Here is a 285,000-nt window from a genome sequence, read left to right as displayed (position 1 = left end):
ATTCACTACCATAACAGTTCCAATAATATTCTGATCCATCCGCGTACGTCGTCAACATTGTAAAATATAAGTCATACATTGGTCATACGCCAAAAGAAATTACAAAAAGTACTTCTAAGAATTCTTACATTACTAGAGCACCCTAATCTCACAAGCATAAACATATCTTTAGATACATAAAATTTCGAAACACTTTGATTCGGATTTCGATTCTGCGCCTACATAAACAGAAATCGCGACGTCAGCACACAGAAATAGAGAATGTAATGTACACCAGGGGTGACTATGGTAACACCCCCCCCCCCTTAAGACATGAGGTGATCCTTGATTGACTCGTGTTGAAGAGGTAAGTCGGGACAGAGTGTCCGCCAGACTATTATTCACTCCTTTTACATGTCGGATGATTAGGTCATAGTCCTGTAACATCAATCACCATTGAATCAATCGTTGATTATCATTCTTCATCTTATGCAAAAATACCAGGGGTTATGGTCAGTAAACACAGAAACAGGATATCTGCCCCCTCTTAGATATATGTCAAAATGACTCAGACTAAGGATCAAGGCTAAAGTCTCCTTCTCGACTGTACTGTGGTTTCTCTGGTAAGGGAGGAATTTCTTTGAAAAATAGCATATCGGATGGTCGATATCCTCTTTCTCCTGAACTAAAATACCCCCTACTCCAACATTGCTTGCATCAACATACAATTTGAGTGGTCTCTCAAAATCAGGAGTGACAAGTATAGGGTCACTCATTAACATCCTCTTAATAGTCACAAAAGCTTCCTCACAATGTGTATTCCACACAAACTTAGTACCCTTTGACAACAGCCTAGTCAATGGTAAAGCTACTGTGGAAAAATTCCTACAGAACCTTCTGTAGTACCCACTCATTCCTAAAAATCGTAGTAATTCTCTACGGTTCTTAGGTGCAGGACAATCGTTGATACTCTTCACCTTGGCATCAACAGGTTGCACTTTACCTTGGCCTACCACATACCCTAAGTACTCAACCTTTGCCTTTGCAAAATCACTTTTGGCCAAATTGACAGTTAAGTTGGCATCATTCAGTCTCTGGAAGACATTTAAAATTTGCTCCACATGATCTTCCCAAGTCTCAGAATATACGACTATATCGTCGATATAGACTGCGCACCCATTCACTCCCGCCAATACCTTGTTAATCAATCTTTGAAATGTACCCCCACTATTCTTCATTCCAAACGGCATCACCCGGTATTGGTGTAAGCCATCCATTGTCACAAAGGTGGAGATTTCTCTGGCTCTCTCTGTCAAACCTATCTGCCAGTACCCTTTCAACATATTGAACTTACTGACAAAGTTCACCTTTCCCACACAGTCAATACAGTCATCCAACCTCGGTATTGGGTAAGAATCGCTCTTAGTCACTTGGTTCACTTTTCGGTAGTCAGTGCAAAACCTGAACGAATCACCCCCTGCCTTCTGCAATAACACACACGGGGAACTCCACGCACTGTTACTTTCCTCAATCAAACTGTTTTCCAACATGTACTGGACTTCCTTTTTCATTATTTCTCTCCTGTGGATTCACTCGGTATGGATGTTGCTTTATTGGCCTGTCATCGCCTACGTCGACATCATGTTCCACCATGGTACATCTTCTTGGAGTGTTCGAAAATAAGGGTCTACACTTATGTATCTCATGGATGATATCCCTCCTTTCACTGCTTAGATGACTCGGCTTAGCCTCTAGGTTTTCTAACACCGTCGAGTTTTCCAAGTTCTTCTCACATCTGCTGAATTTCCCCCCCTCTCCATCGTCTATTTCTTGTTCTGCACTTACTATGCCGCAACTCAACTCATTCATCTCCTCAGACGTTTCCGTCTTCTCCACTTCCCTACCATGATAGGGTTTGATCATGTTTATGTGGCACAACTGGTTTCTCTTCTGCCTGCCAGGAGTGTTGACCACATAATTTAGATCTCCAACTTTCCTTTCAATTGTCCATGGGCCACAATATCTCGCCTTCAAGGGATCTCCTTGGATAGGTAATAACACCAAAACTCTGTCACCTGGTTTAAATTCTCTCGCCCTCGCCTTCTTGTCATACCACTTCTTCATCTCCTGCTGTGCATTCTTCAAGTTCTCTGCAACAAGCTCCCTCGCCTTCATCAATCTACTCTTGAATTCCGATACATATGTTAACAGATGTGGGTCATCACTCTTGCCAAGCCACTTCTCTTTCATCATGCTCAAAGGACCTCTCACATCATGGCCGTACACTAGATCGAATGGACTAAATCCAGTCGATTCTTGTACTGCATCTCTGATCGCAAATAAAGCTAGTGGAACTCCTTCATCCCAATCTATACCAAGATCCTCACAGTATATTCTCAGAATGTTCTTAAGAGTTTGGTGGAATCTCTCCAAACTACCTTGTGATTGTGGATGGTATGCACTTGCTAACTTCTGTTCAATGCGCAAGCCCTTCAATATCTTCCTGAACATGCCGGATGTAAAGTTACTTCCTCTGTCAGACTGTATCACTTCTGGAAGTCCTACCCAAGAGAAATATTTCACCAACTCTCTCACTATACTCTTGGCATGAATACTCCTTAGTGGAATAGCTTCTGGGAATCTTGTGGCTACGCACATTATTGTCAGTACTGTAAATAGGAATTTCCTAGTTCTCGGTAAAGGTCCAACACAATCTATTATGATTTTGCTGAATGGTTTGCAAAATGCTGGTATGGGCTACAATGGTGCTCGGGGGATTACTTGATTTGGTTTACCCACTCTCTGAAATATGTCGCAAGTTTTACAAAAGTCCTTAATCTCTCTTCAAATTTGGCCAATAAAAATGCGTCAACAGTTTCCCTGCTGTTTTCCTCACTCCTAAATGTCCTGCCAAACTAGACTCATGAGACAAGGCTATCAGTGTATGCCTATACTTTTTTGGCGCAACTATTTCCTTTTCAACTCCCAATGCTCTGTTGCGGGTACACTCGCAGGTCTCCACTTCCTCATCAATACATTGTCATGAAGATAGAACCCAATAGAACTATCATCAGACACGCCATTTCTATTTGCTTCTCCAAAGCATTCCCTCAAAGTAGGATCATTGCGCAGGGCATCAATAAGTTCCTTCCTGCCAACATTGAAATCAGGGGATATCTCTAATGTCATCTCTACACTTTCATCTTTCACAGGCTTATGTTCCTTTCCCTCATCAAATATATCACCTAAACCCATATCTTCATCATTAGTTTCCTTATTCCTTGTCATGGCTCTGGTCACTACACAAGCTGGGTAAATTCTTTGAATGCTTCCATTATCCACTCTCCACATCGCTCTCCTTACTTGCATTTACTTGACCTCTGCTCAGAGACTTCCTCCCTGCGACTGGAGTTTCATTGCCATTTCCATAGTCACTTCGGACCTCCTTCCGAATTCCAATATCCAAGACATCTCCTTCACTTTGTATGTCTATACTCCCATCCTTCATATTCTCGAGGGGTTTAGCAATCATTCTTGGCTCTGGGACCACTTTATCTCCGGCTAAATCATGGCCTAACAGCATCTCCACGCCATTTATAGGGAGAACTTCACTAGCTCCTACTCTCACTTTGCCATTAACATATCCAGTATCTATCTCTACATAATGCAATGGGACATTTATTCCTGCACCTAAACCTCTCACTCTAGCCTCCTTACCAGTATATGAACTTTCGGTCCACTCCAGTGTCTCTCTGAGGACTAGGCTTTGGTTTGCTCCAGTATCCCTTAGGATTTTTATTTGCTTCTTCGATCCTCCAGGTAATGATATTGTCCCCTTCGTTATGAATGGTTGGAAACTACCAACACTCATCTCCTTCCTCTTAGGCTCCACACCTAAGCTCACCTGTGGTTCCTCCCATGCCACAGTCACCCCCCCGAGGCCCAGTACTTTGATGTAGTGGGGGGGGTTCCGTGTAGCAAGGACGGGCTGAGCTGTGCCAGCCAGGTGCAACCATACTGGAGAGGTCAGCCCTAAGCTACCAGACGAAAACTGAGCCAAAAGTTTTTTTTGTGGTAGTGAATAGATAGGGGGTCCCTCACCCTTTTCCTTTGTGAATTCCCCTATCCCTACCCTTCATATTTGCTACCCTACTCTCCTTTTTCACCATCTTTCTCTAATACTTGTTAAGGAAGGTTCTGGTATCTTGGTGCCTCCCAAGCTACATGTCTGAACCCAGTCAAGTGGGGATGTATACCGCGAGGTCACTACTCCCTGTGAGGGCCGAAAGCCCACCGACTGGGGAATGCATGTTTGCGAGGTAGGTACTAGGCTGCCGACTTCCTTTCTCCCTATCCAGTTCACATGCAGAGTGACTACGCCGGACCCATCCTAAATGGGACAAAACAAAAGAGGACAAAACCCGGGTTGACAAAGTCTCTAACTCACCTCCGAGGCCCTGCATGTGTAAATAGTCGTTTCTGGAACTTCCCGACTCTGCAGAGACTTTTCTTTTATTGCTTGAGGCATCAAGCAACTGCAGTATCTTCTATGCATTGATCTTTCTTTCCTAATATATGGTGTGGCCTCATAAATATACACGATGATGGCGGCTGTTCAAACTGTACATTCTAAACCTCCACCACTACCTGATCCTCCTCCTAAACCCCCCGATCCCTCTCCTAATATTGCCAATCCTAATGTTGACGCTATTAACTCAGCAAAAGTAAAACCCCCAGTTGATGACTCCGGCTTGAAAAAGGACATTGGTAAAAATACTAAGACTTCATTGACAGATAATTCTGTTGTCCAGAAACTTACAATTAGAATGGATTCTGAAGTGATGAAAACATCTTTAGATACTCAGAAACCAATAAATAGCTCAAATACTGCCCCTAATAGTCATAGAATCTTACATCTAAAATATGTCTCTTGATAAGAGTTATACAGACTTATATGAAAAGTTCCGTAAATTTGGACAAATTAAAGAGATCAGAGTTAAACTAACTGACAACTTTAAAGCTTGGCTAGTCTGGATCTCATTTCTTTCTAATCAGGATGCAGCTGCTGCCTGCTTGGATTATAATAATTGCAATGAAAATGAATCTTCGGCCCAACTTGTTGCTAGAGTGCCACCTAAGCTGGATATCTTTTATCCAGAAAACCCGGTAGAGGAAAGGAAGGAAAGTGTGCAGAGGCCTCCCAATCCAGCTAAGTGGCTTATTATCACTCTTGCAAAGGAACGTGCTAACTTGTTAGAGTTCAGAAGATTCTTGAAGAATCACCTTGGCTGTGGTAATTTGACTAACTTGCAGGTATCACGATTTGGAAGAAATCCACAAAAGTGGATAGTGAAAAAGATCTCGGCGTAATTATCAGTAACGACCTCAAATCATCCAAGCAATGTATTTCAGCCTCTGAGAAAGCAAATAAGATTCTGGGACTGATTGCGCGATCTTTTGATTTCAAAAGTCCATCACTCATTAACAAGCTATATAAATCGTTAATTCGTCCACATTTGGAATATGCTGTTTCCGTATGGTCACCGAATCTCATTAAAGACATTGACAGACTGGAAAAAGTACAACGGCGAGCCACAAAACTGATTCCAAATATCAAAAATAAATCATACGAAAATCGACTAAAGCACATGAATCTGTTTTCCCTAAAAAAGCGTAGACTCAGAGGTGACTTGATACAGGTCTTTAAGATTTTAAAGGGAATTGACATCAAAAGTGACAAAATTTTCACATTGAATGAGAATCAGACAAGAAACAATGGTCTCAAACTGTCCGGAAATAGATTCAATTTGGAAGTAGGTAGAAACAACTTTACCAACCGTGTAGTTAATGAATGGAATAAACTTCCTGCACAGGTAGTACAATGTAGTTCAGTTCAAAGCTTTAAGAATCATTTAGATAAATACCTAAGTAAGATGCTGTAATGATTATGATTTATCTTATATTATTTGTTTTTGTTTTATCATTTGTCTGTCTGATTTTAATTTATTATTAGTTATATGTTAATTTATTATTTACTATCTACCTGTTTGTTTATCATTTTAACTATACCTATGCATTTATTTATGTATTTTATTTATTTACATTATTATAGTTTTTATTATTTTATTACTAATATTATTATTATTATTATTATTATTATTTTTTTTTTTATGGCATCCGACCTAGATATGGATCAAAAGGTCTCCCGTCGGCATGCTCCGCCTTTGTAATCCTTTGTAAAATCTTATGAACAAGCTGCCATGGTGCTTAACTTGAAACAGAAATCGGACATTAAGGAAGGTCCTTAGGTGAGCTTCCTTTAGTTATGCCAAAGGGGTAATTTTTAATAGAGATCTGTATGACTTTGAGGAAGAAGTAATTTTAGAAATGTGCCCAACTAATGTTTGGAAGGTTGCTAAAACCCCTCGTTCTTCTATGATTATCCTAAGTTTTTGTGGTGAAGATCTACCTCATTATGTAGAGATAGAAAAAGAGATTGTTTATGTGAAGCAGTTTAAGCCCCATCCCCTTCAGTGCTGTAACTGCTATGGTGTTGGCCATCCTTCCCGCAGATGTGCAAGGGACAAACTATGTTTGATATGTGCTCAGCCTGAACATGGGGATTGTTCCCGCCCAACAGTTTGTATAAATTGTAAAGAAGAGCATGAAGCCAGAGATAAGAACTGCGTAATTTATAAGAAGGAACAGGAAATACTACTAAAAGCTCATGCAGAACATATAAGTGTAGGACATGCTAAAAGACTATTAAGTAATTCCAAAAGATACAGTGATGTTGTTAAAACAAATAGTAAAGTGGATCAGCCAACTGTAGAACCCAATAGAAATAAAAATGCCAATATGAATTCATCTGTTAACACTGAACCCAAACCTCAGTGTAAAATTGTTACTATGAAATCTAACCGTCTTTCTTCTTCTCAACTAGGAATTTCTAATACTTCTCAACCCTCCTCTGCGGAGGTTTCATCACCCCTTGTTGAAGGGGTGTCCTCTGCCCCATCTGGAGGGGCACCTAAGGTTTCTATTGTAGAACCTCACAGGCTTCTTCTAATGAAGCCTTCTCTCAGGCAATCTCTCTTCCAGACCTGGGGGACTCCCCAGTAGAGGGATTGCTGACTAGTGTGCCTCACTTGGTAGAGGTGCACAGAAGCAATGAGGATCAAAGAAATGCTGAACCCAAGCCTCAGCGTGAAAGAGTCACTACTAGACCAAATCGTTCTTCTCCACAAGTTGGAAATTGTAGTACCCGTCAACCCTCCTCTGCAGAGGTTCTCTCATCCCCAGTTGAGGGAATGTCTCCTGCCCCATCTAGAGGGGCACCTAAAGTTCCCATTGCTGAAACCCCACAGGGTTCCTCTAATAAAGCCTCCTCTCAATCAGTCAACCTTCCAAACTTGGGGGGCTCCCCAATAAAGGGATCACGGACTGATGTGCCTGACTCAGTTGAGGCGCACAGAATCAAAGCTATGGAGTCTGAAGCTGTGCGCAGTAAAAGACTCCACAGTCCACCCTCATCTCCATCTTCTTCCCCAAATCGTGATAAGCAATCTAAGAAAGGAACTAATAACCCGGACTCTACATCATCGGTTGGACCATTGTCAGAGAGGAGGATGCCACCCGCGAAAGCAAAGAAATTAGAAAAGAACCCATCTTGTAGACCCTCTCTCTCCCAGACTTCTCTTACCAGACCAGTAGACCCAAAAAAGAAAAAGAAAACAGTATAATGTCCATAATTCAATGGAATATTCAAGGTTTTAATTCTCATCGAGAGCAGGTTCTGATTCTCTTTAAAGAACATGATGTGTCTGTTTTTTGTCTCCAAGAAACTATGCTTGGTGATTTATCCCCTAATGTTGGACTTAATTATAAATTTTACAGATCTATGATTGGGGGCCGTGCCTATGGAGGTACTGGTATCATTGTTAACAAATCTGTAAACCACAGAAGTGTCCACCTACATTCGGTGTTGCAGGCTTGTGCAGTACAAATCTTTACCATTAAATGGATCACTTTATGTTCTTTGTATTTGGAACCTGAACTGGAAGATCGACTCCTAGACATATATAACCACTCCCGTCAGTTTGAGTTAAATGACCTACAATCTTTGGTCAACCAGCTCCCTGACCCTTTTATTTTAATGGGTGACTTTAACGCCAAGCATCCTCTATGGGGTGAATCAAGGTGTGACCCCTGGGGCAATATAATTGAAGAATTTATTAATAATAACGATGTCATTTTGATGAATGACTGTTCCAAAACTAGGTTTGATGTCTTTCACAACTCAAGTTCTGCTATAGACCTAACTATTTGTTCATCATCCTTAAGATTAGACTACTGTTGGTCAATAGATGAAGATCTAAGATTGAAAGTGAAAGAAGTTGATGAGGAGATATGGGAGAATTTACGCCTTAATGTTTCGACTCGCAGGGTCTTGATCACAAAGCTAACAACTCAAACGTAACAGGATGTTTTATACACGGACGGGTCATCTTGATGACCCGTCCGTGTATAAAACATCCTGTTACGTTTGAGTTGTTAGCTTTGCGATCAAGACCCTGCGGGTCGAAACGTTAAGGCGTAAATTCTCCCATATCTCCTCATCAACTTCTTTCACTTTCAATCTTATTTGTCATAATATAGTCAAGATGAAGATCTACATGGTAGCGACCACTGGCCTATCCATATCAAATATTTAAAGAACACTCCCTCCTCTTGCTTACCTAAATGGAAGACAGGAGAGGCTAATTGGGAATTATTTAGGAGATCCACAGAGATTAATCATAAGACTAGTGATTTTTGTAGTAACTCTGATGCATATGATTATCTGGTAGACATCATACTTTCTGGTGCTTTCTCTTCCATTCCTAGGACAGCTGGTAAACCTCAATGCCCAGTAGTCCCCTGGTGGAACGATGAATGTGCTTTAAGCAGTAAGATTACAAGAACTTGCTATAAGAGATATCCTTGTTTAGTCAATAAGATAACGTACAGAAGAGCTCGAGCAAAGCAGAAGAAAATCTTCAAGAAAGCAAGGAGGGAATCCTTCATTAAATATATTAGCGAATTGAATTATGACTCTTCCCCTACCTTAGTATGGAATAGGATTAAAAAATTACAAGGAAAGTTTACTCCATCTCCTTTACCCATTCTGAAGATAAATGACTCCTTTATATCAGATACAAGAGAAGTAGCAGAGGTTTTTGGAAGACATTATGCTGATATTTCAAGCCCACTACATTATTCAGATGATTTCAGAAGAATTAGAGCCAAGACCACGATTATTCCTCCTACCAATACGAACTCAGAGGCATATAATCTTCTTTTCACCTTGGATGAAATGGATCATGCTTTATCTTTATCCTCCCCAACCTCTCCTGGAGAGGATGACATTCTTTATTCCATGGTTAGTCACTTATCCATATCGTCGAAGAAATTCCTTTTTAATGTGACCCCCTGGGGCTAGGGGGTGTAGTATAGAATATAGCCCCTGCCACGTTGGCTGCGTGTCATAAGAGGCGACTAATGCCGATCCCCGGGCGGGGCTCTTGTTTCCCCGCACAGGCGCTTCCTCATAAACTTCCTTTTCCACTCCTCTCTTCTCTCCCGCTTGCTGTCCCTCCCTCCGACCTAATTTTCAGCCACCCCTCTCAGTAGAGGCTTCGCAGACATTCACCACATCAACCCCTCATATATAATCACTATAAAGAAAGCCCTGTGGCGATGGCTAGTGACGATGGGGGCAGGAGGAGGTGATATCTGGGAGCCTCTTGTCACGAACTACATATAGGCGATGTGGGCAAGAAAAGTCGCTCGTGTGTTGGGATTGAGGCAACAACACAGTTCGGTAGCTACTCACATGACTGAGCAGCCCTATTCAGGATCCACTCTGCTCACCCCACATGGGGAGGGAGCTAGAAAAGGTGCCCTAAAAATAGCTTGCCTCGTTTCTACCTGACTGGGGAACCGCCCCCAGTAAGGTCACCCTCACTGCGGTCAAGACAAACCCACAAATAATAATGACCCTGGCTTGAACTCGGAACCGGACCAACTCCCTGCAACCCCAGCTTTTTCTGATAACGACTCCAGCTCACCTAAGGACCATTCTTCTGAACACACTCAACAGAAATCACCGGGACACCAGGGTGATAAAATTACTGGTGGTAATCCAAAGAGCAGAGTACTTTTCTGCTCAAATATTGACTTGACTCTTGATTATGAAGAGGTTTATCTCATAAGCAAGAATTATGGAAGAGTGGAACGAATCAGACTGAAACTTTCAAATGATGGTAGTTCATATGACTGCTACATAGTATTTAATGAAAATGAATCTACACTTGAAGCATTGAATGGATTAAATAACCACCGTGTGAATGATTCCATGATCAAAGCTCGTCTATTTAATATAGACAACTTGAAAAATGAGAAATATGACTTTATTCCAAAAGAAGAAGAAACAGTTCAAAGCATGCCCCCTAGAAAGTCTCCTGCCATACTCTGGTATGTTGCAACATACAAAGAGGACAGGGAGAACTTCTTGAGAGCCTTGGAATGTATTGAAAATAAAATAGGTACTGTCCGTTATGAAAACCTAAAGAAATATGGCAAGAGTATCCTTATAAAAGCAGGTAATGATACCCAAGCCAAGCTTCTATCAAACTTCAGACCCACCAATCATGGCAACATAAAGCAAATAACACCCCATAAGAGCTTCAATATCTGCAAGGGCATTATTTTCTCTGAAGACCTATATGATTTCTCCGAAGAAGAAATTTTGAAAATGTGCCCTGAGAATGTACATGAAATAAAAAAACTAAGAGGAAATAATAACTCCATCCTCTTATCCTTCTCTACCACAGTCCTCCCTGATGTAATAGTCATCAAACACTCGAGATTCAGAGTCAAGAAATATAAGCAACGCCCAACTCAATGTTACAACTGCTTAGAATATGGTCATATCATCTCAAAATGTAACAATAACAAAAAATGTGACATGTTCTGAAGAGCATAGAGAAGACAGTACCTGTACAAACGTTCCATACTGCCTCCATTGCTCTGGTAATCACTCCCCTAGATCTAAGGAATGCTCACGTTTTAAATTTGAACAAGACATCCTCGAAATAGCCAATTCTGAACATGTCAGTATTGGCAATGCAAAGCAGAAACTAATGGGAGCCAATAGAAACCCTAACTCAACCTATGCTGACATAGTAAAGAAAATGAAAATAAAATTAGATAATAACTTGTCAAATCATAACACTGTCGCACACAAGGATGATTTAACTGGAATTCCCAAAACCCAGACTCCAATACCTAACACCAGTACTACAGCAAACCCTATTAATAGTGTGGATCACAATAATATTTTGCCTGATCCTAATAACCATTCAAAAATTAAAAAGGCTAGCTCAAAAAACAACCCCCGAACCACCAGCAACCCATCTGCTAAGCAAAAAACTCAGAATATACCACATAATAGTAGATCAGTTGATGAAAAAGAAAAGGATCTGAAACTAGAAACAAAATCTAAAATAATAACAATAAAAAATAAACTGACAGGGCTGAAGACTGATGGATTCCTAGAACCACCTGTCAAAAAGAGAGCAAAAAACAAAGAGAACACAACAAACCCTGATTGTGATACCTCCAATACATTTGACTCACTCATGGAAACAGATAATACTACACCTGAAGATACTACTTCCATACCGCTTCCCCAAACTACTGGCAAGATGGAAAATGCGGAAAATGTCTCTCCAGACTGCAAAGGGAAGTCCACCAACTCCCGTGCATCCCCGAAAAATCTTCTTGAGAACCTTCCCCTATCAAGTACTCATGAAAGGCTGAAAGAATCTCAACCTTCCAAGATGAAACAACTACAGAAAAACTTCAACCCCCAACAAACTACTCCCTCTAAGGGAAGTATGTCTGTCGGAGGGAAAAAATAACCTATTCCAAATTCAAAGATATCCTACAGTGGAACTGCAAAAGAATAAGAGCCAGATCTGAACAGCTAAAGATCATACTACATGATTTTAATCCAGGAATAATTTGTTTACAGGAGACAAAGATAGGCAATAACCTGTATAATCCTGGATTAAACTACTCTATATACCATTCGCCGCCTCCTACAGGAGATATTGCCCATGGTGGAGCAGCAATAATAATTCATAAATCAAGCTGTGGCTGTTGAAACTATACTAGATAAAAAGATTACTATATGCTCTCTTTATCTTCCACCTAAATGTGGCTTCACAGAACATGACATACAAGACTTAACTAACCAGCTCCCAAGCCCATTTTTATTGCTTGGTGACTTCAACTCTCATAATCCTCTCTGGGGAGGTAGCATACTAAATGCTGAGGGGAAATTAATTGAGAAGTTTATTGACAATAATCCTATCACCTTGTATAATGATGGATCTATGACTTACCATAACACTCACAATAATACAACCAGTGCCATTGATCTAAGTATATGTTCATCCTCCATCCATCTTGATTTTATATGGTCTGTCAATGAGTATCTTAATGGAAGTGACCACTTCCCCATCCATCTTAAGTATGTCAAAGATACCCCAACAGAATGTCCCCCTAAATGGAAAGTTCAGGAAGCAGACTGGAATATATATAAAAATAATATAATTTTAGATCAAGATTTTGAAACTTTTGACAATCATATAGAAGCATATAAATTTCTTACTGAAGCAATCTTAAAAAGTGCTGAGATTGCTATTCCAAAAACTAAAGGGAAACCCAGTAGACCTACAGTTCCATGGTGGAACAAAACCTGTGGAGTACTGAGAAAGATAACCCGAAAATGTTATCGACAATTCAAAAATAGCGGTTCAACACAGAGCAAGATTATATATAAACGTGCTCTTGCTAAGCAGCGCAAACACTTCAAGAAATCAAAGTGAGAATCATGGCTTCAGTACATAAATGGAATTAACTCTAAAACCCCTTTGAGCGTAGTGTGGAGAAAAGTGCGAAAGCTTAGTAGCAAGTTCGTTCCCTCACCTCTACCTAAGCTTAAAATAAATAACACACTCATTACAGATCCATATGACGTTGCAGAAAATTTAGGTGAATATCACTCGCCTGAATCTCAGAAAATTCAAAATGCTCAGATTTCTCTGGATCTCAACTCAAATAGCAGAGAAATCTATAACGTAAAATTCTCCCTACAAGAATTTAAAGAAGCTCTTTCCTGCACAAAAACTACAACCCCTGGTGAAGACACAATATTATACGAAATGATCAAGAATCTCCCAGAAGATGCTAAGACCTTTCTTTTAAAAATCATCAACAGAACCTGGGAGACAGGTATATTACCTAAAAGCTGGAAAACTGCCATTATAATACCTGTCAAAAAGCCCAATAAGAATCCTTTTGATCCATCAAGCTACAGGCCCATAGCCTTAACCAGTTGTGTCTGTAAGTTAATGGAAAAGATGATAAATACCAGACTTGTTTGGTACTTAGAATCTGAAAACAAACTTTCACCCTACCAGTTTGGTTTCCGTAAGAACAGATCCACGCTGGACCCACTGCTGAGACTATCCAACCAAATCCAACAAGGATTCTCAAAACAGTGTCAAATGATAGGTGTTTTCTTTGATCTCGAGAAAGCCTATGACACAACTTGGAGATTTGGAATTATCCAACAACTAAATAAAATAGGCATCCGAGGTAATATGCTGAGATTCATTAACTCATTTTTATCTGATAGATTACACAGGGGAACACTTTTTCAGTAACTTTGAGTTGCATTGGATATTTTAACGGATTTTGAAAGAGTTTTAGGCGCTGATTTCAAATCTGAAATTAGTTTTTCTCTACAAGCTCTAGTTTGTATGCAATTTGAGGTTAATGAAATTGTACATATGTGAACTTGCGTAAACCATGTATAAGCATTTTAACGTCCATATATATAGATAGCTTCTAATATTTTGATCATTCTTCTTTTGTTTCAGTTCAAACATGGCTTCCAGAATGAGACATCATTGCAGAAACAAGCCTGATGCCTTCTGCTACATATGTGGATGCTACACACTCAATCGTCAGAGACGTAACATATCCTCATTCGTCAAGCGTGCCTACAAGGCATATTTTGAAGTTCATCTTGGTGATCAAGACAAGCAATGGGCTCCTCATGTTGTGTGCCACAATTGTGAGGAAATGCTTCGAGACTGGACCAAAGGAAAACGCAAAGGTCTGCCTTTTGGAGTTCCAATGATTTGGCGCGAACCCACCAACCATGTAACTGACTGTTATTTCTGCATGGTAAACACAACGGGTGTTGGGAAGAAAAACCGACATAAGATTACGTATCCGAACATTCCCTCAGCTATTCGGCCTGTTCCGCACTCTGAAGAAGTACCTGTTCCAGTTTTCAAAGGCTTGCCTTCATTGGACGATAAAGACATTGGACATGATACAAGCCAGCAAGACAGTTGTGACAGTGAATTGTCAGAAAAGTGTTCACAATCGGAGGACTGTTCTTCAGACACTGAACCTTTCCCCGTCCCTAAGCCTCTTCCCCAGGCTGAACTGAATGATTTAGTGCGGGATTTAGGTCTTTCAAAGAAAGCAGCAGAGCTTTTGGCATCAAGATTACAAGGCAGAAATCTTGTTGATCACTCTGTTAAAGTATCATATTTCAGAAAGCGTGACCAGCTTTTTGTGACCTTCTTTTCAAAAGACAGACAGTTTGTTTACTGCCATGACATCCCAGGGCTTCTCAAAGAACTGGGTGTACCTTACTATAGTCCTGCTGAATGGAGACTCTTTTTAGACCGTTCAAAACGCAGTCTAAAGTGTGTTCTTTTACATAATGGCAATGTTTATGGAGCAGTACCTGTCGGTCACTCAGTGCATTTGCGGGAAGACTATGATGATATGAGAATGGTCATGGACTTATTAAAGTATCATGAGCACAATTGGATAATTTGTGTAGACTTAAAGATGGTCAACTTTCTTCTTGGACAACAGAAAGGTTTCACCAAGTTTCCATGTTTCCTCTGTATGTGGGACAGCCGAGCACGAGACAGACATTGGGTCCAGAAGGACTGGCCTATTCGTGACACCCTTGAAGCAGGCATGCCAAATATCATACAAGACCCAATTGTAAACAGAGATAAGATCATCTTTCCTCCTCTTCACATCAAATTAGGTTTGATGAAACAATTTGTCAAGGCACTGGAAACTGAAGGTGAATGTTTCCAACACATCATCACAGCTTTACCAGGGTTATCATTTGAGAAGATCAAAGCAGGCGTGTTTGATGGCCCACAGATTCGAACCCTAATTCGTGATGATCAGTTTGTTGCTAAGATGACCGCTTTAGAAAGGGCAGCATGGTTATCCTTTGTGGCAGTCGTTCAGAACTTCCTTGGAAACAATAAGGCGGAGAACTACAGTGAACTTGTGAACAGAATGCTCCTCGCTTTTCGTGATCTCGGGTGCAACATGAGCATCAAGCTTCATTTTTTGAACAGCCACCTTGATCAGTTCCCTGACAACCTGGGGGCTGTGAGTGACGAACAAGGAGAACGATTCCACCAAGACCTAAAGATCATGGAAGAACGCTACCAAGGGCGCTGGGACAAAAGTATGATGGCTGACTACTGCTGGAGCATTAAACGAAATTGCCCAGATGAAATGTACAAACGCAAAAGTTACAAACGCAAATTCCTGCCTGAAAAAAATACACAAAGAAATTGATAAGCTTCCATCAGCTGTGGTGATGTTCTGAAGGATGCTAATCTAACTTTGGGATAGATGTTCTGTTAATGTTCTGTTTCTTTTGCCTTAATAAATGTACAGAAATGGCTTTCATACTGTTTTAAGATTCAAGTGAACAAAAGAATTGTGGCTGATATTGCAATTTCCTATAATAACAAAAATTTAAAAGAATAAATAAAAATGTCAAATTGCATAAAATCTGTAGCTTGCAGACAAAACCCGACTTCAGATTTGAAATCAGCACACTCAAGTTGACTATAGAAAAGTCTTTTTTTAAATGCAACAAAATGAGTGTTCCCCAGTGTTATCAAAGGATAGAGTTGGCAATAGTCTCTCGAAACCATTTATTCAGAAGGAGGGTGTCCCCCAAGGAAGTGTCTTGAGTGTCACTTGTTTTGCTGTGGCAATAAATAATATCTTAGAAGAAATTGCACCACCTGTAAAGAGCTCCCTTTTTGTAGATGACTTGGCAATTTATTGTACAAGCTATGATGCTATTTCAGCCTGCAAGCATTTACAAAATTCAATTAATGCTGTTAGTAGATGAGCTGACTCATGGGGCTTTAAATTCTCAACCATGAGAACCACCGCTGTATGTTTTACTTGCCGTAGACGAAGAGAAGTAATTCCAATCTTAAATCTAAATGGAACCATTTTACCATATGAAGAAGAGGTAAAATTTCTTGGCATGATTTTTGACTCAAAATTGACTTGGACCAGCCATATTGATACCCTGAAGACAAAAGCCAGGAAATCATTGAACATCCTGAAAGTTATATCTAGCTTTAGTTGGGGAGCAGATAAAAGGTCACTGCTAATGTTATACAATACTCTTTGCCGATCCAAAATTGATTATGGTTGTCAAATTTATTCCTCCACTTGCAAAACTAGACTGAAGGAACTTGACACAGTTCATAATATGGGCCTTAGAATATGCTCAGGGGCATTTAGAACATCACCAGTAGAAAGCATTTATGTAGATTCTGGTGAACTGCCACTTGACCTTCATAGAGAGGAACTAGGACTAAGACTTTTATTTAAGATCAAGACAGACTGTAAAAACCCTGCCTTTGATATTATCAAAAATGTAAATGGTGATGATTTTAAAGGTTCTAGATCTTCAAAACCCCTTCAAGTCAGAATGAATGAACAAGTAGAAGATACATCTATCAAGACCCAGAACGTTTTTCAAGTGGGCCATCCACATATTCCCCCTTGGATTACCCCTGAAATATCAAAATACTCTATAGAGATAACCAAAAGGAACACTCCCATTGAGCAGGTGAAGACTATATTTTTAGAACATGATAAAATACATGAAGAACACATGAAGATTTATACTGATGGATCCAAATCGAATAATGGAGTTGGATATGCTGTCATCCATGATGACACATCATATTTATCTAAACTTCCTGATTCAGCCTCCATATTTACTGCAGAAATAACAGCAATTAATCGTGCTTTAAAAGTAATACATGAAACCAAAGGAGATGCATTTGTAATTTATTGAGTCAAAGAGTCATATTTCCTGCCGACACAGAGATTCATTTCTGCTGGGTTCCATCACACGTGGGAATCCACGGTAATGAACTAGCTGACAAGAAAGCAAAGGAAGCTGCACAATGTAACAACATGCCAAATACCAAGATACCACATTCTGACATGAAAAGAATAATAAAATCCCATATTTTAAACTAATGGCAAGAGCAATGGTCTTCCCCAGTTTTAGCTAATAATAAGAAGTATGAAAATATTAGAAATTCCATAAATCCATGGGTCTCTGATTTTAACTTGAACCGCAAAAAGCAGGTTATTTTAACCAGATTAAGGATTGGACACACCCGCCTAACCCATAAATTCATCCTGGATAGCGGCGGTGCACCTGAGTGTGCTCACTGTGGCACTTTGATGTCAGTTGAGCACATTCTGGTACACTGCCCAAAGTTTTTAAATATAAAGACGAAGTACAATCTTCACTCAAAATCTCTCAAAGATATTTTGGGTGAAGAAGCTGATATTGATAAACTGTTTGGATTTTTAAAAGAAACAAATCTTTTCAACGGAAGTTAGATCTCCATAAAAACAATTTCATTTACTTCTACTTTTTATCTATTTATTTTTTTAACCAAATTTAATGATTTTATATTTTATCAAATTTTAACCTCCCCCCCGAGGCCCAGTACTTTGATGTAGTGGGGGCGGCTTCCGTGTAGTAAGGACAGGCTGAGCTGTGCCAGCCAGGTGCAACCATACTGGAGAGGTCAGCCCCGAGCTACCAGACGAAAACTGAGCCAAAAGTCTTTTTGTTGACGACCCTAGCTTGGCATTGATTATGGACTGGAATACTCGCAGGATTTGTTGCCCTCATCCTATGACAGTTGTTTTAGGATGAGGCTTTTGGGGTAGTGAATAGATAGGGGGTCCCTCACCATTTTCCTTTGTGAATTCCCCTATCCCTATCCTTCATATTTGCTACCCTACTCTCCTTTTCACCATCTTTCTCTAATACTTGTTAAGGAAGGTTCTGGTATCTTGGTGCCTTCCAAGCTACATGTCTGAACCCAGTCAAGTGGGGATGTATACCGCGAGGTCACTACTCCCTGCGAGGGCCAAAAGCCCACTGACTGGGGAATGCATGTTTGTGAAGTAGGTACTAGGCTGCAGACTTCCTTTCTCCCTACCCAGTACACATGCAGAGTGACTATGCCGGACCCATCCTAAATGGGACAAAACAAAAGAGGACAAACCCCGGGGTGCAGTAAAAGACTCCACAGTCCACCCTCATCTCCAACTTCTTCCTCATATCGTGATATGCAATCTAAGAAAGGAACTAATAATTCAGACTATGCATCAACATCTGTTGGACCATTGTCAGAGAGGAGGATGCCATCCGCGAAAGCAAAGAAATTAGAAAAGAATCTATCTTGTAAACCTTCTCTCTCCCAACCTTCTCTTCCCAGACTAGGAGACCCAAAAAAGAAAAAGAAAACTGTATAATGTCTATAATCTAATGGAATATTCAAGGTTTTAATTCTCATTGAGAGCAGGTTCGGATTCTCTTTAAAGAACATGATGTGTCTGCTATTTGTCTCCAAGAGACTATGCTTGGTGATTTATCCCCTAATGTTGGACTTAATTATAAATTTTACAGATCTCCTTCTATGATTGGGGGTCGTTCTCATGGAGGTACTGGTATCATTGTAAACAAGTCTGTAAATCACAGAAGTGTCCACCTACATTCAGTGTTGCAGGCTTGTGCAATACAAATTTTTACCACTAAATGGATCACTTTGTTCTTCGTATTTGGAACCTGAACTGGAAAATAGACTTCTAGACAGTTTGAGTTAAATGACCTACAATCTTTGGTTGACCAGCTTCCTCAGCCTTTTATTTTAATGGGTGACTTTAATGCCAAACATCTTCTTTGAGGTGAATGAAGGTGTGACCCCTAGGTCAATATAATTGAAGAATTTATTGATAATAACAATGTCATTTTGATGAATGACTGCTCCAAAACTAGGTTTGATGTCTTTCATAACTCAAGTTCTGCTATAGATGTCATTATTTGTTCATCATCCTTAAGATTAGACTACAATTGGGTCAATAGATGAAGATCTACATGGCAGTGACCACTGGCCTATCCATATAAAGTATTTAAAGAACATTCCCTCCTCTTGCTTACCTAAATGGAAGACAGGAGAGGCTAATTGGGAATTATTTAGGAGATCCACAGAGATTGATTATAAGACTAGTGATTTTCTAGTAACTCCGATGCATATGATTATCTGGTAGGCATCATACTTTCTGGTACTTTTTCAACCATTCCTAGGACAGCTGGTAAACCTCAACGCCCAGTAGTCTTCTGGTGGAATGATGAATGTGCTTTAAGCAGAAAGATTACAAGAACTTGCTATAAGAGGTATTTGAGATATCCTTGTTTAGGCAATAGGATAATGTACAGAAGAGCTCAAGCAAAGTAGAAGAAAATTTTTAAGAAAGAAAGGAGGGAATCCTTCAATAAATTTATAAGAGAGTTTAAATATTACTCTCCCCCTAACGTTGTATGGAATAGGATTTGAAAATTACAGGGAAAGTTTACTCCATCTCCTTTACCCATTCTGAAGATAAATGACTCTTTTATATCAAATACAAGAGAAGTAGCAGAAGCTTTTGGAAGACACTATGCTGATATTTCAAGTGCACTTCACTATTCACATGACTTCAGAAGAATTAGAGACAAGACTATGCTTAATCCTCCTACCAAAACGAACTCGGAGGCATATAATCTTCTTTTCACCATGGATGAAATGGATCATGCTGTATCTTTATCCTCCCCAACCTCTCCTGGAGAGGATGACATTCTTTATTCCATGATTGCTCATTTATCCATATCCTCAAAGAAATTCCTTTTAAATGTACTGAACAAATTTTGGTGTTCTTGGTCTAATCCCAAATCTTGGAAAACTTCAATTATCATAGCAATTTTAAAGGCAGGAAAAGACTCCAATCTCCGACAAAGTCAGACCTATTGCTCTCACTTGCTGCATTTGTAAGATTTATGGAAGAATGGTTAATATGCATTTAGTTTGGTTTTTAGAATCTAAAAATCTCCTATCTAACTGACAGTTTGGATTTAGACAAAAATAAGTGCACTCTGGATCACTTACGTTTTATCACTCGTGAGACTCAATGCCTTTGCAATACAGAATCCGAGCATTGCTGTGCTTTTTTACCTAAAAAAATGCCTACGATACTACCTGGTAGGGAGGCATTCTGAAGCAACTTGCAGAGTTGTGTATCGGGGGTAATATATTCAATTGTTTAAAGGATTTCCTGTCTGACCGTTATCTAAAAGTCAGAGTGGGCTCTTCTTTCTCTTCTGCATAACTTCAAGAGGAAGGGATTCCCCAAGGAAGTGTTCCAAGTCCTACACTCTTCAGCATAGCCATTAATAGTTTGTTAGAACAAGCTCCTACTGGAATTCATGGATTGGCTTATGCTGACGACTTTGCTAATGTGTGCAGCACATGAACAACATTAGAAACAAGCCAAAGATTCAAGAGATTATTAACTTGGCAACAGCATGGGCTAATTGAAGGGGCTTCAGATTCTCTGCTGAAAAAATAAAAGCCATTAAGTTCTCTACCTGTCTAGGGTATTGGCTGCATGTCATTGTGGCAAAGTAGCATGCAGTTGATACTTTAGGGTCTATATGGGGCACCCCTATGGACCAGAGCCACACATCATTTTGTCTGTGATAGAGGAAAACTCTGTACATAGAGAAATGACGACACTTTTATACTACGACTGTCCCTCCGTTATGCTGTCCCCCAATCTCTTGTTACTGGCCTGTACCATCTCTGAATATTCATTTCCTTTTTTCACCAACCTCCTGTGGTGGGGGCAAAAGAATACTGCCACCAAGTATTTCCACTTGGATTGTAAAAGGCAACAAAAAAGGGACAGGGGATGGGATTAGGAGTCCTACCTGTAGCCCCAAAAGGGGACATTCCTAAAAAGAAAGTAAAGGCATAAGAGGGTCTGGGAGCTTTCCAACCAGTACCCTAAGGTTTGGGTCTTTTAATGTGCATAGATGTGGTACAGATGAGAGTATAAAGGAAGAGATAGGCAGTATGTTTGTGAGATGAAAGATGGATATACTGGCTTTGAGTGAAACTAAAATGAAAGGAAAGGGCAACTGTGAGTTTGGGAGTGTAGCTGGGAGGTACTCAGGAGTGAAGAGGGGACAAGGGAGAGAAGGGGTGGCTATACTAGTAAGTGAAGAGATAAATAAGTGGGTAGTGGAATGGAAGGAGATGTCATCAAGGTTGATGTGGATGAAGGTGAACCTGGGAAAGGAGATGTGGGTTTTTGTAAGTGCGTATGGGCCTGGTAGTGAGAAGAACGTAGAGGAAAGGGAGGCTTTTTGGGTAGATATAAATAAGTGCATAGAAGGATTAGGGAGAAATGTCAATGTAGTTGTATTGGGAGATCTAAAGGCTAGGGTAGGAAATGAACCAATTGACGGAGTGATTGGGAAATATGGAGTTTGAGGTAAAAATCGTAGTGGAGAATTGATGGTGGAGATGTGTCTTGAAAGAGAGTTGATGATAGCAAATACAGTGTTTAAGAAGAAAGTCGAGCATAAGTACACATGGGAGAGGGTGGTGGGTGGAAGGGTGGCAGATAGAGCATTAATGGACTATATAGTGGTGACCAGGAGTATGGTAGGAAGAGTTAAGGATGTACATGTTCTAAGGGGAGAGAGTGGGGGGAATATCAGATCATTTCCTGGTGGAAGGTAAATTGAGCGTGGAGAATAGGTGGAGAAAGAGGAAAAGGGCAGAAGGTAGGGAGGTACTTAGAGTGAACTGCTTAAATGAGGAAAAAAAGGAGAATGAGTATAAGAAGAAATTGAGAGAGGAGTGGGAGAGAGTAAAGGATAGAGCAGAACTAGGAGTGGAGGAGGAATGGGGATGGTTCAAGGAGGGAGTCATAAGGTGTGCAAAGATGGTGTGTGGAACAAGGAGGGTGGGAGGAAATAGAAGGAAGGGCAGTGAGTGGTGGGATGAGGAAGCAAAGAAGGGTGTAGAAGAGAAGAAGCAGGGATTTATAGATTGGCTGCAAATTAGGATGAGGGAATTGTATGAGAGGTACAAAGTAAAGAGAAAGGAAATTAAGCATAAGATAAAGGAAGCAAAGAGGAGAGCAGATGTGAAATGGGGAAAGAGTATGACAAATTTTTGAAAGTAATAAAAAGATGTTTTGGAAGGAAGTTAAAAGAGGAAGAGTAGGTGAATCAAGTAGAGAAGAAAAGGTAAAAGGTGCAGATGGAGAGATGAGAATGGAAGAGAAGGCAGTGAGAGGAAGGTGGGCAGAGTATTTTAGGGAGTTGCTAAATGTGAAGGAGGATAGGGAGGGGAAGGTAGTTGCAGTGGGAAGCGCTAAGAAAATGAGTGATGAGTGAGGAAAATGGAGGAGAAATAGGGAAGGATGAAGTGAAAGCAGCTGTTCAGATGATGAGAGCAGGTAAGGCACCTGGTTGGATGGATGCTATGCAGAATGTCTGAAGAAAGGAGGTACAGTTATGGTGGATTGGCTGGTGAGGTTATTTGATGTTTGTTTAAGTGAGGGGAGAGTGCCAGAGGACTGGAGGAATGCCTGTATAGTTCTGCTTTACAAAGGAAAGGGGAACAAGTGTGAGTGTAGTAGTAACAGAGGGATCAGCTTGTTGAGTGTAGTTAGGAAGGCTTATGGGAGGGTCTTGACTGAGAGGATTAGGAGAGGAACAGAGGGAGTAATAGGTGAGGAACAGTGTGGTTTTAGGACAGGTAGGGGATATGTAGATCAGATTTTTGTGGTAAGACAGATATGTGAGAAAGCTATAGGAAAAGGTAATGATGTTTTTTGGCCCTTTATGGATCTGAAAAAGGCTTACGATAGGGTAGACAGGAAGGCACTGTGGGAGGTACTGCAGATATATGGGATAGGAGGAAAGCTGTTAAGAGCAGTCGAGAGTTTTTATGAGAGGAGTAGAGCTTGCGTTAGGATTAGACATGGAAAGAGTGAATGGTTTTAGGTAAAGGTGGGACTTCGTCAGGGATGTGTTATGTCGCCCTGGCTGTTCAATCTTTACATGGATGGGATGGTGCAAGAGGTGAATATAAGGGTAGTGGGTCAGGGGTTGGAGATGATTAAAGAAAATGGAGAAAAGTGGGAGGTGAGCCAGCTGTTGTTTGCTTATGACACTGCGCTTGTAGCAGATTCAGAGGAGGGATTGAGGAAGTTAGTGATAGAGTTTGAGAAGGTGTGTGAAAGAAGGAAGCTGAAGATAAATGTAGGCAAAAGTAAGGTGATGAGATGTACAAGGGGAGAGAGTGAAATTAGGCTGGAAATGAGCATTAAGGGTGGGAAACTGGAGGTAGCGGATAGTTTCAGATACTTGGGTGCAAATGTGGCAGGAAAGGGAGGAGTGGGGGTGGAGGTAGAATGTAGATTGAGAGAAGCAAGTAAATGCCTTGGTGGATTAGAAAGTGTAATGAGAAATAGACATCTGGGAATGGATGCGAAGAGGAGGTTATATGGAGGAGCGATTGTGCCAACAACAATGTACGGGGCAGAAACATGGAGCATGAGAGAGGAAGAGAGGAGTTTGAATGTGTTTTAGATGAAATGTCTGAAGTATGATACGGGTTACTAGGCTAGATAGATTGAGAAATGAGGAGGTGAGGAGGAGAACGGGTAGAAAGGCAGCTGGGAGATAGGGTTGATGAAAGAGTATTAGGACGTTTTGGACACATGGAAAGAATGAGTGAAGAAAGATTAGTAAAAGAAGTGTGGAAGACGGAGGTGGAAGGAGTGAATATTAGGGGGCGTACTAGGATGAGATGGATGGATGGGGTGAAAGGGGCTTTACAAAAGAGAGGAATGTCTGTAGAGGAAGTACGGGAGAGGACAGAAAATAGGGGTGAATGGAGAGGGGTTGTGTATAGATGATGCTGTGATGCATGAGGGGGAGTGGGTGGGGGATGGGAGGTGAGGAAATATGTACGAGAAAAAATTTGACGCAACTGAAGGGATGTCTCCCCGTCTTCTCCTTTTCTACATGAGGGGACGGAGGGGGGTGGGGCGTCTCCAAATTTATGAAGCGGCCTTCCTATGGATGTGCTGTGTCTTGCGACATTGCTTCTGACCCAGGGCAGTGGACAGGATGCAGGGATGACTCGTCATCCAGGAGGTGGCAAGATAGGAGGGAGGGAGGAGGGTGGAGGGGAGTGGAATATATGGGTAATGAAATGGGTGGGAGTGATTTCTGTGCCTTTTTCTTTTTGGCTACCCCCCGTGTTAGGGGGAAAAAGCCTTTGGTATATGTATGATGTAAGTTCTCTAGACTAAGACGCAAGGAAGAAATACCAACATTATTCTTAGAGGGTGTCATATTACCATATGAAGATCAAGCAAAATACTTGGGTCTGTTTTTGGACAAAAGGTTGACATTCACTTACCACATAAATGAGGTTATATGCAATGTTAAACAGCGACTTAATATACTAAAGGTAGTGTCTCACTTCAACTGGGGAGCAGATCATATAACTCGAAGGCTTTACCAAACATTGTGCCTTAGCAAAATGGATTATGGATGCCAAATTTATGGATCGGCATGTAAAACTTTATTAAAGAAGCTTGATATAGTCCACAGTATGGCTTTGCGGATTTGTTTGGGAGCTTATAGGACATCTCCAGTGGATAGCTTGTATGTGGACACAGGAACCCCTGTATATTTGCAGGGAGGAATTAAGCCTTAGATATATATCTCGTATCTTAACATCAAAAGAAAATCCAAACTTCAAATATGTAAAGCAGCCGGTAGACAGAGCTCCAAGAAAAGGTACTCTGCCAAAACCTCTAGAAGTGAGATGTGAAGTTGGGGCAAAGGAGGTAGGACTTGTTCCTGTTACAATTGCGGAGATCACACCTCCTAAATTCTCTCCTTGGAACCAATGTCCCACTGTAATTTGTCCTAATAAAACAAGAAAAATAGAACTGCTGTAGAGCTAAGAAGTGAATTTTTAGAACACTTATCAGTACATGCTGATTCAGTGTTTATTTATACAGATGGATCAAAATCTCAAGATGGTGTTGGTTGTGCTGTTGTATCTGACAGCACATTTTTAAAGAGGAAGTTGCCTTATTTTAGCTCTATTTTTACTGCTGAACTGCTGGCAGTCAACAATGCTCTGGAATTTTAATTCTATTCCATTTAATAAAACCGTTGTTATTTTTATAGACTCTATGAGCATTCTATCCTCTCTAAGTAAGTTATTGCCTCTTCACTATTTAGTCCAAGAAATACAGGACTGGTTGATACTTAATAACAACCGGAAGAAAATAAAAGTAAACATTTGCTGGGTGCCGTCCCATGTGGGGTATCACTGGAAATGAACAGGCCAATGTTGCAGCCAAAGCCGCTACTAGGCTCAGCCATATAACAGACACAAAAATCCCAGATACAGACTTCAAACAAGTAATTCATAGTTATACAATGGAGAAGTGGGAAGAACAATGGACAAGGCTGGATGGTAGTTTCATGTTAAAAGAGATTCACCCCTTGGTGAGCCCTTGGAAGTCTCATTCTTTGGACAGAAGATCAAGTATTGTTTTAACAAGATTAAGAATTGGCTATTCCTATATTATCCACAAATTTTTTATGGCAAGTGGCGCAGAAAGGCTGGCCCCCCAATGCCGGACTTGCCAAATTGTTCTTACAATTAAACACATTTTAATTCAGTGTCCTGCATACTCTAATAAGCACAGGGCAAACTTTTTAACAAATTTATCTCTTAAAGAAGTTTTAGGGGAGGAGGCCCACGTGAAGAATGTTTTAAAGTTTTTAAAAGACATCAATTTATTTTATGAAATTTAAAATTGTGTATATGATTGCTTGTGAGTGTATCTTGTTTTGATGTGTTTTTGTGAGTGGTTATTGTTTTTACTGTTTTACTTAAAAATTTATATATGATAGATATGTGCTGAATGGCCTACCAACTCTGACGCTTGGCCCTCAAGGCAAAAATTCCATAAATCAATCAATGAAACCAAGGTGTTGGTTGTGCTGTTGTGTCTGATAGCATGGTTTTAAAGAGGAAGTTGCTTAATTTTAGCTCTGTTTTTACTGCAGAACTGCTGGCAGTCAGCAATGCCCTGAAATTCGTTTGTAATTCCATTTCATGTAATATAAGCTTTGTTATTTATAAAGACTCTATGAGCATTCTGTGCTCTTTAAATAAATTATTGTCTCTTCACTATTTAGTTCAAGAAATACAGGACTGGTTGATTCTTATTAACAGCTGGAAGAAAATAAAAGTACCGGTACATTCCTACAATACCCATAAATTTTTGATGGCATGTGGAGTAGAAAGGCTGGCCCCCCAATGCCCCACTTGCCAAGTTGTTCTTAAAATTAAACACATTTTAATTCAGTGCCCTGCATACTCTAATAAGCACAGAGCAAACTTGGAGAAGTTTTAGGTGAGGGTGCTCATATGGGGAATGTTATAAAGTTTTTAAAAGACATCAATTTGTTTTATGAAATTTAAAATTGTATGTATGATTGCTTGTCTGTGTATCTTGTTTTGATGTGTTTTTGTGAGTGCTCATTGCTTTTACTGTTTTATTTTATTTATTTATTTATTTGTATATTATATGCGCTGAATGGCCTACTGGCTCTGGCACTTGGCCTTCAAGCCAAAAATTTCATAAATCAATCTTAAATCAATCTAAAAAAGAAGGCATAATGATGGTGGACTGGCTGATGAGGTTATTTAATGTTTGTTTAAGAAAGGATAGAGTGCTGGAGGACAGGAGGAGTCCCTGTATAGTTTTGCTTTACAAGGGAAAAGGGGACAAGTGCGAGTGTAGTAGTTTCAGAGGGATCAGTTTAAATGTAGTTGGGAAGGCTTAAGGGAGGATCTTAACTGAAAGGATTAGGAGATGAACAGAGGGAGTAATTGGTGAGGAATAGTGTGGGTTTAGGATAGGTAGGAGTTGTGTGGATCAGATTTTTGTATTTACCTAGTATATGTGGTAAGAGAGATATGTGAGAAAGCTTTAGGAAAAGGCAAAGATTTTTTTGGGCAGTTATGGATTTGGGAAAGGCCTATGACAGGGTAGACAGGAAGGCACTGTGGGAGGTATTGCAGATATATGGGATAGGAGGAAAGCTTTTAAGAGCAGTCAAGAGTTTTTATGAGAGTAGTAGAGCTTGTGTACGAATTAGAAATGGAGAGAGTGGGGTTTGAGGTAAAGGTGGGACTTCACCAGGGATGTGTTATGTTGCCTTGAATGTTCAATTTATACATGGATGGGGTGGTGTGAGAGGTAAATGCAAGGGTAATGGGTAGGGAATTGGAGATGGTTAAAGAAAATTGAGAAAAGTGGGAGATAAGCCAGTTGTTTGCTGACAACATTGTACTTGTAGTAGGATCAGAGTAGGGATTAAGGAAGTTAGTGACAGAGTTTGGGAAGGTGTGCAAAAGCAGGAAGTTGAAGATAAATGTGGGCAAAAGTAAGGTGATGAGATGTACAAGGGGAGAAAGTGGCAGCAGACTGGAAGTGAGTATTAAGGGAGAGAAACTGGAGGAAGTGGATAGTTTTAGATACTTGGGTGTGAATGTGGCATTAAAGGGAGGAGTTGAGGTGGAGGTAGAATGTAGATTGAGAGAAGCAAGTAAATGCCTTGGTGGATTAAAAAATGTAATGAGAAATAGACATTTGGGAATGGGTGGTAAGAGATGTATTTACCTATTTGTAATATACGGGAGGGGAGCTATGCTCGTGGTGACCCGTCTTTGTATCCCTCTGCATCAAGTTTTATCTTAAAATCTTGTATAGTGTTTGCACATACTGTTTTGTTGTCTAATTTGTTCCATGTATTAATTGCTCTGTGTGGGAAACAGTTCCTTTTCAAGTTTTTTCTATAATTATCTTTTTTCAGTTTTTTTCCATGTCCTCTCGTTTTACCATTGTCCCACACTAACAGGTCATTCCTGTCTAAAACTTCCATTCCTTTCATTATTCTGTAGATAGTCAGCAAATTTCCGCTTTCTCTTTGTTTCAGAGTTGGTAGGTTCAGTTTGGATAGTCTTTGCTCATATGTTAGTTCGGAGAGAGTCGGTGCTACTTTGGTTGTCGCTCTTTGTAATCTTTCTAGTTTCTTAATATTCTTTTTGGTACTGGGTGTCCAAAGTGATGCTGTGTAGTCAAGTTTTGGTCTTATTAGTGTAGTTAGTATTTTCTTTATCATTTCTTCATCCATATAAGTAAATGCCACTTTGATTGACCTCAATAAATTGTAGGTTTCTCCGAATATTTTATTTATATGCTTATCAGGTTTCATGTCCTTTCCAATCGTCGCTCCAAGATCTTTTTCAGAGTTTGCTTTTTTTATTTTTTTCTTCTCCAATTCTGTAATCTTTTGATATTCTGTTTTTACTCTTTCCAAATTCCATTACACTGCATTTCTTTATATTGAATTTCACTTCCTAGTTTTGAGTCCAATCCCATATCGTGTCCAGATCTTGTTGCAATGAGTTGCAGTCCTCTTCCATTTTTACCTTCTTAAGTAATTTTGCATCTGCAAAAAAATTCATATAGCACTCCACGCCTTCATTCATGTCATTAATGTATACGGCGAACATGATCGGGGCCAGTACCAATCCTTGCGGGAGTGATTGTGCTGACAGCACTGTATTGTCGTAATTAAATTATCCAAACTGGGAACGTTAGAGAACTTACCTGTTTGAGTTCTCTAACTAATCATCGGAAATGAATACAATTCTTGAGGCTTCGATGGCAGTAGAAATCCTTAGCCGAGGTTTTATTGTCCTTCTGGTGACAGGGTTAAAGCTTGTCTCTGGTACCAGGGTTGAAGCTAGTCTAGCGTTCAGGGACTAAAACATAGTCTCGTTCGGCTGGAATTCTAACGAGCCTTCAAAACGGCTTCGAAGCCACGGGACAACTGATACTTCAAGTAAGTTCTCAAGTTCCCGATTTGTTAATCAAATCACAACATAGGCTTAAATAAATAATAAAGAGGGAGGGGAGTTTAATAATATATTAATTAGAATTACGATGTGGTACGAAGTTACAGGAAAGATTCCCGATTCGAAAATTAAACAAGCTTTCGGGAAATTGCCGTAGCTCAAGGTAAACAATGCCATTCCCGTAACAACAATTACCACAGCATGGGGCTGAAACATGGAACATAAGAGAGGAGGAGTTTGAATGTGTTTGAGATGAGGTGCCTGTGAAGTATGATAGGGGTTACTAGGCTGGATAGAGTGAGAAACGTGGAGGTGAGGAGGTGAACGGGGTGGAAAGGAAGTTGGAAGATAGGGTTGATGAAAGAGTATTGGGATGGTTTGGACAAATGGAAAGAATGAGTGAAGAAAGATTAGTAAATGAGGTAGGAGTGAACATGAGGGGACAACCATGGACAAGATGGATGGACAGGGTAAAAGGGGCATTGGGAAAGAGGGGAATGTTGGTTGAGGAAGGACAGGAGAAGACAGAATATAGCGGTGAATGGAGAACAATTGTGTATGGATGATGCTGTGATGCATGAAATGGAGAGGGTGGGGGATGGGGTTGAAAAATAAATTGATGCAGCCTGAAGGGATTTCTCTCTGTCTTCTCTGTTTCTGCATGAGGGGACGGAGAGGGGGTGTTGCTGATTTAATGAAGTGGCCTTGCTGTGGATGTGCTGTGTCTTGTGACACTCTGACCCAGGGCAGTGGACAAGATGCAGGGATGACATGTCATCCAGGAGGAGCCAAGATAAGAGGGAGGAAGGGGGTGGATGGAAGTGGATTATGTGGGGATGGAATGGGTGGGAGTGGTTTTTATGCCTTTGTTTTTTGGCTACCTCCCTTGTAAAGGGGAAAAAGCCTTTGGTATATATATGTACATGTTCAAGAAAGAACTATCCCTCTGGAGCCTGCCTCTTGTTCTCTAATTATCATGACTTGTGAATGGGGAAATTCCTGTGAACTGCAATCCACTTTGCCTGAGCCACCTTTATGAATCCAATTTATTTTTAATTTTTATGAATTCTCAATATGACTTTGTACTTTTCCTTTCAGGAAAGACTCTGTGGTGACTGATGGTATCACATATGACTTGGTTATGGAGGCCCATCAGATCAGTCAGGGAGAGAAACCATGCCCAGAATTGCTAGGAGGTACACCAAAAACTAAAACAGCAGAAGACATTCCACAAGCAGTCAAAAAGATTCTTGAAAGTGCATGTGTCTTTAAGTAAACAAAGAATACATTCCCAGCTATTCTGCAGATGTTTGCAAATCCTTTTATAATATAGTGTGGCTCAGTGCACACAATCTTGTTTTCAGATGAAGTAATGGATATAAGACTTGTAGGTGCTGTAAATCTTTATGGGGATGGAATGGGTGGGAGTGGTTTTTATGCCTTTGTTTTTTGGCTACCTCCCTTGTAAAGGGGAAAAAGCCTTTGGTATATATGTGTACATGTTCAAGAAAGAACTATCCCTCTGGAGCCTGCCTCTTGTTCTCTAATTATCATGACTTGTGAATGGGGAAATTCCTGTGACTAGACAAAATTTTGGATTTAACAAACAATAATTCAGAACCATTGGGAGTGGTTTGGTTTGCAATACTGAAACTGTTGTCACCTGAACTTATGTTGGAATTTCTAGTACTGTATTGAAGTATATGTATTTACCAGATTATGTTCGAGCCATTGTAGGCAAGAGTACCAAGATTGTTAATACTATAAGTTGTTCTCAAGTCTCAAGGCCTGGTTAAAGATAATGGGCAGAACTTAATTTATATCCCCTGTAATTATTGTACTATATAGCTACCATGTGTGCAAATTGTTCAGCCTATCATTTGTGTACACAATTTTCAACCCCTTGAGTACAGTGGAAGTTTCCTTCCACTAATATAGCTAGACAGGAGCCAGAAGAAACTAAAACTACCCATCATAAAGTTAATGGAGATTAGTTTTGGTGGACTGACTAGAAAATAATGAAGTTGCCAGATGTTTACCAGGAATAATATACAAAGTAATAAATACAAGAAAGTTGCTAATTTTGTGTATTCTTCTAGATTTAGCCAGAAATGAGTATTCTGGCAATAGTGGTTATATGTAAAGTGTTTCTCAGTCATCTAAGTTGTCAAGTGGTGGAGTGTAATCTTAAGGGATAGTTATAATAGCAGTTTGTGGACAAAATGTAGTACTTAACAACTAATAGAATTTTTACATGTCACAGAAGCTTCACCCCCCTTGCAACAAAAGATTCCATCCAATTAGTTGTTTGATTTTATATAGATATACATATAGAAAGGCCTTAGTCTCCTATGTTTGGGTGAATGACCAAAATAGAATGTACTTCTGTCCCAACTACATGGTAAAATATGAAAAGCATGGGAGGGTCCCTTAGTCCAGTTGTTTCACCCCATTTAATGGCCTTGTTTAAGATAGAAGAACACTGGTGGTAGAGATGTACACCTTACAAGGGTTGTTGGTTGTGTAAAAGTGCACACCCACTTAAACTACCCATTCAGCCAGCACCTTAGGGGTGAATACCACTGCACTACTGCGATTAAAAACAATGGTTCCGTATTCAGTTGAATATGAAGCTAGATTGGTTAATTTGTGTACTCTTATGGAACAGGTCACTGCCTTAGTCTGTACAACCTTGTCCAATTTGCTTGTCACCACACACATTCCCTTAATCAGTAACCTGACCATGAGCTCTTGTGACCTCGTTTACCCCATCCACCCACATCTCATGATTTGCTCTCATCACATCTTTGATTAATGAATCCATTGAGGATATCTGACCTTCATTCTCATAACTAAACCACCTCATGTTGGCCTGGCCTGATTTAAAACAATATACATTCCAAAGGGCCTTTTCCTCCCTATAAGGTGGTGGCATATTCAAAGCATACACCCACCCCACATTCATCCCACACATCTGAAAATATAATTCTGTAATTTCAGTGTTCATTATGACTGGTATATATTGTGGTAGTGGTCACAATCTTAACAATCGATCCATTGTCCCAGGTCTCTTGTAGAATACCTATAGCCTTTAGTAACCAGAATTGGGCACTGGATTGGCCCACAAGTTACTAAAAAGAAGAAAAATGTATTTTGTTGGGGGTAGGGTGAGAATTGGGCAATGTAGGGTGAGGTGTTGTCTTTTGTGTGGTGATTTATCTTGGGCAATTTGAATCTGACCAGGCCTGTTTTGTGTTGGCCCTGTTTCAGTGTTAGATAAACTGAATACAGACATGTCACTATTGTACTTGCTTGTCATGGGAAGGATTACTCAGATGGGCTCAAGTTCAGGGGAGTCTGGAATTCAGAGTTTGGTCTTGGAATGTTCGTTTTATGAATAGTTTTTGTATGGACATGTAAGTTATAAGTAGCAGGTCAGTGTAGATGTACAAGTATTGGTGGTATGTTGCTTTTGGATAGGCTTGTGTAATGTGGTGAGAAGGATGTGTGGATATGAGGGTTCTTGTGTAGAACTGTGCCAGTCACTTTCATGTACAGATCTATAGGAAAGGTTTTGGTTTGACTAATGTTTTATTAGGGTGATTTTAATTGATTTTGTATGTTTTGCATAATAATTTTTTTTCATGATTGATGGTAACCATGCTGTAGAAACAGTAAAGTGTGGGTCCTATGAATTGTTTATATATTGTGATTAGCAATTCATATGGCCAAAAACCTGTGCTTGCTACTGTTTTTACTATTTTACTAAACTTGTTTCTCCTGTCAGGTCTTTCATGTGTGGGCTGAAGAACATGTGCATATCATAAGGACAAGGATTTTAGGGTTTTTGTCTAGTAGTTGGCCATTGAATTTGACTGTTGCATTTCTTAGGTTTGTGGTTGTCTGAGGTGAGCAAAATCAAGGAGGGATTCTGAGAAGCTGTCTTTAATTTCTCGGCCACAGTTAGATTGTAGAAATATGTTTTTAATTTGTGGTTATACTAATCTATAATTGTTAGATCTGTATAGCTTAGATTATGCTCTGGATTTGGTATGGGGAGGTAGGTACATAAGTACTGGTTAAAGTATTGTTTTGTGGGAGACTCCATTGAACAATCTTTTGGCCTCCAATAAGTGGTTGTTCTGTGGTACTCTGTACAATGTCATTAAAGAAGTTTGTTGGCTATTTCTTGCTGTGTATGTCCTGTTTCTAGGTCCTGTTTCAATAGAATAAGCCAAAGGACTCTTTCAAAAGCTATGTCAAATCCTTCATCACTGTTTTATCAGGTGGCACTTTTTTGTAAGTAGTGTGCTGAAGTTCCTCTCTATGAATCTGTTGATTTAGGAAGTTGTTCTAAGGTCGGACTTTCCATCAGTTTGGATATGGTGGATATGAAAGAAACGGGTCTGTAGAAAAGATGCTGGATTTCCTTCTGGTATTTATGTGCTCCTCAGATCAGGGCTGTGGAGTCGAAACACAAAACCAACTCCTCTATTTTGGCACCACCGACTCCAACTCCTCTTCATGTAATTAACTGATTATGGCCTACATATTTTATAAAGCCTATGCAACAAACATACGCTCCAATCTTGAGTAGACTTATATCATTATAACTGGTTGATATCAAAGAATAAATATGTTATAGTGTGGCTTCCCTATGTTTAACCTCTTCATTAATACTTTATAAGTGAATTAGAGACAAAAAATTTGAAAGGATATTGAAGAAAATCCAGTAAAAAAAAAAAAGATTCTATAATGTAAGACATTTGGCATAATATATATCTTTGCAAATAAGTGATAAGTACATTTCAAAAACAAAAATACTGAACTTTATAACAAAGGTTGAAATATAACCTTTATAAAGGATATACAAACCTAACAATAAAAAAGAATATAATGGAAGATTTTTTTTACATAGTTTTGCAAATACAAAATAAAAATACTTTATAAAAGAAGTGTAGGCAAATTTCTTGAAAGCAAAGGGTAAATATTGAGAAAATAAACCTAATTCATACGAGTACGGTACAAGGTCGAGTGTTACAGCTGAACATGTATGATACTGAAAGGTATATGTATCATACATACTTTTGGGGTATCATTATCCTTCATATGTTTTCATACCTTTTGTCTTAATGTACTGAAATTACTGACACAAGTACCTCTTGGTTTAACTACATACTGGTACTGCTATGCGATTATTGCGATGGACATTACTCTGGTTCTGGAACTGACCTTATCGATACGAGTACAAAACAAGATGCAGCTGAACATGTTTGAAACGTGAACCTTTTTTTTTTCAACTTTAAATATCCTTATTTCAATAATTCATTGTTAAAAAGTATAGAGGGGAAAAAAGAAAGGGAAAAGAGAGAAGAGATAGTATTATTGTGTTAGTCTACAGTTGAAATCATAATTATCCTACTGTTTGGCAACACAGCAGTGGGAGAAATGGAAATGATGCATATGGAACTTTACAGGAATATTACAGCTCCCGTGACTGTGTGTCAAAAGATGGTGTAAAATTGAGGTGTTTAATTTATTTAAGTAATACTTTGGATGTTTATCGGTCTATGTATAAATTTGAAAGCCAGCATTGCACAAGGACGTTTTGGGGGTTTAGTGGAATGACCGCGAAAATAAGACGATGAGATATACTGTATTACATTTACAAAATTGTTTTTTTTTTATATAATCTACTTAAAAGGAGTGTGCACTGCATAACTCTACAGATTAAACGAAGGCCTTATAAAGTGTAAATTTAACTGGAGTCGGAGTTGATATATTTTTTCCAACTCCGACTCCGACTCCAGTGACACCATAATTGCTTCCGACTCCACGACTTCGACTCCGACTCCAACTCCACAGCCCTGCTTTAGATAATTGAAAATTTTGGGTGTGTTCAGAAGGGGTCAAAGAAATATTTAATTGTATTATATAGGAAAGAAATAATGCTAGTCTTTTACTCTCCATTTTACCATACCTAGCCATAAATTGAGGGCTTTTGTTGCTGTTGGACTTGGATGGTTTAGATGATACCTTATCTGAGCCTTCTACATGGCAATTTTTCTTTTTTCTTTTCTTTCTTCTAACTACCAAAAGGCTTCTTCTCATTGCAAGGGAAGTAGCCAGCAAAGGCATGTACCCACAACCCCACCCATTCCACACCCATCATACACCCATCCAGCATACATTTGTTTCCCTTCCATCTGAGCTCCTTGTGGATGAAAGGCCATACTTACCTCCTGTCCAATGCACAAGTTGGAACCAATACAGCAAGGCATGACAGATCAAGCCTTTGTATCTCGCAGTGCCTAGTTTGCTCTTAAATTCATGTATGGTTTTTGCACACACTATTGTTTTGTCCAGTTTGTTCCAAGTGTACACCACTCTGTGTAGAAAACTGTTCTTCAGATCTCTTCTATAACTATCTTTATTGAGTTTTCCCATGTCCTCTTGAGTTTCTCTTGTCCCAATATAACAAGTCCTCTCTATCGAGTATTTCTGTGCCCTTTATGATTCTATAGATGATCAGTAGGCCGCCTCTCTCGCTTCTTTGTTCCAAAGTCGGTAACTGCAATTTAGCCAGTCTGTCTTCATGTGACAAGTTTGAAAGTGCTGGAGCCATTTTTGTGGTTGCTCTCTGGATTCTTTCAATTTTTTTTATATTCTTTTTGGTACTGGGTGACCGTAATGTCACCACATATTCCAGTCTAGGCCTTATTAATGTGACTAATATTTTTTTAATAATTTCTTTGTCTAATCTACATTGATTGGATTCTTTCAATGTAGATTGAGAGAAGCGAGTAAATGTCTTGGTGAATTAAAAAGTGTAATGAGAAATAGACACATGGGAATGGATGCTAAGAGGAGGTTATATGAAGGAGTGATTGTGCCAACAGCACTGTACAGCAAAGAAAGATTAGTAAAAGAAGTGTGGAAGGCAGAGGTGGTAGGAGTGAATATGAGGGGGCATCCTAGGATGAGATGGATGGATGGGATAACAGGGGCATTACGAAAGAGAGGAATGTCTGTTGAGGAAGGATAGGAGAGGACAGAAGACAGGGGTGGAGAAAGGTTATGTATGAATGATGCCGTGATGCATGAGGGGGTGGGGGATGGGGGGTGAGGGAGTATGCATGAGAAATAAATTGATGCAGTCCAAAGGGATTTCTCCCCGTCTTCTCCCTTTCTGCATGAGGGGATGGAGAGGAGGGGGTTGCCGAATTAATGAAGTGGCCTTGCTGTGGATGTGCTGTGTCCTGCGACACTGCTTCTGACCCAGGGTAGTGGACAAGATGCAGGGATGACCCATCATCCAGGAGGTGCCAAGATGTGAGGGAGGGAAGAGGGTAAAGGGTAGTGGAGTATGTAGGGGATGGAATGGATGGGAGTGGTTTCTATGCCTTTTTCTTTTTAGCTACCTCCCGTGTAAGGGGGGAAAGGCCTTTGGTATATGTCTTTGTCCAAATAGGTAAATGCCACTTTTATTGATCTTAGTAAGTTATAGGGATTCTCTGATAATTTTGTTTATTTGTTAATCAGAGGACAAGTCATTTGAGATAATTACTCCCACATATTTTTCAGATCCCACTTTCTTTACCTTCTTAGTTCCAATTTTATATGGTCTTGATATTCTATTTTTATTTTTTCTGAGCTCCATTATGCTACACTTAATGTTGAAGTACACTTCTCATTTCTGACTCCATTTCCAAACCTTGTTCAGGTCTCTCTGTAATGATTTGGAATCTGTTTAGGTTTTTACTTTCCTCAACAATTTAGCATTGTCTGCAAAGAAGCTCATGTAACATTCCACATCATCATCCTTGTCATTCACATAAATAGTGAGCATTATTGGAGCCAATACAGATCCTTGCAGAATTCCACTAATCACCTCCTTCCAACCTTAATATTTTTCCCTGAGTACTGCTCTCATCTATCTACCATTCAGGAAGTCCTCCATCCAGTTTAGTAGGGTGCCTTGTATCCCTCCTATGTTTTTTTTTGTTTTTTGTATTTTACGGGAAGGGGAGCTATGTTCGTGGTGTCCCGTCTTCATATCTCATTTTATCTAAACTATTTTTAAATTCATGTGTTGTTTTTGCACACACTACTTTCTCATCTAACTTGTTCCAACTATCTATTACTCTGTGAGGAAAGCTGTTCTTTTTCAGATCTCTTCTATAGCTGTCTTTCTTGATTTTCTTCCGTGTCCTCTTGTATTTCTATCATCCCATTTTATTAGATCCTCTCTATCAATAATTTCTATGCCTTTCATGATTCTGTAAATAGCTATCAAATCTCCTCTCTTCTTTGCTCTAGTGTCTGTAGCTGAAGTTTTGCTAGTCTCTCTTCATATGATAGTTTTGAGAGTATTGGTGCCAATTTTGTAATTGATCTTTGTATTCTTTCAAGTTTTTTTTATACATTTTTTTGTACTTGGTGACCACATTGTTGCTGCATATTCCAATCTTGGTCTTATCAGAGTGATTAGTATTTTCTTCACCATTTCTTCATCCAGGTATGTAAATGCCACTTTGATTGTTCTTATTAAATTATAAGTTTCACCAAAAATCTTATTTATATGTTTCTCAGGTGACATATTATTCATAACAATGACTCCCAGGTCCTTCTCATTTTCAACTTTTTTTATTCTTTCTTCTCCCAATTTATATGATCCGATTATTCTGTTTTTGCTTTTTCCAAATTCCATTACACTACACTTTTTAGTATTGAACTCCATCTCCCACTTCCTACTCCATTCCCAGACTTTATTTAGATCACTCTGTAGTGATTCACAATCTTCTTCCGTGTTCACTTTTTTTAATAGTTTTGCATCATCTGCAAAGAAGCTCATATAACTTTCAATTTCTTCATCCATATCATTAATATATATAGCAAACATTATTGGGGCCAGAACTGTTCCTTGTGGAACACCATTTATTACTTCATCCCATTTTGAGTGTTTGTCTCATATCACTACTCTCATTTTTCTTTCTTGCAAAAAGTCTTCCATCCATTTAAGCAGTTTGCCCTGTATTCCTCCTTCGGTTTCTAATTTCTTAAGCAACTTCTTATGTGGTACTTTGTCAAAAGCTTTTTTTAGGTCTAGAAATGCACAATCAGCCCATCCATCTCTTTCTTGTATTATATCTATTAGCCTTGAATAGAAACATATTAAATTGGTGATGCATGATCGTCCTTGTCTGAATCCAAATTGCCTCGGATTTAGCTTATTGATTTTTTCTAAATATTTTACCCATCTACTTTTGACAATTCTTTCACAAATTTTTGCTATTGTACTTGTTAGAGAGACTGGTCTATAGTTGGTAGGGTCTTCTTTATTCCCCCTTTATATATAGGTACTATATTTGCTTTTTTCCAATCTTCTGGAACTTTTCCTTCTTTCAAGGAACTGTTTAGTATGCTATGTATTTTGTCTGCCAGATATTGTCGTCTTTGGCGTCGTCCTCTACATCAAGCGCTGGATCGTCGCTCCCAATGCCTCCGCCGCTCCGAGGAATGATCTGGACATGATGAAGGACCTTCTGGCCTTCAAGAACAAGACGCTTGTGGGTCCAGCCTCGGTGACGAACTTGTGGCCCTCGCTTTCATCGATCAAGAAGTCTCGGCGGACACCAAACGAGCCATGGTCCGTCGTCTTGAACATCAACCTGGTCCTCGTCAAGTCCGCCCTCAACTACCACCTGAGGCCTTCGACGGCGGTTTGGAGCAGTTCGTGACCCGAAGGACGCTACAGTTCTTCGACCGGCTCCAGATCGGGAAAGAATTCCTGACCGTCGACCCCATTGAATGGCCGAACTGTGAGGATTACAAAGCCGGATTGGAGGTCGTCGAGGAGGAGGCTGTGGTCAATGACTTTGCCGAGCGCGCAGTTGCGCTGGTCCAGTCATTCAACCAGAAGCTGAAAAAGAAGGAAGACGGACTCCAGGACCTGCTCCGAGTGGTTCAAGACCACCGGTTGAAATACCCGGACCCAAAGAAGAAGACTCTCTTGAAGGCGTAAATTAAGAGTGGCTGGGCGTGCGGTTATTATTGGCGTAGAGGTTTCGTTTTTTTTTTTCTGTTCCTTTATAATTCCAAATGAAACGATTTCAGAGGGTGAGAGAAAAAATTCAGAGACTGATTTTTCCGCCCTATACTTGAGACACACCCTATTATACAAATATATATATATACATACATTATATACATACATATATATACATACATAATTATATACATACATATATATATATATATATACATATATACATACATAATTATATACATACATATATACATATATATATATACACATATATATACATATACATATATCCATATACATACATATATACACATATACATAAATATACATATGTACACATATACATATATATATACATATATAAATATATAATATATATATATATACACATATACATATATATATACATATATATACATATACATATATATATATACATATATATATACACATATATACATATATATAGATATACATTATATATACATATATATATATACATTATATATATATATATGTATCAAGGACTACTATTACACGGGACGTGCGCACCCAGATCCCTGGGTCCGCTAACGGAGGCCATTGCTTTCTTTGTAACCTAACATTTTATATTGGACAAATATATCAAAACTAGAAACCTAACATTGTATATAGGACAAATATATCAACTATTGATTTATTCAATGCAGTAGAAGTTAATATAAACTTTTATAGTGAAATAATTAACTATTTTTAAGGCACTGTTATGCTTTGAAATGCCAGTTTTAGCCAGACTTAACAGGTATTATTGTCTTGTTCAGCATCCTCAGTTTCTCAAGATGGTTCAGAACCTGAGGCCAGGTTATATTCCTCCATCCAGAAAAGATATTGCTGATAAGTACTTGGATCTTGTGTATGAAAAGGAATATAAAAAGTGTGCAGATGACCTGAATAAAACTGTGTGTCTTTCAATTGATCGGTGGTCTAACATCCATAATGAGCCCATAATATGTGTCCCTCTAACAACATCCACTGGTCAGATTTATTTAGTTGACACAATAGACACATCAGAGAAACCTCACACGGCTGAATATCTGCTACAACTTGTACAAAATTTGATCAAGAAGGCTGAACAAGATTTTGGTTGTCACATTGGAAGTGTTGTGACAGGCAATTCAGCAAATGTCACCAAGATGAGAAAACTCTTGGAGGAATCAAGTGAACCTGAGCATATCATCCTCACATACGGCTTATACCATTCCTTGTATACTTGTGGCAAGTCTATATAACACTGCTTATATTGATATGCTAAAAATGTCCTTTAGCAATCAGATCGCATATCAGAAAGCAATCCCACATTATTTAAAATCTATATAAAAAAAAATATATTTAAATCAAATAAATCTGGTTTAAATAAGAAAAAAATCGATTTTATAAAAAAAAAAAAAAAAAATACCAACCCTGGTGTCCACTAGCCTCATACAATAATACCTGTTAAGTCCGGCTAAAATTGGCATTTCAAAGCATAACAGCGCCTTAAAAATAGTTTATTTCACTATAGAAGTTTATATTAAGGGTACCTCTGCCAGATCTAAACACATAACTAACCCAATCATCTACATTTTTACACGATGTCAAGGATACTTGGAGATCAGAATAGCCAAAACATTAAAGCGATCCATTAAATATTAATATTTTATCTATTTATCTAAATAGCAGTTACTCTTTAGATATGAATAACTAGTTCCCATGTTGCTTGATTTACAAAGCAAAGATATTATCTGAAAGCTATGTATATCTCCTACAAACTTCGTGTGAATAGAAAATATTGAAATTATATAAAAACAATAAATTAACCAAAATAAAAGCAGAACATTCATTTAAAAATTATTTATAAATTCATTATGAGATGAAATGTTTTTACCAAGTAAATAACTTCCTCATTTTATGAGAATCATTGTGCATTTAAATTTTTTAAGATAGAGCAAAAAGTATAGAAGTTATTAAAGTTTTTATGACAAAAACTAACATAAAAATGGGTTTTTAGATATCGCTTGAAAAGATTTGCTTACTGCTGCACAAAATACTGTAACAAACCTCCCCAGAAACTGGAGGTCGTCACTCGATTGAGAATCCGCAGGTTCGGGGCATCCTGACAGACGTGACGGCAATTTTTCGAGCTTCATCCGGCTGCCGTCACCTCCTCTCCTTATTGAGTTCCCAAGGCGACGAAAACGCCACATTTATATACATCTTCTATTCACACATACTCGCTACAAAAAGAATACTGGGCTGTAGGAGGCACCTCGGGTCGCTTGCCAACCCTCGAAAGGCTACTTGAAGCCTCGCTACAGCTTACAAACACGATATTAATACGAGCGGAAACCACGACGTCTTCTACTGTCAGCTGCTGCTGCTCGTCTGAATCTGAATCTGAATCTCTAGGAAAGACCACCTCGCTTGCGCGGGATCGGTTTTTGTGGGAGGGGAAGAATGTCTGTAAGAAAATGAAAAGATAGTAGCGTATAAAAGAGGGCTATTGCCACCGGGCGAATTGCGAGCAATTAGGGCTTTATTTATGGTCGTGGCTCGGGAGAAATGGACCGGGAGCTTGGAGGGCAGCGCTTGACGCCGGGGTTAGGATTAGGATCACCAACGAAAGTTTAGAAAATGGTAGGAGGCGTAGTAGTAGAGAAAGGTGGAAGAAACGGAAAAATCTTTAGTGGGAGGTAAACTGAAATGAGAAGATGTAGTAGAAGAGAAAGTTAGAAAGGAAGCGAATTTTAGTCGAAGAAAAAGTAAGTGTAGATGTTTGTGCGTGTGTTGTGGCATTGTTCGTGAGAGGTGTATGTGAGTATCTTACGGGAAGTGAGTTGAGTTCACTTCCCGCGTGATAAGCCACAGGTGGGGCGAGCGTTGCCTGTTTTTCCCCAGGTCGGGTTTGAAGTCCTGTAGAGTTGATCCAGTGGCGGTGCGAGGGGGGGCAGACGGGCGGTGTAAACCCGCCTGCCGACGTCAACGAAGAGATCGGTCCGTAACCAGACCGGCAGCGGCAAAGGAGATGTAACTCCTCGCCACCACCGCTGGCGAGCGCGTTCCTGATGAGCCACAGGTGGGGCGAGCGTTGCCTGTTTATCCCCAGGTTGGGTTTGGGTTCCAGAAGAGTTTATTCAGTGGCGATGCGAGGGAGGGGCAGACGGGCGGGTGTTGTATGGTCTCTTTCCTTCCAATCACAACTCTGAAAACAGAGAATTACGCGATTGGGAATTGTGTGTAAATGTCAGAAGTGTAAACTCGCTCACCAGCGTCAGCTAAGAGGCCAGCGTTAGGTTGCGGGCCGGTTGGACAGAGAGGTGTCCCAAGTCTCTCCGTCGACTAGCCTGCGATCAGATTGAGCGTTCTGAGTGAGACGGTTTGGGCCTCTGCTTTTGCCAGCGAGCAAGTGTGCGTGTGCCTCTTTTCTTCCAAGCACTACTCTGAAAACAGAGATTTACGTGACTTGGGAAATGTGTGTATTTGTCTTGGTGTAAACCCGCCTGCCGACGTCAACATAGAGGTCGGCCATGCCAGACCGGCCGGCGAAGATTCCTTGGAGTTTGTTGAGAGATCTGGTTTGAAGAGACGTCCGACCTCTACGAGCGCTGTGTTGATTCTCGTCTCCCCGTCAGGGCTGCCGTTTATCCGCACCTGGTTGTCCGTATGTTGTGATTGGTTGTCACTGCTCCCACAAGTCCCCGTCCTTGCTGGGTGTGGTGTGAGCGTGAGTGTGTATGGCGCGGATGGGGACGGACGGTTGGCACCCCCTCCCCCTCTTTCTGGGGGGGGGGGAGAGGGGGTCAAAGGGCACGAGCGCTGGTATCCCCACCGAATGTGGGGGGGGGGGCCTCACGTTGGCTTGGGTGGCACAGTGCCGAACAAGGACCGTGCGTGGGTGGTGGTGAATGCGAGTGTGAGTGGAGTGTACAGTACCCGGAAAGGGGGATATGATAAGCTAGCATTAATGGTTAGGAGGTAGGGAATTAGGCTAGAGAAGTGGAGAGTGTGCCGCAAAGGAATGTAAGGGCCCACCCAGGAGCGACCGAAACCGAAGAACCGACGTCATCGACGCACAAGTAAGTACTTTTGAATCACAAGCTATCTAAGCACTGCAAAAATGACTACGCCTGCAAGTGGAAACGGGCCGTCAATGTCCGCACCTGAGAGTGAAAAAGAACCGTTCAAGGTGAATAGTGTCACCTTAAGGCCGTTTGACGGGACAGATGTCTCCGTGTGGCTAACAAAGGCAGCCTTGGTCGCGCGGCTAACGGGAGTGAAGGATGTGGCGAGTTACATCGCGCTAAATTTAGAGGGCGCGGCTTTATCCGTCTACATGGAGATGGCAACCGAAGATCAAAAGGAAGTGGAAAAGGTGAAGGAGAGGTTACAGGAAGTTTTTGGCGAGAGTCCCTTTGAAGCGTACTGCAAACTACGGCGAATGCGGTGGACGGGAGAACAGGTTGACGTGTTCGCAAATGACATTAGGCAATTGGCAGGCCTGATTAATCTCGAAGGCAACTCCCTGGAAATGGTAGTGAGGATGGCTTTCGTGAATGGGTTTCCGGATTACATATCGACTGGGCTGCAGGCAATGGAAAATGCAGCAAAGGCAGACATGAGTGAACTTATAGCCCGCGCCAGGCTCCTGACTAAGGCTAAGGATGAAGGGCCGATGGTGGCTGTGGCCAACGAACAGACACAAAGGAGAGTGCCCTCGGCGGGAGAAGGCGCGCGGGCGAGGATAGTGGCCACGGACCGAGAAGGGAGAACGGGTGAGCTCGGGGGTGACTACAACAGATGGCGCGGGCTGTCGAGGGTCCGTTGTTACGAGTGTCGGAGACTGGGTCACCTGGCAAGGGACTGTAAGGAGGTAGACCTTATCTGTTACTCGTGCAATCAGCCAGGGCACATGGCCCAAAATTGCAGTCAGGGAAACGGGACATCGGCGGCCACTATGCGAGGGGCCGCCGGGGAAATGTAAGGACACCGTTCAGTCGTATGCCGATCGTGGATATTTGGGTGAGAGGGAGACGCGCGAGGGCGCTGATAGACTCTGGCTGTTCAACCACGATCGTGAGGACCGATATAGTTCAAGAGTTCAGACGGGGAGATGTGGCCCTGACGACAGTCGACGGGAGAGAGACGATATGCGATGGCGACCAGGAAATTGAAATGATAGTGGAGGGTATCCCGATACGACTAAGAGTGCTCGTCATTAGAACGATTCTGGAGGGAATTGACGTGGTGCTGGGAATGGACGGAATTACCCAGCTTGGAGAAGTCACGTTCATCGGTGGGCTCGTACGGATTGGAATGAGGCAGGACTCGGAAGAGAGGATGAAGAACCGACCGAGGCCGGGTGAGGACGTAGGAATGGCAATGGGAGCCGCGGAGGGCGGTGCTGGCCCGAAGCTCGACCCTGGGGAGAGGGCGGCGCCGTGCACGATTGAGGACGAGGACTTCCGGGCGGAATTTGACGGCCGGAAGTGGGAAGTAGAGTGGTATCCGAAGGAAAGCTCGCCCGTCTTGAAGAACAAAGTCGACTGCTACACACGGACCCTCAGAGAGGGGGTGAGGGAGGACTTTGACCTCAAAGTGGAGCGATGGATCGAGGAAGGAATCTTGAGTCCCTGGGAGGAACCGGTGGAGGGCGGAATCCTGCCCTTGATGGCAGTGGTGCAGCCAACCAAGAGAAAGGTACGACCGGTGCTGGACTTCCGAGAGCTGAACCAGTTCGTGAAGTGTCATACTGGCGACGATTTTGTAGATGTATGTAGTGAGACCCTACGCAGGTGGCGCCGAAGGAGGGGGGCGTCCGCCGTTGTAGACTTGCGGGCGGCTTACTTGCAAATTCACGTGACTAAGAAGCTATGGAAGTACCAGCTAGTAAAATACAAAGGGAGAATTTACTGCTTGACCAGACTAGGTTTTGGGCTCAGCTCGGCCCCGAGGATCATGACGAGAATCCTGAAGACTGTACTGGAGAAGACTGAAGCGATGAAGAAGGGCACTGACTCGTACCTAGACGACATACTGGTGGACGATAGCATAGTATCGACGTCGAACGTGGTGGAACATCTGGCTCGGTACGGATTGACAGCTAAGGAACCGGAGCCGTTGGAGGGAGGAGCGGTGTTGGGACTGCGACTGGAAAGGAACGCGGCAGGAACGCTGATGTTCAAGCGAGGGAACGAGATCCCAAAGGTGACGGACGAAATGTGTAAACGAGAACTTTTCTCCCTTTGCGGCAAATTAGTGGGCCACTACCCGATCGCCGGATGGCTTCGTACGGCATGTAGCTACATTAAGAGGAGGGCGGGATCGAAAGATTGGGGAGAGAAGGTTGATGAGGACACGCTAACCATGATACGCGACGTTGTCCAGAGGACGATGCACGATGATCCTGTGAGAGGACAGTGGAACGCGCCCCAGCAGAGCCATGGCGTAGTATGGTGCGACGCGAGTAGTATCGCAACCGGCGCCGTCTTGGAGATAGGGAACGTGATAGTCGAAGATGGAGCGTGGCAGCGGAAGAAGGACGACTACCACCATATTAACGTGTCAGAGTTGGACGCGGTCATAACACAACTTTGTAGTGGTTTACCACTAAAAGTATATTTTTCGGGGGATGAATCTGGACACTTGTGCTTATACATCGGGGGTAGCCATCATGTCCCGTGTTGGCTGCCCTTAAGGTCCGAAGTATCTGAAGATCATCAATGAAAGAAACTTTCATTGGCCAGTGTTTAACAGATTCCAAGAAGATTCCAAGAAGAAAAAAAAAAGAACACGGCAACTGCCGATAGACTAAGTAACTGCGCATGCGCATCGCGAGTCGTGGGCAGGGAAGGCCATGATACCTCATTAACCATAGCAAGCAAACTCAACAAGGCAGAAGGCCTGGGAGGAGGGGGGGTGAATATGTAAGTGTCCAGATTCATCCCCCGAAAAATATACTTTTAGTGGTAAACCACTACAAAGTTGTGTTTTCGGTGGAAAGAATCTGGACACTTGTGCTTGCATCTGAAGCGGCTGGCTGGGAGGAGCCTGAATGCTGTGGGGAGTAATGCCGATCCTGCCCCAGAAAAGTAACCTAGGAAGAGATGCATAAAAACGATATATAAAACATAAGTTTATTATGTTTAAATGATCGTGTAAAAAGGGGGTTATAGAACAAAGGCACTGGTAACCTTTCCCAAGAGGGAGAGAGGTTTCCGGTACGCTGTACCCACTTCCTATGGTATGCGAGCTAATTCCTGTCTCTTCACTTGCCCCCCCCCCTCCCTTTTAGGAGAGAGAGGTGGATTGCTGACCTAGACTCTGAGAGGTCGGAGGGGAGGTGCAGGCAGTCTGAGGGGGGTGAGGCGAGAGAGGCGCGTCTGGGAGTAGCCTGGTACCCATGGCTACGCAGGGAGACGGGCGTACCGTGTGTATCAGGTACCTGGTGCGGAACGAGGTAGTGGAAGCCCATCCACCCAGATTCTGTACCTTATCCACCGAATGGGTACGGAGGAACGCGAGCGAGGCTGCGAGACCCCTAATCGCGTGTGCTCTTGGTGCCTTACCCGGGTCTGCTAGGTTGATAACCTTGCAAAGCAGGGCGGCTATCGCTCTAGCCTTGAGTGGTTTGAGCGACGTGGAATTGTAGAAAAGGTGCCCCGGGCTAACCCGTGGTGTGTCACGTAGGTAGTCTCTGTAGGCTGCCACGGGGCACAGAGGGAGAGGTCTGCCACCCTCTAAGAGAGCGGGAATGGTGATGGGAGCGATTAGGCTCTCTGATGTCTCATTCTTAGCGAGGAAGGCCGGAGAGGGTGACAGTGTAAGAGAGGAACCGTCCTTAGCCAGTTGAGAGAACTGAGGGTGTCTGGTGAGTGATGCTAGCTGAGAGGACCTGAATCCTGTAGCTAGGGCGATGAGAAAGAGTGCTCTCATGAGGTAGCCCGCACTGTTCAATGGAACAAGACGGGTCTTTAAAAACTGTAGCACTTTGTGGAGCGACCATTTTGGGGTGACCCTACGAGAAGGTGGGCGCTTAGCTCTCAGACCCCTGAGGAGCAGTTTTAGTGCCCTGGTGTGCACCCTGATACCCAAGCTGAACTTGAGCGGGTCTGCAAGGGCCGAGTGGTGGGAAGCTACCGTGGAAGGCGCTCGGTTGGTGCTGTTGCCCAGCCAGGCGAGGAAAGCCAAGACGCCTGTGAAACCAGCTTCACTTTCTCCCTGGTGAGGAAAGACTGAAACCTCCGCCAGCATGACTCGTATTGAATGATGGAGGAGGGTCTGTGAGCGGCTATCATGGTGTCAACTACGCTAGGTGGAAAGAGCGAGGAGAGTCCGGCTTTGAGAAACACCAAGCGTGAAGATTTAAGGATTAGCGCAGCTGATCCGCTACGTGCTGCGCGAGGCACGTTGAGCCTAGTAGGAGCGGATTGGGGCACCAGTTGTGGAGAGTTACGTACCACGGCTGAGCCTTCCACAGTGGAGACACCAGCAGCATCTTGCCTCGGTAGCCCCTGAGCTTGCTGATGGTGTGTACCAGCATCTTCGTCGCCGGGGGAGGGAAGAGGTATATGTAGTCCCACCTGTTCCAGTCCACTGTCAGCGCGTCCGGGCCTCCTGCCTGGGTCCGTACCGCTAGTGACAGGAACTGTGGTAGTTGAGTGTTGGTGGGTGACGCGAAGTTGTCTAGGCACAGTCTGACTGCTTTGTCTGGTAGGCTGGGTTCGTCCTGAAGGAAACGGAGGACCACCCAAAGTTCCCTGGTATTTAAGTGTGCCTCTCTCAGTCCTGATGGCCAGGGGCCGCAACTCTGGTGGCCCCGATCGGACTGGTACCCCTAGCCCACGTGATGCGTCCGAGGTGATAGTGAGGGAGTAGAGGGGTGGTAGCCAGGGTACAGCGGAACGCCACGAGGCGTGGCTTAACCAGCCACGCAGTAGCGTGTGCAGGACGGGAGGGACAAGCTTCTGTTTGTCCCTGTGCGTGGTAGGTATGGCCGCGTTGACTTCCAGCGTGAGGCGGCGGTGCATGAGGCGACCCAGGGGGAACGTGGGAGCGGCGAAGTTGAGAATCCCGAGCAGCGTCTCCCACTGCCGTCTGGAGAGTGTGTGGGAGAAGGCGGCTCGGCGAAGGCTTTTGATAGTCTTCCTGATGTTGTTTTGCGACAAAGACAGCGTCGCTATAGTCGTATCCCCTTGGATACCGAGCCACTCCAGCTGTTGTGAGGTGTACTAAGGAGGACTTGGGCAGGTTTAAGAGGAAGCCCATCTCCCCTAATACTCTTATAGCTACCGATACGCTCGTTAGTGTCCTCTCTCGAGAGGGAGAGAATACTAGCCCGTCGTCTAGGTATACGAGGGTCGCCGCCCCTTGGTCCGCGAGGACCGAGGTGACGATCTTCGAGAGCTTTTTCTACCACACCCTTCTCCACCATGGGTCTGACGTGGTGGAAGACGTCTGCTGAGACCTCGGTATTTCGGGGCGTACGACGTAGAGGAGGCAGCTGTTCTCAGGGCCAGGTTAGGTCGTGTTTGATGGTGTGGGCTGCCCTCCCATGGGAGGGCCATGCGTGGTCCCATCCCCGTAGGCAGCCCCTCACTGCCTCACTTCTCCCTTGGTTCCGCCTTGGTGTGCTGGGCGGTCTGGGGAGCTGTGTCGGTGGAGCGCTTGATATTGGTGGAGGAGGGCTGCTTACGGTGCCGTCTCTGTTGGCCCGGCGCGCCCCCTTTACCATGTCTCGACTGGTTCGCTCCACGCTGTTTGCTGCGTTGCGGAAAGGAGCGAGTGCCGGGACGGTTGCCCTTGTGCCCCTGTTGGCTGCAAGTACTCGGTCCGTAGCTTCCCGGTCGAACAGGTCGAGCGAGAGTGGTTTGGCCCTGATGACACTGTTTAGCCGCCGCGGGTACCGACTTCACTGCGGAGCGGCGGGAGTCGGCCCTGGCCTCGGCGAAGGCACGGACTGCGTGGGGTAGGGCTGTCGCTACTAGCGACGCCGTCTGCTAGCCCACTTCACTCAGGAGGTTCAAGGTGTCCCTGAGTTGACCGTCGGAGGCGGTGTGCACTTTGCTAGCCAGGGAGCGTAGAGCTTGTGTCAGGGTGGAGGTCAGTGAAAACACCGAGAGAGTGTGGGCCAGTTCTGTCTTGGCCGATTTCTCCTTAGTGGCCAGTTTACTCTCTGGCTCACTGAGTCTGGACGGGAGCGAGAGAGCATCGGAGGTAGTTTGCATACCTCGCCAAAGTATCCTGGGTAGAGCAGGGTCTACACAAGATGGGCACAGATGGTAGTGCTGGATGTTTAGATGGAGCGGACTTAGTAGAGAGAGAGGCCGTCTTAACCAGTGCAGACGCGTCCATATTTCTCCCCTTTGCCTCAGCGGGGAAGAAGGACGAGACGGGCATGCGAAGCATCGGTATCTCATGCTCTCTATACACGGGTGACACGTCGGCGGGGAACAGTAGAGGATTCATGAGCATAGCTCTGACAGCATCAAAGCACGTCTTTTCAATAAACTTTGGTTGCTGTGGTGTCTGCTCCGCCTGTGGCCAGGGTTTCAGTTTGTAGGATATACGCTGGTCACCTTTGTCGTCCGTAGAGATACTGATGAGGACGTCAGTCCGAATCACAAAACCAGATGGAGAGGTAGGATCCGGGGCAAGCGCTATCAGCTTTCCTCCTTCGTGTTTCGTCGACCACGTAGACGGTAGAGGGACCCAGTTGTAAGGCACAAAGTTAGTTATAGGCTCATCTTCTTCCTCCCAGTCCGCGTCGTCATTCGAATGTGACAAGGCGAAGCTCGGTGAGGGAGGTGGAGAGGAGCGGGCCGGACCGGTAGCGAGGGCTTGTGCCGGTCCCGGGGCAGGCGGAGTAGTATGATACCACGGCTGAGAGGGTAGCGACTGGCGGATCAGGTTCAGTATCTCTTCCCTTAAGCCCGGCACCTCTGAGAGGAGAGAAAATTTAGGCCTCTTGGTGGCCCTAGGAGAGCGGGATCCGGAGAGTGACCACCTCCTGTGCCCTTTAGACCGTCTATGTCTATGGTGCCTGTCCACTCTCGATGAGGAGGGAGCAGACGAGGAGGAAGAAGGGGAGCGAGGTTTCCCGTTGCTCCTACTCTTATTCTTAGAACTGTGTTTCTTACGCGGCGAGGCCGGTGGGGGAAGAGACACTAGGAATGGGGAGAGCGACACTGAACTCGAGGAGAAACGGTCTCGGGTAGGCGAGGGAGTGCGCGCGTGAGGAGACGAGCGTGAACGAGGTGTGTCACAGTCCCGGGTAGGCGAGGGGGAGCGTCGCCCAGGCGAGGGGCGTAGCTCCTCATTTCACTGGTGTGGAGAGCGAGAGCGGCGGGTAGGCCGAGAGCTAGGACGGGAGTGGGAGTGAGGCCCGAGGTGGAGCTTCTCCTAGAAATGGAGCGGATACGAGAGCGTGACCGTCTCCTAGGGGTAGAGTGTTGCCTTGCTTGAGATGAGGCACGCTCAGGAGAGGCAGAGGTGCCTCCAGACACCGTACGGGCCCTGACGAGACCCAGCTCCAGGGCCAGGGCTTGAACAGCAACCTCTACCCGCGGGCTGCCCCGCTTTTGTGCTGCCTTCTTCAGGTGCTGCCACACCGCCCGTAGGGACACTAGAGGAGGCGGAGCCGGTCTAGTGTCTTTAGGGTAGAGCCTCAACTGTTGGACCCAACACTCACACTGGGGGCAGGCGGTTGGGTCGTAGCGGAAGTCTACGAAACAGGGCGAGTGCGTGGAGCAGGCGAGGTGGCCGTCTCTAGCCACCTTAGCGGTGCAGCCATCCTGAGAACAGATCAGGTCAGCACCTTCTGCCTGAAAAGATAAAATGCACGGAGTTAGAAGTAGTCCACCAATGAAGGAGTGACTAACAATTCTAAAACGTGACTCGAGAGGTACGGGTTGCCCAAAACTCCGTACATCGACAAAAAACACCCAGAGGGTGGTACCAACACCAGTATAGCTTAGTGGGCGACTGGTGTTGGTGAGAGCCGTGCCCCGGAACGGGGTAGTCACCCACGCTAGGAGGGTGGCGCGACCCGTCCCTCGCGGGACGGGATGCGACGGCAGTAGCCCGGCACGGGGGAGTGTGTGTGACGTGTCGGGCCAATGTTGTCCACCCTTGCCAAGAGGGGACAGCGGACAGGGTCCGCGTGGGTTCAGGGTGATGCTAAGATCACGAACCAAGTAGCGTAGCAAGAGCTACTATGGGGTGCGTGGAAGCACGCATCCACGAGTTCGGAGTACCCAGGGAACAACCGAACACGTACTCTCGAGAACGGGCGTAACTGGTTAGGAAACGTCGCGGTACCAACACCAGGAAAGCTCAGTAGGCGACTGGTGTTGGTGAGAGCCGTGCCCCGGAACGGGGTGCGTGGAAGCACGCATCCACGAGTTCGGAGTACCCAGGGAACAACCGAACACGTACTCTCGAGAACGGGCGTAACTGGCTAGGAAACGTCGCGGTACCAACACCAGGAAAGCTCAGTAGGCGACTGGTGTTGGTGAGAGCCGTGCCCCGGAACGGGGTGCGTGGAAGCACGCATCCACGAGTTCGGAGTACCCAGGGAACAACCGAACATGTACTCTCGAGACCAGGCGTAACTGGCTAGGAAACGTCGTGGTACCAACACCAGGATAGCTCAGTGGGCGACTGGTGTTGGTGAGAGCCGTGCCCCGGAACGGGGTAGTCACCCACGCTAGGAGGGTGGCGCGACCCGTCCCTCGCGGGACGGGATGCGACGGCAGTAGCCCGGCACGGGGGAGAGTGTGTGACGTGTCGGGCCAATGTTGTCCACCCTTGCCAAGAGGGGACAGCGGACGGGGTCCGCGTGGGTTCAGGGTGATGCTAAGATCACGAACCAAGTAGCGTAGCAAGAGCTACTATGGGGTGCGTGGAAGCACGCATCCACGAGTTCGGAGTACCCAGGGAACAACCGAACTCGTACTCTCGAGACCGGGCGTAACTGGCTAGGAAACGACGGTAAAAACGAGAGGAGTCTACTCTGAAACAAACGTCCAGAGGTCCCCCAAACCTCAAAGGAAAACGGAGTACCCAGGGAACAACCGATTCCGAGGAGGGGGGGGAGAGACTGCTAACCCTAGTGTGGTGAGCACACACCCTCATCACACCAAGGAGGTCCCACGCACGGGCCTCAGGACGGCATGGGACAACAAAAACCACCCATTGTTAGAAAATGTGGTACGTCGAGACGACGGAACGCAAAATCTAACAACAGGATCGATAAAAAGAAAACGGAGGTTAATCTAGCGAGAGGAAAAAGAACGTAGGGAGTACACAAGTGGAACAACCCCGGAAGTTCTAAGTCCCCGCGCACAAAAAACCACAGCCGCCACATTTCTCTAACTCACACGGGAAAGATAGAGAATGGAAACGGCCAAAAACTTTTTCGGAACTTACCATGAAGAGGAGTGGGGTCGGACGAGAAGGAAGAGTGCTGCCTTCTAGAGGAGATGTCGACGACACGGTCCGAAAAAGCTTAATGAGGTATCATGGCCTTCCCTGCCCACGACTCGCGATGCGCATGCGCAGTTACTTAGTCTATCGGCAGTTGCCGTGTTCTTTTTTTTTTCTTCTTGGAATCTTCTTGGAATCTGTTAAACACTGGCCAATGAAAGTTTCTTTCATTGATGATCTTCAGATACTTCGGACCTTAAGGGCAGCCAACACGGGACATGATGGCTACCCCCGATGTATAAGCACAAGTGTCCAGATTCTTTCCACCGAAAAAAAACAAATTTGGCGCTGAAATGGGGGCTGCGGGAGATCGAGATCAGGACGGACTCAGCCACGGTAGCGGGGTGGATGAACTCGGTGCTGACGGCTGAAAAGAGAGTACGCACGAAAGGAGCTGCAGAGATCCTGGTGAAGCGCCGCCTCGGGATCCTGAGAGAGTTAATCGACGAGTTCGGCATGAAGATAAGGGTGAGGAAGGTATCCTCGGAGGCGAACAAAGCGGACGCGCTTACCAGAGTAAAGAAGAGCTGGCTGAAAGCGAAGGAAGAACAGGAAGAGAAGCTCGAGATGTGCGCCGCTGGGTCCTTTCGTGCGAAAGAGTTGCACGAAACGCATCATCTAGGGGTCGATAGGTCATTGTTCCTGGCAAGGAAGGTTAACCCGAACATATCAAGGGAAGAGGTGCGGCATGCGGTGAGGGCGTGTGCCCGCTGTCAGTCCATAAACCCAGCCCCCAGACCGCATTCAGCGGGGGAGCTCTGCGTGGAAGAGAACTGGGGGCGGCTGGCAATTGACGTAACCCACTATCAAGGAACCAGATACTTATCGATGGTCGACTGCGGCCCAGGGCGGTTCGGCATTTGGCGAGAACTGAAGGCGGAGACTGGAGAAGAGATTGCGCGGGTGATGAACGAGGTATTTTTGGAGCGGGGCCTAGTGGATGAAGTCCTGATGGACAACGGCACGGCGTTTCGGTCGGAGGCACTGAAAGGTACATTGGACAAGTGGAACACAAGACGCTTCTTCCGGGCAGCGTACCGGCCGAGCGGAAACGGGATAGTAGAACGACACCATCGTACAATTAAGGCCATAGCTGAGAGGGCGCGAATACCGCCGACGGAGGCAGTTTTCTGGTATAATATCTCCCCCAGGTTAGGCCAAGACGACCGCTCGGTTCCGCAAAAGGCTGTGTTCAAATATGATTGGCGGCATCCGCTGCAGGAACCGAAACTGCCGGCCAACGCCGAAGAAGGCCCCGCCTCAGTGCAGGTGGGGGAGGAGGTATGGGTGAGACCAAGGGACAGGAAGTGCACGTCACAGTGGACGAGAGGGATAGTGACGGAGGTGAACTCCCGGAACAATGTTTCTGTTGAGGGAGTGCCGCGACATATCTTGGATATACGGCGGGTAGTGAGTGAAGGAGAAGATGAGGAGGAAGGCCACGGGGCGACAACAGAAGAGGATGGGGGTGTCTCGGAGACCCCAGCGCGAAAGACGCCGGCCAAGGTGGCTACAGGACTACGATGTAGAGGAAGGAGAAGACGAGGAGTAGGTTGATCTCTAGATCAAGGGGGGGGGGGTGTGGTGTGAGCGTGAGTGTGTATGGCACGGATGGGGACGGACGGTTGGCACCCCCTCCCCCTCTTTCTGGGGGGGGGGGAGAGGGGGTCAAAGGGCACGAGCGCTGGTATCCCCCTTCCCACCCGAATGGGGGGGGGGGTGGCCTCACGTTGGCTTGGGTGGCACAGTGCCGAACAAGGACCGTGCGTGGTTGGTGGTGAATGCGAGTGTGAGTGGAGTGTACAGTACCCGGAAAGGGGGATATGATAAGCTAGCATTAATGGTTAGGAGGTAAGGAATTAGGCTAGAGAAGTGGAGAGTGTGCCGCAAAGGAATGTAAGGGCCCACCCAGGAGCGACCGAAACCGAAGAACCGACGTCATCGACGCACAAGTAAGTACTTTTGAATCACACTGTGTAGCGTGCTTATATAGCACGCCTCGACCAATCACAGTCGCTGCTCGAGGTCACGTGACTCCAGGTGGCGTCCGCCCTTGGCGCCACGAGTACCACGATGTCGTCACATGATGCGATAGGGGCCGCGTTCGTAACAATACTATGCTTCCTACAGATAAAACCATTAAATAAAAGTTCTTCCTTAAGGCCTGTCTACACGAGCGGGCCTGATCGGCGGGTTTGCCCGTTAACGGGCAAATTCTCGCGGGCCTGCCCGTGAATGTTGTCCACACGACCGAAGTGATGAACAGCTGGGCCTGCCCGACGATGTTGCCAGTAGCGGGTGGAGTGCTGTACGAGAACCATGGTGCCTAGCATTGTCGGTGGCTCACTAGAGTTATCCTGGGCTGCCATCGTTAAATGTTCACTGTGCTACTATGCCGTGGAATGTGGGATGAAGGCCCGCTGTGGGTTCACGATATTATCTTGCGTCTGGCAGGGTAGAAACTCCAGCTACCGGGCACCAGCTCAGTGATTTCGCTCGGCGGCCTTTCGGGCAATTTGATCGTTTGCCCGTCAAATATGCCCGTTAACGGGCAAGCCCGCCGATCAGGCCCGCTCGTGTAGACAGGCCTTTAGAGTGTGTAGATTGAATACATATTTTTTGTAAATTGGACAGGAAATAAGAAAAATAGAGCAATTTTTCCACATGTAACTTTACTGAAAATTGGTAGATTTAGTACCGTATATACGATACTGCCAATAAACACACTAGCAAATATTTCAGTAATGATCAGATACTCACATGCACACTCCACAGTAATCTAGAATGCACCAGGAGAATATCCACTAGTACTTGCTCCACCTGACACTTGTTAAGGCACAACAATTTTTTCATCGTTTCATTCTCTATTTGTGAACACTTACGTACAGAAATGTTATCTTCTTCCAATTTGCCTTCCACTAATTGCTTATGTAGTGACACAGGGCTGAAAAATATTGGGAATGGGATGGCGTCCCATGACTCTCACTATCTTTTTTACCCTTTGTCACTTTGTGCGTAATATTTTCATCTTGGCAGACATCTGCTGGCTTCTGCGTTTCTTTGTCTCACTTATTCGTGGCATTCTGGATGATGTCATACCTTAAGTCGTGAAAAAATGTGGGTACACGCAATTACAATTTCACACCTTACCAGTACAATTTCAAACCAGAGGTGGAGGGGTGAGGGGAAGGGTTGCTGCCGGGAAACACACACAGCCCAACTGATCATACCGTATAACAAAAAAAATTCTAAAAACTCGCTACATGTCCAGGCTACCTCCTAGTGTCGTCAGCTAAAAATGCATAATTTCATGATTTTCCATGATCCAAGACAGGTATCTCTCCTTAACTTATACTGCATTGAATAAGTCAATAGCTGATATATTTGTCCTATATACAATGTTAGGTTTCTAGTTTTGATATATTTGTCCAATATAAAATGTTAGGTTACAAAGAAAGCAATGGCATCCACTAGTGGACCCAGGGATCTGGGTGCACACGTCCTGTGTAATAGTAGTCCTTGATATGTATACATATATATTTATATATATAAATATATATGTCATGGTAACTTACCAACTACGCTATCTTGATAGTAGAATTAGTAAGTTACTATGACACTTGTCATGTGGTTGCTGGATTCCAGTCCTTGGCAATACCACATTTCAATTTCTGCATGTGGCCTCCATTGGGTCTCCGGATGTTAATGGCTTAGAATTAAAGTGCACTGTGGCTGTTAAAATGTGTATATATATACAGACGCTCCTCTACTTACGTTCATTCGTTTTACGTTTTTTCGATTTTACGTTTGAACTGACTAAAAAAAAAAAAAAAAAAAAAAAAATTTAAAGAATTTGAGTGATTTTTTTTAGTTTAGCGCGCTCTCCGTAGTTCAAACAATACTTGAGCATGACGCTGCGTCCATTGTTTACATTGCACAAACGACAAACTGAACATGCCTTGCCTCCTCCTCCTCCACCATCTCAATTTATGTTCCTCGAATTTAATTTATTTGAAATTAATGTTATTATTTTACAATGTTATGTGTATAATTAATGATTTAGGGGTGTTTTATAAGATACGGTAATAGAATTTACGGATTATAGTACAGTAACAACTTACGTTCATTTTCAACTTAAGTTCGGCCGTTCGGAACGTAATTAAAACGTAAGTTGAGGAGCGCCTGTATATACATACATATATATATATATATATATATACATATATATATAAGTATATATACATATATGTATGTATATATGTATATATATACATATATGTATATACATATACCAAGGCTTTTTCCCCCTTACTAGGGAGGTAGCCAAAAAGGAAAAGGCATAAAATCATTCCCACCCATTCCATCCCTGAATACACTCCACACCCCCTCCACCCTCCCTCCCATCTTAGCACGTCCTAGATGACGGGTCATCCCTGCACCTTGTCCACTGCCCTGGGTCAGAAGCAGTGTCGTAAGACACAGCGCATCCACAGCAAGGCCGCTTCATCAAATCGGCGACCCCCCCCTCCGTCCCCCCATATAAAGGAGAAGACGGGGAGAAATCCCTTCGGGCTGCGTCAAAATTTTGCTCACACACACTACCTCACCCCCCATCCCCCCGTCCATTCCACCTCATGCATCACAACATCTTCCATACACAACCATTTTCCATTCACCTGTCTTCTGTCCTCTCCCGTCCTTCCTCAACAGACATTCCCCTCTTCCCGAAAGCCCCCTTCACCCCATCCATCCATCTCATCCTAGGACGTCCCCTCATGTTCACTCCCTCCACATCTGCCTTCCATACCTCCTTTACTAGTCTTTCTTCACTCATTCTTTCCATGTGTCCAAACCATCCTAATACTCTTTCATCAACCCTATCTCCCAACTCCCTTTCCACCCCTGTTCTCCTCCTCACCTCATTTCTCACTCTATCTAGCCTAGTAACCCCCATCATACTTCTCAGACACTTCATCTCAAACACATTCAAGCTCCTTCTCTCTTCCTCTCTTATGTTCCATGTTTCTGCTCCATACAGTGCTGTTGGCACAATCACTCCTTCATACAGTCTCCTCTTAGCATCCATTCCCAAATTTCTATTCCTCATTACACTTTTTAATCCACCAAGGCATTTACTCGCTGCTCTCAATCTACATTCTACCTCCACCTTTTCCTGCCACATTTGCACCCAAGTATCTAAAACTATCCACTTCCTTAAGATGGTCAACTTCCTTCTTGGCCAGCAGAAGGGATATACAAAGTTTCCATGGTATATCTGTATGTGGGATGGTCAAGGCTCTGACATACACTGGACCCAACAATATTTGCCAGTTTGGAAAACTTTGGAAGCAGGAATATCAAACATTGTTAATGAGCCAATTATAAGTTGAGAGAAGATTGTTTTTCCTCCGCTTCATCTCAAATTTTTGGTTGATGGAGGAGTATGTCAAGTTGTTGAGCAATGAAAATTATGGTTTTCAGTATATAGTATCAGTGTTTCCTACTTTGTCATACAAAAAATAAATAAAAGCAGGAGTATTTGATGGTCCCCAAATCTGAATACTTCTGAGGGATTCTAGGTTCATGAACACCATGAATGAAAAAGAAGGCAGCCTGGCTCTCACTTTCTGCAGTTGTTGGTAACTTCTCGGGAAACAAAAAGGCTCATAACTATGATGATCTGGTTACTAATATGCTTTTAGCATATCATAAGCTGGGATGCAACATGAGTGTGAAGCTGCATCTCCTAAATAGTCACCTCAACCAGTTCCCAGAGAATCTGGGAGCTGTGATGATGATGGGAGAGTGCTACCAAGGTCACTGGGATAAACACATGATGGCAAACTACTCCTGGACAATTAGAAGAGATCAGCCAGAGAAAACTTACAAGAGAAAGAATTACAAACATAAATTTTTGCCCAATTGAAACCAAGAAGAGGTCTTCCGGCTTGATGTATGGTCATTAATAAATTATCATCTTTGATTACAGTATTTGCAATCCTAATGTATAATTCAATTTTCTTCTCATATGCAATAAAACATTTGTGCAAAAAAGCCTGCTCTACTATAAGTCAAGAGGATGATTCAAAATTACTTCAGGGTGTAAAGACCTGAACTGAGTCATACACCTGTTTTGGTAGCTAGCGTGGTATGATGGTGTGCGGTCTCAAGTTGGATTTTCTCTTTTTTGGGTGATAGCTATCTCTGCTGCCATTAACACGGTGGTCAACCAATGGGAGTTGTTCCAACCCAACCAGGGAATTACTAAAGACAAGATTAATTATGGTTACCCGTGGTACTCCTGTTCTCCAGGATGGGAAAAAGAGAGGAAAAAAGAAAAAAAAAAAAAATGAAAGGGAAAAACAAATGAATGTATATATACATATATATATATATATACTGTATTTTTTTTACCAACCACAATTCACTTTAATTCTAAGCCATCAACATCAAGAGACTCAAGGAGGCCAACATGCAGAAACGGAAATTTAGTACAGCCAAGGACTTGAACCTGGGCTAGCACATGACAAGTGATAGTGACTTAACCGATTGAGCCATCAATTTCTGCATGTTGGCCTCCTCGAGTCTCTTGATGTTGATGGTTGATAAAAAATTTATATCTGTTCACTGGGACCCATTCAGTGTTGTACATATATATATATATATATATATATATATATATATATATATATATATATATATATATATATATATATATATATACATACATAGGCTACGTACATCACTGAGTAGCTACCACCACCCTTCCTGATACAATAGGCTTGGTAGACACTTATTTTTTTTTTTTTTTTTTAAATTCCTGATCCCCCTTCCCCACTTTCCATGGCTTTGGGACTTCGCTCATCAATTAATTTGTGGGGGGGGGGGGAAAGTTACTGTTCCTTACACTTTGGGTTATTCATTCATCACAAAGGCAGCAATCTTACATCTATATTTCTGTCGACCCAATATAACCAAACTTAGAACCTATTACAATAGATGAAACATTATATTGTTTTATCACTGGTGACCCAATATAACCAAACTTAGAACCTATTACAATAGATGAAACATAATTGTTTTATAACTGACAACCCAATATAATCAAACTCAGAACCTATTACAACGGATGAGACATTATATTGTTTTATCACTGATGACCCAATATAACCAACAACTCGATATATGCCCCTCTCACTCCCTTCTGCGTTCACGGTCCCTAGTCCTGAAAGTATGCTTGCTTACTTCCTTCATGTATGCCCAAAAAAGTATCCCCAAAATGAACTGATCCACTTTTATATTTTTATGAGGCGTTAATTAAACTTTGTGGGATACTACTACACCTAACCTTTGGCTGTTTCATTCACCTTTTGATAACCATACTGCTCGAACTGAGGGGACACGATGGGTCACAATCATTACAATATTTCGTTGGTATGGTCTATGACCTGGACATGTACAACAATATCTGTCAGTACACACCCTTTCAATCAAGTAATTCTACTCATTTCCCCTAAGGGTAAACTATTTATATTCTATGCACTCCCCCCCTATCATATATACCTATGGCATCTCACTAGTAGTGACACTTCCCCTTTCAACCATGTAAAATTGTAATATTTTATGAGCATTCACTCTCTATCACTTTATATAGCACCTGTAATGGGTATAGTTACTTGCTAGTAAGTCCTGAATATATATAAAAAATATTTCAATTTTATATTCAAGTATGCCCAGGACACTTTGTCAGTCGCCTGTAATGGGTACGACGGCTTGCTAACAAGTGACGCCTCAAGTTGCCAGCGGACATGCCAATGCCCTGCCCTTGTCTAAACGCTTTTGGACATCCAGCTCCAGTTCAATTGTGGGGAAATGAGACTCCTTATTATAGCCCATTAATGTGAGAGGGACCTTAAGAATTGTTCTCAAGAAGTCAACTGACCAAAATTCTGAACTACATTACGGGAATTTTTCTTATTTTGTCTACGATCTATCGTAAGGATTATAGCCACTATCCTAACGAGGTTGATGATGTCACTCCCTTGGCAGGATGAGTCATGGCACAAATCACCTTAGTCATGTATGCACAAAAAAAAAAAAAAAAAAAAAAAAAAAAAAAATAGAATCAAATAAAAATAATAATTAAAGTATCAAAAAATAGAATTTCTATCTTTACAAGGGCGTAATGATAGGCATGATAAAATGAATACTGTATTATCATATATTAGTTATTGATATTATGAGAAATCTGTAGCATTTAGGGTGAATCTGATTTTGGATTTGAATTCAGTATGCTTGAATTAAGTAAGAAAATGTACTTTTGTCAATTCACCATATACAGTAAAAGCTCTTTTATCCGTTATTCTCGTATCCGGCTCCTTCTTATAACCGGCATATTATTCACGAGGAAATAACAATTTTGTAAAAATGTAAAAATTCGAAAAAAAAAAAAAATTAATTCCCGCGCCACTCCCGCCAGAGGTAGCACGCATCTTTCCCGCCATCTCCCACAAATCCCGCTGCTCCGTCAGGCCCAGTGCCCACTGTAATAAGACGCCTGATGTTAAGCGTGCGACTGTCTATTAGCAACTCTCTCAACACACAAACACATACCGACAGAAAAGGAAGGCAGTGATGGCCGAGTTGAAGGATGTGCGTGGTAGTGCTAAGCTTAGCGTCATTGATGAAGCTCTTCAGGAGTGGATGGAGGTCGACAATGACGAAGCTATCACCCCCACACTAAGTGACGACGAAATCATTCAGGCAGTGATTGAGGAGAAGCATGGTAAGGAAACAGAGGCTGATAGTGAAGAGGAAGATGACCCAGAGCCAAGAGTAACGTGGAAGGATGCTGCTAAAGGATTGGCAACATTTATCAAGTTTGCGGAGCAGTGCACCTACATGGGGACTCATGACGTGATGTCTCTTCACTGTCTTCAAAATGATTTTTTAATGCAGAGAGACAAACATTCTAAACAAAGAGACATATGTGATTTCATGAAAATAAATAAAGATAAATAAATATGAATATACTGGTAAATAAATAAACAACAAAAGTGAAGCCATTGAATGAATTTTATTTAAGTACTCTATGAATAAAGGCAATAAATGTATTTTTTTAATATTCCTTCTCGTAACTGGGATTTCCCCTTTCCGGCACGTCTTTGGTCCCACTCGTGCCGGTTAAAAGAGCTTATACTGTACAGTGTTCCCCAGTGTTATCAGAGGTGGCTGGATGAATGCATTGCAAATATCTGTCCAGGATGTAACACTTCACCCCAAACTACTGAACACAATACGGAAGACTACATTTTACACAATTATGCATACCAGCAACACAACATACATTCTATAAGGGATTTATGGGAAAACCCTATTCCAGCCATGGTGTTCCTCAGGGAGATGGGACTGCTCAGCCAGACAACCTTGGGAACAGCATCATCTTCCTTTTACAGGAGGTACCTAAGTCAAAGGCATGCACCCACTCTTGTCCATTCCACTGTTTTGGAAATACACATCTTTTATTGAATCAGTTATCACCCTTTTATATTTTTGTAATTGTCTCCCATTCATCATCAGCACATACTTTTCCACTATGTTGTACATTTTCATGGTAATACTGTATTTCCTTTGGATGGACATCTCAATTCTGTAATTTCTAAGTCATTATTCTGGTTTGTCTTAGTAACCTTAGGTATTCTTAACAGCCATTTTGTAGTTGCTATGCTGAATTATCATTATCAGGTAATTTGCACAGGTGAGTGTTTTGGTGTTGGGAGATCACCTATGAAGAGGCTACTTCACCAAACCCAAACAAAAATCACCCCAATGGAGAGAACACTCCCAAAGTAAGCTAGAACTATATATACTTCCTTATGTTTAGGCCACCACCCTCCACTAAAACAATACAAAACACAGAATTGGCAACAAATACACTCACTATCCGAGTTACGACCTAGATCGGATCCGACCAACAGGTCGTAAGTCGAAATGGTCGTAAGTCGGACCGTATATATTCGAGGTGTATACTCAAGGACATATGATGCAGAGCGTAAATCCAGCTCAAATGTTTTGTTTGTGGCCTCATTGTAGAACATTCTCAGTGTATGCAAAATATCCAATACTCTTTGATGGTTATACTAAATAATAAATTAATAGGATAGGGTAAAGAAAGAAAATATATTACACAGGATTCTTATTAGAGACCGAAAATACAAATTAACACAAATATACATATTATAAAAAATAGAAAATATGCATGTAAAAAACAAAAAAATTAAAATCCACTTTTTGGTTGCATGTCATCTACACTTTCTTTGTGCATACGGTCGAGGGAAAGATCAGGCAGTAGGTCTGGCGAGGCACCATGGGGGATCCGTTGGTATCCGCTGGTCGAGGCATAATTAATAAAAAGAGGTTGAAGTAATAAAGGCTTAATAACATTTAAAATAATTCCCTCAAATGTACATGAAAACAAGTACAAGATTCGTTTCTATGCACTGGGCTCAATCGTCGCCTCCCATGCGAAAACGTTCGGTCTCTCTTCATAAGAAAAGAACGATAATCATAGCATAACATTATTTCATCAAATAAATATTTTATGCATGGAATAGTACAGTGAGATATATTGTCTTATTGAATATAAGATATTATACTTCAGAACTCCAGGAATATCATAGACTTGGGTTAAAGCTATTTGTATCCATGTTCGTACACTACAGCTTTCGACTTTCGACCAATAGAGAACTCGAACCAGAATGAAAAGTACGAATGCAGGACTACTGTAAACCGACTCTCTGTCTTGGCTTTCGGGGAAGCGTGTATCACCGATCTGGCAAAACTGCCCTTTCTGACCATTCCCACCTGCCCTGATTATCGGTGGGAACTGGGAATCGAAATACGGTATAATATCAATTCCAGTAAAATTATAGTATATGGTAGACATCAGATGGTAGACACACACTAAATTATGGTAGAAATACCATAATTATGGCAGACAGCGCAACCTTGGTGAGAAGCTGTGCTGTGCTGCCGTAACTGTCGTACGGGATGCTGGACGCCACGTGCAAATGTACAGTAAACCAGTAAACTCATAATATGTGCATGTAGGCATCTGCTGAATGTGGTCATAAGTACGGGTGGACGTAAATCGCACCGGTCGTAACTCGGATAGCGAGTGTACCAAATGACCTAGATGCAACCACCACACAAACACAAAACACTTCATACTATACTCTCTTTTTGTCATCCACTTCCAGACATCACAAAATTTCTTCAGTAAAAGAACTTGGGGCAACAGGCATCCATACCTACCAGATAGTTATATAACCAATTTTACCTTTCAAACTTTTTCATCTAGCCTCATTTCCATTAATATCTAAAAAAAAAATCCGGCTGAAGCCACGTACTGCTGCTTGAAATCTACTTTAAGGTTAATGAAACATCAAAAACTTTATTTTAGTATAAATAAAATCCAATATTTCACAATCCAATCCTGTCTGTATCCTCATGGTTTGTATATTTAACCCTCTTCAATAAGATTATATATCACAAACATTACCTAATATATAAATTCAATCATATGAAGATGGCAATTATGATTGTTGGACTAAACATGAGAGTAATCAGAGGTAATCTTGCATGTTACCTTGTTTAATACAGAAGGGCAAATGTGTGGATGAAGAAAAATCATGCGTGCACATTTATTTCAATAATGAATTTGTAAAAATACTTTCTAACAATTATCATGTTAAAGAATATGTATGAATGTAATGATTTCACCCATAACCTTTCATAAATCATGCTAATGAATTCTCATATATACAGTGATGAAAAAACACCCAAGTAAAATTTGAATACTCCCCCAACTTTCCCATTCTCAAGACTTTCCCCCTTCACTACAATGGCATATTTTATAGTTCTGAGAATTACCAAACATTTCTACTCAAGAAGAAAAAAAAAAGAAAAAGAAAAAGAAAAAAAAGAGAAAAAGAGAGATAGAGAGTAGAGATAGGAAATGGAGGAAGAGAAAGGGAGAGAGGTGATGGTATTTTGTTACTGCCTTCAGTGTGACTGAAGGATTTATTTTTCAATTTCTTGATGGCACTTAATATGTTCATTTTGTATTTCATGGCTCCTTACTCCTCTTTAAAGTTCCCAGACTTCAACCAAGCTTTCTAATATTCTCCAGAAGATAAAACTTATATAGGTATATATAGTAGACTACAGCATTGAATGGGGGTAAATTTGGAAGAACTAGTCATTTCTTAATTTTTAATAATTTTTATAAAAGTCAATGCACAGCCACTAAACCCATATGATACAATAATGTATTTCTCAGATCTTGTTCTGGTTAATGCCAAACAATTTCATTTAGCTGACAGGACTTCAAAGTGAAGGGATTAAGGCTATCTTGGTTAACACCTTGGCAACAAGGGCACACTTCTCCAATTTTGTTTTGGCTAATACCAGACAACTTAAGCTGAAGAGAGGACTTCACACTGGAGTTAATGCTTCACTTTTTACATATTCTTTATAGATACTGCTCTACCCAAGACATCAAAATTTTATTCAGTTGAGGGATGAATCCCAAATGGAAGAGAATTGTATGGTGTGTTACTGTCAATTCGTCAACATTTCTATCCTTGAGGACAATATCATGGTGATATTGAGGATTATATTGAGCCTATAGAGTCAGGTGGAAGGTCTGTGTATATATTAGTGTGGGATCTTTAAATAGCAGGAATGTTGGAGTGCTACTTCAGACATTCTGTCTTCCCATGATTGAGAGTATGGGAGGATGATGGCTTCTCTCCAGGCAATAGTGAAGATGACCTCTAACCATATCCAGTTGAATTGCTTCAGTATAACCACTACTGTGGATGGATGTAAGTGTAAGATGTAAGTGTCGTGTTGTATTAAAGTGTGTGTTGTTCCCTGGGACTAACTTTGCAATTCAACAAGAGCAAAATTCTGCTTCTATGAAGAGTCAATTATAATCTGAAGAAGATATGGGTGTAAAGATATGGGTGTAAAGTCAGGTGATCAGTGAAATTTGAGGGTAGTCTTCCATGCCAGGACATGTGTTTAACCCCTATAGCATCAGCGGCGTACACTGTATGGCGCAAATTTTAAAAATTCGCAAAAGATAGGCATTACATCAAGGGTCAAATCTGTGGTAATGACCAAGTAGCCCTATCCATTGGCTATAAAAAATAACCAATTTTTTTTATGTATTGACAAAACTGGCAACCCCAGTAGCAATTTTTCGGGGGGTAACTTGGGGTATAAAATCGGCCTTTAGGATATAATTTAGGTGACTCTGGTGTACGAAACGAAGTACGAGGAGGTGAAGTTGTACTTCAACAGTTAGGCAGGTGCTATTTAGTATGTATTCAGACATATAGAACTGGCAATTTTGCACTGCCAATTTTCGTAATAAATGCGTAATACAAAATGTGGCTGGGCAATAATGGTGTGATGGATGCTTACTAAAACATTTACCAAAACAATATGAAACACCACAATCAACTATCCTCCATGAAATTATATATAAAAGATAAAGATACCGAAAAATCAATTTACCACATAACAAAGTGATAAATATTTGTCAAAAAATCCACAAAAACTATAAATACATTTTCTGTAAGTATCAGACTATCATGCGTGACTGTACATTGATTTGAAACATTGATTTGATGCCACCCTTCACTCTGAAATTCTAATGAAGCTTCCCAGAAAAATACGACCTCGTTCAACCCATGTATTTACCTAGTTGTAATATACGGGAGGGGAGCTGTGCTCGTGGGGAACCCGTCTTTGTATCTCTCTGCATCAAGTTTTATCTTTAAATCTTGTATAGTGTTTGCACATACTGTTTTGTTGCCTAATTTGTTCCATGTATTAATCGCTCTGTGTGGGAAACTGTTCCTTTTCAAGTTTCTTCTATAACTATCTTTTTTCATTTTTTTTTTCCGTGTCCTCTCGTTTTACCATTGTCCCACACTAACAGGTCATTCCTGTCTAATACTTCCATTCCTTTCATTATTCTGTAGATTGTCAGCAAATCTCCTCTTTCTCTTCTTTGTTCCAGAGTTGGCAGGTTCAGTTTGGATAGTCTTTGCTCATATGTTAGTTCGGCGAGAGTTGGTGCTAGTTTGGTTGTCACTCTTTGTAATCTTTCTAGTTTCTTAATATTCTTTTTGGTACTGGGTGTCCAAAGTGATGCTGCGTACTCAAGTTTTGGTCTTATCAGTGTAGTTAGTATTTTTTTTTATCATTTCTTCATCCATATAAGTAAATGCCATTTTGATTGACCTCAATAAATTGTAGGTTTCTCCGAATATTTTATTTATATGCTTATCAGGTTTCATGTCCTTTCCAATCATCACTCCAAGATCTTTTTCAGAGTTTGCTTTTTTTATTTATTCTTCTCCAATTCTGTAATCTTTCCAAATTCCATTATACTGCATTTCTTTATATCAAATTTCACTTCCCACTTTTGAGTCCAATTCCATATCGTGTCCAGATCTTGTTGCAATGAGTTGCAGTCCTCTTCCGTTTTTACCTTAAGTAATTTTGCATCATCTGCAAAAAAATTCATATAGCACTCCACGCCTTCATTCATGTCATTAATGTATACGGCGAACATAATCGGGGCCAGTACCGATCCTTGCGGGACACCGCTTTTTACTTTTTCCCAGTTTGAGAATTTTTCTCTAATTACAACTCTCATTTTCCTCCCAATCAGGAAGTCTTTCATCCATTCCAATAATTTTCTTTTGATGCCACCCTTTGATTCTATCTTATTTATTAATTTCCTATGAGGTACCTTATCGAATGCCTTTTGCAGGTCCAGAAAAGCACAGTCCGCCCATCCATCTCTTTCTTGTATTATATCTACTAATCTTGAGTAAAAGCACATCAGATTTGTTGTACATGATCTCCCTTGTCTGAATCCAAATTGATTTGGGTTCAGTATAGATTTTTCTTCCAGGTATTTAACCCATCTGTTTTTGACAACTCTTTCACAAATTTTTGCTATTGCGCTTGTTAGTGAGACCGGTCTGTAGTTAGATGGATCTTCTTAACACCTCCCTTATAAATTGGTACAATGTTTGCCTTTTTCCAGTCCAATGGTACTTTTCCTTCTTTAAGTGAGGATTTAATTATATTACATATTTTGTCAGTTAATTCTTCCATACATTCCTTCAGTATCCAGTTTGCAATTCCATCTGGGCCTTGTGATTTTCTGACATCAAGGGTTTTAATTGGATCACTGATTTCTTTTTGTGTTATGTTTATTTCTTTCATTGCTGGGGATAATTCTCTCTCTCTATCTACACTGTTAGGCGAGTTTTCTATTGTGAATACAGGTAGTCGTCGACTTACGACCTATGCGACTTACGACTGATCGACTTTATGACCACGAGATGGTGCAATAATATCTAACATTTAATAGAGTAATAGAATTGCAATGTTATGCCTGGCAGTGCAGTACATTACTCCGCACGCTGCGAGACGCGAGTACGATAGTTTTCGCAGGCTGCCGGCAGCGTCAGCATCCCAGCCAGCTAAATATTCTTTCATTTTGTTTTGTTTGAAGTAAAATGTTTACTAATTTTGCATTGCATTTTGTATTTTTGTATGTTTTGCAATTAATAAAATGTAACAAACTTTTTATGCCTAGGCTAGTTTGTTGTCGATAACAATATGTTCGGTACAGTACTTAAACGAAAAGAATGTGTTTTGTTGAAATAAAAAAATCCTAATTTTGCCTTACATTTTGTATTTTTATGTTTTGCAATTAATAAAATGTAACAGTATTTTTTTATGCCTAGTCTGTTGTCGATGACAAAATGTTCGGCACAGCATTTTGTATTTTTATGTTTTGCGATTAATATAATGTAACAGTAAACTTTGTTTATGCCTAGTCTGTTGTCGATAACAACATTTTCGGTACAGTACGTAAACGAAAAGAATGTGTTTCAAAATATTTTTTTCCTAATTTTGCTTTACAATGATTCTAATGTAACCAACAAAAAAAGGATTTGTAGGTCAAAGATGACAGGACTTTATTCAGTATGCGTAGGCCTAGGCTACGTTTCCTAACGAAAACTATAAAAAGTTAATGAATATTAAACAACGTAGCTCAAAGATAATAAGATTTTATTCAGTATGCATACGTTTCCTAAAGAGTCTGATGGTAAAATAATACAAAGGTTAACAAATATTGTATTAAATATCATAGGTCAAAGATGATAGGATTTTATTCAATATGCTTAGGCCTAGGCTACGTTTCCCAAAGAAAATCAGATGAAATTATAAAAAGGTTAAAAATACTATACAACATAGTTCAAAGATGCTAAGATTATTTCAGTATGCTAAATATACAATATATATATATTATATAAAGGGTAATATATACTGTATATATATATATAGACTGACTTGCATCCATATCGACTTACGACCTGTCTGTCGGAACCGAATTCGGTCGTAAGTCGACGACTACCTGTACTGATCTAAAGTGGTTGTTCATAATTTCAGCCATTTCCAGTTCTTCTGTATATTCCTTTTTATCTTGGCGCAGTTTTTCTATTTCTTGTTTGTTTTTCAGTTTTCCATTTACATATTTGTAAAAAATAGTTTGGGTTCTTCCTTACATTTGTCTATTATCTTTTCTTCATAAATCCTCTTTACATCTTTGCGTATTTTTACATATTCGTTTCTTAGTTTGATGTACGTTTGCCATTTGCTTTGTTTTTTGTTTCTTTTCCACTTTTTCCAAGCTTTGTCTCTTTTTTCCTTAGCTTCACTACACCTTTTGTTGTACCAGCTCTTTATGTATGCCTTTTCCGTCTGGGGTATTGGCTGCTTGTTATTGTGGCAAAGTAGCATGCAGTCGATACTTTAGGGTCTATATGGGGCGCCCCTACGGACCAGAGCCACACATCATTTTGTCTGTGATAGAAGAAATTCTGTTCATAGAGAAATTATGACACTTTTATACTACGACTGTCCCTCCGTTATGCTGTCCCCCAACCCCTTGTTGCTGTCCTGTACCATTTCTCTGAGTATTCTCTTTCTGTGATGGGGGAATTCCCTGTGGTGGGGGAAAAGAATACTGCCACCAAGTTTCCCACTTGGATCGTAAGAGGCTAGAAGAAAGGGACGGGGAGAGGGACTAGGCATCCTTCTTCCTGTAGCCCCAAGGGGCAGATTCCTAAAAAAAAAAGGAAAGGCATAAGGGGTGCTGGAGGGCCTCGGGCCAGCACCCTAAGGTTTGGGTCTTTTAATGTGCGTGGATGTGGTACAGATGAGAGTAAAAGGGAAGAGATAGGTAGTATGTTTGTGAGAAGAAAGTTGGATGTGTTGGCTTTGAGTGAAACTAAGTTGAAAGGGAAGGGTGAGTGTAAGTTTGGGAGTGTAAGTGGGAGGTTATCAGGAGTGAAGAGAGGGCGAGGGAGGGAAGGGGTGGCTATTCTAGTAAGTGAGGAGATAGGTAAAGGGGTAGTGGAGTGGAAGGAGGTTTCCTCAAGGATAATGTGGATGAAGGTGAAACTGGGAAAGGAGATGTGGGTCTTTGTAAGTGCATATGGGCCGGGCAGTGAGAAGAGCATGGAAGAAAGGGAGGCCTTTTGGATAGATTTAAATGAGTGCATAGAGGGTTTAGGAAGAAATGTCAATGTAATAGTACTGGGAGACCTTAATGCTAGGGTGGGAAATGGTCCAATCGATGGAGTGGTTGGGAAGTGTGGAGTTCCAGGAAAGAATCGTAGTGGAGAGTTGATGGTGGAAATGTGTCTAGAAAGAGAGCTGATGATAGCAAATACAGTGTTTCGGAAGAAAGTCAAGCATAAATACATATGGGAGAGGGTGGTGGAGGGAAGGGTGGTAGATAGAGCGCTAATGGATTATGTAGTGGTAAATAGGATTATGATAGGAAGAGTTAAGGATGTACATGTGCTAAGGGGAGAGGGTGGGGGAATATCAGATCATTTTTTGGTGGAAGGTAAGCTGAGAGTGGAGGATAGATGGAGAAGGAGGAAAGGGACAAAAGGTAGGGAGGTTCTTAGAATGAACTCCTTGAATGAAAAGGAAAAGGAGAAGGAGTACGAAAAGAAGCTGAAGGAGGAGTGGGAGGGAGTAAAGGATAGAACAGAGATGGGTGTGGAGGAGGAATGGGGATGGTTCAAGGAGGGAGTCTTAAAGTGTGCAAGGATGGTGTGTGGAACAAGAAGGACAGGGGGAAATAGAAGAAAGGGTAGTGAATGGTGGGATGAGGAAACAAAGAAGGTTGTAGAAGAGAAGAAGCGAGCATTCACAGATTGGTTACACAAGAGGACAGGGGAGTCATATGAGACGTACAAAGAAAAGAAAAGAGAAGTAAAGCAAAAGGTAAAGGAGGCAAAGAGGAGAGCAGATGTGAAATGGGGTAGGAGTATGACAGAAAATTTTGAAAGTAATAAAAAGATGTTTTGGAAAGAAATTAAGAGAGGAAGAGGAGGCGAATCAAGTAGGGAAGAAAAGGTAAAAGGTACAGATGGAGAGATGATAATGGAAGAGATGGCAGTGAGGGGAAGATGGGCAGAATATTTTAGGGAGTTGCTGAATGTGAAGGAGGATAGGGAAGGAAAGATAGCTACAGTGGGAAATGCGAAGAAAATGAGTGATGAGTGAGGAGAATGGAGGAGAAATAAGGAAGGATGAGGTGAAGGCAGTTGTAAAGATGATGAAAGCAGGTAAGGCACCTGGTCTGGATGGATGTCATGCAGAATGTCTGAAAAAGAGAGGTTCAGTGATGGTGGACTGGTTGGTGAGGTTATTTAATGTTTGCTGGAGAGAGGGTAGAGTACCGGAGGACTGGAGTAGTGCCTGTATAGTTCCTCTTTACAAGGGAAAAGGGGACAAGTGTGAATGTAGTAATTTCAGAGGGATTAGCCTGTTGAGTGTAGTAGGGAAGGCTTATGGGAGGATCTTAATTGAGAGGATTAGGAGAGGAACAGGAGTAATTGGTGAGGAACAGTGTGGATTTAGGACGGGTAGAGGTTGTGTAGATCAGATCTTTGTGGTAAGACAGATATGTGAGAAAGCTATAGGAAAGGGGAAGGATGTTTTTTGGGCTTTTATGGATCTGGAAAAGGCTTATGATAGGGTAGACAGAAAGGCACTGTGGGAGGTTATGCAGATTTATGGGATAGGAGGAAAGCTTTTGGGAGCTGTCAAGAGTTTTTATGAGAGTAGTAGAGCATGTGTTAGGATTAGAAATGGAGAGAGTGAGTGGTTTGAAGTAAAGGTGGGACTTCGTCAAGGATGCGTTATGTCGCCCTGGCTGTTCAACTTATACATGGATGGGGTGGTGCGAGAGGTGAATGCTAGGGTAGTGAGTCAGGGATTGGAGATGGTTAAAGAAAATGGAGAAAAGTGGGAGGTGAGCCAGCTGTTGTTTGCGGACGACACTGCGCTTGTGGCAGGGTCAGAGGAGGGATTGAGGAAGCTGGTGGCAGAGTTTGGGAGAGTATGTGATAGAAGAAAGCTAAAGATAAATGTGGGTAAATGTAAGGTGATGAGATGTACAAGGGATGAAAGTGGCAGTAGACTGGAAGTGAACATTAAGGGAGAGCGACTGGAGGAAGTGGATAGTTTTAGATACTTGGGTGCAAGTGTAGCAGGAAAAGGTGGAGTGAAGGTGGAGGTAGAATGTAGATTGAGAGAAGCGAGTAAATGCCTTGGTGGTTTAAAGAGTGTAATGAGGAATAGACATTTGGGAATGGATGCGAAGAGGAGATTGTATGAAGGAGTGATTGTGCCAACAGCACTGTATGGGGCAGAAACGTGGAACACAAGAGAAGAAGAGAGAAGGAGTTTGAATGTGTTTGAGATGAGGTGTCTGAGAAGTATGGTGGGGGTTACTAGGCTGGATAGAGTGAGAAATGAGGAGGTGAGGAGGAGAACAGGGGTGAAAAAGGATTTGGGAGATAGGGTTGATGAAAGAGTATTAGGATGGTTTGGACACATGGAAAGGATGAGTGAAGAAAGACTAGTAAAAGAGGTATGGAAGGCAGATGTGGAGGGAGTGAACATGAGGGGACGTCCTAGGATGAGGTGGATGGATGGGGTGAAGGGGCTTTGGGGAAGAGGGGAATGTCTGTTGAGGAAGGAAGGGAGAGGACGGAAGACAGAGGTGAGTGGAGAATGGTTGTATATGGATGATGTTGTGATTGCATGAGGAGAAATGGGCGGGGGGGTGGGGGGTGGGGTAGTATGTGTGAGTAAATTTTGACGCAGCCCGAAGGGATTTCTCCCCGTCCTCGCCTTATATGCAAAGGGGGTCGGAGAGGGGGGGTCGCCGATTAAATGAAGCGGCCTTGCTGTGGATGTACTGTGTCTTGCGACACTGCTTCTCACCCAGGGCAGTGGGCAGGGTGCAGGAATGACCCGTCATCCAGGAGGTGCTCAGATGAGAGGAAGGGTGGGAGGGGTGTGGAGTGTATTTGGGGATGTAATGGGTGGGAGTGTTTTTGTGCCTTTCCCTTTTTGGCTACCTCCCTTGGGAGGGGAAAAAAAAAAGCCTTGGTATAGGTATGGATGTACATATTTGTTCACTCCTTCATTATAAATTTCTTTTAACATGTTCCATTTTTCTTCTATCCCTGTATCTTCGTTTTGGAATTTTTCCCAGTTTGCATTGTGAAAGAATGTTTTAAGTTTCTCAACGTTTGTTTTGTTATACATAGGTCTTCCTATTCTATGTTTATCATTTTTGCTTTGGTCCATTTATTCTTTCAATTCCATTTCTATTAGTACGTGGTCACTTTTTCCTATCCGAGCTTTATAATAAATTTTTAAAATAATCTCAGGTTCTGTCGTAAGTATTAAGTCCAATTTTGAGGGTTCTTCAATTCCTCTGTATCTAGTATTTTCTTTAATCCATTGGGTCATTGTGTATTCAATGGTCAAGGAGTACATTGCCCCAGTGTTTCTCTCCCCCCTTCACTGTCATTTCTTCCCAGCATATTTCTTTTGAATTAAAGTCACCCATAATTACTGTATTTCCTCCATCTTTCAGTGTTTCAATTAATTCATCTTTTGTATCTTCTAGTAACTCGGAATGATCTCTTTCTGTACAGGCTTGTGTTTTAGGAGGTACATATACCACTGCAAATTTTCTTTTCTTCATTTGTTTACCTTCGACTTGTACTATAATTGATTCTACATTGTTTTTTCCTTCAGTTATTTGAGGAGTGAAAGAAAGTCTACAGATGTTCTACCAAACTTTCGCATGCATATCTCAACAAAATCGACCCAGTTTCTCAACTTTTAGGCAAAGATGAATCAAAATGAGAAGATTTGTTGGTTTAAATAATTTTGAGTTAATTTAAGCAATAAATAAAAATAAATTTTGGCTCTGACGCTGTACGGGTTAAAGTCTGCATGATTAAAGGTCTATGATAATGTTTTGACCACTTGAGTGGTTGATGTCATTCCCTAGAATCTGGCTGAGCAGTCCTTTAAGATGTTGATAAAATAAGTGGGTTGTTGAGTTAGAGGACAGGGAGAGTACAGAAATTGTTTGTTAGCAATTTTTCAGATTCTTTTCCATACTTTGGAAATGGGGGATCTGAGAGATAATTAATGATTTGCCTAAAAGATTGATGTGATTGATGCACAACTTGGTGGCCATGACTTCTTGCTCTTTTATGAGGGAGTCCTCTACGGAAGGGATGTTATCTTTGCTCTACAAGTGTACATCTTATTTGTCACCTGGGAACTGAACATTGAGCTGAGAAAGAAAGGAGGGATACTGATGCTAGGTGATCTTCATGGTAGATTAGTGTTCAGAAGTTTTCTTCGGTTTTGATGTTAATTTGAAGGTTTTCAGTTTATGTGGGTGAGGGTGGGGCTGGAGAAGGACTTGTGACAGGTGTGATGACAAGTAGGAAGTCGTTGCTGTGGTGCAGATCTGAATGTAGATGTTCTAATGGTGTTGTTTTTGTGTAGTTATTATTCTTAATGCCTTATTTTGTGCTGTTTGTTGGATGTCTGTTTAACTTGTTTATTAGATACTGTGTTTTGTATGAATAATAAATTGTAGTTCTTATGTCATTTATATGGAGTAACAAGTGTTTCTGACTCCTCAATCCCCCTTACAAGGAAGAAGCTGCATTTCTTACACTTTTTCACACATGGAGAGCTGACAACCAGCAATTGTTCTCCTCCCCCAAAAACTTCCATCTGGTGATATAGAAATAGTCTCACACTGATCCAACACAGACCAGTCCAAACTTTTTCCCCAGGAGATCTGTTGGATGTTCTGAGGACCTATGCCAGCCACTGTGTCACTGCAGATTTTCCATTTAGTGAAATTTTAAGTAATAATTGAGTGATAGGCTGCTGAGTTGTAATGCTGACCAAATCTCAGTACTGGGCAACCATTGGGCCTGCACTGTTCCCATGTAGATTGTGACTAAAGGCTACCGGAAATAAAATACTGTTCCCAATATCTTATACCATTCCTGTGGGACTTTGGTTAGTAAAGAGAAAGAACAAAGTATTGTAGGGAGAAATGTTATACCAGTCAATGAATTTACTATCAAGCATTTGCTACCTCATATGTTGTACTGATTTCTCTGGTACGAGTTGTTGCCAAGAGGACATCACTGCAAGGTGTTGAAGGAGCTAAGCAGCCATCCTCTGAGGATGAGAACCTAACCAATCTTATGGAAAAACATCTTTGCTTCACTGAGACTTTAGCAGTGGCCTGAAAAGTGGCTAATGTAACACAAGTAAATGCAAGGTTATACACATAGGTAAAAATGACACTATGATTACAAGTTATTTGGAAATTCGTTAACAAACATGGATAGTGAAAAGGATCTTGGTGTAATTATCAGTAACGATCTCAAATCATCTAAGCAGTGTATTTCAGCCTCTGAGAAAGCAAATAAGATTCTAGGATGGATTGTGCAATCTTTTGACTTCAAAAGTCCATTTCTCATTAACAAGCCATATAAATTGTTAGTTCGTCCACGTTTGGAATATGCTGTTTCTGTATGGTCACTGAATCTCATTAAAGATATTGACAAATTGGAAAAAGTACAATGGTGAGTCACAAACCTGATTCCAAACATCAAAAATCATACAAAAATAGACTAAAACATATGAATCTTTTCCCTAAAAAAGCATAGACTCAGAGGTGACTTGATACAGGTTTAAGATTCTAAGGGGGATTGACATCAAAAGCGACAAAATTTTCACTGAATGAGATTCCAACAAGAAATAATGGTCTCAAAATGTCAGGAAATAGATTTAATTTGGAAGTGTGTAGAAACAACTTTGCCAACCATGTAGCTAATGAATGGAATAAACTTCCTGCAGAGGCAGTGCAATGTAGTTCAGTTTGAAGCGTTAAGATTTTAGATAAACACCTAGGCGAGATGCTGTAATGCCTGCCATTTATTTTATATTATTTGTTTGTTATTATTGGTCCGTTTGTTTTTCATTTGCTTGATTTTCATTATTATTTATCTGTGAATTTATTATTTACTATTTTCCTGTTTGTTTATTTAACTATACCTATACATTTATTCTATTATTATTTATGCTGGAATATCGCTGGCTTAGCGGGTTAGGGTATTGTTACTTGCGGCGATGGTGGTTCAAATCCTGCCACCGGTGAAGTTGAACCAAAGGCATGATCCATTAAATGCCATGCTACAAAGTCCTCTGCAAGGGGCACTGTCCTAGCCTTCCGATGCGAGGAGTTTGTGACATTAAACCATATCATCATTATTTATGCTATCATTTTTTTTTTTAATCATTATAATTCTTTTTGCATCCAACCTAGTTATGGACCAAGAGGTCTCCTGTCAGCATTCTCCTCCTTTGTAATTCAGTCTGTCCTCCATTTCAAACAATAGAATTTCTTTGCACAAGCCAGAGCCATACATACATATACCAAGGGCGTTTTCCCTCTTACACGGGAGTCAGAGTCAAAAGGCATTATTCCACTCCCATTCACCACCTCTCCCTCCCTCTCATCTTGGCTCCTGCCGACAGGTCATTCCTGCATCTTGCCCATTGCCCTGGGCCAGAGGCAATGCAGCAAGACACAGCACATCCATAGCAAGGCCACTTCATTTAAATGATTGATTTCCCTTCTCCATTTTCTCATACAGAAAAAGAGAAGGCAGAAAGAAATATTTTTGGGCTGCATCAAAGTATCACTCAAGAAATAAAAAAACAATGGAAAGTGGAACAAGAAAATAAAAAGTTAAGGAAATAGTACAACAGGTGGAAGAAAATGCCAAAGAAACAGTAATCAAAGTAATTAAGGAAAAAGAAAATTAGGTCATAAACACAGTGGATGAAAGTGCATTGTAGTTTATGGTATTAGAGAAAAACATAATGTACCTAAATATCAAAGAGAAAAAGATGAGAAAGAAATTGCTAAAGCAATTCTGAAGGAGATACAAGAAGAGGGACAGGATATGGACAAAGAAATTGAGGAAGTGCATAGAATAGGAAAATACTCCAAAGAAAAACAATATAGACCATTAAAAAATCAAACTAAGGTCTCAAATGATAGCAGAAATACTAAAACAAAGCTAACAAATAGTGAAAACTACAAAAATGTATGGATAAAAAAAAATGAGTGATGAAAAAGAGGGAAAAAAAAAAAAAAAAAAAAAAAATGATTAAAAGTGGGGGGAAAAAAAGAGACCGAAAAGAATGATTTTTTTTTTTTTTTAGAGTGCTGGACCTGAGGCTGAGAAAATGGTCTATAAAAAAAGGAAATGTAAAAGACAGAATACAAGAAAGGAAAACATTAAAAATAGCTTATACCAACACAGACAGCATGATTTCAGGACTGAACTAATTGGCATTAGAAAAACCAGACATAATGGGGATTGTGGAGATGAAATTAAAAAGTCCTCTATCACCAAATAAGATTCTAGGACTGACTGCATGATCTTTTGACTTCAAAAGTCCATCACTCATTGACAAGCCACATAAATTGTTAGTTTGTCCAAATTTGGAATATGCTGTTTCTGTATGGTCACTGAATCTCATTAAAGACATTGACAGATTGAAAAAAGTACAACGGTGAGCCACAAAACTGATTCCAAATATAAAAAATGAATCGTACAAAAATTGACTAAAACATATGAATCTGTTTTCCCTAAAAGGGCGTAGACTCGGAGGTGACTTGATAGAGATGTTTAAGATTCTAAAGTGACAAAATATTCACACTGAATGAGAATCAGACAAGAAACAATAGTCTCAAACTATCTGGAAATAGATTTAATTTGGAAGTGGGTAGAAATTTTGCCAACCATGTAGTTAATGAATGGAATAAGCTTCCTGAAGAGGCAATGCAATGTAGTTCAGTTCGAAGCTTTAAGAATCATTTAGATAAACACCGAAGCAAGATGCTGTAATGACTATAATTTATTTCATATAATTTGTTTTATCATTTGTCCATTTGTTTATTATCATTTGTTTGATTCTCATTTATTATTAGTAATATGTCAATTTATCATTTACTATTTACCTGTTTATTATTCAACTATACCTGTGCATTTGTATTTTATTTATTGTTTACATTACTTTAGTTTTTATTTATTAATTTGTTTATCATTGATTTTTTTTTGCATCTGACCTAGATATGGACCAAAAGGTCTCCTGTTGGCATGCTCCGCCTTTGTAATACTGTGGGACAAGGTCTATACAACCATTGGATGAAAAACAGAAAGGAGAAACAGGGTGGAGTCATGCTTTTGACTAAGGCTTAAATGTGACTAAGATGATAGAAGGAAAAAATAATGTGGAATTGAATATGATAAAAGTTGAAAACAGTGACATTTGAAGTGGAAAATTTGTAGCAATGTATATACCCCCTAAAACACAGTCTTGGACAGAGAGTGATCATTCCAAAATGTTGGAAGACACAAACAATGTACTAACTGATTTACTGAAAGGAGGAAATATACTTATGGGTGACTCTCACTCAAAAGAAATATGTTGGGAAGAAATGACAGTGAAAGGTGAAGACCTCTGGGGAAACATACTACAGGATATGACCATTGAATACACAATGACTCAATGGGTAAAGGAAAATACCAGATATAGAAACAATGAGGAACCATTGAGACTAGATTTAATACTTATGTCAGAGCCTGAAATTGTGGACAGAATAGAATACAAAACACCGATTGGGAAGAGTGACCACTCACTAATAGAGTTCAAACTAAAAGAACAATTTGATTTGAGAAGAAATTAGAAACATAGAAAAGGAAGACTAATGTACAACAAAATGGATTTTGAGAAACCCAGAAAATTCTTTCAAAATACAACTTGTAAAAACTTAAATAAACAAAGATGGAAGAGAAATGGAACATATTAAAGGAAATTTACAATGAGGGAATAAACAAATATGTATCAAAACAGAAGCAAGAAAGTACTGGTACAACAAAAATGTAGTGAGGCTAAAAATAGAAGCTTGGAAAAGAAAAGAGGAAATCAGAGACCACATAAAAAACCTTGATGGTGTTCGGCGAGCAGATCCAGGTCTGGTTCTGCTTTTACCACCTAAGCCAATCCATCTGGAGGCAGATCCAAAGCCTGGGTCTCAAGAACCTGTATGAAGGGAATGCTGAGTTTCGGCTCTTCTGCGGCCAGTTGGATGCCCTGGTGTTCCTATCCCCTGAGGAGGTCAAGGCAGGCATGGTTCATCTCCAGTCCACCATGCCCGACGAAGCTGAGGCCCTAGTCGAGTACTTCAACTCAACTTACGTCTCTGGGCTGCTCCGTCACCAGCGCCGAGTCACCACCACCCCTCAAGTCATTAAGCCTCTTCGACTTTGCCGCAGTCCACCAATATTCGCTCCTGACCAGTGGCACCAGCACCATGCCATGTTAGCTAACTAGCCATGCACCAACAACATCTGCAAGGGCTGGAACAATAAATTCTCCAGTCTAGTGGGCCACACCAATCCAACCATATGAGCTCATCAAGTGTCTCCAGGCAGAGGCAGCCACCTTAGATATGTGGAATCCGTCAACACAAGCGGTTGAAGCGGTGTTACATCGAGCTCCAGGTTCGCCTGTACAACTTGGTGACAGACTACAAGGAAGGCAGGAAAACTAACCCAGACCTACTGCGTGGCATCAGCCAAAACCTGCGAGGTGGTCAACCCAATGTCTAGGCCATTACCTGTGTATTATTGAAAAAATTGTTGTACATAATATCTAATGGTATTTTGATTCTTACTATTTTGAGTAATATATAATACCTGTGTATTATTTAATAAAGTGTTGTATGTAATATATTATGGTATTTTGACTCTTGCTATTTTGAGTAATATATAATACCTGTGTATTATCTAATAAAGTGTTGTACATAATATATTATGGTATCTTGATTCTTGCTAAATATCTCAACACTATTGTTTAAATAAAAAATTAAAAAAAAAAAAAAAAATTGGGGACGAGATGTCCTATTTTTTGGGGACCAGTTGTCCTAGGGGTGCAGATTTGGGGACCAGTTGACTGTTCACGTCCATACACAGCCATTCTCCATTCACCCCTATATTCTGCATTTTTCCTTCCTTCCTCAATAGACACCCCCCTCTTGCTCAATGCCCCTTTCACCCCATCCATCCATCTCATCCTTGGTCACCCTCTCATGTTCACTCCACCTACCTCTGCTTTCCACACTTTTTTTTTTTTTTTACCAATCTTTCTTCACTCACTTTCCATGTGTTCAATCCATCCCAATAAATTTTTTTATCAATCCTGTATCTCATCTCCTTCTCCACTCCTGTTCTCCTCCTCATTTCTCACCCTATCCAACCTTGTAACCTCTACCATACTTCTCAGACATTTCATCTCAAACACATTTAAACTTTCATGTTCCATATCTCTTAGAAACAGAACCAAACCTACAAAATATGCCAACTTGAAGTTCATCCATGAGGTTTATAATTTTTTTTTTATCATAGTTCTCCATCATACATAGTGTTGTTCCTGTCAACACTAAAGGAGCATACTTTTTACAATTTAACATTTTTCTGAATGCCAGCCAATTCTTTTCAGTTGAGGGGCAGTGTGCAAACAGAAATAAATAAACCTAATCCTAATTGCACGTATGCCATTAGGGTGGCTGAGTCAAAGTATACTATGATTCTTCTCAGAAGTAAAATACAGAAAGGGGGATACTCTCTTCTCAGTCCCACAAGTTGCCTTTTATGACACACAGGAATATAGTGCCAAAATTCTTATACCCCTGCTACAGGAGCATGAGAAAAGAAGTTGTCTCTTAGGAGTGGTGCAGGTAAAGTTTAAGAGCAATAGAAATGAGGGGTAGTGAATGGTAAAAACTGGCTTAGCATTCCTCTATCCCATGAGTAGATTTGTCTCTGAACATGGAAGAATGCAACACAGAGATGTCACAAGTCCTTAAACAGGGATTCCCAACCTGGGGTACGTGTACCTTTAGTGGTACATTTGCACTTTTCAGGGAGTGTATTAGGTTTGAGTGACTAACCACTTCAGTACAATACATGATGTAATCTGCATTCAGACATGGATGAAGGAGTAGTGTTGTATGAATTTTTTGGAGATGACGCAAAAATACTAAAGTAAGTAAGAATGGAGGAGGATTGCAACTCATTACAACAAGACTTGGACAAGATCTGGAAATGGACTCAAAAGTGGAAAGTGAAATTCAATATCAAGAAATGTAGTATAATGGAGTTTGGAAAAAGTAAAAACAGAATATTGAGAGATTATAAAATTGGTGAAGAAGAGGTAAAAAAAGTAATTCGGAAAAAGACCTTGGAGTGATGATCAGCAAAGACATGACACCGGACAAGCATATTAATAAAATAGTCGGAGAAACCTACAATTTACTGAGGTCAATAAAAGTGGCATTTGTCTATTTGGATGAGGAAATGATAATTAATTTTTTTCTAACTACACTAATAAGACCAAAACTCGAGTATGCAGCAGCACTATGGACACCCAGTACCAAAAAAAGTAAAAAAAAATTGGAAAGACTACAATGAGCAACAACAAAACTGGCACCAACTCTTTCCAAAATGACATATGAACAAAGATTATCCAAATTAGAATTACCAACTCTGGAACAAAGAAGGGAAAGAGGAGACCTACTATCTATAGAATTATGAAAGGAATGGAAATCTTAGATAAGAATGATTTATTGAAATGGGACAATGGAAAAACAAGAGGACAAGATAAGAAACTCAAAAAAGATAATTACAGAAGAGATCTGATAAAAATAGCTTCCCACACAGAGTGATAGATACTTGGAACAAATTAGACAAAGAAACAGTGTGTGCAAACACTATTCAAGATTTTAAGAAAAAACTTGATGCTGAAAGATACAAAGACGGGTCACCATGAGCATAGCTCCCTTCCCGTATAATACAACTAGGTAAATACAACTAGGTAAAAATATATATTTTATTTAATTTTCCTCATCTCATTAAGCAAACCATTTACTTATACCAAAAGTAGGGTGAATACCATTTGTCAGTAATGCCTAGTTTTGGTTACATTGTTTTAAATATTTTTCCATACTTTTTCTTGGTAATGATCATTACAGATAAATAATTAAGATATGTTTGTCATGGATCAAAATGTTCTATAAATCACCTGAGTTTAGTTTATGGATGTTATCACCATTAAGATTCTTATGGAGTCTACACAACAATTTCATAAAAGAATGATATCAAAATATAAATTTCATTGTTTCCCCCCCTTTAATTTTTTTGGGGTACACGGGGATATACAAAAATGCCCTAGGGGTACAATGGAACAAAAAGGTTGGGAACCTATGTCTTAAAGTATTGATAGCATATGAATCTGCTGCCAATGTCCCAAGAGAGACATGCCATGGATGTTATGTTCCTGTCAACACTAAAGAAGCATACTGAGTTAGTGGTTGGTTTTTAATGCCTCATGAATGCATGTGAGTCAATCCAATGCCCTGGTTCTCTCTCTTGGACTAATGGATCCCAGGAAATTGATCATAGCCATTGGTTCAACCCATAAATCACCCAGTGAAGAGATTTTGCGTTGCTGTCTGGAAAGACTGAGAGTAAAATATTTTAATAAAAAGTGCTTTGTGTTTTGTGTATAGTTGTTGCATCTGGGGCAATTGGTGTCTGTTGTCAGGCCAATTCTGTGTTGGTATTGTTTTAGTGTAGAGGGAAGCAGTTATTGGTTTTCATTTCTGTGAAAAAGGCTGAAGTTGATGGACATCAACCATAATTCCCAGTCCAAACACCAACTGCCATCCTTGAGGACCTCTGGGAAGCATGTTGATGTGCTTTGAAGATGGACAATAGAGAGGTTCTTCTTTCCTATATTCATTCTGTAGAACCTTGACATACAGGTGCACAAGAATAGCACCCAATCCCTTCTTTGATATGAACAAGTCTTCTTTACAGTTCACCACCTTCAGTAATCCTACAATATATCTACCTCACCACAATGGTACATTTTCATGATTTCATGAAGATAAATACCAGCTGATCAACATGAAATTAACTCATGACTGAAGGTCAGCTGATGAATTGAAACCCTTCTGGGGTCTACTTATCAATTAATTACTTGCTGTCTTGTGCTTCACTAAGTGGAAAACTCACAGCTCTACAGTGGCTGGTAACAGTCCTTAGGCCCTCATACATATTTCTCTGAGAAGAAACTTTGGAGTGTTATTTGGATTGTATTAGTAAAAATGCAAGAAATACAGTTGAAATTGATGGAGAGAGATCTTGGGCAAAGTCTAGAGACCATGTCAGTATTTCTTGATGGAGGTGAGGCGGTTGACAGGTTCTGAAAAGAGTGAAGTTTGCTCTCCATAGTGCAGGACCACGACACGCATGTGCCCATCACTAGTCTTGCGGTTTACTAACCTTAAGCTGAATAAAATCATATACAATTACCCCATCTGAGGTATTGGCTGCAAGTTATTGTGGGGTTCAAAGCTGCTAAGTAGCATGCAGCTGATACTTTAGGGTCTATTGGGTGCCCCTATGGACCAGAGCCACACATCAATTTGCCTGTGGCAGAGGAAATCTCTATTCATAGAGAAATGATGATACTTTATCATACTGTGACTGTCCCTCCATTATGCTGAATTGACTCTTTTGACTTCCTTGTTTCCAATTTTATATTGACCCGATATTCTATTTTTGCTTTTTCCAAATTCCATTATGCTACATTTCTTAATGTTAAAGTTCATTTCACATCTCTGACTCCATTCCCATATTTTGTCCAGGTCTTCTTGTAGTGATCTGCAATCTTCTTCTGTGCTTATCTTCAGTAATTTGGCATTGTCAGCGAAGAAGTTCATGTAACAATTCACTCCCTCATCCATATCATTTATATATATGGCAAACATTAAAGGAGCCAATAAGGAGCCTTGCGGGATGCCACTCTTCACATCTCCCAAGTTCGAATTTTTGTCTCTAAGTACCACTCTCATTTTTCTCCCACGTAAGAAATCCTTCATCCATTCCAGTAGCTTACCTTGTATTCCTCCTATTATTTCAATTTTTCTTATTAATTTTTTATGTGGTACTTTGTCAAATGCCTTCTGCAAGTCCAAGAAGGCGCAATCTGCCCAGCCATCTCTTTCTTGTATTATCTCAATTAATCTCGAGTAAAAGCATATTAAGTTTGTGGTACATGATCTTCCACTTCTAAAGCCAAATTGTTTAGGGTTTACTATTTTATTTTCTTCCAAGTGTTTGGTCCATTTGTTTCTGATAACTTTTTTGCATATATTTGCTACTGTGCTTGTAAGGGATACTGGTGTGAAGTTTGTAAGATCTTCTTTGTTTCCTCCTTTATATATTGGTACTATGTTTGCATCTTTCCAATCTTGTGGTAGCTTTCCTTCTTTGAGTGAGAAGTCTATTATCTTGTATAATTTGTCTGTCAGTTCGTCTATACACTCTTTCAGTATCCAGTTTGCAATTCCATCTGGTCCATGCGATTTCCTAACATCTAGGTTTTTTACTTAGTCTCTTATTTCTTTCTGTGTTACCTTTATTTCTTTCATTTTAGGGGGTCTTTCTTGTTGTCTATCTTCCCAAATTTGTGAGCTCTCAATTGTAAAAAAAGACCTGAAATGTCTGATCATAACTTCTGCCATTTCTGTGTCATCTATATATTCTTTATCTCCTTCATGCAGTTTTACAATTTTGTGTTTATTCTTTAATTTGTCATTTATATATCTGTAAAAGAGTTTAGGTTGATCCTTACATTTGTCTATAATATCTTTCATAATTTCTTTTTTCTTTCCTGCATATATTCACATTCATTCCTAAGTTTTATATATGTTTGCCATTTGGATGTTTCTTTTGTCTCTTATCCATCTTTTCAAGGCTTTGTCAGTTCTGTCTTTAGCTTCACAGCACCTTTAGTTGTACCAACACTTTATATAATTCCCTTTTTGCTTCTTCTTGGGTACATATTTATCAATTCCTTCCTTGTTTTTTTCTTTGAATATGTTCCATTTGTCTTCCATCTTTGTTTCCTCTTTGGATTATTTATCCCAGTTTGTGTTTTGGAAATTTTTTCTTAGTTTTACAAAATCCATTTTGTTGTACATTAATCTTCCTTCTCTATGTTTATCATTCCTTCCTACATTTTTTTTTTTTTTTTAATTCTAACTCTATTAGTATATGGTCACTCTTTCCAATTGGTGTTTTATACTCCATTTGTTCATGATATCTGGTTCAGAAGTTAATATTAAGTCTAGTTTCGATGGTTCCTCATTGTTTTTATATCTAGTATTTTCCTTAACCCATTGTGTTAAGATGTATGATGGTCATATTCAGTAGAATGTTCCTCTTAAGTTATTCTCCCCCTTTTACTATCATTTCTTCCCAGATTATATCCTTTGCATTAAAATCACCCATGATTACTATGTTACCACCCTCTTTCAGTAACTAATTTAGCACATTCATTGTGTCTTCCAGTCATTTAGAATGATCGCTATCAGACCAAGCCTGTGTTTTTGGTGGTACATACACTGCTACAAATTTTCTGCTTTTCATCTTTTTGTTTACAATATTAATCATAATTAATTCCACATTACCTTTGCTTTCATTAATCTTTGCCACATTTAAACCCTTTTTGGTCAATTTCATGACACCTCCTCCCTGGTTGTCTGTTCTATTTTTTGCCCAGTGGTTGTATAGACCTTGTCCCACTATACTTGTTGATAGAGGTCCTTTCAGTTTTGTCTCCACAATTTCCATAATGTCAGGTTTCTCTATTTCTAGATAGTTGTTTAGTTTATTAATTCCAGATATCATACCATCGATATTTGTGTATGCCACTTTTAGTTTCATATTTTCTTCTCTTTTTTGGTTTAAATTTCCATTTTTCTGATATACCATTTTTTTAGTCTAAGTCCAGTACTCTCCAAAAAAACTTGTTTTTTCCGTCTCTGTTCTTTTCTCATTTCTATCATTGGCTTCAATTCTGAGAGCCTTGTCTTTCTCTTTTTCCTCATCACTCATTTCCTTTTTTATCCATATATGTTTGAATTTCTCGCTGTTTGCCAAATTAACCGCTTTCGATAATACCTCCTTGGCTATAATTTGAGTTCTTGGTTTTATTTTCAGAGGTTTATGTTGTTTTTCTTTTGAATATTTGCCTATCCTGTGGATTTTGTTGATCTCTTTATAAAAAAAATTGCCCTTTGTCCTGTATTTCTATCAAAATTTCCTTAGCTATTTCCTTCTCCTCCTTTTCTCTCTGGTATTTATATATGAGGTGCTTGAGAACTATGATAGGGGTTACTAGGCTGGATAGAGAAACGATGAGGTGAGGAGAAAAATGAGGGTGGAAAGGGAGTTGGGAGATAGGGTTGGTGAAAGAGTATTGGGATGGTTTGAATGCAAGAGAAGAATGAGTGAAGAAGATTAGTAAAAGAGGTGTGGGAGGCAGACGTAGGAGTGAACATGTGGGGGTGACCAAGGATAAGATGGATGGATGGGGTAAAAGGGGCATTGGGAAAGGGTGAAATGTCTGTTGAGGAAGGACAGGGGGAAGACAGAAGATAGGGGTGAGTGGAGAATGGTTGTGTATGGATGATGCTGTAATAGATGAAAGGGAGTGGGTGGGGGATGGGGGGTGAGTATGTGTGAAAAATAAATTTATGCAGCCCAAAGAGATTTCTTCCAGTCTTCTCCATTTCTGCATGAGAGGATGAAAAAAAGTTTTTTTTTTTTTTTTTTTTGGTGATTTAATGGGGTGGCCTTGTTGTGGATGTGCTGTGTCTTGTGACACTGCTTCGGACCCAGAGCAGTGGGTGAGATGCAGGGATGACCAGACATCCAGGAACCAAGATAAGAGGGAGGGAAGGGGGTGGATGGGAGTGGAGTATGTGGGGATGGAATAGGTGGGAGTGGATTTTATGCCTTTGTTTTTTGGCTACCTCCCTTGTAAGGGGGAAAAAGCCTTTGGTATATCTGGAGCAATATATATATTGTATGCTACCAGGAAGGGAGAAGGCAGAAGATATGGGTGAATGGAGAATGGTTGTGTATAGATGATGCTGTGATGCATGGAAAGGAGTGGGTGTGGGATGGGGTGAGGGTTAGGGAGTGGTTATGTGTGAACTATATTCTGACACAGCCCGAAGGGATTTCTCCCAGTTGAAAACGTTTCTGCATAAGGGGGCAGAGAGGGTGGTTCGTTAATTAAAAAAAATGGCCTAGCTGTGAATGTTGTGCCTTGCTGCATTGCTTCTGACCCAGGGTAATGGGTGAGGTGCAGGGATGACCTGTCATCCAGGAGGAGCTGAGATAAGAAGGAGGGAGGGAGGAGTGGTGAATGGGAGTGGAGTGGGTGGGGATGAAATGGGTGGGAGTGGAATTATGCCTTTTGACTTTGGCTACCTCCCTTGTAAGGGGAAAAAGCCCTTGGTTGACAAAAGCTCAGTGTTCCAGTTTCTGTGTCCCCGAGGATGAGAGATGCACATATCATTTCTATAAATATATCACTGTCAGTAAAGAATACAAAGTTTGAATAAAGCTGCAAATACAAAAGTTCCAATCTATCATTTTATATACATTATGAGAAGACAATAAAAAAATCTGTACAAATGATCACTGGCACACCACACAAAACAATATAGTTTACAAATTAAGTTAAACTCCTTTGATGCATTGTTTTACCCACACTGGCCCAGATATGATCTTTATTCTAACCAATTTGTCTATGTTGTTATATCTAAATCACCAATCTTGTTGCATTAGCAAATTATTGGCAACAAAAATACAAATATAGTGGAACCTCAGAACTTTATTTGTTCTTGGAGGTCATTCATGTTCTAAAAATTTTGAGCTTTTCTTTATTTGAATTTCAATATCAATAGTAGAGCACTTGATTTTTTTTGTTTTTTTACACTTTATTTTGATGCGGCCCAAAGGGATTTCCCCATCTCTTTTTCTGTATGAGGGAACATAAAGGGGGGTTGCCTATTAAATGAGGTGCCCTTGCTGTGGATGTGCTGTGTCTTGCTGCATTGCTTCTAACCCAGGGCAGTGGGTGAGATGCAGGGATGACCTGTCATCCAGGAGCCAAGATAAGCAGGAAGAAGGGAGGGGTGGTGAATGGGAGTGGCATGGGTGGGAATGAAATGGGTGGGAGTAGAATCATGCTTTTTTTTTTTGCCACCTCCCTTTAAGGGGGAAAAAGCCCTTGGTATATGTATGGGTGTATATATGTATATTTAAGTTCTAAGAAAACTGTTAAATTCTTATAGGATACTATCATTTTTATTGAAGCATACACACAGAATACAATATCATATGATATGGCCATCTTTGTGTTTGAATTTGAAGAGGAGTTCAACTTCTGGGCCAAAATTGTCTTGAAATTCATTTGGATTCCAAGTTATTCAACCTCTGGGGCGTTCAGTTTCTGAGGTACCACTGTACATTACCTATCTCATTCTTTCTGTCTACATGTACACTTTATCCATCTATGATCATGATCAATACATGAATTTCACCTTAACTCCCTGACCAACTTTCAACAATTTATCATTACATTATACAATTGCTGTGTAAAGAGCTGTAAAAGTGCTTCAGTATCTTTGAATCAATATACATTTATGATCAGTTGCAGTAAAAAATTCTGACCAACATACGAGTATAACCTGGTTATTATACTTCACACAAATACCGTACATTCTCATGTCAAAGTCAAATCTTCAGATGCTATTTCCTAACATGAAATTAGAGGGTTTGCTTACATGAGTAGTTTTTGAAGGAATGAAAAATGAGGTGTGGTAATAAAAATTATTGCTTTGAGTTTCATCAACTGCATCAACTGGAAATTCAGCCCCACAGTAGCGAGTAGCTGTCTTTGGGCCCTTCCGTAGATCTCTCTGGGAAGAAATGTTGGGGTGTTGTTTGTGTTGTATCAGTGAGGTACTGTTTTCATATTGGCTCATAAATATAAAAGGTGGTAGAAATACAGTTAAAGTTGATAGACAGGGGTCTTGGGTCCAGTCCAGAGACTAAGCCTCTCCAAGGCCGTGCCTCCAGATGGAGTGAAGGTGGTGACAGGTTTTGAAACTAGGCAGCAAAAATTATTCTAACAGCTGTCTTACTGAACCACTATTGCAACTCCTCTTCATTGGTCCCAGTTGTGGTATCAATACATATATGAGCATTGTGAATGAATTGAATGAAATACATGTGAAGACTGGCAATCATGTCAATGTAGCTGATAATGTCAAAGTTATTATAACATCTTATTTACTGGAACTGCAACAATGGAATGGGTGGGAATGATTTTATGCCTTGTCCTTTTTGGCTACCTCCCTGGTAAGGGGGAAAAAGCCTTGGTATATGTATGTATGCAACAAATCTGAACAACATACTCTAGTGGAGTACTAGATTGTATATATGGTAAAGACGTCTTGAAAAATTAAGACTACTGCATGAGGTATAAAAAAAATATATATATATATATTAATAATAATAATAATATGTATATATATATATATATATATATATATATACAGTAGAAGCCCGATTTAACGACCTAATTCAGCCAAGGTCCAGTCCGCTAAAGTGAATTTTCCGCTAAATTGAAGGTCGTTTTCGACCCCCTATTTAGCGGAATTTTCCGATAGCTTGAGCTTATTTTTGCTAACTCTGGTTCGGTATTTGAATTCTCCCATCAACTTACTGTTTCATTATTTTGTTTTCCTATTATACTGTCCATTTCTACTTGAATATATTTTTGCTACAATTATACTTTCTACATTTACTGAATTAAATATTATTGTATATATACTATAGTACGTATATATATATTTATATACCTCCAAAATACTAAATTATAAATTTTTCCTTGACTCCACCACCACAATCTGGTAACATTGGACTCTGAGACACGCATGTGGCCAGTTGATGGAAAAATGCTCAACTTAGCTTACCGTTCCCGCTAAATTGAGCTATTTCTGTAGATGCGCGTCTGGCCAGCTAGCGGAAAATGGTCAACTTAGCAGACGATTTCCGCTAAGTTGAGCATTTTCGTTATTGCTATTTGCATTTCGCTAATTTGAGCTTTGGCTATATTGATACCAGTTAAATCGGGCTTCTACTGTATATATATATATATATATATATTTTGCCAAGTAGGGGGGGGGGTTGACTTTAACCTCTTCAGTACGGGCCAAAATCTCGCGGGCAGCGTTAGCTGCCAGACGTACGATGTGTCGTAATAATACTCGCATCATAAAATATAGTCACCGCTTATATCGATCGTTCTCTCTTTCACCCGTGAATTTTGATAACCATAGAAAATGTGATGACAGTTTAGAGAGTATGTCATTACACAGGGGCAACTATAATAAATATAATCAAGACGCCGATATGGCAGCCTCGCATATCCACTTGCTCCTAGTGCCGCCTACGTATGCGGCACCGTATGGAAGGGGTTAACATAAGATCAACATTCACCTTACCCAGATATTAACATATAACCTCTTTTCTGTGACTTGTGGGCTAAAACAATGGCTGTGGTCAGTTACAAAGATAACGTGAGTCTCCTGCAAGAGACCTGGAGCAGTAGTTTAACCAGTCAACTCTGTCAATCAACTGTTGCTTCAAGTTTCCCAAGTGTAAAATTTGCAGCCCCACAGAGGCTGGCGATGGTCCTCAGAACCTCCCTCAGATCTCTCTGTTAAGAAACTTTGGACTGCTATCTGTGTTGTATCAGTGTGGGACTGTTTCTATATCACCAGCTTAAAGTGGTAGGAAAAGGAGAGCAGTCACTGGTTGTTAGCTCTCCATGTGTGAAACTGTAATAAATACAACTGAAATTAATAGAGAGATCTTGACCCAAATCCAGAGACTGAGTGTCAGCCCCTCAGTGCTGCACCTCCTGATGAAGGTGAGGGGGTTGACGGGCTTTGAAAATGGAAAGCTTTGCAGGACCACCACATGTAGGTACCTATCATTGGTCCCAAATGATCAACTACACATAAGTATGTATGGTATACACAATGGACTGATCACTTGAGCACTGCCTGTAATGGCAATATTTTTATTATTATTGTAACATGCATGCATAACATACAAGTCCTGGCTCATCTCTTTCACTTAAGACTGAATTCAATAACCACAACTGCCTATATCACAATAACTCTTAAGATGTTTTTATACATTAAAATCAAAACTCAGTGTATATATACCAAATAATGGTTGATCATTAAGCTCCACAAAAATCTGAAGCCAATGAACAAACTTCCTTTGTTTCTGATATACTATTCAGATCATAAACATTTGTAACAAGATAGCAACAATCATTAATGCCCCAAACCCTGAACCCTGGGTGTCAACCATAGAGAAAAATTAAAATATCAGAGGTCTGGCCTGCCCTCACCCCCCTCAAAAGAGCAAGTTCATTCTCAGAATTGGTATATATTTCCTGTTGGTTTATACAGAGATCAACTCTCCCCAATCTCTTCTCTGAGTGACCTGTGGGCCAAACCAGTGGCCAAGGTCAGTTACTTGGGAACTGTGGGTCTCCTTCAAGACACCTAGGGCAACAAGATTGATAATCTATTAAAAAAATCACTCCAGGCTATAGACAAGATTTACTTACATGTTTTACTCATTCAACCTTTCACATCTATTCCATATTAAATAAAGAACTCTGGTTTCTAATATATTTTATGCTATGGTTGAGAACAGCATCTAACAGCACTCCAATAATCATTCCGACTCTGAGCTTATGTACACACTACAAAACGTACATTATCTAAGTTCCATTTACAAATCTGTACTAGTTCTGAATTTATCTAGTCACTCACAACTCTGCACTACTGTATTCAACACAGTTCTGGATTTGGCCAAACTCCTTAAAAGACACTCATTCACCTCTACAAACTCCTAAAACCCTATTACCCACAGCCTAGTATCCTCATAAGACACGATACTGATAAAAGTCCATGAGCATCCTGCAGAGGTTCCATCCACCAATGGTTGAGGCAAGGAAGAAGACGGCCAGCAGAGGAAGAGGGTAGAGGAATACTCTGGTCTTGTGCAAGATGGGCAGTGCTACAAACAAGAACAACAAAAATACATTTGGTAATTAAATATAAAGATTTATAGGTCAATGTAAGCAACACAAATATATGAATAATAAATAGTATATAATTAATAGTTTATAATAATTACACAAAGTTATAAATTGTGGTAGATAGGGCATTAATGGACTTCATAGTGGTAACCAGGAGAATAGTAGGAAGAGTTTTGGATGTATATGTTCTAAGGCAGTGGTTCCCAAACTTTTTTTGGCCGCAACCCAAATCCAGATCTGGTGAAGATGTGGCGACCCAAGCATCAAAAAGCAATTTCGAAAGTCCTCTTTTATTGAAAACACAAGTGTAGGGAAGCTTTTGACTGAAATTATTTTTTTTTCTAACAAGGTCTTGTGACCCATTCTCGAACACTTCGCGACCCATAGTTTGGGTATCGCTGTTCTAAGGGGAGTGGGGGAATATCAGATCATTTTTTTGGTGGAAGGTGAGTTGAGAATGGAGGATTGATGGAGAAAGAGGAAAAAGGTAGGGAGGTACTTAAACTAAACTGCTTAAATGAGAAAGAAAAGGAGGAGGAGTACAAGAAGCTGAGAGAGGAGTGGGAGGGAGTGAAGGATAGAGTAGAACTAGGAGTGGAGGAATGGGGATGGTTCAAGGAGGGAGTCACACGGTGTGCAAAGATAATGTGTGGAACAAGGATGGGAGGAAAGAGAAGGAAGGGTAGGGAATGGTGGGATGAGGAAGCAAAGAAGGTTGTAGAAAAGAAGAAGCAAGCATTCACAGACTGGTTACAAAATAGGACGAGAGAATCATATGAGAGATACAAAGCAAAGAAAATAGAAGTAAAGCATAAGATAAAGGAGGCAAAGAGGAGAGATGTGAAATGGTGCACGAGTATGACAAAAAATTTTGAAAGTAATAAAAAGATGTTTTGTAAGGAAATTAAGAGAGGAAAAGGAGGAATCAAGTTGAGAAGAAAAGGTTAAAGGTGCAGATGGAGAGATGATAATGGAAGGGACTGCAGTAAGAGGAAGATGGGCAGGGTATTTTATAGAGTTGCTAAATGTGAAGGAGGATAGGGAAGGGAAGGTAATTGCTGTGGGAAGCACCAAGAATCTGACTGATGAGTGAGGAAAATGGAGGAGAAATAAGGAAAACATAAGAACATAAGAAATAAAGGAGACTGCAAAAGACCATAAGGCCTACACTAGGCAGCTCCGTATCCATCACCACCTGTCATCCCCATCCATAAAGTTGTCTAATCGTTTTTTAAAACAACTGATAGTTTCAGCGCTTACTACATGGATACTAAGTTTATTCCATTCATCGACCACCCTATTAGTAAACCAATTCTTGCCTATTTCCTTCTTAAATCTAAATTTGTCCAGTTTATACCCATTACTGCGAGTCCTGCCCTGTTGTTTTATTATAATGACATTGCATCACCCTTGTTATAGCCTTTGATCCACTTGAACACTTCTATTAGATCACCCCGCACTCTGCGTCTTTCCAGAGAGTGTAAGTTTAGGTGCCTAAGCCTCTCTTCGTAAGGCAAATTTCCGAGTCCTTGTATCATTTTGGTCATTCTTCTCTGTACTGATTCTAGTGAATTTACCTCCATTCTGTACGACGGAGACCAAAACTGTACCGCATAGTCAAGGATGGGTCTATCGCTAGATAGAGTTTAATAATTACCTCTGCACTTCTATTCGTTACCGTCCTAGCAATGAAGCCTAATGCTCTGTTAGCTTTATTTCTGGCGCTAATACACGGCTTCCTGGTTTTAAGGTCCGGACTCACCAGAACTCCCAAGTCCCTCTCGCACTCAGATTTTTCTAAAAACGTGTTATCTAAGTTGTATCTATTTTCGGGGTTGTGTAGCCCTACGTTTAACACGCTACACTTAGAGATATTGAAGTTCATTTGCCATTTCACCGACCATGTTAACAGCTTATTAAGGTCATCCTGCAGAATCTGGGCGTCATCTCCTGACCTAATTAGGCGTCCTATTTTAGTGTCGTCCGCAAACTTACTAACATCACTATTTAACCCTTCGTCTAAGTCGTTTATATACATAATAAACAACAAGGGACCCAAAACCGAGCCCTGGGGGACCCCGCTAGTAACATTGCCCCAGGTGATGAGGTGAAGGCAGTTGTTAAGATGATGAGAGCAGGAAAGGCACCTGGGTTGGATGGGTGTCATGTGGAATGCCTAAAAAAGGGAACTACAGTGATGGTAGACTGGCTGATGAGGTTATTTAATGTTTGTTTAAAAGAGGGTAGAATGCTGGAGGACTGGATGAGTGCCTGTATAGGGGACAAGTGTGAGTGTAGTAGTTACAGAGGATCAGCTTGTTGAGTGTAGTTGGGAAGGCTTATGGGAGGGTTTTGATTGAGAGGATTAGGAGAGGAACAGAGGAAATAATTGGTGAGGAACAGTGTGGGTTTAGGAAAGTTAGGGGTTGCATGGATCAGATTTTTGTATTTACCTAGTTGTATTTTGCAGGAGGAGAGCTATGCTTGTAGTGACCTGCTATTGTATCTTTCTGCATCCAGTTTTTTCTTAAAGTCATGTATAGTTTTAGCACTCCCTGTTTCCTCTTTCAGTTTGTTCCAGATATCTATCACTCTGTGTGGAAAGCTATTCTTTTTCAGATCTCTTCTGAAACTTTCTTTAAGTTTCTTCTCGTGTCCTCATGTATTTCTTCTATCCCATTTTAGGTCATGCCTATCAAGAATTTCCATCCCTTTCATAATTCTGTAAATGGTTATCAAATCACCTCTTTCTCTTCTTGTTCTAGGGTTGGCAAATTTAGTTTGTCCAATCTTTGTTTTTATGTCAAATTGCAAAGTGTTGGTGCCATCTTTGTCATTCCTAGGTGTCCACAGAGATACTGCATATTCCAATTTTGGTCTTATCAGTGTAACTAGTATTATCTTTATCATTTCTTCATCCACTTTCATTGATTTTAATAAGTTAAAAGTTTCTCCAACTAATATGTTGACATGTTTGTCTGGTGTCATGTCATTTGAGATAATTACTCCTAGGTCCCTGTTTGAGTTTTTTTTTTCTACTTCCTTTGTACCAATTTTATATTGGCCTGAGATTCTATTTTTGGTTTTTCCAAATTCCATTATACTACATTTCTTAATGTTGAAGTTCACTTCACTCTTTTGACTATTTCCAGATTTTGTCCAGGTCTTCTTGAAAAGATTTGCAATCTTCCTCAGTTCTTGCTCTCTTTAATAGTTTTGCATAATTTGCAAAGAAGTTCATATAGTTCCACGCCTTCATCCATGTCATTTATATAAATAGCAAACATCATCTATATCTAGTGTTTTCCTTGAACCATTGGGTCAATGTATAATCAATGGTCAAATCCAATAGAATGTTGCCCCAGAGTTACTCTCCACCTTTTATTGTCAATTCTTCCCAATTTATTTCCTTTGCATTAAAATCACCCATAATTACTGTTTCCTCCATCCATCAGTATCTCAGATAATTCATTCTATGTGTCTTCCAGTAATTTTGAGTGATTACTATCAGACGGGAAAACAACTCAAACCAGCACAGATGTTACAAGTAACTAGGGACCGTGAACGGTGGCGCTCCATGGTTGCCGAAGTCCAAGAGGATATGGCACGACGGTAAGGTAAGGTAAGGACTATCAGACCAAGCCTTTGTTTTCGGGGCACATACACTACTATAAATTTTCTGCTTTTCATAATGCTATTTTCAACTTTGTGATCATTTCTACGTTTTTCTTTACTTTCTGTTATCTTTTTCACATTTAAGCCCTTTCTAGTCAATAACATGACTCCTCCCCCCTGTTTATCCATTCTATTTTTTTACCAATGGTTGTATAAACCTTGTCCCACCATACTTGATGATATAGGACCTTTCAATTATGTCTCCACAATTACCATTATGTCTGGTTTCTCTATTAACAAATAGTCATTTAATCAATTTATTTCAGAAATCATATCGTCCATGTTTGTGTATGCCACTTTTAATTATATCTTTTCTTCTCTTTTTTGGTTTAGGTTTCCATTTTTCTGATATACCATTTTCTTGGTCAGGTCTAGTATTCTTTATTTCTCTCTCTCTCTCTCTGTCTTCAATCTCTCATTTTTTCCTTAGCTTCATTTATTAGTGCCCTAGCTTTCTCTATTTCTTCATTGTTCATTTCCTTTTTTTATCCATACATTTTTGAAATTTTCACTGTCTGCTAGTTTTGCCGCTTTTGATAGTACATCTTCAGCTGTCATTTGAGTCCTTATTTGATTTTCATTGGCCTACAGTTTTTTCTTTAGAATATGTACCCATCCTATGCACATCATCGATTTCCTTCTCCAACTCTTGACCCTCGTCCTGAACCACTTTCAGTATTTCCTTTGCAATTTCTTTTTCTCTTTAGTATTTGTGTACATTATGTTTTTCTTTGATACTGTAAACCACAACGCATTTCTTTTTATCCAGCTTTCTCTATTTCTTCATTGTTCATTTCCTATTTTTTATCCACACATTTTTGAAATTTTCACTGTCTGCTAGTTTTGCCGCTTTTGATAGTATATCTTCAGCTGTCATTTGAGTCCTTATTTGATTTTCATTGGCCTACAGTTTTTTCTTTAGAATATGTACCCATCCTATGCACGTCATCGATTTACTTCTCCAACTCTTGATCCTCGGTCTGAACCACTTTCAGTATTTCCTTTGCAATTTCTTTTTCTTTTTCTCTTTAGTATTTGTGTACATTATGTTTTTCTTTGATACCGTAAACCACAACGCATTTCTTTTTATTCACTGTGTCTCTCACCCAGCTTTCCTTTTCTTTGATTACCTTAACCACTGCTTCCTTTGCATTCTCACCTACCTGCTGTTGTACTATTTCTTTGAGATTTTTTGATTTTCACATTCTTGTTTCCACTGATTTTTTATTTCAATGAGAGCTGTCTCTTTGATTCTCCCATCTTTCTGGTCACTGCTTGTAATTATTCTTTGAACTCTTTCTTTAGTTCTTCATTTTTGTTTCTATCCTCATTTTCCTTTCTTTAATTTTCTCTTTTAATCATACTTAGTTCACTTTTTAGATTATCTCATCATTAGTTCTGTGTAAGTTTGACATCTCTATTTGCAAAGCTCTATGGTCTATTTTTAAACAAATTAATTCATCTACCAAGCCATTGATGTCTCAATTCCTTAGTGCACTGTTAACCCTAGTTTCTCTTTCCATATCCATAATTTTTCTATTGCTCCCTTTTCCCTCTATCCTGAAAAAACTTTACTTTCATACCTCTCAGTTGTCTTCAAAGTGACACTTATACATGTTCTCTTTGGGATCACTCACAGTGGTGACTCCACTCTACTCATATCTAATCCTCTCTTTGTTGGTTTGCCGATTCTTTTTTCTTCTTTACTTTCCTTCATTTTGTGCTAAAAACTATACTTTTTCAAATACTGGATTAGATACCAGTCACACGAGAACACAACTCGACATCCCGAAATTCCTCATTCAAACAACAATGCCCTAAGTCGTAACTCCGACAATGAGTGTGTGTACAGCAGATATGTAAGAAAGCTTTAGGAAAAGGTAAGGATGTATTTTTTTGGGCTTTTAAGTATTTGGAAAAGGCATGTGACAGGGTAGACAGGAAGGCACTTTGAGAGGTATTGCAGATATATGGGATAGGAGGAAAGCTGTTAAGAGCCATCAAGAGTTTTTATGAGAGTAGCAGAGCCTGTGTTAGAATCAGAAATAGAGTGGCTTGAAGTAAAGGTGGGACTTTACCAAGGATGTGTTATATTGCCTTGGCTGTTCAATTTGGAGTGGAGTGCGAGGTAAATGCAAGGGTAATGGGTCAAGGATTGGAAATGGTTAATGAAAATGGAGAAAATTGGGAGATAAGCCAGTTTTTGTTTGCTGACGACACTGCACTTGAAGCAGAATCAGAGGAGGGATTGAGGAAGTTAGTGACAGAGTTTGGGAAGGTGTGAGAAAGAAAGTTGAAGATAAATGTGGGTAAAAGTAAGGTGATGAGATGTACAAGGGGATAAAGTGGCAGCAGACTGGAAGTGAGTATTAAGGGAGAGAGACTGGAGAAGTGGATAGTTTTAGATACTTGGCTGCAAATGTGGCAGGAAAGGGAGGAGTGGAGGTGGAGGTAGAATGTAGATTGAGAGAAGCAAGTAAATGCCTTGGGGGATTAAAAAGTGTAATGAGAGATAGATATTTGGGAATGGATGCTAAGAGATTGTATTTACCTAGTTGTATTATACGGGAAGGGAACTATGCTTGTGGTGACCCGTCTTTGTATCTTTCAGCATCAACTTTTTTCTTAAAATCTTGAATTGTATTTGCACACATGGTTTCCTTATCTTATTTAATCCAGGCATCCACCACTCTATGTGGGAAGCTATTTTTTTTTTTCAGATCTCTTCTATAGTTATCCTTTTTGAGTTTCTTTTCATGTCCTTTTGTTTTTCTGTTGTCCCATTTTAATAAATCATCTCTATCTAGGATTTCCATTCCTTTCATGATTCTATAAGTAGTCAGTAGATCTCCTCTTTCTCTTTTTTGTTCCAGATTTGTTAGTTCCAATTTGGACAATCTTTATTCGTATGTTAATTTGGAGAGAGTTGGTGCCAACTTTGTTATTGCTCTTTGTATTCTACTTTCTTTATGTTCTTTTTAGTACTGGGTGTCCATAGTGTTGCTGTGTACTCCATTTTTTAAAAATAATTTCTTCATCCAAATAGTCAAATGCCACTTTCATTGACCTTAAAAGGTTGAAGGATTCTCCGATTATTTTATTGATATATTTACAACTATAGACCCATCAAATGTCAAGAATTGATATTTATGTATATACATAAATATAGATCTATACTCATATGTACATGTGTGTACTCATGTAGACTTTTGGTAAGGTGTGAGATATGCTGGCTTTCACACGGTCTAGTCACATATTCCTCTTCCAAGCAAACCGTCAGTGCGATGTATGAAAACTGTCAAATTTAGTACGGCTACCTTTGTATATGTATTTATTTCTTCTTTTGCTTTGTCAACGTGTTCCATTCATTGCATAAGGATTTATGTAAGGTAAAAGAGGCAAAGATGAGAGATGTGAAATGGGGTGAGAGTATGACAGAAAATTTTGAAAGTAATAAAAAGATGTTTTGGAAAGAAATTAAGAGAGGAAGAGGAGGCGAATCAAGTAGAGAAGAAAAAGTAAAAGGTGTAGATGGAGAGATGATAATGGAAGAGAAGGCAGTAAGGGGAAGATGGGCAGAATATTTTAGGGAGTTGCTAAATGTGAAGGAGGATAGGGAGGGAAAGATAGCTGCAGTGGGAAATGCTAAGAAAATGACCGTGATGAGTGAGGAAAATGGAGGAGAAATAGGAAGGATGAAGTGAAGGCAGTTGTTAAGATGATGAAAGCAGGTAAGGCAACTGGTCTGGATGGATGCCATGCAGAATGTCTAAAAAAAGGAGGTACAGTGATGGTGGACTGGCTGGTGAGGTTATTTAATGTTTGCTGGAGAGAGGGTAGAGTGCCGGAGGACTGGAGGAGTGCCTGTATAGTTCCACTTTACAAGGGAAAAGGGGACAAGTGTGAATGTAGTAGTTTCAGAGGGATTAGCTTGTTAAGTGTAGTTGGGAAGGCTTATGGGAGGATCTTGATTGAGAGGATTAGGAGAGGAACAGAAGGAGTAATTGGTGAGGAACAGTGTGGATTTAGATCGGGTAGAGGTTGTGTAGATCAGATATTTGTGGTAAGACAGATATGTGAGAAAGCTATAGGAAAGGGGAAGGATGTTTTTTGGGCCTTTATGGACCTGGAAAAGGCTTACGATAGGGTAGACAGAAAGCCACTGTGGGAGGTTTTGCAGATATACGGGATAGGAGGAAAGCTTCTAGGAGCTGCCAAGAGTTTTTATGAGAGTAGTAGAGCTTGGGTCAGGATTAGAAATGGAGAGAGTGAGTGGTTTGAGGTAAAGGTGGGACTTCGTCAAGGATGCGTTATGTCGCCCTGGCTGTTCAACTTATACATGGATGGGGTAGTGCGAGAGGTAAATGCAAGGGTAGTGGGTCAGGGATTGGAGATGGTTAAAGAAAATGGAGAAAAGTGGGAGGTGAGCCAGCGGCTTGTTTGCGGACAACACTGCGCTTGTGGCAGGATCGGAGGAGGGACTGAGAAAGTTGGTGACAGTTTGGGAGAGTGTGTGATAAAAGAAAGCTGAAGATAAATGTGGGTAAAAGTAAGGTGATGAGATGTACAAGGGGTGAAAGATGGTAGTAGTCTGGAAGTGAGTATTAAGGGAGAGCAACTGGAGGAAGTGGATAGTTTTAGATACTTGGGTGTAAATGTGGCAGGAAAAGGTGGATTGAAGGTGGAGGTAGAATGTAGATTGAGAGAAGCGAGTAAATGCCTTGGTGGATTAAAAAGTGTAATGAGGAATAGATATTTGGGAATGGTTGCTAAGAGGAGACTGTATGAAAGAGTGATTGTGCCAACAGCACTGTATGGGGCAGAAACATGGAACATAAGAGAGGAAGAGAGGAGTTTGAATGTGTTTGATATGAGGTGTCTGAGAAGTATGATGGGGTTACTGGGCTGGATAGTGTGAGAAATGAGGTGAGGAGGAGAACAGGGGTGGAAAGGGGGTTGGGAGATAGGGTTGATGAAGGAGTATTAGGATGGTTTGGACACATGGAAAGAATGAGTGAAGAAAGACTAGTAAAAGAGGTATGGAAGGCAGATGTGGAGGGAGTGAACATGAAGGGACATCCTAGGGTGAGGTGGATGGATGGGGTGAAGGGGGCTTTGGGGAAGAGGGGAATGTCTGTTGAGGAAGGACGGGAGAGGACAGAAGACAGGGGTGAATGGAGAATGGTTGTATATGATGTTGTGATGCATGAGGTGGAATGGGCAGGGGGATAGGGGGTGAGGTAGTATGTGAGAGCAAATTTTGATGCAGCCTGAAGGGATTTCTCCCCGTCTTCTCCTTTATGCATGGGGGGATGGAGAGGGGGGTCGCCGATTTAATGAATTGGCCTTGCTGTGGATGTGCTGTGTCTTGCGACACTGCTTCTGACCCAGGGCAGTGGACAAGGTGCAGGAATGACCCGTCATCCAGGAGGTGCTAAGATGAGAGGGAGGGTGGGGAGTGTATTCAGGGATGGAATGGGTGGGAATGATTTTATGCCTTTTCCTTTTTGGCTACCTCCCTTGTAAGGGGGGAAAAAGCCTTGGTATATGTATGTATATCATCTTATGGATCTATCTTTTCAATCTTAGGAACTGATTTACGTAATATTTGGGAAATTGCAATTTTTCTTGGGTTCGGATACCGCCTGCATTAGTGTGGGAAAGAGAGCGAGAATGCACCTGTCTGCGCGTAATGGCTAAAAATTGCATGGGAGTGTAGTTTTTGGCAACAATGTTCCAGCTTCCATTTACATATGTATTAATGTATAGACTTTAATTTAAAAAACTTTAAGTTTCTTCTTATATCTAAGATTGACAAGGTAACATTTATATTATTTGTATGCCCATCTTTGTAAAGAATATGTCCATGGATATATTCTAAATCCTTGGTGTTCATTGCCTCTTGCGACATTTGGCAGCTCTTTTGTTGGCTTGCGGGAAAGTATATATATTAGTCGTGAAACAGTCAAGATCATCTCTGTTCATTTACTGCCTCCTACTCTCTTTCTTTATCTGGCCTTATACTTAAATTTTCCACTTTTGTTGGACTTAGATTTATAAGTCGTAGAATTTCTCAACTTTGTATATTTACGTAAGCCTTTTGTAGGACTTAGTATTCCTATTTTGATTGTCGACATATTGCTCGACTTTGTGTATCTATGAATGTCTTTGTAGGACTCTTTTCTTTGCAAGTCATTGTTATTTCTCGACTTTGCATATTTTTTTACATATTTCTTTGTAAAGACCATTTGAATGTCGATATATTTTATAGACTATTTTTATGTTTACATATGTCCTGGTGACTTTAGCCGTTTATGTTCTAAAGGACTCATTGTCTTGTTCTTATATATTTTGTTTTGGCAAATCTTTTGATATTGTGAACATTACTGTGTATTGGAACTTTTGTAACTTTGTGCTCACTTGGCAACCTCTATCTTTCGATCTTTTGTTTTTTTTGTTTGAAAGAAATAATTAATCTTTTAATTTTTTTAACCTGGCTCTTTCCCTAGTTGTCACAGGGAGAAGGGAAAAGTCTGGCGACCCTGCCAGGATTGAACGATAGAAAGAAGGAATCCAACGGATTCAACCCTCAATTCCAAGCTGATCAAGCTCGCCTCACCTTGAACTTGGTCAAGAGTGAGTTTGGACAAGCCCAGGTGGCTTATTTGGGACATGCAGTCGGCAACTCCATGATTCGCCCCTTTGACCTCAAAAGTTAAGGCCATTACCAACCTACCTAGACCTAAGAAGGGACGTAAGAAGAATATTAGGTATGTTTTGTTATTATCGACGTTATTGCAAAAATTTTGCAGAGATAGCTGAGCCCCTGACCAATCTTCTGAGAAAGGACCAACGGTTCCAGTGGACCCCAACATGCGATCAGGCCTTCGCGCATCTAAAATCCTTATTAAAGCATAGTCCAGTGCTGATAACCGCAGACTACACTCTCTCCTTTCATCTCTATACAGATGCCAGTGAAGTAGGGATAGGTGCTGCTCTACTACAGGAGCATCACGGGACCGTACGTGCAGTGGCGTACTTCAGCAGGAAGCTGAAACCAACACAGCACCATTACTCCACTATCGAGAAGGAATGCCTGGCCCTCATAGAAGCGTTCCAGCACTTCGAACCCATTATCGGAGGTCACTTTGAGATACATCTCCACACGGACCATAATCCTCTGGTATATCTCCATCATATGGCAAATTCAAACCAGAGACTTACCAAGTGGAGCCTAGAACTTCAGTCATACCCCATCACCTTCCATCACGTGAAGGGAGCTAAGAATGTCACTCTCTCCCTTTGCGTGTCTCTAGAGGAGTTACGACTATAGATCCGTCGAACATCAAGAATTGATATTTACATATATACGTAAATATAGGTCTATACTCGTATGTACACTTGTGTACTCATGTAGACTTTTGGTAAGGTGTGAGATATGCCGGCTTTCACAGTCTAGTCACGTATTCCTCTTCTGAGCAAACCATCAGCGCGACATACAAAAACTGTCAAATTTAGTACCGCTACCTTTATATATGTATTTATTTCTTCTTTTGCTTTGTCATCGTGTTCCATTCATTGCATAAGGATTTATGTATGTGTATTATCTTATGGACCTATCTTGTCAATCTTAGGAGATTGTGATTGATTGTGATTTATGAGTTTTTGGCCGACGGCCAGGCACTGGGACCAAAATGATCATTCAGCGCCTTCAATCTTAGGAACTGATTTACGTAATATTTGGGAAATTGCAATTTTTCTTGGGTTCGGATACCGCCTGCATTAGTGTGGGAAAGAGAGCAAGAATGCACCTGTCCGCGCATTCTGGCTAAAAATTGCGTGGGAGCATAGTTTTTGGCAACAGCATTCCAGCTTCCATTTACATATGTATTAAAGTATAGACTTTAATATAAAAACCTTTAAGTTTCTTCTTGCATCTAAGATTGACAAGGTAACATTATTATATATTATTTGTATGCCCATTTTTGTAAAGAGTATGTCCATGGATATATTCTAAATCCTTGGTGTTCACTTCCTCTGGTGACATTTGGCAGCTCTTTTGTTGGCTTGCGGGAAAGTATATTAGTCGTGAAACGGTCAAGATCGTCTCTGTTCATTTACACAGAGTCCCTGCCTACTCCTCTCTTTCTTTGTCTGGCCTTATACTTAAATTTTCCACTTTTGTTGGACTTAGATTTATAAGTCGTAGAATTTCTCAACTTAGTATATTTACATAAGCCTTTTGTAGGACTTAGTATTCCTATTTTGATTGTCGACATATTGCTCGACTTTGTGTATTTACAAATGTCTTTGTAGGACTCTTTTCTTTGCAAGGCGTTGTTATTTCTCAACTTCGCATATTTACGTATGTCTTTGTAAAGGCTTCATTTGAATGTCAATATATTTTATCGCCTATTTATATGTTTACATATGTCCTAGTGACTTTAGCTGTTTATGTTCTAAAGGACTTATTGTCTTGTCCATATATATTTTGTTTTGGCAAATCTTTTGATATTGTGAACATTACTGTGTATCAGAACTTTTGTAACTTTGTGCTCACTTGGCGACCTCTATCTTTCGATCTTCTTTTTTTTTTTTTTTGTTTGAAAGAAATAATTAATCTTTTATTAGAACTCAGAGTTTTTTTTAACCTGGCTCTTCCCCTAGTCATCACAATATGTTTGTCCAAAGCCATGTCTTTCCTGATTATTACTCCAAGGTCTCTTTCCGCGTTCACTTTTTTGACTTCACCAATTTTATAATTTCTTGATATTCTATTTTCACTTTTTCCAAACTCCATTATACTACACTTCTTGATACTGAAGTTTACTTCCCACTTTTGAGTCCATTTCCAGATTTTGTCTAGGTCTAACTGTAATGATTCACAATCCTCCTCTGTTCTTACTTTAGTATTTTTGCGTCATCTGCGAAGAAATTCATATAACACTCCACTCCTTAATCCATGTCATTTATATATATGGCAACCATGATGGACACCACTTATCATTTCTTCCCAATTAGAGTATTTGTCTCTAATTACTACCCTCATTTATCTCCCAGTCAGGAAGTCTTCCATCCACTCCAATAATTTTCCTTTGATGCCACCTATTGATTCTATTTTTCTTATTAGCTTTTTGTGTGATACTTTATCAAATGTTTTTGTAGGTCTAGAAAGGCACAATCCGCCCATCCATCCCTTTCTTGTATAATTTCTATTAGTCTCGTTTAGAAGCAGATCAGGTTTGTTGTACATGATCTTCCTTGTCTAAATCCAAATTGATTTGGATTCAGTATAGGTTTTTTTCCAGATGTTTAACCCATCTACTTTTGATAACTTTTTCACATATTTTTGCTATTGTGCTTGTAAGGGAGACTGGTCTGTAGTTGGTTGGATTTTCCTTGTTTCCTCCTTTATACATTGGTACAATATTTGCATTTTTCCAGTCTTGTGGTACCTTTCCTTCTTTGAGTGAGTATTTAATTATATTGTATATTTTGTCTGTCAACTCCTCTATGCATTCTTTCAACATCCAATTTGTAATTCCATCCAGACCGTGTGATTTTCTGACATCAAAGTTTTTTATATGGTCTCTGATTTTCTTCTGTGTTACAGTTATTTCCTTCATGGGGGAGGGGGGGATCTCTCTCTCTCTCTCTATTCCCTCACAGTTCTGTGAACTTTCAATTGTGAATACCGATTTGAAATGATTGTTCATAATTTCAGCCATTTCTACTTCTTTATATTCATAATTTCCCTGGCGCAGTTTTCCATTTCTTGTTTTTTAGTTTACCATTTACATACCTGTAAAATAGTTTAGGTTGTTCCTTGGATTTTTCTATTACAGGTACTCCTCGTTTAACGACCTACTCGGTTAACGACAACTCGGAGTAACGACGGGCTTTATGACGTCGTTTAACGTAAATCTCCCGAAGTTACGAGGTCGTGTACGATGATTAAGTTGGCTGAGGCAAATTTGTATGATGTTATAAATGAACTTATACGGTGGATATTAGCTGTGAGGTAAAGTGTTCTGAAGCTTAGGTCTACATTACCATCCTGCAAGCTGCAAAAACTACCTGGGGTACAGTGTATACCGGTAGTGGTAAATTTTTAGTTTCGACCATGGGCGCAATATAACAATAGAAAATTAATTATTAATTTTGTAAATTATAATGTATCAACGTAATATACAATTTTGTGAGCGGAAATGAAAAAAAAAAATGCTAAAACAGATTTCGTAAGTAACGAAGTCATGTCGGATGAATGGTAAACCATGTTTGTTATGATAGATGCCGATGTCGAAGAAATGAAGGGATGATAAATTAATTTGTCTAACATAAACTAAACTAACCTAACCTGTGTTTAATAAATCGTTACCTGCAAATTAAATGTCATCCGGCTCGTACTCGTTGTCGTCGTCGTGAGAGACGTTGGCAGACGACAAGATGGCGTCCCGAGCCTATGCTACCAACTTCATTTATTAGCATATTTTCTTGTAGCAAGATATTTTTTACTTTCATTTCCGCCCACAAAATTGCATATTACGTTGATACATTTTAATTTACAAAATTAATAATTAATTTTCTATTGCTATATTGCGCCCATGGTCGAAACTAAAAAAATACCCCGATATTCAATATGGAATGTCAGCATACGCGGATTTGGTCATATACGGTAATTTTAGGAACCTAACTACCGTAAATAAACAGTAAATAAAGCTTTAATGTACTGTATAAAAGAAGGAAAATACACGAAAATAAAGATACATGTATTGCTGGACATTGTACATACAGTACATGTACGTATATGTATACACTTTCGCTTAACGACCAATTCGGTTAACGACGGCGCACTGGTCCCAATTGTCGTCATTAAACGAGGAGTACCTGTATATCTCTTTCAAAGTTTCTCTTTTCATCTCTGCGTATTTTTACATAATCATTTCTTAGTTTGATATATGTTTGCCATTTGCTTGTCTTTTTTTTTTTTTTTTTTTTAATATTTTCCAAGCTTTGTCTCTTTTATCCTCAGCCTCACTACATTTTTTGTTGTACCAGCTTTTTATGTATACTCTTTCTTGCTTCTGTTGTGGTACATATTTGTTCACTCCCTCACTATAAATTTCTTTTAGTATATTCCATTTCTCTTCCATAGGAAGTAATCCCAGTTTGCATTCTGAAAGAATTTTTCTGAGTTTCTCAAAATTCATTTTGTTGTACATTAGTCTTCCTTTTCTGTTTCTCATTTCTTCCTAAGTCCATTTACTCTTTTAGTTCAAATTCTATTAGTACATGGTCACTCTTTCCTATTGGAGTTTTGTAATCAATTCTGTCAACAATTTCAGGTTCTGACATAAGTATTAACCTCTTCATTCCGGGGCACATCGAACGTCTGGTAGCATTAGCTGCCTGATGTGTGATGTTGCGTCATAATAATCGCATTATAAGAAATAAAGTCAGTGCTCAATCGTTCGTTCTCTTTCACCCGTGTATTTTGATAACCATAGAAAATTGATGAAGCCAGTTTAGAGAGAATGGAGACTACATAGGTACGACTACAATAAATATAATCAAGATGCAGACGTCGGCATCATAGAGTACCAACTTGCTCCTCATGCCGCCTACGTAGGCGTCACCGTATGGAAGTGGTTAAATCTAGTCTGAATGATTCCTTATTGTTTCTGTATCTGGTATTTTCTTTTATCCACTGAGTCATTGTGTACTCAATGGTCGTGTCAAGTAGTATGTTTCTCCAGAGGTCTTCTCCACCCTTCATTGTCATTTCTTCCCAACTTATTTCTTTTGAGTTAAAATCACCCATAATTACTACATTTCCTCTTTCTTTCAGTAAATTAATTAGTTCATATTTTGTATCTTCCAATAGTTTGGAATGATTGCTTTCTGTCCAAGACTGTTTTGGGGGCACATACACTACTACAAATTTTCTACTTTTCATGTAACTTTTTTCAACTTTTATGATAACTGATTCAACATTGTTTTTTTCTTCCATTATCTTTGTCACATCTAAATCTTTCCTAGTCAAAAATAATACTCCCCCACCCTGTTTTTCCTTTCTATTTTTCATCCAATAGTTGTATAGACCTTGTCCCACAGTATTTGGTGGTAGAGGACTTTTTAATTTTGTTTCTACAATTCCCATTATGTCTGGTCATTTAATTCATTCAGTCCTGAAATCATTCCGTCTATGTTGGTATAAGCTATCTTTAATTTTTTCCTTTTTTATCCTTTTCTGTCTACTTTGTATCCTTTTTCTTGATGTATCATTTTCAGTGCTGTATGTTGGTATAAGCTATCTTTAATTTTTTCCTTTTTTATCCTTTTCTGTCTACTTTGTATCCTTTTTCTTGATATATCATTTTCAGTGCTGTATGGGACAGAAACATGGAGCATAAGAGAGGAAGAGAGGATTTTGAATGTATTTGAGATGAGATGCCTGAGAAGTATGATGGGGGTTACTAAGATAGAGTGAGAAATGAGGAGGTGAGGAGGAAAATGGGGATGGAAAGGGAGTTGGGAGATAGGGTTGATCAAAGAGTATTGGCATGGTTTGGACACATGGAAAGAATGAGTGAAGAAAGATTAGTAAAAGAGGTGTGGAAGGCAGAGGTGGAAGGAGTGAACATGAGGGGGCAACCAAGGATGAGATGAAAGGATGGGGTAAAAGGGGCATTGGGAAAGAGGGATCTGTTGTGGAAGGATGGGAGAAGACAGAAGACAGGGGTGAATGGAGAATGGTTGTGTATGAATGATGCTGTAATGCATGGAAGGGAGTGGGTGGGGATGGGGGGTGAGGGAGTATGTGTGAATAATAATTTTATGCATCCTGAAAGGATTTCTTCCCATCTTCTCTCTTTCTGAACAAGGGGACGGTGAGCTGGTGTCGCCGATTAAATGAAGCGGCCTTGCTGTGGATGTGCTGTGTCTTGCTACACTGCTTCTGACCAAGGGCAATGGGCAAGATGCAGAGATGACCTGTCATCCAGGAGCCAAGATATGAGGGAGGGAGGGGGTGGATGGGAGTAGAGTATGTGGGGATGGAATGGGTGAGAGTGGACTTTATGCCCTGGGGTGGGTGGGTGGGGGGGGGCTACCTTTCTTGTAAGGGGAAAAGCCTTTGGTATATGTATGTATAAAGTTATAAAGTTATAATAATTATAATTGGACTTGGCTAACTTCCTCATAAGGTGGAAAAAACTCTTGGTATATAGTTAATTAATGGTACAGTTGACCCACAACTTAACTGAATAATAATGACAAGAGTGAAAAGGTTTGTGAACAGATGATAAAGTGATGTGACCCAAAGGGATTTTTCCTTATCTTCTATATTTACTCATAAAGGGATGAGGAGGGAGGGTCACTATGTATAGGATGTGATGAAGGTGTGATGTGGGTATGCTATGTCTTGTTGCATTGCTTCTGACCAAGACAGTTGAGGGGGTCAGGGATGACCCTTCATTCACAGGGAGGTAAGAGATTTATAAGAAGGGAATAGGGTGTTGGTGGTGGTAATACCACCAACTTTTTTCCCCTTACAAGGGAGGTAGCCAAAAAACAAAGGCACAAAATCCATTCCCACCCATTCCATCCCCACACACTTCACTCCCATTCATAATAATAATAATAATAATAAATAATAAATAATAAAACATACATACCAGGGTTTTCCCCCTCAAAAAACACTCCCACCTATTTCATCCCCACAAACTCCATTCCCATTCACCACCCATCCCTTCCTCCCTCTTTTCTTGGAGGAAAAATAAAAAAAAAAAAAAAAGGATATCAGGACAATATAAAATTGGTGCAAAGGAAGTAAAGAAAGTGGAATCCTGGGAATCGTCACAAAGGATATGTCCCCTGACAAACTGATAAACAAAATTTTCAGTGAAACCTATAACTTGTTAAGATGAGTAAAAGTGGGTTTTACTTACTTGAATGAAGAAATGGTAAAGAAAATACTAGTCACACTTATAAGGCTTAATTGGAGTATGCAGCGACACTATGGTCACCCAGTACTAAAAAGAATACAAGGAAAATCGAGAGAATCCAAAGAGCAACTACAAAGATGGCCCCAACATTATAAAAACTGTCATATGAAGAGAGACTGTCAAAACTAAAATTACCAACTCTGGAACAAAAGAGAGAATGAGCTGACTTGTTGACCATCTACAGAATTATGAGAGGTATAGAAGTCCTTTAAAGAGAAGACTTACTAAATAGGGATAAGAGAAACAAAGAGGACATGGAAGGAAGCTCAAAAAGGACAGTTATAAAACAGACCTGAAAAAGAACAATTTTCCTCCACAGAGTGGTAGATGTATAGAACATACTAGATGAAACAATAGTGAGTGCAAAAACAATACATGAATCTAAAAGTAAATTAGATGTGGCGAGATACAGAGATGGGACATCACAAGTGTAGCTCCCCTTCTAGGGAACGACAACAACAACAAACTAGGTAAATTTAATCGTCGACCACCCCTCTCCATCCTCTCATGCAGAAAAAGAGAACATGGGGAGATATCCATTCAGGATGCATCAAAATATCATTCACACATAAACACTCCCTAACCCTCACCCCATCCCCCACCCACTCCCTTATATGCATCACATTATCATCCATACACAACCATTCTCCACTCTCCCCTATCTTCTGTCTTCTCCCTTCCTTCCTCAACAGACATTCCCCTCTTTCCCAATGGCCCTTTTACACCATACATCCATCTCATTGATCATCCCCTCATGTTCATTCCATCCACCTCTGCCTTCCACACTTCTTTCACTAATCTTTCTTCACTTGTTCTTTCTGTGTCCAAACCATCACAATACTTTTTCATCAACCCCATCTCCCAACTCCCTTTCCACCCCCACTCTCTTCCCCATTTCTCACTCTATCCAGTCTAGTAATCCCTATCATACTTCTCAGGCACTTCATCTAACACATTTAAACTCTTATTTCTTATGTTCCATGTTTGTAGCCCATACAGTACTGTCATTCCTTCTTACAATCTCCTCTTAGCATCCATTCCCAAATGTCTATTTCTCATTACACTTTTTAATCCCCTTCGGTATTCACTTGCTTCTCATTCTACATTCTACCTCCACCTCAACTCCTCCCTTTCCCGCCACATTCACCCCCCAGTATCTAAAGCTATCCACTTCCTCCAGTCTCTCTCCTTTAATACTTGCTTCCAATTTGCTGCATCCTTTCCCCTTGTACATCTCATCCCATTACTTTTATCCACATTTATCTTCAACTTCCTTCTTTCGCACACCTTCCCAAGCTCTGTCACTAACTTCCTTAACCCCTCCTCTGATTCTACTACAAGTACAGTGTCGTCAGCAAACAAAAACTGGCTCATCTTCCATTTTTCTCAATTTTCTTTAACCCCCTCCAATCCCTAACCCATTATCCTTGCATTTACCTTTTGCACCACCCAATCCATGTCTACATTGCCCAGCTATGGTGACATGACACATCCCTGGCGAAGTCCCACATTTACCTCAAACTACTCACTCTCTCCATTTCTAATTCTAACACATGACTGCTCTTAACAGCTTTCCTCCTATCCCATATATCTGCAATACCTCCCACATTGCCTTCCTGTCTACCCTGTCATAAGCCTTTTGCAAATCCATAAAGGCCTAAAAAACATCTTTACCTTTTCCTAAAGCTTTCTCACATTTTTGCCTTACCACAAAAATCTGATCCATACAACCCCTACCTTTCCTAAACCCACACTGTTCCTCTCCTAATCTTCTCAATCAAAACCCTCCCATAAGCCTTCCCAATTATACTCAACAAACCAATCCCTCTGAAACTACTAAACCCACACTTGTTCCCTTTTCCCTTGTAAAGAGGAACTATACATGCACTCCTCCAATCATCCAGCACTCCCCTCTTTTAGACAAACATTAAACCACCACACCAGCAAGTCCACCATCACTGTACCTCTTTTTTTAGACACTGCATGACACCCATTTAACCCATACATATACCAAGAGTTTTTTTGTCCTTACAAGGGAGGTAGCCAAGGTCAAAAGATGTAATTCCACTCCTACCCAATCCACCCCTCTTTTTTTGGTTTCTCCTGGATGACTGTTCATCCCTGCCTCTTGCCCACTGCCCTGGGTTAGAAGCAGTGTAGCAAGGCTGCTTTGTTTGATTGGCAACCCCATCCCCTCTCTGTCACCTCATACAGAAAAAGAGATGGGGAGAAATTCCTTTGGTTTGCATCAAAATATCATTCACACATAACCACTCCCAAAGCCCCACACACACACACACACTCCATTCCATGCATCATAGTATCATCCTTACACAACCATTCTCCACTCACCCCTATCTTCTGTCTTCTCCTTTCCTTCCTCAACAGACATTCCCCTCTTGCTCAAAGCCCCTTTTACCCCATACATCCATCTCATCTTCAGTTGCCCCCCTGATCTTCACTCCACCTCTGCCTTCCACACTTCTTTTACTAATCTTTCTTCACTTATTCTTTCCAAGTGTCCGAACCATCACAATGCTCTTTCATGAACCCTATCTCCCAACTCCTTTTCCAACCTTGCTCTCCTCCTCACCTCATTTCTCACTCTATCCAGCCTAGTAACCCTACCATACTTCTCAGACATTTCATCTCAAACACATTTAAACTCTTTATCTCTTATGTTCCATGATTCTGGCCCATACAGTGCTGTTGGTACAATGACTCCTTCATACATGCTCTTCTTAGCATCCATTCCCAAATGTCTATTTCTCATTACACTTTTCAATCCCCCAAAGCATTTACTTGTGTCTCTCAATCTATATTCTCCCTCCACCTCCACTCCTCCCTTTCCCGCCACATGCGCCTCCAAGTATCTAAAGCTATCCACTTCCTCCAGTCTCTCTCCCTTAATACTTGATGTCATCCTTTCCCTTGTACATCTCATCCCATTACTTTTACCCACATTTATCTTCAACTTCCTTCTTTTGCACATTTGTCCCCTTTTCCCTTGTAACATGGAACTATACAGGCACTCCTCCAGTCCTCTGACACTCTACTCTATTTTAGACAAACATTAAACCACCTTACCAGCCAGTCCACGATTACTGTACCTACCTTTTGTAGACATTCGCATGACACCCATCTAATCTAGGTGCCTTACCTGCTCTCATCATTTTAATAACTGCTTTCACCTCATCTTTTCTTATTACTCCCCCATTTTCCTCATTCATCACTATCATCTTAGTGCCTCCCACTGCAACTATCTTTCCCTCCCTATTCTCCTTCACATTTAGCTACTCCTTAAAATACTCAGCCCATCTTCCTATTACTGCCACCTCTTCCATTATCATTTCTCCATCTGCACCTTTTACCTTTTCTTCTCTACTTGATTCGCCTCCCCTTCATCTCTTAATTTCCTTCCAAAACATCTTTTTATTATTTTCAAAATATTGTCATGCTCATTCCCCATTTCACATCTGCTCTCCTTTTTGCCTTCTTTATCTTGTGTTTTACTTTTCTTCTTTTTTCTTTGTACCTCTCATATTTTTCTCTCATCCTATTTTGTAACCAATCTGTGAATGCTTGTTTTTCTTTTTGTCTACAACCTTCTTTGCTTCATCATCCCACCACTCATTACCCTTCCTTCTATTTCCTCCCATCATTGTTGTTCCATACACCATCTTTGCACACAGTGCGACTCTCTCCTTAAAACATCCCCATTCCTCCACTCCTAGTTCTACTCTATCACCTCCTCCCAATCAGCTTGTACTCCTTCTCTTTCTCATTTATGCAGTTTATTCTAAGCACCTCCCTACCTTCTCTCCTTTTCCTCTTTTTCCACCTATCCTCCACCCTCAACTTACATTCCACTAAAAAAAATTATATTCCCTCACTCTCTCCCCTAAGAACATGGACATCCAAAGCTCTTCTTACTCTTCTCCCAGGTACCACTATATAGTACATTAAAGCCCTTTCTACCACCCTTCCATCCACCACCCTGTCCCATGTATACTTATGTTTGACTTTTTTCCTAAATGCTGTGTTATCATCAACTCTGTAGGCACATCTCCACCTTCAACTCTCCACTATGATTTTTTCCTGGCACTCTACACTTCCCAACCACTCCGTCTATTGGTTCATCTATTCTAGCACTGAGATCTCCCAATATCACTATACTGGCATTTCTCTCCAAACCTTCTACAGACTCATTTAAATCTATCCAAAAGGTCTCCCTTTCCTCTACACAAAGTCTAGCCAGTGTCAGATGTGACCCAAAGGGATTTCTCCTCATCTTCTCTATTTACTCATGAGGGGATGAGGAGGGAGGGTCACTATGGCTGTTGGGCCTTGCTGTGCATATGCTATGTCTTGCTGCATTGCTTCTGACCAAGGCAGTGGATGGGGGTCAGGGATGATCCTTCATCCACAAGGAGCTAAGAGATTTTTGAAATAGGAAAAGGGTAATAATAATAGTAATAATAATAATATCAGAAATAATAATACATATATAGATTGACTATTTGTGAGAAGATGGATGTGGGGGGGGAGGGCAAATTTGAGTCTGGTGGTAGGGGTATTGGGAGTGTTGAGTGGGTAAGGGAGGTAGTGCTTCTGCTGGTAAGTGATGAGGTAGGTAAATGCATGGGGGAGTGGAGGGAAGTGTCCTCAAGGTTAATGAGGGTGAAGGTGAAACTGGGGTGGGGATATGGGTTTTTCTGAGTGCATACAGTCATGGTAGTGAGAAAAGTGATGAGAAAAAGGAGGCTTTTTGGATAAATTCAAATGAGTATATAGAGGTTTTTAAAGGAATGTAAAGGTAGTGGTGTTGGGAGATCTCAATGCTAGAGTGGAAAATGAACCAATAGATGGAGTAATAAGAATGCTTGGGCTGCCAGGTAAGAATTATAAATTGACTTACCACTGTAACCAAGAAATGTGATGTAGAGGTAATACCCTATGGCTACCACCCACAGCAGGTTTCCAAACAGCTTGGAGAAGAACCAGTCTTGGTTTATCAACACTGAAAGTAATCATGCATTTACCGCAGGCACATATTTACCTTTTCAACATTATAGCATACTCTCATAATATTTCACTAGATACTTATATTCTGCTTGGTAGGAGGACTGAATGGATTTGTGCAATAGATATCCCTTCAGACTGTACCCTCCAGCACACATAACCACCAGTTGAATAAAATCATCTGAGAATATCCCAACAAATACAAGCTACAATGCTGAGCTGCTTAAGATGAAAATATTAATATAAATAAGTTAACATCTTAAGGACACTTTTCAGCTGAATAAAACCTATGACTTACAATATTCATGAAATAATTCATCAGGTCTAATGGGTTCCATGAAATAGTTTCAGCAAATTCAGAACATGGGTTGCCAGTTTATTTTACTCATATGAAAGAAACCCCTTGCACTTAGGATTAAATACATAGAAATTTATCAAGATATCCTTTCACAATGAATGAATGAGTGATATACTAGGGGGTATCCAAAAATATCTGGAATATTTTTCTGTGGGACAAACCTGTAATAGCTCAGGCTTCCACCACTAGATGCCACATGAGACAACTTTTAAGCATCAGTCTGCTCACTGGGGTCATTGGGGGAAGACATATGGCCCATGGTTCATCATTGTTTTGAAGCGTTTTGTGCCATTTTGTCTATTTCTACAATATATGAAAGGAAGGAGCAGCATGCTACCTTGAAATTCTGATTTTTTGCTGGGGAAAATGGCAGCCGAAATAGTTATCATGCTTCAAACAGCTTACAAAGATGCTGCCATGAGAAAAATGCAAGTTTATGGATGGTTTGCATACTTTAGGAATGGTCAATTGTTGCTGGCAGACCAATCTCGTTCAGAGCAATAGTCAACTCAAAGGTAGGGGAAAATAGAGTGTAATGGGGAAAACAGAGTAGGGTATAGTAATAATGTAGAGCAATATGTCAGTGTAGGACAAAATATCATTTTAGGATATGTCAGTAGAGGACGAAATATTACATTAGGATGTAATATCAAAGGACTATGATGGGATGTAATAATAGTGAAGGACAAAATATCAAGATGGGATATAATGATAGTGGAGGACAAAATATCATGATGGCATGCAATGATAGTGGAGAACTAAATATCACAGTAGGATATAATGTCAGTGGAGGACAGAATATCATTTTAGGAAGTGATGCCGGACAGAATGTCAGTGAACAACGGGTGGTCGTTGTGGAATGCAGTGACGTAGAGGGGCAAGGTATACATAAGAGATTGGATGACCGTGAGGGACCAGATGTCTGTGATGGGGCAAATGTCCGTGAGGCATTAAATGTCAATGAAGGACTAAATGTCAATATAGAGCAAGGTATCAATAAAGAACAAAATTATAATGTAAGGCATGATGTTGAAATACAAAATATGTCAAAAAGAAATAATCACGAGTTTCTTAATACCATGCATTTTAATGCTCGTAGTATTAGGAATAAATTCCAAGAAATACAGGTGTATGTCAAAAGCAAAAATCTTGATATGATAGGAATAACTAAGACATTGTTAAATTGTAAAGAGTTTAAAGTTGAATTAAATATTGTGGGATTTAAACACTTTCATCAGGATAGAAACCACAAGAAAGGTGGGGGTGTTCTGTTGTACATCAAAAGCAATGTTCACGCCTGTGTTTTAGAGAAAGTAAAACAGGATGCATATGATAGTTTGTGGGTAGAATTAACTCAAACAAATGGACAAAAAATGAATGTAGGTGTAATATATCGGCCAAAAACATTATCATTAGCAGACAACAAACTGTTGTTTCAAGAACTGTCTAGTTTCTGCAACCGGAACTTATTGATAATGGGTGATTTCAATTTTACTATTGATTGGATGACCCTTGAACATGGCCATATAGGTTCGTTTGATAGATTTTCTTGGTGATAATTACTTAGTTCAGCATGTAAAAGAGCCCACAAGGCATGGAAACTTACTCGATCTATTGATCACTAGCTGTGAAAGCATGATAACTGATGTAGAAGTTGGTGAAACTATTGCAAATGGCAATCACAACTTAGTTAGATTCAAACTCCTAATTTTTTTTAGAATAGATACTTGTGTATCTAAAATACCCAATTTTAGTAAAGCTCAGTTCATAGGACTATGTCAGGAGCTTCAGCTTACAGATTGGGAGGCAAAATTAAGCAAAAGACCTGTAGATCAGATGTGGGAAATATTTCAAAATATGCTTACTAAGATGATTCATACTTACACCCCATTTGAGGACAGATGCCCCCCAAATCAGGCTCACCCATAAAGGCTTGACAAAGAAACTAAAAAAAGTATTGCTAAAAAGTCAGGCTTATAAGAAATACAAGTGCTTGGGTGCACCTAATGACTATCAAAGTTATGTAATAATACAGAGAGATTTAAAAAAGACAATAAAAAACAAAAAACGACAATACAAAATTAATATTGCTGATAAATCCAAAGAGAATCCCAAGGAATTCTATAGTTACATTAGAGATAAAAAAGTTATTAGGAATCACATTGGCCCAATCTGCTGGAAATTCGTTAACAAAAGTGGATAGTGAAAAAGATCTCGGCGTAATTATCAGTAACGACCTCAAATCATCCAAGCAGTGTATTTCAGCCTCTGAGAAAGCAAATAAGATTCTAGGACTGATTGCGCGATCTTTTGATTTCAAAAGTCCATCACTCATTAACAAGCTATATAAATCGTTAGTTCGTCCACATTTGGAATATGCTGTTTCCGTATGGTCACCGAATCTCATTAAAGACATTGACAGACTGGAAAAAGTACAACGGCGAGCCACAAAACTGATTCCAAATATAAAAAATAAATCATACGAAAATCGACTAAAACATATGAATCTGTTTTCCCTAAAAAAGCGTAGACTCAGAGGTGACTTGATACAGGTCTTTAAAATTCTAAAGGGAATTGACAACATCAAAAGTGACAAAATTTTTACATTGAATGAGAATCAGACAAGAAACAATGGTCTCAAACTGTCCGGAAATAGATTCAATTTGGAAGTAGGTAGAAACAACTTTGCCAACCATGTAGTTAATGAATGGAATAAACTTCCTGCACAGGTAGTGCAATGTAGTTCAGTTTGAAGCTTTAAGAGGAAGAGGAGGCGAATCAAGTAGGGAAGAAAAGGTAAAAGGTACAGATGGAGAGTTGATAATGGAAGAGATGGCAGTGAGGGGAAGATGGGCAGAATATTTTAGGGAGTTGCTGAATGTGAAGGAGGATAGGGAAGGAAAGATAGCTGCAGTGGGAAATGCGAAGAAAATGAGAGTGATGAGTGAGGAGAATGGAGGAGAAATAAGGAAGGATGAGGTGAAGGCAGCTGTAAAGATGATGAAAGCAGGTAAGGCACCTGGTCTGGATGGATGTCATGCAGAATGTCTGAAAAAGGGAGGTGCAGTGATGGTGGACTGGTTGGTGAGGTTATTTAATGTTTGCTGGAGAGAGGGTAGAGTACCGGAGGACTGGAGTAGTGCCTGTATAGTTCCTCTTTACAAGGGAAAAGGGGACAAGTGTGAATGTAGTAATTTCACAGGGATTAGCCTGTTGAGTGTAGTAGGGAAGGCTTATGGGAGGATCTTAATTGAGAGGATTAGGAGAGGAACAGAGGGAGTAATTGGTGAGGAACAGTGTGGATTTAGGATGGGTAGAGGTTGTGTAGATCAGATCTTTGTGGTAAGACAGATATGTGAGAAAGCTATAGGAAAGGGGAAGGATGTTTTTTGGGCTTTCATGGATCTGGAAAAGGCTTATGATAGGGTAGACAGAAAGGCACTGTGGGAGGTTATGCAGATTTATGGGATAGGAGGAAAGCTTTTGGGAGCTGTCAAGAGTTTTTATGAGAGTAGTAGAGCATGTGTTAGGATTAGAAATGGAGAGAGTGAGTGGTTTGAAGTAAAGGTGGGACTTCGTCAAGGATGCGTTATGTCGCCCTGGCTGTTCAACTTATACATGGATGGGGTGGTGCGAGAGGTGAATGCTAGGGTAGTGAGTCAGGGATTGGAGATGGTTAAAGAAAATGGAGAAAAGTGGGAGGTGAGCCAGCTGTTGTTTGCGGACGACACTGCGCTTGTGGCAGGGTCAGAGGAGGGATTGAGGAAGCTGGTGGCAGAGTTTGGGAGAGTATGTGATAGAAGAAAGCTAAAGATAAATGTGGGTAAAAGTAAGGTGATGAGATGTACAAGGGGTGAAAGTGGCAGTAGACTGGAAGTGAACATTAAGGGAGAGCGACTGGAGGAAGTGGATAGTTTTAGATACTTGGGTGCAAGTGTAGCAGGAAAAGGTGGAGTGAAGGTGGAGGTATAATGTAGATTGAGAGAAGCGAGTAAATGCCTTGGTGGTTTAAAGAGTGTAATGAGGAATAGACATTTGGGAATGGATGCGAAGGGGAGACTGTATGAAGGAGTGATTGTGCCAACAGCACTGTATGGGGCAGAAACGTGGAACATAAGAGAAGAAGAGAGAAGGAGTTTGAATGTGTTTGAGATGAGGTGTCTGAGAAGTATGGTGGGGGTTACTAGGCTAGATAGAGTGAGAAATGAGGAGGTGAGGAGGAGAACAGGGGTTAAAAAGGATTTGGGAGATAGGGTTGATGAAAGAATATTAGGATGGTTTGGACACATGGAAAGAATGAGTGAAGAAAGACTAGTAAAAGAGGTATGGAAGGCAGATGTGGAGGGAGTGAACATGAGGGGACGTCCTAGGATGAGGTGGATGGATGGGGTGAAGGGGGCTTTGGGGAAGAGGGGAATGTCTGTTGAGGAAGGAAGGGAGAGGACGGAAGACAGAGGTGAGTGGAGAATGGTTGTATATGGATGATGTTGTGACTGCATGAGGAGGAATGGGCGGGGAAGTGGGGGGTGGGGTAGTATGTGTGAGTAAATTTTGACGCAGCCCGAAGGGATTTCTCCCCGTCCTCGCCTTATATGCAAAGGGGGACGGAGAGGGGGGGTCGCCGATTAAATGAAGCGGCCTCGCTGTGGATGTACTGTGTCTTGCGACACTGCTTCTGACCCAGGGCGGTGGGCAGGGTGCAGGGATGACCCATCATCCAGGAGGTGCTCAGATGAGAGGAAGGGTGGGAGGGGTGTGGAGTGTATTTAGGGATGAAATGGGTGGGAGTGTTTTTATGCCTTTCCCTTTTTGGCTACCTCCCTTGGAAGGGGGAAAAAGCCTTGGTATATGTATGTATGTATGTATCATTTGTCTGTCTGATTTTCATTTATTATTAGTTATATGTCAATTTATTATTATTTACTATTTACCTGTTTGTTTATTATTTAACTATACCTATGCATTTATTTATGTATTTTGTTATTTACATTATCATAGTTTCAATTTATTATTTTATCATTAATATGATTTTTTTTTTTCGCATCCGACCTAGATATGAATCAAAAGGTCTCCTGTCGGCATGCTCCGCCTTTGTAATCCTTTGTAATGGTCAACTTGAGTATTCAAATGAAGGAATGCGTGATATTTTAAACATCTATTTTTCGCAGATTTTTCACAGGTTTCAGTTTGTAGTTCACTCTGAGGTGTTTTGTTTATAAATACTGTAAACAAAACATCTCAGAGTGAACTACAAACTGAAACCTGTGAAAAATTTAGGGTGAACTATGGTAAATATAACAAGAGAAAAAATTAAAAGGTGTATAGAGAAACTTCAAAGTTAATAAAATACCAGGACCTGACGGTTGGCATCTAAGAATCTTAAAGGAAATGAAAAACGAGATTGTTGTTCCATTAGAAATTATTTTCAAGAAATCCATCATATCCGGAGATGTCCCAAGAGAATGGAAGTTAGCTAACGTTACTCCCATATTCAAAAAAGGTGACAAAAAGAAACCAAATAACTACAGACCTATAAGCTTGACTTTAATCACAGGAAAAATTATGGAAACTATCAGAGATGCTATTGAACATCATTTAGAAAGTAACTGTTTGATAAATGATAGCCAGCATGGATTCAGACGGAAACGTTCTGGCATGACTAGCTTACTCGAATTCTACAACAGTCATCTTGAACTATGACAAAAGAAACAATATAGATTTTATATATTTAGACTTTGCAAAAGCTTTTGATACTGTCCACCATGAAAGGCTACTTATTAAATTAGCTTCACATGGAGTAAGAGGTAGCATATTAAGTTTTACTAGAAATTGGTTGAATGATCAAAAACAGAGAGTTATTTCAAATGGCAAAACTTCTAGATGGAAAAATGTTACAATTCCTCAGGGTTATTCTTGGGTCATTTCTATTCATCTATATACTTATAAAATTCTGATAATCTTGTTTGTTATCTTGTTTGCTTGAAACTGTCACCCAGCCAATCAGAAGAAGAGATAACGTCATGACTGAGGACCAGCCAATCAGAAGAAGAGATATGATGTCACGACTGAGGACCAGCCAACCAGAAGAAGAGATATGATGTCATGACTGAGGACCAGCCAAGCAGAAGAGATCAGAAGAAGAGATATGATGTCACAACTGAGGACAAGCCAATCAGAAGAAGAGACATGGCATCACGACATTATATGATGCGTAGTGTTCCAAGCAATGATGACATGTCACAATCTTCGGCATTTCACTTCTTATAACAACGTATCATTTAAAATTTTATTTGACCCAACATACATATATATATATCTACATACACTTATAAAATTTTCATATTCAGTATTTAAAAGTATAGCCAACTCCTGAGTTAGCATCTATGAGGCATAATGAGTTTATTAAAATATTAAGAACTGTATAAATCGTATGATGCATAGTGTTCCAAGCAACAACGACATGACGTCACAATCTTCTGCATTTCACTTCTTATAACTAATCAAGTCACTGCCTTTGTCTACTGAATAGAGCAGTCTTAATAAAGATTTTTTTGACCATTTTATTAACAACGTATCATTTAAAAATTTATTTGACCTAACGGGTCACGGGTGGTCTAGTAGTATAAATAAATTATATAGACCACGGACTAAAATCTATTGTCTCCAAATTTGCTGATGATACAAAATTGTGCAGAATGGTAAATGATCACTTATATCAATTAGATATTCAAGAAGATTTAGATAAATTACAGCAATGGTCTGAAAAGTGGCTGATATTTAACACAAGTAAATGCAAGGTAATGCACATAGGTAAAAATAACAGTAAGTACGATTACAAGTTATTTGGAAATTCGTTATCAAAAGTGGATAGTGAAAAGATCTTGGCATAATTATCAATAATGATCTCAAATCATCTAAGCAGTGTATTTCAGCCTCTGAGAAAGCAAATAAGACTCTAAGACTGACTGCATGATCATTTGACTTCAAAAGTCCATCTCTCATTAACAAGCTATATAAATCGTTCGTCCACATTTGGAATATGCCGTTTCTGTATGGTCACCGAATCTCATTAAAGACATTGACAGATTGGAAAAAGTACAATGGCAAGCCACAAAACCGATTCCAAATATAAAAAATAAATCATATGAAAATCAACTAAAACATATGAATCTGTTCTTCCCAAAAAAACGTAGACTCAGAGGTGACTTGATACAGGTCTTTAATATTCTAAAGGGGATTGACAACATCATAAGTGACAAAATTTTTACACTGAATGAGAATCCGACAAGAAATAATGGTCTCAAACTGTCAGGAAATAGATTTAATTTGGAATTGGGTAGAAACAACTTTGCCAACCATGTAGTTAATGAATGGAATAAGCTTCCTGCAGAGGCAGTGCAATGTAGTTCAGTTCGAAGCTTTAAGATTCATTTAGTTAAACATTCAAGCAAGAGGCTGTAATGACTCATTTATTTTATACTATTTCTTTATTTGTTTGTAATTATGCCTGTTTATTATTTGCTTGATTTTCATTTATCATTATTTATCTGTCAATTTATTATTATTTACTATTTACCTGTTTGTTTATTATCTAACTATACCTATGCATCTTATTATTTATATTATAATTTTTTTTTTTTATCATTATTATATCTTTTTTCACAATCCGACCTAGTTATGGACCAAAAGGTCTCCTGTTGGCCTGCTCCGCCTTTGTAATCCTTTGTAACCTCCTGAACAGATGAAAACTTCACGAAAATTCATGAACTGATCTTGGAGGACCATTGCCAAACAACTGATGAACTTGTTGATTTGACTGGTGTGTTCTGGAGATCCTACCAATGAATTTTGACTAAGGAATTGGGGATGAAAAGAGTTGCAGCAAAATTGGTGCCTTGCTTGCTCATAGATCATCAAAAAGCAGTCATGAATAAATGTGTGCCAAGAACTCAAGAGTTGAAAGTTGATCCAGACTTTTTTTCGAAGGTCATCACTGGTGATAAAAGCTGGTGCTATAGCTACGACTCGGAAACAAAGCAGCAGTCAAGTCAATGGAAGTATCTGTCACCATGACCCAAAAAAACACATCAAATGAAGTGCAATGTCAAGACAAATTTTAATTTGTTTCTTTGATGTGAGAGGAATTGTCCACAAAGAATTTGTTCCTCCTGGTGCAACTGTTAACCAGATGTTTTATTTTGCAGTTTTGCAGCATTTGTGGGGTGTAGGGAGTGGGTTGGAGCTGTAGCACCTAGGATAGGAAGCAGCCGCATCCTATGGGATGGCTTTGTGCACTTGGTCAGCACCTTTCACCCCAACTCTCACTTGTGGCTCCTAGTAGCTGTTAGTCTAGGACAGCGGCCACACCCCGGGCAACCATCTCAGCTGATGGGCTAAACCAAGTGAGGGGTGCCACACACTGTGGCATGGAGCAGTGCCAGCTCTACTAGATGAAGACTAGAACAGCAAGCTCAGTATATGTACTCTACTTGTCAGAGGACTTTGGTGAGTTTGGTGTGATAGCAAGATGGGTGACACATCTAGGGCGAACCAGGCATGTAAATGGCAACCGGCCAGTCACCGTAGAAAAGGATTGGAGCCCTTACTACGTATTTATCCAAGATTAACTATGGAGCAAAACCAAACAGTAAATGAAGTGAACAGCGTGAATGGGAGTCTTTTTCCAGAAAGGAGGGAGATTACCTCGCTCGGTCGGGAACATAGTGTACAGCAGGCGGTTTCTGATCGTTATCCGGCGACTGTTGTAACCAAAGAAAAGTTGAGAATGGCTACGCGGAATGTCTGAACATTACACCAAGCGGGGAAATATTATGGGGTATGGAGAGAAATGAACAGAATGAAGATAGATGTTATGGGGCTTAGTGAGGTTAGGTGGCCAGGAGTGGGAGAGGTGAAAAATGAGCATGGAGTATTTGTATATTCTGGAGGAGAAGGAGCAGAAAAAGGGGTAGGAATAATGAACAAAAAGGTTGCTAGTACTACGAAGGGATTCTGGGCAGTGTCAGACAGAGTGCTCTTGGTAAAACTCAGGGGAAATCCTTTTGACATATGTTTAATACAGGTATATGCTCCCACAGCAGAAGCAGAGGAAAGGATAGTAGATGATTTCTATGACAAGTTAGATCAAGCAATGGAACAATGTGGAAATCAAGAGGTTAAGATAGTTATGGGTGATGTAAATGCAAAAGTGGGTTCAGGTGAAGAAGAAGAGGTTGTGGGGCCATTTGGGTGAGGAGAGAGAAATGACAGGGGAGAAAGATGGATAAGCTGGTGCATAGAACAACAAATAGTAATGAATATGTGATTTAGGCAACATCCGCAAAGGCTATGGACATGGAAGGCACCAGGAGATACAGCAAGAAATCAAATAGACTATTTTACTATCAACAGAAGATTTAGAAATGCAGTGATAAAGGTAAAAACATACCCAGGAGCAGATTGTAATAGTGATCATGTGCCAGTTGTTGCAGATATTAGAATAAAATTGAAGAAATTAAGAAAGGAGATGGGGAAACCGAGAAGAGAAGTGTGTTGAGAAAGGACGAAGACTTGAAACAGAGGTATTTGGTTACAGTAGAAAATAAATATGAAGTGCTGTGAGAAGAAGGGGATGTAAATGATCCGGGGTTTCAGTGGCAAAGGTTATGTGAAGCAATAGAAGAGGGAAATAAAAAGGTACTTCCTGAAAATAGGAGGAAAAACAAATGGATAACAGAGGAAATATTCGAACTAATGGATAAGAGAAGAGAAGCTAAAAATAGGGATAGAATTGAATATAGAGAACTTAATAGACAAATCAAAAAGTATATAGATGCCAAGGAGAGTTGGCTTGATGAACAATGTAGGGAAATTGAGGACCTTGAAAAAAGTGATTCTAAAATTATGTATGATAAGATTAGAGAAATTACCAAGAGAAAGGGGAGTAATGGGGGGGCAATCAAAGATAGAGAAGGAAAGGTTTTAATGGACGAGGAGAATATTAAACATAGATGGGAGGAGTATGTAAGGGACCTATTTGAGGACGACAGACAAGAAGGAGAAGAGGAAAATTATAGATATCTAGATGGGGAAGAAATAATGGAAGAGGAAGTGAAATTTGCAATGAAGAAAATGAAAAAAGGGAAAGCCATGGGTGAGGATGGTGTGATGATTGAAATGTTCGAGGCATTAAGGGATTTTGCAATAAGAAAACTCACTAGTCTAATAAACCAAATTTACGAAAAGGGTACAATAACGGAACATAAGTGTAACTCAATTTTTATACCACTACCAAAGATAAACGGAACAATGGAATGTAGTAATCATTGCACAGTCAGTATCATGAGTCAAATAACCAAAATTATATTAAGGATAGTTTTAAATAGAATAAGAAATAAAGTGAGAGAACAAGTTTCATGGGAGCAATTTGGTTTCATAGAAGGGAAAGGAACAGCAAATGCAATTTTTGTAATAAGAACGATTATGGAGAGGATGATAGAAAAACAACAAAATGTATATCTTTGTTTTGTTGACTTCGAGAAGGCGTTTGATAGGGTAAGACATGAGGATTTGATAAATATTTTGGAAAGAGTGGATATAAATAGCAAAGACATGAGTATCATCAGAAATTTGTATTGGAAGCAAAGAGCAGCAGTGAGGGTACGGGGAGGAAGAACAGAATTTCAAGCTATAAAGAGGGGAGTGCATCAAGGCTGTGTTATGTCTCCAGATTTATTTAATTTATATGGGGAGATGATCCTTAGGGAATTAGAGGGAATGGTAGGGATTAAAATTGGAGGATTTAATATAAATCATATCAGATATGCTGATGATACGGTATTGGTGGCTGACTCAGAAGAAAAACTGCAACATCTATTGAATGTAACCGTAAGAGCTAGTGAGGAGAAAGGTTTAAATGTAAATATGGAGAAAACTAAAATACTAGTGGCCAGTAAAACTGATCCACCAAGAGTGCAAGTACAAATAGCAGGGAGAAGAATAGAACAAGTAACCAAATTTTCATACCTGGGAAGCGTATTGACAGAAGACTGTAGATGTGAAAAAGAAATAAAATCAAGGATAGCGATAGCTAAAAGCACGTTTCAGAAAATGAAAGGGGTTTTAACAAACAAGAAAATGTCTACAGATATAAGGAGAACAGTTAAAACATTTATATGGTCAACACTATTATATGGTTCAGAAGCGTGGACAATCAGCAAAAAATTGCAGGAAAACTTAGAAGCAGCAGAAATGTGAATATGGAGATGAGTATTAAGAGTACCATGGACAGCGAAGAAAACAAAAGAAGAAGTATTGAGAGAAATGGAGACAGATAGGGAATTGATGACAACAATAAGGAAAAGACAGTTGCGATTCTTACGACATATAATGAGGAGGGAAGGGTTGGAAGAGGTGGTGATGACGGGAATGGTGGAGGGAAGGAGAGCAAGAGGAAAGCAGAGGGAGAAGTATATGGATGGGCTGATGAGGGCGACGGGAAAACAACTCAAACCAGCACAGATGTTACAAGTAACTAGGGACCGTGAACGGTGGCGCTCCATGGTTGCCGAAGTCCAAGAGGATATGGCACGACAGTAAGGTAAGGTAAGCAGCATTTGTAAGATGCAGAGACAGAAACGCTCTGACCTGTGGCAAAGTGGCAAGTGGTGGTTTCATCATGACAATGAGCCAGCACACACCACCTTGAGTGCAAGGCAGTTCTTCACCAAAAATGGCATGACTCCACTTATCCTCCCTCCCTATTCACCTGATCTTACTCCTTGTGATTTTGTTTTTGTTCGACCAAATAAAGAAAGTCCTAAAAGGAAAATGTTTTGCAGACATGGAAGAGGTTAAGGAGAAAACAATGAAGGCATTAAATGGCATATTTTTTGCAAGTTCCAGAACTGTTTTGTACAGTGGAAAACATGTCTGGACTGGTGCATTGCTTTACATAGAGAATACTTTGAAGGTGATATAATTGTATCTAAATACGAATATATGACAAAAAAAAATTGGGGGGAGGGGGGTTATATCCTCATACAAAGTATTTCATCCTAACTCTTGCTTGATGATTTTATTCACTGGGGAGACGTCCCCCACCACATTAATGGTGTGACTTGAGCAAAATCCACATACTGGAAAAAATAAGCCCAACACTACATATACTTTATTTAATAAAACAAAAAAAAAAGTGTAATCCTTACAATGATAGAAAAATAACTGGAATAGATGAAGGATGATATATGCTGGGAAGAAAGCATTGAGATGAACATCAAAAGCATAGCCCCATTCGACGTCTTGATCTCTACAGGTGGGTTTCACTAAGTAATGATTGGTCAATGCCCTGAAAGTAGGAATAGACATTTATAAGGTACAACACATTTCTTTACAAATAGGTGAGATTATGAAAAAAAATTGTATATATGCACCAAAGACACTTTCTTCCTAATTAGTGGGTGAGTCAAAATACACACCCATATCATGAAGAAAATCCAATAAACCACTTCCCATCTCAGAATCTCAAGGTTGAAGGGTTACTTTGTCCTCTGCCATATTATTTGGGTCAAAAGCAATGCAGTGAAGCACAACTCTTCCACAGAAGGGCCTAGCAATCAATCAACCAATTGTTGCCTTGAGTTTCACTAAGTGGAAAACCAGCAGCCCTAAAAGGACTGGTAATGGTCCTTGGAACCTCCCACAGTCCCTGGGAAGAAACTTTGGACTGTTGTCTGTGTTGTATCTGTGTAGGATTCTTTCTATGTCACCAGCTGAAAGTTATTGGTGTGGTGTAACACCATGGAGTTTTCCTGGCTGTATTGAATTGAGTATTTGCATTCTTTCATTCTAGTTGACAAGTTCCTCCCTGTTTGTCCCCAATAAACTTTGGCGCAAACTTAATAGGGTAATTCATGAACACACAGGCTGTTATTATCTTTGAACCTTTGGTGGACATTTACTGCTTGTTTGAATATACTATTATGATGCAAGAGGCTGGTAGATAAAGATAGACAAGTAGGTTAGATAGAGGGGTAGGTGGCGAGAATTTAATCTTTATGAGTTGGATGTTTGGTAAATAACAGTTGTAGGTGAAGGAGTTTCATAATCTCGCTCCTCGTCTAAAGTTTACAAACAACTGCTAGGTACCCAATTTCATTGCTGTATTATGCTGATATAATAGCATGTAAACTAAGCCAGTGATGCATTGATTTTGAGATTGCTTGAGTAAGCAGTATTGCTTAAGATGTTTGTAACAGTCTTTCTGATTGGAGAACGGGTGGAGAAGGAAATTCAATTGGTTTATGGGAATAAAGTCGTGCCCTTAGGAGAGGTACTAGATGTAAGAGTAAAGAGAATTGGCCTAAAGAAATCATGACGTCAATGCAAACTGACCTAGTGATCAAATTGAGGATTCCAGTTGGGAGTCCTCTGGTGTAACTAAGACAATAACATTGTAGAAGAATTAGTGAAGAAAATCAAGAAAAAATTCAACAGTTTAATTCCCCTCTTTATAAAAGACAGTGATGAAAAGAAATTTTAAAGTGAAATGGGACCATAGAAGGGAACAGTGGACGGAGTAGTAAACAGTAACAACAATGGAGGTAATAGTGGTGAGGTAACATAGGTTAACTGGAAGTAACTCTGATTTCTTCCTTTGGAAGAAGTTTGCCAGATGTGTACACTAAAGTATTTTATAGAATATTGATTTTTTCTGTCCTAATGGGATTCTAGGCCAACTCAGTCATGGCTAAGTTCTTCAGGACTGTATGTCTCCAACATATCAGAAACCAGATTGACTGACCTCTACTACAGCATCATATGCTTAAACACTTCACTATGATGACACACAACAAAATTTATTTTGGCTAATGCTAGACAATTTCATTCAGTGAAAGGACAACTTTGAAACAAAATAGGTCTATATCAAGATCCTAGTTTCCTAGTCTGCCCCTTCAGCTGAATACTACTGTCTAGCATCTGCGAATATAAAAATTGTTCAATGTCAATATGGCATCATTATAGTAAAAGGTTTAAGTGACAAAATAGCTCTTGGCATGAACATTATGAAACACCAAAAGCAAATTCTAAATATGAGGTTCTAAAACAGTGAAAACAGAATGTTGTGTGGATCAATAATGAAATAAAAAATAATTTTGGTTTAGGAAACAATGGAGAGTTTTTTGGATTAGATAATGAATATAGTATAACTCCTTTTGACATTCTTCTTTTTTCAATATAAAGATGCTTTCCTGATTATATAACATTTGCAAAATCTTACCATAGTAAAGTTGCAACAATGATGGCTGCAAATATGGTGTCAATACAGACAGTGTACAGCAGAAACTGCAGGAACCCAGAGAACCTCAAATTTAAGACAATAGCAAATGCCACTGATGTAACTGAAAAAAGAAAGAAACCATGATTAGTAAATTTGGATTACTTTTAATATACTATTGAGTAGTAAGGAAGCCTCAATACATTCTAAACTGTCACATGACATCTTTATTCACCTGTAAATACCTTTTGCCCATTAATGGATTAAATCTACCAAAATTCAGTCTTCTAAGCAGTATGGTTTTAATAATTTCATATCAATGGTCCCTAACAACTCTTTCACTTTGGAAGTGCCATTGCTCACAGAGAATTAGAACAAAGTGTAATGTCCCAATCATATCCTCCATTAACCAGGACAATACTGTATATTCTTTGGTGAAAAGCCTATGTCCCATTAGCCATATGTGCATGTATATACCTAAATGTATTTCCCAAGTTGTGATGTACAAGAAAAGAGCTATATTCAAAAAGTCCAATAACTTTATTTCCATTGATTAAACATGGCTTTAAACTAATTTTTTTCACTGTGTGTGTATTTACATTGTTGTAAAATCAGAAAAAAGGACACTATAATGGGATAAATAAAGAGCATTTGATAGTTCAGACACACATACTGTCAAAAACATAATTGAGACAGGTATCCACAACAATGACAAGAAATGGCTAACAAACTTCTTAGTACACAGTGCAGAGTAACCCAAAATAACCAAATACCTGGGATTGGAAGGCTACAATGGAGTCCCTATGAAGCAATATGGTTCTATTCCAGTATCATGCAAACACATTTTATACTTCTCTTTTACATCAAAATATTTTTTGTCTATGGAATTATTATGTAAAGAGCTAATGGACAACATAAGTTTCATGTTAATTATCTGTGCTTGAGTGATTCTGGAATTTTACCAGCAATACTGCCACATGTACTTCACAATTTCTTTACAAATGATCTTCTGCTAAAAGAAAGCCCAGGAAATATTCACACTGTCTGCAATGATGTCAACAAAGGTGCTTGTCAGAATGTATTTATAATGGTTTGGGATTTACTGAGTACAGATCTTTCTACATTTTTCCAGCTAGCCTTCATACCACAAACCTGAACCCCTATAATTATTTACATATCAATGCATCTAACTGTTCTGTATATATTTACCTAGTTGTATTTTATGGGATGGGGAACTATACTTGTGGTGACCCATCTGTATCTCGCAGTATCTAAATTATTCTTAAATTCGTGTATGGTTTTTGCACACACCATCATTTACTCCAGTTTGTTCCATACATCTACCACTCTGTGGGGAAAGCTGTTCTTTTTCAGGTCTCTTCTATAACTGTACTTTTTGAGTTTCTTTATCTCTTTTCCATGCAAGAAATCCTTCATCCATTCTAGTAGTTTAACTTGTACCTCTCCTATGATTTTCAGTTTTCCTAATGGTTTTCTATGTGGCACTTTATCAAGAGTTTTTTGTAGATCTAGGAAAGCACAATCAACCCAGCCATCCCTTTCCTGTATTTACTTAATTGTATCTTACAGGAAGGGAAGCTATGCTCGTGGTGTCCCGTCTCTGTATCTCGTCATATCTAATTTGCTCTTAAATTCTTGTATTGTTTTTACATACATTGTTTTGTCTATTATGTGAATGCTAGGGTAGTGGGTCAGGGATTGGAGATGGTTAAAGAAAATGGAGAAAAGTGGGAGGTGAGCCAGCTGTTGTTTGCGGACGACACTGCGCTTGTGGCAGGGTCGGAGGAGGGATTGAGGAAGCTGGTGGCAGAGTTTGGGAGAGTATGTGATAGAAGAAAGCTAAAGATAAATGTGGGTAAAAGTAAGGTGATGAGATGTACAAGGGGTGAAAGTGGCAGTAGACTGGAAGTGAACATTAAGGGAGAGCGACTGGAGGAAGTGGATAGTTTTAGATACTTGGGTGCAAGTGTAGCAGGAAAAGGTGGAGTGAAGGTGGAGGTAGAATGTAGATTGAGAGAAGCGAGTAAATGCCTTGGTGGATTAAAGAGTGTAATGAGGAATAGACATTTAGGAATGGATGCGAAGAGGAGACTGTATGAAGGAGTGATTGTGCCAACAGCACTGTATGGGGCAGAAACGTGGAACATAAGAGAAGAAGAGAGAAGGAGTTTGAATGTGTTTGAGATGAGGTGTCTGAGAAGTATGGTGGGGGTTACTAGGCTGGATAGAGTGAGAAATGAGGAGGTGAGGAGGAGAACAGGGGTGAAAAAGGAGCTGGGAGATAGGGTTGATGAAAGAATATTAGGATGGTTTGGACACATGGAAAGAATGAGTGAAGAAAGACTAGTAAAAGAGGTATGGAAGGCAGATGTGGAGGGAGTGAACATGAGGGGACGTCCTAGGATGAGGTGGATGGATGGGGTGAAGGGGGCTTTGGGGAAGAGGGGAATGTCTGTTGAGGAAGGAAGGGAGAGGACGGAAGACAGAGGTGAGTGGAGAATGGTTGTATATGGATGATGTGTGATTGCATGAGGAGGAATGGGGAGGAATGGGCAGGGGGGTGGGGGGTGGGGTAGTATGTGTGAGTAAATTTTGACGCAGCCCGAAGGGACTTCTCCCCGTTCTCTCCTTATATGCAAGGGGGGACGGAGAGGGGGGGTCGCCGATTAAATGAAGCGGCCTTGCTGTGGATGTGCTGTGTCTTGCGACACTGCTTCTGACCCAGGGCGGTGGGCAAGGTGCAGGGATGACCTGTCATCCAGGAGGTGCTCAGATGAGAGGGAGGGTGGGAGGGGTGTGGAGTGTATTTAGGGAAGAAATGGGTGGGAGTGTTTTTATGCCTTTCCCTTTTTGGCTACCTCCCTTGAAAGGGGGAAAAAGCCTTGGTATATGTATGTACATCCACCACTCTATAAGGAAAGCTGTTTTTTTTAGGTCTCTTCTATAACTATCCTTTCTGAATTACTTTCCATGTCCTCTTGTGTTTTGCTTATCCCAATTTAGTAAGTCATCTCTATCAAGGACTTCCACACCTCTCATAATTCTGTAGATGGTCAACAAATCACCTTTTTCTCTTCTTTGTTCCAGAATCAGTATTTCTAATTTTGACAATCTTTCTTCATATGACATTTTTGATAGTGTTGGGGCCATCTTCGTAGTTGCTCTCTGGATTCTCTAAATTTTCCTTATATTGATTTTAGTACTGGGTGTGCTGTATACTCCAATTTAGGCCTTGTCAGTGTGACTAGTATTTTCTTTACCATTTCTTCATCCAAGAAAGTAAAAGCCACTTTTACTGATCTTAGCAAGTTATAGGTTTTGCCAACAATTTTGTTTATATGCCTGTCAGGGGACATATCTTTTGTGATGATCACCCCCAGGTCTTTTCCAGATCCCACTTTCATTACTTCCTTTTCACCAATTTTATATTGTCCTGATATCCCTTTTTTTTTTTTTCTTCTACTTTTTCCAAATTCCATTATGCTACATTTCTTAATGTTTAAGTCCACTTCCCACTTCTGACTCCATTTCCAAACCCTGTTCAGATCCCTCTGCAGTGAATCACAGTCCGTTTCAGTACGTACTCACTTTAACAATTTTGCATCATTTGTAAAGAAGCTCATGAAACATTCCATACCTTTGTCCATGTCATTCACATAAATAGCAAACATCATTGGAGCCAATACTGATCCTTGTGGAATTCCACTAATCACCTCTTCCCAAGCAGAACTCTTATCTCTGAGCATTACCCTAATTTTTCTTCCATTCAAAAAGTCCTCCATCCATTTCAATAGTTTACCTTATATCCCTCCTATGGTTCCTTTTTTTTTTTTTTTTTGTGAGGGACTTTCATCAAAAGCTTTTTGTAGATCTAGGAATGCCCAATTAGAGTAGAAAATTTGTAGTAGTGTATGTGCCCCTCAAAACACAATCCTGGACAGAAAGTGATCATTCCAAATTATTAGAAGACACAAAATATGAATTAACTAATATACTGTAAGACAAAGGAAATACAGTAATTATTTAATTCAAAAGAAATATGTTGGGAAGAAATGACAGTGAAGGGGGGAGAGGAACTCTGGGCCAATGTCCTGCTTGACTTGACCATTGAATACACAATGACCCAGTGGATTAGAGAAAATACTAGATATAGAGGTAGTGACGAACCCTCAAAATTAGACTTAATACTTATGACAGAGCCTGAGATTGTTGATAAAATTGATTACAAAACTCCGATAGGCAAGAGTGATCATGTACTAATAGAATTGGAATTGAAAGAACAAATGGATCAAAGAAAAAACGATAACCATAGAATAGGAAGACTAATGTACAACAAAACAAATTTTGAGAAACCCAAAATATTCTTTTGTAATGCAAACTGGGAAAAATTCCTAAATGAAGAAACAGGGATGGAAGAAAAATGGAACATACTAAAAGAAATTTATAATGAGGGAGTGAATAAATATGTACCACAACAAAAAAATGGAAAACATACATAAAAAGCTGGTACAACAAAAGTTGTAGTGAAGCTAAGGATAATAGAGACAAAGCTTGGAAGAAATGGAAAAGAGACAAGAAAACAATCAAATGGCAAAAGCACATCAAACTTAGAAATGAGTATGTAAAAATACACAGATGAAAAGAGAAACTATGAAAAAAAGATAATGGATAAATGCAAGGAAGAACCCAAACTATCTTACAGGTATGTAAATGGAAAACTGAAGAACAAAAAAGAATTAGAAAAACTGCACCAAGGTAAAAATGAATATACAGAAGAACTGGAAATGGCTGAAATTATGAACAACTATTTCAAATCAGTATTCACAATAGAAAACTCACCTAACTGTGAGGAAATAGTGAGAGAATTATCTCCCTCAATGAAAGAAATAATCGTAACACAAAAGGAAATCAGCGATCAAATTAAACCCTTGATGTTAGAATCACATGGTCCGGACGGAATTGCAACTTGGATACTGAAAGAATGCATGGAAGAATTAAGACAAAATATACAATATAATTAAATTCTCACTTGAAGGAAAAGTACCACAGGACTGGAAGAAGGCAAACATTGTACCAATATATAAGGGAGGAAACAAAGAAGACCCATCTAACTACAGACCAGTTTCACTAACAAGCACAGTAGCAAAAATTTGTGAAAAAGTTGTCAAAAATAGATGGGTTAAGCATTTGGAAGAAAAACCTATACTGAATCCAAACCAATTTGGATTCAGACAAGGAAGATCATGTACAACAAACTTGATTTGCTTCTATTCAAGAGTAATAGACATAATACAAGAGAGAGATGGGTGGGCAGACTGTGCCTTTCTGGACCTACAAAAGGCATTTGATAAGGTACCACATAAGAAACTAATAAAGAAGATTGAGTCAATAGGTGGCATCAGAGGAAAATTATTGGAATGGATGAAAGATTTCCTGATTGGGTGGAAAATGAGAGTAGTAATTAGAGATAAATTCTCAAACTGGGAAGAAGCGATAAGCGGTGTCCCGCAGGGATCAGTACTGGCCCCGATCATGTTTGCCATTTACATTAATGACATGGATGAAGGTGTAGTGTTAATATGAATTTCGTTGCAGATGATGCAAAGATACTAAAGAAGGTAATAACGGAGGAGGACTGCAACTCATTGCAACAAGATTTGGACATGTTCTGGAATTGGACTCAAAAGTGGGAAGTAAAATTCAATATAAAGAAATGTAGTATAATGGAATTTGGAAAGAGTAAAAACAGAATATCGAACGATTACAAAATGGGTGAAGAGGTGAAAAAAGTAAACTCGGAGAAAGATCTCGGAGTGATGGTCAGCAAGGACATGACACAGGATAAGCATATTTATATAATATTCGGAGAAATCTACAATTTATTGAGGTCAATTAAAGTGGCGTTTGCTTATTTGGATGAGGAAATGATAAAATTCTAACTACACTAATAAGAACAAAACTTGAGTACGCAGCAACACTATGGATGCCCAGTACCAAAAAGAATATAAAAAATTAGAAAGAATACAAAGAGCAACAACGAAACTAGCACCAACTCTTTCCAAACTGACATATGAGAAAAGACTGTACAAACTAGAATTACCAACTTTGGAACAAAGAAGGTGAAGAGGAGACTTGCTGACTATCTATAGAATAATGAAAGGAATGGAAGTCTTAGATAAGAATGACTTGTTAATATGGGATTATGGTAAAACAAGAGGACACGAAAAGAAGCTAAAAAAGGATAGTTACATAAGACATCTGAAAAGGAACAGCTCCCCACACAGAGTGATAGATACTTGGAACAAATTAGACAACGAAACAGTGTGTGCAAACACTATTCAAGATTTTAAGAAAAAACTTGATGCTGAGAGATACAAAGACGGGTCACCATCCCTTTCTTGTATTATGTCTAGTAGTCTTGAGTAAGAACAGATCAAATTTGTAGTACATGATCTTCCCTGTCTAAATCCTAATTGTCTCGGATTTAGGATATTGTTCTCCAGATGTTTTATCCATCTACTTTTTATAACTTTTTCACAAATTTTGGCTACCATGCTTATAAGGGAAATTGGTCTGTAATTTGTTGGGACTTCCTTATTTCCTCCTTTATAAATTGGTACAATATCAGCATTTTTCCAGTCTTCTGGTATTTCTCCTTCTTTGGGTGAGCAATTTATGTTATATATTTTGTCGGTTACTTCTTTACATTCTTTTAATATCCAATTTGCTCTTCCATCCAGGCCGTGCAATTTCCTGACACAAATGTTCATTACTTGATCCATTATTTCTTTCCATGTTACTATCATTTCCCTTATGGGGGGATTTCACTTCTCTCCCTTCATCCTGATGTTGCATTTTTCCTCTAGTGAAAACCGACTTGAAGTGTTTGCTCAGGACTTCAGCCATCTCTGTATCTTCTGTGTATTCCATATTCCCTCGGTGTAGTTTCACTATTTCCTGTTCATTTTTTAGTCTATCATTTCCATATCTATAGAATAGATTTGGCTGATCCTTACATTTTTCTATTGTCTTTTTCATAGTTTCTTTTTTCTTCCCTGCATATTATTACATATTCGTTCCTTTGATTGATATATATTTGCCACTTACTAGGTTTTTGTTGTTTCTCCATCTTTTCCAAGCTTTATCTCTTCTGTCTTTTGCTTCTCTACACCTACTAAACCAGTACTTAATATACACCTTTTCCCTACTTGCTTTGGGACATTTAGCCACTCCTTTGTAGATTTTCATCAGAATCATCCATTTTTCTTCCATTTGTTTCTTCCTTGTAGAATTTTTCCCAGTTCACTTTAAGAAAAAAATCCTATTTCTCAAAGTCTGTTTTATTATACATCAGTCTTCCTTTCTGTGTTTCTCATTTCTCTCTCTATATATTTCCTCCTTTAGTTCTAACTTGAGTAGTATGTGGTCACTTCTCAATTGGTGTCTATTCAATTTTGTCTTGACAATTCTTCATTATTTTCAAATCTATTGTTTTCTTTTACCCATTGTGTCATTGTACTATAGTCAAGTAATACATTTCCCCATTGACCCTCTTCACCTTTCACTGTCATCTCTTCCCAACATATTTCTTTGCAATTAAAATCTCCCATGAGTACCACTTTGTTTCCATCCTTCAGCATCTTGTTTACTGAAGTTTTCATATCCTCTAACATTTTGAAATTTAATCTCTCTCCAAGACCTCGTTTTTAGGGGTACATATATCACTGCAATCTTTCTGATTTTCATGTGGCTATCTTCAACTCTTACAGAGATCATCTCTACCCCATTCTCTCCATATGTAACTTTCGTCACATTTAAGTTTTTCTTAACCAGGAACATGACTCCTCCACCTTGTTTCTCCTCCCTATTTCTAAGCCAGTGATTATATAATCCATGACCAACACTGGTACTAGTGGACCCCTTAATTTTGTCTCCACAATTCCCATTATGTCTGGTTTTGCTTCTGACAGGTAATTGTTTAGTTCATTTAATCCTGAGATTAATCCATCTATGTTGGTATAAGCTAATTTTAATGTTCTATTTCCTCCATCTTGTTCTCTGAACTTTCCCTTTTTAATTTTCTTGAGTATACAATTCTTAAGTCTCATATCTAACACTCTCCAATATCCAATAGAACTGTGTTGTCTCAGTCTCTTACATCATTCATGTCTCTTTTTATCCATATATTTCTATAGTGTTCTTTTCTTGCTAATTTTCCTGTTCTTGCTAAGATTTCTTTGGCTGCCATTTGATCTTAATTTGATCTTTAGTGGTCGGCTTTTTCCTTTTCCTTCTGCATATTTACCCATTCTGTGCACTTCTATTTCTTGTTCTTTATCTTGTATTACTTTTAGACTATTTGTGTATACATTCACTATGGTCTTGGATCATGTGTTGGACTCGTGTTGTAATTCTCTTTTTTGCATTATTGTATGCCATTGTTTATTATTATAAGTAGGATATATTTTCTTATGCTCAGCTACTTCTTTGTTACTAGATGCTCGACCACATGAAATGTTATTTGATGCAGGTCTCAAAATTCATGTTGCCATGAAGTAGAACAGATGTTCATGAGAGGATGGAATTATTGCAACTGATAACCATAAAACATGCACTCACTGACCCACTCCTGGACCACTACAGCACACGGTAAGGTATCCCCTCAGTTTTCCCACTTTTAGCCTAGCATACCTCCTGGCATACAAGCACTTTTACTCTCTATACACTAAAGGAGAGAACAATTATTGTGTGTTTATATATAAACTTACATGGCTCGTCTTGCCCACTTTACCATACATGCACATACACACACACAAAAGCTCTTTGCCCACAAATACAGTGTTGGAGTGCTAGCTTGAAGTGCAGCAATGCTGAAACTTTTTCAACCTTGGGTGGGTTTCGAATACGGACAGCTGAATTAGTGGTCAAGAACAGTATTACTGCACTGTTGAGCTGTGCACGCATGTGTGTGTGAGAGAGAGAACTTGCAAACCTGCAGTTTGGTTGTTATGACCTAAGCAGCTTTATGATGACTGGGAGAGTAAAGTAATTAGTTGTTGGAGTTTAGTATGATGCAGAAGGGGAAGGGGAGGGAGCAGGGAAAAGGGAGAGGAAAAGGAAGGAAGAGGGTGGAACAGGGTGGGGAAGGGTGGGGGAGAGTGGGGCGGGGAAGAGGGAGGGGAAGGAAGACAGAGAGGACGAGGAGGGGGAAACAGAGGGAGGAGGGAATGGTGGAAAACTACAAGAGGAAGTGGAAAAAGGCAAGAGAGAAGGAAGAAGTATATTTAACATGCATAAACCCGGTACATAAAACAGACACAAGATTCACTGGTGTAGTGGTTAGCATCTCCAACTCCCAAGCTGGTATGTAGTTCGCACCACCCCTCGCAGTCGATATGACGTTATGTCGCTCTCAGGGGTTCTTGACCACGTAGTCTTTGCGTTTAGGGAGTCTGGAGGTTTCCATATCCCCTCTAGTCGGGGGATAAAAGGGGGGAGGAGGAGTAAAAGAGGGAGGAATGGAATGATTCAAGGGTTGTCTAGCATCATGACAGCAAAGGTCATTGACGCCAATGTCATCTAAAGAAAGTCGATAATAACTAGGAATAAAATAAAAGGGTAATCTAAAACATATCTTTTTTAAAGTAATAATTAAAAACAAAACTTATTTACAACTTTTGAAGAAGGCCAGCTTTTTCGATGAATTTAAAAATACCACTAGCATTATACGCTACTTCCTCTCCAAGGATCTTGGCAAGGATGTATCTTCTATCCCCATCAAGAGCCTCGGAGAGGTATCGGTGTCTAAGATCCTCAAGACTGGGGCATTCAACTAGCAAATGCTGCACAGTGAGTGAGACAAGTATGTCCAATCCTGAGTCTGCATAGTGCTGTTTCCCATCTCCTAGGCATTCTACCATATTCCCAAGGAGATATCACACTTGTAATCTCCTTCATCTTATTAGGATTAACCAAGTTCCAATGTTCCTGCCAGGTACTGTGAGTGAAAGTTTTAATTTCTGGAAAGTAATCACTGAATAACAATGGGTATCTCCATGGAAATAGCTCTGTTGCTGCATGTTTGGCTAATTTATCAGTCTCTTCGTCTCGATTCACTCCAACATGTGCAGGGACCCAGCAAAACTTTACTTCGGTACCTCGCCTCTCTATAATATGAATCCACTGTAAGATTTTTAAAATTAGAGGATTCGTAGAGTTATAAGCACAGAGTGCCTCCAATACGCTTTTGGAGTCACAGAAAAAGGTAAAGCTACCAGTATCCAGAGTTGCCACATTCTCAACAGTAGCTAGAATAGCACAGCTCAGCTGTAAAGATAGAGGCTGAAATAGAAAGAGCCCATCTGCATAAAAAGTTGCTACTATAGACTCCACACCCAACACCAGTATCATATTTGGATTATGCTTCTCTTCCATCGCTAATATCATTATACATTTCTTTTTGTCTGCTAAGTCTCTTACTATATTCTCCTTCTCTCTCATCACTTTAATAACTGTGTCCTTTGTGCTTTTATCTGTTATGTCACTATATCTCTAAATACAATTTTGTTGTTCTCTTGGACTTTTCTCCAATCCTGTGCTTCTTTTGCTACAGTGCTCGACAAAAGTTCGCGGCACCTCAGCGAATCTGAACAAAAATGCACAAAAATGTAATTAATCATTATATTTATTGGATTTTTACTCACCTAATACTTGATTGGGAGTCCTTTGCGCTTTAACACAGCCTCAAGACGACGTGGAAGTGAAGCAGCTAGGTTGTGGAGGGTTGTAGGCTCCAAATTATCCCAGATTTCCTGAATGGCTGCCTCAAGCTTGGGTATAGAGCTGACGTCTTTGCCTTGTAACCTCTTCTTTATAATGTGCCACAAATTTTCAATTGGGTTCAAATCAGGGCTATTACCTGGCCAGTCCTTTATAAAGTTCACTTCACAGTCGTTGAGCCAAGTAGTGATGGATTTAGCAGTGTGGCAGGGGGCACCGTCCTGCTGAAAACTGTGGCACCTGTTTTTTCAAATGATTCAGGTAAATTTTCACACAGAAGCTCCAAGTACACGTTTTGGTTCACTTTTAAGTTCTTGGGTAACACTACTAATGACCCCAAGCCCTTGCCGCTGAAACAGCCCCACACCATTAAAGTATCAGGGAATTTGACAGTACCCTTGACGTACCGAGGGTCAAACGGGTCACTTCCATGTCGCCGGTACACCTTTGCACCACGGTTACAGGTGACACTGAAGGTGGCCTCGTCAGACCACAAAACATCAAGCCAGTCGTCCTCAGTCCAGTGAGAGTATTTCTTGGCAAATTCAATCCTTCTGGCTTTCTGCTTCTTGGTGACAAGTGGCTTAGCAACAGGCTGGTGACTCACGTACCCAAGCTCATGCACCCTTCGTGACACTGTCCTCACAGACACCTTGTGGATAAAGTTGAGACAAAAGTTCGCAGCGCCTATACAGTGTAAACAAACCCTCAAACTATAAGCCGCTGCCAGACAACACCACTCAGTTGCCACGTGGCTGTCATTGTGAGAGAGTGTCTGCGGTACATTTTTTTTTGGTAGCTCCAATCCTGTGACCTTACCATTGCCTGTGACCTTACCATGGCCGATGCAGCTTATAGAAGCAAGCAGTTAATAGCCCAGATCATTGCTCTACGTGAATCAGGCAAGAAAACGAAGGAAATAAGTGAACAGTTAAGCTGTGCAAAGTCTACAGTGAGGAAGTGGTGTGCACGTGCAAGAGATTTGCCAGATGACATTTTGCCTGCTCACAAACCACGCTCAGGACGCCCTAGAAAGACTTCTACAAGGGCAGATACCATCATAAAACGAACTCTAGAGGCATCTCCTCGTAAGACAGCAAGGGTAGTGAAGGAACAGAACCCTGGGGTGTTTGGTGAGGTGTCTGTGAGGACAGTGTCACGAAGGGTGCATGAGCTTGGGTACGTGAGTCACCAGCCTGTTGCTAAGCCACTTGTCACCAAGAAGCAGAAAGCCAGAAGGATTGAATTTGCCAAGAAATACTCTCACTGGACTGAGGACGACTGGCTTGATGTTTTGTGGTCTGACGAGACCACCTTCAGTGTCACCTGTAACCGTGGTGCAAAGGTGTACCGGCAACATGGAAGTGACCCGCTTGACCCTCGGTACGTCAAGGGTACTGTCAAATTCCCTGATACTTTAATGGTGTGGGGCTGTTTCAGCGGCAAGGGCTTGGGGTCATTAGTAGTGTTACCCAAGAACTTAAAAGTGAACCAAAACGTGTACTTGGAGCTTCTGTGTGAAAATTTACCTGAATCATTTGAAAAAACAGGTGCCACAGTTTTCAGCAGGACGGTGCCCCCTGCTAAATCCATCACTACTTGGCTCAACGACTGTGAAGTAAACTTTATAAAGGACTGGCCAGGTAATAGCCCTGATTTGAACCCAATTGAAAATTTGTGGCACATTATAAAGAAGAGGTTACAAGGCAAAGACGTCAGCTCTATACCCAAGCTCAAGGCAGCCATTCAGGAAATCTGGGATAATTTGGAGCCTACAACCCTCCACAACCTAGCTGCTTCACTTCCACGTCATCTTGAGGCTGTGTTAAAGTGCAAAGGACTCCCAACCAAGTATTAGGCGAGTAAAAATCCAATAAATATAATGATTAATTACATTTTTGTGCATTTTTGTTTAGATTCGCTGAGGCGCCGCGAACTTTTGTCGAGCACTGTATGGACTCTTTATTATTATTCTTTAATTCCTCATTCTCATCTTTTACTTCTCTTAACTGTCTTTTTAATTCTTCTATTTCTTTAGTTAGCTTTTGATTCTCCTTCTTTAGTTCTTCCAGTTTATCAACTCTCTGGGTTACTAGTGTTAATTGGTTAAACCTCCCCTCCCCATGTTTCATTAATTTTTTTTTTTAGTTTCTCCTCTAGATTTACTAGTTGGGGGAGGTTGTCACCTCCTCTCTCATTAAATCCATAAAAACAGTTACCTTCTCTTTCCACTAAGTTGCTATTATCTATATTTCTGCTTTTGACACTTCTGCTTCCTTGTTCTTCCCCGTCTGTGTGTTCTGCACTTCTTTTGTTTACACCCCTTCTAACATCCGGGGCCCATTCGTCCTCCTCATTTCCTTCCAATTTCCTCAGTACCCTCCCTTTCTCTTTTTCTTCACCTTCCCACTACACCACGAGCTTTCCCCTTCCCTATTAATACAACAAAGGTACTCCCTGATTGACATCAATGAAACTTGAAGGTTTCCTGGAGTTCCAAACTTCATTGTCACTTCGACCGACATGTGTGGGTGTTTCTGTATTTACCTAGTTGTATTTTATGGGAAGGGGAGCTATGCTCGTGGTATCCCGTCTTCATATCTCATTTTATCTAGACTGTTTTTATATTCATGTATTTTTTTGCACACACCACATTCTCGTCTAACTTGTTCCAAACGTCTATTACCTTGTGGGGAAAGCTGTTTTTTTTCAGGTCTCTTCTAAAAACTGTCTTTCTTGATTTTCTTTCCGTGTCCTCTTGTATCTCTACTATCCCATTTTATTAGATCCTCTCTATCAATAGTTTCTATGCCTTTCATGATTCTATAGTTATCAAGTCTCCTCTCTTCTTTGCTCTAATGTCTGTAGCTCAAGTTTTGCTAGTCTCTCTTCATATGATAGTTCTGAGAGTGTTGGTGCCAATTTCGTAATTGCTTTGTATTCTTTCAAGTTTTGTTATACATTTTTTTGTACTTGGTGACCACGTCGTCGCTGCATACTCCAATCTTGGTCTTATCAAAGTGACCAGTATTTTCACCATTTCTTCATCCAGGTATGTAAATGCCACATTGCTTGTTCTTATTGAATTATAAGTTTCTCCAAAAATTTTGTTTATATGTTTCTCAGGGCACATATTATTCATAATAATGACTCCCAGGTCCTTCTCATTTTCTACTTTTTAAATTTCTTCCTCTCCCAATTTATATGATCCCACTATTCTTTTTTTTGCTTCTTCCAAATTCCATTATACTACACTTCTTAATATTGAACTCCATCTCCCACTTCCTACTCCATTCCCATACTTTATTGAGATCACTCTGTAGAGACTATCTTCTACATTGTTCACTTTTTTCAACAATTTTGCATCATCCACAAAGAAACTAATAAAACTTTCACTTCCTTTATCTATATCATTAATATATATAGTAAACATTATTGGGGCCAGAACTGTTCCTTATGGAATTCCACTAATCACTTCATCCCAATTAGAGTGTTTGTCTCTTATCACTACTTCTCATTTTTCTTTCATGCAAGAAGTCTTCCATCCACTTCAGCAGTTTGCCCTGTATTCCTCCTGCAGTTTCTAATTTCTTTAGCAATTTCTTATGTGGCACATTCTCTCAAAATTCAGTTTGCCATTTCATCTGGTCCATGCGATTTTCTGACATCGAGATTACTCAAGTGATTCATTATTTCATTCCTTGTTACTTCTATCTCTTTCATAGGGGGGGGGGGGACTTTCTCCTCCCATTCAATATTTCTAGGTTTATGTTCTCCCTCATCAACACCGATTTAAAATGCTTGTTCATACTGTCTGCCATTTCTATTCCCTCTGTGTATTCAACTCCTTGTAGTTTCTCTAATTCTTGTTTGTTTTTCAGTTTGTTTACAAATCTGTAAAATAATTTTGGTTGATCTTTACATTTTTCTATTACATCTTTTTCATATTTTCTCTTTTCTGCTCTGCACATTTGTACATATTCATTTCTATAACCAGTATATATTTTTCATTTTTCAGGTCTTTTGTATTTTTTCCATTTTATCCAAGCTATCCCTTTTGTCTTTTAACTCCCTACATCTTTCATTGTACCAACACTTTACATATTATTTTTTCCTGTTTTTGTCTTGGAACATGCTTTTCCACTCCTTTATAAATTTTTGTCAAAATATTCCATTTCTCTTCTACTGTTGTTTCCCCCTTGTGTATCCTTTCCCAGTATGCTTTTTGAAAGAATTCTCTTATTTTATATATATATATATAAATCCATACATCAATCTTCCCTTTCATTTTTTTCATGTATTTTTCCTCATTTAGTTCCAGTTCAACCAGTATGTGGTCACTTTTACTTATTGGTGTCTTATATTCAATCTTGTCCACTATTTCGGGTTCTGATGTGATTATTAGGTCCAGTCTCAATGGTTCTTCCTCATTTCTATACCTAGTATTTTCTTGTATCCATTGCATCATTGTATGTTCTATAATCATATCAGGTAGTACATTTCCCCATAGGTCGTCTCCATCTTTCACTGTCATCTCTTCCCAGCAGATTTCTTTGCAATTAAAGTCACCCATTATAACTATTCTTCCTCTATCTTCCATTATCTTATTTAGTGTTATCCTTTTGACTTCTAACATATTCTTGTGTTCTCTCTCTTCCCATGAAGCCGTTTTAGGAGGCACGTAATTTACTACAAACTTCCTGTTCTTCCCATCCATGTCCTCCACTTCCATCATAATCATCTCTATTCTTTCCATATGCGACATTCCTCACATTCATATCCTTCTTAGTCAGGAACATAACTCCACCCCCTTGTTTGACCTCTCTGTTTCTAATCCAATATGCACCATGTCCTACACTGTTGGGTGGTAGTGGACCTTTCAAATTTGTCTCTACAATTCCCATTATGTCCAGTTCTTTTTCCTTCAGGTAATCATTCAATTCGTTCAAGCCTGTTATTAAGCCATCTATATTTGTGTAAAACACTTTTAATTTTCTACTACTTCCATCATGCTTTCTGTTTTGCTCTGCTATGAACCATTCCCTCACTTTCATATCCACTACTCTCCAATACAATTTCTCTTTTTCTAACTCTGTTCTTTTCTCGTTTTTTCCTTAGCTTCTAGTCTTTTTGTTCCTCATCCTCTCTTTATTCATTTCTCTTTTTATCCATACCTGTTTATATTGATCACTGTATGCTAGTTTCGCTGTTTTTGCCAAGATAATTTCTGCTATCGTTTGTGACCTGAATTTAACCTTAATTGGTCTGATCTTATCCGTATTGTATTTCCCTATTCTATATATTCCTTCAATTTCTTTCCCCGTTTCTTGTTCATCCTCTTGAACTACTTCTAATATCTTGTTTACATTTTCCTTCTCTTTTAGTTTTGTGGTCCTATTTGGATTATGCTTCTCTTCCATCCCTAATATCATTATACATTTCTTTTTGTCTGCTAAATCCCTTACTATATTCTCCTTCTCTCTCATCACTTTAGTAACTGTGTCCTTAGTTTCTTTCATCTGTTGTGTCACTATATCTCTAAATACAATTTTGTTATTCTCTTGGACTTTTCTCCAACCCTGTGCTTCTTTTGCTATGGACTCTTTATTCTCTTTATTATTACTCTTAAATTCCTCATTCTCATATTTTACATCTTTTAACTGTTTTTTAATTCTTCTATTTCTTTAGTTAGGTTCTGATTCTCCTTCTTTAGTTCTTCCAGTTTATCAACTCTTAGGGTAACTAGTGTTAATTGGTTAAACCTAACCTCCTATGCTTCGTTAATTTTTTTTTAGTTTCTCCTCTAGATTTACTAGTCGGGGATGTTGTCACCTCCTCCCTCATTAAATACATAAAAGCAGTTATCTTCTCTTTCCATTGAGTTGCTATTATCTATATTGCTGCTTTTGACACCTCTGCTCCCCTGTTCTACCTCGTCTGTGTGTTCTGCAAATCTTTTGTTGACACCCCTTCTAATGTCTGGGGCCCGTTCGTCCCCTTCCTCATTTCCTTCCATTTTCCTCAGCAATCCCTCCCTTTCTCCTTTTTCTTCACTTTCCCACTACACCACGAGCTTTCCCCTTCCCTAATAACACAACAAAGGTACTCCCTCGTTGAGATCGACGAAACTTGAAATTTCCCTGGAGTTCCAAACTTCGCTGTCACTTCGACCGACGTGTGTGTGTGTGTTTGTGTGAGGTCATAACATTACTCATACATTGGACAAAACAATCTATGAACTCTAATTCATGAGGGTAATATCTGTCGATCATAAATCCAGCATGTGACCCAAGCCCATGGTGAACCTCTCTCTCTACCCCTATTTCTCTCTATCTCACACACACCGAACTGGCTTAATAATTCAGCTGTCTTTATTTCGGTTCCCGCCCAAGGCTGAAAAGCCTCTCAACACTGCAAGTCGGCAGATGCTCCCTTGCGCAAGGAGTTTTCATGTAAAATCATTTCAGTACAGTCTTGGATCACGAGTTGAACTCGTAATAGACAGTTACTACCCACATATGAGAGCTCAAAATTCATTTATGGAGTCCCACAGTGGCTGGCAACGGTCCTCAGACCTCTCGGGGAAGACACATTGGACTGCTGTGTTGTATCAGTGTGGGACTATTTCTATATCACTGCCTTGTTGCAGAGAAAGAGTTCTTTCCTCGTCTGAAAAGGTGGAGGAGGATGATGCATTCGAAGGTGACGAGGGAATGTTTGGGCTTCATCCAGGGACCGAGTTTTAACCCCTCGGGAATGCACCACCAGATGAGGGCAATTGTTGATGGGTTTTGAAAACGGGTGGAACTAACGCCTAATGATATCCATCATTGGATCCTCATTTTGATGATGATGATGATGATGAAAATAAAATATTACAATACTAATATTATAATAATAACGCGAACACCTAACACCATAACAAAACGACGCATGACTGCTGCGACATTCAGAATCTCGCGCCTGCCTTCTCAACCCTCCATTCCCCCTCGAGCGTCTAGACTCTAGAAGAAAAGAAATAAATAGATCTCATCCATTGCAAATTCCTAGAACCTCCTTCACTTCGATCATTCGTTTTTTGCTCCTTCCTCGCCAACGACGGGTCTTTTATGCGTAGGTGGGATAGCATCGGCTGCCTGCCGCCCTTCTTCACAAGAAAGAATAATCATAATTCCCCCCCCCCCCCCACTTTTTCACATAGGAAGGAACCGGCGATTACTCTCCTATCAACCACTACTACAACACAGCAGTCCAAAGGTAGGCCGAGAGGACCGTTGCTGGCTACAGTGGGGCCGCGGATTTTCAGACTCGATGCATCGTTGTTACTGGTGATAACACGGTGTGCTTGCACTTTTTCCTTTCCCATCTTATCTGTCACCAGGCGATTCTGTTCACCTCTGTGGTTCTGTTCCCATGGTCCCGGGTTCAGAAACAGGATAAGTGAATTTCAAAACCCAAACAACGCATAGCAAAGACATATTTTTCAATATGAATAATTAATCGAAACGATTTTTTTTTTTTTTTTTTGCAATTCAGATTTTATCGATTTTCTTTTCCACTGTTCATAATACTGTCATTATTACCTGAAAATTACAATCCAAAAAACCAGGACGGGTCTCGCTTATTAATAAAATAATAGCGACGTTTCACAGAATTAAAAACAAATATATGAATAAATTGGAATAAACAAAAAATAAATATTGAATATGATTTAATACGTTAGACAATAGTAAGCCATGCGATATTACAGACACTATGCAAATTAATCAATAAATAAACAAATAAATAAGTTAATAAGTGAAAGAAATAATAATTATGATAATAAAATCGTACTAGGAACAGGAACTGTCGATGTTATAACGTTAATATTGCAGAACTACATCTGTTCGTGTCGCTGATAAAAATAACCATGCTTTCTTATGATCTAATTTCATTTACGTGCAGGTCTACAAAGCATACGAAAATGCTGTCTACAGATTTATATCGACCAAGCTCCGACAAGTCCTCAACACAATAAAAACAAGTGACAGAACGAGTTTGGAAAAACAAAACGAGCATAGGAAAAGGATGAGGATGGTTGTTTTTGGGCTATTAATATCAGCGCTTCAATCCTTGGACAATGTAGCGCTTAAATTAAATCTAGGCGCTTAAAATTTTGTTAACAGTCCTGTTTTCTGTAGGAAGCTATGAGGAAATGTTGGATGCGTGTCTTTTTTCTTCTTCTTTTTGTCGCTCAAGATCTGGCGTAGAGTCTGTGTTGTGGGCGTTGTTTTAAATGGGCAGTCTAACAGTATGTGTAGAACTTTACTGTTGTTTTGGGTCGTGTTCCTTTATGGTGAATGGTGTTCCTTTTTTGATGATTGGTGTATGATTCAACTAGGTGTTGGTTATGATTGGACATGTGTTTATTCCAGTTGTGTCTGGTGGGAGCTTTGGGAGAGCTAGGAAGCTTACATATGGTCTAGTATTAGTGTTTGTGGTTAGTACAGGGATATGATAAGGAGGGAATAGAGAGAATAAAAAGAAAAGGCAGAAAAGAAGCATTAATAGGAAACTGAGGATTAGGGTGGGTTGGGGGCGAGGGGAAGGAAGTGGGGGGGGGGCAGGAAGGAAGAGGAGGAGGGGAAGAGGAGGAGGATGGCGAATGAATGAGGGCGACTGATTACTAGACAGTCAGGTAAGCGGAGGGGCCACTGAAAGAACCTTTGGAGCTGTGTTGAGCGTTAGTGTTTGTGCATAATTGTTCGCTACGGTCTACGTTTAACTGTCAACCCGCGAGCCGTTCAAATGTTCGAGAACGAGGATATTTTGAACATTTATTCAGGTTGTCGCCGCCAAGTGCATCTAGATGAACCCGTTCGGAACGGGCACCTCGGCTATATAAAATCTTGCGTGTATGCCTATAATGATGTGAAAGGATACACGCCTTACGGCAGCCAGAATAAACGCTATAAAGTCATAAGGATAAAGGAACTGGTATCAAAGTACAGCCCGTGACAATTAATACACCACTGGAGCCGCCATACATCCATCTGCCACTAGCTTTTGTTATGAAAACAACCTACAACAGCAAAAGGGAATGCCATTTCAGTGACGTCATCCATGACGTCACTGCTCACATATAGACCTTCGAACAACATTGACATCATCTCTTGGTCCTACAATGCGAAGATCGACTCGTTCATTTTGGTTGCCGTCAGACGATTTTATTCAGCTGTGGGAGGCCCTCCACCAAAGTTCCTTTTCACTGCCGGATTCTTGCGCATTGTTACATGAAATTTTTTGCTTAGGACAAAAGCATAATCATTACTTCATTAAGTTTTTGTCTATCCAAAACGATGTTTAGTATCTAATTCATATAGTATAAAAATTGCCATGCTTATGCATACTGTTGTTTTGGAGAAATAATGGAATAATTTGCGTGAAAATGGGCTATTGGCAACTCGACGGCAGTACTGAAATATGATTGGCTAAATTATGTCGTCGTACTGAATTTAGATCTTGACTAATTTCGAGGGGAATATGCCGTTGAAAAACGAACATTTCCTATTTTGAATAATATATATAATTTATAGTGGCCAGACGTCCTCCTTTTGAGCACTTAATCCTCCATCCGGCGCAACCTCACGCCGGATGTGCATTTGTCCTCCTTTCTTGGGGTGTGACAAAAATAAATGAATAAATAAATAAATTAATAAAGAATATATACGTAAATGAATAACCCTAGGTATACAATAATGCCGTACAATTAAATTATGTGGGAATACCCAGGCCAAGGTCAACGTTGGAACTCGGCAGCCGAAGTAGACAGGAACTGCACAGGACCATTGTTGTGAACGTGTGATTGCATGATTCACATCTCATACATTAGGCTGCAGTCCTGAGGTGGCCACGGTGCAGTGTGGTTTGGCAATTAAGTTATCAGATTAAGGAGTCTGAAAATGCCTAAAAGAAAGACTTTGTTTAGCTCTGACTGAGCCAGAGTTTGGCAATCAAGGTGGGGATAAAACTAGGTTTTGTTTGTGTTGTAACTTAGTTACTTAGTAAGAAATACAGGTATTTGTTTTAGACGGTTTCATTAGAAGTGAAAAATATTATTCACTTTCATTTTTATCATATATATATATATATATATATATATATATATATTGTCAGTGTATTTGGGCAGGAGTTTTTCTCTAATGCATGTTTCATTAAAAGTGATGGCTAGTTGTGCATTAATAATTTTCTTAATGGTATTTTCCATATACCTTATTAAGGATTTGTTTTCCTTAGGAAGGAAATTTATGACTTGGCTGTATGTAGTCATATTAGCTAATATGACTACATACAGCCAAGTCATAAATTTCCTTCCTAAGGAAAACAAATCCTTAATAAGGTATATGGAAAATACCATTAAGAAAATTATTAATGCACAACTAGCCATCACTTTTAATATATATATATATATATATATATATATATATATATATATATATATATAAAGTATATATATATATATTAATCGATGTGCAGTGTCCTCCTTTTTGGAAATGGCCACTATATATATATATATATATATATATATACACATATATATATATATCACCCCTGTCCTTCTCCCGAAATAACGATAAATTGTGAAAATGAAACGTCACAATATAAAACTTTATTTCTGGACCCGATACACTCATGAATAAAATTCATATAATTACCTTTCCTTCAAATAAAGTATTTCTATGTAATACGTTATGACATTGGAGAACACGACAAAGAAATAATAATGAAATATTAGACGGAAAAGTAAAGAGAGGAAACGAAACGAAATGAGGGGTTGAGATGAGGGTCGGCTCTCAGCGACAAACTACGATCTACAGCACTGATGTCGATATAATATACAGGATGAGCAATATAAAGTAGGCCTTTGCCATACACTCTACCAAAATTTATTTCTTCACCCATCCTTACGCAGAACATTTGCCTTACAGCAGAGAGAGAAAGGGAGAGGGAAGGAAGTTGGAAAAGGTGCAGAGGGATGGAGAGATTCATGCAACGAAACTTTCTCACACACTTCGCTGTTCATTTACTCACACTATCTCCCTCTATCCTTGGATACAATACCTACCATCTGCAGAGAGAGAGAGGGCGTATCTGTCTCTCTAGCACACATTTCAACGACAAATGAACATAAGAATAAATGAGACTACAAGAGACCATAAGGCCTACACTAGGCAGCTCCGTATCCATCACCACCTGTCATCCCCATCCATAAAGTTGTCTAATCGTTTTTTAAAAAACGGATAGTTTCAGCGCTTACTACATGGTTACTAAGTTTATTCCATTCATCGACCACCCTATTAGTAAACCAATTTTTGCCTATTTCCTTCTTGAGAATAAAGGAGACTGCAAGAGACCATAAGGCCTACACTAGGCAGCTCCGTATCCATCACCACCTGTCATCTCCATCCATAAAGTTGTCTAATCGTTTTTTAAAACAACTGATAGTTTCAGCGCTTACTACATGGTTACTAAGTTTATTCCATTCATCGACCACCCTGTTAGTAAACCAATTCTTGCCTATTTCCTTCTAAATCTAAATTTGTCCAGTTTATAACCATTACTGCGAGTCCTACCCTGTTGTTTTATTATGATGACACTGCATCACCCTTGTTATAACCTTTAATCCACTTGAACACCTCTATTAGATCACCCCGCACTCTGCGACTTTCTAGAGTGTAAGTTAAAATGACTAAGCCTCTTTTCGTAAGGCAAATTTCTGAGTCCATGTATAATTTTGGTCATTCTTCTCTGTACTGATTCTAGTGAATTTATGTCCATTCTGTAGGACGGAGACCAAAACTGTACCGCATAGTCAAGGATGGGTCTAACTATCGCTAGATAGAGTTTAATAATTACCCCTGCACTTCTATTCGTTATCGTCCTAGCAATGAAACCTAATGCACTGTTAGCTTTATTTCTGGCGCTAATGCACTGCTTCCTGGTTTTAAGGTCCGGACTCACCAGAACGCCCAAGTCCCTCTCGCACTCAGATTTGTCTAAAAACGTGTTATCTAAGCTGTATCTATTTTCGGGGTTGTGTAGCCCTACGTTTAACACGCTACACTTAGAGATATTGAAGTTAATTTGCCATTTCACCGACCATGTTAACAATTTATTAAGATCATCCTGCAGAATCTCTGCGTCGTCTCCTGACCTAATTAGGCGTCCTATTTTAGTGTCGTCCGCAAATTACTAATATCACTATTTATCCCATCGTCTAAGTCGTTTATGTACATAATGAATAACAAGGGACCCAAAAACAGAGCCCTGGGGGACTCCGCTAGTAACATTGCCCCACCTAGATTTTATTCCATTTGTGGTGACTCGCTGTTTTCTGTTGCTAATCCAAGCTCTAATCCATTCTAACACTTTTCCTCCTATGCCATGGGCTTTGATTTTATTTAGTAGTCTCTGGTGTGGCACCTTGTCGAACGCTTTGCTAAAGTCAAGGTAAATAACATCGTAATCATCATTGTTATCTGACGCCTTATATACTTTAGTGTAAAAGGATAGAAGATTAGTCACACATGACTTACCTTTGGAGAAACCATGCTGTGAATCACGAACTAAATTATGTCCTTCGATGTGTTCTCTGAGTCTATTTACTATTATTGATTCAAGCATTTTTCCTATAACCGATGTCAAACTGATTGGCCTGTAGATGCATATAGACGATCTATCTCCCTTCTTAAAAACAGAAACGTTTGCCTGCCTCCAAGCAGTTGGCACAAAACCAGTGTCTACCGATTTATTGAATATTTCAGTTAACTGGTCGCAGATTTCAAATTTACACTCCTTAAGTATTCTTGGAAAAATTTCGTCTGGACCCGGAGATTTTGTAGCTTTAAGTCTTTCAATCTGCTTGACTACTTCTTTACTAATGCTGATATTAGATAGACTACTTTCTTCATCCCCTCTGAAAATCGGATCGCAGTCAGGTACTTTATCTAACCTCTCATTAGTAAACACCTATAGAAAATAATTGTTAAACTCCTCACTCATTTTTTCCTCCGATTCTATCATGACATTTTCATCTTTATTTTTTGTTCTATAGAGGTGAAAGAAACCCTTTGGGTTGGATTTTGCTTGACTGGCAACCTTGATTTCATAATTACGTTTCGCTGTACGTGCATTCCTTTTAACCAGCTTTGCCATTTCATTATATCTTGATCTAAGGTGTGATTCCCCGTTTTTTGTTTTTACGTAAAGTCCTCTTTTCATTTCGATCTCATGTTTCAATCTGTCCGTCATCCATTTGGGAGTATTACTATTTTACCGTATTGACTTTAGGGGGATAAATGTGTTTTGTGCATTAATAATTAGATAAGTGAGATTGCTATACACTTCATCCAAATCGCTGACCTGACTGTTGAGCCCTCGCCCCCAAATGACCTGACCCCCAGTCACGCACCGAGACCCGACAATGTTCGAAACGTCCGCATGACATTTCGTATTCAATTTCAAATAGGTTTTTATATTGTCAAAGTTTGCTTTCCTGAAATCTGGTACTTGGACGTTATTCGTACTTTTTTTTTCCAAATAACATTAAATCTTATTTCTTGATGATCGCTACAGCCTAGACTATCTCCCACTATTACGCTGCTAATTTGATGCTCATTATTAGTTAAAATTAAGTCCAGGGTATTTTGCCCCCTCGTAGGATCGGTAATCACTTGTTTTAGTAAATTATCCTTCACCACACCTAGGGATTTCTTCGCTTCATGATCTATTAAAGTTTCCCAGTCAATGTTTCTATAATTAAAATCCCCCATGATAACAACGTTTTTGTACTTGGACGCTCTGTGAATTTCATGAATCAGGGGATGAGTCTGCTCAATGCTGATGTTAGGAGGTCTACAAGACGCCAATAATAACTTTCTTATTCTTGCCTATAATCTCTACCCAAATAGATTCCTCCTTAATCGAGTTGTTGATAATACAGTTTAATGTATTTTTAACGAAAAGTGCTACACCTCTCCCATTCCTGCCAACCCTATCCTTGTGAAAAAAACTTGTATCCTTCTATTTCGATTTCCGGAAGGAAATGTTTATCAGCCATGTTGATAGCTATAATATCGAAATTCTCTACGCATGTTTTACCTCGCAGCAAATAAATTTGGTTAAATATCCTCCTGCTATTTGTATAGTAAACTTTAAGTTTATCTTCCCTCCACCTGCTTTGGTGATTCTTTTCACAGTCCCTCTCTAAGTTGCTTCTATTGCCTAAACTATATTCCGATACTTCCCCCCCCCTACTCCCACGTAGGGGGGGGGGGGAGCTAAAGAGATGCTACATGGTGACGTAGTATCGATTCATGAATTGATTGTACATTTTCAAATTATAAATATCAAGAAATACACCTTTAGAATAGATCATTTCCAATACAATAAGAATTAGTAAAAGGTGAAAATAATAACTTCCAATACAGTAATAACTATTGACATCCCTTTCTGGTAGTGGTATGAATTACAATTCATAACAATGCAAATAACATACTACATTATATCATCAAGGAAATAATACAGACAGACGAAAAATGAACTATTTTCATTGCATCAAAACTGATAATAAATGAGTGAAAACTAGAATGAAAATATGATAATAGACCACACAAATAATTTTCATTAGTGATAACTCCTTTAGACCTTTTCATTTAGACCAGAACATCATATAGCAAATAGACATCAGGAATATATAATGCATCATAAATAATGCGGAATGAGATGAGAAAGGAAAGAGAAGTGAAGGGAGAGGATAGTAAAGGGGTGAGGAGAGGAAAGGAAAGGAAGGACAGGAGTACATGTCTGAAGAAAAGAGAAATGCAACAATACTCCTATATTTAGGAAGGAAAGCTAGTGTGGAGAAAGAGGGGGAAATAAACTTTAGTCAGCACCACATTCAATACAAGACACATTTTGCAAATGGAATGATGCGTCATTTGGCGTGTAGCCACAAAGCATATTTCTTTTTCAGTACTCTAGCACTCAATAGGTTCGAAGAGTGCGTATAGCATCTCCTTGGGCAGAGTGCTACATTGCACTCCTTACAATGGTAAGATGTTGAGTTTCTTTTCCTTGGCCACAGGCTGGTGTTCATACAAACGTGGCAATCCCTTTGTCTTTTGGTACGTTTTATTGAGGCAGTAGGTGGTGGGGGTGAGACAGGTTCCAGGCAGTGCCTATGTACCCAGGCTGTACAGGCCAGACGGTCGGGCATGTTTTGAAGTAGCGAGTGGCGGCCTGGGTGTGGTGAACATTGTTCTCCGTACTTCTCCAGCAATTGATACGACACTGCATTCGTGAATTTCCTCAGAGACGTTGGTCTGTTGCCACTCCTTATCAGCCTGAAGTTATAGGCACTGAGCAAAGTAATGTCAATGAGATGCATGAATACCTTGTTGTACCAGCGCACAGTTTTCCTCATGCATTCCACAAAGCTGACCATCATGTCGGCCTTGTCAACAAGACGCATATTTGCCGTGTAGTCAGTCACAAGGTCTGGTTTCTTTATTACTTCACCTGTCCTGTAATTCACTTTCCCTGTAGTCATAATTTTTCCGGTATGCACAGTTGACAGCATAATGACTTCACGCTTGTCATGCCACTGCATTGCCATGACCTTTCCCCACTTCTGAATGTTGTGGTCCCCACTTCTAGTTTTGTGTGCCTTGAAAAGTGGAGGCACGTGTTTTCGTGTGTACCACAGGATCCCTTTGCCGTGCAGAAAACGGGACAAATCTGGGTTTGAATAATAGAAGTCTATATACAAGACGTGGCCTTTCTCCATGTATGGTGCATGCAGTTTTTATAATGCTCCCGGTGCTTCCGTGAGGGTCATTTCGATTGTAATCAATGCTGGTACCTGAGTATGGGATCATGTCCACTACAATACCAGTCTCACAGTCACACAAGACAAATTTTATTCCAAATCGGTTCCTTTTCGTCTGCATATACTGCTTGAAAATAAGACGTCCCTTGAATAGCACCAGCGATTCGTCTATTACCAGCTTGCAGATGGGTTTGAAAAATCGGCTGTACAGTTCCTTTATCATCATAAACACGTCACGTATCTTCCACATGTGGTCGTCAGGTCGAGGTTGTGTATTCATGGCAAAGTGCAAGGTCCTTAGTAGTGTTTGGAACCTATTTCTTGACATGAATTTCCCGAATGTTGGTGTACCCAGCAACGGATCTTTTTTTCCAATAGTCGCTGATGACATGTTTCTTTGCGTGTGGCATCAGAATAACTAGAGCAAAGAACACAAAGAGTTCCCTGACTGTTGTGTCTTTCCATATCCTGAGGCGGCTGTGTGCATTACTTTCTTCTGAATTGTCACTCTCCTGTGTTATGAGATAATTATGTTGTAGATTTGTCTCCTGCACTGTTTTGTCCATTACTTCGTTGTCAATGAAGGCTTCAAAATATTCCGCTTCCGTTCCATCAGGTCCAACGGGAAAAAACTGAAGTCAAGCCTGATGAGCTAGAGTCAAAGTGAGGCTCAAAATCATGGCCATCACTCCAGGAAGAAAAACCCACATTGTTGCAGGTGTTCGTGTCAGATGGTGTGGTGGTCGCAACTCCGTCCTCACTCGAATTACATTCATACTCTCTCCCCGATGCACTAGGGCTATCTATGTCACTGCTGTCCTCTGCTCGATGATCGTGATTCATGTCATCATATGATCCAGAATTGCCATCCGCTCTTCTTGATGATTATGGCAAAGTTTGATCACTTCGTCGCTTTTGGCCAATGCTGATTTGGGTCCAAGTATCCGTCATTACCGCTATTTATGTGTGACCTAATGCAAAAAGAATACATATGATAGCAATAATACCATAATACCATTGTAATGATCATAATGATAATGATTATTATAATAATAGTACTGACGATAACAATGATGGATGACAATAATAGTGACGGTAGTGGTATTATTGATAATGATAACGATGATAATGATGAGGATTGTAAGGATAATGGTAATGATACCGATGATGATGGCTATAGTAGACGCAACGAGAACTGGCCGCTAAGGCGGGGTTAGGGAATTTCCCGGTATTGCCACATCTCAACAGATAACACGGCCCGCACGGCTCGCCCACCCACCCGCCCGCCCGCTCTCTCTCTCTCTCTCTCTCTCTCTCTCTCTCTCTATATATATATATATATATATATATATATAATATATTTATCCATGGCGAGAACGTGCGTGTGGATGCAATGTTTTCTGAATGCAGTGTGGGGGCGTGGCCAGAGAAGGGATAGAGTGGCAACGTCGCTCTCTCCCGCACATATGCCATGTCCACGAATCGAGGAAACGAAACCTTTGTATAGAAAACATTGCTTTGATTTATACCTCAGTGGTGGTGTGTGACAAAAAATTATAATATAATTATATGTGGCAACATTATAAAATCATAAAATAAAGTTTAAAATAAAATAGAATTATAAAATAATTATATGTGGCACCACAGGGGGAATCTCCGTGCTCCGCCCTAACGGCCAGTTTTCGATGCACCGAGTATAGTGATGAAATAATGATGAATGAAATAACAACTCTAGTAGGCCAGTTGACAAGAGAGGCTCTCGGTGGCAATCGTACAACAACATGCAAATCGTGAAAATCAGAAAGATTAATAAAAACACGTGCTCCCAGACAACCATACCAACAAAAATGTTCTATCCCACACGAGAAATATTAGCACGTGTATTTCAAGTTTGTCGCTGAAAGCCAACCCCGCTCGCTTAAAGTCCACATGAATCTGTAGGCGACGTGAAGTCATAACGTAATTTTCAACAAGGTGGACAGACCGAGTTCATATACTTAGACTTTGCAAAGTACTACACAAATTATTTCAAACATATCTTTCACAAAGTATTTCTACTAATGTACCACGAGATGATAAAAGTATATTATACATTAGGCATGCTAGGAAAAGATGGGGGCAGAAAAACTGCAACCCTAAATTTATAAAGCTACTTTTTATCGTGTGCATAAAATTTTCATGCCTGACTTTATTGCTTGTGTTTCAGTATTGTTTTGTACTGTCTATGCATATTTCTAATCTTGCCATATAACTTTACTAAACAAGAAACTGTTTTCGATCAAAAATATGAGCCGTTGCTCATTGGTGTAGACCAGAGGTGGGGAACCTGCGGCCTTCCGGGCCATCAAGTGCGGCCTTCTGCGGCCTTTGATGTACATATTTTTTTTTTAAAAAGACCTTGAATATTTTTTGAGTCTGAAATCATTATACACCTAAAACTTATAATATACACCACACACATAGACGAAAGCAAAGTTAACCGTGTTCAGTGATGTCACTCCCTAAAAAGGGATAAAATAATTGAAAAAATATAATAATTTGTTCAGTGCGGCCTCTATGTGGGACGATGAATTGTAAAGTGGCCTTCATGCACAAAAAGGTTCCCCACCCCCTGGTGTAGACTAACAAATAGAAGCAATAATTTAGCTAAGCTGAAAAAATAATAATACTAATTATGTCTTATCTAATGTGTATGGCTTTGTAACTATAAAAACTCTTGCCTAAAAGATGAATGAACTAATGGCCACTTTGCTCAGCTAATCACAACATACGAGTGTACGTTCTTCACAGTAACTGATAAACTCACTTCTTGACAACTGAAGCTTTACTGATTCTTCTACGGTGGTTGCAGCCAATCAGGTGATTGATGGGTGAGTTGCCAAGTATTAATATAATGTGATTATAACAACATGGCAATTGCCGTTGGCAGTGTATATTTGTCACATCCCATCCACGGCAATTACCGTGGACGGCAGTGTAAGGGTTAAACAATCACCTTGACAAACTGACATGGGTTAACGCTCCTCAGGAGGAAACTTTCAAGATGGCTCTCGTCAGATGATTTCATTCGTCCATCAACGGCCGAAATATAGTCCCACCTACAATTTAATTCGGCTGAGGGCAAGACCTCGTGCTCAAGGGGTCAATGTTGTCTCAAGGAACCTCTTCGGTGCAAAGACACACATCAGGACTTTGTCGTGACTAACGCCAAAGGATTTTCTTTGGATCTCCCCCCCCTCCCTCCCTTCTCTCCTTGGCGTGCCAAGGAACCGCGGACATCAGCCAGTTACTAACCTTGAACTCTTTCGTTCCATGTCGTGTTTATCCTGTAAATCCGGTTGCTGTCAGGCTCTTGTTAATTTCCGTGGCAGGCCCTTCAGCCCGCGGGTCGTCAAAATGACCTTGGGTGAACGTTGGGGCCTTCCACGGGTGCAGCCTATCTGCAAAGACGCGGTCTGACCATAGATCCAAGACCCACCATAGATCCTCAAATGTTCTCATGTGGAGTGAGGCTCGTTTCACACTTAGCGACTTTTCGCCGTGCGTCGCCCACGACATGACGACGTGCTCTCAAATAACCATGATGCGTCTATGAATGCTTTACACGTGGTCGTGATGCGGGAAAGAGGCCATAGACACCCATGGTTATTTGAGAGTACGACGTCGTGTCGCGGATGGCGCGCGGCGAAAAGTTGATACGTGAGAAATAAGCCTTACTCCACACGTGCGAAACGAGCATGAGCGACTCCTCTCGCCGTTAAAACTGGAGAACATTAACGGTATAAACTTGTAAAAGTGAGCGGAAATAAAACTATTATAGCCTTGCTCTAAACACCTGTGAATGTTCGGTGAAGGCGAGTATCTGTCCTCCAAAAGAGAAACAAAGCAAAGAAAAATCGAACTGTTGCTTCGATTTCCACTAAGTGGAAAACCCGGTGCCCCTACAGAATGGTTACCGGGTCCTCCCAGAGATTTTGCTGGGAGGGAACTTAGGACTGCTGTCTGTGTTGTTGTTGGCGTGATATTCTTTCTATGTCACCGGTTGAAAGAAGGAAACGAGTCCCCGGTTAGAAAGAGAAAGAGAGAGAGAGAAACAGCAGAGAACCTTAGCCCAGTCTGGAGACAGAATGCCAAACCCTCAGGATCTCTTGATAGGGGTGAGGGGGTTGACAGACTTTGAAAATGGGTTGTTTTACTGACCATCTTCCAGAACATTCAGAAGCAGATACCTTCCACTGGTCCATCGGCATTATGATTATCTATATATACTTCCAGCACCCTCTTCTCTCTCCATCATAGCTAACTCCCCTCCCCCCAACCCCCGCATGTCACGACCTTATATATGATTAACCACCCAGGAGACTAAAATCAATGATAGGGAGTATGACAGGGTTCCTCACACCAGACTTGATATATATAAAAAGGCTGCATGAGGCTATACTTCGTGCGTGTGTTTCTGTGCATTTTACATAGACACACACATGTACATATATACAATTGTAAACACACATGTAAATATATATATATATATATATATATATATATATATATATATATATATATATATATATATATTCGCAGAAACCACCGGGAAATTGAAAAAAAAAAAAACAGATACTGAACATTTTCGTCTATTTAGACATTTTCAAAGGTACAAAAAAGCAATACAGAAAGAAACAATAAATACATAAGAAGACAAGGATAGTCGGAGAGGTCCCATGTTACATTTTATCACACACAATGTTTAAATAAACCCAAACCCAAGTTCATCTTATTTCCAAAATTTATTTTTTATAAAACAAGATTCAATAATATTTCTTTCTATAATATTATTACAAGAAGTAATTATTTTAGAATTTCCCCAGTCAATATTATGACCATAATCCCTTTGGTGGACAAATAATCCACTGGACACTTGCCCCGTTCTAATACTATATTTATGTTGGCCTATTCTTTTTTCTAAGCCTTTGCCTGTTTGGCCTATATAAATAAAATCACAGTTTTTACATGGTATGTTATAAATACATCCTTCTTTAATTCTTGGAGAATTTTTAATTAACAGACTCTTAATGTTATTATTATTTTTAAATACTATCTGGATACCAAATTTTTAAAAAATGCTAGGAAGATGGATTAAATTTTTGTGGTATGGAATTGTTTACATATTTTTATAATTAAATGGTTTGACCTGCGAAGTCAACATACCTGTACCAAACTGCATTAATTGGAAGAATGTTTGGTAATAACTCTTTCAAAAAACTCCATATACAAATTGCTAAGAATTGGAGACAGACAGTTCCCCATGGCCATACCAAATGTCTGAGTATAAAAGTTTCCAATAGACTCTAAGTTTGAATTTAATGGAAACTTTTATACTCAGACATTTGGTATGGCCATGGGGAACTGTCTGTCTCCAATTCTTAGCAATTTGTATATGGAGTTTTTTGAAAGAGTTATTACCAAACATTCTTCCAATTAATGCAGTTTGGTACAGGTATGTTGACGACATATTATGCATTTGGCCAAATGATCAACATTTGGATACTTTTTTGTCAGATTTAAATAATTTGGTGCATTCCATTAAATTCACAGTAGTGGTTGAAGAAAATAATATGTTACCATTTTTAGATGTAAATATTTACCGATGTGGAAGATATTTTAAATTTGACGTTTACAGGAAGCCGACCAATGTCCTTTCGTACATTCATTTTTACTCGTATCACAGTCAAAAATCCAAGTTGTCAGTTTTTTCTTCAATGTTCCTGAGAGCTTATAGAATTTGTTCCCCTGAGTTCTTGGATCAAGAAATACAATTCATCTATGACATTGGAGAAAATTTAAAATATCCAAAACATCTTATTGATAAAACAAAAATCAAAGCTAGGAAATGTTTTCTTAATACTTCGCAGGTCAAACCATTTAATTATAAAAATATGTTAACAATTCCGTACCACGAAAATTTAATCCATCTTCCTAGCATTTTTTTTTTAAATTTGGTATCCAGATAGTATTCAAAAATAATAACATTAAGAGTCTGTTAATTAAAAATTCTTCAAGAATTAAAGAAGGATGTATTTATAACATACCATGTAAAAACTGTGATTTTATTTATATAGGCCAAACAGGCAAAGGCTTAGAAAAAAGAATAGGCCAACATAAATATAGTATTAGAACGGGGCAAGTGTCCAGTGGATTATTTGTCCACCAAAGGGATTATGGTCATAATATTGACTGGGGAAATTCTAAAATAATTACTTCTTGTAGAGGAGACTGTATGAAGGAGTGATTGTGCCAACAGCACTGTATGGGGCAGAAACGTGGAACATAAGAGAAGAAGAGAGAAGGAGTTTGAATGTGTTTGAGATGAGGTGTCTGAGAAGTATGGTGGGGGTTACTAGGCTGGATAGAGTGAGAAATGAGGAGGTGAGGAGAACAGGGGTGAAAAAGGATTTGGGAGATAGGGTTGATGAAAGAATATTAGGATGGTTTGGACACATGGAAAGAATGAGTAAAGAAAGACTAGTAAAAGAGGTATGGAAGGCAGATGTGGAGGGAGTGAACATGAGGGGACGTCCTAGGATGAGGTGGATGGATGGGGTGAAGGGGGCTTTGGGGAAGAGGGGAATGTCTGTTGAGGAAGGAAGGGAGAGGACGGAAGACAGAGGTGAGTGGAGAATGGTTGTATATGGATGATGTTGTGACTGCATGAGGAGGAATGGGCGGGGTGGGTGGGGGGTGGGGTAGTATGTGTGAGTTAATTTTGACGCAGCCCGAAGGGATTTCTCCCCGTCCTCGCCTTATATGCAAAGGGGGACGGAGAGGGGGGGTCGCCGATTAAATGAAGCGGCCTTGCTGTGGATGTACTGTGTCTTGCGACACTGCTTCTGACCCAGGGCGGTGGGCAGGGTGCAGGGATGACCCGTCATCCAGGAGGTGCTCAGATGAGAGGAAGGGTGGGAGGGGTGTGGAGTGTATTTAGGGATGAAATGGGTGGGAGTGTTTTTATGCCTTTCCCTTTTTGGCTACCTCCCTTGGAAGGGGAAAAAAGCCTTGGTATATGTATGTATGTAATAATATTATAGAAAGAAATATTATTGAATCTTGTTTTATAAAAAGAAATTTTGGAAATAAGATGAACTTGAGTTTGGGTTTATTTAAATTGGACAATTCTATTATTGACAAAATTGTGTGTGATAAAATGTAACATGGGACCACCTCTCCGAGTATCCTTGTCTTCTTATGTATTTATTGTGTCTTTCTGTATTGCTTTTTTGTACCTTTGAAAATGTCTAAATAGACGAAAATGTTCGGTATCTGTTTTTTTTTTTCAATTTCCCGGTGGTTTCTGCAAAAATAGTTTATCACGTGTGTTTTGTGATTTCTTTGCATATATATATATATATATATATATATATATATATATATGTATATATATACATATATGTATATATAAATTTATATACATATGTACATATATGTATATATAAATATATATATATATATATATATATATATGTATATATATATATATATATATATATATATATAATAAATAAAAGCGGTTTCGTGTCTGTCTGTCTGTCTGTCAGACTTTTTTCTCGATTCGATCGATCGACTAATTTCGATTTCGACGACTCAACCTTACTTTGTAAATGTTTCAGATTAAATTTGGCTCCAATTCATAAGTAGCATTCAAAGTAATTGAGCTTTTCGAACAAATATTGGCAATTTTTTTTTTTTATGAAAAATAGTCAGACTTTTTTCTCGATTCGATCGATCGACTAATTTCGATTTCGACGACTCAACCTTACTTTGTAAATGTTTCAGATTAAATTTGGCTCCAATGACCAATTCATGAGTAGCATTCAAAGTAATTGAGCTTTTCGAAGAAATATTGGCTAATTTAATAAAAAAGAAAAAAAAATATATACAAGAAAAATAATAAAATACACTTGCCATACATACCTTTGATAAGTTATTAAAATTGAGAATAAATTCGATAAAAATTGTTTTTAAACGAGCTAATATCAATTTCGTCTCTATATTATACAATTTATTCTTTTAAAAATTTGTTAATTTTTTCGATCGATCCAGGTGACGCGATTCGAACTGCCCGATTTGTTGTTCGTCGAATTGCACTTTAGGTTAGTAATAAATGAGGTCGTCACCTCCTCATTCGCTCAATAAAACTGGTAATTATAGCGGTAGTGTTTCAGACTTGAATCCTTATAGTATGGATTCTAATATCATCATTAACACTGTTAACAGTAGTAGAAAAAGAAAAATGTGAAAATTGTAATAGTAAAAAAAAAAAAAAAAAAAAAAAAAAAAAGTGAGATGGATGAAGAAGAAAAAGAGAGAATTAGGAATGGAAATAGGGAATATCAAAGGAGAAGAAGAGAATCATTAACTGAAGGTCAAAAGGAAAAAATAAGGGAAATTGACAAGGACGCACATAGAAGTCAGAGAAAAAACCTATGATGAAAGAAGACAAGAAATTTCAGAAATTGATAGAGAAGCACATAGAAGTCAGAGAGAAAACCTTAATGATGAAAGGAGACAGGAAATTTTAGAAATTAATAGAGATGCACATAGAAGTCAGAGAAATCAATTGAATTTGGAGCAAAATGCAAGAATATTACAGTCAAGACGGAATGATTATGCTCAAAAACAGACTAATAATAACTATGGTGAAGCGTTTACATACCAAAGCTAAAAAAATTATACAAATATGGCATATATTGGTCGAGCTACTATTTCAAAGTGAGCCTGCAGGTTTATGCTGTTCTAACGGTAAGGTAAAACTTAAAACAATTGGTCAACCACCTGAACCACTTAGAACATTAATGGAAGGCCAAACTTCAGATTCAAAAACCTTTTTGAAAAAATATAAGGAAATATAATGAATTGTTTTCAATGACATCATTTGGAATGAATCAATCAACTGAAATATGAGGTTTTATGCCTGTGTTCAAAATACAAGGGCAAATTTATCATAAAATTGGATCTTTATATAACGAAGTTGAAAATAATTATCAATATGCACAAATCTATTTTATTGATGATTTGGAGAGACAGGCAGATATTAGAAATAATAGATTTAAGGAAACTAATCTTCATACTATCAGAGTTTATCGAATTCATCAACATGCTGAGATCTCAGGGGCGAAGCCCCTTTCTAACAAAATCTAGTGTGTGTATATATATATATATATATATATATATATATATATATATATATATATATGTATACACACACACACATTCGTCGGATTGGCGAATATTGGAGCTCCGAAGAAAAAGTTAAATTTTCGTGGATCTCAACGTCAAGTACCTTTTTGTATTTACAGGGAAGGGGAAAGCTCGTGGTGTAGTGGGAAGATGATGAAAAAGGAGAAGGGGAGGGATTACTGAGGGAAATGGAAGGAAATGAGGAAGGAGAGGACTTGGTCCAGGCAGCAGACGCCATATAAACAAACGCGGGCCAGATAAATTTAGTGACGATGAAGGGATTAACAAATGTGTAAATATTAGAAATATAGATAAGAGCAGCACAATGGAAAGTGAAGATAACAATTTCCAAGGATTTAATGTGGGAGGGGGGGGGGAGCCAACCCTCCCCGATTAGCAAGCCTAGAAGAACTTGAGAAAATTGTCAAACATTGGGAGGATAGGTTCGGTGAACTCACGAAGATCACGCAGAGAGTTGAAAAATTGGAAGAATTAGAGAAGGTAAACCAAAAACTAACTAAAGAAATAGAAGTATTAAAAAGACGGTTAAAAGAAGTAAAAGATGAGAATGAGGAATTAAAGAATAATAATAGAGAGAATAAAGAGTCCATAGCAAAAGAAGCACAGGATTGGAAAAAAATCCAAGAGAACAGCAAAATTGCATTTAATGATATAGTAAAACAAGAGATGAAAGAATAAACTGAAGACACAGTTATTAAAGTGATGAGACAGAAGGAGAATATAGTAAGAGACTTAGCAGATAAAAAGAAATGTATAATCATATTAGGAATGGAAGAGAAGTATAATCTAAATAGAACCACAAGAATCAAAGAGGAAAAAGAAAAAGTAAGCAGTTTACTAGAATTAGTCCAGGAAGATGAACCTGAATTCGGGAAACAAATTGAAGAAATGTATAGGCTTGGGAAATATAGTACAGATAAGACCAGACCAATTAAGGTTAAATTCAGGTCACAAACGACAGCAGAGAATATCTTCGCAAAAACAGGGAAACTAGCAAACAGTGAACAATATAAAAAGGTATGGATAAAAAGAGAAATGAATAAAGAGGAAAGAGAGGAGGAAAAAATGAAAAGACAAGAAGCCAAGGGAAAAAAAAACGAGAACAGAACAGAGTCAGAAAAAGAGGAATTCTATTGGATAGTGGATATGAAAGTGAGGAAATGGGCCATACCAGAGAAAAACAAAAGGGAAACAGAATATACAATGGAAGTAGCAGAAACTTAAGAGTGCCTTACACAAATATAGATGGATTAATAAAAGGATTGAATGAACTGAATTATTATCTGAAGGAAAAAGAACTGGACATGATGGGAATGGGACCCTTCGCAGTCAGGCTCGTAGATTCCTATTAGCGCTAGAATTTTCAATTGTCTCCGATTTCACGAGGCAAAAGGGTGACTTAGCTAATTTGGAAACCGATCTAATTATAATTTTTATTCTTCCGTCCGGCCCGATACGGTCCGTCGTGGTCCGTCGCGGTCCGACCGCGACACTAAGAAGGTGTGACACCCGGGGCGATGGTTGCTGTAGGTGTTTTTCGTGTATGGGTATCTCTAACTGCCCGGAAATGTTTCAACGTACCCCGTCTCCTTCGTAGAAATATTGCCAAGAGAATCTATATACATAAAAAAATAAAGTTTTTCAGTTTTGAAAATTTCCTGGCGTTTTTATGACCACCTTCCGAAATTCTATTGCCTTTATGATTGACCTAACGAGAAAGAGAGACGAGGGGAGAATTTGACGACAACGTCAGTAGACTTTGACGACTCCTTTTGGAGACTGAAGACTCCCTCGGGAGATTTTGAAGACTCTTTCGTAAATCCCGTGTAATTTCCATTTATTCAAAGCTTAACGTGTGACGTCATGTCGAGTTGCTTTCTGAGCTCCTAACAGAACTTCACGAAAATAAGGAGATAAATAAATAAATACACAAATAGATAAACAGTATTCAAACGTCTATAAATGTTTATTGTGACATGACATAAACGATTCAAAAATCTTTTTTGCCTTTATAATTGACCTAACGAAAAAGAGAAGGAGAAAGAGAGAGAAAGAGCGAGAGAATTTGACGACACCGTCGGGAGACTTTGACGACTCCTTTTGGAGACTGAAGGCTCCTTTAGGAGATTCTGAAGACTCCTTCGTAATACTTAAAAGTTGAATAACCGTGGAATTTCCGCGGGTCCTATGTGACATAACATAAACGATTAAAAAAATGTATTGCCTTTATGATTGACCTAACGAGAAAGAAAGAAAGAGAGAAAGACACACGACGGGAGAATTTGACGTCGGGAGACTTTGACGACTACTTCTGGAGACTAGAGACTCCTTCGGGAGATTTTGAAGACTCCTTTGTAATATGTTACGAAATAGCAAAAATTATATGTACTCTAATGAAGAGCGAGCGAAGCGAGCTACGCCATAGGCTAAGCACACAAATAAATAAACAGTATTCAAACGTTTATACAAGTTTAATCATAGGTTACATGAAGATAATCAAACGTCTATAAATGTTTATTGTGACATGACAAAAACGATTCAAAAATCTTTATTGCCTTTATAATTGACCTAACGAAAAAGAGAAGGAGAGAGAGAAAGAGAGAGAGAGAGAGAGAGAGAGAGAGAGAGAGAATTTGACGACAACGTCGGGAGACTTTGACGACTCCTTTTGGAGACTGAAGGCTCCTTTAGGAGATTTTGAAGACTCCTTCGTAATACTTAAAAGTTGAATAACCGTGGAATTTCCGCGGGTCCTATGTGACATAACATAAACGATTAAAAAAATGTATTGCCTTTATGATTGACCTAACGAGAAAGAAAGAAAGAGAGAAAGAGAGAGAGAGAGAGAGAGAGAGAGAGAGAGAGAGACACACGACGGGAGAATTTGACGTCGGGAAACTTTGACGACTACTTCTGGAGACTGGAGAATCCTTCGGGAGATTTTGAAGACTCCTTTGTAATATGTTACGAAATAGCAAAAATTATATGTACTCTAATGAAGAGCGAGCGAAGCGAGCTACGCCGTAGGCCAAGCACACCTGGCGAAGCCAGGTCCGGGTGCTTGTATTAAAAAAAAAAAAAAAAAAAAAAAAAAAAAAAAGATACGCCATAAATTGCTGCATAAATGTATTTAAAATAAAAAAACATGACTCTTAATGTTATAATTTTTACTTACTGGTGTGTGATAAGGCTTTGTTAATTTAATTATAAGGTAAAACTAAAAATAGGTAATTATTTTTACTGAAGTAACTATGAGCAGTAAAAATAAGAGGATGTTGATTTCGGTTTGTGCATTTTATCTGAGTGTTGAAAAATAATGGATATCACTGTCACGTCCTGTATATGAAGATAATCAGTGAGATAAAAAATAACAACAGTGGTGGCGGACGTACGAAGTTAACGACATTTTTGTAAAGAATAGCCTCTTAGATCTGCTGGGAGCTATTTTCAAACAAATATGACTAATTTTACGTGTGCCGTGGCAAACTGCACGTCAGATTCAAGAAAAAATAAGAGAAAGACAAAGTTTATTGTACCGAAAAAATTAAGTCTTCGATGCAAAATTATATTTTCGATACATTACATGGATTTGCCTATTGCTTGGTGCATTCAAATGAAAGTATATATCAGTATACGTCCATTGAAGTCGGTAGAAAATGACAAATGGCTTGGCTTGATACAATTATAGGCTGTTTTACGAATATCATCTGTGATTATAGAGGCTCAAACAATGCTATATGCCGTTTGCAATCATGAAATTAATTGACTTAAATTTCAGACACAATAATGTACAACGATACACCTCTGTAAGCTTATAAAACTTGTCCAAAAAAGTATTTATTTTCCGGCAAGAATTACAAAATCTGGCGGTGTCTGGTATGAATTTGCTCACTGCGAAAGGTCCCATTGTAGAGACAAAATCAATAGGTTCACTACCACCCAACAGTGTAGGACATGATGCATATAATTATTGGATTAGAAACAGAGAGACAAAACAAGGGGGTGGAGTTATGTTCCTGACTAAGAAGGATATAAATGTGAGGAGTGTCACATATGGAAAGAATAGAGATGATTATGATCGAAGTGGAAGACAGAGGAAGAGCAGACAGTGGAAGAGCAGAAAGTTTGTAATAAAATTTGTGCCTCCAAAAACAGCCTCGTGGGAAGAGAGTGAACATAAAAGTATGTTAGACACAAGGATAACATTAAATAAGATAATGGAAGATGGAGGAAGAATAGTTATGATGGGCGACTTTAATTGCAAAGAAGTCTGCTGGGAAGAGATGACAGTAAAGGGTGGAGACGACTCATGGGGAAATGTTCTACTTGAGATTATTATTGACCATACAATGACAAAATGGATTCAAGAGAACACTAGGTATAGAAATAAAGAAGAACCATTGAGACTAGACCTAATAATCACATCAGAACCTGAAATAGTGGAAAAAATTGAATATAAGACACCAATAAGTAAAAGTGACCACATATTGATTGAACTGGAACTAAATGAGGAAAAATACATGAAAAGAAATGAACAATATAGAAAAGGAAGAATGTATGAAATATATATATATATATTTTTTTTTATAAAATAAGAGAATTCTTTCAAAAAGAAAACTGGGAAAGAATATACAAAGAGGAAACAACAGTGGAAGAGAAATGGAATATTTTGAAAAAAAAAAAGAAAAAAAAAAAAAAAAAAGTGAAAAAGTATGTCCCAAGACAAAAGCAAGAAAAAGAATATGTAAGTGCTGGTACAACAAAAGTTGTAGGGAGTTAAAAGACAAAAGAGATAAAGCTTGGACCAAATGGAAGAAATACAAAAGACCTGAAAAATGGAAAATATATATTTGTTATAGAAATGTGTACAAGTGTGCAGAGAGAAAAAGAGAAAATATGAAAAAGATGTCATAGAAAAATGTAAAGATCAACCAAATCTATTTTACAAATTTGTAAACAACATACTGAAAAACAAACAAGAATTAGAGAAATTACGGCAAGGAGTTGAATACACAGAGGAAATAGAAATGGCAGAAATTATGAACAAGCATTTTAAATCCGTGTTTACAAGGGAGAACATACAACCTGGAGAGATCAAATGGGAAGAGAAAGTCCCCCCATGAAAGAAATAGAAGTAACAAAGAATGAAATAATGAAACACTTCAAGTAATCTTGATGTCAGAAAATCGCATGGACCAGATGAAATAGCAAACTGGATTTTGAAAGAATGCAGGAATGAACTGGCAGACAAAATACATAGCATAATAAACAGTTCCTTGAAAGAAGGTAAAGTTCCAGAAGATTGGAAAAAAGCAAATATAGTACCTATATATAAAGGGGGAAATAAAGAAGACCCTACCAACTATAGACCAGTCTCTCTAACAAGTACAATAGCAAAAATTTGTGAAAGAATTATCAAAAGTAGATGGGTCAAGTATTTAGAAAAAAAAAACCGTGCTAAATCCAAGGCAATTTGGATTCAGACAAGGATGATCATGCGTCACAAATTTAATATGTTTCTATTCAAGGCTAATAGATATAATACAAGAAAGAGATGGATGGGCTGATTGTGCATTTCTAGACCTAAAAAAAGCTTTTGACAAAGTACCACATAAGAAGTTGCTTAAGAAATTAGAAACTGAAGGAGGAATACAGGGCAAACTGCTTAAATGGAAGGAAGACCTTTTGCAAGAAAGAAATATGTGAGTAGTGATAAGAGACAAACACTCTAATTGGGATGAAGTAATAAGTGGTGTTCCCTAAGGAACAGTTCTGGCCCCAATAATGTTTGCTATATATATTAATGATATGGATGAAGAAATTGAAAGTTATATGAGCTTCTTTGCAGATGATGCAAAACTGTTAAAAAAAGTGAACACTGAAGAAGATTGTGAGTCACTACAGAGTGATCGCAATAAAGTATGGGAATGGAGTAGGAAGTGGGAGATGGAGTTCAATACTAAGAAGTGTAGTATAATGGAATTTGGAAAAAGCAAAAAAAGAATAATAGGATCATATAAATTAGGAGAAGGAATAAATAAAGTAGAAAATGAGAAGGACATGGGAGTCATTATTATGAATATGTCACCTGAGAAACATATAAACAAGATTTTTGGAGAAACTTATAATTTAATAAGAACAATCAAAAAGGCATTTACATACCTGGATGAAGAAATGGTGAAGAAAATACTAATCACTTTGATGAGACCAAGATTGGAATATGCAGCAACGATGTGGTCACCAAGTACAAAAAAATGTATAAAAAAACTTGAAAGAATACAAAGAGCAATTACAAAATTGGCACCAACACTCAAAACTATCATATGTAGAGAAACTAGCAAAACTTCAGCTATAGACATTAGAGCAAAGAAGAGAGGAGATTTGATAACTATTTACAGAATCATGAAAGGCATAGAAACTATTGATAGAGAGGATCTAATAAAATGGGATGATAGAAATACAAGAGGACACAGAAAGAAAATCAAGAAAGACAGCTATAGAAGAGATCTGAAAAAGAACAGCTTTCCTCACAGAGTAATAGACAGTTGGAACAAGTTAGATGAGAAAGTGGTGTGTGTAAAAACAATACATGAATTTAAAAACAGTTTAGATAAAATGAGATATGAAGACGGGACACCATGAGCATAGCTCCCCTTCCCGTAAAATACAACAAGGTTGTTGTTGTTGTTGTCGTTCCCTAGACTGTCTGTCCGAGCAGTCCCGTCTCCCCAAGGAAGGCCACAGCTGAAACTGGGTTTTCCCACAAATCCTTTATAGAGTGTATGTTGTGTTGTTTGCGTGCATGATTGTGTATAATGCAGTCTTCCATTATGTGTTGTATGGTATGGGGTGAAGTGTTACATCCTGGGCAGCTGTTCACAACACGGTCGTCCAGCCTCTTCTGGTAGCTTAGAAGTGCTGGGTGGTGACCGCATCGCAGTCTGGCCAAGTGGACTCTGTCCTTTTGTGGGAGAGAGGATTCAGAAGGGTGGATATCAGGGGGTCTGGCATGCAGCAGTGTGTTGTCTTTCAGTGTGTTAATGGAGCGGTGAGTGATATGATTATGAATATGTTTCCGGAGGCTGGTATTTGGTGGTTGTGGAGGAAGAGAAGAGAGTATTTGTGCGTAATAAAGGTCTTTGGGTGTTGTTTTAATGTTTCTTGGTGTGTGTGGGTGTTCTGCTATGTAGTGTAGCGGGTGTGATGTGTTTGTGGTGGCTGCGGCAAGTGTTTGTGTGCCTCCCATGTCGAGGTGGTCCTTGACTTTGAGGACTTTTGTTTCATGGTGTAAATGGTCTGTTGGTGTTGTATTTGTGCAGCCAGTAATTGTTTTTAGGGCTTTGTTTTGTATGATTTGAAGGGTGTTGTGGTGTGTCTCACTGAGATTAGGAGCCCATGCAGGACTCGCATAATTCAACACTGAGTGTATGCATTGTTTGTATATTGTTATGTTAGTTTCTTTGTTTTGTCCAAATGTCGTTCCAGTGATTGACTTAAGTGCGTTAAGTCTAGGTGTGCATTTGTTTTTTATGTTTGTGATGTGTTGTTTGAAAGACATGGATGTATCGTATGTTACACCAAGAATTTTCGGTGTGTTTGTGTGTGGTATTAGAGTGTTGTTGATGTAGAGATGAGGTATGTATTTGTGTTCTTTTGTCCAGTTGGTGAGAAGTGTTGCTGTAGATTTGGTTGGAGCTATTTTGAGTCTGTTTGTGATGAACCATGTGTTGAGTGTGTCAAGGTAAGGCTGGATTATTTCTGCAGCTTTGTCTGTGTTACGATGTGTGCATGTGATTGTTATGTCGTCTGCGTAGGAAGAGATTTGTATTTCTGAGGTGTCTGGTGTGGGTAAGTCATGCATGTATAGATTAAATAATGTGGGGGATAGAACTGAGCCCTGTGGTACTCCGTTCTTAATGTTTCTGATGTGCGATGATTGGCCATTATATGACACATGAGCATTCCTGCCTGCCAGATAATTGGCCAGCCATCTTTTGGTGTTATTGTGCATGTCTGTGTTATATATTTTATTTGTTAGGTTGTGGCGGGGGATAGCATCAAAAGCTTTACTAATGTCCAATGTTATAAGAAGTGTTCTGTGGTGGGGCCTATCTGAATTGATGCCATCTAAAATTCTTTGTGTGAGGTTTGTCAGAAGAGTGTTTGTGGAGTGTAGTGGCCTAAAACCGTGTTGTGAGTCAGTAAGGGGAATATATGGTGTGACAAGTTTAAGTATTAGGCGTTCAATGACTTTAGAGGGGGTGCAGAGAAGTGTGATTGGGCGGTGCGATGTTGGGATTGTTGGGTCTTTGTTCGGTTTTGGAATGGTGATTATTTTACCATGCTTCCAGATGTCGGGTATAGTGTTGTGTGAATAGCTGTAGTTTGCAATGTTTGTGAGTGCGTGTATACCTTGTGGTCCAATGTGTTTTAGGTGGATGTTGCTTATGTTATCAGGGCCACAGGCAGATGAGTGCTTGAGATTATGCATTATGAGTTTTGTCTGACTGTCTATGAAGGGTGTATAGTCTGAGTCTGTGGGGAAGTCTTTCTTACGTCGAATGGTGCGTCGGTCGTCAGGGATGGCTCGTCTGTGCAAAATGACGTATGAGTGCGTTTGCTTGTTGTCTGTTTGAGGGTAGATTATCTGTTGTTGTGATTATTGCTGCGTGAGAGCGTGTAGTGTTAGTGTTGGATAGTGTGATGCTGTTGAGTGTTTTGTACAATTTGCTGGTGTTTGTTTTGTGATCAAGTGTATTGATAAAGTTTTGCCAATTTTGTGTTTTTTGTTCATGTATTTTATTGGCAATCACAGTGTTTAGTGTTTGTATTTGGTCTGCTATGTTTTGAGGGATAGGTGTGGGGGTATCGTGTTTAAGTGTGTCACGTTGTCTGATGAGGCCTTGGATTTCTGGTGTGAAGTTGGGGTTGTGTGATTTTCTGTTGCCTCTAGGGATGTATCTCTTGTCTGCGTTTTGTATGATTGTATTAAAAGCGTGCACAGCATTGTTTATGTTTGTGATTGGTGTACTGTTAAGTGTTTCAAAATGTTGTTCTGTCTCTTCAGTAAAGGCTTCCCAGTTAGCTCTCTTGTAATTGGTGTAAGTGTGTCTGTGGCCAGCTGGGGTGCATCTTGTTTTGGTGGTGATGATGATTGGAAGGTGGTCAGAGCCAAGGGCTCCGACCACTCTCCATGATGTTGTTGGGGTTAGGCAGGGGGAGCAAAAGGTGATATCAGGAGAGGAGGGAGTGTAGAGGGCTTGGTATGGGATATGTGTATGATTATGCGTGTTGTTCATGATAGTCAATGAGTCGAATTGAGTCTGTATATCAAGCCCTCTGTCTGTGTCAGGGTTGTCGACATACCAGGCAGACGACTTGGCGTTGAAGTCACCACCCATGATCAGGTTGGGGATTGAGGTTAGTTGGCTAAGTTGAGGTCTGAAGGTGTTTGGAACTGTGGGGGATGATTGGGGGGGAATGTACATGTTAACTATTGTTGCCTGTGCGGATACGAATGGATTGGGTTTCTGTTGTGTTATCTGTGGTAGGGAGGAGAATTTTGGTTGTGGCACTTGTGTCCACAAAACAGATGGAGTGGTGGATCAGGGTGATGAGTCCACCGCCATTGCCGTCAGTCCGGTCTTGTCTGATGGTGGTGTAATTATGAAATGATGGTGTTTTGTGTGAGTGTCTTAATTTTGTTTCTTGTAAAATCGCAATGTGTATGTTGTGTTGTTTAAGAAAGTGTTCAAGTTCATGTTTTTTAGTGTTAATACCGTCAATGTTGTGTTGTAATATGTTGATGTTGTGTGTTTTGTATGTGTTGTATGTTGCTGTTTGGGGTTGAGGTTGGGGTGGTAGTGGGGAAGGTGTAGGATCTGGGTCAGAGGGGGGGAAAGGAGAGATCGGGGACAAAGGAAGGGGAGTACTAATCGGGGGTAAGGGCAAAGGGAAATTGGGAGTGGGTAAGGGTGTTGGCTGTGGTTGGGGAGGTGGGAGTGGGGTTACTGGAGGGCAGGTAGAACATGTCCAAGTGTTTGTGTATTGGTTTGTTTCAGCAAGTGTTGTACAAGTGAGGTGGGCCCAGTTTTTGCACATATTGCACTGAACTGAGCCCTTTGTCTGTCTGCTCAAAGTAATGGGTTTAGAGCATGTTGGGCATGTGTATTTTGTGGTGGGCCCAGGATTGCTCTCTACATCTCCGGCTAAAAGTAGAAGAAGAGGGGTGATCGCCGGAAAATCACCCCTCAGTGCAGAAAAAACGTAACATTGTGTGTTGGAAAAAAAAGGATTGTGGTACTCCCCCAGGTAGGCGTAGCTCCTCCTTGGGGATCGGTGCCATCTGCGTAGAGCTGATGGCCAGGGGTGGTTACTGCTGATTGGCCCCCAACTCTTGGGGTTGGGGGGTGGTCCCACGACGTAGACGTTGCAGCTCCAGGTAAATAGGTAAATACATATGCTTTTCTGGATTTACAAAAGGCACTTGATAAAGTACCACAAAATTATAAAGAAAACTCAAAACAACAGGAGGTATTGTATACATGGAAAACTATTAAAATGGATGGAAGATTTCTTGCATGGGAGAAAAATGAGTGGAGCTAAGAGATAAAAACTCTACTTGGGAAGGAATGATAGGTAGTCCCATAGGGTTCAGTACTGGCTCCAATAATGTTTGCTATATATGGAAATGACATGGATGAAGGTGTAGAATGTTATATGAACTTCTTTGCAGACGACACAAAACTACTAAAGAAAGTACAGAAAAAGATTGTGAATCGCTACAGAGACCTGGACAAGGTCTGGGAATGGAGTCAGAAGTGGAAAATGGACTTCAACATTAAGAAATGTAGTATAATGGAATTTGGAAAAGTAAAAAAAAAAAAAAAAAAAAAAAAAAAAAATAAATATATATATATATATATATATATATAATATATATATATATATATAATATATATATATATATATATATCAGGACAATATTAAATCGGTGCAAAGGAAGTAAAGAAAGTTGATTCCATAAAGGACCTAGGAGTAATCATCACCAAAGACATGTCCCAAGACATGCAGATAAACAAAATAGTCAGAGAAACCTACAATTTACTATGATCAATAGAGGTGGTATTTAATTACTTGGATGAGGTAATGGTAAAGAAAATACTAGTCACACTGATAAGACCAAGATTGGAGTACACAGTGATACTATGGACACCCAGTACAAAAAAGAATGTAAGGAAAATAGAAAGAATCCAAAGAGCAATGACAAAAATGGCCCCAACACTTTAAAAATTGACATATAAGCAAAGATTGTCTAAACTGGAACTACCAACCCTGGAACAAAGAAGAAAAAGAGGCGATCAATTGGCCATTTACAGAATCATGAAAGGCATGGAAGTCCTTGACAGAGAAGACTTATTAAAGTGGGATAGAAGAAAAACAAGGAGACATGAAAAGAAACTCAAAAAGGACAGTTATAGAAGAGATCTGAAGAGAGAGAGAGAGAGAGAGAGAGAAAAAAAATCCACACAGAGTGGTGGATGTCTGGAACAAATTGGACAAAACAATAGTGTGTGCAAACACCATACAAAAATTTAAGAACAAGCTAGATATTATGAGATACAAAGATGGTTCACCATGAGCATAGCTTCCCTTCCCGTATAATACAACTAGGTAAGTACACACGCGTCAAAATTGGTGCTCTTGGGGACTACATTAAAAACAAGACCTTTCATCAGTGCTACAATATCAGGATACCTAGGGTGTGTTAAATGGGAAGGGGGAGCGCTCCTTTCATTTCTTTTTCTTGAAGATACCATTTTCTTAATCTCATGTCTAACACTTTCCAAAACAACTTCTTTTACTTGGTCTTCGTTATTTTCTCATTTTTTTCTTTAGTTTTGCTTCTTAATGTCTTCTCTCTCCTTCTTCAAGGTTCATATCTCTTTTTATCCATACATCCTTATAGTGCTCAACAATAATTAACTTACTAGTATTTCTTCCGCTGCTCTTTGTGACCTTAGTTTGATCTTTAGGGGTTGATTCCTTCTACATACCTCCCCAGTCTATACACTTCTCTATATCCTTTTCTGATTCTTGCTCTTTATCTCTCAAAACATCTCTTGCTAAATCTTTCTCTTCTTTGTCTCTCATGAATCTATTTTTTTCTTTTAGACCATATACTACTACGAGTCTACACTTATTTTTGTCTACTGTATCTCTCACCAAATTTTCCTTTTCTTTGATTACCTGAATGACTGTCTCCTTACCTTTCTTCTGCATTTGTTGCTGAACAATTTCTTTAAAAAATACCTTTTATGATCTTTTCATTCCTTCTTGAGTTGTAATATTTTTTCCTTGCCTATACTTCTTCCAAATTCTTCAGTCATTACCTTCATTTGTTCATTCACCTCTTTTATGGTCATATTATTTGCAGTATCTTTGCTTTTCAATTCCTCATTTTCACATTTCACCCCAGCCAATTCTCTTTTAGGGCAAACACTTCCAGATTTGTTTCAGCATTTTCTTTCTTTAATTCACTAAGCTCTTTGTAATATATATCCTGTTGATCCTTGACCCTTGAAACAAATTCTTTCAAAACTCTCATTTCCCTTTCTATGTCTATAATTCTACTCAAGTTACCTCTTTTGTAGCAAAAACCTAAAAATGGCCTTTCTTTGTAGTTATCTAATCATCTTGTTTACGTTTCATTTTGCTGCTCTGCCACCAGGGGTCTCATCTGGCCTATATTTATTTCCTTCCATTTTCTTTCAATACTCAATGATTTTCACAATATTAGCTTATCTTGGGCATCCACAGACACTCCCCCTTCCCATTTAACACAACCTAGCTATCCTGATTTTGTAACACTGATGAAAGGTCTTATTTTTAATGTAGTTTCCATGAGCACCAATTTTGATGTGCATGTATTTACCTAGTTGTGTTATATGGGAAGGGGAGCAATGCTCGTGGTGAACCGTCTTTGTATCTCGCAACATCTAATTTTTTCTTACATTCTTGTATGGTATTTGCACACATTATTGTTTTGTCCAATTTGTTCCAAACATCCACCACTGTATGGAAAACTTTTTTTTTTTTTCAGGTCTCTTCTATAACTGTCCTTTTTGAGTGTCTTTTCATGTCTCCTTGTTTTTCTTCTATCCCATTTTAATAAGTCTTCTCTGTCAAGGACTTCCATGCCTTTCATGATTCTGTAAATGGCCAAAAATTGCCTCTTTCTCTTCTTTGTTCCAGGGTTGGTAGTTCCAGTTTAGACAATCTTTGTTTGTATGTCAATTTTGAAAGTGTTGGGGCCATTTTTGTTGTTGCTCTTTGGATTCTTTCTGTTTTCCTTATATTCTTTTTTGTACTGGGTGTTCATAGCGCTGCTGCATATTCAATCTTGGTCTTATCAGTGTGACTAGTATTTTCTTTACCATTACCTCATCCAAGTAATTAAATGCCACCTTTATTGATCATAGTAAATTGTAGGTTTCTCTGACTATTTTGTTTATCTGCTTGTCTGGAGTATTGGCTGCTTGTTATTGTGATACTTTAGGGTCTATATGGGGTGCCCCTATGGACCAGAGCCACACATCATTTTGTCTATGATAGAGGAAAACTCTGTTCATAGAGAAATGATGACACTTTTATACTATGACTGTCCCTCCGTTATGCTGTCCCCCAACACCTTGTTGCTGTCCTGTACCATTTCTCTGAGTATTCTTTTTCTGTGGTGGGGGAATTCCCTGTCGTGGGGGAAAAGAATACTGCCACCAAGTATTCCCACTTGGATCGTAAGAGGCGAGAAGAAAGGGACGGGGATTGGGACTAGGCATCCTTTTCCTTGTAGCCCCAAAGGGGACATCCCTAAACAAAAAAGAGAAGGCATAAGAGGGTCTGGGAGTTTTCAGACCAGCACCATAAGGTTTGGGTCTTTTAATGTGTGTGGATGTGGTACAGATGAGAGTAAAAGGAAAGAGATAGGTAGTATGTTTGTGAGAAGAAAGATGGATGTGTTGGCTTTGAGTGAATCTAAGTTGAAAGGGAAGGGTGAGTGTAAGTTTGGGAGTGTAAGTGGGAGGTTATCAGGAGTGAAGAGAGGGCGAGGGAGGGAAGGGGTGGCTATTCTAGTAAGTGAGGAGATAGGTAAAGGGGTAGTGGAGTGGAAGGAGGTTTCCTCAAGGATAATGTGGATGAAGGTGAAACTGGGAAAGGAGATATGGGTCTTTGTAAGTGCATATAGGCCTGGCAGTGAGAAGAGTGTAGAAGAAAGGGAGGCCTTTTGGATAGATTTAAATGAATGCATAGAGGATTTAGGAAGAAATGTCAATGTAATAGTACTGGGAGACCTTAATACTAGGGTAGGAAATGTTCCAGTTGATGGAGTGGTTGGGAAATGTGGAGTTCCAGGAAAGAATCGTAGTGGAGAGTTGATGGTGGAAATGTGTCTAGAAAGAGAGCTGATGATAGCAAATACAGTGTTTCGGAAGAAAGTCAAGCATAAGTACACATGGGAGAGGGTGGAGGGAAGGGTGGTAGATAGAGCGTTGATGGATTATGTAGTGGTAAATAGGATTATGATAGGAAGAGTTAAGGATGTACATGTGCTAAGGGGAGAGGGTGGGGGAATATCAGATCATTTTTTGGTGGCAGGTAAGTTGAGAGTGGAGGATAGATGGAGAAAGAGGAAAGGGACAAAAGGTAGGGAGGTTCTTAGAGTGATCTCTTTGAAGGAAAAGGAGAAGGAGTACGGAAAGAAGCTGAAGGAGGAGTGGGAGGGAGTGGAGGAGGAATGGGGATGGTTCAAGGAGGGAGTCATAAAGTGTGCAAGGATGGTGTGTGGAACAAGAAGGACAGGGGGAAACAGAAGAAAGGATAGTGAATGGTGGCATGAGGAAACAAAGAAGGTTGTAGAAGAGAAGAAGAGAGCTTTCACAGATTGGTTACAAAATAGGACGAGGGAGTCATATGAGAGGTACAAAGAAAAGAAAAGAGAAGTAAAGCAAAAGGTAAAGGATGCAAAGAGGAGAGCAGATGTGAAATGGGGTAAGAGTATGACAGAAAAATTTGAAAGTAATAAAAAGATGTTTTGGAAAGAAATTAAGAGAGGAAGAGGAGGCAAATCAAGTAGAGAAGAAAAGGTAAAAGGTGCAGATGGAGAGATGATAATGGAAGAGAAGGCAGTAAGGGGAAGATGGGCAGAGTATTTTAGGGAGTTGCTAAATGTGAAGGAGGATAGGGAGGGAAAGATAGCTGCAGTGGGAAATGCAAAGAAAATGAGAGTGATGAGTGAGGAGAATGGAGGAGAAATAAGGAAGGATGAGGTGAAGGCAGTTGTTAAGATGATGAAAGCAGGTAAGGCACCTGGTCTGGATGGATGCCATGCACAATATCTGAAAAAGGGAGGTACAGTGATGGTGGACGGGCTGGTGAGGTTATTTAATATTTGCTGGAGAGAGGGTAGAGTGCCGGAGGACTGGAGGAGTGCCTGTATAGTTCCACTTTACAAGGGGAAAGGGGACAAGTGTGAATGTAGTAGTTTCAGAGGGATTAGCTTGTTAAGTGTAGTTGGGAAGGCTTATGGGAGGATCTTGATTGAGAGGATTAGGAGAGGAACAGAAGGAGTAATTGGTGAGGAACAGTGTGGATTTAGGACAGGTAGAGGTTGTGTAGATCAGATCTTTGTGGTAAGACAGATATGTGAGAAAGCTATAGGAAAGGGGAAGGATGTTTTTTGGGCTTTTATGGATCTGGAAAAGGCTTATGATAGGGTAGACAGAAAGGCACTGTGGGAGGTTATGCAGATATACGGGATAGGAGGAAAGCTTCTAGGAGCTGTCAAGAGTTTTTATGAGAGTAGTAGAGCTTGTGTCAGAATTGGAAATGGAGAGAGCGAGTGGTTCGAGGTAAAGGTGGGACTTCGTCAAGGATGAGTTATGTCGCCCTGGTTGTTCAACTTATACATGGATGGGGTGGTGCGAGAGGTAAATGTAAGGGTAGTGGGCAAGGGATTGGAGATGGTTAAAGAAAATGGAGAAAAGTGGGAGGTGAGCCAGCTGTTGTTTGCGGACGACACTGTGCTTGTGGCAGGATCGGAGGAGGGATTGAGGAAGTTGGTGACAGAGTTTGGGAGAGTATGTGATAGAAGAAAGCTAAAGATAAATGTGGGTAAAAGTAAGGTGATGAGATGTACAAGGTGTGAAAGTGGCAGTAGACTGGAAGTGAGCATTAAGGGAGAGCAACTGGAGGAAGTGGATAGTTTTAGATACTTGGGTGCAAATGTGGCAGGAAAAGGTGGAGTGAAGGTGGAGGTAGAATGTAGATTGAGAGAAGCGAGTATGCCTTGGTAGATTAAAGAGTGTAATGAGGAATAGACATTTGGGAATGGATGCTAAGAGGAGACTGTATGAAGGAGTGATTGTGCCAACAGCACTGTATGGGGCAGAAACATGGAACATAAGAGAAGAAGAGAGAAGGAGTTTGAATGTGTTTGAGATGAGCTGTCTGAGAAGTATGATGGGGGTTACTAGGCTAGAGTGAGAAATGAGGAGGTGAGGAGGAGAACAGGGGTGGAAAAGGAGCTGGGAGATAGGGTTGATGAAAGAATATTAGGATGGTTTGGACACATGGAAAGAATGAGTGAAGAAAGACTAGTAAAAGAGGTATGGAAGGCAGATGTGGAGGGAGTGAACATGAGGGGACGTCCTAGGATGAGGTGGATGGATAGGGTGAAGGGGACTTTGGGGAAGAGGGGAATGTCTGTTGAGGAAGGACGGGAGAGGACAGAAGACAGGGGTGAATGGAGAATGGTTGTATATGGATGATGTTGTGATTGCATGAGATGGAATGGGCGGTGATGTAGTATGTGTGAGCAAAATTTGACGCAGCCCGAAGGGATTTCTCCCCGTCTTCTCCTTTTATGCAATGGGGGGACGGAGAGGGGGGGTCGCCGATTTAATGAAGTGGCCTTGCTGTGGATGTGCTGTGTCTTGCGACACTGCTTCTGACCCAGGGCAGTGGACAAGGTGCAGGGATGACCCGTCATCCAGGAGGTGCTCAGATAAGAGGGAGGGTGGAGGGGTGTGGAGTGTATTCAGGGATGGAATGGGTGGAAATGATTTTATGCCTTTCACTTTTTGGCTACCTCCCTTGTAAGGGGGAAAAAGCCTTGGTATATGTATGATGCTTGTCTGGGAACACGTCTTTAGTGATTATTACTCCTAGGTCCTTTTTGGAACCAACGTTCTTTACTTCCTTTGCACTAATTTTATATTGTCCTGATATTCTTTTTTTACTTTTTCCAAATTCCATTATATTACATTTCTTAATTTTGAAGTTCACTTGCCACTTCTGACTCCATTTCCAGACCTTGTCCAGGTCTCTCTGTAGCAATTCACAGTCTTTTTCTGTATTTACTTTAGTAATTTTTTGTAGTCTGCAAAGAAGTTCATGAAACATTCTACACCTTCATCCATGTCATTTACATATATAGCAAATATTATTGGAGCCAGTACTGAAGCCTATGGAACTCCACTTATCATTTCTTCCCAAGTAGAGTTTTGATCTCTGAGCACCACTCATTTTTCTCCCATGCAAGAAATCTTCCATCCATTCCAATAGTTTTGCGTTCATGCTTCCTGTTGTTTCAAGTTTTCTTAATAGTTTTTTGTGTGGTACTTTATCAAATGCCTTTTGTAAGTCCAAGAAAGTACAGTCTGCCCATCTGTCCCTTTCAACAATCCAACTAACTACAGACCAGTCTCCCTTACAAGCACAATAGCAAAAATATGTGAAAAAGTGATCAAAAGTAGAAGGAAAAAATATACGGAATCCAATACAATTTGGATTTAGACAAGGAAAATCATGTGCCACAAACTTGATTTGCTTCTACTAGAGACTAATAGAAATAATACAAGTGATGGATGAGTGGATTGTGCTTTTCTAGATCTACAAAAAGCATTTGATAAAGTATCACACAAAAAGCTATTAAGGAAAATTGAATCAGTAGGTGGTATTAAAGGAAAATTGTTGGAATGGATGGGAGATTTCTTGACTGGGAGAAAAATGAGGGTAGTATTTAGAGACAAATACTCAACCTGGGAAGTAATGAAAAAGTGGTGTCCCATAAGGTTCAGTATTGGCTCCGATCATGCTTGCCCTATATATAAATGACATGGATGAAGGTGTGGAGTGTTATATGAACTTCTTTGCAGATTATGCAAAAATATTAAAGAAAGTAAGTACATAGGAAGATTGTGAATCATTACAGAAAGACTTAGATAAAGTCTGGAAATGAAGTCAAAATTGGGAAATGAACTCTAACATCAAGAAATGTCCTATAATGGAGTTTGGAAAAACTATAAATAGAATATTGAGGAAATACAAAATTGGTGCAGAGGAAGTAAAAAAAGTGAACTCAGAAAGGGACCTAGGAGTAATTATCAGCAAAGACATGTCACCAGACAAGCATACAGGTATTTCTCATTTTGTGCAAGATATGGGTTCCTACAGGCATCGCACAACCTGAGGAGAGAGAGAGAGAGAGAGAGAGAAAAAAAAGGATAATAGGGGGGGATGGAGTTTTGGCCAAAAAAAGACTTCCATTTTTTAAACAAAAAACACATTTATTTGACTAATAAAGTGAATATGTTCTAAAAATGTATCATTCTAAACCTATATGTAACACTAAGGTGTAAATAAATATAAATAAAACACCCATTATCACTTAACCACTTCCATATGGTGACACCTACGTAGGTGGCATGAGGAGCAAGTGGGTACTCGATGATGCCGACGTCGCCATCTTGATTATATTTATTGTAGTCGTACCTACGTAATTTCTATTCTCCCTAAACTGGCTTCATCAATTTTCTATGGTTATCAAAATACACGGGTGAAAGAGAACGAACAATTGAGCACTGACTTTATTTCTTATAATGCGATTATCATGACGCAACATCGCACGTCGGGCAGCTAATGCTGCCAGATGTGCGATGTGCCCCGGAGTGAAGAGGTTAACATGATGCTCCCTCACTTCTCACAGTCCCTCATGACTGGCTGTGACTGTAAACACACGAGAGGGCTGTAAACATTGAACTGGGAGCAGGAGTGGGTGCCTGTCGGCAGGCAGCGGAACTATGCATCTGGCACACTGTTTGAAATGCAGTTGGGGCAAATCACATCTTAGCAAACAGATCACACAATTTTAATTATGATATTTTTAATGTCGCCTCTTAGCGAATTTGCACATAAAGAACATGCACAAAACAAGAAATACCTGTATCAACAAAACAGTCAGAGAAACCTTTAATTTACTAAGGTGGATGAAAATGGCTTTTGACAATTTGGATGAGGAAATAGTAAAGAAAATATTAGTTACACTGATAAGACCAAGATGGGAGTATGCTGCGACACTATGGGCACCCAGTACTAAAAAGAATATAAAGAAATTAAAAAGAATACAAAAAGCAGCAACAAAGATGGCACCAACACTCTCCAAATTGACATACAAAGATTTTCCAAATTGGAACTGTCAACCCTGGAACAAAAAAGAGAAAGAGATCTACTGACTATTTACAGAATTATGAAAGGAATGGAAGTCCTAGATAGAGATAATTTATTAAGTGGGACAAGAGAAAAACAAGAGGACATGAAAAGAAACTCAAAAAGGATAGTTATAGAAGAGATCTGAAAAAGAATAGCTTCCCACACAGAGTGGTGGATATCTGGAATAAATTGGATGAGGCAACAGTGTGTGCAAATACTATTCAAGAATTTAAGAAAGTTGATGCTGAAAGATACAAAGACGGGTCATTACGAGCATAGCTCCCTTCCTGTATAATACAACTAGATAAATACACACTTCCCATAAGATACAACTAGGTAAATTCATACATATACATACACCATATATGGGAGCATATAAGATGACATTTGAAACCTAAAAACATCTCTCCAAAACCAGAGGAAGAAGAAGAAGAGCTGCCAGGAAGGAAATTCACCACTAAGGGATTATCAGAAAGCTTCGCTACAATGAATAAATTCCTTAAACAGTTGGAAGAAATGGACCCCAACTTCGAATGCTTTACAAAGATTGAAAGGCTGATAAACGATGTGGTCTGTCCATATTGTGAAATTTATGAAAAAAAAAAAAAAAAAAGCAATTAATCCAAACGAAGCTTACTATGTTCATGAAACACACAACTCCACCAGTCACTCCTACCATTGCCCCTATTGCCACCTTACCAACCGTTACCCTATCCACTACAACACCAACTGTTACCCCTCCTCCCACTGCACCAACAGCTGACCTGGATAATCCACAGCCCAGCACCAGCTATCCGAGCAGTGACTAAGTTTTGTTTGTGTCTTTGTTTTAAATTGTCTTTTTGTATTTCCACAAATGTTTTCTATTTTTTTTCAACATCTTCTGTACATAATTGTATTTTTCAGTATTACTGTATTATTTTTATATGTTTTCAATATTAAACCAATTGTAGTAACTTTAATATTCTGTTTGATTTAAGCCTAACTTAACAATATGAAATGGTATGATGTTTAGAGAAACGTGTTCAGAATACTAAATTTGACTTAAATATGATATGATTATATATATATATATATATATATATATATATATATATATATATATATATATATATATAATGTATACATAAGAAAATGTGGATAAATTCCTATGGGAATTTAACATGTGTCTGACATACAACCCAATTGAGTTATGACTGGTCGGTCGGAACCAATTGCAGTTGTAAGTCGATGACTACTTGTATATATATATATATATATATATATATTGTATATCCTGCATATGGTGTACAAGTTGATCTATATATATATATATTGTATATCCTGCATATGGTGTACAAGTTGATCTGGTGCATAAGTTGACCCCTGAAATTCTGAGGTGTAATTTAAGTTTAATCCTATATTTGCTGGATAAGACAACCCATACAATAAGGCAGGACCACTTTACACTTTTTCAACTCAGTTGCAATTTCACTTATTCATGGAAGAGTATCCAAATTGAAACCTATCTTTTTTCCTATTTCATTTAGAGCACTACATTGTCCAAATTGTCTATTGAATTACCCTTGATGATTGAATAGATTCAGAATAATAATAATAATAATAGTCAAGACCTTGTAATGTAAACAAACTAATCTTCATTTTGATCTTCTTTTGTTTCTTATATTTAGGACTTTGAAGATGAAAAATCACTTTTTCCTCCCTGACTCTCTCCTAAATTTGGAACCAGCAATGCTTCCATCTGGCTTTGCCTGTAAAAGGCTAATCTAGGAGCAATCGTTGGTGTGCAATGAGTGTTAGGCAGGCATTTTCTCTAGTTGCTCCTTAGAGGTAAAGGTTCACATTTTATATTCAGCATACAAGTTGACCCCTGGTTTTAGAGATGTTTTTAGGTTTCAAATGTCATCTTATATGCTCACGTATATGGTATATGTATGTATTTACCTAGTTGTATCTTATGGGAAGTGTGTATTTATCTAGTTGTATTATACAGGAAGGGAGCTATGCTCGTAGTGACCCATCTTTGTATCTTTCAGCATCAAGTTTGTTCTTAAATTCTTGAATAGTATTTGCACACACTGTTGCCTCATCCAATTTATTCCAGATATCCACCACTCTGTGTGGGAAGCTATTCTTTTTCAAATCTCTTCTATAACTATCCTTTTTGAGTTTCTTTTCATGTCCTTGTTTTTCTCTTGTCCCACTTTAATAAATCATCTCTATCTAGGACTTCCATTCCTTTCATAATTCTGTAAATAGTCAGTAGATCTCCTCTTTCTCTTTTTTGTTCCAGGGTTGGTAGTCCCAGTTTGGACAATCTTTGTTCATATTTCAATTTGGAGAGTGTTGGTGCCATCTTTGTCGTTACTCTTTGTATTCTTTCTAATTTCTTTATATTCTTTTTTTGTACTGGGTGTCCATAGCGTCGCAGCATACTCCCATCTTGGTCTTAACAGTGCAACTAATATTTTTTTACCATTTCCTCATCCAAATAGTCAAAAGCCATTTTCATCCACCTTAGTAAATTGAAGGTTTCTCTGACTATTTTGTTGTTATGCTTATCTGGTGAATAGGAAAGGGGAAGGATGTTTTTTGGGCTTTTATGGATCTGGAAAAGGCTTATGATAGGGTACACAGGAAGGCACTGTGGGACGTTATACAGATATATGGGATAGGAGGAAAGCTTCTAGAAGCTGTCAAGAGTTTTTATGTCAGGATTAGAAATAGAGAGAGTGAGTGGTTTGAGGTAAAGGTGGGACTTCGTCAAGGATGCGTTATGTCACCCTGGCTGTTCAACTTATACATGGATGGGGTAAATGTAAGGGTAGTGGGGTCAGGGATTGGAGATGGTTAAAGAAAATGGAGAAAAGTGGGAGGTGAGCCAGCTGTTGTTTGCGGACGACACTGTGCTTGTGGCAGGATCGGAGGAGGGATTGAGGAAGTTGGTGACAGAGTTTGGGAGAGTATGTGATAGAAGAAAGCTAAAGATAAATGTGGGTAAAAGTAAGGTGATGAGATGTACAAGGGGTGAAAGTGGCAGTAGACTGGAAGTGAGCATTAAGGGAGAGCGACTGGAGGAAGCGGATAGTTTTAGATACTTGGGTGCAAATGTGGCAGGAAAAGGTGGAGTGAAGGTGGAGGTAGAATGTAGATTGAGAGAAGCGAGTAAATGCCTTGGTGGATTGAAGAGTATAATGAGGAATAGACATTTGGGAATGGATGCTAAGAGGAGACTATGAAGGAGTGATTGTGCCAACAGCACTGTATGGGGCAGAAACATGGAACATAAGAGAGGAAGAGAGGAGTTTGAATGTGTTTGAGATGAGGTGTCTGAGAAGTATGATAGGGGTTACTAGGCTAGATAGAGTGAGAAATGAGGAGGTGAGGAGAATGGGGGTGGAAAGGGAGTTGGGAGATAGGGTTGATGAAAGAGTATTAGGATGGTTTGGACACATGGAAAGAATGAGTGAAGAAAGACTAGTAAAAGAGGTATGGAAGGCAGATGTGGAGGGAGTGAACATGAGGGGACGTCCTAGGATGAGGTGGATGGATGGGGTGAAGGGGGCTTTGGGGAAGAGGGGAATGTCTCTTGAGGAAGGATGGGAGAGGACAGAAGACAGGGGTGAATGGAGAATGGTTGTATATGGATGATGTTGTGATGCATGAGGTGGAATGGGCGGGGGGATGGGGGTGAGGTAGTATGTGTGACCAAAATTTGATGCAGCCCGAAGGGATTTCTTCCCGTCTTCTTCTTTTATGCATGGGGGGACGGAGAGGGGGGTCGCCGATTTAATGAAGCGGCCTTGCTGTGGATGTGCTGTGTCTTGCGACACTGCTTCTGACCCAGGGCAGTGGACAAGGTGCAGGGATGACCCGTCATCCAGGAGGTGCTAAGATAAGAGGGAGGGTGGAGGGGTGTGGAGTGTATTCAGGGATGGAATAGGTGGGAATGATTTTATGCCTTTTCCTTTTTGGCTACCTCCCTTGTAAGGGGGAAAAAGCCTTGATATACTATGTATGTATGCTTATCTGGTGACATGTCTTTACTTATAATTACTCCTAGGTCCCTTTCTGAGCTCACTTTTTTGACTTCCTCTGCACCAATTTTGTATTTCATTACTTTCAAAAGATGGTCAATCGTCTCAACACCAATAAAGGCGATGACAACTGCCTGGCCGATTTCATGTCAAGGCTCCACACAACTTCACTGCCAGCCTCTACTTCTGTGGAGGCATGTGAGGCAGTTGCATTTTCCGGCAACACATACCCATCAGCATCAACATCGATGCCTCTGAAAGGTCTCCAGGGACTGAACACCTGGCAGTCACCAGCTGCCCTAAGGTCATGGGCTGGCCCACAATGGGTCAGACCTTGAGATCCGACCTGCCACTCCAGGTTGGATAAAACGAGTCTCCTGGAATGCCTACAATCCCCAGCTGTAGTGAGCATCTCCCAAAGGACAGTTAATGCAAGGGTCATGACCTGATCCTGGTGAATATAAGGGGTCACCGGAAATTCACCAAGGACAAACAGCCTCAGAAACCAAGGGAGGAATTTCCTGCCATCTTCCCCACCATGACAGAGCCTCAGGAACTGAGAAAGCTATCTCCAGTCACTTCCCACACCAAAACTTCACCAAGGACAGACACCATTTCCTCCTCTTCCTCCCACTTCCCCCCCAATCCTCTTGTGACCTGAAGTGAGCTTATTTATCTGTTCACAGGTGCCCAACTTTAAAAATAAATCCACAAAAATTTCCAGGTTTTGCCTTCAGTTAAGCCAACATCCCCTATGTTCCTGACAGTATATATATATATATATATATATATATATATATATATATATATACACACACACACACATATACATATACGTACATACATATATATATAGGAAAAAGTACATAGAGAAAATGGAAACAAAGACAGAAGGGGAGGAGGAGAAAGGAAACTAAAAATAGCTTACACAAATATAGACGGAATAATCTCAGGAATAAACGAATTAAATGATTATCTAGTATTAGAAAAACCAGACATAATGGGAATTGTAGAAATCAAATTAAAGTTCATACTAACACCCCACACTGTGGGACAAGGAGAATACAACTGTTGGACAAAGAATAGAAAGAACAAACAGGGCGGAGAAGTTCTAATTTTGGCCAAGAAAGATTTAACTGTAGCAAAAATAACTGAGGGAAAAAATAATGTAGAATCAATTATAGTACAAGTCGAAGGTAGAAAAATGAAGAAAAGAAAATTTGCAGTGGTATATGTATCTCCTAAGACACAAGCCTGGTCAGAGAGGGATCACGCTGAGTTACTAGATGATACAAAGGAAGAACTAATTGAAACACTGAAGGATGGAGGAAATACAGTAATTATGGGTGACTTTAATTCAAAAGAAATATGCTGGGAAGATATGACAGTGAAAGGGGGAGAGAAACACTGGGGCAATGTACTCCTTGACTTGACCATTGAATACACAATGACCCAGTGGATTAGAGAAAATACTAGATATAGAGGAAATGAAGAGCCCTCAATATTGGACTTAATACTTACAACAGAACCTGAGATAATCGATAATATTATTTACAAAACTCCGATAGGAAAAAGTGACCATGTACTAATAGAAATGGAATTGAAAGAACAACCAGACCAAAGCAAAAATGTTAAACATAGAATAGGAAGACCCATGTATAACAAAAACTTTGAGAAACTTAAAACATTCTTTCACAATGCAAACTGGGAAAAATTCCAAAACGAAGATACAGGGATAGAAGAAAAATGGAACATACTAAAAGAAATTTATAATGAAGGAGTGGACAAATTCGTACCACAACAAAAAATGGAAAAGGCATACATAAAGAACTGGTACAACAAAAGATGTAGTGAAGCAAAGGAAAAAAGGGACAAAGCTTGGAAAAAATGGAAAAGAGATAAGAAACAAAGCAAATGGCAAACATACATCAAACTAAGAAACGAATATGTAAAAATACGCAGAGATGAAAAGAGAAATTACGAAAAGAAGATAATAGACAAATGTAAAGAAGAACCCAAACTATTTTACAAATATGTAAATGGAAAACTGAAAAACAAACAAGAAATAGAAAAACTGCGCCAAGATAAAAAGGAATTTACAGAAGAACTGGAAATGGCTGAAATAATGAACAACCACTTCAGATCAGTATTCACAATAGAAAACTCGCCTAACAGTGAAGTTAGAGAGAGAGAATTATCCCCAGCAATGAAAGAAATAAACATAACACAAAAAGAAATCAGTGATCAAATTAAAACCCTGGATGTCAGAAAATCACATGGCCCAGACGGAATAGCAAACTGGATACTGAAAGAATGCATGGAAGAATTAACTGACAAAATATATGATATAATTAAATCATCAATTAAAGAAGGAAAAGTACCATTGGACTGGAAAAAAGCAAACATTGTACCAATTTATAAGGGAGGTGATAAGGAAGATCCATCTAACTACAGACCGGTCTCACTAACAAGCACAATAGCAAAAATTTGTGAAAGAGTGATCAAAAACAGATGGGTTAAGTACCTGGAAGAAAAATCTATACTGAACCCAAATCAATTTGGATTTAGACAAGGGAGATCCTGTACAACAAATCTGATTTGCTTTTACTCAAGATTAGTAGACATAATAGAAAAGAGATGGATGGGCAGACTGTGCTTTTCTGGACCTGCAAAAGGCATTCGATAAGGTACCTCATAGGAAACTAATAAATAAGATAGAGTCAAAAGGTGGCATCAGAGGAAAATTATTGGAATGGATGAAAGACTTTCTGATTGGGAGGAAAATGAGAGTTGTAATTAGAGAAAAATTCTCCAACTGGGAAGAAGTAAAAAGCGGGGTCCCGCAAGGATCAGTACTGGCACCGATCATGTTCGCTGTATACATTAATGACATGAATGAAGGCGTGGAGTGCTATATAAATTTTTTTGCAGATGATGCAAAATTACTTAAGAAGGTAAAAACGGAAGAGGACTGCAACTCATTGCAACAAGATCTGGACACAATATGGAATTGGACTCAAAAATGGGAAGTAAAATTCAATATTAAGAAATGCAGCATAATGGAATTTGGAAAGAGTAAAAATAGAATATCAAAAGATTACAGAATTGGGGAAGAAAAAATAAATAAAACAAACTATGAAAAAGATCTTGGAGTGATGATTGGAAAGGACATGAAACCAGATAAGCATATAAACAAGATGTTCGGAGAAACCTACAACTTATTGAGAGCAATCAAAGTGGCATTTACCTATATGGACGAAGAAATGATAAGGAAAATAATTACTACACTAATAAGACCAAAACTCGAGTACGCAGCATCACTTTGGACACCCAGTACCAAAAAGAAAATTAAGAAACTAGAAAGATTACAAAGAGCGACAACAAAACTAGCACCGACACTCGCCGAACTAACATATGAGCAAAGACTATCCAAATTGAACCTACCAACTCTGGAACAAAGAAGAGAAAGAGGAGATTTGCTAACTATCTACAGAATAATGAAAGGAATGGAAGTTTTAGACAGGAACGACCTATTAATGTGGGACAACGGTAAAACAAGAGGACACGGAAAAAAATTGAAAAAGGATAGTTATAGAAAAAACTTGAAAAGGAACAGTTTCCCACACAGAGCAATAAATACATGGAACAAATTAGACAACAAAACAGTATGTGCTAACACTATACAAGATTTTAAGATAAAACTTGATGCAGAGAGATACAAAGACGGGTCACCACGAGCATAGCTCCCCTCCCGTATATTACAACTAGGTAAATACATATATTATATACATATATATATACAGTAAGTCCTTGTTATACGGTACATATGTGTTCCTGAAAGCCTTACCGCAAATTGAAATTACCGTATACCGAACCCATTATAACATGTAATTATAGGATATGGCAGACATACCTTCTCCCTACTCTTTCCTCTTCAAAACACGAGCGGATACTGTATCTGTGATTTTTTCTTACTGTAAATAGAATCAAGGGTAGTAATTACCAAATACCGTAACTGTGGATTTACCGCATAAAGAATTACCGTATAAGGAGGACTCACTGTATATACATACACATATATATATATATCCATACTGTATATATATATGCCTGTTATTGTGATGGATAATGGATTTACTGAAATGCCTTAGATTTCATGGAAAAGTCCATCATGTCGAGTTATATCGGGAATTGCATGATTATCAATTTACTATGTCTCCCTTAGTTGAATTATTCCTTTACACTAAGCTTTCACTGTACAAATAATACCTGAAAGAGTTACATGCATCTCAATTAAACTTTTCACTGCTATCTACGACAGACATTTGTTCTGATTCTCACCAGACAAACCTATTCAGCTGATAGATATCCTTGAGCAGAAGGATTAGTGCTCTGGCAAAGGTGGTAGGAGTATCAAAACAATCAACAGAGGCCAAAAATTAAAACAAGAACACTGACATGAAAGTAAATGACTAACATGGTAAAATCTAAGAGAATTTGGAAAAAGTGGTTGAGAAATGTGAACAGCGTGATGGAACCTAAAGGGAGGTTCGGCAATGGAAGGAACTGGGATAATCCATATGGGTGATGAAGACATAACATAAAAATTTATAGAGAATGTCAATCCATTTGTTGCTCCATTTCACTCCTGCAGAAGATCCAGAGTCCCCAAGAAAATTGGTCACATCCACAGAATGTCATACAGGCTTCAGGATAAGAGGTGAAAAGGAAAATGACAGTGAAAATGAGAGGCAATGAGACTAAGGAAGAGAGAAGCAGAGAGAAAGAAGAAAAAGAAGAAAAAAAGAAGAAGAAAGAAAAAATTGGGATGTTGTGAAAAGGTTCTGGTTTAAAATGTTTCAATTTATACAATTCACAGACAAGAACATAAGAATGGAGGAGACTGCAAGAGACCATAAGGCCTACACTAGGCAGTTCCATGTCCCTTACCACCTATCAACTCTTTCCTAAGTTATAATCTCCTCTTCAAAAAACTATTTGTTAACCACTCTGTTGGTAAACCAGATCTTGTCTATTTCCTTAAACCTATTTTTTTCAAATTGAAATCCATTACCATGTGTCCTGCCCTGCTATCTTAATATGATAGCCTTGGCTGAGTCACTCTTAGTAAAGCCCTTCAACCATTTGAATACCTCTATTAAATCACCTTGCACTCTTCATCTTTTCAGTAACTTAAGTTAAGGTGCCTAATCCTGTCTTTGTATGTTAAATTTTTAAGCTCTTGTATAATTTTGGTCATTCTTGTCTACTGATCTTAGTGAATTAATACCCATTCTATAGGATCGAGACCAAAACTGTACTGCATAGTCAAGGATGGGTCTATCACCAGATAGTTTAATGATTACTGCTGCACTTTTATTTGTAACTGTCCTAGCAAAAGATCCTAATGCCATGTTAACCCTATTCCTGACACTAATGCACTGCTTCCTGGACTTCAGGTCCAGATTCATTAACACTCCTAAGTCCTTTTCACATTTGTTTTCTTTCATATAGCATTGTCTAGGCTATACTTGTTAGCATAATGGTTTCCACCTATCTTGGTAGCTTGCAGCCTATTAATTGAAGTTCCTGCTTCTTCCTCAACTTCCACAAAACATACTATTTGTATGTTTTGTTCAAGCTGAGGGAATTACCAGTTCTCTTATATCTTCCAGAAAATCTTACCAACCACTCTATCACTTCTGCCTTATCATGCGCAAATCATGGAGAACCCTACACCAAATATTGATGTTCATCCTCCCAAGTATGTTCCTGCTACTGATAACTGTGTTCTTCAATACCCTGCAATTGAACACTTTCCCAGCTGTGCTCATTTCAGAAAGCCCACAAATCAACTTGTCCTTTCTACTTCAAAGGTATGAAAATAGTCTTTTAACTCAATAATTAGAATCATTGTTTTATATACCATATTTCCCACCATATAAGATACATTCATATATACATATATATACAGTGGCCGCGAAAAGTTTGGGCGCAAAATTATAGGCGCCCCAACTTTCCCCTAAACTCAAAACATGCGAAAAATACAACTTTCCACCCAAACTTTTCGCTATTTTTCAATGCTAGCGTTTGTACCCGTATTTAGCAGAGACAATATACACTATTTGGCAACTCTGTTTAGGCACACTCGATGTCACGTGGAGTCACTTTCTAAACATCTCTCACGGAGAGTAGTCTTTTTTTTGCGGTGGTCTCTGTTTTTGTGCCTTGATATCTCCGTAATGGGAAGTGGTAAAGAGCTGGAAAGAGACACAGTTGTTAAAATCATAACCCTCTATAAGGAGGGTTATAAGTGTAAAGATATTGCTACTCGTGTGGGAATTGGAGTGCGTCAAGTGCAAAAGTGGACCAAGAAATTTCGAGACGAAGGAAGTGACATCATTCGTACTCCAAAGCATCGCTCTGGTCGGCCAAGGAAGATATCAAATCGTACTTCTACGGTTCTAACTGCCTCCTAATAACCGTAGGAGGCAGTTAGAACCGTAGAAGTACGATTTGATATCTTCCTTGGCCGACCAGAGCGAAGCTTTGGAGTACGAATGATGTCACTTCCTTCGTCTCGAAATTTCTTGGTCCACTTTTGCACTTGACGCACTCCAATTCCCACACGAGTAGCAATATCTTTACACTTAAACCCTCCTTATAGAGGGTTATGATTGTAACAACTGTGTCTCTTTCCAGCTCTTTACCACTTCCCATTACGGAGATATCAAGGCACAAAAACAGAGACCACCGCAAAAAAAAGACTACTCTCCGTGAGAGATGTTTAGAAAGTGACTCCATGTGACATCGAGTGCGCCTAAACAGAGTTGCCAAATAGTGTGTATTGTCTCGGCTAAATACGGGTACAAACGCTAGCATTGAAAAATAGCGAAAAGTTTGGGTGGAAAGTTGTATTTTTCGCATGTTTTGAGTTTAGGGGAAAGTTGGGGCGCCTATAATTTTGCGCCCAAACTTTTCGCGGCTACTGTATATATATATATATATTATATATATATATATATATATATATATATATATATATATATATATATATATATATATATACATATATATATTTTGAGACATTCTGACAGGTTGACGTAAGCGGAGTAGGAAACACAGGAGTCTTAGTCTTGAGTTTATTCCTGACTAATTTCGCAGATGTGCTTTTTCAAAGCACACCTGCAAAACTAGTCAAGAATAAGCTCAAGACTAAGACTCCTGTGTTTCCTACTCTGCTTACGTCATATATATATGTATATACAGGTAAACGTCGACTTACGATGGCATTAGGTTTCGATAGAGCCATCGTAAGACGATCTCATCGTAAGTCGATCCCCACTCTGTTCCGTGGTCACTGTACCTAGCCTACCTGTATATTAACCACCAGAGATACTGAATATAGCCTATTAAACATATACAGTAGTTTATTTAATTATTTTTATCCTTTTTACCATATTCAAACACTATAATATGTATTTTCAGTACGGTACTTAAATCTCGCGGGCAGCAGCCAATGCCAGCCGTACGACGTGACGTAATAATACTCGCATCATAAAATATAGTCACCGCTTATATCGATCGTTCTCTCTTTCACCCGCGAATTTTGAAAACCACAGAGAATGGGATTTAGGGCACATTTGAGAGAATGTAAAAACACAGGGGCGACTACAATGAATATAATCAAGACGCCGATATGGCAGCGTCGCGAATCCACTTGCTCCTCATGACGCCTACGTGTGCGGCACCGTATGGAAGGGGTTAAATTATCATATCGTCATCGTCGTCGTCGTCATCGTAAAGTCGAACAATCGTAAGTCGCGGCCATCGTAAGTCGACGTTTACCTGTATGTGCCAACAGCTTTTTCCCCCTTATATATAAAATGCACCTATAATCTGATCAAGAATATATATGAATAGATCTGAAGACTCAAACATTTTCCCTGAATTTCACTACCCAGTCCATGGTTGTAAACAACTATTCTCCAACTGAGCTTCTGCAAAACACACAATTGACTTTGTGTACCTTGGGTACTGTAGGCCTAAGTATATTAGAAGTTAACACTACTTACTTGATACAGATTATGGCTATGTCTTCAGTATGAAATTATCACCATAAATTGGAAAAAAATAAAAAAATAAAAAAATAAATAAATAAATAAATTAAAAAAATCCTACCAACCACTTTCCAGGCCCACCACTGGCATGTACCCCTTATTAGTCCCTCACAAGCTGTCATCCATAGTTAAGTGTCATTCTTACAAGTTGTTTGTACACAATTCTCATATCTCCAGTTCATTCATGCAAGTCCTAAATATGAATAAGTACATTTTTCCAGTTTCAATACCTTTGCCCACTTTAATAGTAAGGGTCACTGACCTATCTAGGTCATACTTGTTAGACTTGGACTAAAGACAGGTACCTGCTAATGGTAGTCCTACAAGATTGACAGCAGAAAGAATCGTTTCTCTGCTACCCATTTTCAAAATCTGCGAATACCCTCACCTCCAAATGACTGGCTGGAACTCAACCTCCATACCATGCTCAAGATCTCCCTATATCAGCTTCATTTGTATTTTTTCCTCCTTTCAAATAAGAATAGCTGATCTGGTAAATTATCCCCTCCTGCACTAATTCAACACAAACATCCATGTATCTTTCCAAAGAAATCTATGGGAAGGTTAGATGACCAGTGCCAACCACAATGGAGGTGCAGGTTTCCAGCCAGTAAAACTCACTGTAACAATTCTTATTACCCTTGTGAATACAAAAAGCAGAGTCCTATTTACTTGCTCCTGTTCTTACTTGCTTAACAACTTTTCAGAGAAAAATTTGTGATAATTCCAATGGATCTCAACCAATGTGATAAAGAGAACCCTGCCTCCAAGAATCTCCAACTTTTGCTTATTGTGCCATCCAGCCCCAATCATCGCTCTGCTCGTAAAGCCATAAGAGATGGATGGGGATCCACACTTCCCCATCACTGGCTCATGCTATTCTATGTGGGCAGGCCTAGCCATTATGAAGATGAGGTTAGTATCCTGTTTAGCTTATGTGAACTCCTTCCATATTGAGCAGTACATTTCATTTTATTCTGGCTGCTGCTGGATAATGCTATTTACATGGCAACCTTCCATACAAGGTGGTAATTTTCCTTTCCTTCTGTCTGCCATCACACAGAAGAATGTATAGAGTAAGGCAGTTTTGTTCCATGAAGGAGTACACTGGGAATGAACTGGCAATATTACTGAGAAAGTGAGGAAGTGCAATCTTCACACATTTTAAGTGGGAAGGAGTGAAAGGGACACACATAATAGAAATGAAAGGAATGATTCAATCAGAATTTGAAGGATGTCTCACATTTCCAAATACTCTTACACAAGTTTTAACCCTTTGATGTTTACTGAATATTCCCTTGGCTCAATAATATTGCTTGATGGCAGCTAGAATAAATTGAAGTCAAATATAGATGACACCAGGTTGATAGGTTTCTACCCTTGACATTTATTGGGTTTCTTTCAGCTGAAGAGACCAATGATAGGGAACCTACAGGACACAATCAAAGAAAATTATATTCCTGCCGTCTGCCTTCAAAATTCACCAACACCCTAACCTCCTGGAAGAGCAGTCCCAAGGGACCCTTACACTTTGTCTCTGGAATCAGCCCAATGTCTATCAAGTCTAATTGTATTTCCTCTACTTATTCACATAAGCTGACAACCTTCAATTGCTCCCCTTCTCCTACTATTATAACCTGGTGACATACATACAACATACACAAAAGTCCAACATTTCCTTACTGGAAGATCTAAGGAAGAACTCAAGAATTGTTGTCAGCTATTGTAGAGCTAAAGATTTCAAGTCAGTGAAACTCAAGGCAACAATTATCATTATCCTTTAGGTGAATAAAATTCCCAAGCAGCAGCTAAAATAAATATGGGAATTAAACATAGATGCCATAGGATTGCGAGGTTTTGCTCTTTGATACTGATAAAGGTTTCCTTTGGTTGAATAACACTGCTTGAAGGAAGTTATAATACATAAGTGAAATACAGATGCCAAAAGGAGAATCAAAAAGGATTCCTCCAGCTCAATATAATACCTGGGCACAGCCAGAAGGGGGGGGGGGAGGAGGAGGAGGAGAAGAAAAAGAAGAAGAAGAAAAGGATGGGGTGAAAGGGGTGAGCAAGGTAGGGATGAGCAGAGAATGGCTGTGTATAGATGATACTGTGATGCAAAGAAGGGAGGGTGTGGAGGATAGGATGTGGTTCTGTATGAATGATATTTTGATGCATTCCAAAAGGATTTTTCCCCTTCTCTTTTTCAGCATGAGAAGAGGCATTACTGTGGATGTGCTGTGTCTTGGTGCATTGCTTTTGATCTGGGGCAATAGGCGGGATACAGGGATGACTATCATTATAACGGGCTAAGATGAGAGGGAAGAAAGGGTGAATTGGGAGTGGAATGGGTAGGAAAATGTACTTATATTTTGACTTGGCTACCTCCCTTGTAAGGGGGAAAATCCCTTGGTATACAGATAGATAGGAAAGAGAAGAAAAAGAAGAAGAAAAGAAAACAAAAAACAAAATTGAAACTACACACATATACCAAAGGCTTTTTCCCCCTTACACAGGAGGTAGCCAAAAAGAAAAAGGCATAGAAATCACTCCCACCCATTCCATTCCCTACATATCCCACTCACCTCCACCCTCCCTCTTATTTTGCCAACTCCTGGATGACGGGTCATCCCTGCATCCTGTCCACTGCCCTGGGTCAGAAGCAGTGTCGCAAGAAACAGCACATCCACAGCAAAGCCCCTTCATAAATTCGGCGACCACCCTCTCCGTCCCCTCATGCAGAAAAGGAGAAGACGGGGAGAAATCCCTTCGAGCTGAGTCAATTTTTTCTCGTACATACTTCCTCACCCCCCATCCCCCACCCACTCCCCCTCATGCATCACAGCATCATTCATACACAACCCTTCTCCAATTACCCCTATCCTCTGTCCTCTCCCGTCCTTCCTCAACAGACATTCCTCTCATTTGTAATGCCCCTTTCACCCCATCCATCCATCTCATCCTAGGACACCCCCTCATATTCACTCCTTTCACTTCTGCCTTCCACACCTCTTTCACTAATCTTTCTTCACTCATTCTTTCCATGTGTTCAAACCATCCTAATATTCTTTCATCAACCCTATCTCCCAGCTCCCTTTCCACACCGTTCTCCTCCTCACCTCCTCATTTCTCACACTATCTAGCCTAGTAACCCCTATCATACTTCTCAGGCATTTCATCTCAAACACATTCAAACTCCTTCTCTCTTCCTCTCTTATGTTCCATGTTTCTGCCCTGTACAGTGCTGTTGGCACAATCACTCCATTCCCAGATGTCTATTTCTCATTACACTTTTTAATCCACCTAGGCATTTATTACTTCTCTCAATCTACATTCTACCTCCACCTACACTCCTCCCTTTCCTGCCACATTTGCACCCATCTAAAACTATCCAGTTCCTCCAGTCTCTCACCCTTAATACTCACTTCCAGCCTGCTGTCACTCTCTCCCCTTGTACATCTCATCACCTTTTGCCCACATTTATCTTCAGCTTCCTTCTTTCACACACCTTCTCAAACTGTCACTAACTTCCTCAATCCCTTCTCTGATCCTGCTACAAGTGCAGTGTCATCAGCAAACAACAGCTGGCTCACCTCCCACTTTTCTGCATTTTCTTTAACCATCTCCAACCCCTGACCCATTACCCTTGCATTCACTTCTTGCACCACCCCATCCATGTATAGATTGAATAGTCAGGGCGACATAATACACCCCTGACGAAGTCCCACCTTTACCTCAAACCATTCACTTTCTCAATTTCTAATCCTAACACAAGCTCTACTACTCTTGTAAAAACTCTTGACTGTTCTTAACAGGTTTCCTCCTATCCCATATATCTACAGTACCTCCCACAGTGCCTTCCTGTCTACCCTGTCATAAGCCTTTTCCAGATCCATAAAAACCCAAAAAACATCCTTACCTTTTCCTATAGCTTTCTCACATATCTGTCTTACCACAAAGATCTGATCTACACAACCTCTACCCATCCTACAACCACAATGTTCCTCACCTATGTTCCTCTCCTAATCCTCTCAATCAAGACCCTCCCATAAGCCTTCCCAACTACACTAAACAAGCTGATCCCTCTGAAACTACTACACTCACACTTGTCCCTCTTCCCCTTGTAATGTGGAACTATACAGGCTCTCCTCCAGTCCTCCGGCACTCAACCCTCTCTTAAACAAACATTAAATAACCTCACCAGCCAGTCCACCATAACTGTACCTCCTTTCTTCAGACATTCTGCATGGCATCCATCCAGACCAGGGGTCTTACCTGCTCTCATCATCTTAACAACTGCTTTCACTTCATCTTTCCCTATTTCTCCTCCATTTTCCTCACTCATCACTCATTTTCTTAGCACTTCCCACTGCAACTTCCTTTCCCTCCCTATCCTCCTTCACATTTAGCAACTCCCTAAAATACTCTGCCCACCTTCCTCTCACTGCCTTCTCTCCCATTATCATCTCTCCATCTGCACCTCCTCTTCCCGTTTTAATTTCTTTCCAAAACATCTTTTTATTACTTTCAAAATTTTCTGTCATACTCTTACCCCATGTCACATCTGCTTTCCTCTTTGCTTCCTTTATCTTATGCTTAACTTCCCTTCTCTTTACTTTGTACCTCTCATATGATTCCTTTGTCTAAATTTGTAGCCAATGAATGCTTGCTTCTTCTTTTCTACACCCTTCTTTGCTTCCTGAAACTTATGATATACATATATGAACTATGCTTCTGGCCCTTATCATTGCATGTCAAAGTATGATTATAATCACTATTAGAGATAAGAAATTCATAAATTTTACCAAACTAAAACTCTATCTACAAATTTACATATGATTACTGTTTTAAAACTAAACCTTTCTCAATTTTCCATAAAATTGTCATACCATGGTAAATTCTACAATCCCTGAAGAGAACACTATAGAAACACATCCCTTGGTGTTACAACTCAATACACTTTTCTAAGTAAAAGTACCATCTTCCAAATTCTAAATAAAATGGCACAGTAGTCTCAAGTGAAATTTCAAGTTTAATTTCCAAATATCCTTGGACTCCATCCACTGGGTTTTCCTTACAAGTCATACCACTGCGTTTTCCTATCTGCCATGTTAATCTATAAGATTTTATCACTCTCCCACAACAGAAACACCTACAAGATGAAGCAAGGAACTACAATGACATCATAATGGACAACTTCCAAGATTCTTACAAGAACCTGACCCTGAAGACATTGGCTAGTTTGCATTGGCTTCTCCAACACTGTCCAAAAGTTCCCTACATTCTCAAAATAGATGATGATGTCCTCTTGAATGTGAGGGCTTTACAAAGACTACTGAATTGCCTGCAATATGCCCGCACATATACCTATGGTCGCCATGCACCTGCACAACCAGAAGAAGACTGGCCTTTAGGACTTAATGTTAACATTGTACAACAAATTGAAAATCCAATTTTTCCATACTGTGCGCCATGGAACTCATTTGAATTAATTTCATACTTTATCAATTCCAAGACAAAAGAGTATGAGAGTTACATTTTTGGGGGCTATGTCTATCAGAAGGCCCTGCCATTCCGTAACACTGACTCAAAATGGTACCTTTCTACTACCCACTATGCTGAAGGACTCCTGCCCACTTTCCTATCAGGAACCTCCTACATTCTTTCCACCAACCTCCTTCCACATCTCTTACAAACTGCTTACAAAACTCCCATCATTCCCCTTGAAGATGTCTACATTAGTGGAATCCTTGGGAGCAAGAGGTTGAATCTTCGGCTCAGTCACATAGAAGGCTGGAACAACTTTCGTCCTCACTGGGAAAGCCTCTGCCATTTAAATACTTTGGTTACTGTCCATGGGTATCAGCCCAAGGAGCTTTTGCAGCTCTCTAAAGCCCTGGGAGCTCTAAATTCCAGTGACTGTAGAGGATATATCATTTACTTCACAAATTGGTTAAACTCGCTTTTTCTCAAAGTGTTCCCAAAATACAAATAACCCTTCTTTTAGCCTTGTAATACACATTTTTTGGTGGAAGGTAAGTTGAGAGTGGAGGATAGATGGACAAAGAGGAAAGGGACAAAAGGTAGGGAGGTGCTTAGAGTGAACTCTTTAAATGAAAAGGAAAAGGAGAAGGAGTACAAGAAGAAGCTGAAGGAGGAGTGCGAGGGAGTGAAGGATAGAGTAGAGCTAGGTGTGGAGGAGGAATGGGGATGGTTCAAGGAGGGAGTCACAAAGTGTGCAAAGATGGTGTGTGGAACAAGAAGGACAGGAGGAAATAGAAGGAAGGGTAGTGAATGGTGGGATGAGGAAACAAAGAAGGTTGTAGAAGAGAAGAAGCGAGCTTTCACAGATTGGTTACAAAATAGGACGAGAGAGTCATATAAGAGGTACAAAGAAAAGAAAAGAGAAGTAAAGCAAAAGGTAAAGGAGGCAAAGAGGAGAGCAGATGTGAAGTGGGGTAAGAGTATGAAAGAAAATTTTTGAAAGTAATAAAAAGATGTTTTGGAAAGAAATTAAGAGAGGAAGAGGAGGCAAATCAAGTAGAGAAGAAAAGGTAAAAGGTGCAGATGGAGAGATGATAATGGAAGAGAAGGCAGTAAGGGGAACATGGGCAGATTATTTTAGGGAGTTGCTAAAAGTGAAGGAGGATAGGGAGGGAAAGATAGTTGCAGTGGGAAATGCTAAGAAAATGAGGGTGAGGAGTGAGGAGAATGGAGGAGAAATAAGGAAGGATGAAGTGAAGGCAGTTGTTAAGATGATGAAAGCAGGTAAGGCACCTGGTCTGGATGGATGCCATGCAGAATGTCTAAAAAAAGGAGGTACAGTGATGGTGGACGGGCTGGTGAGGTTATTTAATGTTTGCTGGAGAGAGGGTAGAGTACTGGAGGACTGGAGGAGTGCCTGTATAGTTCCACTTTACAAGGGGAAAGGGGACAAATGTGAATGTAGTAGTTTCAGAGGGATTAGCTTGTTAAGTGTAGTTGGGAAGGCTTATGGGAGGATCTTGACTGAGAGGATTAGGAGAGGATCAGAGGGAGTAATTGGTGAGGAACAGTGTGGATTTAGGACAGGTAGAGGTTGTGTAGATCAGATCTTTGTGGTAAGACAGATATGTGAGAAAGCTATAGGAAAGGGGAAGGATATTTTTTGGGCTTTTATGGATCTGGAAAAGGCTTATGATAGGGTAGACAGAAAGGCACTGTGAGAGGTTATGCAGATATATGGGATAGGAGGAAAGCTTCTAGGAGCTGTCAAGAGTTTTTATGAGAGTAGAGCTTGGGTCAGGATTGGAAATGGAGAGAGTGAGTGGTTCGAGGTAAAGGTGGGACTTTGTCAAGGATGCGTTATGTCGCCCTGGGTGTTAACTTATACATGGATGGGGTAGTGCGAGAGGTAAATGCAAGGGTAGTGGGTAAGGGATTGGAGATGGTTAAAGAAAATGGAGAAACATTAAGGGAGAGCGACTGGAGGAAGTGGATAGTTTTAGATACTTGGGTGCAAATGTGGCAGGAAAAGGTGGAGTGAAGGTGGAGGTAGAATGTAGATTGAGAGAAGCGAGTAAATGCCTTGGTGGATTAAAGAGTGTAATGAGGAATAGACATTTGGGAATGGATGCTAAGAGGAGACTATATGAAGGAGTGATTGTGCCAACAGCACAGTGTGGGGCAGAAACATGGAACATAAAGAGAGGAAGAGAGAAGGAGTTTGAATGTGTTTGAGATGAGGTGTCTGAGAAGTATGATGGGGGTTACTAGGCTAGATAGAGTGAGAAATGAGGAGGTGAGGAGAAGAACGGGGGTGGAAAGGGAGTTGGGAGATAGGGTTGATGAAAGAGTATTAGGATGGTTTGGACACATGGAAAGAATGAGTAAAGACTAGTAAAAGAGGTATGGAAGGCAGATGTGGAGGGAGTGAACATGAGGGGACGTCCTAGGATGAGGTGGATGGATGGGGTGAAGGGGGCTTTGGGGAAGAGGGGAATGTCTGTTGAGGAAGGACGGGAGAGGACAGAAGACAGGGGTGAATGGAGAATGGTTGTATATGGATGATGTTGTGATGCATGAGGTGGAATGGGCAGGGGGATAGGGGGTGAGGTAGTATGTGTGACCAAAATTTGACGCAGCCCGAAGGGATTTCTCCCCGTCTTCTCCTTTTATGCAATGGGGGGACGGAGAGGGGGGGTCACCGATTTAATGAAGCGGCCTTGCTGTGGATGTGCTGTGTCTTGTGACACTGCTTCTGACCCAGGGCAGTGGACAAGGTGCAGGGATGACCTGTCATCCAGGAGGTGCTAAGATAAGAGGGAGGGTGGAGGGGTGTGGAGTGTATTCAGGGATGGAATGGGTGGGAATGATTTTATGCCTTTTCCTTTTTGGCTACCTCCCTTGTAAGGCGGAAAAAGCCTTGGTATATGTAATACACTTTACAAGTTTTCTTCATTCTAATACCATATATTTCAATTCTGGTGAAGGGTGACCCCTGGATTTAGGAAATTGTAACTATTCTATATTATTCCTTTCAATGTGACAGCATATTTACTATAATATGCTTAAGCAAATATCAAATGGGACCCTGTTAATCCCTACAAAAGGGTTTTATCTTAATATCTAATGATTTTACTCAATTGAAATATAAACCTAGACTTAAGAGGTTGCTAACCAGTAATGACCCTTTCCAGGAAGAGGCAGGAAGGGGTCTTATGGGATGGACATTGGTGATAATAATCTCCCCATCCATCACCTATCTCAAAAGCTCGGCAATATTAGCTCCATCTGGATGTGTGGTCCCATGGGGTTGGCACTTGGACTGCAGATTCAACCCAAGATCTTTCTTTTTCAACTGACACTGGTTTTCCTTCACTCTTTCATGAATAAGTGACAAATGAACAAAGACTGCACTCCTGCTTTATTTGCCTACTAGCTTCAGATTTACACAACAAAGACAGCAATCCAATATTCTTTCTGTAGAGCTCTATGGAAGGGTCTAGATACAGTTGCCAGCTGCCACAGTCCAATCTCAAATCATCTAAAAAGTGTATTTCCGCCTCTGAGAAAGCAAATAAGATTCTAGGACTGATTGTGCAATATTTTAATTTCAAAATTCCATCTCTCATTAACAAGCTATATAAATCATTAGTTCGTCCACATTTGGAATATGCTGGTTCCGTATAGTCACCGAATCTCATTAAAGACATTGACAGATTGGAAAAAGTACAACAGCGAGCCACAAAACTGATTCCAAATATCAAAAATAAATCATATGAAAATCAACTAAAACATATGAATCTGTTTTCCCTAAAAAAGCATAGACTCAGAGGAGACTTGATACAGGTCTTTAAAATTCTAAAGGCAATTGACAAGATTCTAAAGGCAATTGACATCAAAAGTGACGAAATTTTCACACTGAATGAGAATCCAACAAGAAATAATGGTCTCAAACTGTCAGGAAAAAGATTTAATTTGAAAGTCACCCAGGCGAAAGTGGACGTCGAGACAAATAACTTCCTTAAGGCAGCCAGGAGGATTCTTAGGAAATCAGAAACTGGTAAGTGTTTACTTCACCTCCTGCCAAACCTCCCACGTCCAGCCACCTTGTATGGGCTCCCAAAAACCCACAAGCCCAATATACCCATGAGACCAATTACATCAGGGATCGGGAGTGCGCCATACAAACTGGCAGGTGCACTGGCCAAACATTTGTCTCGCCTTTTGGGTACCATCAGCGGTGCTCATTTGAAACACTCAGGGGACCTATTGAATAGAATTAAGGACGTTCTTACTCGCAACAAAAAGCTGGCCAGCCTGGATGTGACTTCGTTATTCACACGTGTCCCGACCCTTAAAGCGATTGACCTCCTTAGGGCTAAAATCACTAGTTCCCACACTGACCTCCCTATTCCCCCCAATGACTTTGTGGATTTAATACAGCTTTGTGTTCAATTTAATTATTTCAAATTCCAGGACCAGTACTTTCACCAAAGGTTTGGCATGGCCATGGGCTCTCCTTTGAGCGCTATCCTTGCCAACCTGTTCATGGAATTTTTAGAAGCAGGGCCTTTCTCAGATATCGTTCCTGGCAACGTAGTATGGCTTCGCTATGTGGATGACATACTACTAATTTCCCCCAGACGGTTTGACATCCCCAAACTCCAAGCGGCTCTGAACGAGGTTGAGCCATCCATCCAGTTCACCTTGGAGGAAGAAATCAACGATTCCCTTCCATTTTTGGATACCCTTATCATCAAACATGATAATTTTTTAAAATTTACAGTCTACAGGAAACCAACCAATAAGGACGATTTGACTCACTTCCTATCCCACCATGACCTCAGTATTAAAAAAGGTGTAGTCATAGGTTTCTACCTCAGAGCTCTCAGAATATGTAGCCCTGAATTCTTAGAGGACGAGTTTAGGCACATAAAGGAGGTTTATCAGGAATTGAAATATCCAGAGTGCATCATCCACCAGTGTAAGAAAAAGGCATTCAAAATAATGGAAGGGCGGGAACCAACAAAAGATCCAGCTAGGAGGCTTATCCTTCCAGCCAGCAGCGTCACCGCCACCCTCACTCGGACACTTGGGCGTTGCAACATTCAGGTAGTGGGCCAGTCCAGCAGAACTATCAAAGAGCTCTCTAGAAGGAGTGACAGCCAGGACGAGATGTGGGGAAAAAACGCTGGTGTCTACCGCATACACTGTGCTGGATGTGATAAAGTATACATTGGCGAGACTTCCCGTGACCTGAAGACCCGGATCCGGGAGCATCGCTACGATTCCCGGAACAACATCACCACCAACGCCTGTGTTATCCACCGGAACACCAACGACCACCTGATGGATTGGGATAACGCAGAACTTCTGTTTAGTGAACCAGACAGGGTGAGGAGAAAATGCCTCGAAGTGGCCGCCATTCAAAGCTTCAAAACCATTGAGCAGAACAGAGGCATGTTTAACATCGCCCCTCCTATCATCCATCTGGTACCCACATTAAATAAATGTATGAAATGTCCCCCTTAGTCCACTTCAACAAACTGTCCGAAATGTCCTCTTTTGTCTCCACCAAGTCCCACCCATCCCCCTCCTCCCCCCCTCCCCCTCCACCTACCACCCACCCCTCCCTGATAACCTCTCCCAGTTCCTTCCCCGTTGGCTTATATGTGCTCAGAGTGTGTGTCATGTCTGTACTTGAAAAAGCTGTAACAAGCGAAACGTAGTACCAATAAAGGTTTCGATCTCACAAGGTGTTTATTCTCACATTTGGAATATGCTGTTTCCGTATGGTCACCAAATCTAATTAAAGACATTGAAAAAAGCACAACGGTGAGCCACAAAACTGATTCCAAATATCAAAAATAAATCATACGAAAATCAACTAAAACATATGAATCTGTTTTCCCCAAAAAAGTGTAGACTCAGAGGTGACTTGATATGGTCTTTAAAATTCTAAAGGGAATTGACATCAAAAGTGACAAGATTTTCACACTGAATGAGAATCAGATAAGAAACAATGGTCTCAAACTGTCCGGAAATAGATTCAATTTGGAAGTAGGTAGAAACAACTTTGGCAACCATGTAGTTAATGAATGGAATAAACTTCCTGCACAGATAGTGCAATGTAGCTCAGTTTGAAGCTTTAAGAATCATTTAGATAAACACCTAAGCAAGATGCTGTAATGATTATAATTTATTTTATATTATTTGTTTTTGTTTTATCATCATTTGTCTGTTTGATTTTCATTTATTATTAGTTATATATCAATTTATTATTTACTATTTACTTGTTTGTTTATTATTTAACTATACCTATTCATTTATTTATTTTATCTGTTATTTACATTATTATAGTTTTTATTTATTAATTTTTTATTATTACTTTTTTTTTGCATCTGACCTAGATATGGACCAAAAGGTCTCTTGTCGGCATGCTCCACTTTTGTAATCCCTTGTAATCTGGGAATGGATGCTAAGAGGAGGTTATATGAAGGAGTGGTTGTGCCAACAGCACTGTATGGGGCAGAAACATGGAACATGAGAGAGGAAGAGAGGAGTTTGAATGTGTTTGAGATGAAATGTCTGAGAAGTATGATAGGGGTTACTAGGCTAGATAGAGTGAGAAATGAGGTGGAGAACAGGGGTGGAAAAGGAACTGGGAGATAGGGTTGATGAAAGAGTATTAGGATGGTTTGGACACATGGAAAGAATGAGTGAAGGAGGGAATATGAGGGGGGCGTCCTAGGATGAGATGGATGGATGGGGTGAAAGGGGCATTACAAAAGAGAGAAATGTCTGTGGAGGAAGGACATGAGAGGACAGAAGATAGGGGTGAATGGGGAGGGGTTGTGTATAGATGATGTGATGCATGAGGGGGAGTGGGTGGGGATGGGGGGTGAGGAAGTATGCATAAGAAAAAATTTGACGCAGCCCGAAGGGATTTCTCCCCGTCTTCTCTTTTTATGCATGGGGGATGGAGAGGCGGGGGTTACCGAATTTATGAAGCGGCCTTGCTGTGAATGTGCTGTGTCTTGCGACACTGCTTCTGACCCAGGGCAGTGGACAGGATGCAGGGATGACCCGTCATCCAGGAGGTGCCAAGATGGGAGGGAGGGAGAAGGGTGGAGGGGAGTGGAATATATAGGAAATGGAATGGGTGGGAGTGGTTTCTATGCCTTTTTCTTTTTGGCTACCCCCCCCATGTAGGGGGAAAAAGCCTTTGGTATATGTATGTAGCAAGTTATAGGATTCTCCGACAATTTTGTTTATCTGTTTGTTATAGGACAAGTCGTTTGAGATAATTTCACCCAAATCTTTTTCGGATCTCTCCTCCTTTACCTCCTTGGTTCCAATTTCATATTGTCCTGATATTCTGTTTTTGCTTTTTCCAAACTACATTATGCTATTATTCCCTGTGGTGGGGGAAAAGAATACTGCCACCAAGTATTTCCACTTGGATCGTAAGAGGCGAGAAGAAAGGGACAGGGATTGGGACTAGACATCCTTCTCCCTGTAGCCCCACAGGGGACATTCCTAAAAAAAAAAGTAAAGGCATAAGAGGGTCTGGGAGTTTTCAGACCAGCACCCTAAGGTTTGGGTCTTTTAATGTGTGTAGATGTGGTACAGATGAGAGTAAAAGAGAAGAGATAGGTAGTATGTTTGTGAGAAGAAAGATGGATGTGTTGGCTTTGAGTGAATCTAAGTTGAAAGGGAAGGGTAAGTGTAAGTTTGGGAGTGTAAGTGGGAGGTTATCAGGAGTGAAGAGAGGGCGAGGGAGGGAAGGGGTGGCTATACTAGTAAGTGAGGAGATTTTAGTAAACGTGTAGTGGAGTGGAAGGAGGTTTCCTCAAGGATAATGTGGATGAAGGTGAAACTGGGAAAGGAGATGTGGGTTTTTGTAAGTGCATATGGGCCTGGCAATGAGAAGAGTGTAGAAGAAAGTGAAGTGTTTTGGATAGATTTAAATGAGCACATAGAGGATTTAGGGAGAAATGTCAATGTAATAGTACTGGGAGACCTTAATGCTAGGGTAGGAAATGATCCAGTTGATGGAGTGGTTGGGAAATGTGGAGTTCCAGGAAAGAATCATAGTGGAGAGTTGATGGTGGAAATATGTCTAGAGAGTTGATTATAGCAAATACAGTGTTTCGGAAGAAAGTCAAGCATAAGTACACATGGGAGAAGGTGGTGGAGGGAAGGGTGGTAGATAGAGCGTTAATGGATTATGTAGTGGTAAATAGGATTATGATAGGAAGAGTTAAGGATGTACATGTGCTAAGGGGAGAGGGTGGGGGAATATCAGATCATTTTTTGGTGGAAGGTTAGTTGAGAGTGGAGGATAGATGGAGAAAGAGGAAAGGGACAAAAGGTAGGGAGGTGCTTACAGTGAACTCTTTAAATGAAAAGGAAAAGGAGAAGGAGTACAAGAAGAAGCTGAGGGAGGAGTGGGAGGAGGTGAAGGATAGAGTAGAGCTAGGTGTGGAGGAGGAATGGGGATGGTTCAAGGAGGGAGTCACAAAGTGTGCAAAGATGGTGTGTGGAACAAGTAGGACATGAGGAAATAGAAGGAAGGGTAGTGAATGGTGGGATGAGGAAACAAAGAAGGTTGTAGAAGAGAAGAAGCAAGCTTTCACAGATTGGTTACAAAATAGGACAAGGGAGTCATATGAGAGGTACAAAGAAAAGAAAAGAGAAGTAAAGCAAAAGGTAAAGGACGCAAAGAGGAGAGCAGATGTGAAATAGGGTAAGAGTATGACAGAAAATTTTGAAAGTAATAAAAAGATGTTTTGGAAAGAAATTAACCTCTTCACTACGGGGCACATTGCACGTCTGGCAGCATTAGCTGCCCGACGTGCGATGTTGCATCATAATAATCGCATTATAAAAAATAAAGTCGGTGCTCAATCATTCGTTCTCTTTCACCCGTGTATTTTGATAACCATAGAAAACTGATGAAGCCAGTTTAGAGAGAATGAAAATTACGTAGGTACGACTACAATAAATAAAATCAAGATGGGGACGTCGGCAACAACGAGTATCCACTTGCTCCTCATGCCGCCTACGTAGGCGTCACCGTATGGAAGTGGTTAAGAGAGGAAGAGGAGGCGAATCAAGTAGAGAAGAAAAGGTAAAAGGTGCAGATGGAGAGATGGTAATGGAAGAGAAGGCAGTAAGGGGAAGATGGGCAGAATATTTTAGGGAGTTGCTAAATGTGAAGGAGGATAGGGAGGGAAAGATAGTTGCAGTGGGAAATGCTAAGAAAATGAGAGTGATGAGTGAGGAAAATGGAGGAGAAATAAGGAAGGATGAAGTGAAGGCAGTTGTTAAGATGATGAAAGCAGGTAAGGCACCTGGTCTGGATGGATGCCATGCAGAATGTCTAAAAAAAGGAGGTACAGTGATGGTGGACTGACTGGTGAGGTTATTTAATGTTTGCTGGAGAGAGGGTAGAGTGCCGGAGGACTGGAGGAGTGCCTGTATAGTTCCACTTTACAAGGGGAAAGGGGACAAGTGTGAATGTAGTAGTTTCAGAGGGATTAGCTTGTTAAGTGTAGTTGGGAAGGCTTATGGGAGGATCTTGATTGAGAGGATTAGGAGAGGAACAGAGGGAGTAATTGGTGAGGAACAGTGTGGATTTAGGACGGGTAGAGGTTGTGTAGATCAAATTTTTGTGGTAAGGCAGATAAGTGAGAAAGCTATAGGAAAGGGGAAGGATGTTCTATGGGCTTTTATGGATCTGGAAAAGGCTTACAGCAAGGTAGACAGAAGCTTCTAGGAGCTGTCAAGAGTTTTTATGAGAGTAGTAGAGCTTGGGTCAGGTTCAGAAATGGAGAGAGTGGGTGGTTCGAGGTAAAGGTGGGACTTCGTCAAGGATGCGTTATGTCACCCTGGCTGTTCAACTTATACATGGATGGGGTAGTGCGAGAGGTAAATGCAAGGGTGGTGGGTAAGGGATTGGAGATGGTTAAAGAAAATGGAGAAAAGTGGGAGGTGAGCCAGCTGTTGTTTGCGGACGACACTGCGCTTGTGGCAGGATCGGAGGAGGGATTGAGGAAGTTGGTGACAGAGTTTGGGAGAGTGTGTGATAGAAGAAAGCTGAAGATAAATGTGGGTAAAAGTAAGGTGATGAGATGTACAAGGGGTGAAAGTGGCAGTAGACTGGAAGTGAGCATTAAGGGAGAGCGACTGGAGGAAGTGGATTGTTTTAGATACTTGGGTGCAAATGTGGCAGGAAAAGGTGGAGTGGAGGTGGAGGTAGAATGTAGATTGAGAGAAGCGAGTAAATGCCTTGGTGGATTAAAGAGTGTAATGAGGAATAGACATTTGGGAATGGATGCTAAGAGGAGACTGTATGAAGGAGTGATTGTGCCAACAGCACTGTATGGGGCAGAAACATGGAACATAAGAGAGGAAGAGAGGAGTTTGAATGTGTTTGAGATGAGGTGTCTGAGAAGTATGATGGGGGCTACTAGGCTAGAGTGAGAAATGAGGAGGTGAGGAGAACAGGGGTGGAAAGGGAGTTGGGAGATTGGGTTGGTTTGGACACATGGAAAGAATGAGTGAAGAAAGACTAGTAAAAGAGGTATGGAAGGCAGATGTGGAGGGAGTGAACATGAGGGAACATCCTAGGATGAGGTGGATGGATGGGGTGAAGGGGGCTTTGGGGAAGAGGGGAATGTCTGTTGAGGAAGGATGGGAGAGGACAGAAGACAGGGGTGAATGGAGAATGGTTGTATATGGATGATGATGTGATTGCATGAGGTGGAATGGGCGGGGATGGGGGGTGAGGTAGTATGTGTGACCAAAATTTTGACGCAGCCCAAAGGGATTTCTCCCCGTCTTCTCCTTTTATGCATGGGGGGACGGAGAGGGGGAATTCGCCCATTTAATGAAGCGGCCTTGCTGTGGATGTGCTGTGTCTTGCGACACTGCTTCTGACCCAGGGCAGTGGACAAGGTGCAGGGATGACCCGTCATCCAGGAGGTGCTAAGATAAGAGGGAGGGTGGAGGAGTGTGGAGTGTATTCAGGGATGGAATGAGTGGGAATGATTTTATGCCTTTTCCTTTTAGGGTACCTCCCATGTAAGGGGGAAAAAGCCTTGGTATATGTATGTACATTATGCTACACTTCTTAATATTGAAGTCCACTTCCCATTTCTGACTCTAGTTCCATACCTAATTCAGGTCTTCTTGCAGTGATTCGCAATCCTTTTCAATTTTTACTTTCCTTAACAGTTTGGCGTTGTCTGCAAAGAAGCTCATGTAACATTTCACATCATCATCCATGTCATTCACATAAATAGCAAACATTATTGGAGCCAATCCAGATCCTTGATCCTTGAGGTACTCCACTGATCACCTCTTTCCAACCTGAATATTTTTCTCTGAGCACTACTCTCATCTTTCTACCAATCAGGAAGTCCTCCATCCATTTTAGTAGGTTCCCTTGTATCCCTCCTATATGTTCCAGTTTACTTAATAATTTTTGGTGTGGTACTTTGTCAAAAGCTTTTTGTAAGTCCAGGATGGCACAATCAGCCCATCCATTCCTTTCTTGCACTATGTGCAAGAAACATATTAAGTTTGTGGTACATGATCTTCCTTGTCTGAACCAAATTATCTTGGGTTTATTATATTGTTGTCTTGCAGGTGTTTTACCCATCTATTCTTGATGATTTTCTCACAAATTTTGGCTATAGTGCTTGTTAGTGAGACTGGCCTATAGTTAGTTGGTTCTTCCTTGTTTCCTCCTTTATATATATTGGTAAAATGTAAGCATTTTTCCATCTTTTGGTATTTTTCCTTCTTTGAGTGAGCAATTTTTTATGTTATGTATTTTGTCTGTTAGTTCTTCTTTGCATTCATTTAGAATCCAATTTGCAATTCCATCCAGGCCATGTGATTTCCTGACATCAAGGTTTGATAGGTGTTCTAATATTTCTTTTTCCTTCATCCCAATATTGTGCTTTCTCTCTAGTGAAAACAGATTTGAAGTGATTATTCATGACTTCGGCCATTTCTAATTCTTTGGTGTATTCTATATTCCCTTGGTGTAGTTTCACCATTTCTTGCTTGTTTTTAAGTTTGCCAATCATGTATTGATAGAATAGCTTGAGTTGCTCTTTCCATTTATCTATAATATCCTTTTCATGGTTCCTTTTTTCCTCTCTTCTCACTTTAACATACTCATTTCTATAGTTTATCGACTTGCCATTTTCCAGATATTTTTTTTTTTTACTTTTCTCCACCTTTTCCAAGCTATGTCCCTTCTGTCTTTTGCCACACTGCATCTTTTGTTGAACCAGCATTTAATGTACACTCTAACTTCTGTCTTGGTATGTGCATATTTACCCCTTCATTGTAATTATCCATCAAGATATTCCATTTCTCTTCCACTTTTGTCTCTTCTTTAGTTTTGCAAAGACCGTTTTGTGGTACATCAATCTTCCTTTCCTATGCTTTTCATTTCTCTCCATGTATATTTCTTCCTTTAGTTCAGTTTCAATAAGTATATGGTCACTCTTTCCAATTGGTGTCTTGTATTGGTTTTATTGACAATTTCAGGTTCTGTTGTAAATATTAAATCTAGTTTCAACGGCTCCTCGTTATTTCTGTATCTGGTGTTTTCACTGACCCACTGAGTCATTGTGTATTCCATGATCATATCCAGTGGTACATTACCCCACAAGTCATCTCCTCCTCGCACTGTCATGTTTTTCCAACAAATTTCTTTGCAATTGAAGTCCCCCATAATTACCAGACTACCCCCACCCATTAATATCTCATTTAATGATTGCTTTGTATCTTCTAGCATTTTCGTATGCTCATTCTCTTTCCAAGCGTTCGTTTTTGGGGGCACATAAGTCACCACAAACTTTCTACTTTTCATGTTCTTGTCTTTGACTTTTATCATGATCAGTTCTACATTACCTTTGCCCTGTGCAATTTTTGTCACATTCAAGTTTTTCTTAGCCAAGAACATGATTCCTCCTCCCTGTTTCTTGTCTCCGTTTTTAATCCAGTAATTGCATAGTCCATGTCCAACATTGATGGATGGTATTTCACCCCTTAGTTTAGTCTCCACAATTCCCATTATGTCTGGTTTTTCTTCTAGCAGGTAATCATTAAGTTCATTCAATCCCGAAATTAATCTGTTGATGTTGGTTTAGGCCACTTACAATTTATTTTTTATTTCATTTATTTATTTATTTTTTTCTGTTTTTGGTTTGCCCATTCTGATGTACCATTTCCTCAGTCTCATGTCGATTACTCTCCAACAGAATTCCTTGCTTTCGTTCTCCATTCTCTTTGCGTTTTTTCCTTTGCTTCATCTCTTAGTTTCTTCTCTTTTTCTAATTCCTCAATACTCATTTCTCTTTATCCATATCTTATTGTACTTTTCACTCCTTGCCAAATTACCACTTTTACAAATATGTCTTCTCCTACCGTTTGTGATCTTAGTTTTATCTTTAGGGGTTGATTTCTAACCTTAGAATAGTGGCCAATCCTATATGCATCGTCTACGTCTTTCCCTGCATCTTGGGCTCCATCCTGAATTTCTTTTAGGATTGCTATTGCTGTCTCTTTTTCTTCTATTTCTCCTATGTACCTCGCCAGACCAGACCATGTACCAGTGCTGTCAGCACTGTATGGGGCAGAAACATGGAATATAAAAGAGGAAGTTTCAATGTAGAGAAGTTTGAATATGCTTCAGATTAGGGGTTTTACTGGGCTGGATAGAGTGAGAAATGAGGAGGTAAGGAGGAGAATGGGGGTGGAAAGGGTGTTGGGAGATAGGGTTGATGAAAGAGTATTGGGATGGTTCGGACACATAGAAAGAATGAATGAAGAAAAATTAGTAAATGAGGTGTGGAAGGCACAGGTGGAAAGATTGAACATGTGGTGACCTAGGATGAGATGGATGATAGGGTAAAAGGGGCATTGGGAAAGAGGGGTGAATGGAGAATGGTTGTGTATGGATGATGCTGTGATGCATGAAGAGGAGTGGGTGGGGATGCGGGGTGAGGGAGTATGTATGAGAGATAAATTGACACAGCCCAAAGGGATTTTGCCCCATCTCCTTTTCTGCATGAGGGGACAGAGAGGGGGGTTGCCGATTTAATGAAGCGGCCTTGCTGTGGATGTGCTGTGTCTTGCAATACTGCTCCTGACCCAGGGCAGTGGACAAGATGCAGGGATGACCTGTCATCCAGGAGGTGCCAAGATAAGAGGGAGGGAAGAAGGTGGAGGGGAATCAAGTATGTTGGGGATGGATTGGGTAGGACTGGTTTTTATGCCTTTGTTTTTTTGGCTACCTCCCTTGTAAGGCAGAAAAAAGCCTTTGGTATATGTTATGTACAATATGTATGACATGGACTCTATGTTATAACAACAGGAACCTCTACAAAATGCACATCAAGATATAGTGCAATTGCACAAAAAAATCTGTAAACAGAGCTCTAAAATGTTACAATACAATGAATGTCATCTTAGGACTGGTACCTGTGTGTGAAATGCATCCATTCATAATGAGGGTGCAGTAGTTCTCCTTTGAATTCCCCTTAAAGTTTATCCACAGCCACATATCAATAGTTATACTTGTAGGGTAATCAGTAATCACAATTAAAATGCCATGGTCACTTATGTTATACTGTCTTGCACAAAAGCCTACAAAAAATTTTGTGTAACTGTACCTAATATCTTTAGTATGAAAAAAGTAATGATATATTTTACCTTAGCACGAGGTTACACATACGAAATTACCTCTCAACATAATGGGCAAATATCTAATAATCCGCCTTGTCTATTAAATAAGCATCCATTATGGTATATATTTTTTATCCTGTATCACACCATAATTCTGATATACTATGTTATAGTTAAATTATGAGACAGATTAAACCTAATAAAGTTAAGTCTGTTTCACTATATTCTTCTCTTTACTAGCATGGCCATGTGTAAGGTTGGGGCTACACAATGGGCTTAGTGGGATCAAATAAACTTTCTTCGGGTTTTCTTGGCTTATTGGGCAGATACTTGTTGATATATATACTGGTTGGGATATAATCTCCCATGGGGGAATGTCTCCCCTACTGAGACTAAGGGATAGTGTCTCCCCTAGCCTCCTCTCTCTGGCAAATGGAGTCGCCCATTATAAAGGAAAATAAGCCTAGCTAAGCATGTTTGGTGTAGGTTGTTAGATATATCTTACAGTAATATATGTTAGTTGCATTGCAATGGGTTTCATATTAAGTGCTGTATTTATATTTGTTGATGTGTCATGAAATGGTATATGTACTGGAGTTACAATAATGTAGCTTGGTAGGTATAAGGAAAGGTTAATTAATTATCTGGTGACATTAAGTAATTGTGTCAGTTTTTGGACGTACTTGTGTCAGTTTTTGGACAATGGTGTGATGTAACATTGCATAGTCTGAGTCAGTTGTTTATCATTAAGAAATGTGAAAGTCGCAAGATTGGAGGTATTGCCAAAGGTTAGTGCTTGTTGGGTACCTTCTTGTATGTATTTACCTAGTTGTATCTCACAGAAAGGGAAACTACACTTGGTAGGTATAAGGAAAGGTTAATGAATTGTCTGGTGACATTAGGTACTCGTGTCGATTTGTTGGACATTGGTGTGATGTAGCATTGCATAGTCTGAATTAGTTGTTTATCATTAGGAAATGTGAAAATTGCAAGATTGGAGGTATTGCCAAAGGTTAGTGCTTGTTGGGTACCTTCTTGTTCGTATGTATTTACCTAGTTGTATCTTACAGAAAGGGAAGTTATGCTTGTGGTGTCCTGTCTCTGTATCTAGCCATATCTAATTTTGCACACACTACTGTTTCATCTAATTTGTTCCAGATAACCGCTCTGTGGAGATTTTTTTTTTTTTCTATAACTGTCCTGTTTGAGCTTCCTTCCATGTCCCCTTGTATTTCTCTTATCCCACTTTAGTAAGTCTTCTCTTTCAAGGACTTCCATACCTCTCATGATTCTGTAGACAGTCAAGAAGTCACATCTTTCTCTCCTTTGTTCCAGATTTGGCAATTCTAGTTTTGACAATCTCTTCATATGATAATTTTGAAAGTGTTGAGGCCATCTTCGCAGTTGCTCTCTAGATTCTCTTGATTTTCCTTATATTCTTTTTGGTACTGGGTAAACATAGTGTCACTGTGTACTCCAATTTTGGCCTCCTCAGTGTGACTAGTATTTTCTTTATCATTTCTTTGTCCATGTAAAAACCACCTTTATCAGGGGACATGTCCTTTGTGATTATTACTCCCAGGTCTTTTTTGCATCCCACTTTCTTTACTTCCTTTGCACCAATTTTATACTGTACTATCCTTTTTCTACTTTTTCCAAATTCCATTATGCTACATTTCTTAATGTTGAAGTCTATTTCCCACTTCTAACTCCATTCCTGAATCCTATTCAGATCTCTCTGCAGCAAATCACAATCCATTTCAGTATTCACTTTCTTCAATAGTTTTGTGTCATCTCCAAAGAAGCTCATGTAACATTCCACACCCTCATCCATGTCATTCACATAAATAGCAAACATTATTGGAGCCAATACTGATCCTTGTGGAACTCCACTAATTACCTCTTCCCAAGTAGAACTCTTATCTCTGAGCACTACTCTCATTTTTCTTCCATGCAAAAAATCCTCCATCAATTTCAGTAGTTTACCTTGTATCCCTCCTATGGTTTCCAGTTTTCTTAACCTCTTCACTCCGTGGCACATCGCACGTCTGGCAGCATTAGCTGCCCGACGTGCGATGTTGCGTCATAATAACAGCATTATAAAAAATAAAGTCAGTGCTCATTTGTTCGTTCTCTTTCACCCGTGTATTTTGTTAACCATAAAAAATATGATGAAGCCAGTTTAGAGAGAATGGAGGTTACGTAGGTACGACTACAACAAATATAATCAAGATGCTGACGTCGGCATCATCGAGTACCCACTTGCTCCTCATGCCACCTATGTATGGAAGTGGTTAATAGTTTTTTGTGTGGTACTTTGTCAAAAGTTTTTTGTAGGTCTTGGAAAGCACAATCACCCCATCCATCCCATTCCTGTATTATATCTAGCAGTATTGAGTAAAAACAGATTAAATTTGTGGCACATGATCTTCCCTGTATAAATCCAAATTGTCTCAGATTTAGTATATTGTTCTCCAGATGTTTTATCCATCTACTTTTTATAACTTTTTCACAAATTTTGGCTACTATGCTTGTAAGGGAAACTGGTCTGTAATTTGATGGGTCTTCCTTGTTTCCTCCTTTATATATTGACATGATATTAGCATTTTCAATTTTCTGGTATTTTTCCTTTTTCGAGTGAGCAACTTATGTTATTCTATCTATTAATTCTTTTTTTACATTATTTTAATTTCCCTTTTGCAATTCCATCCAGGCCATGCGATTTTCTGACATGAAGGTTCATTATTTCTTTTTGTGTTACTATTATTCCCCTCATGGAGGGGGGGGTCACTTCTCGCCCTTCATCCCAATGTTGTACATTTTCTCTAGCAAAAACTTATTTCAAGTGTTTCCTCACGACTTCAGCCATTTCTATGTCTTCTGTGTATTCCATATTTCCTTGCCATAGTTTCACTATTTCCTGTTTGTTTTTTAGTTTACCATTCACATACCTATAAAATAATTTGGCTGATCATTACATTTTTCTATTACATTTTTTCATTTTTTCTTTTTTCCTCCCTATATATTTTTACATATTCATTCCTTTGAATATATATTTGCCACTTTCTATGTTTTTTGTCTTTTTTCCAAGCTACATCTCTTCTTTTCCCTCACTGCACCTTCTGTTAAACCAGCACTTAATATACACCTTTTCCTGTTTTTGCTTTGGGACACATTTATCCACTCATTCATTATAGATTTCCATCAGAATCATCCATTTTTCTTCCATTTGTGTTTCTTCATTGTAGAATTTTTCCCAACTTGTTTAAAGAAAAAAATTCCTAAGTTTCTCAAAGTCTGTTTCACTATACATCAGTCTTCCTCTTCTGTATTTCTCATTTCTATATATATTTCCTTTTTTAGTTCAAACTCAAGTAATATGTGGTCACTCTTCCCAACTGGTGTCTTGTATTCAATTTTATCTACAATTTTAGGTACTGACGTAAATAATAAATCTAGTCTCAACGGTTCTTCATTATTTCTAAATCTAGTATTTTCTTTTACCCATTGTGTCATTGTATGTTCATAGTCATGTCTTGATCATTGCCTGTTTGTTTACCACTTTTTTTATGGTCACACTATGAGTGGTATCATTATTTTTCAACCTCTCATTTTCACATTTTAACTCAGCCAGTTTTCTTTTTAATGCACTTACCTCCTTATCTATTTCAGTATTTGCTTTCCTGAAGTCACTCACTTCCTTATCTATTTCATGATTCACTTTCTTTAGATCATTAGTCTCTTGCATCTCCCTCTTGATGTCTATAATTTCACTAAAAAAAAAACTTCTCGTACCCAGTAAATCCAGAAAAAGGTCCTTCTTCGCCACTATCTAAAAAAAAATCTTTTTGTACCTAACGGAGATCTAAAGATCATGTTCACATTTTGTTTCGCTATTGTGCCGGTAGATGGCTCGGGGTTCATGTTTACATTTCACTTCAATGCTTTGCCACCAGGGAACTTCTCTGGCCTGTTTTCATTATCTTTAATTTTTCTTCAATAATCACTATTTGCACTGTGATTAAACCATCTTGGGCATCCATGAGCATTCCCCTTCTCATTTAACACAATCCAGGAATCCTGCTATTGTAGCACTGTTGAGACGTTCCACTTTTAACCTCTTCACTCCGGGGCACATCGCACGTCTGGCAGCATTAGCTGCCCAACGTGCGATGTTGCATCATAATAATCGCATTATAAAAAATAAAGTCAGTGCTCAATCGTTCGTTCTCTTTCACCCGTGAATTTTGATAACCATAGAAAATATGATGAAGCCAGTTTAGAGAGAATGGAGGTTACGTAGGTACGACTACAATAAATATAATCAAGACACCGACGTCCGCATCATCGCGTACCCAATTGCTCCTCATGACGCCTAAGTAGGCGTCACCGTATGGAAGTGGTTAATGTGTTTCTCAGGGCTCCAATTTTTGTGTGTTGTTAGTATGAATGTTAGCTTGTAGATTGTGTCATGGCATGTGATATATTGTAATGGTTAGTAATGGTAGGATACACCATGGTAATCACTAACATTAATACAATTCTTTCTAATCATAGCAATGACCCATATAAAGTCAACGATCACATCCTCTTCTTTCTTTCCATGGGTATAGTTTCCACCTATTCATGATTTGGGCATTTTCAGAAGAATTTCAAGACACCTTCCTTACCAGCACCTGCCTGAATTACTGTTCTTTACTCTATTTGGAACCAAAGACAAATACCTACAAGTGGTGCTCCTACAACATTAATGAAGTAAATGGAGACAAAGACAAAAACATAGATGAAGCAGACAAAGACGAAGAGGATGAAGCAGACAAAGACAAAGATGAAGAAGAAGAATAGGAAGAAGTAGAAAAAGGGCTAACTTCTTTGTAGAAAGACACCAGAGTAATCCAATTTGACCACATATGCTCCTTACAATTCATGTCAAAACTTTAAATATATATGAGAAAACAAGTCTATATGCACATGAACTTGGTTGCCCCCTCATGTTCACTCCATCCACCTCTGCCTTCCATACCTCTTTTACTAATCTTTCTTCACTCATTCTTTCCATCCCAATACCCTTTCATCAATCCCATACCCCTACTCCCTTTCCACCCCTGCTCTCCTCCTCACCTCTTTGTTTCTCATTCTATCCAGTCTAGTAACCCCTACCATACTTATCAGACATTTCATCTCAAACACATTTAAACTCTTCCTCTCTTATGTTCCATGTTTCTACATCAAACAGTTCTGTCGGCACAATCACTCCTTCATACAATCTCCTCTTAGCATCCCAAATGTCTACTTCTTATTACACTTTTTAATCCACCATGGTATTTACTTACTTCATCTACATTTGCACCAAAGTATATAAAGTTATCCATTTCTTCCAGTCTCTCTTAATACTCACTTCCAATTTGCTGCCATCCTTTCCCCTTGTACATTTCATCACCTTACTTTTACCCACTTTTATCTTCAATTTCCTTCTTTCACACACCTTCCCAAACTCTGTCACTAATTTCCTTAATCCCTCCTCTGATCCCACTACAAGTGGAATGTCATCAGCAAACAACAACTTTCTTATCTCCCATTTTTCTTAACCATCTCCAATCCCTGGCTCACTACCCTTGTGTTTACCTTTTGCACCACCCCATCCAATTAATTGAACATGATGGGATGGAGTGGTTTGGGAGGCAAGCATGAGTGATGGATTGGGGTATGGGGCTGGTACGAGTGGAAGGGAGTGGAAGGAAGTGGGAGATGAGCCAGTTGCTTACACATGTCAGTGACTGTCTGCAACTATTTGGTGGTGCAGTTTTGCTTATTGACAGCATTTATGATGGCTAAATGCCTAATTGCACCAAAACTACTTAATAAGCAGTTAGGCAGTATTTCCACACTGTTCATTACATCCTTTGCATCATACATGAATTTAAGGTTAAGCTAGATGTTGCAAGATACAAAGGTCACAGATATTCATGAAAACCTGTACATTTAAGCTGATAATTTAATTTGGAATTAATTCTACAAAATCAAAGGGTCATTAGTATTAAAATGCTTGTATCATTATTATTATTTTTTTTTTTTGTATAGCATCTGAGTTATTGAAGTGACATCTGACTTGTTCATAGGTCAAACAAAATCTTAGCAACTTCACCTTGGAATTATATTTCTGACAACTCAATTATCATTTTTGCTTATCAGAACTTTATCTACATTTTGGGGCTCTCAACTTCCTCTCTGTGCAAAGAACATGAACTGGAATTTGAGTTTACCTAGGTCAACAAGGATTTATGACAAGTGGCAACTGGTGATGTGGTTTTCAGTAGCACTGATGAGGATTGAGGAATAGTAAACACTTGACAACTATTAATACCCAAGGACACACTGGTAGGGGAGTTAAACCTGGCTTGATCCAGACTGTACTAGGATTTCTACACAGAAAGATTGACTAGATTCATGATGTGGCACCTTACTGGTTGAGGAATTGCCATGTGAAGACCTTGGGATACACTTTCTCAAGAGAGGGGAGTGCTTCATTTCTCATAGAGGTAACAGATAAGCTGTCAATAGACAATGAACTGTTGCCTGCTAATACAGGGTGACACAGAAAAATGGAACTTATGAAAAACCCAATAAAGATAGAAAAAAAAAATTATTGACAGAAATTGAACCACTACAACTGGCATTTTAAGAGACAGTAATCCAAATTATCGATGTTTGAAAATTATGTCCTGTAGGTACGCATTCTTCCAATCTACTGTTGAGGTTCCCCATTGCTCACTGCAACATCTCAGCTGGGATACCATGAATTTTGTCTTGAATGTAGACCTGACTCTTCAGGTCGGCCCACAAGAAAAATTCAAAAACGGTCAAATCCAGTGATCTTGGGGGCCCGGGAATGTCACCGAATCTTGAGATGACACGGTTACCAAACAATTCTTGCACAGCTGCCATTGATTGCCTTACAGTGTGCTATGTCGCACCATCCTGTTGAAACCAGGTTTCGTGAAGTTATGGAAAACTGTTCGATGCAGGTGCAACAAAAGATTGCACACCATACTGTCACCTTGCTGATGTATACAGGGCATTCATGAACTTCTTTAGGGTTGCTGTCTGCCCAGTAATGATAGTTCTGCTTATTCACATAACCTGTGAAATGAAAATGGGCCTCATCTGATATCCACAGCTTGTCCAGAAATTCACTGTCCTTGTTTATGTTTGTTATTATTTGCTGACAGAATTGTAATCGCAACTGGTGATCATTCTCCTTCAGTTGTTGCATGATCTGCAGCTTGTACAGATGAAATTTTAAGTCAAAATGAAGAATTTAACAAACACTCTCTCGGGACACACTAACCCCAGCTGCTTGCTTACAAAATGAACACCATGGGCTCTGTAAGACTGAAATGTGTACATCTTTGATATTCTGTGGCGTACGAGCACTTCTTGGTCGTCCTGTCGGTTTCTTTTTTAGAGTAGATCCAGTCTCTTCAAAGTTTTTAATCCAAGTTTTTATCACATGTTTTGAGGGAACCTGACCATGATGTCCTAAGTTGAAAAAAACATCGCAACTCCCTCTGTGCACCTTCCAAACCATTATTGTTTTTGTAAAACATTTTTATGACGAAAGCAGGCTGTTGACTGTTCCACTACTCCACGATGGTGCCAACAGTGCTGCCAACTGTACATGGATGCCACTACGCATTTCAAAAGTTCCCATTTTTCAGTGTCACCCAGTATATCTTCGTTAGTTTCCCCATTGGTTTGTGGCAAAAGGGAGTGTCTATGATGATAATGATTCAGTTTAAAGGTCAACTGAGGTTTTGGATTTCTTTATTTTTTGTTATTTCATGGATGAAAATATAACTTAGAGGTTAGAACACTAAAATGCATGTTCCTAGCATTTTATAGTCTTGATTTTATCCAAATAGCATAATCTTAAAAGTGCCTGATAGCAGATGAACTTTTCAATGTTGTAGTTATATTTTCCACTGCTAGGGCATACTGACGTAACAACTGCTGTTTACAGTCTTCAACATGGCCAGCACACAATATGAAGATGAATTCACATCAAGTGAAGAAGATTTATCGGATTTGGATGCCCATTCATATTCTAATGTGGGTACGGTACAAGGATACATGTATGAACCAATTCAGATATCTAAACAAAACTCAACTGACAAAGAATATGTCAAGAGTGAGGAATCCTCAGAGGATGAATACTCAGAACATGCAGGAAATAAGGACTGGTGACTTGATCAGAACACATTACTGCATGAATGCTTTACATAAATAAATGCACACCATGAAGAAATGGTAAAGAAAATACTAGTCATATTGATAAGGCCTAAATTGGAGTACGCAGCAATACTGTGGTCATCCACTACAAAAAGGAATAAAAAAAGATTGAGAGAATCCAGAGAGCAGCTACAAAGATGGTCCCATAAATATCAAAACTCTCATATGAAGAAAAATTGTTGAAATTGGAGTTGCCAACTCTGGAACAATGAAGAGAAAGAGGGGACTTGTTGATGTCTACAGAATTATGAAAGGCATGGAAGTCCTTGACAGAGAAGACTTACTAAATTGGAATAAGAGAAACACAAGAGGACATGGAAAGAAGCTCAAAAAGGACAATTATAGAAGAGACCTGAAAAAAACCAGCTTTCTCCACAGAGTAGTGGATGTATGGAACATATTAGACAAAAGGACAGTATGTGCAAAAACAAAAGAATTTAAGAGCAAACTAGATATGGAGAGATACAAAAATGGGACACCACAAGCATATATCCCCTTCCCGTAAGATACAACTAGGTAAATACACCACACCAGACCAGACATGATTTTGTTGGTTTGTCATCAGACAATGAAGGTCTGAAGCCATGAAATGGTAGTCCTAATACCTAGCAGACATTGATGGGCCTGGCCCTATCTACCAGGCCCCAGCATGCCCAGCAAGGCTGATTTGATTTTAATTTGTTGGAAAAACATCCATACAACCACCAAGATGACCACGTCCACAGTGCATGGATAGTTCATCTGTTAATGCAAGGAGGTTAGCATGGTCAGGGGTATGGCATTCATGCCATAGGCCTATGAACAGGCAGAAAGAATTTTTTATTAAATTTTCTAATATTTGCTCAGCTTTTTACTTTATTCCAGGTAGCCTGTAGCTTGCAGAAGAAGTAGCTCCCCCCATCCCCATTTTTCATTGCATGGCCTTGCTAAAATTCATGAATTTCACCATTTCAGGTGAAGCTGTGGACATTGTGTTCCACAATAAGAGGGCAGAGAGAGCTTGTGTAGTTCTGATTACAGTGCAATTCAAGAAAAGAAGGAAAACCTTGAGCCAAATGGATGCCAGTGTATCACCCAGCACCCAGGATTTTCAGTGGGTGCTGGGTGATGCTCTTGAATTGACAGTGTATCAATTTATCAATGATGATGGGCTGATTGGGAATGACCAACTTCTGCACAAGTGAGTAGGCCTATACATGTGCATGTAGCATTGCAGTATTTCAGTTACATCCATACTGTCCATGGCTGAGTCACTTGCATATAAGTCCAGGTCTTTTAATTTCAATAATATTCCTGAAATTGTGGTAGCATTTGTGTTTTGAAGTAAACACTACTACAAAAATACTTTATACCAACATTATATTATTCTTAAATTATATATGAAAAATAACTATACAATAGCCTATATAAGAATGCATATTTTTATGAATTTACAGCAAAATGAATAATCATAGATTGGTACTTTTATTTCTTTCTGGCTGTACAGGTATCTTGCCTATCATAATTTGGTGGAGTGTGTGTTGTCAATGACTGGGCAAAGAAATCAGCTACTCCATCCAGTGTGTGCCAGAGACTGAATTAGGAAAAAATGGCCTGTGCCAGGTGGACATTACACAGGATTTAAATACCCTTCAGCAATGATTTTAGTTCAGATTCTTGGAATTATATTCGGAGTACTATTTGTCCTTGGTATATGAAAAGAGTTCACTATGTTGGACGATTAAACCTGGACCTTTGTTTCTGGATGACGTCAAACTTCTCTTGTTTTTTATACATGGAACAGACTGGTTCAGGAACTTTCATAGCAGACTGAAGTTTGACATCTCTTACAAGTTTGTATGATGGATATTCTGAATGCAACCCCAGTAATTCACCAAGTAAATTCTGTACATATTTTGTGGTATCAGGACAACTGCCCCTGGTACAATTGCCCCCCGACAACTGCCCCCGGTACAATTGCCCCCCGACAACTGCCCCCGGGACAATTGCTCCCGTAGGACAACTGCCCCCGACAACTACCCCCTGGACATTTGCCCTGACAACTACCCCAACAATTGCCCTGGAATTTGTTGCCAATTACGTAATTACTTTCTAGTAATTTCCTGAGTAACTATTTATAAAAAAAATTCTTCATAGAGAAATGGTAGTAAATAAGAACTATTAAAACAATGTTTTATTATTATTAATAAAAGTACATGATTTTAAAGATAACATTATATACTCATATTTGTTGCCATTTACGTAATTAATTTCTAGTAATTTCCCGAGTAACTATATATAAAAAAAATTCTTCATAGAGAAATGGTAGTAAATAAGAACTATCAAAACCAATGTTTTATTATTGTTAATAAAAATACATCATTTTAAAAAGATAACATTATATACTCAAATTTGTACATATATAAGTTGCAAAAATATTGAAAAAGGATTTAACTACTAAAATTTTAAATTGTGGGCTATGTATCTCAAAAATTCCAATACATCGCGGTTCTGAAAGTCTTGCACAATGTTTGCTATTCTTATGCTAGAATCTTGATAGCGTTTCCCCTTAGGAGGTACTGGCTGCCCTGCAAGTATTTGATTGATTATGACGCTGGATAGTGCCTGTTCTCTCTTCAACACCCCCAGAAATTTCCATATATTTGGATGAAATGATGTAACGCTTGCTTGCATATGGTTATGCCATCCTTCTAAGGCGTTGTTTGTTCGAGGTAAAGCTTCAACAACACAAGTATACATACTCCACATGCTTACAGGGAAACGTGGCTGTCTCCTTGTATGTCGACGTCTTCTGCCGATGTATGTATCTTCAAAATAATCTATTATAGCATCAGCCTCAGGTGGTAACGTCTCTTGCAGTTTCTCAAATGCTTCAATAACTTTTTCTGGGGGAACAATTGCCTAAGCAGGAATCATACGGATTTGTAGGGAAAAATCGGCGTCAGTTTGGTATTTAGTTTGGAGACCTTCATTTTGCACCTTATGGTGTATGCTTTGAGATAAGTGATAAAAACATAATTTAACGGTTATGTTGGGGAAGATCTCTTCAATAGCACTCCTAGCAGCTTGTTCAAAGTCTATTAGGAAGGTCTTTGGATTAAGTCTAGAGTTTATATTGAGGAGTTGTTGGAGGATATCTTCATATGTTGCTTGTTGTTTATTTGGTAACAGAGCATACACACACGGAATAACTCTTTCAGAAGTTAAACAATGAATAGTGTACAATTGGTAAAATAACTCGGGTACAATCTTAAAAGTACCGTCTCCAAACCAATTATCTGATTTCTCCAGTAGGCTAATGTTTGTTGATGTTGAAAATAAAAGGAGACGCTGCCCAACCAATCCACTATCATAAAGAAGAAAATCTTCACCATTAGACGTTTTCTTGTACTCGGAAGGAATGACCATGTCTGCTAGGTTTGATGGGATAGGATGAGGAGCACCAGCAGCTTGTTTGCAGCGCCTTATTGCACGACAAATATGCCTCACAGGTGGTAGTTGAGTTGCAGCACCACTTGATATCAACTCAACTGTTTGGGAAATTATTTGCTGTGCAGTCTCTTTGGTAGCAATAGATTTAGCCTTTATTTCCTGTTGTACTAACAAGACTTCACGGCGGGGTTGGTCAACAGCATGGGTGTGATCATTTACAAGGCCAACTACTTGATTTTCACAAACTTTTACTTTGGCTTTGCAGTTATTATGGCGACGTTTTTCACATTCATGAGATGTAACATTATTTGCCAATTCCTTCTGCTTCACATAGATGTATCCTTCATAAATAAGCTTCATTTTTCCTCATTCACTTCGAACGAACTCCATAATGGGTGATGTCACTTCTTATATTTCTGAATAGACACTGGATGCTTCTATCTTTTTAAGCCTACATATATGCAATTGATCGATTACCTAATTAGGAAGTAGCTACATAAATGGTAATAAATTCAGGAAATAGCAACAATTATTTCTTAAATGACCAATTATGTAATCGTTACTTAATTAGGCAATTACTAAAAAGTAATTACGTAAATGGCAATAAATTCCAGGGCAATTGATTACCTAATTAGGAAGTAGCTACATAAATGGTAATAAATTCAGGAAATAGCAACAATTATTTCTTAAATAACCGATTATGTAATCGTTACTTAATTAGGCAATTACTAAAAAGTAATTACATAAATGGCAATAAATTCCAGGGCAATTGTCCAGGGGGCAGTTGTCCTACAGGGGCAATTGTCCCGGGGGCAGTTGTCGGGGGGCAATTGTCCCGGAGGCAGTTGTCCTAGAACCATATTTTGTATATACAAAATGGAGATTTATGGTTTGTACATTTTATTGTAAATGCAAGGGTAGTGAGTCAGGGATTGGAGATGGTTAAAGAAAATGGAGAAAAGTGGGAGGTGAGCCAGCTGCTGTTTGCGGATGACACTGTGCTTGTGGCAGGATCGGAGGAGGGATTGAGGAAGTTGGTGACTGAGTTTGGGAGAGTGTGTGATAGAAGAAAGCTGAAGATGAATGTGGGTAAAAGTAAGGTGATGAGATGTACAAGGGGTGAAAGTGGCAGTAGGCTGGTGTAAGGGAAAATCGCCACTTAATCTTCTAAACAACCAGCCCTCTTAAATTACGCACAATTCGAGTGCACTTCGAAGCCTTCTTGAAACGAGCTGCCACGTATGACGACCAAGGTTAAGTGCATCCCAGACAGACATGGTTTTATCAGAGAGAACTTGGTGACTGCACCTAGTCCACTACTCGCCCCTCCCCTCTCTCCACTCTAAAACTGGCATGTTACATTGACTGGACGTCGTTTGTCTCCAACTTCGCCTTCTGCTCTGCCAGAGTCGTCATCGCTCAGCTCCAAAACCCTGATCTTCTACCGAAGCTTTCTACGAGTAATTTATGTGTTTACTGTGGAGTCAATCAGAGTGAGCTACGACCGAACTGGCCTAAGGTGAAACAGTTGGTATTGTTTTCCTGAAATTGATTTGATAGTGCATTGTGGAAGGACCAGAATTATAAACTTCCAGTGCAATCCTGTGTTTTCTTACTTGTCCTACGAGTCTATACAAGAACCGAGAGTTCTGAAGCAGGCAGTGGTGGTCCGCACCTAGTTTCAGAACTAAAGGACCTAATTGGTCCTTTACATGTGGCGACCTTGCCAGGACTGTAGACTCATAACGACTCGTAAGGTTGGTGATTTGTCTGTTGGCACCTTGCGCGTGCAAACCATTCATTTGAATTTGTTTAGAGCGATTTCTGTCGTCTTGACACTTGCTCGACTGTGGTCGAGGCACCTTGAGCGTGCAAATTGTCCATTTAAATTGTCGTTTCGAGTGGTTTCTGCCATCTTGGCATTTTGCTCGACTATGGTTGTGGCACTTTGAGCGTGCAAACTGTCCATTTAAGTTGTTTGTCTTTAAGAGTGATTCTAGCCACCTCGGCACTTCGCTCGACTGTGCTCATGTAACTGTGGGTTAGGTGCGGTACACCCCCCCCCCCCACTTGGTCAGACTACGTAGTACTGTAGCAACGGAAGCAAAAAGCTCTAGTTACTACATAATTTTTTTAGTCAGTAGGGTGTTGTTTAGGATGACCATAGTTTGTTCCATATTGAAATTTTGGTGTATTTATATTTTTCGTTAACTTTAGTTACACAACTTTTCCTCTGTACTCAACCTTAATTTGTGCTGTTTATTTATTGTCTTAGTATTTTGTTAATAGTAGCCATACTCCCAAGAATGTCTAAGTTTACTTCTATCGAAGAACTCAAGGCCCAGGCCGAATCCATCGGTTTAAAAGGTGACGATGTTGGCCGCTTTGTTTTAAATCAACAGGCATTTGAAAGGGATGAAAGAACCAAAGAACGCGAGCGAGAACGGGATAAGGAACAGCGAGAACATGAAGAGAAAGAAAAGAGGGAACAGCGAGAACATGAAGAGAAAGAAAAGAGGGAACAGCGAGAACACGAAGAGAAAGAAAAGAGGGAACAGTGAGAACACGAAGAGAAAGAAAAGAGGGAACAGCGTGAACATGAAGAAAAGATGGCTAAATTACGACATGAAAAGGAAATTGAGCTTGCCAAACTTGCACCCGACTCCCATAACCAGCCTTCTAGCCAGGACATCTTCGTCAAGTGGCCCGACCTCCCCGCGTAGCAAGAAGGAGAAGACATAGCCTCGTACCTCTCCAGGTTCGAAAGGGTAGCAAACCTGTTCCAAGTTGAGGAAGATTCACTTGCCGCCAGATTGGGCAGCACATTAACAGGTAAGGTTGCTGAATTGTATTCTAAGTTTGATTTGGCAATGATAAGCAATTTTTCCCTCCTTAAGCATGCATTGCTCACAGGATTTGACAAGACTCCCGAACGCTATAGACTGGACTTCAGGAACGACAAGATTTGCGTTGGGGAAAATTACCGACAATTTGCTATCCGTCTACGACAGCTATTCGACAACTGGCTGGAGGCGTGCAAGGTCCCCAAGACATTCGAAGCTCTAAGGCAATTTGTTGTCTTAGATCAGTTCCTTGCTTTTCTAATTCCAGATATACGCCTCTTCATCAAGGAACAGAGTGTAACTTCCCTAGAATCGGCGGTGGCAAAGGCGGATGATTGGGCCTCCGCCCATAAGGCCTATCCAAAGCCAAATACTAACTATGCTTCCTGTAAGACTTCTTTTCCTCGTAGGAAAACTAATGTGGTCGAATCTTTACCTCCCCCTAGCCATGGCTCAACCCATCAAGATACAAAAGGCGGTGCCTTCTGCGGTGAAGAAGGACATCATCGATCTCGTTGTCCAAAGAATCCCCGTGCATTCAAAGACAAAGAAACCCAATCTCAATTCAAGGTAGGATTTTGCATGAGTAACAGGACCACCCCATGTTTCACCTTTGCAGGACCTATCAATGGCTCTTGGACTTCTACCATAGTCAGGGACACTGGATGCAACTGTGTCCTGGTCTCCGAAGAAGCTGTCCCAGACCCAGATGTGTCCCTGTGCCCAAAGGTACCTGTAGCAGACTTTTTGGGACGAGTTAACGAGTTTCCTGTTGTCCGCTGCTATATACGCAGTCCATACTATGGGGGATGGGTTGACGCAGTCAGAGCCCCTATGAAGTGCACAAGCGTCTTGATCGGCAACGTTCCTGGGGCACAGGATCCTGGTAAACCTGACCCCTTTCCTTTCAAACCCCATGCTAGCTCTTTAGAAGCTACTACACATTCAACTCTTCCTACAGGCATGCAAACATCCATTGCCGCCGCTGCTCCTATCACGAAGACGGTCCCACCTCCTACATTAACTCAAGAGTCCACTTTCCAGATCAACGCTGTCGAGACTCACAGGTCCAAGATGAAGAGAGTTCATCCTCTTCAGATGCCTGCCCTTCAACCCCTGTCCATTACCCCTGAAGAGTTCTGTAGTCTACAGGAATCCTGTCCCACTCTGGCTGGATTATGGGATAAAACAAAATCTGAGGAGATGGATCAGACGACGAATGGTTCCTCCTTCCAGTATCTCAAGATAGATGGTTCACTGTACCGAAAATGCGTATTATCTACGCATATTGAAAAGGTGGGTAAACTCGCCCTTGTTGTCCCGAAAGAGTGCCGACCTATCATTTTGTCTGTTGGCCATGAAAATCCCTTAGCGGGACACTTTTCTCAAAGAAAAACTGCTATGAAGATAGCAGACAAGTTTTTTCTGGCCTGGGATGGCAGTAGATATTCGTGATTTCTGCCGCTCGTGTGACATCTGCCAACGAATGTCGAGTAAGGGCAGTCAGACCTGTACCTCTACACCCTCTACCTATTATTACTGAACCTTTCTCCAGGGTAGCCATTGACTTGGTCGGTCCACTATCCCCACCTGCAGAGGGACATCGTTACATTCTCACCCTCATTGACTTTGCCATGGGCTTCCCAGAGGCAGTTCCATTGAAGGAGGTCGATTCCATCTCTGTAGCCGAAGCACTCCTCACCATCTTTTCCAGAGTTGGCATTCCTCGAGAAATATTGTCTGACCAGGGAACACAGTTTACTTCACAACTAATGGCAGAATTGCATAAGCTCCTGGGTGTCAAGCCATCATTTACCACGCCTTTCCATCCGAGTGGGAACGGCCGCGTCGAGAGACTCCACGGTCCCTTGAAAGCTGCACTACGCAAAATGTGTACTGAAAAACCCCGAGATTGGCATCGGTATCTTGTCCCTACTTTGTTTGCCCTCAGAGAGATCCCCAGCGATCGGACCGGATTTTCTGCTTTTGAACTTCTGTATGGAAGAACTGTAAGAGGGCCCCTCTTGGTACTTCGGGACTTGTGGGAGGACCACAGCATTAAGGATGACGACCGCTCCACCTTCAGCTACGTCATCGAACTCCAAGACAAACTGGCAGAATCGGCTAAGATTGCTGCCCAAAACGCCGACATTAGCACTGCCCGGTACAAAGCTTATTTCGACGTAAGGTCCCAAGATCGCAAATTTCAACCCAGTGATGAAGTACTAATTTTGTTACCCAGCGATAAAAGTAAACTTCTGGTTGCCTGGAAGGGCCCCCACAAAGTACTGGAAAAGAGAGGTAAGGTGGACTATGTCATTGATAGCCCCACAGGCCCCAAGTTGTACCACACCAACTTGCTAAAAAAATATTATAGACGTCCTTCAGTTGCATTTGCCGAGCTTTTGGATGAACCCTCCACTATAGATGATAGCCCTTTACACAAAGAGATCTGCCTTAGTGAATCAGAAGATTCCCGACTACCCGTGACCCCTGATGGTCAAACCAACGAAACAGATTCGAGGCCAAACGTTAACCCTAATTTGGAGGGGTATCAACAGACTTCCTTGGAAGAATTGGTAAGTGAATACAAAGAAGTTTTCTCGGATAATCCAGGTTGTACCTCGACTGTCGAACATGACATAATCCTTACCACTACCGATAGGATTCATATGAAGGTCTACCCTGTGCCTGTCCACCTTAAACCGCACTTTGAATCGGAGGTAGAGCACCTGTTCCAACAAGGTATCATCCATAGATCATCGTCACATTGTTCACAAGTCGTAATGGTTCGAAAGTCCGACGGCTTGTATCGCATGGCGATAGACTACCGCCAGCTGAACGCTGTAACTGTCTTCCAAGCCGAACCTGTATGTAACATTGAAGAGGATTTGTACAAGTTTTCCGGCTCGAAATACTTCTCTGAACTGGACTTGTGCAAGGCCTATTACCAAGTGCCTCTATCTGAAAGAGCCAAACCCCTGACCACTTTCCCAACTCATCTCGGCCTCATGGAATTCTGTCGCTTACCATTTGGTCTTGCCACTGCATGCGCAATGTACATCCGCCTGATGCGTATTGTCCTTGCCGGCTTACCTAATGTCTCTTTCTATTTTGATAACATATTTGTTTATTCTTCAGATTGGTCTCAACACTGTACGGCACTTAGGGCCATTTTGGACAGGATCAGAAGCCATCACCTCACTCTGAAGATCTCAAAGTGTCGTTTTGGATTCCCAGCCATCCAGTATCTTGGCTTCATATTGGGTGGGGATTGTCTACAGCCTCAACCAGACAAGGTGGAAGCTCTGTGTCGCGTACCACCCCCTTCCACCAAAAAGCTTCTACGCTCATTCTTGGGTATGGTAAGTTTCTACAAGATATTTATCCCCCAGGCCGCTGACTACACTGGGCCTCTATCTAATCTGTTTAGGAAGACCGACAGAGAACCTCTACCATGGACAGAAGAGCTCCAGTCCCTGTTTAATCACCTTAAGCTTGTATTATCTTCTAACCCTGTCCTCAGACTCCCTGACACTATTCTAACGTTCGTCCTCCAAACGGACGCTTCTAATCATGGTCTCGGTGCCGTCCTACTACAATACCATCTTGACTACCCCCACCCAGTTGCCTTCGCCAGCCGGAAACTTCTCGACCGAGAGAGCAGGTATTCCACTATCGAACGAGAATGTTTGGCGGTTGTGTTTGGGACCCAAAGGTTTGATTATTATCTCAGAGGGCGAGAATTTGTTCTCGAAGTCAATCACAAACCCCTCACCTACCTTCACACGTTCAAGGGTACGAATGACAGACTGTTACGGGCTCTGAGTCTGCAAGCTTACAAGTTCAGGATCGTACATGTGGCCGGAGTTGACAATACTGGGGCTGACCTGCTTAGTCGAGCATAAACTTTTCTTCTCAATTTCAGGTGGCGTTTCCCCACTTAGTCTTCCAAAGGAAGACTCTTTAAGGGGGGAGTTGTGTAAGGGAAAATTGCCACTTAATCTTCTAAACAATCAGCCCTCTTTAAAATTACACACAATTCGAGTGCGCTTTGAAACCTCCTTGAAACGAGCTGCCACGTATGACGACCGAGGTTACGTGCATCCCAGACAGACATGGTTTTATCAGAGAGAACTTGGTGACTGCACCTAGTCCACTACTCGCCCCTCCCCTCTCTCCACTCTAAAACTGGCGTGTTACATCGACTGGACGTCGTTTGTCTCCAACTTCGCCTTCCGCTCTGCCAGAGTCGTCATCGCTCAGCTCCAAAACCCTGATCTTCTACCGAAGCTTTCTACGAGTAATTTATGTGTTTACTGTGGAGTCAATCAGAGTGAGCTACGACCGAACTGGCCTAAGGTGAAATAGTTGGTGTTGTTTTCCTGAAATTGATTTGATAGTGCTTTGTGGAAGGACCAGAATTATAAACTTCCAGTGTAATCCTGTGTTTTCTTACTTGTCCTACAAGTCTATACAAGAACCGAGAGTTCTGAAGCAGGCAGTGGTGGTCCGCACCTAGTTTCAGAACTAAAGGACTTAATTGGTCCTTTACAGCTGGAAGTGAGCATTACGGGAGAGCAACTGGAGGAAGTGGATAGTTTTAGGTACATGGGTGCAAATGTGGCAGGAAAAGGTGGAGTGAAGGTGGAGGTAGAATGTAGATTGAGAAAAGCGAGTAAATACCTTGGTGGATTAAAAAGTGTAATGAGGAATAGACATTTGGGAATGGATGCTAAGTGGAGACTGTATGAAGGAGTGATTGTGCCAACAGCACTGTATGGGGCAGAAACATGGAACATAAGAGAGGAAGAAAGAAGGAGTTTGAATGTGTTTGAGATGAGGTGTCTGAGAAGTATGATGGGGGTTACTAGGCTAGATAGAGAGAGAAATGAGGAGGTGAGGAGGAAAACGGGGGTGGAAAGGGAGTTGGGAGATAGGGTTGATGAAAGAGTATTAGGATGGTTTGGACACATGGAAAGAATGAGTGAAGAAAGACTAGTAAAAGAGGTATGGAAGGCAGATGTGGAGGGAGTGAACATGAGGGGACGTCCTAGGATGAGGTGGATGGATGGGGTGAAGGGGGCTTTGGGGAAGAGGGGAATGTCTGTTGAGGAAGGAAGGGAGAGGACGGAAGACAGAGGTGAGTGGAGAATGGTTGTATATGGATGATGTTGTGATTGCATGAGGAGGAATGGGCGGGGGGGTGGGGGGTGAGGTAGTATGTGTGAGCAAATTTTGACGCAGCCCGAAGGGATTTCTCCCCGTCCTCTCCTTATATGCAAGGGGGGACAGAGAGGGGGGTCGCCAATTAAATGAAGCGGCCTTGCTGTGGATGTGCTGTGTCTTGCGACACTGCTTCTGACCCAGGGCGGTGGGCAAGGTGCAGGGATGACCCGTCATCCAGGAGGTGCTCAGATGAGAGGGAGGGTGGGAGGGGTGTGGAGTGTATTTAGGGATGAAATGGGTGGGAGTGATTTTATGCCTTTCCCTTTTTGGCTACCTCCCTTGAAAGGGGGAAAAATCCTTGGTATATGTATGTATGATTAATTCTGAATTTATCACATTGCTCCAGTAGGAAGTCCTATGCAGTTTCACAGTTTGGATGTAATATGTAGCATAATAATGCTTCATACATTCACCATATATTAGAATAACCTTCTTCACCACTGCAACACCTGCTTTAGCTTTGGGATAAGATATAGCCCATTGTGCCTCTCCCTTTTTTTCCAGTTTTCTGTTTTTTTTTTTTTTTTTTTTTTTTTTTTTTACATGAATTTTCATTTAAATGAAGGGCAGCAAGTAGTAATCTGAAAGTGGAAAATAATAGTGATAATTTTCAATCACCATGGCTGCATTTTACCATTCTCAATATGAATCCAGCCCCCTTGTGCCTGAATTACAATAGTGAAATTACATCAAGAGATGTTTGAAGTTACACATGTACTTGCCTTCTTTTCATTGCTTAATAAAAAAAAAATGCAGGGACTTAGGAGCAAAGAAGCACACAACATTGTGATACAATTCCAAAGCTGATGTTTGCTGACAAGGTGAGAGCTGACCGATATCCATGAGAAGTGCTTTTTGCATTACTATGAGCTCAAGCTCTTTGTGTACTTTTGAACCTGAAAGCAAGATGATAAGCAGGCTGTTGTGTGGTACATGATTGCTAAGCGATGTACATCTATGAAGCAAGTGCAAAGCTAAAAACATGGTGCAGTGTTGGTAGTTGCTACTATTCCCCATCAGCCAGTTCTACAGTCCAGTTCTTTGTTAAACACTTTACTACACTTTGTATTATAATTCACTGTTGCAATTTATGACAGATGGAATGGGTGGGGATGGAATGGCTGGGAATGATTTTTAAGCCTTTTTCTTTTTTGTTACCTCCCTTGTAGGGGGGAAAAAGCCTTGGTATATGTATGTTTGTATGCAATTTATGACAACACAATAAACTGTTTTTGAACTAAATACTTTATAAATCCTTGCTTACACACAAAATATGGAAACATGACAGATCACTGATGAAGTTCACAGCACAGCATTATATAGTGCACGCATATGGCATGCATCAGAATGTACACAGCAGGATTGACGTCAATGTCGATAGAGCATTACAAGAACAAACGAAGATTGGCAAAGGAAAAGTTTGTTTGTCACCAATATTTTGATAGGCCTATTTATCACATTGCATAATAATTAGGATTTATTTTTGCATCTAACGAGAATTTTACTAGTACAATTTGGGGTGGTGTGAGAGGTGAATGCAAGGGTAGTGAGTAAGGGGCTGGAGATGATTAAAGAAAATGGAGAAAAGTGGGAGGTGAGCCAGTTGTTGTTTGCTGACAACACTGCACTTGTAGCAGGATCAGAGGAGGGATTGAGGAAGTTAGTGACAGAGTTTGAGAAGGCGTGTGAAAGAAGGAAGCTGAAGATAAATGTGGGAAAAAGTAAGGTGATGAGATGTACATGGGGAGAGAGTGACAGTTGGCTGGAAGTGAGCATATAGGGTGAAAGACTGGAGGAAGTGGATAGTTTCAGATACTTGGGTGAGAATGTGGCAGGAAAGGGAGGAGTGGCGGTGGAGGTAGAATGTAGATAGAAAGAATCGAGTAGATACCTTGATGGATTGAAAAGTGTAATGAGAAATAGACATCTGGGAATGGATGCTAAGAGGAGGTTATATTTACCTAGTTGTATTTTGCGGGAAGGGGAGCTATGCTCGAGATGTCCCGCCTTTGTATCTCGCAGTGTCTAATTTGTTTTTAAACTCATGAATGGTTTTTGCGCATACTATTTCATTGTCCAGTTTGTTCCAAGTGTCCAAAACTCTATGAGGAAAACTGTTTTTCTTCAGTTCTCTTCTATAGCTATGTTTTTTTATTTTCTTTCCATGTCCTCTTGTGTTTCTTTTGTCCCAGTTAAGTAAGTTCTCTCTATCGAGTACCTCTGTGCCTCTCATGATTCTGTAGATGGTCAATAGGTCACCTCTCTCTCTTCTTTGCTCCAGTGTCGGTAACTCCAATTTAGCCAATCTCTCCTCGTATGATAGGTTTGCAAGTGCAGGTGCCATTTTTGTAGCTGCTCTTTGGATTCTTTCTATTTTCTTTATATTCTTTTTGGTACTGGGGGACCACAATGTCGCCGCATACTCTAATCTAGGCCTTATCAATGTAACCAATATTTTTTTTTATCATGTCTTCGTCCAAGTATGTAAACGCCACTTTTATTGATCTTAGCAAGTTGTAAGTCTCCCCGACAATTTTGTTAATCTGTATATCATAGGACAAGTCGTTCGTGATAATTACTCCCAAATCTTTTTCGGATCCTACTTTCTTTACTTCTTTGGTTCCAATTGTATATTTTCCTGATATTCTGTTTTTGCTTTTTCCAAACTCCATTATGCTACACTTCTTAGTATTAAAGTCCACTTCCCATTTCTGACTCCAGTTCCATACCCTATTTAGGTCTTCTTGCAGTGCTTCACAGTCCTCATCAGTTTCTATTTTCCTTAGCAGTTTGGCGTCATCAGCAAAGAAGCTCATGTAGCAGTTCACGTCCTCGTCCATGTCATTCATATAGATAGCAAACATTATTGGTGCCAGCACAGATCCTTGCGGTACTCCACTGATCACCTCTTTCCAATCTGAATATTTTTCTCTGAGCACTACTCTCATCTTTCTACCAGTCAGAAAGTCCTCTTTCCATTTTAGTAGGTTTCCTTGTATTCCTCCTATGTGTTCCAGTTTTTTTTAGTAGTTTTCTGTGTGGTACTTTGTCAAAGGCTTTTTGCAAGTCTAGGAATGCACAATCAGCCCATCCATTTCTTTCTTGCACTATGTCTATTAGTCTTGAGTAAAAGCATATTAACCCCTTCCATACGGTGCCGCACACGTAGGCGTCATGAGGAGCAAGTGGATTCGCGACGCTGCCATATCGGCGTCTTGATTATATTTATTGTAGTCGCCCCTGTGTTTTTACATTCTCCCAAATGCGCCCTGAATCCCATTCTCTGTGGTTTTCAAAATTCGCGGGTGAAAGAGAGAACGATCGATATAAGCGGCGACTATATTTTATGATAAGAATATTATTACGTGACGTCATACGGCTGGCATTGGCTGCTGCCCGCGAGATTTAAGTCCCGTACTGAAGTGGTTAAGTTTGTGGAGCATGATCTTCCTTGTCTGAATCCAAATTGTCTTGGGTTTAATATGTCATTGTCTTCCAGAAGGAGTGATTGTGCCAACAGCATTGTATGGGGCAGAAACATGGAACATAAGAGAGGAAGAGAGAAGGAGTTTGAATGTGTTTGAGATGAAATGTCTGAGAAGTATGATAGGGGTTAATAGGCTAGATAGAGTGAGAAATGAGATGAGGAGGAGAACAGGGGTGGAAAAGGAACTAGGAGATAGGGTTGATGAAAGAGTATTAGGATGGTTTGGACACATGGAAAGAATGAGTGAAAAAAGATTAGTAAAAGAAGTGTGGAAGGCAGAGGTGGAAGGAGTGAATATGAGGGGGCATCCTAGGATGAGATAGATGGATGGGGTGAAAGGGGCATTACAATAGAGAGGAATGTCTGTGAAGGAAGGACGGGAGAGGACAGAAGATAGGGGTGAATGGAGAGGGGTTGTGTATAGATGATGCTGTGATGCATGAGGGGGAGTGGGTGGGGGTGGAGGGTGAGAAAGTATAAAAAAAAAAAAAAAAAAAAAAAAAAAACAGCCCAAAGGGATTTCTCCCTGTCTTCTCCTTTTCTGCATGAGGGGACGGAGAGGGGGGGTAGCCGAATTTATGAAGCAGCCTTGCTGTGGATGTTCTGTGTCTTGCGACACTTCTGACCCAGGGCAGTGGACAGGATGCAGGAGGTGCCAAGATAAGAGGGAGGGAGGAAGGTGGAGGGGAGTGGAATATATAGGAAATGGAAAGGGTGGGAGTGGTTTCTATGCCTTTTTCTTTTTGTCTACCCCCCGTGTAGGGGGAAAAGCCTTTGGTATATGTATGTACAAGTTGGGAATTAAAAATTGGATCCAACTGCATACAGTAGAACCTTAGTTCTTGATCACAATCTGTTCTTGAAAATCGTTCCAAAACCTATTTGGTCAAGGACCAAATTTTTTTTTCACTGATCAGGTTTCACAGGATCAAGATACAGGTTTAAAAGGGTGATATTTTTCAACAAAACTTTGAATTTCGCCCTATTTTCTTCCTTTCAGTTGCTTGAGAACCAACATTTCCATCAACTACCAGAGGAAAATCTTCATTTTTTTGGTCAAGAACAGAGGTTCTATTATACATCATTTCAAGACAATTTAGGAACAGAGGGAGAATGAGGGAGTTAGTGACAGAGTTTGGTAAGGTGTACGAGAGGAGTGAATTGAAAGTAAATGTGGGTAAAAGTAAGGTGATGAGATGTACATGTACATAGGGAGAAGATGGCAGCAATTTGGAAGTGAGTATTAAAGGAGTGAGGCTGGAGGAAGTGGATAGTTTTAGATACTTGGGGTAGCATGTGACGGGAAAGGGAAGAGTGGAAGTAGATTGTAGATTGAGATAAGTATGTGCCTTGGGGTATTAAAAATGTAATGAGAAATAGACATTTGGGAATGGATGCTATGAGGATACTGTATGAATGGAGTAATTGTGCTGACAGCACTATATGGGGCAGAGACATGGAACATAAGAGAGGAAGAGTTTAAATGTATTCACCTAGGTCTTTGGATCACTTGCTGGACTCGTGATCGACAGCTATTTCCCTCCCGGAAGAGAGCTCAGAGCTCGTATGACCGATCTATGGGTAATGCTGTGACCTTACACACACACACACACATTTGGATTCAGACAAGGACGATCATGCGTCACCAATTTAATATGTTTCTATTCAAGGCTAATAGATATAATACAAGAAAGAGATGGATGGGCTGATTGTGCATTTCTAGACCTAAAAAAAGCTTTTGACAAAGTACCACATAAGAAGTTGCTTAAGAAATTAGAAACTGAGGGAGGAATACAGGGCAAACTGCTTAAATGGATGGAAGACTTTTTGCAAGAAAGAAAAATGAGAGTAGTGATAAGAGACAAACACTCAAATTGGGTTGAAGTAATAAGTGGTGTTCCACAAGGAACAGTTTTGGCCCCAATAATGTTTGCTATATATATTAATGATATGGATGAAGAAATTGAAAGCTATATGAGCTTCTTTGCAGATGATGCAAAACTATTAAAAAAAGTGAACACAGAAGTAGATTGTGAATCACTACAGAGTGGTCTAAATAAAGTCTGGGAATGGAGTAAGAAGTGGGAGATGGAGTTCAATACTAAAAAGTGTAGTATAATGGAATTTGGAAAAAGCAAAAACAGAATAACAGGATCATATAAATTGGGAGAAGAAAATATATAAAAAAAATGAAAATGAGAAGGACCTGGGAGTCATTGTTATGAATAATATGTCACCTGAGAAACATATAAATAAGATTTTTGGAGAAACTTATAATTTAATAAGAACAATCAAAGTGGCATTTACATACCTGGATGAAGAAATGGTGAAGAAAATACTAATCACTCTGATAAGACCAAGATTGGAATATGCAGCAACAATGTGGTCACCAAGTACAAAAAAATGTATAAAAAAACTTGAAAGAATACAAAGAGCAATTACAAAATTGGCACCAACACTCTCAAAACTATCATATGAAGAGAGACTAGCAAAACTTGAACTACAGACACTAGAGCAAAGAAGAGAGATTTGATAGCTATTTACAGAATCATGAAAGGCATAGAAATTATTGATAGAGAGGATCTAATAAAATGGGATGATAGAAATACAAGAGGACACGGAAAGAAAATCAAGAAAGACAGCTATAGAAGAGATCTGAAAAAGGACAGCTTTCCTCACAGAGTAATAGATAGTTGGAACAAGTTAGATGAGAAAGTAGTGTGTGCAAAAACAATACATGAATTTAAAAATAGTTTAGATAAAATGAGATATGAAGATGGGACACCATGAGCATAGCTCCCCTTCCCATAAAATACAACTAGGTAAATACACACACACCCAACTCCCCGCCCATGAGAGTTGGAGTAATGACTCGAAGCACAGCAATACTGAAATTATTTCAGCCCTGGGCAGGATTCGAACCTGGACCACTGTAGTGACAGTAGATGAAATGTCTAAGAAGTGTGGTAGGAGTTACAAGGAGGTGAGGAGGATAGTAGGGATGGAAAAGGTTTGGACATGTAGAAAGAATGAGTGAACATGAGAGGGCAACCAAGGATAAGATGGATGGATGAGGTAAAAGGGGTGTTGAGCAACAGAGGAATGTCTGTTGGGGAAGAAAGGAAGGGAGAAGGCAGAAGATAGGGGTGAGTTGAGAATGGTTGTGTATGGATGATACTGTGATACATGGAGGGGAATGGATGGGGGATAGGGGGGTTAGGGAGTGGTTATGTGTGGTTATGTGTGTATGATATTTTGACATAACCTGAAGGGATTTCTCTCCATCTTCAGTGTTACTGCATTAGGGACGGAGAGGGGGGTAATCGATTAAATGAAATGGCCTTGCCGTGGATGTGCTGTGTTTTACTGCATTGCTTCTGACCCTGGGCAATAAGTGAGATACAGAGATGACCTGTCATCCAGGAGAAGCCAAGATGAGAGAGAGAGAGAGAGAGAGAGAGAGAGAGAGAGAGAGAGAGAGAGAGAGAGAGAGGGGGGTAGTGAATGAGGGTGAAATGGGTGGGGATGAAATGGGAGTGGAATTATGCATGTTGACTTTGGCTATCTCTCTTGTAAGGGGGGAAAAAGCCTTTGGTATATGTATGCATGTATGTATGTACTGTGTGAGCTAAACAAGCTCTGCTTGTCAATGTATCTGATATAAACTACACATACACTGTTGAGAGGATACTTTCTAGTAAAAGATTTTTCTTTTAACCTCTTCAATACAATGATGCCTATGTGTGCATCATGAGGTGAGAGTGGGTATGCAAGGATGCTGGACTCAGTGTATTGATTATATTTATTTTATAGTTGTAGCTGAGTAACCCCTGAATTCTGTGAACAGGTTTTCTGAGTACATTATTACTCAAAAAAAAAGAGAACAAGTAATACAGCGATGACTTCATATTTTATAATGTGAGTAGTGTGATGCATTGTACATTAGGCATCCAATGCAGCACATGAGAATTTGACTTGTATTGAAGAAGTTAAACCATTCAATGTATTCTTCATGCATTTTACATATTTTGTTCTGGCTAAGACTAGGCCATTTCTTGTAGTTGTGGGGGCAGGCTCTGTCCTTAACCCCTTCCATACGGTGCCGCACACGTAGGCGTCATGAGGAGCAAGTGGATTCGCGACGCTGCCATATCGGCGTCTTGATTATATTTATTGTAGTCGCCCCTGTGTTTTTACATTCTCCCAAATGCGCCCTGAATCCCATTCTCTGTGGTTTTCAAAATTCGCGGGTGAAAGAGAGAACGATCGATATAAGCGGCGACTATATTTTATGATAAGAATATTATTACGTGACGTCATACGGCTGGCATTGGCTGCTGCCCGCGAGATTTAAGTCCCGTACTGAAGTGGTTAACCCCTTCCATAATAAATAATAATAATAATAATAATAATGATAGGTTTATTGAGATAGCAGTGATACACTGACAATAATACAATTGGGCACTTTTATGAGTAATATAGTAATTATTAGAGTGATATGCTTAGTCTAAAATTTATGATGAGTTTATTGTGCGGACAATGGATGGAATGGCACTGTTCTTGTATCGGTCAGTTCTCGGCGCTCTGATGGGCTTGATTTTGTTTGAATGCCGAGTTGCATGGCGGGTGGGTGTGGTGGGAGGTGGGAGAAAGTGACGGTGACGTGGGTGTAGCATTAGGTCCTGTCCAAACTTATTCAGTGCCTCACTGTGTTTGTCGGACAATCTTGGCAAGCTGAGGGTGGTGAGGGCGTGTTCGTATCCCTCATACTGATTACCCAAGATAATTCTGCACGCTCTTTTTTGTACTTTCTCTAATTTGCTCCTCTGTGTGATGTTAAGTGATGATGACCAGGCTGGGGAGGCGTACATGAGGGTGGGGAGTACGAAGGTGGTGTAGACTCCCTTTAGATCTGGTGATGGGGTACCAAGGGACTTCAATCTGCGCAGCATGAAGAGTTTGTAAGAGGCTGTCCTGATGATGTTGTTGATGTGCTGGTTCCAGTTAAGGTGGTCGTCTATTGTGATGCCTAGTAGCTTGGCGGACTGGACCACTTGAAGGGAATGGGTTCCTAATGACAGTTGAGGTGGTGCCACCGCCTGTTTGGATGTACAAACATGCATGACCACGGTCTTGTTGTGGTTAACTGTCACATTCCTGCTCTCAGTCCACGTTTTGAGGTTGTCTAGGATGTTTTGTAGTGGAGAAAAGTCAGGCTGCCTGGTGTTGATGGGAATGCCAACTGTACAGTCATCGACGTATTTCCATCTGTGTTGGGTGTCCATTAATGCGTCATTTATGAGGATGAGGAAGCACAGTGGTCCCATCTTGGTCCCTTGAGGGACCCCACATGTTAGAGGGTGGAGGGAGGATGTCGTTCCCTGGTACCTCACTACCTGTTGACGTCCGGTCAGGAAGTCGGCTAGCCATGCTACCAAGTGTGGTTGGATCCCCAGTTGTATGGCTTTGGAGATGATAATGTTATGGTCAACAAGGTCAAACGCTTTCTTGAAGTCAATAAAGGTCAAGGCTAGAGAAGTATTGCGCTTGTCTAAGTGGCTGTGCAAGAAGTCCAGAAGATTAACAAGATAGTGAGTTGTGGAGGAGGATTTCATGTTGCCATACTGTTTTATATCGATTTGATCTTTAATTTTGTTGTATACTGAGTTAAAAACAAAACCCTCACATATAAGGCTTGGGATTGGGGTGATAGCAATAGGTCTAAGGTCGCTTAGTGACTGTGGGTTCGGACATTTGGGGATGGGAGTGATATATGAAATTTTCCAATCACTGGGGCAGGAGTTTTGACTCAGTGAAGCATTAATTATGGAGGAAAGTGGGAGGGCAAGTTCTGGGGCAAATTCTTTGTAGATTTTGATAGGTAGATCAGAAGGTGTTGTAGATCTGTTATACTTTAATTTACTTAGTTTAGTGGCAACGTCAGCTTTCTGGACAGGGGCAGGGGGTGAGGGAGAGGGGAGGTAGGCAGGTAGGCCGGAGAAGTTAAGGGGGGGTAAGGTCTGGCAGATAGAGGCGAAGTGAGTGTTAATCTCTTGAGCAGCTAAGTCAGGTGGTAAGTGTGAAGCGCAGGGCAGGTGAGAGGCTTGATTATTTTGTAGCCCGCAGAGAGCTTTGATCTTACTAAACCACTGACTGTTATTTTGTGTTTTGAGGTGTTCTATTTTATTAGGGTAGTACGAAGACTTTGCAATACTTATCTCCTTGATGACTTTATTTCTGAGGGATCTGAAGAGGGGTCGATCAGTGTAATATGCCTTGTTGCGTTGTTTAATTAGACGCTTAATACGGGGGGTCATCCAGGGGGCGTCTGATCGGTTCACGGAGAAGTCCTTGACCGGGAAAAAAAAGTGGAAAGCTTCAGTAGTGGTTGTTGAGTAGTTTTTCCACTTGGTTTCCACGTCCTCGGCTTCCAGAACCTCCGTCCAGGGATACTCCACTATCCACCTCCCAAACTCCCTCATGGCCGAGTCAGGCATGGGGCGGTGGTGTCGAGTGACCTTAGTTCTACGGATGGCATTGCTGGGTGCTGGCGACCACTGGATGGTGATGTGGGTACTCCTGCCGATGGGGGGGAGAGGTCTGGGAGGGGAGTACTGTTGAGCCATGTCGGTCATGATAAGGTCGAGAGTAGTTTGCTTGTGGGTGGGGAAGTTCACCACCTGAGTAAGACTTAATTGATGTAGAATCTCACTTGTGTCTAGCCGATTAAAGTCCCCACAAATGACCAGCTTTGCAGCAGGGTATTTCAATCTTAGGGAGTCAGCGGTCTCAATAATGTGATCGGAAAGGAGAGCGGCGGTGTGTGCACGTGGAGGATGATAGACCACACACATAATAATGGACGCGGTGTGGCGGGGGTGAAGGCGGGGGTTAATCCTCACCCACAGAACCTCAACTCCCTCGGGAATATCAACCCTGAGGTGTGAAGGGTTGAGGTCCGCACGACAGAACAATGCTACACCACCACCAACACGGTTCACTCTGAGGTGGTGAAATAGTACAAAGTTTTCAATATTACACATTTCAGGCACAATTTGCCACGCTTCAGTAATTGCCATCATGTCACATCCTGTAGAACGTACTGTTTCGATCACTTCCTCCATTTTGTTGGTTAAGGAGGTAACGTTAGACAGCAGGAGGGAGGGTAGGCTGTACCAAACGCGTGGCACTTCACTGTGAATGCGAGATCTCGGCTTAACCTTTTTTCTGTTTTTTGCACTTGTTGTGGTTGTAATCACAGGCACTATTCGTGTAATTTTTCTACCACCTCGTCGGCCACGACTTCGGAAGAGTTTCATGTCTTTCAGGCGCTGAATCACTGAACTCATAAGTAGGCGGCATGAGGAGCAAGTGGATATGCGAGGCTGCCATATCGGCGTCTTGATTATATTTATTGTAGTTGCCCCTGCGTAATGACATACTCTCTAAACTGTCTTCATCACATTTTCTATGGTTATCAAAATTCACGGGTGAAAGAGAGAACGATCAATATAAGCGGTGACTATATTTTATGATGCGAGTATTATTACGACACATCGTACGTCTGGCAACTAATGCTGCCTGCGAGATTTTGGCCCGGAGTGAAGAGGTTAAGGAGGTTTGATTGAGAAATAAGTAGACATAGCCCAAGTTGAAACCATATTCGAGTTTGTAGCAAAGTATGATAATTGGAGAGTAAGAAACAAGACCCTCTGAGCACTGCTCCTTTCCTGTATACTACAATTAGGTAGGAAAATACACACATAACGACCGATTGACACAATTAACCCTATTCTAAGCAGTGTACTAACCAATCTTGATAATTCTACATACATACATATACATGGGAGGTAGCCAAAAAGGAAAAGGCATAAAATCATTCCCACCCATTCCATCCCTAAATACACTCCACACCCCTCCACCCTCCCTCTTCCCTCTTATCTTAGCACCTCCTGGATGATGGGCCATCCCTGCACCTTGTCCACTGCCCTGGGTCAGAAGCAGTGTCACAAGACACAGCACATCCACAGCAAGGCCGCTTCATTAAATCGGCGACCCCCCCTCTCCGTCGCCCCATTGCATAAAAGGAGAAGACGTGGGAGAAATCCCTTCAGGCTGCGTCAAATTTTGCTCACACATACTACCTCACACCCCATCCCCACCCATTCCATCTCATGCATTACAACATCATCCATATACAACCATTCTCCATTCACCCATCTTCTGTCCTCTCCCATCCTTCCTCAACAGACATTCCCCTCTTCTCCAAAGCCCCCCTTCACCCCATCCATCCATCTCATCCTAATACGTCCCCTCATGTTCACTCCTTCCACATCTGCCTTCCATACCTCTTTTACTAGTCTTTCTTCACTCATTCTTTCCATGTGTCCAAACCATCCTAATACTCTTTCATCAACCCTATCTCCCAACTCCCTTTCCACTCCTGTTCTCCTCCTCACCTCCTCATTTCTCGCTCTATCCAACCTAGTAACCCCCATCATACTTCTCAGACACCTCATCTCAAACACATTCAAACTCCTTCTCTCTTCCTCTCTTATGTTCCATGTTTCTGCCCCATACAGTGCTGTTGGCACAATCACTCCTTTATACAGTCTCATCTTAGCATCCATTCCCAAATGTCTATTCCTCAGTACACTCTTCAATCCACCAAGGCATTTACTCGCTTTTCTCAATCTACATTCTACCTCCACCTTAACTCCACCTTTTCCTGCCACATTTGCACCCAAGTATCTAAAACTATCCACTACCTCCAGTCATTCTCCCTTAATGCTCACTTCCAGTCTACTGCCACTTTCACCCCTTGTACATCTAATCACTTTACTTTTACCCACATTTATCTTTAGCTTTCTTCTATCACATACTCTCCCAAACTCTGTCACCAACTTCCTCAATCCCTCCTCCGATCCTGCCACAAGCGCAGTGTTGTCCGCAAACAACAGCTGGCTCACCTCCCACTTTTCTCCATTTTCTTTAACTATCTCCAATCCCTCACCCACTACCCTTGCATTTACCTCTCGCACTACCCCATCCATGTATAAGTTGAACAGCCAGGGCAACATAACGCATCCTTGACAAAGTCCCACCTTTATCTCGAACCACTCACTCTCTCCATTTCTAATCCTGACACAAGCTCTACTACTCTCATAAAAACTCTTGACAGCTCCCAGCTTTCCTCCTATCCCGTATATCTGCATAACCTCTCACAGTGCCTTTCTGTCTACCCTACCATAAGCCTTTTCCAGATCCATAAAAGCCAAAAAAACATCCTTCCCCTTTCCTATAGCTTTCTCACATATCTGTCTTACCACAAAGATCTGATCTACACAACCTCTACCTGTCCTAAATCCACACTGTTCCTCACCAATTACTCCCTCTGTTCCTCTCCTAATCCTCTCAATCAAGATCCTCCCATAAGTCTTCCCAACTACACTTAACAAGCTAATTCCTCTGAAACTACTACATTCACATTTGTCCCCTTTCCCTTGTAAAGAGGAACTATACAGGCAGTCCTCCAGTCCTCAGGCACTCTACCCTCTCTCCAGCAAACATTAAATAACCTCACCAGTCAGTCTACCATCACTGCACCTCCTTTTTTTAGACATTCTGCATGGCATCCATCCAGACCAGGTGCCTTACCTGCTTTCATCATCTTAACAACTGCCTTCACTTCATCCTTCCTTATTTCTCCTCCATTTTCCTCACTCATCACTCTCATTTTCTTCGCATTTCCCACTGCAACTATCTTTCCCTCCCTATCCTCCTTCACATTTAGCAACTCCCTAAATTATTCTGCCCATCTTCCCCTTACTGCATTCTCTTCCATTATCATCTCTCCATCTGCACCTTTTACCTTTTCTTCTCTACTTGATTTGCCTCCTTTTCCTCTCTTAATTTCCTATAGCTTTCTCACATATTTGTCTTACCACAAAGATCTGATCTACACAACCTCTACCTGTCCTAAATCCACACTGTTCCTCACCAATTACTCCCTCTGTTCCTCTCCTAATCCTCTCAATCAAGATCCTCCCATAAGCCTTCCCAACTACACTTAACAAGCTAATCCCTCTGAAACTACTACATTCACACTTGTCCCCTTTTCCCTTGTAAAGTGGAACTATACAGGCACTCCTCCAGTCCTCCGGCACTCTACCCTCTCTCCAGCAAACATTAAATAACCTCACCAGCCCGTCCACCATCACTGTACCTCCTTTTTTGACATTCTGCATGGCATCCATCCAGACCAGGTGCCTTACCTGCTTTCATCATCTTAACAACTGCCTTCACCTCATCCTTCCTTATTTCTCCTCCATTTTCCTCACTCATCACTCATTTTCTTAGCATTTCCCACTGCAGCTATCTTTCCCTCCCTATCCTCCTTCACATTTAGCAACTCCCTAAAATATTCTGCCCATCTTCCCCTTACTGCCTTCTCTTCCATTATCATCTCTCCATCTGCACCTTTTACCTTTTCTTCTCAGCTTGATTCGCCTCCTCTTCCTCTCTTAATTTCTTTCCAAAACATCTTTTTATTACTTTCAAAATTTTCTGTCATACTCTTACCCCACTTCACATCTGCTCTCCTCTTTGCCTCCTTTACCTTTTGCTTTACTTCTCTTTTCTTTTCTTTGTACCTCTCATATGACTCCCTCGCCCTATTTTGTAACCAAACTGTGAATGCTCGCTTCTTCTCTTCTACAACCTTCTTTGTTTCCTCATCCCGCCATTCACTACCCTTCCTTCTATTTCCTCCTGTCCTTCTTGTTCCACACACCATCCTTGCACACTTTGTGACTCCCTCCTTGAACCATCCCCATTCCTCCTCCACACCTAGCTCTACTCTATCCTTCACACCCTCCCACTCCTCCTTCAGCTTCTTCTTATACTCCTTCTCCTTTTCATTTAACCCCTTCCATACGGTGCCGCACACGTAGGCGTCATGAGGAGCAAGTGGATTCGCGACGCTGCCATATCGGCGTCTTGATTATATTTATTGTAGTCGCCCCTGTGTTTTTACATTCTCCCAGATGCACCCTGAATCCCATTCTCTGTGGTTTTCAAAATTCGCGGGTGAAAGAGAGAACGATCGATATAAGCGGTGACTATATTTTATGATACGAATATTATTACGTTACGTCATACGGCTGGCATTGGCTGCTGCCCGCGAGATTTAAGTCCCATACTGAAGTGGTTAAAGAGTTCACTCTAAGCACCTCCCTACCTTTTGTACCTTTCCTCTTTCTCCATCTATCCTCCACTCTCAACTTACTTTCCACCAAAAAATGATCTGTTATTCCCCCACCCTCTCCCCTTAGCACATGTACATCCTTAACTCTTCCTATCATAGTCCTATTTACCACTACATAATCCATCAACGCTCTATCTACCACCCTTCCCTCCACCACCCTCTCCCATGTGTACTTATGCTTGACTTTCTTCCAAAACACTGTATTTGCTATTATCAATTCTCTTTCTAGACACGTTTCCACCATCAACTCTCCACTATGATTCTTTCCTGGAACTCCACATTTCCTAACCACTCCATCAATTGGACTATTTCCTACCCTAGCATTAAGGTCCCCAGTACTATTATGTTGACATTTCTCCCTAAATCCTCTATGCACTCATTTAAATCTATCCAAAAAGCCTCCCTTTCTTCTACACTCTTCTCACTGCCAGGCCCATATGCACTTACAAAGACCCACATCTCCTTTCCCAGTTTCACCTTCATCCACATTATCCTTGAGGAAACCTCCTTCCACTCCACTACACGTTTACCTATCTCTTCACTTACTAGAATAGCCACCACTTCCCTCCCTCGCCCTCTCTTCACTCCTGATAACCTCCCACTTACACTCCCAAACTTACACTCACCCTTCCCTTTCAACTTAGTTTCACTCAAAGCCAATACATCCATCTTTCTTCTCACAAACATACTACCTATCTCTTTCCTTTTACTCTCATCTGTGCCACATCCATGCACATTAAATGACCCAAACCTTAGGGTGCTGTTCCGAAAACTCCCAGACCCTCTTATGCCTTTAGTTTTTTTGTTTAGGAATGTCCCCTGTGGGGCTACAAGGAGAAGGATGCCTAGTCCCACTCCCCGTCCCTTTCTTCTCGCCTCTTATGATCCAAGTGGAAATACTTGGTGGTAGTATTCTTTTCCCCCACCACAGGGAATTCCCCCACAGCAGAAAAAAGATACTCACAGAAATGGTACAGGACAGCAACAAGGGGTTGGGGGACAGCATAACGGAGGGACAGTCGTAGTATAAAAGTGTCATCATTTCTCTATGAAGAGTTTTCCTCTATCAGAGACAAAATGATGTGTGGCTCTGGTCTGTAGGGTCTGCAGGGACCCTAAAGTATCAACTGCATGCTACTTTGCCACAATAACAAGCAGCCAATACCCCAGACGGCTTTTATGGATCTGGAAAAGGCTTATGACAGGGTAGACAGGAAGGCACTGTGGGAGGTTTTGTGGATATATGGGATAAGAGGAAAGCTTCTAGGAGCTGTCAAGAGTTTTTACGAGAGTAGTAGAGCATGTGTCAGGTTCAGAAATGGAGAGAGTGAGTGGTTTGAGGTAAAGGTGGGACTCTGTCAGGGATGTGTTATGTCACCCTGGCTGTTCAACTTATATATGGATGGGGTGGTGCGAGAGGTAAATGCAAGGGTGGTGGGTCAGGGATTGGAGATGGTTAAAGAAAATGGAGAAAAGTGGGAGGTGAGCCAGCTGTTGTTTGTGGACGACACTGTGCTTGTAGCAGGATCAGAGGAGGGATTGAGGAAGTTGGTGATAGAGTTTGGGAGTGTGTGTGAAAGAAGAAAATTGAAGATAAATGTGGGTAAAAGTAAGGTGATGAGATGTACAAAGGGTGAAAGTGGCAGTAGACTGGAAGTAAGCATTAAGGGAGAGCGACTGGAGGAAGTGGATTGTTTTAGATACTTGGGTGCAAATGTGACAGGAAAAGGTGGAGGGGAGGTGGAGGTAGAATGTAGATTGAGAGAAGCGAGTAAATGCCTTGGTGGATTAAAAAGTGTAATGAGGAACAGACATTTGGAAATGGATGCTAAGAGGAGACTGTATGAAGGAGTGATTGTGCCAACAGCACTGTATGGGGCAGAAACATGGAATATAAGAGAGGAAGAGAGAAGGAGTTTGAATGTGTTTGAGATGAGGTGTCTGTGAAGTATGATGGGGGTTACTAGGCTAGATAGAGAAATGAGTAGGTATGGAGGAGAACAGGGGTGGTAAGGGAGTTTGGAGATAGGGTTGATGAATGAGTATTAGGATGGTTTGGACACATGGAAAGAATGAGTGAAGAAAGACTAGTAAAAGAGGTATGGAAGGCAGATGTGGAGTGAACATGAGGGGGCGTCCTAGGATGAGATGGATGGATGGGGTGAAGGGGGCTTTGGGGAAGAGGGGAATGTCTGTGGAGGAAGGATGGGAGAGGGCAGAAGACATGGGTGAATGGAGAATGGTTATATATGGTTGATGCTGTGATGCATGAGGGGAATGGGTGGGGGGATGGGGGGTGAGGTAGTGTGTGTGAGCAAAATTTGACGCTGCCCGAAGGGATTTCTCCCCGTCTTCTCCTTTTCTGCATGGGGGGTCGGAGAGGGGGGGTCACCAATTTAATAAAGCAGCCTTGCTGTGGATGTGCTGTGTCTTGTGACACTGACTCTGACCCAGGGCAGTGGACAAGGTGCAGGGATGGCCCGTCATCCAGGAGGTGCTAAGATATTAGGGAGGGTGGAATGTATTTAGGGATGGTATGGGTGGGAATGGTTTTATGCCTTTTTCTTTTTGGCTACCTCCCTTGTAAGGGGGAAAAAGCCTTGGTATATGTATGTATGTAGCTGAGTGACCCCTTTATTCTGTGAACAGGCTTGATCACATTTTCTGTTATGTTATATTCATTCTGGGTGAAAGAAAACATTTATAACAGCATTGACTTTATATTTTGTAATGTGCGTATTGTGATGCATCATCATACATCAGGCAACCTGATGTGCACGTGAATATTTGACTCATATTGAAGAGAAATGGATAGATAAGTAAATGAATAAATGTAATGATACACCTTACTTAGTCTACAGTCGCAAAACTTTCTTAAGACAATGATAAGAACAAGGTAAAATATCATCTGATAAATGCTTAAACAATTAATCTATGACAGAAAAAGCTAATCTAGGAGATAAGACTGAAAATAACTTCTTGAATCCTAATTATAACTACTCATTATGGGTACTTACTACACAGCCACAAGCACAGGAGCACCACAAAGGCAGGATCATCTCTGGCAAACTGGGCTTTTGTCTCTGCCAAGAGAACAAATGAAACTAATTACCTAAAAACCTTAAATTTTACAAGCAATATTTTTCAACATGTTGGTGGAGGAATTGCTGAGGAAGCTCTAACACTTATAATTTTAATATTCATCATCAATATTACAGCCTTCACTATTCAATTCTTTTCTTCAAGTCAACAAGTAACAAGTGAATTTCATCAAAAACATATCATCTCCCTCTTGTTATAAATACATCTATTCATTCTCCTGGTACAAACTCCTCTCTATCAAGTTAATTTGAACATGCTAAGGATATACTGCTATGTGCTTACCTGAACTGCTCTTTATCTATTCAACCACTCAGCACACAATTCTCAACCATATCAGTTTATGTTTTGCAATGTCCTTTCCTATTATCTGGTTTACAAATTTTGAAAGGCAAGTCATGAAATTTTTGTTGTCTGACACCTTTCCATGTCCAATATAAATAACAGAGTATGTTAAAAAGTCAAGGAAAACTGACATCCTGGATATAGCGTCATAAAGACTACAAGGATTTTTTTTTTTTTTTTTCAGCAAATCAACAATTACTCAATCACTTCATCCTCACTAAGCAACATAAAATCACTGCACTACTTACGTTTCCTATACTGGAAATTTCTGTAAACTTTTTGTGGAGCAATAAACAAGTAGATCATCTGCCACGCAGCAAACTCAAAGTCCATCTGGCGGAACTTGAGGAGGCGCCGCAGGTACTTATAACGCTTGGCTGCAGCCGTCATACAGTCTTGTCTGCAAGGTAAATAGATATGTATAAAACTTCTTGTTCCATTCTTATCATTTTTAGCAGGTAAAATGAGATCATAAAAAGTTAAAATACTGGTATATGTGTTTGTGTGATTCACCATAGTCTTGGTCATGTGTTGGTTTCATGACAGGCAGCTATTAGCCTTCCAGATGTGAGCTTAGAGCTCATATGGCCCAATCTACGGGTAATGCTGTGACTTTACACACACACAAAGATACAAGAGGACAACAGTAAAGGACAAGATGTCAAGCTGGGGAGCAGTAAGAAGCAGAGTTCCATGAGGTTGAGTTTTTGCACTATCAATGTTTCTTGTCTATGTTAATTATATGATGGAAGGAACAAGCTATGCCAACATGTTTACAGATGATGCAAAAATCATGAGTGGAGTGAAAAATGAGGAGGACAGTAGAATATTGCAAAAAGATCTAGATACTATTTTTTAATGGAACCAAAAATGGGAAATAAAGTTCAATACCAAAAAATGCAAAGTACTGGAAATGGGTAATAGCAGCAAAAGGCCATCCTTAAACTATTCCTTGGGTAGCAAACATATTACAAAAGCAAAAGAGGAGAAAGACTTTGAGTATGTTGATAAAATACAACCTGTCACCTGACAGACATATCAGCACAATTGTGGGAGACATATGGACTACTGCAGAATATTAAAGCAGCATTCCATTATATGGATGAAGAGATGATGAAAAAACTCATCAAAACCCTGATATGTCTAAGACTGGATTATGTGTTGGTAGTATGGTGTCCACACAGAGTGAAGGATACAAGCAAGATTGAGAGAATACAGAGGGCAACAACCAAACTAGTCCACAGCCTGACAGATAATCCATATGAGGAAAGACTCTACCAACTTTGAAAGAGCAAAGAGAAAGAGGTGACATGATTACAGTGTTCAGGCCGCTAAAGGGGATAGACTGCACTGATAGAAGAGATCTCCTGATTAAAGATGGGAGGGTAGGTCATGGAAGTAAATTAAAAAAGACCACATGTCAAAAGGATGTGATGAATACAGTTTTCCATATAGATGTATAAATATGTGGAACAGCTTAGGTGATATAGTCCAAGCTCAAACAATACATGAGTTCAAATCTAAATGTGATAACTGCAGACAGAACCCAAGTGTTGCCTCTTTCCTCTATACTACAATTAGGTAAATACACTCTCAACTTCTTGTCCACTAGTTGGAGAGCCAGCTCGCAATGCAGCAATAATGAATTAGTGTGGGATTGTTTCTATGTCACCATTTTTTAATAATAAGAGGAGGGGAGCAATTGCAGGCTGTCAGCTCTACTTATATGAAAACGTTGAGTAAACATAATTGAAGATTCTGAAGAGATCCTGGGTCAAATCCAGAAGCTAAGTGTTAACCCCTCTGGCCTGCACCTCTACATGAGGGTTAGGGTATTACCAAGTTTTGAAGATGGACCTAATGACTGTTACCAGCCACTACAGGGCTGCAAGTTCCTAGCTGATAAATCTCAGGAATTACTTTTTTTTATTGTCATTATTATTAACAGAGGTCAGAAAGAAGATAACAGCAAGTTGGTAGTAACCCCATACTACATTAAATTCCCAGTTTACAAAAATTTACCTGTGAACAACTGGTGTTGGAAGTGGGGAACTGCTGCGGTAGCTAAGTGGGACTGAAGATGAAGAAGACACTGATCCTAGTGGTGACTGAGCTCTTGTGGGTGGAGGTGAAGTCTGGTATTTAACTGAACTATTTGGAAAAAAATATAAATTATACTCAGCATCACATATATTGAAAAATTTCAAGATAAATACATAGTTACATACATATACCAATGTTTTTTCCCACTTACAAGGGAGGTAGCCTGAGTCAAAGGCATAGCTCCACTCTCACCCATTTCCTCCCCATGTACTCCACTCCCATTCACTAGCCCCCTCTTCCTCTTTTCTTGGCTCCTCCTGGATGATAAGTCATCTCTGCATCTCGCCCATTGCCCTGGGTCAGAAACAATGTAGCAAGACACAGCACATCCACAGCAAGGCTAGGCTAATTCATTTATTCACCAACCCCCTCATGCAGAAAAAGAGAAAACAGAAAAATCCCTTCGGGCTGCATCAAAATTTGGAAGTAGGTAGAAACAACTTTGCCAACCGTGTAGTAAATGAATGGAATAAACTTCCTGCACAGGTAGTGCAATGTAGTTCAGTTCGAAGCTTTAAGAATCAGTTAGATAAATACCTAAGTGAGATGCTGTAATGATTATAATTTATCTTATATTATTTGTTTTTGTTTTGTTATTATTTGTCTGTCTGATTTTCATTTATTTTGTTTTTTTGTTATCATTTGTCTGTCTGATTTTCATTTATTATTAGTTATATGTCAATTTATCATTATTTACTATTTACCTGTTTGTTTATTATTCAACTATACCTATGCATTTATTTATGTATTTTATTTGTTATTTACATTATTATAGTTTTTATTTATTGTTTTATTATTAATATGATTTTTTTTTCGCATCCGACCTAGATATGGATCAAAAGGTCTCCTGTCGGCATGCTCCGCCTTTGTAATATCATTCACGTGCGCTCTCTTACCCCCCATCCCCCACCCACTCCCTTCCATACACCAAAGCATCATCTATACACAACCATTCTCCATTCACCCCTATCTTCTGTCCTCTCCCTTCCTTCCTCAATAGACATTCCCCTCTTCCCCAATGCCCCTTTTACCCCATCCATCTCATACTTGTTCACTCCCCACACCTCTGCCTTCCATTCCTCTTTTATTAACCCCTTCCATACGGTGCCACACACGTAGGTGTCATGAGGAGCAAGTGGATTCGCGACGCTGCCATATCGGCGTCTTGATTATATTTATTGTAGTCGCCCCTGTGTTTTTACATTCTCCCAAATGCGCCCTGAATCCCATTCTCTGTGGTTTTCAAAATTCGCGGGTGAAAGAGAGAGCGATCGATATAAGCGGTGACTATATTTTATGATGCGAGTATTATTACGACACGTCATACGGCTGGCATTGGCTGCTGCCCGCGAGATTTAAGTCCCGTACTGAAGTGGTTAATCTTTCTTCGCTTATTCTGTCCGTGTATTCAAACCATCCCAATACTCTTTCATCAGCCCTATCCCCCAACTCCCTTTCCACCCCTATTCTCCTCATTTCCTTGTTTCTCACTCTACCCAGCCTAGTAACCCCTATCATACTTCTCAGGCATTTCATCTCAAATACATTTAAACTCCTCTCTTATGTTCCATACTTTTGCCCCAAACAGTGCTGTTGGCACAATCACCACTTTATACAATCTCCTCTTAGCATCCATTGCCACAATGCCACTCCCCACCCAGACCCACAGATTTCCACATGATCAAGGAATGAATTATAATTCAAACTCAACCTATATACATACACACACACACACACTTCAGTGAACGGACGGCGTAGAGGACGCTCTGAAGAAAAAGTGAAAAATAGAGGATTCCAAAGCAAAGGAAGTACCTATTGTATTTGCAGGGTGGGGGAAATTGCTCGTGGGGTAGTGGGAAAGTAGGGAAAGAGAAGGGGAGGGATTACTGAGAGAAATGGAAGGAAATGAGGAAGGAGAAGACTTGGCCCAGGCAGACAGACGAAATGTAAACATAAAAAAACGACCCCCCGACCAGCTGAGCGACGACGAAATGTCTAATAAAAATGAAAAGATCAGAAACATAGATAAGAGCAGTACAATGGAAGGTGAGGATGATAATTTCAAAGGATTTAATGAAAGGGCGGCGGATACCAACCTCCCCCGACTGACAAAACTGGAGGAAAAACTTCAACAAATATCTGACAACTGGGAAGTTAGGTTTGGCAAGATGACAAAAATTGCCGAGAGGTTTGAAAAATTTGAAAAACTAGAGAAGGCGAACAAAAACTTAACTGATGAAATAGAAGACCTAAAAAGACAGTTAAGAGAAGTAAAGGTGGAGAATGAGGAATTGAAGAGGAATAGTAAAGAAAACAGAGAGGCCATAACTAAAGAAGCTAAGAATTGGAAAGCAACCCAAGAAGACAATAAAGTTTCATTCACTGACATAGTCAAACAGCAATTGAAAGAACATACTGAAGACTCGGTTATTAAAGTGATGAGACAGAAGGAGAATATAGTAAGAGATTTAGCAGACAAGAAGAAATGTATAATTATATTAGGAATGGAAGAAAAACACAACCCAGATAGAACCACAAGAATCAAAGAGGAAAAGGAAAAAGTAAGCCAATTACTAGAATCAGTTCAGGAAGATGAACCAGAAATTATGAAGCAAATCGATGAGAAATTTAGACTCGGAAAGTATAGTAAAGATAAGACCAGACCAATTAAGATTAAATTCAAGTCACAAACGACGGCAGAGAATATCTTATCCAAAACAGGGAAACTAGCAACAAGTGAACAATATAAAAAGGTATGGATAAAAAGGGAAATGAATAAACAGGAAAGAGAGGAAGAAAAACAGAAAAGACTTGAAGCTAAGGAAAAAAACGAGAAAAGAACAGAGTCAGAAAAAGAGAGATTCTATTGGAGAGTAGTGAATATGAAACAAAAGAAAGTCGACATACAAGAGAAAAACAAAAGGGAGACAGAGAACACAATGGAAGTGGCAGAAAACTAAGAGTGTCTTACACAAATATAGATGGATTAATTACAGGATTGAATGAGCTGAATGATTATTTGAAAGAAAAAGAACCAGACATAATGGGAATTGTAGAAACAAAATTAAAAGGTCCACTACCACCCAACAATGTAGGACATGATGCATATAATCATTGGATTAGAAACAGAGTGAAAAAGGAAGGGGGTGGAGTTATGTTCCTGACTAAGAAGGATATAAACGTGAAGTGTGTCACATATGGAAAGAATACAGTAGAGATAATAATGATGGAAGTAGAAGACAAAGATAAGAAGAGCTGAAAGTTTGTGATAAATTATGTGCCCCCGAAAACAGCCTCATGGGAAGAGAGTGAACATAAAAGTATGTTAGAGGACACAAAGATAGCATTAAACAAGATAATGGAAGAGGGAGGAAGAATAGTTATGATGGGCGACTTTAATTGCAAAGAAATCTGCTGGGAAGAAATGACAGTAAAGGGTGGAGACGGCTCATGGGGAAACGCTCTACTTGAGATGGTTACTGACCATACAATGACACAATGGATACAGGAGAACACTAGGTATAGAAATGAAGAAGAGCCATCGAGACTAGACCTAATAATTACATCTGAACCTAGAATAGTGGACAAAATTGAATATAAAACACCAATAAGTAAAAGTGACAACATATTGATTGAACTGGAACTTAATGAAGAAAAATATATGAAAAGAAATGAACAATACAGAAAAGGAAGAATGATGTATGAAAAAACAAACTTTGATAAAATAAGAGAATTCTTTCAAAAGGAAAACTGGGAAGAAATATACAAAGAAGAAACAACAGTAGAAGAGAAATGGAATATTTTGACAAAAATTTACAAAAAAGGAGTGGAAAAGTATGTCCCAAGACAAAAACAAGGAAAAGAATATGTAAAATGCTGGTACAACAAAAGTTGTAGGGAGTTAAAAGACAAAAGAGACAAAGCCTGGACCAGATGGAAAAAAGACAGAAGACCTGAAAAATGGAAAATATATACCTGTCATAGAAATGAATATGTACAAACGTGCAGAGAGGAAAAGAGAAAATATGAAAAAGATGTCATAGAAAAGTGTAAAGATCAACCAAAACTATTCTACATATTTGTAAACAAACTGAAAAACAAACAAGACTTGGAGAAATTAAGACAAGAGGGAGTTGAATACACTGAGGAAATAGATATGGCGGAAATTATGAACAAACATTTTAAATCAGTATTTACAAGGGAGAACATACAACCTGAAGAGAACGAATGGAAAGAGAAAGTCCCCCCTATGGAAGAAATAGAAGTAACAAAGAATGAAATATTAACACACTTGAGTAATCTTGATGTCAGAAAATCGCATGGACCAGATGAAATAGCAAACTGGATACTGAAAGAATGCAGGAATGAACTGGCAGACAAAATACATAGCATACTAAACAGTTCCTTGAAAGAAGGAAAAGTTCCAGAAGATTGGAAAAAAGCAAATATAGTACCTATATATAAAGGAGGAAATAAAGAACCTACAAACTATAGACCAGTCTCTCTAACAAGTACAATAGCAAAAATTTGTGAAAGAATTATCAAAAGTAGATGGGTAAAATATTTAGAAAAAAAACAGTGTTAAATCCAAGGCAATTTGGATTCAGACAAGGATGATCATGCGTCACCAATTTAATATGTTTCTATTCAAGGCTAATAGATATAATACAAGAAAGAGATGGATGGGCGGACTGTGCATTTCTAGACCTAAAGAAAGCTTTTGACAAAGTACCACATAAGAAGTTGCTTAAGAAATTAGAAACTCAAGGAGGAATACAGGGAAAACTACTAAATTGGATGGAAGACTTTTTGCAAGAAAGAAAAATGAGAGTAGTGATAAGAGACCAGCACTCAAAATGGGATGAAGTAATAAGCGGTGTTCCGCAGGGAACAGTTCTGGCCCCAATAATGTTTGCTATATATATTAATGATATGGATGAAGGAATTGAAAGCTATATGAGCTTCTTTGCAGATGATGCGAAACTACTGAAAAGAGTGAAAACTGAAGAAGATTGTGAATCACTACAGAGAGATCTAAATAAAGTACAGGAATGGAGTAGGAAGTGGGAGATGGAGTTCAATACAAAAAAGTGTAGTATAATGGAATTTGGAAAAAGCAAAAACAGAATAACAGCATATAAATTGGGAGAAGAAGGAATAAAAAAAGTAGAAAATGAAAAGGACCTGGGAGTCATTGTTATGAATAATAACCTGAGAAACAAATAAATAAGATTTTTGGAGAAACCTATAATTTAATAAGAACAATCAAAGTTGCGTTTACATACCTGGATGAAGAAATGGTGAAGAAAATCCTAATCACCCTGATAAGACCAAGATTGGAATATGCAGCAACGATATGGTCACCAAGTACAAAAAAATGTATAAAAAAACTTGAAAGAATACAAAGAGCAATTACAAAATTGGCACCAACACTCTCAAAACTATCATATGAAGAGAGACTAGAAAAACTTGAACTACAGACACTAGAGCAAAGAAGAGAGAGAGGAGATTTGATAGCTATTTACAGAATCATGAAAGGCATAGAAATTACTGATAGAGAGAATCTGATAAAATGGGATGACAGAAATACAAGAGGACACGGAAAGAAAATAAAAAAAAGACAGCTAGAGAAGAGATTTGAAAAAGAACAGCTTTCCTCACAGAGTAATAGACAGTTGGAACAAGTTAGATGAGAAAGTGGTGTGTGCAAAAACAATACATGAATCTAAAAATAGTTTAGATAAAATGAGATATGAAGACGGGACCCCACGAGCATAGCTCCCCTTCCTGTAAAATACAACTAGGTAAATACACATATATGTATATATGAATTTGTATCTTTATGGGGACAAGGACATCCACTCTGTCTGGAGGGAAAGCAGGGGTGAGAAGCCAGCCTTTGAATATGCTTGACTTTTGTACCCCTACTTCTGTCTTCACATATCACCCCAGCATAGTGCAGTCTTGTATCAACTTTGGGAAGGTGCTAGGAAGTAGCAGAGAAATGCTGACCCAGGGACAGGAGCCCCTTATGGAGGTAGTCATCAGCACACTGGCAAGAAGTAATATGCCCAACTTGCAATCACTCAGCCCGTCAAACCACACCCTGAGGTAGGTTCCTTCCAGCACTACCTTCACTCCATTCATGTCCACACAACCACAGAGACCATGGTCCATGGCACTCATTCCTGCCCCTTCAGTTGGACTATGGCCAGCAACACCATCAATATACACTCTGGCCCCTCCTTCAGGACAGGAGATAGTTACTCCCAGCAAGTCACTGTCAGTGTTCCAGGCATGGGCGGTAAGCATAGAGGGCTACAGCTTTATCTGTGGTTGGCTCCCACCAGTTCCCACCCCATACATGAGGTTGCTGTACAATTGTGAACTCCAGCAGCATATCGACAAGCAAGACTTTAAACAGAACAGCTCCAGCAGCAACTGATGTAGTGAGAAATGTCATGATCAGCTCTCAGTGCTAGGTAGAAGCATGGTCAAATTTCTTCATATATTCCCGACTGTCTAGGGATAATGTCAACATTTATGTGTCCAAATGTCAATGTTATGGTAAGCATGACTTTGTCCTCTGTTCAAACACCTTTTTAGTAACCTTACTATGGCCTTTCTATCAAATCTTTTGCATTTTGTCAAACATTGGTTCTATTGTTAGTATTTTTTTCAGATGGGTGCAGGGATCCTGGTAGTGCCATCTGCAAGCATGATTTCCTCTCCCACTCATCCACTGCTAACTAAAAGTTAATTATCTATTTTACTTAATTCATCTATCCTTTTCTATTTACAATTAATATATTGTAGAAGAAGCTCATCATTTTGGCCAAACAATTTCAGAACAAACTGGTTAGTTATGATAGCTGTACTCCAAATTTTCATAGCTAGGAGTCTGGCACACTTCTGCATGTGAATGAGCTGAATTCCACTTCCACGGCTCTGCCTACCTCAAGTTAGAAAGTCAAATGGCTGAAGCTCATGAACTGCTCCAAGTAAAATTTGAAGTTAATTCCATATTCATTTTCCCTGAAGAGTTGCAAAACATAGCTCATACCTATAAACAAGAACATTATTGTAAGCTGTATAGTAGGTTAGGTTTGGTAGGTTAAGTTAATAGCTGGTCATAAGAAAATAAGAATGAAGGAGACTGCAAGAGACCATGAAGCCTACACTAGGCCTCATGGTCTGTCATCCCCATCCATAATGTTGTCTAACCATTTCTTAAAACGACTGATAGTTTCAATGCTCACTACATGGTTAATAAGACTGTTCCATTCCTTGACCACCCTATTAGTAAATCAATTCTTGCCTATTTCCTTCTTAAATCTAATATTTGTCCATTACTGCGAGTCCTGCCGTTATCTTAATATGATGACCTTGTTTGTGTCATCCTTGTTCAACCCTTTGAACTATTTAAACAGCTCTATTACATCACCCTGCACTGCATCTTTCCAGACAGTGTAAGTTAAGGTGCCTAAGCCTCTCTTCGTAAGGTAAATTTCCGAGCCCATGTATCATTTTGGTCATTCTCCTCTGTACTGACTCTAGTGAAATGATGTCCATTCTATAAGACGGAGACCAAAACTTAACCGCATAATCAAGGATAGGTCTAATACTAGATAGAGTTTGCTAATTAACTCTGCACTTCTATTCGTAACCATCCTAGCAATGAAACCTAATGCTCTGTTTGCTTTATTCCTGGCACTAATGTACTGTTTCCTGGATTTAACAAAGGATTACAAAGGCAGAGCATGCCAACAGGAGACCTTTTGGTCCATATCTAGGTCGGATGTGAAAAAAATCATAATAATAATAAATTAATAAATAAAAACTATAATAATGTAAATAACAAATAAAAACATAAATAAATGCATAGGTATAGTTACATAATAAACAAACAGGTAAATAATAAATTAACATATAACTAATAATAAATCAAAATCAAACTGACCAATGATAACAAAACAAAAACAATATAAAATAAATTATAATCATTACAGCATCTTGCTTAGGTGTTTATCTAAATGATTCTTAAAGCTTCGAACTGAGCTACATTGCACTATCTGTGCAGGAAGTTTATTCCATTCATTAACTACACGGTTGGCAAAGTTGTTTCTACCTACTTCCAAATTTAATCTATTTCCGGACGGTTTGAGACCATTGTTTCTTGTCTGATTCTCATTCAATGTGAAAATTTTGTCACTTTTGATGTTGTCAATTCCATTTAGAATTTTAAAGACCTGTATCAAGTCACCTCTGAGTCTATGCTTTTTTAGGGAAAACAGATTCATATGTTTTAGTCGATTTTCGTATGATTTATTTTTGATATTTGGAATCAGTTTTGTGGCTCGCTGTTGTACTTTTTCCAGTCTGTCAATGTCTTTAATGAGATTCGGTGACCATACGGAAACAGCATATTCCAAATGTGGACGAACTAACGATTTATATAGCTTGTTAATGAGTGATGGACTTTTGAAATCAAAAGATCATGCAATCAGTCCTAGAATCTTATTTGCTTTCTCAGAGGCTGAAATACACTGCTTAGATGATTTGAGGTCGTTACTGATAATTACGCCAAGATCTTTTTCACTATCCACTTTTGTTAACGAATTTCCAAATAACTTGTAATCGTACTTACTGTTATTTTTACCTATGTGCATACCTTGCATTTACTTGTGTTAAATTTCATTAGCCATTTGTCAGACCATTGCTGTAATTTATCTAAATCTTCTTGAATATCTAATTGGTTTAAGTGATTATTTGCCATTCCACACAGTTTTGTATCATCAGCAAATCTGGAAACAGTAGATTTTAGTCCATGGTCTATATCATTTATATATACTATGAATAGAAGTGGCCCAAGAATGGAACCCTGAGGAACTCCACTTGTAACATTTTTCCATCTATAAGTTTTTCCATTTAAAACAACTCTCTGCTTTCGATCATTCAACCAATTACTAGTCCAACTTAATAGGCTACCACTTATTCCGTGCGAAGCAAATTTTAGTCTTTCGTGTGGGACAGTATCAAAAGCTTTTGCAAAGTCTAGATATAATAAATCTATATTGTTTCTTTTGTCATAATTCGAGATAACTGTTGTAGAATTTGAGTAACTTAGTCACGCAAGAACGTTTCCGTCTGAAACCATGCTGGCTATCATTTATCTAACGGTTACTTTCTAAATGATGTTCAATAGCATCTCTGATGACAGTTTCCATTATTTTTCCTTCGATTATTTGGTTTCTATTTGTCACCTTTTTTGAATAGTCAGGTCAAGACTCGCTAGAACTCCCATGTATCTCTTGCCTTCATTTCTATATTAAAGTGTTATCTTACATCTATTTTTGGGGTTGTGTAGCCCTATTTTTAACATGATGCACTTTGAGATATTGAAGTTCACTTGCCATTTAACTGATCATGTGAACAATTTGTTAAGATCATCCTGCAGAATCTCAATGTCGTCTCCTGACCTAATTTGGCATCCTATTTTAGTGTCATCTGCAAACTTACTAACATCACTATTAATCCCATTGTCCAAGTTGTTTATGTACATAATGAACAATAAGGGACTCAAAACCAAGACCTGGGGGACCCCACTAGAAACACCCCCCCCCCCAATTAGAATTTTACACCATTTATGGTGACCCACTGATTTCTGTCACTGATCCAAACTCTAATCCATTTTAACACTTTTTCTCCTATGCCATGGGCTTTGATTTTATTCAGTAGTCTCTGGTAAATAACATTGTAACTATCATAATCTGATGCCTTATATACTTTAGAGAGAAACCATGTTGTGTCACAAATCAAATTATATCTCTCAATGTGTTACCAAGGATTACAAAGGCGGAGCATGCCGACAGGAGACCTTTTGATCCATATCTAGGTCGGATGCGAAAAAATCATAATAATAAAATAAATAAAAACTATAATAATGTAAATAACAAATAAAATACATAAATAAATGCATAGGTATAGTTAAATAATAAACAAACAGGTAAATAGTAAATAATAATAAATTGATATATAACTAATAATAAATGAAAATCAGACAGACAAATAATAACAAAACAAAAACAAATAATATAAAATAAATTATAATCATTACAGAGTCTATTAAGGGAGTGTTGCATCGCTTTAGAGTAGGTAATTTTTTTGTTCAAATATGTGTTTAATGAATATAGGTATAAATACCCCTTACATTAGTGTGTAATTCCTCAGGGTATTGTGTTCCTCCCTTGTATATATAAGGCATGGTGAATATTTAATGAAGATATAGTGAGCTCTAATCACTTAATGGAAAATCCTTCCACATCATTCAGCTTGGTATGAAATGAAAGCTTAGATTCTGAGGAACAAATCTTGTTGAATACATTTTTTCAAACTAATACCTCTGATTTTTTATTAGTTTCTCTGTATAATTAAAAAATGCTGCAAAATTCAGGTTTCATAAATAATTTGCTTTAAATTCAAATTTCTTTTATTTTATACTATAGAAAATAAAGAGCATGATGTTTTCTTTCAAATGAAATAAAATGACAAAAATCCATAAAGAATAACCGAAGATATTACAACAGAAAGAACAAAAACAAACTTTACAGGATGAGGGATTTCAATTTTTGTGACCATTTGTTTGATGGTTGCGATGTATATAGCAAATCTCCAATTTCCTCTTCTTTGCTGAAGGTGAGGGTGAGTGGTGTGGCGTGGGTGGAGGTGTAAGGTGGGTGTGGCTAGTAAATACTTGTGGAGTGCTGGGTAGAGCTGTGCTGCTTTTCTCCTCTTTCTTTTTCCTTCTTGTTTCTATTTCAGGCACTCACAGGCCCTCTCTATATTCTGCTGCTTCACTCTCTAGTTTGTTAATTTTTCCATAATCACAGCAACAATACAAGGCGAGGAATCAAAATTATTGTGTATGGTGAAAGTGCCAGGAGCAATGTCACCTTACTTTGACCTTTTCAAGAGTATTGGTGCTCTGTCCATTGTTTTTGTGGGGTATGCTGGTGGGAGGAGTTGCCAAATATCTCCATAAATACAATTCTGTAGCAAAAAACGAAATAGCTATAGAAATGTTGATGCTATTTCAATATACAGAATGTTTTTTATGCAATGGGGTTGCCAGCGGTTGCCAATATTTTATCCATTTTATGCTGTGAAAAAAAAAAAAAAAAAAAAAAAGTTGCATACCTTTATACGAGTGTTGCTGCCACCATCATAGAGATTCTTTTGAAATGTTTACCTAAATTTCGCTCATATACCAGAATTTTTTGAATGATCACTGGTGACGCTCCCACTATTATTGATTCAAGCATTTTACTTATAACTGATGTCAAACTGATTGGCCTGTAGTTGCATATAGGCAATTTATCTCCCTTTTTGAAAACAGGAACAACGTTTGCCTGCCTCCAAGCAATAGGCACAAAACCAAGTGTCTACCAACTTATGAAATATTTCTGTTAATTGGTTGCAGACTTCAAATTTACACTCTTTCAGCACTCTCGGGAAAAATTTTGTCTGGACCCAGGGAGTTTGTAGCTTTAAGTCTTTCAATCTGCTTGACTACTTCTACCTTAATAAAGCTGATATTAGTCTACTTTCTTCATCCCCACTGAAAATTGGATCACAGTCAGGTACCTTATCTATCCTCTCCTTAGTACACACCGAGAGAAAATATTTGTTAAACACCTCACTCATTTTTTCTTTGATTCTATTATGACATTTTTGTCATTTCGAATTGGGCCTATCCTTTCCTTGTTTTTTCTGTAGAGATGAAAGAAGCCCTTTGGGTTGGATCTCGCTTGTCTGGCAACCTTATTTTCATAGTTACATTTTGCTGTGTGCGTATTCTTTTTAACCAGCTTTGCCATATCGTTATATTTGGATCTAAGGTGTTTCTTCATTTCTTATTCTTACATAAAGTCCTCTTTTCATTCCAATCTCATGTTTCAGCCTGTCCATCATCCATTTGGGATTATTACTATTCTTCTGTATTGACTTGAGAGGAATAAATTTATTTTGTGCATTTAGAATTAAATCTGTTAGGTTACAATACATTTTGTCCAAATCACTGACCTGGCTGTTGACCTTGCACCCACAAATGACCTGACCCAAGTCACGCATACCCTCCATGACCCAACTCCTGACTGCACTAATGACATCCGGACTGACCATGTACCTGACCACATCACAGCCCCCTGGGTCTTGTCTTGTCAAAATTGGCTCTCCTGAAGTCTGGTATTTGAATATCATTTGTACTTTTTAATTCTTCCCAAATAATATTAAATCTTATTTCTTGATGATTGCTAGAACCTAGGCTATCTCCCACTTTAACATTACTCATTAGGTGCTCATTATTTGTTAAAAGTAAGTCCAGAGTATTCTCTCCCCTCATAGAATTGGTAATCATTTGTTTTAGGAAGTTATCCTGTTCCACATCTAAGAAAAATTTTGCTTCCTGATCTCCTACTAAAATTTTCCAGTCAATGTTTCTTTAATTAAAATCTCCGATGATCACAACATTTTTGTACTGGGATGCCCTGTGAATTTCACGAATCAGGGTATCAGTCTGCTCAATACTGAGATTATGTGGCCTATATAAGATGCCAATAATAAGTTTCTTATTCTTGCCTATAATCTCTACCCAAACAGATTCTGTGCTATCCTCTTCCTTAATTGAATTATTTTGAATACAGTTTATTGTATTTTTAACGAAAAGTGCTACTCCTCCCTCACTCCTGCCAACCCTGTCCTTGTGAAAAAAACTTATATCCTTCTATCTCGATTTCCAGAGGGAAATGTCTATCAGCCATATTGATCCAGGATTCAGTAATAGCTATAATATCAAATATCTCTACGCATGCTTTACCTCACAGTAAATAAATTTTATTTATTATGCTTCTGCTGTTTGTATAGTAAACTTTTAGTTTATCCTCCCTCCACCTGATTTAGTGATTCTTTAAACTGTCCCTCACTGAGCTGTTTCTATTGCCTAAACTATATTCCAATACTTTCCCCCTGACTCCTACATAATCTACCTGAAAAAAACCTGCACCTACTTTTTGCACAAGGGATTCAACAAGAAACCGAAATCCTCTGGGCGACAAGTACACCCTGTCCTTTGAATATAGATGATTCTTACTGTAAAAGCGATCCCAGCTGTTGACAAATGCCTATCCTTTGGCCTTACAATGTTTTGCCAGCCTGCAATTCATTGCAATAGCCCTGGAATGCCACATGCCTCCAACTCTATGCCTCGGAAGGATCTCACATACAACAGGAACCCCTCCCTTATTCCTAATCTTATCTAGCACATCCTGAGACCATGCAAACAATTCCTCACTCCCTAACTTACCTATGTCATTCCCACCAACACTCAAACAAATGATGGGTTTCACACCTTCCCCTACTATACATTCTTCAATCCTGTCTTTAACATCACCTATCCCTGCCCTGGGTCCCATGCTTCCTAACTTTGTCATAATAGTGAATATGGCACAACTGATACAATGTTGTATTCACTATTATAATTGGCTATGATGGAATGGGTGGGAATGGTTATTATGCCTTTTTCTTTTTGGCTACCTCCCTTGTATGGGGGAAAAAGCCTATGGTATATGTATGTATGAATACAGCAGTGATGTAAGTGGATGTTGCATTTGCACATGCTCAGGACACTGCTATACTCCTAGCCATTAAAATTCAGAGTATGACTGCTGTATTCATATCCTGCTCAAATTCAGAGAGACATTTAATTTGGAAAATAATCTTTCAATTCATCAATTATTTGGCCCTGGTCTTACTTGCATCCTTTCATCCTGAAAATTTACTGTACTGTTGTATCCAGCCATTTTGCATTGAGAATTAAATACAAAAACATTCCCAAAAACCAAAATTTTACTCCCTGCATGAGTGTTAAGAAAGTGTCAAATAACACACTGAAGAATCCTGGCCTTAACAAAGAAATGAACCCAAGTATAGATAAAACCATCTAATAGGCTGTAATCATGATTTACACACACACACACACACACATTCAATGAACGGACGGCTTAGAAGATGTTCTGAAGAAAAGTGAAGTTTTGTGGATCCCAACGCAGAGAGAAGTGCCTATTGTATTTACAGGGTGGGGGGAAATTGCTCGTGGGGTAGTTGGAAAGTAGGGAAAGAGGAGAAGGGGAGGGATTACTGAGGGAAATGGAAGGAAATGAGGAAGGAGTAGACTTGGCCCAGGCAGACAGGCGAAAGGTAAACAAACGACCCCCCGATCAGCTGAGCGACAATGAAATGTCTAATAAAAATGTAAAGATTAGAAGTATAGATAAGAGCAATACAGTAGAAAGTGATGAGAATATTTTCCAGGGATTTAAAGAGGGTGGGGGGGACACAAACCCCCCCGACTGACAAGACTAGAAGAGAAGGTCGATAAGATGATCGAGGACTTGGAGCGTAGGTTCGGTCATGTTAACAACATTCTACAAAGGGTTGAAAAATTGGAAGAACTAGAGAAGGCGAACAAAAACTTAACTGATGAAATAGAAAACCTGAAAAGACAGTTAAAAGAAGTAAAGGTGGAGAATGAGGAATTGAAGAGGAATAGTAAAGAAAACAGAGAGGGATGGAAGTCGATAAAAGAAAACAGTAAAGTTGCATTTACTGATATAATTAAACAGCAAATGAGAGAACAAACTGAAGACTCAGTTATTAAAGTGATGAGACAGAAGGAGAATATAGTAAGAGACTTAGCTGACAAAAAGAAATGTATAATTATATTAGGAATGGAAGAGAAACATAACCCAGACAGAACCTCAAGAACCAATGAGGAAAAGGAAAAAGTAAGCAGTTTACTAAAATTAGTTCAGGAAGATGAACCAGAAATTATGAAGGAAATTGAGGAAAAATTCAGGCTCGGAAAGTATAGTAAAGATAAGACCAGACCAATTAAGATTAAATTCAGGTCACAAACGACGGCAGAGAATATCTTATCCAAAACAGGGAAACTAGCAACAAGTGAACAATATAAAAAGGTATGGATAAAAAGGGAAATGAATAAACAGGAAAGAGAGGAAGAAAAGCAGAAAAGACTTGAAGCTAAGAAAAAAAACGAGAGCAGAACGGAGTCAGAGAAAGAGAGATTCTATTGGAGAGTAGTGAATATGAAACTAAGGCAGTTCGACATACAAGAGAAAATCAAAAGGGAAACAGAGAACACAATGGAAGTGACAGAAAACTAAGAGTGTCTTACACAAATATAGATGGATTAATAACAGGATTGAATGAGCTGAATGATTATTTGAAAGAAAAAGAACCAGACATAATGGGAATTGTAGAAACAAAATTAAAAGGCCCACTACCACCCAACAGTGTAGGACATGATGCATATAATCATTGGATTAAAAACAGAGAGAAAAAGCAAGGGGGTGGAGTTATGTTCCTGACTAAGAAGGATATAAATGTGAAGGGTGTCATATATGGAAAGAATACAGTAGAGATGATTATGATAGAAGTGGAAGACAGAGATAAGAAGAGCAGAAAATTTGTGATAAATTATGTGCCTCCGAAAACAGCCTCATGGGAGGAGAGTGAACATAAAAGTATGTTAGAGGACACAAAGATAACATTAAATAAAATAATGGAAGATGGAGGAAGAATAGTTATAATGGGCGACTTTAATTGCAAAGAAATCTGCTGGGAAGAAATGACAGTAAAGGGTGGAGACGGCTCATGGGGAAACGCTCTACTTGAGATGATTACTGACCATACAATGACACAATGGATACAGGAGAACACCAGGCATAGAAATGAAGAAGAACCATCGAGACTAGACTTAATAATTACATCTGAACCTAGAATAGTGGACAAGATTGAATATAAAACACCAATAAGTAAAAGTGACAATATATTGATTGAACTGGAACTTAATGAAGAAAAATATATGAAAAGAAATGAGCAATATAGAAAAGGAAGAATGATGTATGAAAAAACAAACTTTGATAAAATAAGAGAATTCTTTCAACAAGAAAACTGGGAAGAAATATACAAAGAAGAAACAACAGTGGAAGAGAAATGGAATATTTTGACAAAAATTTACAAAAAAAAAAGGAGTGGAAAAGTATGTCCCAAGACAAAAACAAGGAAAAGAATATGTAAAATGCTGGTACAACAAAAGTTGTAAGGAGTTAAAAGACAAAAGAGACAAAGCCTGGACCAGATGGAAAAAAGACAGACCTGAAAAATGGAAAATATATACCGGTTATAGAAATGAATATGTACAAACGTGCAGAGAGGAAAAGAGAAAATATGAAAAAGATGTCATAGAAAAGTGTAAAGATCAACCAAAACTATTCTACAGATTTGTAAACAATAAACTGAAAAACAAACAAGACTTGGAGAAATTAAGACAAGAGGGAGTTGAATACACTGAGGAAATGGAAATGGCAGAAATTATGAACAAACATTTTAAATCAGTGTTTACAAGGGAGAACATACAACCTGAAGAGATTGAATGGAAAGAGAAAGTCCCCCCTATGGAAGAAATAGAAGTAACAAAGAATGAAATATTGACACACTTGAGTAATCTTGATGTCAGAAAATTGCATGGACCAGATGATATAGCAAACTGGATTCTGAAAGAATGCAGGAATGAACTGGCAGACAAAATACATAGCATACTAAACAGTTCCTTGAAAGAAGGAAAAGTTCCAGAAGATTGGAAAAAAGCAAATATAGTACCTATATATAAAGGAGGAAATAAAGAAGAACCTACAAACTATAGACCAGTCTCTCTAACAAGTACAATAGCAAAAATTTTTGAAAGAATTATCAAAAGTAGATGGGTAAAATATTTAGAAAAAAACAGTGTTAAATCCAAGGCAATTTGGATTCAGACAAGGATGATCATGCGTCACCAATTTAATATGTTTCTATTCAAGGCTAACAGATATAATACAAGAAAGAGATGGATGGGCGGACTGTGCATTTCTAGACATAAAGAAAGCTTTTGACAAAGTACCACATAAGAAGTTGCTTAACCCCTTCCATACGGTGCCGCACACGTAGGCGTCATGAGGAGCAAGTGGATTCGTGACGCTGCCATATCGGCGTCTTGATTATATTTATTGTAGTCGCCCCATGTGTTTTTACATTCTCCCTAATCTGCTCTTAATCCCATTCTCTGTGGTTTTCAAAATTCACGGGTGAAAGAGAGAACGATCGATATAAGCCGTGACTATATTTTATGATGCGAGTATTATTACGACACGTCGTACGGCTGGCATTGGCTACCGCCCGCGAGATTTAAGTCCCGTAGTGAAGTGGTTAAGAAATTAGAAACTCAAGGAGGAATACAGGGAAAACTACTAAATTGGATGGAAGACTTTTTGCAAGAAAGAAAAATGAGAGTAGTGATAAGAAACCAGCACTCAAAATGGGATGAAGTAATAAGCGGTGTTCTGCAGGGAACAGTTCTGGCCCCAATAATGTTTGCTATATATATTAATGATATGGATGAAGGAATTGAAAGCTATATGAGCTTCTTTGCAGATGATGCAAAACTACTGAAAAGAGTGAAAACTGAAGAAGATTGTGAATCACTACAGAGAGATCTAAATATAGTATAGGAATGGAGTAGGAAGTGGGAGATGGAGTTCAATACAAAAAAGTGTAGTATAATGGAATTTGGAAAAAGCAAAAACAGAATAACAGGAGCATATAAATTGGGAGAAGAAGGAATAAAAAAAGTAGAAAATGAGAAGGACCTGGGAGTCATTGTTATGAATATGTCACCTGAGAAACATATAAATAAGATTTTTGGAGAAACCTATAATTTAATAAGAACAATCAAAGTTGCATTTACATACCTGGATGAAGAAATGGTGAAGAAAATCCTAATCACCCTGATAAGACCAAGATTGGAATATGCAGCAACGATATGGTCACCAAGTACAAAAAAATGTATAAAAAAACTTGAAAGAATACAAAGAGCAATTACAAAACTGGCACCAACACTCTAAAAACTATCATATGAAGAGAGACTAGAAAAACTTGAACTACAGACACTAGAGCAAAGAAGAGAGAGAGGAGATTTGATAGCTATTTACAGAATCATGAAAGGCATAGAAATTACTGATAGAGAGAATCTGATAAAATGGGATGACAGAAATACAAGAGGACACGGAAAGAAAATAAAAAAAGACAGCTATAGAAGAGATTTGAAAAAGAACAGCTTTCCTCACAGAGTAATAGACAGTTGGAACAAGTTAGATGAGAAAGTGGTGTGTGCAAAAACAATACATGAATTTAAAAATAGTTTAGATAAAATGAGATATGAAGACGGGACCCCACGAGCATAGCTCCCCTTCCCGTAAAAATACAACTAGGTAAATACACACACACATATATATATATATATATATATATATATGTGTACATATATATATATACATATATACCAAGGGCTTTTTCCCCCTTACAAAGGCATAAAAACCATTCCCACCCATTCCATCCCTAACACACTCCACTCCCCTCCACCCTCTATCCTCCCTCTTATCTTGGTACCCCGATGGAGCAGTGATTTACACAATATAAAGAAAAGTTCTGTATGGTTAGTACCAAAATCCAAATACTTGAAATGTGAACAAAAAGTATAGGTACGGACGAATCCGATTGTGGCACCACCATTGCACATGTACTGTTTACAATGCCATATTTTGCAGCCTGTTGAAATAAGTATGTCTGTTTGAATGCTTGCAGCATTCAGCGCATGCACAGGGTATTCAAATTATATTGTTGTTGTGCAAGTGTATGCCCAATTCTTCAAAAACAAACAAATTTTCACCGATTTAAATGCAAATTTGGTTATCAACCTCGGCAAAATAATTTTTGGAGTAAAAATATAAAGGTAAGGCACCAAGAACAAAATATTTTAGTGTAAGAATATTGTTTTTTTTAGCCTATTTTCTCCCGGAAACGAGCAGCTTAAGATTATTGGTAATCCGACAACTAAGCTTCATTTATGAACATGTAGGTAGGTAGACGTGAACGATGTCACCATTGCATATGTAAGGTTTACACTGCCATCTTTTGCAGTGTGTTTGAATGCTTGTAGCATTCAGTGCATGCACAGAACTTTCAAATTGTATGCCCAGTCCTTCAAAAAAAAAAAAAAAAAAAAAAAAAAAAAAAAAAAAATTACATGCAATTTGGCTATTAGCCATGGTAAATTAGTTTTCTGAGTGGAAATCTAAAGGCAATGCACCTATATATGAATAATTAAATGTGATATTTGTATTTTTTAGCCTATTTTCTCCTGGAAATGAGCAACTTTAAGATCGTTGGTAATATGTCAGCTGTGTCTTAACGCAGAACATGTAGGCATATTCTCTGATACTTAGTCGTGTTTGTTTACACATGACATGTTGGAGATAATATGCATAGTAGTCGTAGAGGGTGTTGTTCACAAATAATACTTACATTGTTATGGTATGAATTTTAAGATGTTAGGCAGGCTATGCTAGTATGCCTATTACATAGCTGGCTGCGGCTATGATAGCAAATATATGAAATAGCTATTAATAATATGGTCAGTATTCCATGTCTTAGACCATGTCCATGACCATGAGTCTAGACTAATAGAGGTCTAGACAAGACTTAATTTCCTTCTTGGTTTCATGATAATAGACATGAGCTGCTGAAATAAGGCTGTTCATTCAGATTATCATGATTAAACAAAATAACTCCTTTGAAAGTAAAAATACTTTTTTTCTATTTCAGTAAATTGGTGTAAAAAATAATGCACCAATATCAACGTAAATTTAAGTTAGGTCTTAGGATAGTTGCAGTACTGACTGGTTAGTGTACTGAGAGGCAATCTAAGGGTAAGGGCTAAGGCACCTATATATGCACTTTTTAATGTGATAGTAGAGTTCTTTTAGCTGCATATACATTACATTGATGGAACATGTTACATGATAGGTGTTAGTAAGAATAGTATAAAAGGAAGGTCCTACATTGTTTTTGACATGCTCAGGTGATTTGTTGACCCATAAAACCTTCACATGCCAAGTTGCATGTCAATTGGGCCAGGGGTTTGGATTTTACAGATGATTATCTCTAAATTAACAATAGTTGCCATGGCAACATGAAAGGTGTTAGTAAGAATAGTATAAAAGGAAGGTCTTACATTGTTTTTGACATGCCCAGGTGATTTGTTATGTCAATTGGGCCAGGGGTTTGGATTTCATGGATGATTATCTCTAAATTGACAATAATTCCCAAGGCAACATGATAGGTGTTAGTAAGAATAGTATAAAAGGAAGGTCCTGCATTGCTTTTGACAAGCTCATGTGATTTGTTGACCCATAAAACCTTCACATGCCAAGTTGCATGTCAATTGGGCCAGGGGTTTGGATTTCATGGATGATTATCTCTAAATTGACAATAGTTGCCATGGCAACATGATAGGTATTAGTAAGAATAGTATAAAAGGAAGGTCCTGCATTGTTTTTGACATGCTCAGATGATTTGTTGACCCAAAAAACGTTCACATGCCAAGTTGCATGTCAATTAGGCCAGGGGTTTGGATTGTACTGATGATCATCTCTAAATTGACAACTTAATAGTTGCCATAAAAAGGCAAATTTGGTATGATGGAGATGTTCCACATTGTTTTTGACATGCTCAGGTAATTTATTGACTCATAAAGCCCAAGTATTCCAAATTTTAATAAAAGCGGACCAGTGGTTTAGAGTTTGTGTGTATTTCTTTACCAAAATCTTTACAAATTACCACCCTTAATTCTAACCTTTTGTTATGTTAAAGTCAAGCCAAAATTTTGGAGGAAAAAAAAAAAAAAAAAAAAAAAAAAAGTATCTCCCTTATTTTTCAAGCTATTTAGAAAATTTAAAAAGCATTTTGTTTCTAATTAAATTGTCTTTCATATGCAACAAGAATTTAAGGGATAATTTTTTTTGAAAATTTTGTCTAGGTCAAACACTGCTAGAGGCGCTACCATCTATGACATCCACCAATAGCACGTCATTTTATGCGCACGCCATTCAAACGGCCAAATTTACATGTCGCAAGAAATTTAATTCATAAAAATGTCACAAGAGTGTATTTAGTATGATCATAATAAATTTTAACCAATCACATCATCAGTTACATGTAGGTACATAAAAACATAAGATAAACATGGCAGCCTGCATTCAGCAGTAAATCAAACAAATTTGTTTCAATGTGAAAAATAAGCTAAAAAAAAACTCCATTAAATGGGCAACAGACCCAAATAAACAAAAACAGTAAAATTTTACTTTCGACCATTGGAGGAATATAGCAATACAAAATTAAATAGTAATTTTGTAAATTAAAATGTATCAACGTAATATGCAATTTTGTGTGCGGAAATGAAAATAAAAAAAGTTGCTAAAACAGATTTCTTAAGTAACGAAGTCGTGTACGACGAATGGTACGCCATGTTTGTTATGGTACATGCCGACGTCGGAGAAATGAAAGAACGATAAATTTGTCTAAACTAAACCAACCTAAACTAACCTAACCTAACCTGTGTTTAATAAATCATTACCTGCAAATTAGATGTCATCTGGCTCGTCCTCGTTGTCGTCGTCGTGAGAGACGTTGGCGGGCTTTTCAACCACTCTCTCAGCTTGCGGAGTATACCAATATTTTGCAAATGATTTGTTATCTTTAGGTTAGGTTAGGTTACGTTAGGTTAGTTTAGTTTAGTTTAGACAAATTTATCGTCCTTTCATTTCTCCGACGTCGGCATCTACCATAACAAACATGGCGTACCGTTCGTCGTACACGACTTCCTTACTTATGAAATTTGTTTTAGCAACTTTTTTTATTTTCATTTCCGCACACAAAATTGCATATTACGTTGATACATTTTAATTTACAAAATTACTATTTAATTTTCTATTGCTATATATAATATTCCTCCAATGGTTGAAAGTAAAAATTTACCACAAAAACTATAAGTCTCACAGATTATTCTAATACCAAAACCAGGGTAGGGTATTACGGAAGAGCTGAGAAATTATAAGTACAAATTAGTTTTCTTTCCTATCGGGTCAGATTATCGGATGTTAAATGTATTGCAACATTTTAACTGCCGATGCAGACGTTTTGGCCTGATTTGGTGGGACAAAATAGGCCTGATTTTGTACCATTCAAAATGCAATATCTCGGAAACTAGGACAGCTAGATGGATAATTCAAATTGCATTGTACTCATAGCGACTTTCTGCATCCCATGAAAACTACTTCAGTTCAAATATCAGGAATTCCATTTATATGTTGACCTAGGTACCTATAATTTATAATAAAGGCTATAGAAAATAAGCCAATTCCCCTTTACTGAAATAACAGACATATAATATACATATTCTAACACTCCATTTCATAAAATCTACATTTACTGCATACTGCTTTGAAAAAACAGTACGTTAACTATAATAATAATTGATACTTTCCTGAATTAGATTCAATTGTCAATGAATTATTATGAATATATATTTAAGTTGTGTCATATCTTTTACTGATTAATATCCAACATTATAGCAGCAATAAAATTAGAATTTGTGACTACAAACATCTGATGAAGTTATTAACATAATAATACATCCTTACCTCATAGTTAACCCTAGAAATTACACGTATCTCTTTCCTCTTACAAATTTTGTTTTCATTCTGCAGTGCCAGCTGTCAACATCAGTGTCCGCAAGCAAACTGTGGATCGAAGATTTAAGAATTTCGCTAAACAAAAATTACAGGATTATTTGAGGTTCACAAATATTCATAAAAGACGTAGTTATCAGGAATTATAAAAAATTTCTAAAACAGTTTTAAGAACTATCATTGGTTTACTTACTCTAAACTTGTGAGAGGAGGGGGGGATAAGTTTGTGAGATCTGTGATAGGCCAAACTATGTTGTTTGTGAAATAAAAGGGGAAAAAATCTTAAGCCCCAAAGATACCAACGAGATATATATTATAGAAGATCATACTTATGTTAACTTGTTGTCACAACTTTGGGTTGTGACACACGGCCTACTATTCATTTTCATTTACTTTCGTCTGCTTTCAAACCCCAGTTACCGCATACTTTCGCTCATGGGCCTAGCCAACGCAGGTTCCACTGCCTTTCGTATCCTTTCAGCCCTTTTCGGCCAGCAATTCCCTACACTCCTCGGAATTGCCGGAACTCTTAATTAAGGCCTCTATTAACTACTTCTTGATATTTTCCTTCTCCTTATCCTCATTAACTATTCGTTAAGGCACTGTAACTGATTGTCAAGTTGACAATCAGTTACAGTGCCTTAACGAATTTGAGAGAGACTTCTAATTACTCAGGGAAACCCCTCCCTCCTCCATTCAGTTCCATTCAGTCACGAATGTTTAATATTAAGTGTGGGATTCCACAATTTCTCAAGTTTACTGTTTCTTATTGCAGTTGTAAGTTGCCACTTTATGAATAGAATTAGAAGTATTTCCTAACCGTTCGAATTAGGTCTAACGGTTATACCCCCCCCCTGCGCGCTTGCCATTTATTGTTTAGGCTAGTTTTAATTAGACTAGTTAGGATCATATCTTCCACTCTCGTGAATAGTGTCTACCCTCAAGGAACAATAAGAACTGTTTCAATTTCCACATAAACATTGTTCGTCGTTCCCTTCGAAACTAGTGATTAGAAACGTAGAAGTAACGGCAACGGTGTACGCCCAGTGTATGGGCGAGCAGTTGACCCTTGGCTAGAGTGCCTATGGGCAGTTACGATTGGGTTCACGGAGAGTGCGGTGGGACGTGTGTCCTCGGAAGGTCAACATGTGTATTATGCGTTCGTAGAGCGGTCAATGCGAATTCCACTCATGTTTGCGGACGACACTGTGCTTGTGGCAGGGTCAGAGGAGGGATTGAGGAAGCTGGTGGCAGAGTTTGGGAGAGTATGTGATAGAAGAAAGCTAAAGATAAATGTGGGTAAAAGTAAGGTGATGAGATGTACAAGGGGTGAAAGTGGCAGTAGACTGGAAGTGAACATTAAGGGAGAGCGACTGGAGGAAGTGGATAGTTTTAGATACTTGGGTGCAAGTGTAGCAGGAAAAGGTGGAGTGAAGGTGGAGGTAGAATGTAGATTGAGAGAAGCGAGTAAATGCCTTGGTGGTTTAAAGAGTGTAATGAGGAATAGACATTTGGGAATGGATGCGAAGAGAAGACTGTATGAAGGAGTGATTGTGCCAACAGCACTGTATGGGGCAGAAACGTGGAACATAAGAGAAGAAGAGAGAAGGAGTTTGAATGTGTTTGAGATGAGGTGTCTGAGAAGTATGGTGGGGGTTACTAGGCTAGATAGAGTGAGAAATGAGGAGGTGAGGAGGAGAACAGAGGTGAAAAAGGATTTGGGAGATAGGGTTGATGAAAGAGTATTAGGATGGTTTGGACACATGGAAAGAATGAGCGAAGAAAGACTAGTAAAAGAGGTATGGAAGGCAGATGTGGAGGGAGTGAACATGAGGGGACGTCCTAGGATGAGGTGGATGGATGGGGTGAAGGGGGCTTTGGGGAAGAGGGGAATGTCTGTTGAGGAAGGAAGGGAGAGGACGGAAGACAGAGGTGAGTGGAGAATGGTTGTATATGGATGATGTTGTGACTGCATGAGGAGGAATGGGCGGGGGGGGGGTAGTATGTGTGAGTAAATTTTGACGCAGCCCGAAGGGATTTCTCCCCGTCCTCGCCTTATATACAAAGGGGGACGGAGAGGGGGGGTCGCCGATTAAATGAAGCGGCCTCTCTGTGGATGTACTGTGTCTTGCGACACTGCTTCTGACCCAGGGCGGTGGGCAGGGTGCAGGGATGACCCGTTATCCAGGAGGTGCTCAGATGAGAGGAAGGGTGGGAGGGGTGTGGAGTGTATTTAGGGATGAAATGGGTGGGAGTGTTTTTATGCCTTTCCCTTTTTGGCTACCTCCCTTGGAAGGGGGAAAAAGCCTTGGTATATGTATGTATGTAATAATGACATATATAGAATATACTTATAACGATAGGTTGAAAAGGAACTGTTAATGATAACTTTAATGTGTACTAATAAAAACAAATTTAGAATATATTTTAGTAGTGACAAATCTTTAACGATAATGATAACTTTAATGTGTAATAATTTTGACAAGTTTAGAATATACTGGTATTGATTAGTGTAGAGGGTAGTATTAATGACTTAAAATAAGTTTAGAACACACTAATAATGCCATGTTTAGAAAATACTAATAAAAACAAGATTAGTAGGTACTATTAATGATAGATTTAATGTGTACTAATAATGTCAAACTTGGAATATAGTAATAATGAAAAGATTAGAAGATACTATTAATGATAAGTTCACTAATGATAACGAGTTTTGAATATACTAATAACGATATCTTTAGAATATACTAGTTTAAACTATAATAATAATGACAACTTTAACATATACTAATATTGCCAAGTTTAGAATATACTAATAATGATATATTTAATATAAACTATTAATGGCAAGTTTAGAACATACTAATAATGACAAGTTTAGAATATTCCAATGTAGACATGTTTAGAATATACGTATAATGAGAAATTTGGAAAGTACTATTAAAGATAACTTTAATGTGTACTAATAATGAAAAGTATAGAACATTCTAATAGTACCTTTTAAAGGTACAATTAATGGCAAGTTTCGAATATTCCGATAATGATGCCATTAATGTTAACTAATAATGACGAGTTTAGAATATACTAAAAATTACAAATTTAAAGGGTACTGTTAATGATAAGTATCGAAGGTACTATTAATGACTTTAATTTTTACTAGTGATAAGTTTAGAACATACTAATAATGTCAAGTTTAGAATGTTTAGAATATACTAGTTTAAACGATAATAATAATGACAACTTTGACATATACTAATATTACCAAGTTTAGAATATACTAATAATGATAACTTTAGAACGTCCTATTAATGATAAAATTGATATGAAGTATTAATGACAAGTTTAGAATATACCAATGAAGACATGTTTAGAGAATACAGAAGTTTAGAAAGTACTATTAATGATAACTTTAATGTGTACTAATAAAGAAAAGTATAAAACATTCTAATGATAACAAATTTAAAAGGTACTATTAATGATATCTTTGATGTGTACAATGACAAGTTTACAACATTCTAATAATGACAGGTTTAGAAGATACTACAAAAATAACTAATAGTGACGAGTTTAGAATATACTAATTATTACAAGTTTAAAGGGTACTGTTAATGATAAGTTTAGAAGGTACTATTAATTACTTTATTTTTTACTAATGATAAGTTTAGAACATACTAATAATGTCAAGTTTAGAATGTACTAATAAAAACAGGATTAGAAGGTACTTTTAATGATAAATTTAATGTGTACTAATAATGGCAAATTTGGAATATACTAATAATAGTAATTAGGATATACTATTAATGATAAGTTTACTAATAATAACGAGTTTTGAATATACTAATAATGATATGTTCAGAATATACTAGTTTGAATTATAATAATAATGACAAGGTTAGAATAATGACAACTTTAACATATACTAAAATTGCCAGACTTAGAATATACTAATGATAACGTCCTATTTATGATAAATTTGATATGAACTATTAATGGCAAGTTTAGAACATACTAATAATGAGAAGTTGAAGACACATTTAGAATATACCAATATTGACATGTTTAGAATATACGTATAATGAGAAGTCTAGAAAGTACTATTAATGATAATTTTAATGTGTACTAATAATGAAAAGTATAGAACTAATGGTGACAGGTTTAAAAGGTACTATCAATGATATCTTATAATGACAAGTTTAGAACATTCTAATAATGACAGATTTAGAAGATACTATTTAGAATACTATCTAGAAAAAATTATTAGAATATACTAATAATGACATGTTTAGAATATACTAATGATGACAAGTTTAGAGGGTAATATTTATGATAACTTCAATGTTTACTAATAATAAGAAATTTAGAATATACTGATAATAAGAAGTGTGCGATTAATGATAAATTTTATTTGCACAAATAATGTCAAATTTAGAATGTGGTAATAATCGGTACTTTTGACAATTTTATTGTGTTGTAATAATGTCAGGATTAGAATAATATCTTTAACGTGTACTATTAAAGAAAGTTTAGAATATACTAATAATGACAAGTTTAATGTGTCATAATGTCATA

General features: G+C 39.7%; 7 protein-coding genes across 12 annotated transcripts in view; 4 read left to right on the top strand and 3 right to left on the bottom strand.

Annotated features, from left to right (window-relative positions):
• Positions 1–33,934, top strand: part of Gclc (glutamate--cysteine ligase) — a 340,638-nt gene extending 306,704 nt beyond the window's left edge. For both annotated transcript variants that reach the window (XM_076184299.1, XM_076184298.1), the window contains exon 10: positions 30,384–33,934. In XM_076184299.1, the coding sequence (XP_076040414.1) occupies positions 30,384–30,561 (178 nt within the window). In that variant the 3' untranslated portion in view covers positions 30,562–33,934. The remainder of the gene's footprint in view (positions 1–30,383) is intronic.
• An 11,081-nt stretch (positions 33,935–45,015) lies between these two features.
• Positions 45,016–46,537, top strand: LOC143024567 (uncharacterized). Its single transcript, XM_076183379.1, has 2 exons — positions 45,016–45,960; positions 46,511–46,537. The coding sequence occupies exons 1-2, from the start codon at positions 45,016–45,018 to the stop codon at positions 46,535–46,537; spliced, it is 972 nt and encodes a 323-aa protein (XP_076039494.1).
• Positions 46,538–50,510: 3,973 nt separating this feature from the next.
• Positions 50,511–52,888, bottom strand: LOC143024896 (uncharacterized). The gene is made up of 2 exons (XM_076184296.1): positions 52,774–52,888; positions 50,511–51,167 (listed from the first exon to the last, which is right to left on the bottom strand). Exons 1-2 carry the CDS (start codon positions 52,774–52,776, stop codon positions 50,511–50,513), a joined length of 660 nt encoding a protein of 219 aa, XP_076040411.1. The 5' UTR covers positions 52,777–52,888.
• Positions 52,889–53,064: 176 nt separating this feature from the next.
• LOC143024566 (uncharacterized) lies at positions 53,065–54,387 on the top strand. The gene has a single exon (XM_076183378.1). The coding sequence runs from the start codon at positions 53,065–53,067 to the stop codon at positions 54,385–54,387; it is 1,323 nt and encodes a 440-aa protein (XP_076039493.1).
• A 33,473-nt stretch (positions 54,388–87,860) lies between these two features.
• Positions 87,861–280,483, bottom strand: Unc50 (Unc50 RNA binding protein). Of its 5 annotated transcripts, XM_076184284.1 has the most exons (9): positions 280,384–280,483; positions 257,651–257,779; positions 255,877–256,028; positions 255,202–255,267; positions 129,821–129,941; positions 127,749–127,888; positions 115,081–115,182; positions 92,311–92,459; positions 87,861–91,198 (listed from the first exon to the last, which is right to left on the bottom strand). In XM_076184284.1, exons 1-8 carry the CDS (start codon positions 280,386–280,388, stop codon positions 92,323–92,325), a joined length of 852 nt encoding a protein of 283 aa, XP_076040399.1. In that variant the 5' UTR covers positions 280,389–280,483; the 3' UTR covers positions 87,861–91,198; positions 92,311–92,322. The 5 variants fall into 5 exon arrangements, with proteins under 5 accessions (XP_076040399.1, XP_076040398.1, XP_076040402.1 ...); XM_076184283.1 differs by having other exon boundaries at positions 87,861–92,459; XM_076184287.1 differs by lacking the exon at positions 280,384–280,483 and adding an exon at positions 266,403–266,525 and having other exon boundaries at positions 87,861–92,459.
• On the top strand, positions 195,046–204,011 carry LOC143024258 (uncharacterized). Its single transcript, XM_076183044.1, has 6 exons — positions 195,046–195,198; positions 197,287–197,424; positions 197,761–197,897; positions 198,150–198,397; positions 198,848–199,012; positions 202,566–204,011. Exons 1-6 carry the CDS (start codon positions 195,046–195,048, stop codon positions 203,435–203,437), a joined length of 1,713 nt encoding a protein of 570 aa, XP_076039159.1. The 3' UTR covers positions 203,438–204,011.
• Positions 236,146–248,771, bottom strand: LOC143024257 (uncharacterized). Its single transcript, XM_076183043.1, has 3 exons — positions 245,866–248,771; positions 238,215–238,386; positions 236,146–236,166 (listed from the first exon to the last, which is right to left on the bottom strand). The coding sequence occupies exons 1-3, from the start codon at positions 248,265–248,267 to the stop codon at positions 236,146–236,148; spliced, it is 2,595 nt and encodes an 864-aa protein (XP_076039158.1). The 5' UTR covers positions 248,268–248,771.
• Positions 280,484–285,000: the final 4,517 nt, after the last annotated feature.

The sequence above is a fragment of the Oratosquilla oratoria genome, chromosome 4, assembly GCF_046742065.1.
Source record: "Oratosquilla oratoria isolate Oo_2021 chromosome 4, ASM4674206v1, whole genome shotgun sequence".
Classification (NCBI taxonomy): domain Eukaryota; kingdom Metazoa; phylum Arthropoda; class Malacostraca; order Stomatopoda; family Squillidae; genus Oratosquilla; species Oratosquilla oratoria.
Note: the sequence above shows the minus strand (reverse complement) of the source record. Positions and strands in the feature narration are given on the sequence as shown.

Coding starts and splice junctions, on each gene's coding strand:
- LOC143024567 (XM_076183379.1), top strand. CDS start 45,016: ATGGCAGTGGTGCAGCCAACCAAGAGAAAGGTACGACCGGTGCTGGAC. Junction 45,961..46,510: donor GTAGTGGTTTACCACTAAAA/GTATATTTTTCG, acceptor TCGTGTAAAAAG/GGGGTTATAGAACAAAGGCA.
- LOC143024566 (XM_076183378.1), top strand. CDS start 53,065: ATGTATAAGCACAAGTGTCCAGATTCTTTCCACCGAAAAAAAACAAAT.
- LOC143024258 (XM_076183044.1), top strand. CDS start 195,046: ATGGAGAACCCTACACCAAATATTGATGTTCATCCTCCCAAGTATGTT. Junction 195,199..197,286: donor TTGTCCTTTCTACTTCAAAG/GTATGAAAATAG, acceptor TTCACTACCCAG/TCCATGGTTGTAAACAACTA. Junction 198,398..198,847: donor ATGTGAACTCCTTCCATATT/GAGCAGTACATT, acceptor GGTTTCTTTCAG/CTGAAGAGACCAATGATAGG.
- LOC143024257 (XM_076183043.1), bottom strand. CDS start 248,267: ATGAGTTCAGTGATTCAGCGCCTGAAAGACATGAAACTCTTCCGAAGT. Junction 238,387..245,865: donor TCTTACAAACTCTTCATGCT/GCGCAGATTGAA, acceptor CTTGCTTCATAG/ATGTACATCGCTTAGCAATC. Junction 236,167..238,214: donor CTTTGGAATTGTATCACAAT/GTTGTGTGCTTC, acceptor CCCCCCTTAAAG/AGTCTTCCTTTGGAAGACTA.
- Unc50 (XM_076184283.1), bottom strand. Junction 129,942..255,201: donor CCTGTGCTTGTGGCTGTGTA/GTAAGTACCCAT, acceptor TTCTTTTTTCAG/TTACATCAGTGGCATTTGCT. Junction 92,460..115,080: donor CACATTTCTTGGTTACAGTG/GTAAGTCAATTT, acceptor TCTTGTTTGTAG/CACTGCCCATCTTGCACAAG.